The sequence below is a fragment of the Aulonocara sp. 'chitande type north' Nkhata Bay genome, linkage group LG6, assembly GCF_057382095.1.
Source record: "Aulonocara sp. 'chitande type north' Nkhata Bay isolate Kocher_YH1m ecotype deep benthic linkage group LG6, A_spYH_male_GT1.1, whole genome shotgun sequence".
NCBI lineage: Eukaryota > Metazoa > Chordata > Actinopteri > Cichliformes > Cichlidae > Aulonocara > Aulonocara sp. 'chitande type north' Nkhata Bay.
Window position 1 is genome coordinate 42,306,549 of NC_141349.1, and position 288,358 is coordinate 42,594,906.

The window sequence follows — 288,358 nt, forward strand, 5'->3', positions numbered from 1 at the left end:
AACACATGACTGATAATTGTTCTGTTTTAAGTTTATTTTTATGATATAGATTGGAACATGAGTGGGGAAAACTGAGCATTTTTAGTTTTGTATAGTATTTTGACACATTTCATGTATCAAAATAAAGGGGGGTTTAGGGTGTATTAATTTAATTGTTTAATAATTTAGGATCATTTTAGGACTTTTGGGGTTTTTGATCATTTGGATATGGTAAAACTGAAACTGTTATTTTTATGTTAAGGTTAAGGGATTAAAGAACTGAATCCTGTTTAGAAGATACAATGCCAGTGTTTTAAAGCTGTGTACAAATCTTAGAGGGAAATTGTGGGACACGTTGACAAAAAGATATCCTTTGGGGAAAATTAGTGAGGGTTGAAGGAGGAGAACAGGTTTGATTTCTTTTGATTTCTAGAAGTAGTGGTTATAATGTAGGCTTACACAGACAGATATTACACAGAAACACACATGACAGTATTGATTCCAGGCAAAAGGCCTAAAATTCATTTAGCTTTTAACTGAACTTAAAGAAGGACCAAAGGAAGGAAAGCATATATTTTGGTTAAGTCTGATAAACTAGAATTAGAAGGTATTGTTAAATTAAAAGGAGCAAATGAAATAAAAAGGCTATACCAAAATGGGTTATAACATGGGAAATGTGAGGTTAAAATGAAGTTAACACATAGGAGTTGTTTTTAGGCAGCATTTAGCTATGATGAAATGTATACAGGAGTAATTGCTTATATGCTTAAACTTAATTGATTAAAGTGGTTGTTTTCTTTTGGAGCTTTTAGTAGAATAGGCTGGTTCTAATGATTTTTTGTTAAAAAGGTGGACAGTTTGTGTACAGGATGTTGATGATCAGATAGGGAAAAATAGAGCGAGCAACCGGACGTAAAAGCAGGGCTTAAAGAGTTTTAAAGTGATGAGTAACGTTGAAGAATATACATAAATACAAGTCAATAAGTTAAGAAGATAATTAGGTTCAGGCTTTTGATTAAAGAGTCCCAGATAGGATAAGTTAGGGAGGTGCAGGAAAAGGTGTTTTGTTTCCTTTGCAGAAGATCTCGACGACCACAGGGAGGTCCGAGACCACCAGAGAGGGACCGAGAAAACCTAAGCTTACACATGGAGTGTTCTCGAAGGGGAGCTGGTGTTTATTACCGGACCAATTAGATGACATGAGGTTGTCTGATTTGCTGAGCGAGGACAAAATGTATTGCGACCTCTGGTGTGCCAGAGGTCGAGAGAGGGAATGTGGAGCAGGGAAATTATTTTACTGCTATTGTTAAATAATTATCAACAGTACCATTGCATTAAGAATATAATCTGCAGCATGGATATTGCATTCAGAGGTTTAAACAGTGTGTGTCTTTCAGAAAGGCTAAAAGTCACAGGCTGACAGGAAACAGGCTTGCAGAGAGTTTGCAGAAGCAGGAAGTTATTTTGAGCAGCAGGCTAAGACGAGGCTTTAACAATGTAACAGATAGCTTTAAGAAGGCTTTAAGGTTTTATGCATACAGGTATTAAATTAATTTTGTATTTCAGATGCAGTTATAACTATTGTGTACACAATGCATATCTGTGCTTATTTGAGTTGATGTTCAGGTTCTTTAAAGGTCTTAAGCTTCACTGACGTGACTGTTCAGGTGATACATGCTGAGGGAAAACTAGAACATAGAAGGAATTGCAATACATGCTTACAAAACACTTATATATCAGGTCATTTTATATTAAGGTTTTAAGTAGAGGTTCTTGGTTAAAACATTTATTTAGTAGAAGACATACATATAGTCTCAGTGAGCCTCTGGTCTGGTGAAAGGTCAGAAGTGCAACAGGTGAATTGAGAAAGAGCATGTGAGGTCAACACACACACACACATGAGTTAGATTTATTTAGAGGAGAGATTAGTCATGTCTCGGCAAGAAAGAGGAACAATTCACTTTAAGACAAGAACGGAAAGTACCAGCCATGAAAATAGAAGATGATCTTCTGGGTTAAAAGTCATTGTGGTGTTGATCTGATCTATGTATAAAAGGTATCTGTGACGCATGAAGGGGCGTCAGTAAATCAAGCCCTGACGGTATAAAATCTGTGTATGCTTTGAGGAAGTCGAAGACTACTTGCTGTCGGCGTACAGAGTGTCTTCCCACACGTGTGTAGTCATTAAAAATCATTGTTTGACCAAGAGCTTCTGGACCATGGTGGTTTGTACTCTCCTTCCTCAATTGTGAACCTTAACAGTTTCTTGTATCCTTGTGATATTTTGTATTATGTGTTATGTTCTGGTTCATTAGTAATCTTTGGTATTATGTTTTGAGTTTCTTATATTTCTTGTTTAGTTCCTTGATTATTTAGTATTTTCCCCTCGTGTCTCTCTGTGTGTCTGTGTTTATGTATGTTGTGTGTCTTGTTTTCCTCTTGTTTTACTCGGTGTTCCCTTTTCTTTTCATGTTTATCTATGTTTCCCCAGCCCGTCAATCTTCTCTCTCTCCCTCGTGTTCCCTCACTCCCTCTCGTCTACCTGTTCCCCACTCCTGTGTCATGTTCCACTGTATCCTGCTTAATTGTGAAAATCTTGTCTTTTAATGTTTGGTGTGCTTCCCGTGTGGCGTCTTGTTAATTTGTATCACCTGTGTTGCCCATGTGTTCTCACTTGTCACTGCATTTATGTCAGCGTCTCCCTCATGGTTGTGCGTTTCTTTGTGGGCCTCTTCGTGTCCGTAGTTCATATAAATTCCCAGTTTAGTTTGTATTTCCTTTGGTGCAGCAAAAAAGCTGTGTTTGAGTTATTGTCTCCGTGAGTCTGCACTTGGGTCCTTTCCTGCCTGCACAGCCGAAATAATGACAGTCGTGAAATTGTGAGTCAATTGTCCACTTGCGTTCTGCCTGAAATTGGGGGACTTTGAAAATAATACGGGCAAAAAAATGTTAAAAAGTGTAATTGTCCAAATGCTTATGGACGCCTGCACCTCTCTCAACAAGGTATGTCCTGCTTAACTGTTCATCTGCGTATAACATTTAGTCAACTCAGTCAAAAGAACAAAGGAAGGTGGAGGAAAAGATTCCCTGCAACAAAGGCAGCTAAGTAGTGGCAGGTAATAAAGTGAGACTTGGATTGCAAAATGCATCCAACTCTGGCTTTCTGTTGCTATCCCTCTCCCCCTGTCTATGGTTTTCTCATCGTGTGTCTCCCCTTGTATATTAGTATGTACTGTGTATTTTTCTGGCTGCACACACACACGCACTGCAAACTCAGCATTGTCAATCCCAAATTCTAGCCAGTCTTAATCTGGATATATAACCCCCAGGTAAGCACTAGTCTGGTACCCGTCACATCAACACACTGTGTAAGCCCAGAAAAATGAGCTGTCTGCTGTTTTCTTTCACCAGAGAGGCCTGACATGAATTTGCATCTGCGTTTCTGTAACGGTACTAATTTGTGTCACTGCAAATGTCAATGGGAACCCACAACTTCCTGTTTTCACATTGTTGTTGTTTGTTACTGCATCAGGTTCAGTTACTGTAGTTACATTACAATCCATTCTGATACTACTCATAGTCAGATTTGGATGGGGAGAAACTGATAAAACATCCAAGAAGTAAAGCTGTGTTCAGCAAACTTATTGCTCCTGTGAAACTGCCTATTGGTCAGGAGTCAGAGATACTTGGGACGTAGCAGGCAGGTGTAAAAGTGTGTAACTGTGCAGAAAAAGAGCATCCAGTCAGCAAAGCCCATCACCTGAGAGTCTTTAAAGTCTCCCCCACAACATATCAAAGCCACCGAGCTAACGTCCTCTGAGGCATATCAGCATATCTACGCCGGTTTAATCAGCATTGCAAGTGGTTAATAAAAAACTCAGAGTTATCCAATTAGACAGTGACCTTTTTAATGTTTGTTGCTATGTTGTGTGTTTCGCATCACGGTGTCATTGAGAGGTTTAGAGAGAAAACTTAGCAGACACTGCACTTCTCCCTCTGATCCAGCCACTGAGCCAGGAGCTGTAAATGCCATCACATTAACGATGCCTCCAGGGTATAGACAGTCCCCTGCATCTCTATGCAGCATGTTTGTTAAACACTGGGTGGTCACACGTGCACTGGTGTCATAACCGCACTGTTTAACAGCGTTGCAGCCGTGGTACCGCTTTAATTACTTTGCCGAAATGAACTGGAAGAATGAGACTCCTTTATCCATTCATGACTAAAAAAAAACGCTTATATGGTGGATTTTCTTTCCCCCACTCAGATTCATGGTGCATCACACATATCTGCAGCCTTTGATTAATTTTATAGCCACGAGACCCCTGAGACGTGTGACACATTCCATTTAAACAATGACTCTTGTTATGCACGACTCATTCAATTTGTTTCATGGTAGGATCATTTCCTATTAAATATGTGTGCGTATGTTTTATACAAAATTCATGTCATAATCATTTTTCACCCCAGACTCATTCAGTAACATGCAGTAATAGGAACATGAAATGGAAGATTAGGGTGAGTGGCTTATGATGCACCGCTGTCCACAAAAGATTTATCTTTTTCATATTATCAGGAAATGAAAGGTTTAATAAGAAAGAGCCGGTCACTCGATCTGAAATCATCAAATTTTGAGTGTATTTTCTGCTCAACCACCTTTGATTCGCCAGAAGATTTTATGGTTTTATATTTTGACGTCTATAATGGTTTCTGTGAAATTTCAGTTTCATTTATCATATCATTTTGAAAAATGGTTCTAGCGTGGTTTCTCACCTCAATCTGAGGCCATGTTTGAACACAAATATCTCGAAAACCATTAAAGATAAAAGCCTGAAATTCTCACTGTCACGTTTTACCATAACAAATGAATCAAAGTGTAACTTGGGGCAGATATTTAAAGATAACAGCCAGAGAATTGCCTACTAAAAATATTTTATATGAGCAAACACACAGTATTAAATAAAACTGACATTGCAAAAGCAGCTAGTGGCAATTTTTGGATTGTATACAGTCTTTTTAACATTTTTAGTAACTGAAGAATATTTTCATTCAGCTCTCACGCTGGACAGCAAATTTTACAAGTTGTACCACAAAAACAGAAATGTCAGTGCATAGTCTGATCCAAATCAAACCAAACCTGGAGTTTCCTGATGGAAAATCATTTTGTTAAACACGCATATTTTAATTTTCCCACCTTGTCAGCATGCACTCTGTCCTGGAGGAGTCTGATAATTCAGCTTAAGATTAGGATGTACTTACATTAATGTTGCTTTTGTTCTATGTATTACAGCATTCACTCCAGCATCAGTGCGCCTCAGAGTTTGGAGCCTATAGTCAGCATTCCAACCTTCATCCCAAAAAGTATTTCCTGCCGTTAAAATATCTTTTACCTGTTTGACATGGTCAGGTGAGATATTTTCAAATCTGAATGAGATGGAATGATCGAAAGGTAAAATGGTGAGCAAGGCTGCAAACACAATTTTGCGTTTGATTTTGACTCTTACTCCCCTGTATGCCCCACGCACTCAACATTTCTGTATTCTTAATAAAGACAAATGTTAACCCACCTCCTCTGGTGCTCAGTGACCTGGTGCTTCCTCTCATGCTTCAGCTGAGGTGTTCCTGACACGTTGTTTTGTTTGATGTTCTTAGATGTCAAATGAAAGTGAAAGTGAAAATTCAAATATTGGATTTCCTGAAGGTCTTATTGAGCTACTTTTTCATACTAGATAGATGGAACAGCTCTTATAGCAAATCTACCCACGCCGTCAAATGTACTGTACATCTTGTCGAGCTTCACCCGACTGTCTCCTTTACAGTCTACAATGAACTGGGCCTGGTGCAAAACAAGAGCTCAAAGCAGAGTGAAAACTGAACTTGCATTCACTGTGCAGCCAGAAAAACAAACTCTAACAGCATGTCATATTTCAATGCAGTATTTGAATAAAAAAAAACTGCTCTTTGTAGCAATGTCACATTTAATTGTATTGCTTTTTAAACACAAAGTCAAAGGGAAGGAATGGTGAAGTTGATTACCAACCTTTGTGCGGTCAGAGGCGCAACATAGCAGGAATACACCCCAGATGTCCTGATAAACTGGATTCTCTTAAAGCTACGTAAATTAAGTACATAATAAACATATTACGTACTTGTGAAAATGTATTGCTTCAATGTATTTTTCTAATGGGGCACGCCCCTACGAATGCTGACTGGCTGGCTAAAGCTGACTTCCTTCCCAGGGGCTGTTTAGAGCCTGCCAGCAGAAACATGATCTGTTGACCATGCAGTCAGTCTGCTGATATATCCCATTCTAATAGCAATGACAGATTGACTGTTTTGCTCGCTAAAGCCCTTTTATAAAACCATAGATTGCAGAGCAGAGCCTCTGCCAAAACCACAACTCTCACAACCACAAATCCAAAGGCTGACAGGGTGTCTTTTTAGTCATAAATATGCATAGTGGACTCAATTACTCGGGATGTTATTCGCACAGGTGCTCTGGCCATAGTTTACTATGAGCCCCAGCTTCAGAAACAAGCATGTTATTTATTTGGCTCAGGTGAAGAATCTGAGGTGTGAGGGTAATTGTCACCGGGTTTAGAGTGATTTGTTTGCGTGTGATTTCACAGCAGTAATGGCTTTTGCCATTGTAGTGACCGGAAACAAATGATTCTCTTTAATAGGACAACACAGGACAACATTCACTTTTCCACCATCAGTGTAGTGCATTCATTGCTTCTTAATCCACCCCCAAACCCCCTCTTTTTTTCCTTCCAGCACTCTTCAAGTGAGTTTATGAAATAACTGGTATAGAAATCCCCTGGAGCACCTGCCCCATGATGAAACAGATGTGTCCTAATATTCAGACCAGCTTACTCCAGTAATTGCTGCCAGTATATTAGATACAGAAAAGACGGAAGATGTTCACTGAGAACATATCCCTGATGTTCAGGAAAAGACAGGGAGTTGTATTTGAGCTGTTTAGCCAGAAGCAACCATGCAAAGTGAATCTCAATCAACATCCATCTCTCACTTTTTCTAAATAGATGCAAAACATGTGTGTGATTTCTGAATTTTGAGTAGGCAGTTTCTCATCTGACCGTGCATTTAAATGCAGGTAAACAACCGCTCTTCATTATTTTTCTCTGAACTCTGAGGACTCTAGAGATAAATCATAAACACATAAGATTCTGTCGCCTCTCCTTGTCATTATTCAGTGACATCTCACATCAGGGAACAGATGCTAATAGCCGGTGAGAAGTGAGACAGGCTGCTTATTAGGCATGCTCCAACTGAAGTGAAAGACCACCCACTGTCTTGCAATTATTCTGCAGTCTCTGCCTCAAATTACAGCTTAATTGAACTTTTCACAATCATACCATTGCAAACTATTCCTTGGGTCAAAGTTGACCGAGTGGCGAAGGGCACTGAAACTTAAAGACATCATTAGCACAGCTCATTTTATAATTATCCTCTTAGGCTGGTGGCTCTGCTCAGATGTGAGGTCAATTACAAATATACTTATTTGCATGGAAGTGCATGTTAGTGGGAGGTGTGCAGATTTATCCTCAGGAACAAATTAATCAGTTATCTGACAACTGCAGAAAATACTGCAAAAAGACGTGTTCTATGCCAGTAGTGAACATCCTTCTTCCAGTGTGGAGGGGAGTTATTAGACCAAGTTTGAAAGAAGCAATGAACACTGAACATTAGGTTTTCTTGGCCTTATTTTGTCTGCTGTGACCAGGAGCCAATCGTGGCAGAGTTAAAACACCAAATAAAAGCTAAATAAAATAAAATCTTAGTTAATCTGCTGATCTGACCTGATCTTTGGGCAATGGCTGATTTTTCAGAACTTAGTGTGAAGTCTCTGACCCCCAATGGTCACACCAGATGCCTCGCCCTCCCTGAGCCTGGTTCTGCCGGAGGTTTCTTCCTGTTAAAAGGGAGTTTTTCCTTCCCACTGTCGCCAAAGTGCTTGCTCATAGGGGGTCATATGATTGTTGGGTTTTTCTCTGAATGTATTATTGTAGGGGCTACCTTATAATATAAAGTGCTATACAGCTAGTGCTATATAAATAAAACAAAATAAAATTTAACTACAAATAATGGATTCACTAACATATGCGTAGTGGTAAGAACAAAAAATAGGCAGGTGCAGATGATTCCACCAGGAATCATGTGGTCAGGAATCACTTACTGTTGTATTGTAGTCAGAGATGGGCAGTAATCTGATTACTTTTTTCAAGTAACGAGTAAAGTAAGGGATTACTATTGCAAAAACGATAATTAGATTACCGTTACTTTCCCGTAGGAACGCTGCGTTACTGCGTTACTAAAACCGTGATTTTTTGCGAGAATGTCTCACGACAGTGACGTAAGCGAGTGCGCCGTTTGTGACAACAGCTGTGTGCAGATCAACAGTGGATCATATATCAAGTGTGGGAGAGAGTATGAGCGTGCAGCGTTTAAAGCGTGGAAGTACTGACCTTACTTTGAGTTTGATTCCATAAAAAGTGACAAAAACATTAGTGTCCGCTGTGCGTGGGAAGAAAACTTCTTTTTACAGCGAAAAAAACCCCTGAACTTCCAACAAGCACCGAGTAGCTACGACGTAATGGGAAACTCACAGAGAAACTCGCGGATTCTTCCACTGACCGCTGCATCACACCTGCACCAGGGTAAACCTCCGCCTACCCCACTCCTGCTTTACAGGTGAAAATAGAACAACAGGACCGCTGAGTCTTTGACTTTATTTATTTTCTGCTGTGTTTTACTTGCATCTATTTGAAAGATAAACACACAAAAAAAAAATTTATGTGCTGGAATGTGCAGAAAATAGGTTTAAATGTTAAACTAATTTCTTCCAGTCAGAGAATGTTGCATATAATAAAATTTTTGCTTGATGCATAAAGTTAAAAGATTAAAACTAATAAAACAAGTTTTAAAAAGAGACTTTTCCATCTGATTACATTTTGTATGATGGATTATGCAGAAAAAGTAGAATTGGGCTGAAAGATCTATCACTTTATCACCTATTCAGGTTGTGAATCGTGTTTTTTAAAAGTAACTAAGTAATTAATTACTTTTGAAAATAAATAATCAGTAAAGTAACGGGATTACTTTTTTGGGGAAGTAATCAGTAATTAGTTACTGATTACTTTTTTCAAGTAACTTGACCAACACTGATTGTAGTGCAAGAAACACCTTAGTTACACCTTAGTTGTGAGGAGGAACAATAATAATTATTCTGTTAGAATCATATCATGCTATTAGGTCTTTAAGGAATGTACCTATGGATCTACTGTCGTTGTAATATGGGTGTGCAATATAACATTAAAGGTTTCTGTTGATTGAACCCTTTTACTTTTATTAATGTAAATGTTACTTTAAGTGCTGCGTTCCTACTTTTAATAGATAACATATCTCAACTGAATATATGCCACTGCTTAAATTTAGCAGATCGGAAATATTTTGATGATCATTGTATCTTTTGTGTTTTTTGTATTCTATATGACTGTAATCCTGATGCTTCTTCAGACAGGAAGTAGCAGAGAACAGTGAAGATGTCCAGCATGATGCAGGAGAGAGATGGAAAGACGGGCTGACTAAAGGTAGATGTTGTAGACTGCTCTTTTTGCCCCACTACATTAAACAGCACAATCACTCATTAATAAGCTTCTGCGTCACTCTGCTGCAGTATGTTTTAGTGCACGTATTCTATTTGATTTGGTTATTTTTATTTAAGTATCACCCGTCTCTGCTGCAGGGCAGCGTGTAATGTAAAGGTGATAACAACCCTGCGCTACAGATGGAAATCCATCAAGCCAATGATCCCAGCGAGTGAGTATTTGGTGAAAGTGAGTCTGTGTGTTGTGAACAGTGTTGGTCAAGTTACTTGAAAAAAGTAATCAGTAACTAATTACTGATTACTCCCCCAAAAAAGTAATCCCGTTACTTTACTGATTACTTATTTTCAAAAGTAATTAATTACTTAGTTACTTAGTTACTTAGTTACTTTTTAAAAACACGATTTACAACCTGAAGAGGTGATAAAGTGATAGATCTTTCAGCCCAATTCTACTTTTTCTACATAATCCATCATACAAAATGTAATCAAATGGAAAAGTCTCTTTTTTTAACTTGTTTTATCAGTTTTAATCTTTTAACTTTATGCATCAAGCAAAACATTTAATTATATGCAACATTCTCTGACTTGAATAAATTAGTTTAACATTTAAACCTATTTTCTGCACATTCCAGCACATAAAATAAAATATTTTTTGTGTTTTCACTCAGTCTTTCAAATAGATGCAAGTAAAACACAGCAGAAAATAAATAAAGTCAAAGACTCAGCGGTCCTTTTGCTCTATTTTCACCTGTAAAGCAGGAGCAGGGTAGGCGGAGGGTTACCCTGGTGCAGGTGTGCTGCGGTCAGTTGAAGAATCCGCGCGAGTGTCTCTGTGAGTTTCCCATCACGTCGTAGCTACTCGTGCTTGCTCGGAAGTTTAGGGGTTTTTTTCGCTGTAAAAAGAAGTTTTCTTCCCACGCACGATGGACGCTAATGTTTTTGTCACTTTTTATGGAATCAAACTCAAAGTAAGGTCAGTACTTCCACACTTTAAACGCTGCACGCTCATACTCTCTCCCGCACTCGATATATTATCCATTGTTGATCTGCACACAGCTGCTGTCACCAACGTCGCACTTGCTTACGTCACTGTCATGAGACATTCTCGCAAAAAAAATCACGGTTTTAGTAACGCAGTAACGCAGCGTTCCTACGGGAAAGTAACGGTAATCTAATTACCGATTTTGCAATAGTAATCCCTTACTTTACTCGTTACTTGAAAAAAGTAATCAGATTACAGTAACGCGTTACAAGTAACGCGTTACTGCCCATCTCTGGTTGTGAAGCCATCTGAACAGCTTATAGCTTATAGCATTTAACTTTTTTTTTATTTTCAAGGGCCTCGTGATTATTCAATACAACTGTGTGTGAAGTGGTGCCGTCTATTTCAAATAACGTCCTTGCTTGAAGAGCCAATAAGCAAAAGAGAGCCTGAACAGTCTATTCATCAAAAGTGCGGCGTCGTGCATGGGGGCCCATGCGCTTACCTGCTGCTCTCTGGCAGGTAGCTCCATGCCCTCCTGGGTTTTAAATGCACCTTAGAACACACATGCATCAACATTACAATGAGCGGGTGGAGGGAGGTTTGGAGTCTTCTCTCACCCCCATTCTCTGCGACCTGCTGGAGCAGGGGGGCTAGGACTAGGAGGAGGAGTTGGCCGTCCGACTGCGGTCTGGAGTGTGGAGCCTTCCTGCTGCTGCGGAGTCGGGGCGGTCTGCCTCCCCCCACCGCAGGGAAAAGGGAAACACCACCTGGGTCTGGGTGCAGTTCCCCCCTCCAGGGGCAAGGGTACCTAGACCCGGTTTGTAGAGTACGCTTGGGGAGTGTGATCGTGTGTACAACGTCTCTTTATGTCTGTCTCCACGTTGGTTGAGTGTGGAGTAAGTGTATATGAGACCATGAGGGTGGGAATGGATGTTTGTATCTGTGTGTGCCTGTATGTCTGTGTCTATATGTCAGGTTGGGTGTCAGGCGCCACCTCTCTGGGGACATCTCAGGCCCTCCAAGGTTTGGAGGCCTATCTCCCCCTACCACCACTTCCCCTGCCAGTGGCGGACCCCCTCAGACATCGGTGCGTTGGTGGTTCTTTGTGTCCGGGGATGGGCGTCCAGGTACACACCGGCTCACTCCTTGGCGGCCGCTTATCGGGGCCTGGAGCCTGGGGCTCGCTCGGGCCACTTCGGAGGTGGGGTGCCCCCGGCCTCTCGGCCTGGGGCTCGGTCACTCAGGCGCAGCTGGCTGCCGGCGGAGCTCACGGGCGCGTCACTGCAACTCCCCCTGGCTTCTGCTCCGCGGCTGCTGAGTGAGCCCTCATCTGGGACTCTCCTCAGCTCTTTCCGGGACAGTGGCGCGGCTGCCCCTCTGTTGGTCTTCCTTGGTCTCTTGTGTTCTGGGGGCCTCTGGATGTCTGGAGTTTTGATCTCATCCACACCTGCTTCATGCCCTGGAGGACGGGGCTGTGGCCCCCCCACACCCTCTAGCAGATTATTACATGAAGGAACCTTTTAAAAAACAAAAAACAAGCACGTCCATGCTCACAGGTGTACACACGGGTGATCACACCCACAAACTACACCCTTTTTGGCTCCTACCTCAAAGCACACTGTGTTCTGTTGATCTTATGTGCTGCACAATAATGTTTAATATTTAATATTTACTGTCATATTCCCATATATCATTGTGATGTTGTTTATTCTATTACTCTTGTTCTCTTCTGCTTGCTTTCTTTTTTCTTTCTCAGCAGGTGACCCAGGTGATTGATATATGCATTTTTTTTTCTCTGCCCGTTCTGTTGGTTTTTGTTGTTTGCCCTTCTCCCCCGTCCCTCTTCTCAGCTGTTTCTCTTTCCCTCTTTCTTTCTCCCCTTCTTTCCCCCAGTCAAGTCTGTCCCGTATTCAGCAAGTGAAAATAAAATAAACAATAAAAGGTGAATCAAATGGACCATTACGGCAAGGCTGGGATGGTCAGTTTGGTAAAGTAAATCCGTTGGGCATCTTTCTTTGCCTTTAGACAACAATTCTGATGGCAAAAGAGCCAAACGGGACAGGCCAAAAAAAAAAAAAAAAAAAAAAGTGCGGCGTCTTCTGGAGTGACACTGTTTCTCACATTTTTATGAATAAGTTATTTTGAGCACAACCGCTGAGGTAAACAAATCAGCAAGATGAGCTCCATCTGCAATAAAAGAATAGTAACAGATTGTTCATTTCTAGTCTACTGACTCCACGTAGAAGCCAATGCTGTGCTCTGCTTTCCCTCTGAAGGTCGCAGGCACTTTGAACATCCAGCACAGTGGACTGAAGATGAGATTAATTAATAATTATTGTTGCCTCACTCTGAGGATACTGGTAATGTTCCCGAGGAGCAAATATTAATATTTCAGCCCCGGTAGGAAAGCTTTTAAAGCCGTCATTCATTTGGCCCTTCGAATGGATTAAGAAGGATCTTGTTCTACCTCTTAACCCACCTTTTTTCAAACTTTTTTTCCTTTCCTCTTAGGGTTGATATGAGAACTCAAAACGTTAGCAGGAAACTGCAGTGACAGCCTCAGAAATGCACCCCTACCACTCTGCCTCTTTCTAACAGAAAGGCCAGCCTGATGAATAGAAGCTAATGGCTTATCTGTGCCTGAATAAAACCTGGTGGATAAACAGCAGGTGGATTTGGTTTCTACTATGGATGTCAGAAGCATAGCTGATTATGTGTTCAATCACCAGTACTTCATGGAAGAGTCATTTCACCCCTGCAGGATGTTCAAATTGAGGGAGGGCGGGTTTCTAGAAAGGCAGAAGAATCTGGATGCTACTAGTGAGAGCTGGCTTTGTTAGTGAAATATGCACAGTATGAATGAAGTCACTGTGCGATGAAATCCCTCCTTCTTCCTCTGTTGTTCACTAACAATTGCTCTTTCAACAGGACACAGTAGTTGCTTCTTTGGCCTGTTAGGTATATTGCAAGAAAACTATTTGCTTCTGGTGAAGTCTGGTTGAGATGTGCCCCCAAAAAGTGCCGCTGGAAACTGGGCAGAGGGGAATAAAGTACTCTAAGATAAAGTCCAGTGTGAAAGCAATGCAAAAGAGCAAACAAGTCATCTGTGCACGAAGCTGTCAGAGAGTTTTTCACATGATGCACTGCACAGTTGGATTAACTCTGTCAAAGGTGCTGGTGCTGGATTACAGTATTACCTGGTATCAGATTGTTTCGTGAGCCCTCACTGCTTTAGTTTTGGGTTGATCCAGGACGCCATCAGCGCCAGGACAAAGTTCCAAAAACTGCAGTTCTTCAAATGTCCACTCACTCTAAAAGTGAGTCTCCTGTGTTAAGAAGTTCAGCTTTACAGCAGCTGTAACTAATTGCTGAAAAGCAGACCTCGACCCACCTCATTTAATTCACTTAACTGGACTTCTTGTTCACTTTTAAGTTGCTGGTGTCTTCGGCGACCAGTTTCTTGCAGTTTATTGTTATGTTATTGTTATGTTGCACCTTTCCCAAACTGCTAGCTGACAGTCTGAGCACTTCCAAATATGGTCACTTGTATGGTCAACAGTGAGGATTCAAAATGAGCACTGTTTCAGAACCATGGTATTATTATGCAGTTATTGCTTTTCACATGTAACGGCACTCCAGAGCAGAGCTGCGTCATCCGGTTTGGAAGCAGAATCCTAACTAACTGCTGGTCTTTTTCTGTAGGTACTCTTTCTTTTTTTTTCTTCTTTGTGAAAAACTGGCTTTGATTTAGGCTGCAGTCTATTTCTCACAAACTCATACTGCTATGGGTGGACGGTTTTGCAATTAATGGCAGGCTGAGACACAAACATGCCAAAAAATGTTGGAAATTGAAAGATGTTGAACTCAGATGTTGCACCCCTCTCCATGAGCCCATGGCAAACTGATTGCTCCTGACCCCATGTCTGCTCCCTGCAGTGTATGAATACCAATAAAGTCTGTGTTACTGGGAAGCTTATTTATCTGGAGTAACTTTCCATTTCAGTTGAACACAGGCAATATAAAAGAGCCATTTACTTAATCTCCCTACTACCCAGTGCCAACCCACCCTCTTCTTCCTTGCTTGGCTTCTGTTCTTGACTTCCTTCCTCTTTTCAACTCTTGCTTTTTCACCTAAACAACCCCACACACTCAAGCTTAGCTTTTGCATTCACTGGACTTTTGCCTCTCCTTTTCTTGTTAGGAATGTCTTTAGGCTGGAAAAAGGGACATCCATGTTTGTTCCACTGATTCCAGCTCCTGTTTGTGATACAGCTGGAAAGCTTTTACTGGGCTGGGAGTAACCTCAGGAGCTGACCCAGGGAGGGGGACCAATGCTGTAAAAGGTTTGGCTTTATGAGTCAGTGCTAGTGTTTAGGTGAATGGCTGAAATAATGTGAGGCTTTGAGAATGATAATAGGGACTCTGTGTTTGCTGTGTTTCACATATAATGATGTGATCTGAAAAGCCAAACAAACACCAGGCTGCAGTAGGACATTTAAAAATAAATGGACATTAAAAATGAAAGTATATTAAAAAAAATCACCTGCATGATGCCATCTATGACTGCAAAGCAGCTACATTCCTATCCCCCGCATGCAGACCAACATGTTTCATTGTCAATGATGCAGACAGAACTTGAGGCCTAAGGTAACACATAAAAAGAAAGCAGCAGAAAAATGGAGCAAAGTCTGAACCTCAAACTGTATTTTGTTATTTATTTGAAGCTTAGCTAGTTTGGTTAGCACACTACAGACACACACACCTGATAATTACATGTACTAGAATTTCCTTCACTGAGACACAAACGTTTGGATGTTGTGCAGAGCGAGTGGAGTGGAACGAGCTGCAGAGCACGGTGGAGTTTAGGTGTGACTACACCTAAACTGCAATTAGCCAAGTTTAGGTGCAGTCACAACTGTCAAAGTAGCTCTGCTGCTAACTTTCAGCTTTACCAGTATCTACGCAGATGATTGACCTGCTTTTAAATCAGAATGAGTTTGTGTTACTTTTATTGATCTTATTCCTTACTCAAATATTCTAATTTTAATGATTCTTTTTCTTAACTCTTCTCATGTCTCCCTATGTTTTTATTTCTTTTAATTATCTTAATTGTACAGCACCTTGGTTAACGGTTGTTGTTTTAAATGTGCTATATAAAGAAATTCGACTTTGACTTTGATTACCTCGGTGGCAGTTAAATAAGTTGCGGTTCATGTCCCATCTAGGTCAGGTTAATACAATATAACCTACTTGGTTAGGAGAACAAGAACGGCCCGATTAAGCACACGCCCGACTTGACTAAATCATTCAGAGCAGCTGAGGTGGGATAGGCTCAATCAGTCAGCTGATCTCAGTCTGACTGAACTGCAAGCTGCCTGCTGACGATCAGATTAAAGGCAAACAGATTCTATACCAAGCAGAACTTCCCAGAGAAGATACCTGCTGATGTCTGTGTTGGTCCAAAACTCCTGGAGGATTCAATGGCACTTATTATGACACTCGTGTAAATCTACACAAAATAGAACTGAGGCTTTGATTTCCTAAAATCTATGTGGTCACCAGTGGCCCAACTTTATTTAACCACACGCTAAAATAGCAGATTTTCATAAGCTACACGATGTTGCTCTATCAAATGAAGTATTATACACTTTGGTATTACAGTTTTCTGTTAAAAGCTTTCCTGTTTGGGTGTTCGGAACAGGCAAAAAACTTCCATAACATGGGGTGGACGTTAATTGAACCCTTCCTCTACTCTTAACCGTAGGTGGGTTTCCAGTGACACGGTGGGTGTTAAAAGGTTTTTTTTCTCTCCTCAGATCAAATATTCTGAAGCAGAGAAAAGGACAAAAGTGTAACTGTCAAACACTTACACTCTGCACTGTGTAAGTGCAAAGACCATTTGAGTAGTTCCACTTGCCTCTGGAAAGGCTTAAAGGCTCTCAGTCATGCTCATTTTACTATGTTAGATTTTTTTGAAGCCCTGCGGTAAATTCCCTGCCCTCATTTTTCACACAAGAACACTTTTCTCTGATTTCTGAAACTCACCACCTTGTTGTGCATTCATAGTCCAAAGGGATGCACACAAATCAGACATCCCAGGCCTGCATATTGCCTTTTGCAACATCCTCAAAAATCCATCTCTGCTATTGGCAGGGCATCGATTCCCTGTGAATGGATGGTGAGTCCAGACAGGGACAGGAGATGATGTGGTGTGAGACGGTTACAATGCACGCGCACGCACGCACGCACACACGCACACAAACGGGTTGATAAGTGTCTGCTAGCCATGTGGGCCCTGCCCATTGCAGCACCATTAATCCAGTACAATATGTCTGCCTAATGCTGTGTGCCATGAAGAAAGGCAGCACTTATCATCTTTAACGTCTCTGGTAGAACATGGCTGGGGAGGATCGGTCACAAAAAAAGCAGAGAGGGTAATTTAAAGGGCCATTTCATCCATATTATCAAAGAACAATATTGAGGGTGAACAGTGAAGTGCAGGAAAATCACGTGTATAGTTTAACCAGAGTAATACAGAATATTTCAGGTCGATACTACAATTGATGTCTGTGATTTAAAAAAAAAAGATTTGGCGTGTTCAAAACAAATAGGATTATACAATATTCATATTAACCCCTTTAATGTGTGTTGTTTTAAGGGGATATTTGCTCTCTGGCACACAAGCTGTGCCGTCACAACACTGTTTCCTCATTACCTTAAAATAAGCTTGTGCTGCAATTTATTGTTACATGGGTTTAGTTTATTCTCGCTGTTGACGTCGCTCTCCATGACTTCAGTTATGGAAAGGTGAGACTGGTATGCTCTCACGTAGAAATGATTTTTGGTGAGATTCAGGTGAGAAAAATATAGGTGCATTCATTATGAAACAACTTGTGCAGACTTCTTTTAAAGACAGAAATTTTCCGTAATGCTAAACTTCAGACAGGAGTCTCACCAAACAGCTAGGCAGTTCTTGAGGATTTCAGAAGAGGTAAAGAGGCAATCAACACTCCAAAAGGCTCATCGAGCCTGACCTCCTTCAGGCATTTCTCAGAACAGTCAGAACGTGCAGAGTTTGACTGTTAAGTCACTGGTGCAGGTTAGCAGTGCAAACTGGCTTCTTTTCTGCTTGTCATGAACCTCCAGCCCTATTGCCATGGAGCAGTGGTGTATTTTTCTTGGCAGTGGCACCTATCACTTAGGAGACGACTGCAGTCAGTTGTGCTGATGTCAGAGTTTGGATGGAGTCCATGCCAATCCCAGCCAGGCTGATGGGGCAGAGATGTACAGGCTTGTAGGACTGTGTATTTGTACCGGCACTCACTTCCACAGTGGAATCACTGTCAGTATCTTCTCTCTGTAAGTGCTCTCTGGTTTGTTTTTGCCCATCTTGCTTTCAGCTTTATGTTAATATTTAAAATGCCTGTTTTTAAATGTGGTATTAAAAGAAGTGTGTATCTGTATATCTGTAGATATGAAACATTCAGCCAGTTTGTTAACACGGTCTATGCGGACAAGCAATTGAAAAGTAATGTAAGTAGTGTAAGGGATTACTTCTTTTTTTTAAAGGTAATATGTAAATAAAAGTCAGACACTGATGCCAACATAAAAACCCATGATGCTGAAATAAACAAAAAAAATTTTTTTCCTGTATTTTGGGGACTATTTCTTTTAACCACGACCGCTCCATATTCTGATTCTTATTGTGAGTATTGTTTTTAGAGCTAGCCGAGGTTATGAACGGGTTACATCTCAGTATATAGACACAGCCTTTGTGGTCAGTTATGCTGGACAACGTGAAACAAGACTGTTTCAGTGACACAAACTCTAAACTCTAAACTCACGGTGACTCTATGACACAGACAACAACAAGAACATAATGACTGGAGGTTTCTGACAGAAAATGAGCTGAGGGGCTCTACCAGCTCTTAAATAAACAGACAGAGAAATACGACCTCCAAGAAGTTGGGAAGCTGCGCAAAATGTAAATAAAAGCAGAATTGAGTGGTATGCAAATTTCACAGTATGACACAGAAAACACATTAAGGCCGTTTAAAATGAGACATTTTACTATTTCCTGAAAAATATGAGCTCATTGTAAATTTGATGGCAGCAACATGTCTCAAAAACTTTGGGATGGGGCCAAAAAAGGCCGGAGAAGGAAGTGGGGCCGAAAAGAAACAGCTGGAGAAACATTTTGAAATTAATTAGGTTAATCGGCAACTGTTCGATTAAATGATGGGCTCTTAAAGGAGCATCTTATAGAACCAGTTTCCCTGTAGTAAAGATGGACAGCTGCAACAGACTGCAAATGTAGACATTTTTGGGATAACATTCCTTAACGTAAAAATCTTTGATTATGTCTTCAAAATATCATCCAAGGATTCAGAGAATGTGGAGAAATCTCTGTGCGCAAAGGAAAAGGCTGAAAATCAATATTGGATCCGTGTGATCTTCAGGCCCAGACATGATTCTGTCACGGAAATCACTGCATGAACACCTCCAGAAATCACGGCAGTCCCGACCTTTCATCATCTGACAACATTTTGAGCATCATGAAACCAAAGATATGACAAAAAAGACCAAGGACAACATTGCTGTCCCTAAACTCCAGCAGGAGATCTTCTCAGGTCCCCGATGTTTACAGATGATTGTTAAAAGAAGAGGGGATGCTACACAGTGGTACGTGGTCCTGTCACTGTTACTGTCATCAAATTCAAAATTAGCCAATATTTTTAATCAAAAATTTAGTATTTTCTGAGTTTAATAGAAAATAAAGTGGAGATGGAAATGAATCAAATGAGTTTCTTTAAGCCTGGTTTATTGGCAAAGTGCATTAAACTGTGAGTGCAGGGATCATCTAACGAGGATAGCTTCTTGTAACTAACCATGAAAACTTCAGGATCAGGACCTTGGAGAGTGCTGCAGGATACATTTTCCCACCGTCTCTGAAGGTTATAGCGAGCTAAGTGGATTGTTTATCGGGTTTAATAACCCCATGAGCAACAATATAACAGTAAATGCAAACAAATAAAAACAAATATAGCTTTAGACAGTTTAGGAAGTCTAAAATCATCATCTGATATGACACTGTTAAATGGCTTGATTATGGTTCAAAGCTCGGAGAAATGAGATGATTTGCTCTCAGGAAACAGTGAAGGTGGCTCTGAATGAGCAGCACTGCACTGTTATCACCCCAGATGGGTCCTTATCAACAGAAGACTCTTTTCAAACCCAGTGAGTTCATATTCAGCAGCTTTTTCAGAGCACGTGACACAAATATGTTGGGAGGAAGCGTTTCTCTACACAGGAGTGTTGTTTGGCAATACTTCAATGAGCCTTTACACTTTAATCTGTCGCCTTTAGATATTTTTCCTTGTGGTAAAATTATCACATCTCCAGGCACAATCTGTCCATTTTATTCCCTCATGGCTGTAAAATAGAAAGCAGCCAGCTGTTGTAGTAGTCTGTGGCCATTTGTATAGCCTTTGTGCTACTAAGTGCTCATCCTTCAGTTATTAGGCACAGAGACCTGCAGGGTCAGATAGAAATGAATGTCCAGCCTTGTCCCACTCGCCCCCTGTTGCCTGACACTAAACCATACCCGATGTCTCCCAGAGCATTTAAATACTCATGACTCAGTCCACACTGAGCTTCCCCGCAGCTGGACTGGTGCGCACAGTAAACGCAAACACATCCTGGAGGGGTGAGAGATGTATGAAGAGATGCAAAGTGTAAAAATCTCATGTTCCCGCGTGGGCTGCTAAATTCTTTATTGCTGTTTAATAAGTCATGGAATATGTCATCCGTGACTTAATTGGAAACATATTAATACGTTCCAATTACCCGAAGTTCCCGCTGAGACCCGAAAGGGCCCGATCCAAACAAGTTCATCACAAGTAAAATAACTCAGTTTCATTTGCTAAATTAAGAAATGTGCTTCCCCGGAGGGAGGTTGGTGATAAAATCAGCAACAGGAGAGAGGAGAAAAAAACAAGCTGCAGCAGCTTCCTCTAAAACTGTGGCTGTGAGGAGAAATAAAAGAGCAGCAGAACAAAATGACTGTATCACTGACTGCTTTAATTATAGGCTGCCATATGCTGGCAAATAACAAATATGGAGAAAGACAGTCGCAACATTATCCTTCCATCTCTCAGTCTGGATCTCTCAGCTCCTCCCCCATGCGCGCGCGGCTTCATTTGATCAAATCCTTCAACTTGGACCACTTAGGCTCAGCCGCACTTTTTACAACACTGCATTTGGGCAACGCCACAACTTGCAGCAGTTCCTCTTCCAGAGCCGAGCACCAGTTTACACCCCGAAAATCAAGGGAGGACAGTCGAGGGGGAAAGGACATCCAGCACCCACGGCATCCTGCGCACCGCCCGCGATGAACGGGGAGGTCATATTTTGCCCAAAGTGGCACCGCGCGTTTTGGTTTCTGCTTTTCGCGGTGCCCTGCTTCCTTCACGCCGGCGAGGCTGAGATAACTTGCCGCTCATGCCAGCCTGGAAGTAAGTGGCTCGGACAGGAATTACTGCTGAAATTTCACACGAGCGAGTCCGCAACAGGGTTCAGGGGACAAGTTTTTGGGAACAGTGAGCGGAGATTCGGGGCCGCGAGTGCGGAAACTCCGCGGCTCAGTTGCGCAGCTGGGTCCGCTGAATGCGCTCGAGCTCGGGTGGAATACCCGGAGACGAGCCTCAAACGGAATACACGAGATCTGCGCGCAAAAGGCGAACTCGGCCAGAGCGAGTTTACGCAGATGAAAGTTTCCAACGTGTCGGCGAGTGGCCAGAAGAAGAACGGCCGTGTCGAAGGTGTGAGGAGGCGCGCCAGGAGGAACAGCCACGGGGACAAAATCGGATCCTCCCGTTCGGCCCAGAATCAGGACCGGGGAGAGGCCACGGGCACGGTGGCTGGGCGCAGAGTGGCGCGCTCTGAATTGCGCTGGAGCGGAGAGGAGCGGAGAGCCGCCGGTCCGAGGCAGGAGGAGCTAAAACTTAACAGTTCGACGTTCGCTTTGACCGGAGATTCGTCTCACAACCAGGCTATGGTGCACTGGTCCGGGCAGAACAGCAGCGTAAGTGATTCACTGTGTCAGCTTAAAGCATCACTGGTCATATGCACGAAATCACAGCAGAGACAAGTGTGCGCGTAGGCTGGTCGCCATCAGGTGGGCACACCGGCCTCAGGACAACCAACGGAGTCTCCGCTGCTTAAAGTGTGTGTGTGTGTGTGTGTGTGTGTGTGTGTGTGTGTGTGTGTGTGTGTGTGTGTGTGTGTGAGGGAGAGAGAGAGAGAGAGAGAGAGAGAGAGAGAGTACAGATCCCCACTTCTTAATTAAACTGTCAGGTCCACATAGCGCTTTGGGGTCCTTAGGGACTAAGTAAAGCGCTATACAAATACAGGCCATTCACATATGTAATAATCTACACATTTCCACACATTTCATGGTTTAAATGAAGGATCTGAAATTTATAGAACACAAGTCAGGAGTCCTAGCCCATCATTTCCACAGGAATCTTTTAACTCATGGTATTTGAATCTCATATCAGGCCTAAATGTGCACGTGGTTTTGGTCTGGTGGGCAAAGAATGACCCCTTGAAGAAGGTACAGAGACGGGTTGGGGTGGGAGTCCAGGGGCTTTATCTCAGGAACTTCTGCAGTCTGAGCAACTCAACTGATGTCGGGATAAAGCTGTTCGTTTTGAGCATCTGTGGCCAGAGGGCAGGATTTTTAGGTAGTGCAGCAGGTTGTGGGAGAGGTGAAGCAACTTGAGCCTCCCTCTTTTCTCTACTGCTGACAGGTTTCCTGAGACACGCCAGTAAAAGGAACTGCAAAGTCGACAGTTGCATTTGCTCGTGGGCCCTTTCTTTTAATGGCAGGACTGAGGAGATTAGGTTTGACGGTGTTGCAGGTCACGGCTGGAGTTCCTCATGAGGCAGGAGGAAGAAACTGCAAATGCACCTGTAACAGGCTGCTTAATTATTGCTTCACTTCTCCAAGTTTAATATGAGGATGGAGCATATTTACAGAGCACATGACCAGCAAAGCTTCTGTGTCAAGTCTCAAATAAGGTGTCAGATGTTTCAGGGCATCCAGAGTAAAAAGTGTGTTTGTGGTTAGACCCCATTCCAAGATCTAAATTAAATACATATTTTTTAAAGTGTCTCAATCAGAATATTGTATTTTTTCCTGTCTCCTCTTTGCCTCACACGAGACAACAATTGCAAAAACAAAAATGACATATTTTCATAGCATAGGGCTAGGACACCTCGCAGGTTTTGAGGGTTAGCAGTGGGGCTGAGTTTAGCTGGACAGTGTTAGAGACTATTTATTTTGTGTGATAAAAAGAAACAACAAATGATTGCATAGAAAAAGTGGAATTCCTTAAATGCAGTTCTTTTAGGATTTGCACTAAAGTGTTGGTATTGGCCTGCTTTTCTTGCATGGGCAAAATATTTACAGATAGTGGTATTAATACCTCAAAGTTTACATACTTTTTTATAATTATTATGAACATTTCTCTGTTTTTTAACCGTAACATCAATTTAAAGTGAAATCAGTTACCAGAAAAAGAGAGAAACCTCCTCTAGACCAGAAAAAAAGGTTATTGATCAAAATGATTTCAGGTGTTGATGTCAGCTCAGAATTTCACAGCTGCAACTGTAACATTTTTAGGGTTGCATTTTTATTAATTATTCATGAGAAAGCGTTATAATGTCTCTTGATTCCAAAATATTCCTTTTCACACTAATGCGAGGGAAACCAAAACACTCACATAGTTACTGGATTTTTGATGTTTTTTCTGGAATAATGACTGAAGACATATTTTTAAAAAGGTTATTATTTTTTATGACATCCTAATGGAAACATTGGCTTATAATTTCTGCACTGCTTTTGGTATTGAAACTTTGGTCGAGACACACTTTGGCTTTTCTTTTGTTGTGTCACCAGGATGAAGAGTGTGTCTTAATTTTGTGGGTGTTTCCACATCGTGGCCGTTGTCCAGGTGATGACGATGTCAAACGTGTCCTTTGCCTCGGTTCAGCTCTTAGAGCAGGTTCACACTCGTCGCACTCGTGGAATTTTAAGCCATTCACTTAACGGCGACTGAATGTAATTGGACTAGAATTAGCGTTCGGGTCCAGCTGATGATGCTGGATCCCAACACTCAGAGTATCTGGAGAATGTGGTGTGAGTCTACTCGGACATGAGCTGGCAGTGGATGTGTCATTCCTTGCCGTGTCGTCCACATTTTATCGGAAGCTGCCTTTTATGCAGCATTTTTGCTCCCTCTGTAGAGGGAACAAGCAGCGGGTGTAGGAGGAGGAAAAGAGCTCAACACTTTGTCTCGGCTCGAATCTACGCACGAATCAAAACCTATACAAATCATGCTTTATCTTAGCGTAAACGCTTTTTAAAAAAAATAATTGCTTGAAACTTTAATTAACATCACGAGATGCGAAGAGAGACTTTGGGAAGCTTAATGAAAAAAATCACTAGAGCACAGTTCAAATATATTCATCTGCTGTGAGCACTGATATCTCAACAAGGCTGCTTGTTCTTCTTCAGAGTCAAAACATAATTAGCCTCGACTGGAAGGCAATAAAACATAGAAAGTATTTTCCCCTCTCTCAATTCCAAATGTCCAAGTCCAACTGCTCCACACTGCACAGCTCGGTGTTACACCCACACCACTTAGGCCTGTCTGTAACCAAACCAATTACAGTCAAACACGTATCACCGGCTCCCATGGCCTGCACTTTGCTTTGGACTGAAATCCCATCCTGTGCCTCGGGTGTTTCTGTGGGCTTGACAAACTAGTGTAGCTCATGACACAAAATGACCGTACAGTGGAGACGAGGGAGGAAAAAATCTTGAGAATGTCAGAAACGGTTTGGATTTTTTCCTCCTGTTTTTCATTTCTGCTGCTCTGCTTCCATCAACTTGCGTTCACCCTCAAAAACCAAACAGTCATTACTATTTAGCAGCCCTATTTGGTTTTGTGATATGAATAGACTTGTGTGACTGTGAAACAATTTGCCCCTATTCTTTCAGCCGATGCAGACGACGAACTCGAGAACATCCTGCATTAAATATGTCGAGTTGTTGCTATAAGCAGGAACAGATGTGCTTGGTCTTTACAATCGGAGCCACTTTATAAATAAACAGATATAAACAGATGAGTCAACGGCATGCCACGGAGCCAAAGTGAAAGGGATACAGATAAGGGCTCTGATGCTCTTAATATTTAACCTTTAAGGCATTTTGGCTCATCCCTCAGATGTCCCAGATTACTGAAAGCTTGTATGTCAGGCTGGATTGGAGGTTGTAATTATGACTCATGAAACATTGGCCACAGGAGTCACGTTAGCCTCAAACAACAAACAAAGGAAAACACGCTTGCACGCATACCCCCGGCATCAAAACGAAAGTAATAAAAAGGCAGTCTGGACACGTGTATTCTACGTTACGCCCATGATTTGTACTTTTATCATACACTTATGTCCAGCTTCAATAAAAATCCAGGACTCAAGTTTTTTGGTCACATGCCCAAAGTTTAACTTCTAAAACTTCTCCCTCTCCCAGAGAATGGCCCCAGTGTTTATCAAGGGCATGATTTGTCATTCTGTTGGACTTTTCTCTTTTTTTGTGCTTGTCAATCCTTTTCTTTGTGTCTGTCTCTTTTACTTCCTTGCACTCTCCAGAAAGACATTTGACAGCACAGAGAGCTGCTGTGAACTTGCTGTGTTGAGCTGTGTAGGTGGACAGCACCGCACTGTAGTAATGGCATGGCAAGATCTAAAGACGGTGTCACTGAGAATCCGTCAATACTCATATGTGTCATTCACAAGTAGTGCAATCAAACAGGCGAAGGAGCTGTGAATTAAAAGTCTTTCTCATTCATTTCCAGTAAAACGTAAAAAATGTAACTGCCATACTGTAAGTGTTGATTCAATTTGAGCTAAGTGCTAACAGTAGAGGACAGGACAAACATTTTTTTCCCCACTGCTCCGTCAGCATTCGATCATTTCAACACAACAAATTTGGCTGTCGGATTAGCTTTAAGTTTGTATAACGAACGAGAACAAAAAAATTTAGGATTACCATCTTACAGTTTAACAGCTGCTATGATCTACGTCTCCAAACCGACCAATATGCAGGATCAAATTAAACTGGCACTTGTGAGAATTAAAAAAATAAACCTAAAACAGATGAAGGTTAAATATGCAAAACAAAATATCTGTGAGGAATGAAGGAAATCTAGTTTTGTAACTCCAAACTTTGACCTGAGCTCCTCCGATTTGGGTCTTTTCTTTATAACTTTAAAAACACGCCCGTTTCATTTCAACTTGATTACTTTCTGACTCTTCATTGTCTTGCCGTCTGCTACAGGATTTATTTTTAATGTTGTAGTGTTTGCTTTTAATTCACTAAATGGATTAGTGAAGACTTGCGTCTTGAGCTTTGATGTATTCTCTTCCTCTTGGGAACCGTGAGCAGATGCATTTGGTTGTTTTAAGGTCTACGTAGAGCTCAGAGTGAATTCAGCCAAAACCTTTGAACAGTTTATACCTCCCCATGTGATTTTATAGACTTGGCATATTGTGTACTTAAAATGCATTCTGTGGTGTTGAATGACAAGTATAAAGGTTATTATTGTGGTTATTAAGGTTACGGTTATGGGGTTAGTGGGTCATTTATAGCATACGATGATCAAAAAACCACAAAACAGCTCAGCAGTAGTGTAGTGGTAAAACCTGCCACATTTAATGATACCAGGCTTCCAGTCTGCAGGCTGTATCATCACTGACAAGTCTGTGGTCCTACCCATGAAACAGCCAAGCTTAATTGATGGAAGTTATCCCCTTAAAAGAGAAGAACTGAGAACTGGTTGTTGTCGAGAACCATTGCCAGTAGTCCAATGTCTTGGAATTATTCGTCTGTCTGCCCTTTGAGCTGCTTATCGGTCGTTGTACTGGCACAACAATCAGCTGATTTCAGTTCATATGTTGGAGGAGGAAAATAGCAGCGCAGTCTGCAGCGTGGACATAACTTTGCTTTTGGTTTTCATCATCTTTGTGTTCTGCTAAGAGAAAGATCATATGTGTTCTTACAAGGATAGAGATTTATGTTGGTGTGTGGAGCCGTAGCCTGTAGGTTTACATTGTTAAATGGTAATTATGTAATCACCAGACACTGTGTTTCAGATCATTTTACAGTGTAACATGAAAGTAATGTAACGAGTAGTATAAGGAACTACTTTCTCCTTGGAGTAATTAGTATTTGTGTATTATGTGTAATAATTAGTTTTTTGAGTAACAACCACGACACTGATCACATCACAGTGGGCAAAAATCTCCCACATTCACACACATCTACCCACAGAGCATACAGTTAATTTCCATTAATATAAAGTCTTTGATATGATGCTTAAAGATGATGGAGACTCAAAGGGAAGCTGATGAGAACCGAGTGAGAATCAATAATGAATCAAATGATAAGTGATAATATAATATTGATTATGTAACTGAAATCGCTACATTCTTATCAACCCCCCGTTGTCTCCTTTTGTAGCCCTGCACCACTTTCAGCTCTACTCAGTTTTTCACCTGTTTTCCTTAATATTTTTGAGTGTTTCATTATTTGTACATTTACTTTATTTATTTTGTGGAATATTTGTAGATTAGATCACAGAGTTGAAAAGAACGATTTAAATCACAAGAGTGGTCTTTATAATAAAAGCTCATTTGAGGCACCATAAGGGCCAGTGAAATGGTTAAGTGCTACAGTGTTTCTGCATCACTGTTCAAACTGCCAACTGTTTTCAACTGACATCTACAAGTAATACAGATAGAGAGCGGCAGATCTAACTGATCAAATACTGACTGTGTTCTTGGTACTGGCAGGAGCAGCATTGAAATTCTATGAAAAAAGGTTACAGGTAAAGAGCAGAGTCACTTTGGGACTGGTGGCATATTGCTCAGATGGATGTAAGACATGCACCGCCACAGCATTATTTACATTATGAAATGTCAGGCATTAAGTACCTTGGTCTGTCACTCAGAGGGAGGCTGACATATTGCCTGTCAGCCTCAGACGTTTGCTTTTGAGCTTGCAGAGACATAGGACAAGCCCTGTGGGAACGTACCTAATAAAAGCAAACAGAAGCAGGTAAATTATGAAATGAAACCCCGTAGAGACGACGCAGCGTGCCGTTTTTTTTCCTCTCATACAAACAGAAAAGTAACGCATCATAAGATTTTGTCACCAATTAATGAGGAGTCGATCATGTGACACTCTTTGAAGAGTTGTGAGAAGCTCACTCACATATGCTGTCTCAGCTGACAGTCTCACACCATCTCCAGAGGTGTTGAGAGAATCTATTTGTGCATGCGTTCCCATAGCCGTAGCAACACCCAGTTTACCGCAGACCCCAGATCTGTTTTACCAAAGTCACGTCTCTGCCGGTTCTCTTGACACCACCGAGCCTTTGCCGTTTGCTCATTTTCAGACATTTGAGGACTGTCGACACCGCGTGGAGTTGTGAGACGAGCAGTAGATGGAAAACATTCACAACCGGCTCATCAGACATGTCGTTTAGAACAGATATGCCACGTTAAAAGGAACCGTGAAGAAGGGAAAACTGGTGTGGTTAGAGGGCAATACGGCTCATCTGTTTTTTACAATCCTGTTTTGTTGCCTTGCAACATATTAAGTCCTAAGTATAAAAGCCTGTTCTTGAAAGTGCACTAAAGGTTTTAAAATTTATCTGTCATAAAAGTTTGGAATGCATTTGCTCGCAGTGCAGCCTCAGGGACAGTAATGGCTGTCTCTTTAATTGGTCGCCAACTTTGATCCTGAATGAAATATCACAGCTTGTATGACATGAACTTTTAAACCAGAATTCATGGTGCCCTGATAATTAATCTCAATGACTTTGGTGATATAATAGCTGTAATCTAACGCCACTGTTGAACGTTTTAGCTGTTAGCAAAATTACTGGACAAACTGTCTTGATGCACACTCAATCATCCAGGTCGATAGATCCCAAAATGTTGAGTCTGTTCATGTGGATGTAGCATTCTATGATCAAGGAACTGACCTCACAGCTCACTTTTCATTCAGTGGGCTAGTTTCAGTCATTGTGCAAATGTACTGTTTGTAAGGTTGACGAAACATTTCTCCCACAAAAAACGTTATGTCCAGATGAACAGAATCAACCTTTTGGTATTGGACAAACTGCTATAACATTTTGTATCCACAGAATAATAAAGACTGACTCTATATTTTTTTCTCTAATTGTACCTGGAAAATTCTCAAAATCAAATTCAAAGAAAATCTGTTTTCATAAGAAAAGAATAGCACAAAATACACCATCAGGTCAGTCATTACAACCGCTCTAAACTGCACACAATGACCAATTTTGGAGTAAAGTTTAGCAACATGTTAACACTTTTAATATTCCTCAATCCCAATCGCGTCAACACACACACACACACACACACACACACACACACACACACACACACACACACACACACACACACACACACACTCGCTCTGTGACAAGCATACAAATTGTAGTAGCTATTACCTGCTAATTACACATACCTACTAACTGTGCAGCAACAGAGTAAACAATACAAATATGGTAAAAAAGTCCAGTTCAGTGACTTGAATCCAATCAAACCGTATCAAACAGCTTCCAGCAGCATCGCTCTGTGCTCCTGACTTTAAGCCTTGACAAATTGATAAATTCAGAAAAAGATCACAGCTGTTATGAAGGGGAAATTAGCCGCAGAGCAATTTTTGCGGAAAACTGTAAACATGTTTGTTTCTGTGCCAAAGTTGACCTGGGACACTATGGTGACTGTTTCTGTTTTTGGAGGAGACTTGAGTGGACGTGTAGGTGATGTAATCCACCCGAGTGGATTACATCTTATGCAGAAGGAGCAAGCTGAAAGAGATATTATACTGTACAGTGGTGTCAGAATGTAGCTTAGCAGCATTGGATGGTAATCTGCAGAATGACTTTGGAAATCACGAAGATTAAGCGAGTGAAGGCAGACACAAGAATTAAGTGGTGGAAGCTGAAGAAGGATCTGGGTGGAGGGGGAGATACCAGATAGCTGTGACAGTACGGCTGGAGTAGTGAGGAAACCTTAGAAGGTGTTTGGTGTCCTGACAGAGGAAGGAGGAAAAGGAGACTTAGTGGGGAAACGAGGAAGTACAGAAAAGCATTCAAGGTAAGAGATTAGTTAGCAAAGAAGAAGCGGAACAGTCGGGTTAGAAAGTAGACCAGTGTGCTATGGGCAGGGTGAGATGAAGGCAGATGATCTGCTGTGATGACCCCCCAAAGGGAGGAAGACGAAGGAGATGAATACCCTTCTTATAACAACAACATTTAATACAACAGAAATAAACTACAACAGTCACTTTAGACATATCACTCAATAAGAGTGAGTTATTGTCACATTTCTTTCAAGGTAAATGTTTGTTTTTTTAAATGTGACAGGTCACCCAGACCCCCCACCAAGTGAAAAATCACAAGTATGAATCCTAAAACATGATAAGAGCTACAATGAAACAAACGTTGCTTAAAAGAATCCTGAAGAAGGGAAGTAAGAAACCTGAAAATAACCTTTACGTTTGTGCTTTCATTAATTAAACTGAATGTTTTTAAAGCTTATTTCCACCATTTCTCACTGTCATGTCTCTAGTTTCCATTCTTCACTTGACCCTTACTAACATGTTTTCAGGTGTACACGCTGTATCTTCAGATGCCTTAAAAAACTTCAATCAATTTCTTATGTAACACTGTTAAAAATGCTGTTTTTATAGATGTTTTCTTGGCTTCTTCCTGACAGTGAAGTCGAGGCAGTGGCTCAACTGTTTCACAGGTATAACAGCGCGTCTTCCAAATAGTCACTTTAAGGTTCGCCAAGTAATTAACCTACAAATGCCTTTATTTCTGTTTGTTGACAAGAGAAATGTATAAAACTTGTTGAAATAGATTTTTTTCATCAAGAAATATAAAAGTACAGTTTATGAGCTGTCGTTTGAGAACTTGTATTCTGTACATTAATGTGTTTTTGGAGCAAATAAAGTCACAGATGTTTTAACAAAATCCAGATGATTATTAGTAGAACCTGATACAGGATTTTAAAACCAATGCTGATCTTTGATGATTTAAAAATGAGATATTCCAATATATTGGCTGATGTGTTCAGTGTTCTTTCAGACACTAAATATGCACAGTTTTTCCTAAATTTTGTCAGGTATATTTATTTATTTACTCATTTACCTTTTGCTTGAGCCTGCTCAGATCAGCTAGTTGTTGTTGCTAACAGAGAGTTAGAGAGTGACCTCTGCTGGTAAATGATGCAACAGCAGCTCGCATAGCAGAATTGAACGGCGTTTCTCCGATGCCTTCTCTTTTTTGGTTTACTAGTCGCTGTAAATGCTGATACCCATAGATCGGAAATTAATTAATATCGATCGCATCGCTGTTCAAATCAAATCAAATTCAAATTTTATTTGTCACATACACAACCATACACAGTACGACATGTGGTGAAATGCTTATTGCTGTGCAATGCCCAACCATTAAATGACAGTAAGAATTGACCTATTGCCAGATTACTACAAAATTTACAGATTTTAACTTTTACAGTAAAAGAATGTGCAAATAAACAGTGTGTGAGTCCAGTCCTACACCTGGTTCAAAGACCGAATAGCCCGGGGGTAGAAGCTCCTCCTCTTTCTCTCTGTTTTGGCCTTAAGGGACCGGAAGCGCTTCCCAGACCTCAACAGTGAGAAGAGTCCGTTGTTGGGATGAGAGAGGTCCATCATAATCTTCCTGGCTTTAGTCGTGCACCGCTTGGTGTAGATGGACAGCAGGTCAGGAATAATTTAATTATTCGTTTTAACTGGTTTCCTTATTATAAAATATTTGGGTAAAAATCGAGTCCAATAAATATATGCCTCGAATTACTAGCTATACATTATACATGATAGGTTTACATCATCCTACACACTTGAGTCATGAGTGTGTCCATGAGCAACTTACCCTTTAATATGACATCTTTTTAAGTTGATTTGGTCACATTTGATATTTGTACACAGCCAGTTCTCTGATTCATGTGCTTTTATTCTCCTTAATCTGTATCCATGTCTGTTTCTTTCTGTTTATTTTACTCACATGCACCCGGTGTCTTGGCCAGACTCTTCCTGCGTAATGCTGCAATTACAGTGTGAGCTTCCAAATCAGGTTGTGAGCATCCAAATTTAATGCGAGTGGAGTCTAATCTGTGTGCTTTCAGACCTGTTACTTAGCACATCCTGCTGAGAGGAAGCATGAAAGACACATCGAAACAACAACCGAAGCTGCTGTGTGGGCTAAGCGATCCTTCGGGTACGTGCCTGGGAGTGATCAGGAAGGGGGGACGTTGTCACGCTCCGCTGAACAGCGTTTACTTGCCATCAAGCTGCACATGCTTATAAACAAACTAGGTTCCTAGTCCCTCTGTCTTTCTACGAGCAAAATCCCAAGTGAGCCCACACAAATAAGTCCTTATTTCTTTCAGTCTGAAGTCATATGGTGTAAACTCAGTCTCTTGAGTACTCTGTCTTCCTGCAGGCAAGCTCCCTCTTCACAAAATATATACATTTTGTAGATAATGTGGGATATTGGGACACTGTCAGCCAAGCTTGCGAGGCCCTTATGAACAGACACTTTATTTAATAAGTACTCTCAGGAGATCCTGAGAGTATTACTCCTACAATCCTTTAGTTTTGAACCATGTACGGTTCACACTCAATTTGTGACCCTCTGACTTTGCAGAAAGTGGGTAAATTTATACACAGCACAGAGTACTGAGGATCTCATACAGGTAGCTGATTGTTCAGTTTCTTCCTTTTATATTGACTGTGAAATTATCAATTGATTCTGTTTTTTTTTTTAATTGACCCATTGCATAATTGTCTTTAATGGCAAGCAAGGAAACAGTAGAAATTCATCAATTTAAGCCACAGTATCGAGTTAAGATGAACGTTAAAGTCTTTAAAGACTAAAATTCCAAAGTAATCTGTAAGCTACTCTCTACATTAAGCTGAAAAAACTAAGAGCATCAAAAGCATCTTTACATTAGTGGAAGATTCCTGCTAAAATAATGTGACATCACCTCAAACTCACAGTTCCCAGAAGTGTAGCGCACCTTCCCAAAGTCACACCACAACCTTAGGCAAGAGCACCTGGCTGCAGCCACTGTGGAGCTCCACAGTATGCTTTTCTTTCCCCTCCAGCTTTATTTCAAAAGGAACAATGACAACAAACATAATACATGGAGGAGGCAATGTACATTTGTAGTGCAAAATAATAATAAAGTGGGAGAGTATGTGTAATTCAACAAATAAGATAGAGAGAAAGATTAAAAGGGAGAAAAAAATAGAAAATTAACTTTAAAAAGAAAGCGAGCGATACAGTGACATTGAATAATGAAAGAAAGACATTAAAAATATTACAAATATTGATGGTTTTTAAAGCTTTCTTGTTGGGAGAGGAACAAATTGTATGGTTAGGGTTCCATGTTGGGTATTTTGGCTGTTTTAATGCATTATTTGAAATGGCAGAGTGAAGAGTGACAGGAAAGCTGTGGGAGTGAGAGCGGGTAGCACATGCAGCAAAAGGCCACGGGTCGGATTCGAACCCGGGCCAGCCGCTCTCAGCCATGCGACATCTATATGAATGACTCTGTCCCAGCCTTTACGATCCGCTTTCGCGGTTTCCACTGTATCACGTGTTTCCACCTACTGTGGATCTCCACAGTGGCTGCAGCCAGACCCTTCTCAACTTAGCGGGAAGGTTAGCATACCGCAAGCTAGCTCTTTCACTCTGTGAGAAGCCTATAGTCTGTACTGTGCTAAGTGGATTGGCGCTTTGTTTTAGCTCACTGGCATTGATGTTTTAACTAAATCCTGTAAACGTATGTAAGAGCAATAGTTCCCTCTGCTTCTAATCTTAAAGTCAGTTCATTGGACTCCTACAGTGTAGGCTAACTCAATTAAAATCATTGTTTCCAACTTAAAGGACAAATGGACCAAACTGTCGATTTGTTTTTTGTCTTTACATGATCTTTTTAACTGATTTATGTTTCAGCTTAAGTGTGTATTTATCAGCCAAATGACAGGGCAAGTAGTGTAAAAGTGTGAGAAATTAGGACCTCTTCCCGCTCCTCCACAACCACCCACACATGCAGGGCCTTGGAGTGGGGGTATGTCACCAGGGTGCAGAGGAGGCTACCCCCCCCCCTGTCCCCTTCTGGCTGCCTCTGCCTCAATTTTATCCCACAACTTAGACATTCACATTATTCACACTCTCATTACACATACATATAGGATCTTGGGGGTGGGCACAATCACGGAGTCCAAATCACCATCAGGGTGTATACCTCACCCCTGACGTCGTTGCCCACCTCTCAATTTTAAATACACTTAGTCATTGAGGGCTAGCAGGAGGGACCATGCGCTTACCTGCTGCTCCTTGGCAGGTAGCTCCATGCCCTCCTGGGTTTTAATTGCACCTTAGAACACATATGCATCAACACTACAATGAGCGGGTGGAGGGAGGTTTGGAGTCTTCTCCCACCCCCATTCTCTGCGGCCTGCTGGAGCGGGGGGGCTAGTAGGAGGAGTTGGCCGTCCGACTGCGGTCTGGGGTGTGGGGCCTCCCTGCTGCTGCGGAGTCGGGGTGGTCTGCCTCTCCCCACCGCAGGGAAAAGGGTAACACCACCTGGGTCTGGGTGCAATTCCCCCCTCCAGGGGCAAGGGTACCTAGACCCGGTTTGTAGAGTACGCTTGGGGAGTGTGATTGTGTGTACAGCGTCTCTTTATGTCTGTCTCCACGTTGGTTGAGTGTGGAGTGAGTGCATATGAGAGCATGAGGGTGGGAATGGATGTTTGTGTCTGTGTGTGCCTGTATGTCTGTGTCTATATGTCAGGTTGGGTATCAGACGCCACCTCTCTGGGGACACCTCAGGCCCTCCAAGGTTTGGAGGCCTATCTCCACCCACCACCACTTCCCCTGCCGGTGGCGGACTCCCTCAGGTGTCGGTGTGTTGGTGGTTCTTTGTGTCTGGGGGTGGGCGTCCGGGTACACACCGGCTCACTCCTTGGCGGCCGCTTGTCGGGGCCTGGGGCCTGGGGCTCGCTCGGGCCCCTTTGGAGGTGGGGTGCCCCCGGCCTCTCGGCCTAGGGCTCGGTCACTCAGGCGCAGCTGGGGGCCGGCGGAGCTCACGGGCGCGTCACTGCAACCCCCCCTGGCTTCTGCTCCGCGGCTGCTGAGTGAGCCCTCATCTGGGACTCTCCTCAGCTCTTACTGGAACAGTGGCGCGGCTGCCCCTCTGTTGGTCTTCCATGGTCTCTTGTGTTCTGGGGGCCTCTGGATGTCTGGAGTTTTGATCTCCTCCATACCCGCTTCACACCCTGGAGGATGGGGCTGTGGCCCCCCCACACTCCCTAGCAGATCATTACATGGAGAAACCTTTGGAATGCAAGCATGCTGATCCACACAGGTATGCACACATGGGTATTCACAGACGCGGACTAAAGCTTTCTTGGCTGCTGCCTCAAAGCACACTGTGCGCTGTCTATCTTGCGTGCTGCACAATATCGTTTATTACTTAGTAAATATTGATATCTATGACTAGCTAGTTTATTGTGATGGTGCTTTGTTTTCTCTATTATTATGTTGCTCTTTGTTGTTTGCTGTCTCCTCTGTTTGTTTGTTTGTTTGTTTGTTTGTTTTTTCTCCATACAGGTGACCCAGGAGTTTTTTTTTTTTTTTTGTCTCTCTTCCCCCCCCTTCTCACCGTCTCTTCTCCCCTTGGGTTTTCTTTCTTTCTCTCCCCCTCTCTCTCTCATTCATTCCCCCTGTCCTATTTATTAAAAAAAAAAAAAAAAAAAAAAAAAATGACAAAGGATGAACTGAAGCTCTGCCATCACGTAATGTCGCATACTGCTGTTTCTGATGTCATTTATAAAAAAAAAAAAAAAAAAAAAAAAAAAAAAAAAAAAAAAAAAAAAAGGACAACGTAATTAATGAGTCCCAGCAACGTTACGTATTAGCTCAGGAAAAAGAATGGCCTTTGTGGGAATGACTTGAATGTCTCAGTATGTCTCTGTATGTTCACTTACTTAATCATTTCCTGATAGTTCAGAAATAAAGGGATCATTTCTGAAACTGGTTCAGTTCAGCTGGGTTGCCTAACATGTCTGACACAGTAGTGCCATAGAGTGTGAGATTTTATAGCAATAAAAGATTTCATTAAAGATTTGTTAGCCTTGTCATAATGAAACCCGTTATTAAACCCAAAACCTGCAAGCCTTGGCCTTGACTCGTTGCAAATGCCTCTATGTGCACCTTTGTGATACAACACATGTATTTTTTTAACACAATGCCATTTCTCATCAGTGCACTCACTTTTCTGCTGCTGCTGGCGACAGTACTGCAGCTGCCCCACTGCCCCCGTGATGTGATTGACACTTTGATGTGAATGACGGTGATGGAAGTGATGGGTGTACGGGAAAGAAGAGCTCTGCACACTATTAGGAGAGCATTGAAGCGTGGCTTAAAGGCTGAGCTGCGAGGTGGAGCTCACTTACAGATCAGATTTTGTCTGGACATTTGTGGAAGTTGTTGAAGCAAATGTAATTTATGCAGCACACAGAGTGTATTAAGCAGGAGCAAGGAGTTTAAATTACTTTGGGATATCTGAAAAAGTTCAGCTTTAGAGATTTAGCAGATACCCTCCAAGTGCAGATTTGCTCTCTGGCACAAACATTGATTGATTGGTAATTTATTTCAACATGTGAACAATATACAAGTACATTTAGAAAAGAAATGAGAGAAAAAAATATACTATACAAATTACATACAAAAAAACATTCTGATTAATTTACATGTTGAAAGGGAGTGGGAAGAAGTATACACTTATTTAATCCCACCCCTGTCCCATAAATTATCAGTGAATATTTAGTCAGCTTCCTTACTGATATAATTTGTAATAAAAATAGTGAACAGATTTCTGATATACTATATACTATAATATCACATCATGAATTTTTTGTTTGTTTGTTTTTAAATAGAGACATTCACTTAATTTAAATATTTTCCTTTTCTTTATAGATCGAGAAGATCATATTTTTATAACTCTTTTTGAACAGTTTTATGTTTGGACATTGCTTTAATTCCATATTCAGTTTGTTCCATAGTTTCACTCCTTGAACAGAAACACAAAAGCCTTTTCTTGTAGTACGTACCTTCATTGTTTTGAAGTTACAAAAACCCCTTAAATTATAACTTCCTTCTTTCAAAAAAAACATACTCTGAATATTACCTGGCAGTTCTTTATTTTTTGCTTTGAATAGAATTTGTGCTGTTTGGAATTTCACTATATCGTCAATTTTCAATATTTCAGACTGCAAAAATAGTGAGTTTGTATGTTCCCTATAACCTGCATTGTGGATGATTCGAATTGCTTTCTTTTGAAGAGTAAAAAGTGAATGTAATGTGGTTTTATAGTTATTGCCCCAGACCTCTGCACAATAGCTTAAGTATGGTGAAACCAGTGAACAGTAGAGAATATGAAGTGATGTTCTGTCGAATACCTGTTTTGCCTTGTTTAGTACTGCAATGCTTCGTGATATTTTGGAATGAATATATCTTACGTGAGCTCTCCAGTTCAATCTGTGGTCGTGGTGTTTATATATTACGCACTTCCTTTGAAACCTCTTCCCCAACATAGCAATTCAGATTGACAAGGGTGATTCTTGCAGCTATTGCAAGGCAGCCAAGAGGCTGCGGTCCCATCTCACTCGCTGATCAGCTCGAGAATTGCACGGGACATTTCTGTGACTCAAATTGAATCCCTGGCAATCTGTAAACCACAGGAATGTGTCTGAAAGATGAAAAAGGTGTTTTCTAAGAGCAAAGCGCATTGACTGAGAGAAGCAGATGAGACGGCCGGTCAAGTTAATTGACCGAGCCTGATATAGCATGGAGACAGGGCGGTAGGGATAGCTGGCGAAACAGGCGATGGATGGAAGAGGCTCTGGTTTTTAAATGCACGCCGGTTGCATTTGATAAGCAGCTGTTTTTTTTTCTCTGTCTGCATTCATAGCAAAATCCAGCTTCAGAGGAGACCTTGTGTTGCCCACTCATGCTCTTGAAATTGAAATGGTGCATAGCGAACAATTTCTCTTTAAAAGCGACAACAAACTGATCCTTTTTCCCTTTTCTTTGCCTTTACAAAAGCCCACACTCTTCCTGGCTGTGCGTGCAGAGGAGACCTAACATTGCAATTGACCAATCTTATAATGAGTCCATATCACAGTGCTGTTCATTATGATCAATGTGTTTTTCTGCTACAAAGGCCACTGCTCTCAAAAAGTACAATAACAAGAATATATGTTGAAATGCATTTTTTCTTGTTTTTCTCTTATCTCCTTTGATGCTAAAGCTCACACAGTGTTTCTTTTCTATAGAAGCTGCCAAGGTTCCTAAGGGCTGGTGTGAGTGTCCATGTATACCCGAGTGTAATCTCTAGATGAATAAACAAACCTTATCAAACACTAGAGAATAAAATGCTAAAATCATGTTTTTTTTAAATGATAATTCCCATTTGGAATATTTAACACTTTATATCTCTCAACATGATTAAAAAAGTTACAGTGAACTGACTTTGTGGTTCCTTATAATTAAGATTTATGAAACGTGACGGTAAATTCATCATACACATGCCATTTAAACACTTCTTTCAGCATCTATTAGCCCAGTTAACACCTGTGTTTAGTGGAAGTGCATAATACCACATTAGCGCTGCAAATCAGTACAATGAATTTTAATTGAAAATGAGAAAGTCAGAGTGCACAGAGTACACACTTGGAGCCGATCCTGTAATTATGATGTTTTGCTGATGTAAAAAGGTAAAGCAGAGATGGTCTTTGTGGAGAGGATGATAGTCTTACAGCTGTAATAGAAATTCCCTCCAGATCGCAGAGATTCAGCACAGCTGAATGTCAGGATGCTCTTGACTGCTGAGAGAGAATCACCTGACAGTTTCAGTGTTTTACTTGGTTTACCATCTTGCTGGAGGTAACATGCTTTGTGAGCTTATGCTGTCAGATGTACTGCAAAGGAGAATTGACACCTCAAACCGCAGGCTGTGTTTTCTGCGCTCCTTTCTTCTTGGTTATTTACAGATTTATCTTTTAGCAATGAACTCCCATTGACTTTATGTCTGTGGAAGGATATAGCCACAAGTTAGGGCCGCTGCAATGAAGTCATTTTTCTCGGAACCAGAAGTGACCATATTTGGACAAGTGGGTGGAGTGCTAAGTTGGCAGTGAATGCTAGCAAACATAGTTAGCAAATGCTACTAAAACTAAAGCACAGACTTCTTGGATGGTCTGCACCGCATGGCATTTCATTAAAATGCTCCAGAAAGCACGAGCATTGCCAACGTAGTGGAGACGAGTAGTTCAGCCTCTGATATTAGCTGAGGTGAAGCCTGGCAGACGCCGATAACGGGACATGACCAAAACATCTGCACCCCAAACTCCAGTATCCAAATAGATCCATTATACTGTATAAGAATGTACCCACCCTATAGATGCTATGCAGCTTGAAACTATCATATGAAAAACTATTTGTATTATAGTGTACAAAGGCTTTTTAATAATGGAAGGTTGGGCAGTTTTAACTAGAGATGGTACGATACCACTTTTATGTGTCCGATACCGATATCATAAATTTGGAAATCTGCCGATACCGATATGAATCTGATATAATGTATTTTTTAATCAATAAAACTGTTTTTAATATCTTGCTGCATTTTGTATAAGTTCATACTCAAGTTTTAAAAAACAAAACACTAAAGCTATTCTGTTATACCTGTATGCAAAAAGTACACTGCACCCAAAATATTTCATAGTTCAGCAATGCTGAACTATGAAATATCTAATCTAATGAACTTAAACCTGCTCCATCCTTCCTATTCTGGTATTTTAAAGAGTACTTAGCAGAAATATTAAACAACCTAACTAATAGGGTTGTCAACTCCCAGCAAAAAAAAAGGGAACCACACCCCACCGTCCGCCTCATGATGCTTAATCGATGTAATCAACTTTAATTTAATGCACTTTTTTTCTACAATAATTAAATAGATTCAACATCTTTCTTCAACATAATTGCAGACTGCATAGGTGGTACCTTCCCAAAGGAAAACATACTATAGCTCACTAGGGTATATATTAGACTTAATAGTCACTATATTCAGTAATGGATTTCTATACATGTAAGATTCAGATAATTATTTAATAACAGCCAGACATTTTAAATAAGAATAAGAAAGAAAAGCATTTCATTGTACCCCCCTTTCCCTGTTAATGCCCTATCGGCCCCCCTGGCAAAACTTTGCTAGATCCGCCCCTGCACAGTTAGCAGCGTCAGCTACGTAGAAAAAGATCCTGGTGTAGAAATTAATATTAAATAAATTCTAACAACAGCTTATCAAGCTTAAACGTGCTGCTGTTGTTCAGCTGCTGGTTTCCTCTTTCTGGTGCAAAGTGGGCCAAAAACAAACAAGAGAGACGGACTCGCAACAGAAAAGCCGATCAGCTGATCATTGATCAGTTTCATGATTGAAGTAGCAGCAGGAGAGAGAGAGAGAGAGGCAGTCATAAGCTTAACGTGGGAATGCTTTACAAACATTCAGAGATGAACTTACACACTTGCTTTACTTCTTTCTGAGATAACTTTCTCAGAGATGAAATGCTGGGTTGGTAGCGAGGCTCCAAATGCTCAACCAGACCGCCACAGGTCTCACACGCTACAGCCGCTCTATCACGTGACGCAACTGCTCCGACGTGCTAAGGTTATGAGCTGAGTCACACCATGTCGCAAGTTTTGTGAAGTGCTTTAGTGATATTTAATGGATCGGATTACATTTTTTTTTTATTTGTCTCTGATATCCGATCCAATAATTTAGGTCAGTATCGGACCGATACCGATACCTAATATCGGATCGGTCCATCTCTAGTTTTAACATGAGTCTATGGGGGCTAAATCACTTTTGGAGCTCACCTCAAGTGGCAGTGAAAGGAAGTGCATTTTTTGGCTTTATTGTTTTGACTTAATGTTTGGGTTGAGAAATGCCGCAAATTACCACGTCTTTATTAGTATATAGGTTCTGGAGCACTTTAAAAATCAAAGGTTGCTATTTAACATTTATTCCTTGTCTGCGCGTGCGTGTGATCACACTTATAAACTTCATTTAAACACATTTGATATAACAATCAATAGGAAGCTGGGTGTTTCAGAGATAACAGTAATTAATGGGCCAATCCGAGCGTATGTAAAACCACACCAACTAAGCATGTTGACAGTTTATAGTGTCTGGATGATCCAGACACAATGTGTAATGTTTCCATGCTATCACAATTTGACATCTGCGCAATAACGCTACACAAGATTTGAGCAGCTGTGTAGGAGTTCAATGTGCAACAGATGTGTAAATAGAGATAAAATTTAATTGAACAGCTGCATGTTATGCTGCACGAGTCTATATGTATAAGTCATGCGTATATAATATGTAGTAAGTCATTAGGAAACAGTTGACTTAATATATTATTTCTATATTATTATCACTTTGTGTCAAGTGTTTATAAAAAAGAACTTCAGAGAATAATGCTTCGTGCTGCTGCTCGGTTTTCTTTTCCGTTATGGCTGCAGGTAATTGATGAACACTCGGTTATGAGACTGAATAACGGAACAAGAGCAATATTGAGGATTTATGAAGTAGAACTGTGTGGAATCAAAATCAAACCATGGCTCTGTAGTGACTGAATGGAAGCCGTTTCATGACTGAGGCTCATGTCACGAACAGCTGTGAAATCATGCATTATATATTGCTCAGACCAAAAATGTGGGCAAATCAAATTGTCCTGCACTGTTGTTCACGTTTGTCACAGGCTTGCCTTTGTTCTATCTTGGGCAATGCCCTGAAAGAGATGCCCAGGAGTTTTACGAACCTGAAATACCTTTCTAGAAAAAGAAATCACTTCCTGCTTTTTGGCAGGTCCCATCTGTGTATATTGTCATCCTTGAAAAGACACACTAGGGAAAGATGAAGACATCTGGAGATACAGTATCTGCCACATCTGCTGACGTCTAAACAAATTTACCTCAACCCTGTCATTACCATGTGAATTACCATGTATCCCTTGGACGATGCTTTGATCGAGCGAGCTCCCCGTGTCACGGCTCTTGAAGCCAGCATCCAACAATCACAGCGCATTAGCTGCAGTGTCAACAGCCTTGCTTTACTGCTGTCTAGAGTAGCACCACTGGATCAGATGTAGAAAACATCCATATGCTCTGAGGCATGCACACAGACTTTCGGAGTTAGTACATACTTTTTAAGGAGGTTTCTTCACTTGTGTAAGGTCATTTTGACAAGTTCACAGTTTTAAGTTTTTATTTTCAATAAAGAAAATACAGTTTTCAGTCACTAAATATTTCACTTTTTCTGCTTTGTCCTCCTGACCAATGTTAAGGTACTGTGAGGGTAACATCTAAAAACATATCTGTGCACGAAAATATAAAATCTGTAGGCGAGGGAGAAGATTAGTGGTCACTAAACATTCTAGTGACCTGTGGCGTTCAAGAAAACTTTGGTTACATGCAAGTAAAAAAGTCTGTGTGGACAGAAAAAGAAAGAATAAACATTGAAAGTTAAAAAATTAATAAACAATACCTATTCTATTTCAATTCAGTCTTATTTACACAGCGCCAAATCACAACAACAGTCGCCTCAAGGCGCTTTATATTGTAAGGTAGCCCCTACAATAATACATACAGAGAAAAACCCAATAATCATATGACCTCCTATGAGCAGCACTTTGGTGACAGTGGGAAGGAAAAACTCCCTTTTAACAGGAAGAAACCTCCGACAGAACCTGGCTCAGGGAGGGGCGGGGCCATCTGCTGTGCCGGTTGAGGAGAGAGATAAAAGGCAGGATAAAGACATGCTGTGGAAGAAATCTATCTATGCTGACCAGTGCACAGTCTCGAATCTGATTGGTTTTCCGTTTACGCTTGCTATAGGAAAAATTGGGTGGTTGTAGTCACCCGACTAGCTCTCAGCAAAACTCAACATTTTCCGATGATGTTTCACAATAAAAGCCCACCAGGAAAGGAGAGACCCCAATGCTCATTTTGGGTCACTTAAAGGGTTTGAATCGATGAAAGAAATCCAAAATAGAAATAAACCAGAAATTAGTAAATGAGAAGAATATTTGTTAGAAATGCAACATGCTCAGCACCAATCCAGGACAGCATCATGTTTTACTTAAAATCCCTTCCATGTCTATTATTATGTAAAGATTATGTAAAGATATAACATCTTAACAGCACAAAAGTATATATAAGCTGAAAATGGATCAGCTGTAGCACGTTGTCACTGATATCCAGTTCAGTTTTTCCAGTCAAGATTGGACCTTTTGGATCCAAATACCAGATCCATCCATCCTGAATAAATAATGCAGTAGAAATTATCATTTTGAAGAAAAGATGTTTTCAACGCTGGCATTGCAGTAAATATATTCAAAAAACACATAACAAAATGAAGTACAGTACAATTAAATGTACTTTTAATTGGGGGAAAATGCATACAATTAAAATGTGTGGATTTTAAATTGGACAGGCTGGCTCGCTAATTGGAATCTGTCTCATTGTCATTCATCCTCTACTGAAGAGATTCAGTCACAACCAAACGTTGTATACAAAATTGGTTCAGCAATGAAAATAATGCTTGCTTGGTTGTAATCTTTATGTAAATCAGCAGACTGCGAATAGCAGGATGATAAATTGGATAAGTGTATCTGACTACAGCAGGAATTAGCTCATTAGTATTTCAGGTCTTCCTTTTGGACAAGAAGAATACAGCAGTATATTCAATTCATCTTTTCAGCAGCGAGTCGGTCCAGGGGGCCGAGAGGACCTTTTAAAATAGGACTACATCATAGCAGGAATCCTACCCGGGCAAGAGAAAGACTGAGAAGACATCATAGCGCTTCGGGTCAAGTACAAAAGTGGCCGTCATGCCTAATTGAGCGCTGTGTCCACGTGCCGTACCTCTCATGCTTCTTTTTACCGCTGAGGTTATGCACGGAGAGTGGAAAGAAAGCTCGAGTTCAGCTCTGTGAGATAAAGCGATACTCCGTGCGATTGCCATTGTGTGAGCGGCGATAGGCTCTTCACATCTTTGACTCACCACTTGCCCGAGAGGTGCAATGTGGAGGTGTGCGATAGTAGGAGGTAGATAAAAGGAGTAGATCGGTGAATTCGGATATTACTTCTGATATTTTTTGATAACCCAAGGCTGTTGCTTTAGCATTCAAATAATAAAACAATTTAGGAATCTGTTGATTTGAAAATAGAGACATTAGAATAAGTTTCCCGACCTACTGAGGCAACAGTACTCATCCATTTACTAATATTAAACACCAATTATTGCAGCAATTATTGTAGTTTTACCAGGTAGTAAAAATCATGTCAGTTTCAGCATTAGCATTTCTTCCTTCTCTCTTAGATGTGCTAATAGCAGTAAAAACACACAAATCAGAGAAAAAAGCCCAAATTAACACACTTGCACAATTTATTTGTGCAGCCAAAACCTCATTTAGCATCTGCCTCTGTGTAGCAATATGCTAACATGTTCCTTCATTGCCATGAACATTGCTCCCATCCCAATCATGCCATCCTGCTGTAGGAAATGGGCACAAGGTTGGTGCGATAGCTCACCTGGTTGAACAGGTGACCAGTGTGTTGAGGCTAAGGCTATTGGAAGAGCTCTGAGTCCATCCCAGGAGGCAATGACATGCTTCCATGTCATTGCCTCACTCCCTGTACCCACTTTCTTGTAAACTGTCTCCACTATCTAATAATAATCCTGTGTAATAAATCCAAAATGCCAAAAATGTTAAGAAGAAAAAGACAGCTGTTCCAAAAAACTACACTATAGTTAAAAGCGCGTCGGAGGTTACATAGTTTAAAGTACTGCATGGCTGGAAATACATTATTAATCATGTCACTTGCTCTGCAAAATTTCTTCAGATATCTTCAAAATGTGGGGACAGAGATGCCAAATGAGTGTCTGACTGGAGATAAAAGAAGGATGTGGAACTTCTGAGGGGTGGAGATTTGCTCATTACTTTGAATTTATTAGAAGGACAAGAACGTGAGAGTAAAGTCTAAAGATCTGGTCCTTTCTTTTGTAGGGATTAGGAAAGGGCTTTTTGCTGACGTATGTGTGTACTGTGTTGAATACGTTCATGTGTGAATACACCGGGTGTGCGTCTTGCACGAGTCCTACCAGGGCTGCTTCAGACGTTTGGTCTGCGTCTTTGTGACTGCCTTGTCATTGCTGTTTCTATGTTTGACTTCACGACCTCTTCACCTGCTCTGTGCAGCTTGCTTCAGTAAAGAAATGGTCTCGATGATACTTTTCTGGGATGCTTCTGAAACGTGCTGCAGCGGATCTGCTGGGTGCGATCGGCTCCAGTGGTCACATGACAGTCAGTGTCCCCGCATCTGGCATATTCCAAGTGTTAGAGTCTGTCGACAGGGTAGGGATCCTCAAAAACTATTAAAGGATTGGAAAGTTGAGTTTGTTTGTTTTTCCTGAAGTGTTAATGATGTTATAATATTTCACCAGTTCGACACTTCCAATTCTTCCAAGTGTTGTTTCTGAATAACTGTTATTTTCTACAGTTTAAATTTTCCTTTTAAGGCAGTTTAATCTCTAAAAAGCATCCCGTTTTGAGCTTCATGGTCTCTGCCAGCGTGAGATGCATATGAAGTTCTTGCAGAGCTGCACTTTGAACTTCCTGTGCTCCATTTGGTAATTTTCCAGCCAGAGGGACTCCCTGCTGAAGAGACCCATCCAAATCAAAGTGAAATCTTTCCAGAGCTGGAACATCGCCAAAGAGTGGCCTGCCAACTTTACCAGGTGCCTGTGGCCCTGGTGTAGGGGGCAGAGTCAGGTAGAGCTCTTCAGGCCAGATGGCCCCTTCATGGGGCTACATCACTCAGCCCTCCCCCTGAGTCCTTCTGGAGACCACTGACTATGGAAATGGCAGAAATGTGTTACTACAAAAAGGAATAAGATTTGCAAACAGTACAGAAATATGCTACATGTAAAAACTGGTATTAGTTAGACGGCCCATGCAGAAATGTTAAACCGACATGAAAAGTATGAATGCTCTACGAGCTTATATTAGTCTACCTGCACACTGCAGTCCAGCAAAGCCTCAAAATGATATGCCAGCAATTCTTCACACAGTATGGCCAATCAGGACAGATTTAAATTCAAAGTCCAACAATGCACTTTACTGAGCCGTTAGCCATGTAGCCCCTTTTCAATACTACGCTCGGCGCTTGATTGCTCTAAATCATGAAAGGAATGATCAATGCTTAAATGACAGACTGCATTGCAGCATAGCATGCTGAGGGAAGTTGGGGCTCAAAGTGATCTGGCCACTCACTCTACGCAAAGCACACTCCCCCTGCAGACAAGGTCAAGGTTGCTAACAGAAGAGCCTGTACAAGCATATCTATATCTGCAAAAAACAGCAGAACTGGTGCCACATATGAAGTGTCCCTGAATGGGTATGTCCAAGCTGTTGATGAAATGCTGTCCATCTGCAGACGGAGATTAGGAACTCGAACAGAAACCTAAACACAAAGATTTCAGGAACTGATAATGTGTGGGAGTATATAGTCAAATCATACAGGTTATGTATTTCTATCTGTTTACTGTTTTTGTCCTTGTAAATTTCTCATTGAATATGCTATTATTGTGGTGCAGCGACACAAAAAACCCTTAAAAAGGAACCGCTACCCACAACATGGCAGCAGCAGAGAAAAAGATGGGAACAGTATTTGCTTTGTGTGGGGGTACTTCCTTACATCTGCCTCTCTCCCTCCTTCCACCGTCTCTTTTTCCATCTCACTCTCTGCTGTCAGATGTTGACTGAATCAGGTTAGAGAGGGGAGGTGCAGAAACAGAAGCATCGCTGATGAAAATGACAATGCTTCTCCCCTGTTTGGTTATTGAGATGCACAAACTTGCCTCCTTTCCCAGGAAAACGCAAGCTTATGTAACCTGTGAAAAATACAGAAGGCAAAGGAAGACAGATCTGTGAAAGTGTCACGGGCCTGAGCAGGTGTAATCAAAAAGCAAAACAGATGGATTAAAAACTTATAAACAAAGACTGCTATAAAATATTACTGTAAGTCTGACACATTCATAACCTCCGACACTTCCAAAATCCAAAGGTATAATGAAACAAATGTTTTCTGATTCACAAGTAGCTCAAGATAAAAAGTAAGAAAGTGCTTTGTAGATAGTGGTGCTGTGATGGAACGCTGTGCAGGTTTTATTTGATGTGACTGTGACATTTACTGATTTGTTACTCAAATAAAGTCTGACACAATGAGCGCAGATAGTCTTGACATTAAGGAGCTCTATCTGTCGGCACTGATGGAGTCTGTACTTCTCGCCAGGACGTGTTCCTCTGCTTGTTTTCAACGTTGTGCTCACCTTAGATCACACAGAACAGCATAATTACAGGCTGATGTTTAAACAGACATTATTAACACATTGTTTCATTGCTTAACCGTTTCTGATGATTAAGGTTTCTGAATGTACTTCATATGTGTTTTGCTGCGACATCTTGGCTTTACTGTATAATCTCCCCCCGCTGGTAATGCAACTTCTGCCTGGACCGGTGTGTCTGTTACATGTTTTGTGACACTGGGTTGCCAATGCACTTTAAGATGTTCTTCTGAAACACAATAACTGAATACATTATAACGGATGAGGTGCATCCATCAAATGACTGAGGCTGTGCGATCACAAACAAAACACCTGTTTTCTCATTCCACTTGCAGCTAATTGAGGGTCATCTGGATGTTGGCAGATATAGATGGTTTACAACTGGGACGAAAGACTACCGCAGCAATTACCACACTGTCAAACGTTTAAAGCTCATCCCCGGTCTTAGATCGGGTACAGTCTGTCTCTCGAAACCCTGCTATTATCACTATGTGACCCTGAATCGCAAAGAAGTGGATGAAAACAAATTTTAGCCAACTTTAACATTTAAATTCATATCATTATCATATGGGTCTTTTTTTTAACTAGTCAATCAAAACAAATACAGTATCTTTCAAGTATTTTAAAAGTTTCTTTCTTACTTGGTGGAAGATCAGATCAGAGTAAAAACTCTTGTTTGCCATTTTTGCCATCCGCTCATGGCAAAAATAGCAAACTAGGATTAGGATCGTATATCTGTGAAGGTTCTCGGCCATCCAGCTCATCGTAGTCTAAGGAGCTTGGAAAGAAAAGTGTCTGGACTTCTTGAAGTTTCTTGAAGAAGTTTCATCCAAGAAGCTTCTCCAGTTCTAAGAGCAACTGGTGGAGAGTCCCAGATTTTAAGCCCTGTGGGAGTGTCCCCAAGAGGGTCGTGAAACGGTGTGGATCACAGTCAGCCAAGGTTTGGGTTGAAACCATTGTGAAACCTAGGCCCACTCTATCATGTGATTTACTGAGGTCAAAAGGCCCAGGATGTGAGTGGGCTAGGGGCTCGGACTGTCATATTCTGATGAGAGGACTTGTTACTTTTCTGCTAGGCGCTAGCCCGGTTGGTTAATGAGGCAGCTTTAACTTAATGTGATATAAATAGGATACTAGGAGATCATAATGGCAGTAGATGTGTTTATCTGCTGTAAAAATTGGCATTTTAATGTGATACTCTGTGGGGACTGGCTTGCTTTTAAGCTAGCCCCAAGTGGACATTCTGGGTACTGCAGTTTTTGGCATTTTATGCATTAGCTTTATTTATTTTTTATTATTATTTATTTTTTAGCCCTGGAGGTTGCTGCTTGCTTGGCAAATGTAAACCTAATATTCATTCTTCCCTTAGCTCATACTATCACCTGAGGAAATTCTCTGGCTCCAAATACCCCACTATGTTCACCGACAGGTAGCTGACTGCACCTGGCTCGTCTTTGGTGGTTTACACAGTGGATTTAAAATGTATCTGTTTGAAAACAGCTTCCTGCCACTGCCAAAAGCTATACTATGTTTTAAAGTTAGAAGCTGATCTAATCAGTAATCTTGTAATGTGAGGAATATCACTCTGGACCACTTTTATTCTCTAACAGCATAATTCATTATTTTGGTTTGGTTTTCTAGCTCTGTGTTCTTCAGTCTTTTACCCAGCTGGCATTGCCATGAAGAGCTCTGACTAACCTTTAACAGTTAACCTGTAAGTTCCTGTAAGGTTAAAATGATGTGTTGGAGTTGAGATTTTACTTTGGTGCCTTTAAGCATGGCTCATATCAGTGTTTGTACTTGAAATGTGCTGGTTACATTTTCGTATCGCTCCTGCATTTATGGTCCTCAGCTGATGAACCCTGTTAGTGTTGGAGCATTACTCTAATACAATCAGACCAAAATCACAACTCTAGTAACTGTACTAATATTCACCAGGCCTGCACTACTTTTTCAGATTTTTTTATTCCATATTTAGTGGTGATTCAAACAGAATTCCACCACAGATACAAATTTTGGTGACCGTTAATGTAGAGGCAACATATCCTGAACGTGACATGTAAAACAAATAGAAATGGATCACACAATGTCAAATACAAAATTCCAAAGAATTTCAATTTGTAATAAATCTTTAAAAAAGATCTAGCTTTTAATAATCCCTGGATATGTGACAATGCTCGTGCAAGTTTTGTGCAGATTTCTCCACCTGTTAAAGAGGAGATGGGGTACATGCAGACATATATACATACATACGCTATGATAATTAAAGGAAGATACTATGATAACTATGATAAGTCTCATACACTCAACAAAAATATAAACGCAACACCTTTGTTACTGCTCCCATTCCCCATGGGATGGACGTAGAGACCTAAAATTCATTCCAGATACACAATATAACCATCCCTCCCAAACAGTGGTCACAAATCAGTCCAAATGTGTGGTAGTGGGCACATCTGCTATATTGAGATAATCCATCCCACCTCACAGGTGTGCCACATCAGGATGCTGATCTGACATCATGAGTAGTGCACAGGTGTACCTCAGACTGCCCACAACAAAAGGCCACCCTGGAATGTGCAGTTTTGTCTCACAGCAAAATGCCACAGATGCCACAAGCAATGAGGGAGCGTGCAATTGGCATGCTGACAGCAGGAATGTCAACCAGATCTGTCGCCCGTGCATTGAATGTTCATTTCTCAACCATAAGCCGTCTCCACAGGCGTTTCAGAGAATATGGCAGCACATCCAACCGGCCTCACAACCGCAGACCTCGTGTAACCACACCAGCCCAGGACCTCCACATCCAGCAGGTTCACCTCCAAGATCGTCTGAGACCAGCCACCCAGACAGCTGCTGGAACAATTGGTTTGCACAACCAAACAATTTCTGCACAAACTGTCAGAAACTGTCTCAGGGACGCTCAACTGCATGCCCGTCGTCCTCATCGGGGTCTTGACCTGACTCCAGTTCGTCGCCGTAACAGACTTGTGTGGGCAAATGCTCACATTCGATGGCGTCTGGCACGTTGGAGAGGTGTGCGCTTCACGGATGAATCATGGTTCACATTGTTCAGGGCAGATGGCAGCTGAGAATGTCCCAGTTCTTGCATGGCCAGCATACTCACCGGACATGTCGCCCATTGAGCATGTTCGGGATGTGCTTGACCGGCGTATACGACAGCGTGTACCAGTTCCCACGAATATCCAACAACCTCGCACAGCCATTGAAGTGGAGTGGACCAACATTCCACAGGCCACAATTGACAATCTGATAGACTTAAGATTAAACTCAAAATAGGTTTTTTTTTTTAAGAAAAACATGCATATGCTTTTTTCATTTGTTTGTTTGTTTAAGACTAAAAGAAAACTAAATGAATGAGATGTAAAATTTGAGGGGGTACAGCCAAATAAGTGTATACTTCTGCCTACTCCTTTTCAAACATGGAATGATATATGTAATGATGGTGACTGTACATGTTTGAAATAAAAATTAACTGAACTGAACAGTTCAGGTTCCTATATCATCTACAACACGGGTGGGGATCTCCAGGCCTCGAGGGCCGGTGTCCTGCAGGTTTTAGATGTGTCCTTGATCCAACACAGCTGATTTCAATGGCTAAATGACCTCCTCAACATGTCCTGTAGTTCTCCAGAAGCCTGGTAATGAACTAATCATGTGATTCAGGTGTGTTGACCCAGGGTGAGATCTAAAACCTGCAGGACCCGTGCTGGGTACAGCAGCTGTAACAACTGTAATATCCACATTTCGACTTTAATCTCAAAATTTCGACTTTTGTCTCAAAAAATGATCGATAATTTTTCCCCAACACTCCTTCAAAAGATCAGCCACATGCAAAGAACTGATAATTTGTCTAACATGGCTTCATTAGCATTAGGATCTCAGTGACTCGACTTTAATAAAGATTATACAGTATTACAGAATAAAGTCTCTCATTGACTAAAACATTCTAGATTTTTAAAAACCAAACGATCTCTCCCTCGCACCAAAAACTGTAGCTGGCCTTAGAGGTTGTTCCACACACACCTCTACAGCAGGAGAGTTGACTGCAAGCATCTGAACAGAGTCTAGACTTGTTTGAAGCTGTCTATTTATATCTCCCAGTGACTTTATTCTTGTTATCTCAGGGTAGGCGTTTTTTCTGTTTATATGTGCCTCGTATGCAAGAGCTTCCGTTCTTCCACCTGGGAATCTGAAATATTGCTGGTTAGAGCACTTTCGCTTCATCTCACGGTGGGAATTTTGCAGCTCGGCAGCTTTTTTAAAGACGTCTGTTTCAGTGCCACAGAAGCACATCGAGGCGAGCGGGATGTCTTTGTTTCTTCAGGTTGCTGCTTTTTTTCCCCCCTTAAACTTGACTGCTGGGATTCCTTAAGCACGACACTGTGATGGGGCAGCTGTGCTGAAAAAGTATTGTGCCTAATGAGATTTCCTTGTGCTTTCCCTTCGCCTGGGGCTTCAAGCGCCTCGCTTAGTTCAAGTGGAGGTCTTATTACCGTATTCCTCAATCGAAGGACTTCTTCTGATTCACACCTCAAGCAAATTCCAGCCTGTTTGATCCCTCAGTGCTGCACTGATGAGTTGATCTGAGGGTTAAAAAAATAAAAGTGCTTCCTTCACAGATGATGAGAGATGCAGCGTGCTGTGTCTTACCAGCCCTGTGCAGGATTTAATTGCTGGAGAATTGAGGTTCAGGTCAGAATGACGCCTGCATTGTGTCATTAGACGGGATGAGAAATTTTCTGTCTTGTCAACGTGGATCCATATGGAAAGCGTAACTGCAGCAGCTTTAATTAGTATATCTCCCAATGACAGATGGCAATGCCTTGCTATGTTAATGACATCCAAAAGAAACCTTTTTAAAACTTGTAACTTGTCAATCCCAAGGTTTGGTTCCCTCTGTGATAAACCTGTCGCATTTTCTGGCTTTTCATTTTGAAAGCTCCCAGACAGCAGCCGCAGCTCAGCACATTTGTGTCTCTCGGTCTGACAGTTTGCCGTTTACCAGACGCAGAACTCGAACATAACACAAACTTCTCATTACGGTGATGATGCTGCAGATAAAAAAAGACATCTCCGGCATCCACGAGGGTGCTGAACTTTCCAAATGGAAGTCATGGGGGAGGAGAGTGGAGGCAGTTTTTTTCATTAGCATCAATCATGAGATTGTTAATTTCAGTGATTAATGTCTGCTTCAGCTTCCTCTGCTATTTCTGCCTTTCGCGATACACATATTTAGCTCATAGGGATGGGACCAGCCAAAGCAATGTCACAGGAAGGAGAAATGACGTTTTTTTTTTTCATATGAATTAATGTTGCAGAAATGAATGTGAATGGATAATTAGAAGTCTTCATTAACGGTGAGCAGCTCGGGACTTAATGATGAACAGAAATGAAATGTTTGTTTATTGGGATGGATAAAACATGTTGCACGCTTACGCCTCTGTTTTGGTATTTCACACGTTAGCAGCTGTTGGAAGATATGATTGGCTACAAGTGATGTAACAGAAGACAATAGATAAAGAAGATAATAAAGTCTGAAGAAGCGACATGCATTCATATTTGTAAAGATTGTTTTTCTCCTCACGTTGCCTTGAGTTGCCTTGGACAGGAAGTTAAAGACACCACATCGTTCAGCAGTGAATGTGGCATGAATGTCACAGAGTCTTGAGCACATTGATGTGTTTCAATCAGTTGGTGATAATCCAGGTAACTGTTTCCTGCATTGTTAAAGTCAGAATAACTTGAAGATATTTTCAGCTTTTTTAACCTTTTCTCAGATGTCGTGCTCTAATATTAAATGGTAAACGGTCGGGTTCTTACGTTGCTCTTTTTTACTCTACCCGAGCACTCAAAGTGCTTTATACTACAAGCCTCCTTAACCTATTCACACAGACACTTTGCCCTATGCCGAAGTGCTTTCTATCTAACATTCACACACATTCACACTAAGATGAACGCATCGGAGAGCAACTCAGGGTTCAGTGTCTTACCCAACAGGGCTCTAGACTAACTTTTTGCCATGGGCGTACCGGTACGCCTAACTTTAAAAAGTTGGGCGTACCGGCACAAAAGTTAGGCGCACACAAATTTTATAATAATTGATATAATATAATGTGTTTTTCTGGATACACTGTGCTTTTTCAGCATTCAAAGATTGATGACACCGTGTCAGAGCACTGGCTATGAATTTCAGAAGGATCAGGCCTTAACAGAAAAGTTAGCAATAGTTCTTTTCCTATTACAGCTACATCCACTTCTGTCCTGCCTAGGCTGCTCACTAGGGCTGGGTATCATCACTGATTTCTATAATCCATTCGATTCCGGTTTTCAAAGTCCCGATTCGATTCAACTTGGCCTCAGCCAGTCAGAAATATTATAATTCTGATCATTTATCAGCACTGACTTCATCAGAATTGTGAACATCACAGCAGATGCCTTTGTGTGAAGGTAACTGAGAATAAAACACAGAAAAACATGAAGGAGATTTTCCTGGTCTGGCTTTTTATAGCAGAAAACCTTAAAAATATTCTACAATGTTCTGCATATAAAGTTTAAATTTCTTCAGTATTGAACAACAGAAAAAATAGGCTTTCTTGTCCGAGGTCATTTAAGTGAAAAAGAAAAAGACAGCAGCCACAGCGCTGTAAACAACGGTAGACTGGTGGGTAATAAGCCAATGAATAATACAGAAAACAGAGATTGGAGATGGAAACTGTTCTTGAAGTACAGAGAGAGAGAGAGAGAGAGCGAGCTAGCTGTGCATGAAGTGTGATTTTAATAGTCGTGGAAGCAAAACAGCAAAATTCATGACGACATTGATCAAATGTGAAGCGCAGTTTGCTGCTTCTTTTGCTGCTGGCTCGGTGGATTTTGGTTGGAGAGACAAAACCTGCAGCTCAGAATCAGCGCAAAAAGACGTAATCACAGCGCGGACCGGACGCATCAGGATCGCTGAGCTCCGACAGCGTGTCCGTCTGCGGGCCGGCGGGTGAGAAAGCCGAGAAAGACAAAGCTGATTCTGATGCGTCGGTCTGTGTTTACGTCTTTGTGTGGAGTCCGTGTACCTGCTCTCATCTGCTGTTTGGTTGTTGAAATGGTTTTGTGAGCTTTAATCTGAGAATCTGGCGTTTCTGGCAAAACACAGTTATATTTAAAAGTCGATTCAGGATTTAATGAATTGATATCGCTTTATTCAAGCTACTCACCTCCCACTTCCACCTGCACTTTCAACTGGACCACGGCCAATCAGAGAGGTCCCGCCCCTGACTATCTCTGATTGGTTTAGTCCACGATAGGGGCAAAATGTGTCTGTTGTTGACCACAGGGAAGGTTGCAGATTTTTTTTTTTTGCTACCCGAACATTTGGTCGCACAGGTGCAACCAAATATTTTTTTTTAGTCGCACCACTGAAAAATTTGGTCGCATTTGTGACCAAATTGGTCGCACTCTAGAGCCCTGCCCAAGGATACTTTGGCATGCAGACTGGAGCAGCCAGGGATCGACCCCCAGGCCTTTAATAGATGACCTGCTCTACTGCCTGTGCTACAGCCACCCCTAAACCATATTAAAGCAGGGCTTTGAGAGTCTTATTTAATAATTATAATAATAATAATAATAAATAAAGTGGTTATCTAGTGTTTAAAATTAAGTTTCCAATTAAAACACCAAACTAGGGACAATTGCAAATGTGCAGAATAGAGTGAATCCAGTCTCAAAAGAGTAAAGTGATGACTTAAAATTAGAAAAAGGTGTAAAATTTGCTAAATAATAAAAACGTTCAACAAGTTTTAATCAGGGATTGTAACAAAAGGGTAATTTAATGTATAAAAGTTAGGGACTAAAATAGGTGTGTTTTGCTTTAAACATTGTTGCACTGCATCCACACTTTTTATTTTATATATCTTTGAATTAAATTAATAAATATGGTGCCGGAAGCAACTATTGGCTGCTTTTTATGAGTTTCTGTTTCATTTTTTAATCATAGACTCTTCAGACCCCCCTATAAAATAACCAAACTAATTTCTTGCAGTCAGATCCTCAGGTTATTTCATTTCCTCCTCCTATTCTTAAAAATACCTTTTTTATTTAATTTATTCTTGTGCAAAGTTTTTTTCTGCAGATATAAAAAAGGAGAAAGAAATTTAGAAAACTGGACACAAATTTAAGGCTAATCCAACCTCCAGCTGTGACGATACCTGTATATATGTTAAAAGCAGATACTGGCAGTAGTTTTCTACATAATTACCTTCAAGTTAACATGCTGCTGCTATAAGGAGGAAAGAAAAAGAATGTGTTGCAGGTGCTTCTCAGTTCCTCTGAGCTACAGGAACCTCGCGCCAGCACGAGGATGCTAAATTATGTTGCCGTTATTGGCAGCGCGGCCTTGGCATATTTAAGTGACAACATCTCGTGTGTGAAAAGTGGAAGTCGGCTAATGTAGAAGCACGTGTCAGGACTTATTAAAGCGTTTTACCTGAACCCTCCAACGCATGTGTTGATGTTGTTCTGCTATAATTACACTGCAGATGCAGCAACGTGGCGCGGCGTGCGTGACACACTGATGAATCAATGTGTTCCCTCTATCAGATGTAGGAAGAGGCAGCTGTGCGTTGTGAGAACTTTGACTAGTAGCCTCCCTGTCTGCATTCACAACTACACATTGTGTGTGACAAATGGAGAAATTGGATGAAATGGAGAATGAATGATTTGCAGTCTAACTCTATTTAGCCGTAAATCAGAAAGACAGCTTTTTTCTTTTCCTTTCTTATTGGCATGTTCCTGTATCCCGCCATCCTCTATGTGGGGGTGATAATCCAGCTCTTTGCTGTCATTTGAATAGCATGCTCGTACTGATCCTTGCAGCGTGTGACTGCGTTGCTTCTGTAGGATCCCCCCCAGAGAACCATAACTCTCTGTATAATGTCTCTGGCATTTTTTTATTCTGCCTTCAGCAGAGAGGACAGGTTGTGTATATCCATCAGTCAGTGAGTGTAGTCATTACATGAAGCAGGTAGGAGTTTCAGCACTGTGATGTGCACCATATTGTAATTTGTAATTCTTATTCACACCTCCTCGTTGCATCGGGGGAAGATTAATGTTGCTGCACAGCTTGGTTTAGAAACTTTCTTCTTTAATCTCTCTCATTGCCAAATGAGTGTCCTCATCAGAATCACCAAAACCTGAATTCAATCAGCATGCGGCACACTCACCAAGTCATGGTTTAATGTACTGAGTTCCCCATCGTCATAAAATATTAACAGAATTATTCCTCTATTAAAGATAAAATGAAAGCCGTTACTCACTGTTTATGAGCTTGTGAGGAAACAGGGCGATGCAGCAGGTGCGATAAGCCGAGGCAGTCTACATCTCACCAAGTTAACATCTCATTAGGACCTAAAAGTTACTCATGCGCGGACGTTTTTTAAAGCGGTGAGTGATGACAGCGCGAGTCTTTTAACTCTGACTAAATGCATTTCTGAAAATATTCTTAAATTAAAAAGCAGAGACTTGGAGAATAAAGGCTGCTTCATTTCATTTCTGGGTTCAGACTGGAAGCTGTTTGGTTGCTGTCATAGTGGAAATTAGAAATAAATGAGTCATTTCGTTCTTTGACTTCAAAATAAAGGCACAGACTTCTAGGTTTGATATGTACATGGATGACAAATTAAAAGAAAACCCATAGCTTGCATATCAATGACAGTATGCCACTGTGGCGCCACCCTGTGGTTTCTGAAGTCCCCTTTTGAAGCGGAAGCTGTGCTCTCACGCTTTACCGACGTATCAGCCACGAGGAAGGCAAACTCTACAACGTTGCCAACATTGTTCTTTGAATAATCATGATTTTGGCTTTTGGTAAAAATAATTACTTTTTTATTACTAAGTTCTTATTTTGCCTCGTCACCGATTAAGTTTAGTTCAAATCTAGAAGGACAAGTCAAGGACAAGCAGCTGCTTTTAACTCTGTGGTCTTCCAGAGTCACCTGGTCCACTTTCGTGGTGCACAACTGAGGCGTTGTTTACTTGTTGGCTTCTGCTCTCCATCTCCCTCCCCACTGTGCTCCTGAGATCAGTGAGTGGGTGCTTGAACCTCTGCATGTTCTGGACTCACAGATACTGCTAATGTTGGCTTTTAGTCAAAGACTGCCAGCAGGATGGGCATCGCTACCAGACATCGGCCATTACTCCAAACTCTTTATCTGCTTGTTCTTCATTTGAATTATGTTTAGATTTCTTTAAAAAGACATTTGGAGTTCATTAAATGGTAAATGGTTATGTTATTCAATAATCAGGGAGTACAATTGAGATTATAATGTCTAATGCACAATGCAGCCATACTTTGTCTTTTTTGGATCATAATGTTCAAAGCAAACTTCTTTAAAAAACCTGCGACTGAGACCATCTCTTCCCATCTTTAATTGTCACCTAATCTAAATAGTTGATGCCTTTTTGTTAAAAATCTGTCTTCTTCCAGCTACAAAAATATGACAAATCAGTGTAACATAGAAAAATGAGTTATGTAGCAATATTTTAGCTTTAATAGTATTGCTATGTCTCATCTTCGGGTCAGGGAAGATACACTGCTCTACACTGGCTCACAGCACCATCTTGGGGTACAAGGTTGCATTACACCAGAGTACAGCCTAGTCCTATTTCAGCTTCAGCAGATATCTCACATGTCACAGCAAATAGAGCTCCTCACTGTACGGGTCCAGGGCTCAGGTTTCTCTATTTTGCAGTCAAAAAGTTCTTAGAAACCAAAAAACTGCTAAAGGGAACATTAACCTTAAAACTGCATCACATACAGAAACACATCTCTAATTAAATTAATGCTAATGTGCCTTTGTGCCTCCTGGATGTGTAAGCTGAAAGCCAATATTTTAGCTATAAAACTGACAAAGATAGGTGACAATTCTGTGAGTTTACAAGTTTCTCTGGATTTCACAAAACTGAAATGTTAGTCTTACATTTAAATGTAGAGTATTTCATGGTTTTGCTCTGATGTCTCTCACATGCTTATAGCATATAAATCCACAGGGCCCCTCGGGTCGTCTGTCATGGATGACAGACATTAAGTGAGGAGCCAGCTTTTAGCTGCTGAACATGTCCGAATGCGACGATCCAAGAGCAGCTTAAAACCCTGGTTGGTAGGCTTGGTTTACTTATCTTACTGTATTATGGTTTTCATATAATGAGATTTATTGTTATTATTTTGGCTATTTAAGTTTTTATTTTACTTTCTCATTATTCACTGATTGCTCTTACTTTTACTGGGATGCTTTCATTGTACTTAGAAGCTTTTTAAAATGCATTTCTATGAGGTGTTATCATTTTAATTTGTTTAAGGCTGCTCAACGCTGCATGCCATTTTCCATTTTTGTGTTTGCCAATCATCCATGAAGCAGTTTGAACCTCAGTAACCTGCATGGAAAAAGTACATATGATCACAGAAACGTTAGACTGATCGACTGAATGCAGCTTTAAGTAAAAACTATCACGTGTACTGGAGCTTCTTCTTGTGCAGGCTTCAGAGTGATAATGAATCAACACAGACTTTAAATTAGACACTACCATATGCTTCTACAGCTGATAATAAAAGCATATTTGCTGATACAGATCAAGAGCCAGGAAAAATAAACTCTTATCTGTATAAGTGGAATAATTTGTGATAAGCATTCTCTGGATCAGGTTCTCACTGTAACTCGAGCTCGCTTGACTCTTTAGAAATGTGCAGCCAGGTGGCATTACTGATGACACAAACACAACTTCTGAAGACATTCATAGCATCAAATATGATTTCTTTCTATTTAACAGAAAAATGCAAATCAAAAGTGTTTTTTTCCCCTTTCGGTGTTGTGTGTGACTTTGAATGGTGGCTCTTTGTTATCCCCGTTAAACAGCTGGCTCAGACAGACTGGCGAGCTGCAGCCGATTCTGCTTTGGGTTTGTTTTCCCTATCAAAAGACTGCAGAGAATAGAGCTTTACGGAGAATTGCATTAGTCTGCATAATTACGACAAATTATGCATGATCGTTTGTCATCCCGGGCTAAAAAGCTCATCAGACAAATGTTTGTAATAATATCAACTTTCTCTTCAGAGCAGCAACAAAGTCTGTCAAGTAATTTGTAGGAGTTTTTGGTTGTGTTCACACAAAGAGAGCTGCCTTCACTCTGCTTACAGTATACTCATACTGTTATACCTTTAAAGTAGTTGTCAGCACACAAGAATGACTCAAAAGGACATTTGCATTTTTTTTAACCCTTCCTGTTCTTCAGCACAGAATGGCTCCTCAGAAATAGCCCCTTACAATTGTGAGCTCTTTATTTTAGACCACATTCATTAAATATGATGGTGGGTGCAGCACGTATGAAATAGCAGAGATTTCTGCCAACGCCTTCTCTACATCATCTTAATATATCCATAAAGCTTTCGTATTTAAAGAAGTAGTTAATTATTTATAGTCCTGAGAATGAGTTGCATCATGTCAAGCGCTCGAGTGTCAAGTCCACAGCTACTTTAAAAAGTGTGTGGAGCAGATCGACTTCCTTTTTAAAATCAGGACGCTGTTTAATGTCTGGCCAGAGATGGCCTATAGGGAGAGAAATACAGAAAACAATGTCACATTTCATTGCGAGGGGTGAAGCATTTAGCACACTTGGACTTCACTGGGTGGGCTGCTCAGGTAAATTATCAGCTGCCAAAATATATTTGACGACTCGTTTTACCTTTCTTATTTTTGAAAATATAACTGAGAAGTTTTTTCACTCAGTGAGTTACATTCCACCGCCATCCGTACTCTCAATGAGCACGGATCTGTCTAAATGAAGCCCTAAATAAGAGTAGTCTTAGCAGCCAGTGATAAATCTGTCACTTTGTGCCCAAGAGATCCAGTACTACAGGTCTCAGCTAAATTTGCTGTCGGACTCAGGACAAGGAGGAACAGAGAGCAACTCAACCCGGGGACTTCAGAGCCTCACAGAGGCTACTACATATGATTAATGTGGATTTTTGGGGTTGAAAGTCCCCAGGCACTTAAGAAATACAAGAAAAGCCAGTCTGTGGGGTGGAACAGTCACAGTTTTGTGTGCCCTTCAGGACCCGAGACACTCTCTTGATCTTTTTTGGCCTGTTTTTGCAGTTAACTAGTGAATTTGAAATAAAGCTGAGCTGCTTTGTACTTCATCTTGACTGCAAACAGAGCAGACTCCACATGCACCATAACAGAAGTTGTGATCTGAAGTGTACCACGGATCGTCTTCTGCAGATCTCATTTCATTTTCTAGTGTAAGGTAAAAAGTAACAACTTGTGTGATGAACCTTTTAAAACTTCTTTTTCATGATTAGTTTTAGTTTTCCCAGGTTAGGTTATTGTTTATTCTCATCTCTGTTCATCTTGTGCATTGTTTTGTAGTTCTCCATCAGCCATAATAAACGCCTCGCTTTCAGTTAGTATAAAGTTTGTTTCCATGCTTTGTTTTGTCTGCATTTGGGTCCTCTACTCTCCACTCAACACAGTCTACATCCACTGACTGCAACAGCTTCACCCTCATCCATACCTAAGCCATTCTACCCTATGGCTGTCATTTTTCATAGGAGATTTTGTCATAGAAAATAAATTATGGCTGTAGGCTGTCAGCAAGTGCATATATGGGAACTAGGGCCAGACAAAATTATATGTCATCGAGCCAAAAGCTCGAAACATACGACGTGAAATAAAGTAATTAATTCATGTTATAACTGGCAAAGCCTAGCGTCATTCTAATCAATTAAAAGCACCTCAGATGTTGAACTAGCTCTACTCTTGTGTAATAAATGTTTTCATCGTGTGCAAAAACATCTCTCTTCACCAAGATCACATGACTGACCTGCAGTGTCGTCATAAAAAGTTTTATCTCAAAGGTCAGTTGAATTGTGGTGTGTTAAAATGTTCCTAATCGGTTGGGTTTGCACTAATTACATTACAAATGAATAGAGAATCTCATTGGGATGTGCGGTCTATAGCATTGGACCAAATCCTCCTCCTTATTGGCCCAGGATGCAGAATATTCAGCTGCAGATGAATTACCCCAGATCCCCAGGCATTTCATTTGTCAGCACTAATGACCAGAGTTCCCTCCCTCTCGCTCTGCTGTTGTTTTACCTGTAATAATGGATTGATTTGTGACTCAGAGGCAAAGCAGCTGTGAGAGAGTGAGGGAAAGTTTGCATTGAACTCATTAAAGTTTGTATTACTCAGTGTTTAGCACACTGATTATAGCAAAAAGAGCCATCTGCTTAGGGGAACAGAGATCCCATCACAGCTCTGTGTAATTTAGAAAACAAAGTTTGTCGCTACCATCAGAAATCTGCAATCCAGATGCGTAGAGCAGAGGTTTGAGTCACCCAGTGAACTGAGAGGTGTGGGTGTACCACATGTGAATGAATATTATGTAGATGATGTTTTCATGGGGTCGTGCTTGATGCTCTCTGTGTGAATCAATTAATGGAGTTGGCTATTAATCTATTCTTGGAAATTGCATTGGCTTATTGAGAAATGAGATTGACTTTTTTCTCATTAAAAGTCTGTATCATAGAGCCTTTACACAGGGCCTTCCAATGTGGATGGCATTGGCACATTTCTCTTTAGCCTTGCTAACGTTCTGGACCGATATCTATAAGAGCCTCAAGGTTTTTACGGCTGTAATGAGTGCTAATCAATTTTCCTTTATTTCTTCATTTTTCGGTCTTTTGATTTATATACTTAGCTTCCTATAATGGATATTAGGATGAGGTTATCCATGTAATACACAGTAAGACATAACACAATCTTCTTATAGTGCTGTAATTTCTTAGAAAACAAAGTGCCTTATTGTTCCTTTAGGGGCTCAGTGGGTTACCACTTTTGTGAAAGAACTTGACAGAGGATACTTGTTTATGCCCTTGTGGGTTTTTTTAAATCTCTGGTGACAATTTTGTACCTTCGCATTAAGGTACGGTGGCACCCAGTAGTGTATTTTATTCATTAATATATTTGAATATAGACTGGTATAGTGCTTTTATAATCTTACAAATCCCATCTGTCAAACATCTACATCGACACTCATAATATATCCATTAGACCTGGAAATGTTGTAAGTATATCTCACAGCTAAGAAAAAATACAGACAACCGATCACACTCACAGCCAATTAATTTAACATCATTGGATGTGGGAGAAAGACAGAGGCTGCAGAGAGAACCCACACAAGCACGAGGTGAACAAACTCGACAAGGAAAAAGGATTTGAACCCAGGACCTTGTTGCTCTAGGGCAACAACGCTAAACACGACCCCACCGTGCTTCGCTGCTAAATTCTGTCCCTTTCCTGATAATACATCTTAACCTGATGACAGGTTAGGTTATTAGAAGGTTATTAGGAGTGAGCATGGTTTGGTTTCTGGTAACCTACTATTTATTTTCCAACAAAAAAGGTTTTCTAACAGTGGGTTCACCTAATGTAAAAGCTTGTAACAGAAAAAACTGTAATAATTAAATCCATCCATCCATTTGCTCCCGCTTAGCCTTTTCAGGGTCGCGGGGGACGCTGGAGCCTATCCCAGCTGTCATAGGGCGAGAGGCGGGGTACACCCTGGACAGGTCGCCAGTCTGTCGCAGGGCCAACACAGGGACAGACAACCATTCGCACTCACATTCACTCCTGCATTTACACCTATGGGCAATTTGGATTAATCAGTTAACCTATCCCCACAAGCTGCATGTCTTTGGACGGTGGGAGGAAGCCGTAGCACCCGAGGGAACCCAAGCAAACACGGGGAGAACATGCAAACTCCACACAGAAAGACCCCGGCCTGATGTTGGAATTGAACTCAGGACCTTCTTGCTGTGCGGCAACAGTGCTAACCACCGTGCCACTGTGATAATTAAATTAATAATAATAAATTAATTACATTAATAATAATAATCAATTAATAATCAAAATTGTTCTGTTCATAATTTTTATGGACAGGATTTCTAGGCGCAGCCAAGTGGCGGAGGGCTTTCACTTCGGTGGCCTCAGAATCTCATCTCTGATTTTTGCACATGATGTGGTTCTGTTGGCTTCATCGGGTGAGGGCCTCCAGCTCGCACTGGAACGGTTCGCAGCCGAGTGTGAAGCTGCGGGAATGAGGATCAGCACCTCCAAATCTGAGGCCATGGTTCTCAGCCACAAAAGGGTGGAGTGCCCACTCCGGGTCGGGGATGAGTTCCTGCCCGAAGTGGAGGATATCATGTATCTCGGGGTCTTGTTCGCGAGTGATGGGAGAAGGGAGCCGGAGATCGACAGACGGATTGGGGCTGTGGCTCTCAGTTTACCGGTCGATCAACGTCCCTACCCTCACCTATAGCCACGAGCTGTGGGTAGTGACTGAAAGAACGAGATCGCTGATACAAGCGGCGGAAATGAGCTTCCTCAGAAGGGTGGCTGGCCTCTCCCAGAGATAGGGTGAGAAGTTCGGCCATCCGGGAGGGGCTCAGAGTAGAGCCGCTGCTGCTCCACATCGAAAGGAGCCAGCTGAGGTGGTTCGGGCATCTGATGCCTCCTGTGCGCCTCCTGGGCGAGGTGTCCCGGGCATGCCCCACCGGGAGGAGGCCCCGGGGCAGACCCAGGACACGCTGGAGAGATTATATCTCTCGGCTGGCCTGGGAACGCCTTGGTATTCCCCCGGATAAGCTGGAGGAGGTGGCTGGGGAGAGGGAGGTCTGGGCCTCTTTGCTTAGGCTGCTGCCCCCGGCCTCGGATAAAGAGGATGAAGATGGATGGATATTTCAGAAATTCATTTTAATTGTAACAGCTTCTGTTTTCAGAAAAGGCTTTTCCCCCATCGGGTGGATGTGGTGATGTGGTGGATGTTAAGAAGTTTAAGTAGCAAAGCCACGGCACTGCCGCAAAAAATGGAAGTGGCCGAGGAGGTTCAGATGTTCAGAAGGTTTTACAATTCAATTTGGTTTTGTTTACATATCTTTAACAAATCTTTAACAGTCGACTTAAGGTGTTTTATACTGTGAGGTAAAGACCCTACAATAATAAAGAGAAACTCCAACATGCAAGCACTTGGTGAGAGTGTGCCGGAGGTTTCTTCCTTTTAACAGGAAGAAACCTCCGGCACAACCAGGCTCAGGGAGGTGGAGCTATCTCCCATGACTGGTTGGGGGTGAGGCGAGAAAGACAGGACAAAATACAGTTTCATGTTCTTCAACTGGAAGGAGATCCCGGGACAGACCGAGGACACGCTGGAGAGCCTTTGGACCATGTCAGCAATGCCCTTGAGGATCTGTTAGGAGGTGTTAGCCAGGGACTACAGTATACTACAGCATAGTGTAATAAGTGATAGAAAATGGATCGGTGCAGATTAATGTCTAAGAGTGTAAAACCATTCTACATAAAACCAAATTGTTGTAAAAACTCACAAAACTATTTGCAAACTGTATTGCAGCTGACATCATCCATCCATCAAGCCATGTAAATAAACGTCTATAGTTTTAGCTATGTTATAGCAAATGAGCTAAAATGCAAATAAATAATTAAAGTAATCAAGCAAAAATTGAGAAGTAGCTAGTTATAAATAGTTAAGGGAGGGTTTTTGTCCTTTAGAGTGGGCATCAACTGAAATATAGGAGCCACAATCAGACTTGATTATGGCTCGTATATTACTGGTCTGATATATTAGACTGGTGCCTAATCAGCCCCATACCATTTTACTCTAATGTGGAAATGGCCATCATCCTATCAGGGGTTCCCTGGACTTTATTCAAGAACCACTCAAATGAACAGATTTGTACTTTAGTGGAAAATGTGAGTTGAAGGAATCTGTGGCCTTCACCATTTTTCTTGTAATTTTTTTTTTCATCTATGAACATTTTCAGTTCCCATGTGGTGTTTCTACAGCTAACTGTCCAGTTTCATCCTCTGCTGCACCTAACATCGGCTACCGGAGGCGATTTCAAATATTCTTTCATATCTGCGTGATTGTCGTTCCCTTGACTGCATCTCATATTAATCATGGGCCACTTTGCTTTTGTTTGTTTTTTCTTTTATCGTCCAACTTCATGTAGCACAAACCGTTCCCTCCGTCACAGTACAGCTGCTCTGATGACATTTTGCTGGCAGCCGTACTATTATTATTCTCTATAAAACCTTCTAACACTACTGACGCAGACACAGATGGATGTTTTATGCATTTATCTGCTGATTGCAATATCATTACCTGAAACTCTGGTGGGAAACTCTTGTTTTTAAATTAAGGACCAGGTGATTATTTAAATTATGTCCGATAAAACCTTAGTAATGAGTAAAATAAACTATTCCCTGTTTCAATTCTGTTTGTATTTAGAATAATACACAGCACCATTATACACACATAAACAAATTCATTATTAGGATTCAATTATGTGTATGTTCTTCTGCAATACATAGTTTTATAGGGCTGAATGTTATTAGAGAATAAAGTATCTTATTGTCCCTTTCGGGGTTCAGTGGTTTACCTCCAAGGGACTCGACAGAGTCTGCTTACTTATAAGCTCGTGTTTTTTATGGAGACCAGATCCTAAACCTCCGGTGACAACTTTGTGCCTTTACATGAAGGTATGATGGTACACGTAGTGTTATACTTTCACTATAATTCATTCATATTCTTACTGATCCCTCAGAGCTTTATCTGTCACACATCTACATCAGTGCCCCCGACAAACCTCTAAGTGTTTGATGAGAGTGCTCACCTATGAATAAACAAGTCAAGCTTTTCAGAAAGTATCCAGTGATTTCGCTTAAAAAACCCCAAAAAAGTGGAATTATTATCCATCCATCTTATGTTGGTAATCCAACTCAGCATCACGGTTGGACTGTTGCTTCTCACCAGTCTCACTAGGGTGAGAGGTAGGGTACACCCTGGACAGGAAACCAGTTTATTGCAAGGCTATCACAGAAATATAGACAACCATTCACTTTGGACTGTTGGTGGAAGCCAGAATCTGTAGAGACAGTTTTTCTTTTACAAATAGGCACTTTTGTTTCACCTTTCTGCTTTTACCTAAATAGAATTATTTGCTCACTTATTCAGTATTCACTCTACAACAACATTTCCGGTGCTTATTTCTCATCATGTTTGCTGGTTTGGGCCCACCACTGCATGTTCTAATTGGTTCATCTTTAAAAACAGCGGCGTTAGCTCAAAGTTACAGTTGATTACAGTCAGATTGTAATTGCAGTACACAGAGATCTGAAAGGGTATGAACCTGCAGAAATGCTGGTAAAACAGAAAAGTTAACTTCCTAATTGTAAAACCCAACTGAACTGAATGGCGAGGTGATTGTTTTGGATTTTTGATCCTCGCCAATTGAACAGAATCTGATGGACAGCAAACCAGCTGCCTTCTATCATCACAAGAAACAAGATTAATGACGAATTGAGCCTCCATTCTTCAAATGTCAAATCGCAGCCCGAAGCATCTGATGGTCTTAGATCATCTCTGCCTTTGAGGAGTCTTTGTGGAGTACTCGAGAGGAAGAAGCTGGAGAACACAAAACTCCCATCTTCGCTTTTTTTCCAACCGCAGCTGTGGATTTGCTATCTCGGTTGTATTTTCAACCACCTTGCTTTATTTAGAAGTTAGTTTTAGTGTCTGATTTAAGTGCCTGTTCCATTTGTTTCGGCTAATAAAGCCAGCAGCTTCATGGGGATAAAAAATGTTCATTACCTTTCAAAGTTCACCAGGTTTTTATCTGTCCTCTTAAGAGGGTTTTAAGTGCCCTGTTAAGTTGCTCATTAATTCAGGCCATATTGATCTCACATGGGTGCTGGAGGGCTTGGCAACCATCATATTTTTGAAAACTTCCTCTCGACTCTAAAATGCTTACTTGCTAATTATTTTTGAAATGTTGGACCTTCCAAACCTCCGTCTAAACATTAGCGGTCGATATGATTTGATATTTTTCCACACGTGGTAATTATGCATGTCACTGCCTCAATTACTGCATAGCGGTACAGTGGATATTGATGTGAAGCTTTTTCAGTCTCCAGGGTTTCACACAGTCTTAGTTAAACTTGTGACAGAAAGATTTAGCCCTGATCTTCAGCTAATTGTGGAAGTTTTCGTCATCTGCTTGCTTATTTTCTTCACTCTGGCTCCCATCTTTGTGAACCTATCAATCAAAACGCTCCTCAAGCAGCATTTGATCTCGCAGCTCAGTGATTTCTTTTCTTCTTTTCCCACTCAAGCATCCTCTCACCAGCTTCTTGATGTCCAGTCGCTCAGTTCTTATAACGCCTGCGCTGCTACAACAGCCCAGGAACAGATTTTTATCAGTGTGAAAATAGTGCGAGAGACAAAACTTTTCCTGTAGCACCTATGACAAGCCACAACAGATCAATGATAAACACAGTCATGAAGAGTTTCTCTACTTTTCCATCACAGGCAAGTTTCAGACGGCATTACAGCCGCTGTAACTTTCTCCACCCCCTCCCTCATTCTCACAGATGAAAGTTTCTTTCCCTTCTCCACCCCTCTTCTCCCCATTCGCTTGTCACTTCTTATGCCTGCCATAAATATAGACACAACCTCAGTATTTTCTAATGCTATTTACATTCAGCCCCATCTACCCATTTCCTCCCTGTTGAGCAGTGTAGTCATTCATATATACGTCTGCAAGCAACACTGCGTCTCCCTGTCATCCACTGATGCCGAGGTAAATATAGAGCGAGATAAACAACAACACGACTTGATCCCCTGCAATGTACTGTGTGTATAAAACACAATATACAGTACTGTTAAAATATTGAAGTCATGTATCTTTCATCTGAGTCATCTGAGTCTGTGTTGTTCATTATTCCACCTTGATAACAGAAAGCACTGCTATTATACAGCAGCTTCTGACACTTTGACTGATGCAGTGCAGCAAAAGTGTTTCTTTTTTTTCAAGTTAGGCATTTTACGCTGTTTGTTTTTGCCTCCTTTGTTTTCTGCACTGTGTTGCATCATCTCCTGCAGGTGAGGTTATTGATTAGGTGGATATGGAAACAAAATAAATCTACTCAGAATAATCCCAGTATAGCTGTTGTTTCATATGAAAGCTGTTCCAGTTTGTGTTGCACCCAGCTGATTCTGGATTTTTGTATAAATACAAATATAGATATATAAATGAGAGACAGAGAAAACAATCTTGTTGATGTTCTGGCATATGGCATATTTGGAGGTGGAAATTTAACCAGATGTGCACCTTGTGTTGTGTCTGCACTGTCTTTGTTTTGTTTTGTGGGTTTTTGCACACTTGCGCGCACTTTATGTGTTGATTGTCTCTTATATGTCATATGTAGCACCATGGTCTTGGAGGAACATCATCTTGTTGTGTGCTGTACCACAGTCGGTGTTGGGGAGGTTACTTTTAAAATGTATTCCGCTACAGATTACAGTATACACGGCAGAAAAATGTAGTTTGTAACGTATTTTGTTAAGTTACTTAATGCTTTCAGAACTGCACATGACCCATAACCCAGGTAACTACCACAACTAAAACAAGGTAGTTGCAGCAGGCTAACGTTAGCTTTTAACTTACTTCCAGATGGGTTTTTTTAGGTTGGAGTTTTTTGACCCTGAAAGCAACTTGGTTGCTGACAAACAGAGTTTGCATGGCACGGTAAGATTTCCGGTCAGAGCCTATTATTGCGTGTTTTGTTTGGGTTTCTGGCAATGTGTGGAATTACCAGGGATAGAGAGGGCATAGCCTAACATATGAAACAGGAAAAGACCACCGTGCAGTCCATTTATTTCAACAAAATAACTAATTATCACCTATTAAACTGTAACGGCATACAGTTACTCATATTTTGTATTTCAAATCCATAACACCGGTACATGTATTCCATTACTCCCCAACACTGTCCACTGCACATGGCTGGAATGACAATAAAGCCACTTGACTTGACTTTATCTACCAAGTTCACCCCGTTAATAAAGGGGAGCACGAACAGCAAATATCTGTATTAAGTTTTGGGGAATTGATTATTGGTTGTTTACAAAGTGGAAAAAGGGCGGGGCTATGTTGAAGAATAATGATGGTCATTCTGAAATATTGACTTTCAAGCTTGTTGGAATTGGACAAACTCTACTTTTGTACTATTTTGTTTATTGAAACATGTTAGCATGTGTTTCGCAGCATCTATTTCCCAAATGTGAAGAAGCGAGGCCTGGCTCAAGACCTTTGCACAGTTCTGTATAAAAATAGCAACATGGAAATAAAGTGAACGGGGCTGCTTTAAGTGTGCAGCACAAACCCCAACTGCTGCATTCATGACTGGTTAAAATTACCAGCTTGTTGTTCAGAGGTCGGCTTTGATAACCAATGATGCAACCAGCCGCTCACAGAGAGTCAGGGGTAATTTTTTGATTCGTTCCTAAACCTGAGATTTTCTTATCAGACTATCAGAGTTTTATTAAATTTTCCGTCTCTATTGCAAATCTGGAGCGCAGCGTGTGACATTCTTCTCCAACATAAAGAAGAGCTTTTCTTACAGCTTGAACCGTCTATCAAGTCATGCTCATTACAGTGTATTTTTCTAATCAGTCTTAGCTCAGAGGAGATATGATGATAATGCACGAGTGACTTTGGTTTCGTGCTTAATTAGCCAACTAGCCATATGCTTCTCAATTAACTGGGCACAGCACAGACTGAGCTGCCCCCCCTTGTAAACCAGAGATTACTTGATTTGATTAAGCTCGTATGTGATCTGTTTGCGGTGATGCAGCCATAAGGCATGCAGTTTTATACGAGTTTGTTCGAGTAACAGATGAACATTAAACACACTTTACATATAAATATTAAACATACGGAAGATCTTTGAAAGTGGGAAACAAAAAAGTGTTTCACTGATAAAAAGTACCATCCTGTCACCCTTCTGTCCCATCCCCGCTGTGCAGCTTCATGATTAATCCGGTTGCTCTGGTGCTCCGGCTGGCAGCCAAGGCTCCTGCCCGAAGCACCTTCCGTACTTCAGGGATAGACCTCTGTGCTTTTAAGCACTGAGAAGAACAATGACCTGTCTAAAGTGATTGATCTCCCTGAACTGGCAGCTAGACGACATATTTCCATTTCTTCCTCCTCCTCCAGCTGAATGTGCAGGGAGACTTGTGAAGGTCAGGGAGGCAGACATCATTCACAAGTGAGTGCAGGAGTATCCGACACTTTTTTGCTCTTACTGACATATGGACATTCTGCTACTCACAATGTAAAGCTTTAGGCTGACTCAAGACTGAGATTATCTCTTCTTTGTCATCATGCCTTCTTTCTTAGAGAGTTTGCATAAAGGCCAATGAACACTGCAATTTCATTTTCCGCCAAAGCAGATTTGCTGCTCTTAGCGAACTGGGAGAAAGCCATGAGAATTTTGGATGTCGGCTTTTAAAATTGAAATTAAGCCATTCATCACTTGCAAGTTGTTTGGAATATAATAATGATTCATTGGGGGGCAGGGATAGCTCAGTAGGTAAAGTGGTCGCCCCATGATCGGAAGGTCGGCGGTTCGAATCCACTTAACGGCTACCCTGAGGTACCCCTGTGCAAGGTACCGTCCCTACACACTGCTCCCCGGGCGCCTGCTTAGTGGGCTGCCCACTGCTTCACTGAGTGAATGGGTCAAATGCAGAGAAAAACAAGTAATTTCCCCATGGGGATCAATAAAGTATCCATTATTATTATTATTATTTTTAACAGCACAAATGTATTCCTGAGATTTTCTAATTTTTGATGTTATTACAATGAAAACTATGCGGGTCAAGAGCAAATCCTCTGTTGTCTGCATTGTTGAAAATGTTAGAAACAATTTTAAGAAATAGTTTGTATTGGTGACACCTAAAATTATAACGTGAATCAGAATCATCACTCTGTTTCTTGTGCTCACGCATCATATGCGACCATTGGGTAGGACTGATGAGACCTTCAACGCTGCCCATTAGATTGTAGGTTTTTCTGAATATATATATATATATATATATATATATATATATATATATATATATATATATATATATATAATAAATAAATAAAAGGCCTTTAAATTAAAAGGAAAGTCATCTGTTTTTTCATGAGACAATTGATTTAGGTGCCAGTTTAGCTCTCTGGGTTGAGCAGGTGACCTATTTGCTGTAAGGTAATGCAAAGGCCAGTTGAGTCTGCCCAGAGGCTGTTTACTGCATGTCTTCCTCGTGGTTTCTCTCCCAGCCTTCCTGTCTGTACTCCACTGTCTTATCACATAAAAACTCAAAAAGCCCCAAGATATATTTTAAAAAGGGAATATTTGAGTTTAATTGCATTCAAGTGAAAAAGATTGTTTTGTTTATTAGACGGAGAGAAATAATTGGAAAATACACCGATTTCTGTTCAGTAGAGACGAGTCACTGCCGTCAAAGGTTCTGTGATTAAAGTTAGCAATAATCTCATAGTAAATTAAAAAAGGCCAACTGATCGTAGCAGCCCTGGGAGTTTGGATGAATTAGCCAACCGTGTCCACATGACACCATTTTGCTATGTGAGATGGATTGCAATTTGTCTGTGTTAGCAGGTATGCTAGTATTAGCTTAGGTTAGCCAGAAGAAACACAGCTAGGGTCAGAATTCATCCCCCAAAACAAATAGTCCCTCCATCTGTTCCTTTTCCATCAAAATAGCTGCCTTTATCGTCTTTGTGTATAGTTTGTGTTGGAGTCGAGGCTAGGAGCAGGACAGACAAAGAAAAAGAAACTTCCAAAAGATCAATCAATAGATATTATATAATTTAGCATCCAGACATAATAATGCCACAAATTATGTCCAATTCCTCTAACAAACAGCTTTAATGTGTACATGATGTTGCTACACATGGTGTTGACTCGCAGCCTGGCATGAACCGATTATTATCGAGTTATACAGGAAATGCTTTTTGCAAATGAGGACATTTAGTTTCATCACGGGTGCTTTCATTGTCATTTCTCTGAGCAACACATAGCCCAAATCAGAGCACACCTTTTCCGGTAATTGAGACTCCCTTATTAAATGATGTCCCTGCCAAAACGCATAAAGAAGAAAAAGCTTTTTTCTGCAGCGTAATATGCCCCGAGGCTTCATTTGCTGTTTGTCGTTGGCTGGCTACTCATTAGGCCTGTGGATAACACCCACCTGCCCACATTTGGCTTAAAAGTCTGTGTTCGTAAATCGTTTCCTGTATACATATCGAGTGATGGAATTAAAGGCTTACGCTCCAGGTAAATCATTTAGCACACAGACAGTTCAGAAACAATCATCAGGCTTCGGAGGAGAAAACTTTTGATTTTCTTCTGTCAGAAATGTGCCGCCGCTGCCTGCGGACCTCTGAACCTCTCTTAGAGGAAAGCAGCATTGATGCATGATCACTACTCGGTGTGAATGATTGATACCACACGTTGGAAGGACTAAATTGCCACAATTTGTTTAGATCCTTGGCAGAGAATATTTTGCATTAATAAAACATTATCAATCATTAGCATGAAACTCTGCGTGAGCCTGGCTGCAAATTACTCTCCAAATTTAGCCAGAGATGTGCTTCTCATAAAAACAAAAACACATATGTCATGTCACCCACAATCCGCCCAAGTCTAGAGATTTGAATAAGTCAAATAAAACATATCGGCGTGTTCGCGTCTCAGGGTTTCTCACGTTTCTGGGAGCGGTGCTGAAAGCATGACTGAGAAACAACAACACTTTTTACCCATTTTTCCTGGGAGCACACAAAATGTCCTCATTGGTTATAATATTAACAAAACTTAGTGGCACCGCTAAGCGATGCAACCTCTGTGTGAACGTAGTGACAAGACGCAAAAAGAAAAGTGACGTAAACCTTTAGCTTGTCTGCTTCTGTGCATACATCCAAACCCTCTCTGTTCCTCTAAAAACAGATGACAGCATGAGGAGTCTTAAATAAACCTCAGGCAACTTACCAAAAGAGAGAGAGAGAGACAAAGGACTAGGAATGGGTAAAACTTCAGAAAATAATTAGTCTCTGTAGGGATGAGAATAAAAAAGAGGGATGTAAACCACGAGGAGGACAGGGATGAAGAGCGAGGCAGCGTTTCATTGTAAGTGCTGGGCCTGTTATGTGCTGAGCCTTTTTTCTTCATTCCCAGAGAACACGGCCATCCGTTTGTTTCTCCTACCTGTGATACTCAGATCTGTTTGCTCTGATTCTAGTGGTTGTAATTATTACAGCTTTGTGTGTATCTGTGCTGAAGCTAAGGCGGCGGCGGCAGGGGGAGGGGGTCTATTCTCTGTCCTCTAAGATCTTTTCTGGGCCAAACAATTTTCGTTAAACATGAGTGACAGATGTGAAGCAAATAACACCCACATGAGTTTTAAATGCTGAGTATGAAGCCTTCGCCAACATTGCTTAAGATGACATTTAAGATTCTCGCGACTGTAGAGGAGAAATAAGTGCAGCTGTGCGAGACACCTGCAAAGAAATCCTCCTTGCACTTGGATCTAGAGGGTCCCAGAGTCGCAAAATGTACACGGAATTATAATCGGTACCATCACGACTCAACTTTCGCATATCTGCCTTCATCCGGCCGGCTGGCTGTATTTTGAGGGTTTGCATTCTCCCCCCGTCACCAATAAGCAGAAGGTTGCTGTCTGCGACTTGGCAGTCTCTCTGGTCCTGATGCTTCACACATGCAAATTAAATAGACAGTATGACATTTAAGTAAGTGCCATATCTGCGCCTTTGACTTCGCTCTCCTCTAGTCGTTCATGCTGTCTTGTCCTGGGCATGGATGCAGGCAATCGTCGACAAGAAAGCTTTGGCAGAGGAACACATGGAACATGTATCCTTCACTTATGCCGGGACACCAGATTGGCAAAATAGTCCGCAATCTGGCTCAGCGTGGAAACGAGGCTGTGCTGTCTTTTAGAAAGCACTTCCTGTGGCAAATCACAAGGCCTCCTGCTGCCACATTGAGTCCTTGAGGCTTTTAGAGGGATCCTACTGAGCTCTTTACAACTTGTTGTCAGGGCACAGAGGACGAAGAAAATCGATGGAAGATGGATGACATCTTTTGTTACACCTCAAATGAGAAATGTGTTAACTTTTCCGAGTTTTGTTTGAGTCCAAGAAGTCCCAGAAACAAAGGAGAGGCCAGCAGCCTGCACTCTTTTCTGTCATTTCTTGAGGCATCGTTCCATATTTATGGTATGTAAGTGTCGTTTTTTTGAAGGCAGTGTATCAGCAGCATATGAAAAATATACAAGCTCCAACTGTGTAATACAGCCTCGTGTTGTGTTGAGTGTGGAGCTACCCACAGTCCCATCAACCCAAGAGAGGCCCCTGTCGCATTACCGACAGCTTCCAGCTGACTGGTGCCTCTATCCGCTGCAAGGTGTTTAAGATAAGACCCTGGTGGTGAAGATGGAGAGCGAGATAAGGAGGGGAGGGAGGCCATTTTCTTTTGTTATCAATCACTCCTTCGGCTCTATGGGATTTCCCGTGAGGTCCAAAGCACAAACAGACCTTCTGGGGAACCGAGTGAACAACCCTTTGCAGAACCAATAGGGCAGCGGTGTTGATATCATGGGACTTTAAACAGAAACCCGAGTGGATAGCGCTAGCCAATCAGCCCCTCAGAGAGCTTAAATCAATCAACACGTGCTGTGCAGCTGCAGCTTCTTACCGTGCTGTGTTACACGGAGAACGTGGGGATTTTATTTACACGTTCTAGCCCTTTAGACCTCATTGTTGTTTCAATCAAATCATCCCAAAGAACTTAACCCCCAGTTATGTTCAGGTTTATATACTGATGAATTTAATGATGCTTCATTGTTCCAAATTGGATCACAGTTTTCAGTATTTCATTGTGTTCCCACAAGTCTTTGGCGTACTGGAGACTTAAGATACAGTTTACACTTTGTCAGCAGTAAAGGATTCCTTCTAATCTATTCAGTCTCATTAGAATGCTCTGTGGTGTTCATTCACCCTACAGCTGTCAGTCTTCATAATGTATTTAAAGCACGTTTCTATATATGCTAGATTTCAGATGAAGAGATCAATAATTAAGGTACAGGAAGAAGATCCAACATTTATTCTTCTCTGATGGAGGTATACTTCTTGTGTTTTCATTGATGGATTTGGTGGAAGGACCAGTACGATATACATTTGAAAATTTGCCATAACGATATAACTGACGATATAACTGACACTAGACAAAACATTTTACAACTCCACAACTTTATTAGTGCAAAAAAAAAAAAAATACATCAATGTATTTTCACTTAAACAAGCAGCTGTTTTTTTATGTGCATTAAAGTTATATAAAAATGTAACAGTGCAAATGCAAATTCCTCACTGACAGTTTAACCAAAAGGCGTTTCCAGTGGAAACTGGCCGACATATCCTCAGCATAACCATGTATAACATCCACAAAACTTAAAAAGAGGTTATATACACACACAATACGGTAACATTATGTTGAAGCACAGTACGTATCACTCCGTGAGGCTCCTGCCTACGATAGCCGTAATGCACCGACAATCCATCAAGCGGTGCGGCTTCGTAGCTTAGCAAAGCCGTACTAAAACATTTGACAGATTTTCGAGCGCCGTGCACATAAAATAGTTTCGAGGTCAGTAAACACAACCAGAGTTCATACATAAGGCACACGGGATTATAAAAGGCTCTGTCGACTTTCAGAAAAATCAAAGGATTGATTTTAAGTGTGCCGTATTTTCCAAACAACACGGTAATAACGACGGCCCGCTAGCATGCGCTACCAAAAATAGTGCTTTGTTGTGTATCTGACGGACGAAAGCTAAACCAGTTCCACACCACTGAAGTTGCAGCATTTTTACAAACCAGTTCTGGTTCATGTTTCATTCAACGATCCGCTTTCACCCTTCTCATTCTCCGTTGCCGCCATGATTTTTTCACAAAGGCACTGCGCATGCGTGTTTTACCCATATTCTATCGCGATATTTCATTTTCTTATCATTGCCCAACATTATACCGTATTACCGTGAACGGTATGATATGGCCCAGCCCTAATCATGTATTCTGTTTTCAGGGCATCAACCACATTGTCAGAAACCAGTGATCAAGACACATCTTGTCTTTTGTTATGTTTATCCACCAAAACCACAGGGGTTTCCTACATGTGGTCAGTTTTCGTTCATCCTGGTAACCCAATGTCAGATCATCCTGGTAACGCTGATTCAGTTTACTCACAATCAAATTTGGGGAAAAATACTGATAGAAGAAAATAAGGATGTGATTTTTCTGCGCTCACGTTCGCTTTTTCTAAAGCCACAATGTTTATTTGTTTATTTATAAGGAACCCCATTAGCTTCCACAACAGTGGTTGCTAGTTTTCCTGGGGCCCAAACCATCAAATACCACCAAATAAAATGTTACACAATGAGTTGGATGCAAAACTCATTGTGTAACATTCTCTGACAAAAGTTTCAGTTTGATGGCTCTGAGTCATTTTAACAGTAATCATCTGCATGTATGTATTTCCTAAAAAAGGCTGGCACTGTCATAATTAAAATGAGAACATCAGCTCATACATGTAGGTACTGTAGCAGGCTAAAATCTAGTACAGCAGTGGCCAATGCATCAAGGGCAAAGAAGACTTTGTGTGTGTCTTTGAGACACCAGCTGCTTTAAAACGGCACCAGTGTTTGGTGCTCGAGGAATGAGAATGGGTTGGTCCCAAACACATCTGTTATATAAGATGGATGTGGCCACTGTGAAGTCTCATTTTGAGGAGTCAAACTGATCTTTTCCTTGGCAAACTGAATGTGGTGAGACGGGCGAGTCTGCTTGAAAAACTGAGGACACTGCACAGGATGGCAACTGCTGCTTTATCACCTATTTTTGTAAAATGGAGACCATATTTTACACAATGAACATTACTTCTGTATTAAATAAGACTTGAAATGTGTAAAAAGACCATAAATCCACCAGGGAATTGTTGACCGAGGTCACAGATCAAGTAAGCAGCGCTGTTGTTTTCTCATAGATTACGTCTAACAGACTTCAGTCTACGCTGTGCTGACACCGACTGATAGAATAATGAAAGTAATGCACTTCATATGCAGCTTTACGACTGCCCGAGTGAAAACCCTGGGTATGTGGAGTGTCTTTAAGAGGGGATTCTATTAAGAGTCCTTCAGGTAAGTTGCAGAGACAGCAGCTTGGTGCCAATGGGGAGAGAATGACTTTGATGTCTGGCAGAAAGTCCCCGGCCCCCCAGTGGGACGCGGAGGACAGAATTTACATAACTAACATCTTGATTTGCTGTAAAGTGAAATTAGGGCCTTCGCTATGTTCAATTAACTCCACGAATCTTCCTGTAATTAAAACTCAGCAGCCCCCCACTGTTCAATAACTCTGCGCCAGGAAACGGAGAGAGATTGAAAGGTGATGGTAGGTGGTGGGGGGGCTTAGAGAGAGGTAGATGGAGCCAGAGAGGGAAGGAAAGAGAGGAAAAAGCAGAAAGATAAACTGCTGCTTTATCATGTTTTCATCAGATATGACCTTGGCAGTCATAATGGCGGGGCAGAAGATATCGCTGGAGAAGAGCCACAGTATCCATAAGTTGAAAGTTAATGGGAGAAGCATCAGCCACGGTGGCCCCTTTATGGCGCCCTTGCCAGCTGTTGTATGGAGATCAGCGGCTGCGTCGCAGGTCCCTAATGAGATGTTTCTGCTTAAATTGATTACATAGGGTAGGTTTTATGTCCCGGAGTATAACTCTGAGTACCGTCCTTTAGGTGTTAGGTTAACTCTGAGCTATATCGCTTCCGCTTTGTTAATTGTTGTAATTCTGACGTCTATGAGTTTTTATCCTCCCACAAAGATTCCACTCAAGCTGTGTAATTTCAATCCTTGATAACGTTTTTGATTTCGTTTTTAGTTGTTGGGGAGTTACAGTGAGGCGTTACCAGAGATTGCTGCAGTGCAGATCGCTGTTTGTCATAGGCGGTCGAAATGCTTGTGTCGTTATGATATGCTGCCATTCTAAAACTGCAGTTTAGCTCCCGAGCTTTTCTTTTATGCAGGCCATTAATCTTTATTAGACATGTACCTGAAAATTGCAAAGTGACAGGAAGGCAGCGTCTGTAGTCTCTGCTTTTACCACACAATGCATCTAAAGTGGCTGTTTTATGGCATCAGTTAGAGAATTTTAACTAAGCCATAATCCCTATATTGATGAAATTGCCCTCAGATCTATTGTAATGTTTAATTCATGAGCAATAATAATATACACAAGCAATAAATCTGAAAACAAGAGAAAAGCGTCCACAGCTTCTGCAACGTTCTGCTTTCACAATCTTGTTTCGGTTGTTTCTTATTTTCACGTCTCGTTAATGAGACAAAATGTCAGCTGTGTGACCTCTATTACAAACAACACATCACGTTACTAAGAAAGGCCTAAAAGATCAAAAGAAAACTTGCATATCATCCATTTAAAATGCATTCATTGAATTTCTCTTATTCTATTTTAGCTGATGGACTTGAATTAGCAGGAAGCTGAAGACCAGCTTGGCTGCCGTAATTTCTTTGCATCTTCTGCTTATATGTGCAATTTCTGGTCCAAGCTATCAGCTAATATTCCCCAGCTTACTATAAAATGGGCTGCATACATTATGTTATTAACTGCTTCAGCTCTTCCCCCCGCTATGTGATCGCTAAACTCTATTTATAAAAAGCAAACACAGCTGCCTGCTGCGAGCACTTTGGGAAATAGTGATTTTTTTTAAAGTCCATCTGCAGCCTACAGTTGATCGTGCACGTGTTCACAGACATAATTAGATCAATGATCACTGTGTGTAAACGAGTAACAGCCTTTAACATCATGGGGCATATCCTTTAAAAAAGCTCTGGCTAGAACGTTGGCGTCGTCTGTCCACTCAGGACGGTCAGAGAGAAGCACGGCTCGTGGATATCATAGATTTACTGACAGTAACGAGGGCCGTGGGCGGTGGGAGCGAGAGGAAAGATGCTGCCTAATGGCCACACTGTGGTCTCCATTGAAAGAGGGGTTTTAATCACAAGAAAAGTTAATCCTCAATCAATGAAAATGTAAAGCAGTGGCTTTCCGTTGTATTTGTGCTGATAGCAGCTTAAAGGGTCATTTTTGAGGGGCTCAGACCTCATTTGCGAGTGCCTGGCACGGCTCCTAGTCACGTCTCGTATGGCGCATGCGCTGAGGGGACACAGACTTGCTATTTTTATTTTTGGATGCCCCTGAAATTTATCTATTACTGTCCCAAATTTCCCTCAAATGCCAACATTTAAAGACCTTTACAGGTCATTTCCATGAAGAACTCACAGTGTTCAATGCAGTGAGAAATTTAGATTCTGGAGAGTTTATCGATGAGGAAAGATACACGTATATAATGTGCGGCGGCCTTGTCTTCTCCTTTTCCCCTCTAATGTCTGTAGGTCTCGTTTGTGCGTGTTGTCAGAAACATATTTTGTTTAGCTGACACCAACAATTCTGCCAAGTCATGAAACTGCACTGCAGCTTGTTATGGTAATACTTTGTCAGCTGGTGTGTCTGACTCTGATAGGAGAAGTCGGGACGTTATTCACCCCTGAGTCTTTATGGCTCTCACTAAGCAGCTCCTTTAAGGAAGGCGGGATCAAAGGGAATCGGGTTGTAGTGTAACAGGCAACATTAAAGATGCATTATGCAATTGTCAGTGAGCCACGACAATAAACTGCAGCTTGTGTATATATGTTTGAGAGACATATTTTAAGTATTTTTGAACCCTTTTTTGGCGTCCAAATCTATTTTAGAGCAAAAGCTAAACCTTGGCTCGTATATGCTAAACTGTCCCAAAATTACACCGTGTCCTCGCCTACAGGATAGCAGTGCAGTCTCCTGATGTTGCACAGGGGATTCATTTGTATCGTGTGAACGCTCCTCACTCTGTCCACAATAAATCATATCTGCTGCACCTCGGAGAATGGCTGCGAGCTAATACAGATTCCCTACACCTTGACATAGTTGTAATCAGATTCGCCACCTGTTTGTCTTGCTGCTGGGATGTTTTTCACCCTGGAGACTCACAGTTATGCATCATCTGATGTTCTTTGTGTGATAAAGTTATGGGATTGTTGGAACAGCTTCCACATTAGATTTGCGTGAGGGGGTGACCATGTGCGCTTGTTCATCATTTTCTTTTCTGCTCAGAGTATAATTCACTTCATTTAGATCAAATTGACAGTGATATTATTGTGTTAGAACATAGTCTTTTTTTTGGAAATGGCATACCTCCAGAAATTTAGTGACCGAAAAGTCCCTCTTGGCATTCGTCCCATAGAGAATCTAATTTTAGCCACGCTGGGGGCACTGTTGCTCTGTGCACCGCAGTGTGTCATCGTTAACCCACAGCTGTGCTTGTGGTTTTTTCAACATTGTGAAAGGTTGTAATTTTTGCAAAACTAATAGCTCCTCCCCCATAGATCAGTGAAAGCCGATAATAATCTGAACTAATCTTTGATAATAACCATTTTTAGCAAAGTGAAGGTCCTTACTTCGTGGGTGTTTTGTTTCATAAGCAAAATAGTTTCAAAATGCCTTTTTCCAAACATCTATTTTTATTTCCTAATTGGAATTTCCTCCTTATTTTCATTTCATTATACTTTTAATTTCATATCACATATCTGCCTGTTGTGTTAAGCCAACACGCTTAAGATGCTGCAGATGCGTCCAGCAACTCTGTCTTTAAAATTTCATTTTTTCATTTCATTTCATTTATTTATTCATTTTCAGGCACAACAAATACCTATATTGAACATAAAATACACAAAACAAAAAACAAAAATTGCCTGAAAAAGGAGTGGGACGAAGAAAACTTATTAAATCCCACCCCTATACTCACTCATCAACAAAAAAAACAATAAACTTCCCGCAGCTACGCCCATCATTGCATACAGACCCATCAACAGCTCCGGGCACATACAAGCATCTAAGCGGCAGCTCGCAACCAACAATTAGAGCCTTCATAACTGAATACAGAATATATAAATTATAAATTGCATTACCACAGGTAACAGGCAGTAATAACTACAAGTAACAAACACACATACATATACATACATATATATCTACACACACAAGTACATATATGTACATACATACGCACACTTTATTTTTTATTTTTTTATTTTGGAATCCATACCAGCAATGGTAAGAGGACAGACATTACAGAGCACACTAAAACCCATCATTGAGTATACTGTGACCAGACCAACTGTTTGTAGAGAAATTTAAATCTATGAATATTTTTGCATTGTTTCAATTGTAAACTCAGACTGTTCCAGATTTTCACACCACATACAGACACACAAAAGCCTTTACGGGTTGTTCGAGTTCTGGGTAATTTGAATTCTCCAAAGCCTCTCACATTATAAACCTTTTCTCGAATTTCAAATCTAGTTTGTAAATTTGCCGGTAAAAGTTTAGTAAAAGCTTTATACAAAATTATGGATGTATTGTAATTAACCAGATCCTGGAATTTAAGTAACTTTGCCTGAAGAAAGAATTTGTGAGTATGATCTAGATAACCAGCCTTGTGAATAATACGCAGTGCTCGTTTCTGTACTGTGACTAATGGATTAGTTGTATTTTTATATGTATTTCCCCACACTTCCACACAATATGTAAGATATGGAAGAACCAGGGTACAGTACAGAGTACGAAGTGCATCTTTATCAAGGAATTGTTTCACTTTGTTCAAAACTGCGAGGCTTCTAGAAATTTTGGTTTTTATGTGTCTGACGTGGGGTTTCCATGAAATTTTGTTATCAATTATAACTCCCAAAAATTTGTTTTCACTCACATTATCAATTGGTACACCTTCAATGATAATTGGTAATTCTATATTATATTTTAAATTACCAAAAAACATTGCTTTAGTTTTATTTATATTTAATGATAATTTATTTATGTCCATCCATTTTTTTATTAATTTTAGCTCCCTGTTTACGGTCATTACAAGATCAGTATAATCATCGCTACTGAAAAATATGTTGGTGTCATCTGCGAACAGTATGAGTTTAAGTACTTGAGAAACATCAAAAATATCATTTATGTATACATTGAAAAGTTTTGGTCCCAACACTGACCCTTGGGGAACACCACATGTAATACCAAGTTTCTCTGAATGGTAATGCCCTATGCTAACATATTGTTCCCGACCCGTTAGGTAACTTTTTAACCAGTTACCAGCTTTCCCTCGAATACCATATCTTTCCAATTTATCCAGTAAAATTGAGTGATTGATTGTGTCGAAGGCCTTTTTGAGATCAACAAAAATACCAACTGCATATTTATTTTTATCCAGTGTATCAGTAATTTCTTCTACTGCCTCAATTATCGCCATTGAAGTGGTTCTTTGCGTTCTGAAACCATACTGACCAACATTTATTATTTGATGTTTTTCAAGGAATTTTTCTAATCTTGAATTAAAAAGTTTTTCTAGAACTTTTGAGAATTGAGGCAGTAGAGAAATAGGCCTATAATTGGTAAAACTGTGTTTGTCATTACTTTTATATAGTGGTATTACTTTCGCAATTTTCATTTTTTTTGGAAAACAACCGGACTGAAATGATAAATTACAGATATATGTTAAGGGACTAGCAATATTCAGAATAACCTGTTTAACTACAGACATATTTATGTCATGATAATCCATTGAAGACTTACTTTTACATTTTAATGTGATATTTATTACTTCTTGCTCATTTGTAGCTGAGAGGAACAGTGAAAAGGGATTTGATTTTATATTACTGATATTTTCATTTTTATGACACGGGATGTCCGCTGCTAGTTCTGGGCCAACATTTATGAAGAATTTATTGAACCCATCGACAATATTACTCATGTTGTGATTTTCACCATTTGCATCAGTAAAATATTCAGGATATGATGTTCCAGAAGATCCTTGTTTAATTAAGTTGTTTAACACATCCCAAGTTCCTTTTATATTGTTTTTATTTTCATATAATCTTCTTCTATAATAAAGTTGTTTGCTCGTTCTTATAATATCAGTCAATTTATTTCTATATGCTTTATATCTTTGTTCCACTTCTTTTGTTTTTACTTTGATAAACTGTTTATACAGATTGTTTTTCTTTTTGCAAGCATTAATAATTCCTTTTGTGAGCCAAGGACTTTTTATCTTTTTTTTCTTTGTCATGTGTTCGTTTACAGGACAATGTTTATTGTACCACATAGTAAAAATATCTAGAAAATTATCATAAGCCTTGTCCACATCTGACTCTTCATACACCGAACTCCAATCTTGTTGTGCTAAATCGAAATTGAAGGCATGAATTGCTTCTTCATTTATTGTTCGCTTTGCTATCATGATCTTGGTATCTATTTTTTTTAAATCACAGTCACACAAAGTAAAAACTGGTAAGTGGTCAGTTATATCACAGACAAGCAGGCCACTATTAATTTGGAAATCCATGACATTAGTAAAAATGTTGTCAATAATAGTGGCGCTATGTGATGTTATTCTGCTTGGCTTTGTTATTGTTGGATATAGTGATAAGCTGTACATTGTGTCAGTAAAGTCATCAATGGCTTTTAACCTTGTTGGATTTAGCAAATCAATGTTAAAATCACCACAGATAAATAGTAATTTTTGGTTCACCAAAGCAAACGTTTTTTCTATCCATTCATTAAAAGTGTCAATACTTGAACTGGGTGTCCGATATATACAACTTATTATAACATTTCTCTTTTTTTCATTCATAATCTCAATAGTCAAACATTCCAAAATTCCATCAATAGCCATAGACATAGTTGTTACAACATTATATTTTATAGAGTTATGAACATATATAGCAACCCCGCCGCCCGCCTTATTTAATCTATTCATGTATTTTAAATCATATCCATTCAAACAAAAATCTATTCCTTTATCGACATTGAACCAAGTTTCAGTGATGGCTATAACACTAAAGGGGCGAGAAAATTGTTGCAAATAGTCCTTAATGAAATCAAAATTAGAGTACATACTTCTGCTGTTAAAGTGAATTAATGAGAGCTTCCCGTCTAGGTTAATTTCTTTTTCATATTGTTCCTGAGTGAAATAATTACAATTTTTAACAAAAGAAGAGAGAAAGTTACTTTCAGAATCTATTTCTGGATCTATTATATTATGCTCCTTATATTCACAATCTAGATCAATTACTTTCTGTTGAAGAACTAATTTCAACGTGTCCATGTCATTTCCTGGTGTAATTGATACATTGGTGTCAGTTATACTTGTCCAGATCCTCCATGTTCCTCACTATCAGTACTTTTGCCTCTTCTGGTGTCCCGTTTAGCTTAATGAAAATCTTACAGTTTGTTACCCATGTATGTTGTATTTTACCGTTCTTCTTCAGTTGCCAAAATTAAAAAAGGAAATGAGTCATTATGAAAAAAGCAACAGTAATGATTTGAGTTTTAATGTTTTCAATTATGAATAAATTGTTAAATTATAAATGGGACACAATTGGCTGAAGATTTGTAGAATAAATAAAAATGAAATTCTTTTAGTTTTATTTAACTGTAATAGCCTTGAATTATGTATTTTCTGCCAACAACGAGAACAAAGAGGAAACAGTTGGGATTTTTGTCTGATTCATGTTAGAATTAGTTACATATGATCATGTGAAATAGAAAGCATAGAAAGTACAGCTGCTATAGGGATTTAGAGAGTAAAGGGTCCTTCAGATGGAACATGACAACAGCACCGCTGCGCTCTGACTCACATTCTTTTTGAGGACTTCCACTTTGCCGTAACAGTTTCCCGTTGATTTGAGCAAAGTGCAGTGCAAGCGTGACGTACACGTGCATGAGGAATCGAAATGCAAAATGGGAGAGAACATGGACATATCTTATTCTTCTTTCAGCTGTTTCCTTTAGGGGTCACTAAAGTTGATCATCTGCCCCATCCACCTCCTTTGTATGTCCTCCCTCACTACATCCATGAATCTTCTCTTCTGTTCCTGCCTAGCAGCTCTGTATTCAACATCTTTTGCAGAGTTTATCCACTATCTGTCTTCTGCACATGTCCAGACCATCTTAGCTTTGCCTTTCTAACTTTGTCTCCAAATCGCTCAAGCTGAGCTGTCCCTCTGATGTACTCATTTGTAATCTCGTGCATGCTGGTCACTTTCAATAAAATCTCAGCATCTTCAGCTCTTCCACCTCTAGCTCAGCCTCCTGTCTTTGTTTTAGTGCCACTCCATTTCTCAGGCATCCTCTCACTCTCCAAGAGCATGTTAAACAGTATGGTTCAAAAGTCCACTGCTCTCTCTCCCAAACATTGCCATACCTCCACAGATATGTCATCTGCACCAACTGTCTATCCACTCCCTCCTCTTCATAGCTCCGCTCCCTTCCTCCTGACTCATCATCTGGACTTACTGATTAACAAACTCTCCTCCATCCATCCTCTCTCTCGGTTGCTAATTTTCTTCAGTCATCAGCTCCTCAAAGTCCATCTTCATCATCCCATCTCTTTCCAGCTTGACCTCTCTGACTAGCCAATCAATACAAGTCCTTTAGTCCTACCTTACTGTCCAGCCTCATGTACATCTCACTGTAAGACTTTTGTTCTGGCCCCTCTCTCTCAGCTAGCCTCCAAGTACTTCATCCTACTTTCTTCATCTCACTGACCATCCAACTTTTCTTTGCTAACCTCTTCCTTTGAATAGTTTTCTGTACTTCGTCATTGCACCACCAAGTCTCATTTCCTAGTTATCATTTGCAACTCCTCCCTCCACCTAGAGCCTGTCTCAACTTTTCCCCACAACATTTTTTCTTTTTCAAGTACCATGATTTAACTCTTTCCCCTGGTTCATTGACCTACAGACTACCATCCAGTGCTACCAAGCTACATTCTGCTCTGACACCACCTTATACTCTCCTATCACTTTCAGATTTCACCTTCTACATCAGACGTAGTCCACCTGTGTGCACCTTCCTAACTTCCACTAACATCTGGCATTCTGCCTTTCTTTCCTTCCCACCATGCCTGCCCAACAATCCTTCACTAACTCTGCTCCCTTCATCTCCACGTCCACTGAAGTCTGCTCCAATCACCGCGCTCTAAAACTTTCTCTTCTGACATCCAACTTGTGGGGCACACACACTGATAACATTCAACATCACCTCTTCGATTTCCAGTTTGAAATTCATGATCCTCTCTTCACCTCCACAACACACTGACACATGCTTCCTTCTATCATGGTAAAGCAGCTTGTATCCGCCTCTAATGCTCCTTTCTTTGCTTCCCTTCTACCTGGTCTTATGCACAATATATCTACCTTCCTTCTTTCCATCATATATCCACCTCTCTGTCTTCACCAATCCTAGTCCCTAGACTTACAGTCTCTACCCTCACCTCAACATGCTTGCATTTCCTTCTCTTTCACTTCCTCCAACCACTGCTTCCCCAGGTACACACAAAGATCACTGGTGACCACAAAATTATGTAGCACAGACAGAGAGGAGTGACCGGTGCAATTCATATTATGGGTTGTTCATATGAAGGGGTCGTAAATAGTGACTACACGTTGCTAATAAATTATGTGATCAGCAACGTCGATGACCTCTAGAAAAGCAGAGATTTGGACATGTTGCTGGAGCTTATATTCAAACATAAGTGGACATCCCAGCAAAACTGGAAAAACCCAAAATCAATTCATTACTTTCGTCTTTTTTTTATTTAGTATTTTTATAATGCGTGATGTGTTTGATATTTAATTTAAAAAGTTTATTGTTGTAAGTCATTTTCCAGCTGCTGTTCACATGCATCAAGTCAATATTTCATTCAGTTTTTCAAAACGTTATATTAAACTCGGCTATAACAGATTTTCATTTACATGGAGTAAATTAAAATCTGTTATAGCAGAGTTTAGTATCATCTGTACGTTTGTTGATATGCCACTACTACAAATATCAAATTAAACGAAACCTTCAGGCAGTTTTCATATTAGAATCATCAGATGTGATATGGAAATAAATGAAGTCAAAGTGAATAACTCACATCAGTGGAGAATGTAGGAGTTTCTCGTTGTGCCAACCTTTGATTTCCAAATATTTTTAGCTTAGATGTTGGCGTTTACAGTTTTCCTCATGAAACGGGAACAAGAAACGCTTAACAGGTCAGTTTCTCAGATGTAGAAAGTGTTCAGAGTGTGTCAGTGAGCGCGTGCCAAAAGAGAAAAGAAAAGAAAGCTATAAATTGTTTTGGAAAGAACAGCCTGTGGGATGCTTTGTCTCCTGCCAGAGCTCGGTGAAAATTGAAGTAGAGTGAATGCGTCTGAACATAGACAGATGAGATATCAAATTGGCGGGCAGGAGTGTGATAATCAGGGAATTGGAGAGGGAAAATTGCATCAGAATGGAATCATAAGCCTGGCCAGAAGTGAGGATTTGCTGATCCCTGACCTTCTGTTTCAGAGCTGAGGATTTTAAGTAATGAGATCTATGCAGTGAAACAACTCCACTATCAGACTGCCAGTCTTCAGCGTTCTGGGAGGAGAGCGTGGCTGCTGCTTCAGAAAGCATAGTCGAGGGATTTCACGCATATTTAGAAATGTGCTATGGCAGCACTCTAAGCCACGAAGGGTTAAGAAGGCAGAATGAGTAAAGGAATGACATTTTGCTGCAGTAAATAGACCTCGTGTGAAAGTACAATGTGCTGAGAAGCTTCTGCGCTGTTGAATACCTGATCTAATGGCCTTCAGTTGCAGGAAGAAACTACATGCAAAAAAATATTTTTATTGCTTTCTGACAATAAGAAACTTGAATGAAACTAAAGATGCAGTAACTGTTGCAAGTTTCTTGACCTTTTCAGTATATTATCATCTGATAATCTAATCGAAGGTTTCCTGTGAAACTGAAAGTCTTCCTATTATCGATTATCTCTTTTTGAGGACATTGAGAGCGGTTTAGTAATAATTGAGACAGTGTATAACACCCCTGCTGAACACGAGTCCTTTCTTTTGTAGCTGAATGCTAATTGCTCCTTACATGTTTTTGGGTCTGGAATGATCCCGGGTTTAAAAGCAGCCAGGCAGCACTGATAATCCTCTCATTAATTCTGCTTTTATCACTGGGATGATTAGATCATGTTTGGAGAAAGCCAAACAGCTTGAGAAGTGGAATTACACATTTTTCACAGTGTTGAGAAACCTTTTCTGTGTTTCCATTTCCATTCAGTTAATTTGTCTCAATAATTAACATAATTGGACTAATTTGGTTCATTACTGTGACAGCACTGAGCAGCTCCTTCAGTGGGAGACTGCGGCACCCACGGTGTGGGACGGAGAGATTTCGCAGGTCTTTCCTCCCCACTGCTGTCAGACTCCACAACAAAGACTTTAACTGAACAAACACACACATCCACACATGTGCAATAACACTAAGTGCAATAATCTTTTCTGGCATCGTTGTATTTTTACTCAGTTGTATATAGCATTCGTATTCTATTTTTATCTTATTGTATATTTTTATTCTATTTTATTCTACTGTATATAGTATATTATTTTATTCTATTCTGTACAGCTGTGTACTGTATTTATTCTTATTGTATTCTAATTTTTGCGTCATAACTTTTGCACTGTCCACTTCCTGCTGTGACAAAACAAATTTCCCACGTGTGGGACTAATAAAGGTTATCTTATCTTATCTTATCTTATCTTCTTCCAGTTTGTTTGTGGCTGGGCAGTACATGTCTCCATGCCTAATTTAGGTTCTCAAAGACATCACAGCTGTTACAACAACTTTAATTCCAACCATAAAATAAAAGTATTTGTTGTGATCATAAATGTGTATGACAAATAGACTTTTGTTTAACTAAATGCAATCTTGCCCACATCTAAATATAATAACTTGAAGTTGTAACTGTCATTTCATGGTTTGAAACAACAGCTTAAATCCATTTGAACCAATCTGATCTCAAGTTGGTAAAACCAGTAAAACAGTTTCTTTCTTTTAGTTGGTTTAACAGGTTTATGAGGCTCACATATTACAGTGCAGTTCACCAAAGTCCTCGTGCAAAATTAAGTGAAAATGCCAAAAAAAGCCCTCAAACTCAGTTGTTCACTAAAGCCTCATCAGAAATGTTCTCAATAGAACGGTGGCTGTTATCAAGAGACCTGGGGAGAAAATCTGTATGGACTAATGAATGTAGACACTCATAACAGTGGCTGCCTATATCCATCTTTAAAACACGTTGGAGACTCTGCCGTGGTCTGGGGCTGCATTTCAGCAAGTGGTGTTGGGAATCTTTTTTGAAGACAAATGTAGCACACCTATTTCCCATTTAACCAATAAAATATAAAGAACTGAAAGGGGTCAAGACTTTTGCAGGAGACAGTAGATATTCAACTTAATACAAGAAATGGTGTCGGGTACTAGAGATAGATTGCTTCTGTCCCTGCTTTTTCATTATTATTATTATTATTATTATTATTATTATTATTATTATTATTATTATTATTATTATTATTATTATTATTATCAGTAGTAGTAGTATCATTATTATTATTGCATTATGCTTACATTTAGAGGCGGGGCTATTTTCACTGTAAGCTGTAGTCGGGGGCAGGGAAACAGGCTGTACACATAACAGTGATATACTATCGGAATATAAAATGTTGGTAATATGTTATGTTATATTAGAAAGCTAACTAACTATATTTGTGTATTTAAGGAGATTCATTTTACTGGAGTTATTTTTCTCCTCCTGTGAATATAAATCCACATCTCTCTTTTTTTAAAACTCAGTACTTCTTTACAAATCTTACAGTGTGGCTTTCACGAGTCTACGTTAAAATAAATTGGAGTAGACCTTCTGCTTCTTTATGAGAGTAAAGGCTGACACATTCGAGGAAATCAAGATTCAGCTGAAGGACTAAACATTGCTCAAATAACCCCGAGCCACCGTTCCCAAGCTCAAATTTATTTAAAAAGCACAGAATGGATAGAAACAAAAAAGGGAGATAAATAAGAAATAAGTAAAATGCAGGCTAGTAGGTGGTTAGCATATACAGTCATGGAGGTGCAGGAGACACCAGACAAAACAGACAGACTCAAATGCCAATGAATAAAAAGAAGTTTAAAGTCTAGTTTTAAAAGTCTCAACGGAGTGAGTGAAAGAAATGCAGTAGAAAGAGCAAGCAGTAAAAGGAACATGGATATCTGTTGCAATGTTGACGGGCTGTGCTCAGCTTGCTCCGGTGAGCGCTCGCCGCCAGCTCACCACAGAAGTCTGCCTAATTCCAAACATCAGCCTGTGCTGTCACTGAATCCCCGCTTAAAGAGATGGGGATGATGGGATGGTGAAAGCGGCTGGAGAGAAGCTGTCTCAACAACAAGAAGGAAAGGTGCTACCTCAAATGAGATTGGATGGGGGTGGTGTGAGGTGGGGAGAGGGTGTGCAATACCAAGTCTAGATTGCAGAGCAGAATGGCAACACGGAGCACTACGAACACTAAAAAAGAAAAGAGAAAATAGAGACTTCCTGTCCATCTTCTTCCACCTACACACCACAGTCTCCCCTGAGCTGCTCCTGACTATCCAGACATGAACTCACAAGCTAAACTCTTGGACCAGATAAGTCAAGACTGCCAACCTTCGGCAAAAACAAGTCTACACAAAATGAAAGCATCAGGACATTAAAAGTCTTTCGACTGACCTCACCTGGAAACAAAGTTGTTCCTATCATGTTACTTTAAGAGCTGCTTTTTACAGCGTGCCACCTGCTGCCCATCCACTTCTGTACCTCTGAGAGATGGACTGCGGCTGGAGCGTTAACATGCTATGAGCACTAATCTGCAGCCTTTTTTTCTTCTTAGGAAATGGCAAACCCTGCATGAATTTTGAGCTTGGTACCATAGAAAATGTCAGCTACTACTGTTTGTTTGTGCTGTGTTTGGCTCTTTTAGCTTCGTCCCTGACGTAGAAGGCAGATGCCACGCTATACAGATAACTGTTAAAGTTGTCTACTTCTTTTCCACGCTTTGTGTGTTTTCTGCTCTTCTCAGTGAACTCTGAAAAGATGGTCTAACAGCCATCAGTGAGCTCTGAACCTACGCACAGCACAGCGTACCTGAGTGAAGTGTTGTTGGCGTTTTGAAGGACTGCCACAGAATTTTGAAATATTCAAGAATTTCCCTTTCATGGGCTTCAGGGTTCACGGAGGGTGCTCGCTAGATAGGTACCAGTTTTCATCATGGTTTGGATAGACATCAAACCTTACATTAGTTTCATGTTTTAGATTTTTTTTTTCACAGTTTTGTACTGTGGTGGAATATCCTTCTGTTAGCACTGGAAACATCACAAAACCCTGAGACACTTTACAGAATCTGTCATTTTTACTTGAGCTGTGAAATGAAGAGCAGCAGCCTGAGAGCGTCACCATGAAACAACACAACCAGCTTCATCTCTTAAACACATAAAACCTCGTGCAAATTTCTTTCAAATAACTATGCTTTAAACTTCCAGTTATCTCAAGTGTGATTGGGATTGAGGCAGAATACATTACCGTGTAAGTGTTATTTAATTTCAATTCAGATTTCATTCACTGATTACTATTTGGTGAGCCCTGCTGGCTGAATTGCAGCCTGTTTCTGTACAACGGGAATAACAGGAAGTGGAATGGCGCCCCTCAAAAGTCGCACAAATGGACACCAAGTTACCATAAATCTAGCTTTAGCAAAATTTGCCTTAGGCATCAAAAAAAACAAACCTTTACCATGTAGAGTCATACTGCTCTGGATGTACAGGATCAGTACAGTTGATGTCACCCACAGATGTCACTAACCCATGAATGACATGACATGACAGCTCCCAGACATAAAACCAAAATATCTTGACATACATTTCAAAGGCTTACCAGGTGACTGAATGATTTATTCCTCCGGCAGTCATTGTGTTCCTGTGGACTGGTTTCTGCTGGGGCGGGTCATGTTCAGTCTGCACCAGTTTGCTGATAGCAGTTAATGTTTTTGACATTGATTTAAAAGCTATTTCTGTAACCTGGCTTGAAGGTATCCGTTTGCATGATCCTCTGGCCCCATGGGTGTTTTTGAATGCAACTTTAAAGGTCTGGCACAGGAAGCTGATGTACCAATTCCTGAGCCTGCGAAGCAGCAGCCAATTAGCACAACGCCAGACCTCTTTGAATCTCTGCAAAGCTTTGAGATGTTGGCATTTCAGTATGGACCCAAGCTCAGGTTGAGGCTGAGGCATTAGAACTGACCAGTTGTCCACGAGTAGCATATTTACAAGAGATGTGGGCTGCTGTCTGTGTATCTCGTGACAATTTTAGTGCTTCTTCTACCTGACACTCAAAGGCATTCCTGCCTATTGTCTCTGAAACCATCAGAAAATGAATTTTGTGTATATATTTATTTATATTTAGATTTCTTCATACATTCTTATATAGTTCTATATTGTGTATTTTGTTGTACAGTTATTTTATTTTCAACTTTAATTTATATATTTATCTTTATCTTATTCTTCCCAGTTAAATTTACCCTTCATTCTAATTTGTGTTGTACAGTTATTTCATTTTTAACCTTAATTTATATTTTATTCCTTCCTAGTTAAATTTACCCTTTTTAATTTTTCATATTTATTTCCTATCTTATTCATAGCCTTTTCCTTTTTTTGTTCTCTTTAGGTCACGAGCAGTTGTCCAAGCATTTCACTACATATCGTACTGTGTATGACTGTGTACGTGACAAATAAAATTTGAATTTGAATTTGAATTCCAAATGCTCTTTTATACACGTCCTCATTTATGGTGCAGCCTTACGCATGACTAGCAATTACCTCCTCCAGCACTGAACCAATTTTTAATTATAGAAGGTAAATATGCAGGCAGTGAAACTGATCAGGCAAATTACATGTAAGTGCTGATAAGGCAAATATGATGAGAAGAGTAAAAGAATTGTAATGCTGAGCTGGGCTCTTGCTCCTTTAGGCGCTTTTACATCCTTTCCTAATCACAATATCTCCTGGATACACAACAGTAATTACATTTCACTGAATACGCCATTGTGAAGTGCAATAAAGCTCCTCCATTCGCATTTCTCCAGCCACAGTGAAGATCTGAAAATGTCATTTACTGCGAGGAAAACGTGCAGATTTTACAGCAACTGTCAAAGCCCACAAATCAATCTGCTTATAACCGTTTGACAAATTAGACGGTGACCTTTCACAGATTCACTTTGTGGTTTGATCTTAGTCGGGATAAGTTTCATTTCAAGTCTGAATTGAAATTGACAGCTCAACTGCTGCGAATATTAGTCAGGTAGAAGGTTTGCTGTCTTATTCAGAGCTTCCAGTCATTTCACTGATGAGTCATTTAGGTGTTGTGGAAAACATCCACGCCGAAACTCATCGGTTCAGGCCTTTATTTTGTTACTAAAAATTAAATGACTGTTACAGGGTCAGTTCCCCTTGTTATGGATCTCGTTCTTGGTCAATAAATCATTATTGATAAAAACTTAAAGCTACTTATACACCTGCCAGTTGGTAATTCGTCTCTTCTCAATCTACTGCCGGCTTCCCTGAGGACTCCCTCCCTCTGCTGGTTTTAGCTGACCACAGAGAATCCTGCTGGTTCAATCTACTCTTTTATAATAAGCAGAAGTGAGCTGAGCCTTTGTTTTGTGGCTATAGGAAGCCACAGTAAGCAATAAATATACTTGCAGATAACAGATGGGAAAGTTATGGTTTACCACCAACTCTGCAGTGTATTTCTCTCTATGGCAGAGCTGTATTTTAGAGTTCACTCCTCAATCCTCAGCAATAGACTCCACGGCCCCTTCCCACAGCCCCTTATTAATTTATGCATTAACTTGGAAAAGGTCCAGTATGAAATTTCCAACAGCATCCAGGCGTCAGTGCAACCCAAATGATACCATGGTAAGTAATTGGATGGTGTTAGGAATGCCATTAAATCCTATAGAGAGGCTGGCAGAAGCAGGTCAACCATCGATCACTCCTGCATCTTGACTCATTTCATTTGCTTAGACCTACATTTTAATAGGAATTTGCCTTGTTTGCGTCCAGCCTGTTGTAAGTACATGCTGTGTTTGACCCACCCAATGATGGCATCTGTGTCACAACTTTGCAATAAAGGCATCACAGCAATATCTGGCTATTTGGGTTTGTGTTTGTGTTCAAGTTTTTGTCTTTTTCTAAAATCAGAAATTCCAAACCCTCCCTGCTGTGACGCCTGGCATCGCTCTCTCTCAGCAGTGACTTTGTCTTTAGATTTAGCCACTTTTTATATCCCCTTACAGATATTTCTCTTTCAAAAAGGCCTAAAAAAAACTTTCCCGACTGTAGGCCCATCTTACTGCTTCATAAAATCATCTCGCTCGCTTGGCAAAAGCCGTTTCTCCCCCTCTCTGCTGTTTCATTGGGTGAGTGTGCACTGAGGCTTCAGAGAGTGACAGAGAGCGGCGATTCACAGCGTGAGAGGAAAAAAAATAAGAAACTTTTTCTTTCAGAGAGATTATTTGAGATGCAAGTATAGCACAGCTATCATTTTTACTTATTTGATGACTGATGTGCAGACTGTCGTGCTTTTGGTTTCTAGTAAGTTTCCTGTTTTTATTTGGTAATTAGTTACTTACACTGCTGTCAGTCTTACTTTGTTCCTTTGGTAGTTATTTGTCCCTGAGAACTGTATGTCCCACCTGATCTGTCTCACTTGTGCTGGATTTGCCACTTCTCAGTGTTATTGTGAAACTTTAGCTGGTTGCTGTTTTCATGGACCTTTCACCTGGTTCCATTTATTTATTTTTTTATTTTATTTTATTTTCATTTTTTTCAGATTTCAGAAATGTTATTTCGTCTCTGTGTCCTGTGCTTGGTCCTTTTCCTCTGAGAGTGATAACAAACATTTGTCATAAAAAACCTTGTACAGTATGTGTGCTATAAAAAAAAAAAAACTTGAATTGTCACAGTCTGGCGAGGGCAGACTGTAGGGGTTGACAAAAGGACCCAAAACGCAGACTCCAAGGAACAGGGAACAGCCGTTTAATATGGCTGGTCAAAAAGGTACAAACAAAGGGCAAGGCAAACTGAAGCAAAATTAACACAAACCTAAACTGGGAAATCTAAACAAACAATAAGAAAAACCTAGACAAGAAACTTGGAAGCATGGCATGGCATAGGAAACATGGCGTGGACAACAGACGACCTGACAATCACACACTGAAAACAGAGGACTTAAATACACAGGAGGTGATCAGGGGAAGTGGGAACACATGGAGGAACAGCTGACTGACATGAGCCTAATGACAGGACAAGGGAAGTGAAACTAAATACAATGAACAAAGAACACACGACTCCTTCAAAATAAAACAGGAAACATGAGACAGACATGATAATACAAACTTGATAACATAAGACACGCAGCATGAAACACAAAGGGTGAGGGAAACTAATAGGAGTCTAATAACCAAATGAACTTCGCTAATCTAATGAACTTAAACATAAACAACATCCAAATAAACTAAAACTTAAAACGCTGGGTCAGCAGACCCAGGAACATGACATGAATAGTTTATGAAATGTTGTTTATTTCATAAAAACTGTCTTGGAATAAGTGTTTCACCTGTCCTGTAGTTCTTATTTTATTTTAGTGTAGTTGACCTTCTCCATTAAACTCATGTTAGTTGAAGGCCATTGAATAACGAATGTGAACACAGACACACACACACACACACACACACACACACACACACACACACAGTGGAAGAAAAAACAGCCTTTTTCGCCTGTGGAGGATAAAACTCCAGGTTAATAAAAAGGTTTCTTTCTTTTAATCAGCGGCAAGTTGGGAGGTCTTTTATGGGAATTTTAGTTGTAATGTCATAATTGAGGTCATTCTGTGCATAACTGTGATATATGCTCATACAGTCTAAAGAAATTTAATTTAACAGATGTCCTTAACAAATAAGTTTTTCTAACTTGACTAAATATGCGGACGGTCTTTATCCTTCAAGCTCGGGTCGTCTATCAGAGGGAGCTCGAGGGTTCTGTGCAGTATCTTTGCTGTTGTCTCCTCTGGACAGAGATCTTGGATGTCATTCCTAGAATCTGCAGGAGCTACTCGCCCAGTTTGGGAGTCACAGCTCTGAGTGCCTCAATTATCACAGGAACCACTGTTGCCTTCACCCTCCACAGCTTCTCCAGCTCCAGCTCAGCGCTTTATATTTCTGGAGCTTCTCATTTTCATTCTTCTTGACTTTGTCATCACTTGGTATAGCTACATCGATCACTATGGCCGTCTGTCTGAGGTCCTTTTCTTATCCCACTGAGCATACTGAGGAGGTGGTTTATAGTGGTTTTGGTGGGTATGACTGTCAAGACAAGAAATTTCACATTTTATGCCGAAATATACCCGAATGACTATGACATTAGAAATATAGTTTTATATATTTTATTTCTGTGTAAGACAAAATTAGAGGGGGATCGGGTGTCATGTGGACACCTTGGAATAGAGATACACTTGCAACACCACCAATGAGTTCAGAGTGCCTCTACCCTTATTTAAAAGGATTCTACTTTACAATAAATGTGTGCATTTGATGACGGTTGTCCTCCAGCACACATCCTGTATGTGCGTACAGCGTTTCCTGTTAGTCCAGCGTGCACCAGAACACATCTTGAATCCAAAAGATAAAATGCAGTTTGATGTAACGAATATATCCTAAGGATTCTAATTTTAGGAGCTATTTATCTCAGCAGTGTAAGAAGCAGTCGTATCGAGCTGAGGATACAGTGTAGGCCCATCATTGACACCAAGCAGACAGGCCACAGCAGATAGACATTGATCATGTTTACTCTTGTCCTCTACATTAACCTGCAGGTAATGACACCTATTCAGATCAATAGTTCTCGTTGCATCGTCTGCAAATGGATTCTGTGGTTAGATGCCACTGAGCATCTACAGCTGATACTTAGTGAGAGAAATGACTCAATTCCTCTGATTCGCCTGCTTTGCTCTCACTTTCAGTCCTGCCAGACTTGCTCATTTGTCCTTGGATTTATTCCTGCATTAGGGGAGCCAGCATGGGTTCTGCCTCAGCTTGTACACGCACACTGGAGCCAAGGCCCCGGCTGGCTCGACTGCCTGGCCTTGAATGACTTCCTGTGTGGGCTAGGTTGAATTCTTGGTCAGGAATGGTATCACGAGGAGACGGATCAAATGCCAAAAGTATCTCGGCCCGAGTGAAGTCTGAATATTTGCTTTTGACCTTCCTGGCGTCTCTTGAAAGCAGCGACCGCAGCGCACACGTCACGTCATTTGATGTTCTGCTGCAGCAAAGCAATCTGTAGATTACTTTGCGTGCTGCATGATTCGATGCTTCTATTAATTGCGTGGGCAGTGATACAACTGTCAATTAACATGTGGGAAAAGGCGTCCAGACTCCCAGGGGACGATGCTTGATCATCTCATTACGGCAGCGTTGAGACAAGGTCACCAGTGTGATTAATTTACATCCCTTTACGATGTATTCCTCTTAACAGACGTGTCAATTTCCTCCCTGAAAAGCCTTATCGTCTTTTGTCTTATCATCGTCTAATTTTCCATCTTCACTTTAAATACTGTCAGTGTCTCTTTAAAGAAATGCATCACGAAATGAATTAAATGTAAAATGTCAACATTTGCAAGAGCAATTTATGCGGTGCTTTGATGATACAGGAGAAGAAGGCCTACAACAAAAGAGGGTCAATGTCAGCTCTACATTGATGTCCATGTTGATTAAGCTGCAGCGGAGGTAAAAGGAGCCACTGAAGTGTTTTTCTCTTTTTTTATCACAGCTTATCTAATCATCTTTAATCAAATGCAAATGATGAGAACAGGGAATCTTTAATTCTGAATTATGTGAACAAAGGGAGAAAACATAAGAGCTTGTTAGTTACCACCATCGGTTTGCTCTCCAGGCAGGTCCTAAGGGAGCTTCTTTTAATCTAGCATTGCCTTGGGCATCAGCTACCCAGCCCTAAAGCATCCAAACGGGATGAAATTACACAAAATCAGTGAGCCTAATTCCCTTTGACAAAGTTGACGAGTTCTTTTTTCTCGCCGCTGCCACCGTGTCTTGTCTGGGGATGAAGTTGTTATAAATTTCTTTATAAGCATATTAAACAATTAGCCAAACAGCGGTGCTTCTAACAGCACCAATTTAAATAATTAATCACGTTCAGCAGTAAAGTTCCTCTCGTGTGATGTTTATAGTCCATCTACTGTACATATGATAACAGATTTCAAAGAGATGACATGACAGATTTCCACGACTGTGTTTTCCAGGCTCCAGCTGCCTCTTCACAGCATGACCTCTGCCTTTGTTGTATTAAAACTCCTGACTGTACTTTATTAATACCGCTTGGGGACAAATGCATCTGTCTCTGGGCAAGGCACCGCTTGCAGCGCTTCTCATAAACTTCCCAAAAGTCGATAGTCTTTCGTGCATTACATGAATCAAGTCATTTTTTTTATTACTTCATATAAAAAATATCCCAGGGCAACACAAGAAGTGATACTTGTGATTAAAATTCATATATTCACTCTGTTTGTTTAAATGACCTGCATAGGAAGATGACGTTTCTCTCAACTGAGGCAAGGTTGTTGTTCGGCTCTCCATTCAGCACAGTGAGCCTGTTATGTGCGTGGAGTGATGCGCCGTCTGTTATCAGCAGGACGAATATCCGTGCATTTCTTTTCAGTAATTGTGTCAGGCGTTATCTCCTCTTTATGACAAAGTGCTAAACAGTGATTTATTGACTAAATGCGCATTCTTCACAGGAACATCAGCAGTAACACAATTCTTGTGCAAGTACACAAATTCAACACTGAGCAGGTTTTGTTCCATGCTTTCACACACACAGATATATATCATATGAGATGTGTGCCATTTAGCAATAAGATTATGATATATATGTAAGATTGCTAAGAAGAAAACAGTTCAGTCAAAACTGTTGTCATCAAAAGAATATTTTCACTTACAATCGTTTATATTTGGTGATATGGTTCTGTCTCTTCTATGTACATACAGGAAAAGCCAGGGGAAGGGAGACAACACAAACCCCAGAAACAGCATGTAAATAAAACCTGTGGTGGAGGTGGGTTGTAAAGCAGCTTGCAGATGAGCAGCAGCTGCTGGCAGCTTAAACATTTGCATTTGGCAAAGTGCTCACACATTCTTTGGAGCAAGAGGCCACTTGTATTTGCGATCCTATTCTTTTGGTCACTACCAGGAGTTTTGCCTGAACCTTCCTGTCGTGTTCGGATCAAATCTGCCCAGCTCTCTCTTTGCCATAGCAGACTAGTATAAAATCCCCATGACGTGAAAAACGGCACTCCTCCACACTACCATTACATTTGAACAAGACCCCAAGATACTTGAAATCATCCACTTGGGGAATTCCCAGCTTGAAGTGGTCAATCCATTCTTGTCTGGTCGTGAACTATGACCTCAGACGTGGAGGCGTTAATTCGTCCCAGCTCCTTCGAACGTCGCTTCAAATTGTCCCGGTGTGAGCTGAAGCAATTTGTGGAGCACATTGTTCCCCCCAAAAAAGCCGTGATCCTGAGGTCACTGAAGAGTGAACCTTGGCTGCACTAAAAGTTATGAACAGATTTGGTAACAAAGGGCAGCCTCAGCCAAGTCCAGCATCCACTGGCAGCTTACCAGCAATCCCAGCTAAGCTCTCTATAGGTCATCATCACCATCATTTCAAATAAGATACAACCACTTGGCCAAATCTGCGTTTCCTGGTTTAGGAGAAGATTTCTTGTGTCAAATGGGAGTGATGAGAAAAGCAGCTGTGTAGATGCAAATACGCTAAATATGTGACGTGAGAAGGTAAGGGTATTGTGGCTTTGCATGATAAATCATCGCTCACACGTTAGCGCAGCATTATTTCGCCTCTTACTTCACAGCAAAATGCGACAGTTTAAAACACTGCATGAAAACACTTTAAAATGAGGAGGGCTTGTAGTTTTCGTGTGTCCCATCATAAAAGAAGAGCATGAAGGCGCAATTATTATGCAGAGTAACTGCATACTTTTAATGCTCATTACCAGCAAGTATCCTGTTAATATCTTTCTGAAGCCTTTCATGTCTTCAAATGCGTTAACAGCTCCACACTTGAAAGATTGGCTACTTAATTGCGATAATTTTCATACACAACATCCATCAGATGTGCTGAAAGAAAATGTGCAAGTTGCAAAGAAGGGTAACAACCAATTAGAGGCTGCAAAAAGCCACGTTTCAGGGAAAACACTAGTGGTTAACCCTGAGACTGCATCATCGTCTTCACAAAAGAAACAACAAAACAAAGCTGACAGGTCTGCGGGGATCAAAGAGGCGACAAATGAAGCAGCAGGCTGCAGACTTCCTCAGTATTCCATAACATCTCTGCAAACATCACAAGCACACACAAAATAATCTGCTCCAATGGAAGTGAAAATAGAAAATGCACGTTTTCTGATATCTTAAAAAAAAAAAAAAGAGGAGGAGGAAATATGAATTTAATGGTGCAACTTTCCTACAGCTTCTAGGTGTCATGGTGGAGAGAAATGAGGTCAAATGAGACCACAGAAGACTGATTATTTACTGATAAGCACCCCCGATTGGTGAACATTAGCACGCAGTGGTGTGTGTGTATATGCATATATCCTCCCCGGGAACTGCTGCCAGACAGGCCTTGATAAATTCTGATCTTGATGAAGCTGCATTATTTTTAGATTTGTGACAAGTAGCTGAAAACTATGTTTCCCAGGCATGTTTTACTTTTATATTAGCAATAGGCACAAGTGGTGCATTTTCCAAAGGAAGATGTGACAGGCTAATCCACAGAGAGGCGCGTTCCTGACTCAATGATTCCCCATGAGCCTGACAGTTTGAGGCATCTCCAAATGTCAGCAGGTAAAACTTGTTTACATCTTTCCGTGTGTGTATTGCGCTGTTTTTCCTCCCCGAGTCTTCATTGCAGAATTAATTTGTAGATTAAAAGGAAACTTAAATGCGTCTCTGTGGCAACAAACTTTTGTTTGTATGTTTTCTGCTCGAATCTTCTTTTTTCGCAGTAATGAAATGGTGCACAAAGCCCTGTCCCCTGGAGAAATCTGGTCTCACGTGATTACAAAACTGAGATGAGAAAAACAAATAGTTCATAATGCCCTGCAGAACATGAACGCAGCACATTTCCTTCTTTTGGAAGCTTCAGAATATGTGCTAATGCTCTGAATTTCATATTTGTTTATTCTGCCTTCTCACGCCCCAGGAAACGGTAATTGTTGTTTGTATATGCATGTTTGGGAATTCTGATCCATGATGATATTTTCTCTCCTCTATCCAAGGACAATTACCAAACAGTATAGGAGATAACAGTGTTTGCTAGCAGCAAAGGCATAAATTTGATTAAAAAGAAATAATAGGGAGATATTTTAAATACCTAAAGCTTTGCACAGACACAGTTGTTACTGATCCTTACCTCCAGCTACGGCTTCCCTTTGCATGACTAATATTGTTGGACTTTTTCTTTGTACGTCTGAAGGCCTTCTTGAACAACTGTGAGAGACAAACTCGTTTCTTTCTTTGAACTTTGTCCTTCAGTGGAAGCTTGTCGAGTTTATCGCAATTTTGGGACTTGAGCAAAGGATGAATTAAATTTTGATGGTTTGATTGTGGCCAAAGAAACAAAGAAACGAGTTATTTTGTTTTCGTTCAGCCCTGAGCTGAAGTAAAAGTGTAACCTCTTGGAAACTGCAGTGATGCCGTTTGAAAACAGACACATCTGTTTGCTTAGTCTGATCCTCTTTGTGCTATATGATATCTAATGCTGATGAAACAAAAGAGGAAATATATGCAAACCTACACAGTTTCTACAGTTCTAATGAGAAGTCAGTATTTGGTACGAACACCTTTATTGTTCAACACCAAATTGTTATTGTTATTTCTTTAAAAGTCTTCAGTTTTCCAGGCCTCTTGAAGGAGCTTCAGAGCTCTTTGTTTTACAAATAGCTGCAGACACTCTCTGCTGACCTCCTACATACATACTCACAACAATTTTGAAGCTGCATATTTGGATTTTCTTCCCTGTTTCTTAAGGATATGGCTTTCAGATACTGTTCCCTGGGTATAGGTTTATTTTTGGTCCACACAGGACGCACTGCACACTGTACTGAGATGTGCCAGTTTTTAGGCTAATAGCACTCTGGGAATCACCTTCTTGGTGCAAAAACACTATTTTGTGCCTGTCAAACTGTTGCATTTCCTTGGCATAGATTCAACAAAAGAAATGAGAACAAATGAGGTGCTGCAAAATCGGCTCTTTGCTAAGTGGTCTGTTACATGTAGACACAACACTGGTTCATCCCTTGATGAACCAGGTGCTTGTTAATGCTTGACAGGTTCATAGGTCAGTGTTAAGTGGCCTAACGAACAAAACACCTCTGCTCAGTCAACAGGAACAAGCTGAGCAGCTTCATGCCCGTGACATTAGCTTAGCTGTTGTTCTTGTTTTAGTTTCAGTGAGCAAAAGTTACAGCTTGCTGCTTTAGCTTTAGCGCCCACCATAACAATGCCGTTTCTGTTTGTCTTGTTATCTCGAGTCGGGCAGGCAGGGACGGCTGGTGATCCTGAAGCCACATTATTGTATATTCTTGACATATGGCAGCAACTGTTTCATCAGTGGACATCATTCCAGTCGTTGTATGGGACACATACTGTACATTTGTGACACCGCCGCCTGTCCAAACGAATATACACCGACATTGTAAGAGATACGATACAGTATTTTGCAAAGGCGTGAGCGTGAGCCTGCATGAAGCTTGTTTTAAAGCTTTTTCCTAATCATTGATTCCTGCTGTAACACCAGCTATGTCCCATCTCCTTCTGATGCCTTCATGCTCTCCTGCACTTCTCCAAACTGTCAGAAGTTAGTGCGTGTCTGTGCAGAGGTGGTTTCTTCTGGCCTTGATGGAGAAGAGACTTGCCTCATCGTAGTATTTACAGTAGGAGAAGCCCACAGGCCTAATTGGCACAGGCAGTGATGGAGCATATGCACTTTCCAGTGGGAGCCCATCTGACAGGGCCGCTCGCTGATGGCAGCCCACACAGTCTCCATATGTGGCAGACAGAAGGGCCTGTACGCACGCTGCCCTTCAACTAATGCAGCCAAGTCATCGGGCTACTACTCCATCCAGAGTTCAGAGCTCTACCTTTCACAGCATGTACACACACAAATATGCATGCGCAAACATGTACACAAGTCACAAGGGACGACTTAGGGATGTAAAAGCTTAACTGCTTCACCTCCCCCAGAAACCAGGCGCGTACACAAACACGCAGCAAAGTGGCTCAGAGATGTTAAAAACATAATTGCATCATTACCCTCACCTTCACCTCCCCCCTTCTCTCCCTCTCCTACACAGAAACAGTGTTGGGAAGTGAAGACGAAAGGAAATAAAGAGAGCGAGTAGAGAGAAAGAAGGAAACTGTGTGGCGCGGCTGTGAATTCAGCCTCCAGCTGGGCAGCTAAATGGACTTGGTCAGTCATTAGCATGCAAAGGTCTAGTCCGGACATTTAAGGTTATTCATTCCCCGGGCCAATTCTCCCCACACTGAAAACAGCCAGCCACTTCCTGAACCGCTCTTAATCAATGCCTTTTTACTAGTTGTTGTCCTGACGGTTATTTTCCACAACACATCCTCGACACCGAAACCCCGCCAGCTGCGGGTCGGCCAAGTGCACCGCACGTTTCGAGTGTTTCAGGGGCTGCAGATGTTAGCGCATACTTAATAAGCCTGATCACAGGAGCCCCAACCTCGCGATGTAATTCTGCTACCCAAGGTGCATCTGTTCTGCTTGTACTCACAGGAACCCCATGCTGGTGGAGCTGTTTCACAAAGTCACACAAGTCATTCGGCGGTTCAGCTGCTGCCTCCGTAACAGGCAGTGCGGAGGTATCAAAGGCAGTCAGGCCGAGGGGAATCAGCTGGATATTGGTCTAGCACAGTGTGGTACGTCTTAAAGGCAACAAGTATAAACTACACAGATTTAAGTTCTTTATGTTAGCGTGTGCAGTGGGAAGCAACACATATCCCTGACAGCAAAGTCAGAGATAAGGATGAACCAGGCCGTCGCAAACAATGCACTACGTGAATAGATATTTAGATATACACAACCGGTAGAGTCGCCCACCTCATATAACTAGACTGCTGCGCCCTGTTACCCACAATGCATAGGGGTTATCTGATAATGGAAAGGTCACGGCAAAATACACAGCTTTATCAAAAGGAAACGGCATGGAAAAGGAAGGACTCAGCACAACTGTTAGAAAACAGAGTATATTAAAGTGAAACCGCGGCGCTCCCTGAGAACATTTTCCTGCCTCTTCTGAGTTTTATCCATTTCAAATATACCTCCAGTCACAAAGTAAACAGAGGCAGAAACATCACATTTTGCTCAAAGGGTAAAAGAAGTAAAGCAGCACGGAAACTCACAATCTGTTTTCCCCCCCAGACTTTAGCTGACCCACTTTTCTTCATTGCTGGCACCTTCGGGGTCTGAGCGGAATAAGGAATATTTATGGCGTTTAGAATCAGCCTTATGCGATTAAGTAATGACTTTGAAACAATTAGATACGATCATGCTAAGCAACTGCAGCGTGTGCAGAAGAAGCTGCTCACACATATGGGTGGTGTTGAAATTAAATTACATTTAAATGTACGCTTCCAACGCCGACACCCCGTGTTTCACAAATCGTCCATGATGGGACAAATAACGTGCTGGAGTTTGTTGTATGCACTTGGAGGCCACGTCTCTTGGGGTGTGCTGTGCTCTGAGGGCTGCTCAGGGAGTCAGACTCTTGCGCACACTTGCTGTTGGATTTCACCAGGGCTGCCCTTTGTTCCCAGTTCTGTTCATAAAGAAATACAGGAAACACGAGACGTCTGCAGAGCTCATGAAGCAGACTGAGGACACGCTAGAGAAATGTAATTTAGTTATGGTTGGCTTCACTGTTTGTGATGGCTAGGATGAGGTTTGCAGACAAGTCACAACTTTGGCTCGGTGATGAGTGACTGCGTCAGGTGAAGGAGATCAGGTGTTTTGTGGTTATTCCACAAAGAGAATGAACATAGTGATGCTGATATTTTAGCTGCCTGCTGTGGGAAAAACAAAGCTATGCATGAACACAGAGCTTTTAATTTACTTATGATTCAACCTTTACCAGCTGCTAGTGACTGAACAAAGACGATCAGGGTCATAAGTGACAGAAATTGTAAAGCGCTTTGAGGGTCTCGAAAAGCGCTATATAAATGCAATCCATTATTATTATAAATTAGTGTCCTCTTAAGGGGGTCGGGGCTCAGGCTGGCTTGCAAGGGGCCAGTTAAGGTAGTCAGGGCAAAAAAAGGCGGTGAGGTGTTTCGGAAAAGTTCTGCTAGAAGCAGACCTCATGAGGCAGGCTGAGGACACACTGGAGAGATTATGTCTCTCTGCTGACTTGAGAATGCGTCAGTATCTCACGAGAGCTGGAGGAGGTGGTGGAGATTAGACTGCTGCTCCTCTGACCCAAACCTGGATAAATGGCAGAAAATGGATGGATGGATTTAATTTTGGAAATGCTCTGATAAAGTGATTTAGTGATAGCAGTTAGTAGTTTAGATAGCATGGGCTCTGTGGAGAAACTCCCTGCTTTCCTCTTCTAATTTAAACCGATTTCAAGCCACATCTGCGGGAGACAAATGGCACAACAGGAAGTGAGTGAGAAAAGATCGCAATCACAATATCCTGAGCACACCATCCAACCTATAAAGTCAAACTGCTAACCAGCACAACATGCAAAAGCTGTGTTTGGCTGTACATGTGTTGCCGGTAGTCCCAAAATCCCATTTGAATAAATATAGAAGCAGGTATGGAAATCAGTAGCGCTGTTTGCCAAACATCCTGGTCAGATTGAATATTTGCTTTTAGCCACTATGTGAAAAGAAACGGATTCATGTGTATTTTCTGAAAAGCTGCAGAGAGCTTGCATTCACTTCCCAGAAAAGTTTCTTTTTTTTCACTGCTCGCTCTCCTGAACCTCTTGAGCAGAAGTGGAGACTCTCACCTTTTCCTGCTCTTTAGGAAAGCAAACACCAGAAGAGTGAGCTGTCCTCAAATGATGTCACTGTAGTCTGAACTGAGCTAACTAACGCTCATCAGCTCGAGTCCACATTAGCATCTGCTAGCAGAACGCACCCAAAACTCAAGGCAGGCTGCACAGCAGGTAAACTTGGTTTTGAAGGCAGAGAAAGAACACACCAGGACTTTTTCTGTGTCAGGTCTATGTTATACAGTCACAACAAAAACCTGTGTTTCAGTATACATAAAAATTAGTGTCTGAGGCTGACTTGGTGGAGGGGGTATGACTTATGGCTTCTGCCAAACTGTATTCTTCCTCAAAGCGTTGGTGTCACGCTGCTGCCGTTTGACACGCCACCACTCACTGGATTAATAAGTCTGCATAGGCCACTAATTGCAACGCTTTTTTTTTTGTTTTGTAGGTGATTCTGATGCTGACCAAACTATTTGACTTCAACCTCAACAGCGTGACCGAGAGTTCATTATGGAGGTAAGCTTATCACACTACATGAGCTCATGACATTTTCAGAAAAGCCTCAAGCAGAGCAGAGCCTGACACAACAAACTGGTCAAAGGGGACCGAACGCGGTTCTATATACTTCTGATGTTTTTAATACGGGGGTTTGAGCTGCTCCCAGCTCTGTTCGCAGGAATAAGTGAAACCAATTTTCACAAAGTTCTCATAATGTGAATTAATGAAACATTCACAGCCTGAAAAAAAAAAGGAAAGGGAAAGAAAGATCTGTTAATTGGCGAGCCTTAACAGCAATGTCCTCGGTTGGTTTTAATGTCTGTGGGCATCAAAAATCCCTCACATGAAAGTCACTAATCACTGCCAGTGGAGCTGGTGGTCTTATCCGGCAAATTACCTCGACCAGCCTTGTTACAAGTGTAGCCTAACTTAAATCACTAGCCTCATTTCAGACTGTAGTCTGATGTAATATTTGCAGATGCCTTTTAGGAAATGGGGTGTATGTAATGTCTGAAAAAGAGTCTCAACAGTCAACTTAAAAATTCAGAAGCTGGGACAGAAGCACATCTTTGTTTGGAGAGAATTTTGACGGTTAATAGCATGAAAACAAAAATGAAGAATCTCTTAATTTTCTGTAATTGAGCCAAGTCTCAGACTAGATGGAAACCAATTTTCTGAAGTTTGCAGAAAACTGAATGTAATTGCTCACCATAACTCGTGCTGCACAAACAAGAATAATCATCAGAGGTTTTCAGTGCATGGCATCTCTTCTTTTGATTTTTTACTTTATTTAAAAGGAAAAAGATTGTAAAGCTTCTGTGTGAATAATTGTGTAAGATCCCTGAAACTGAACTGCAAAAATTAAATGGCGACAAAGCTTCAAAGTGAAATGGTAACAAAAGCTTCAATTTAAATCACACACAGAAAAAAGCCTCATTTTACAGTTTCACCTGTGTGCAAAGATCCAACAGTAGCTTGACGGTTACTGTGCTGGATTCCCAGCTCTGCTGTTGAGCTTTATTCCAAACCACAGAACTGATTTGAAATTCCAGTGGCGATAAGAGAGACTGCGTGTCAGACAGAATTACGAGGGAGACGTGCACAAAACATCCAGAGTATTTCCATTTGATGTAGTGTTGCAGCCATAAAAATATAGCAGCGTGAGTTTGAATGTTTAACTTCATGTAGCTTCAGCAAAGTGTTCAAACAAGCTGATCCTTGTCTTGCGATGATACCGAGTGTCAGCAAGTGTCAGACACAGATTCTTTCTCTGTGATATGTTAAAGAAACAATCAAGTATTTTGTATGTTAGTTCCACTAAATACTGTGAATTTATACTATATTCACTGTAACAATGTAAAGCATCGAGAGCTTGTTCACTGCGTGTGATGACAGGAAACGCCACCCTGCACCTTTCACTTTCCTGATGGACTCAGTTCTTTAAAGAATATCAAACTTTAAAACTCTCAGAGAAGTGCGCCTGTATACCGAGTCATGAAGGTTGGGCTGATTCGAGATGGTACATCTAAATTTGATTTTGTGGGTCTGTTCATTAAATTTCACACGTCCAAGGTTATTTAAAAATCAAACAAACAAAAACCCTGAACAGACTTTGGTATGTTGGTACATTTTTTACCTTCTGTGCTTTCAAAACCTCACTTTGAGTCATCTACATAAAGTCAGGTAAACACAAGAACTGACTAATACTCATTTTTCCTGATACACCACAGACCAGCTTGCGCAGTAAATTAAAGCAATTGGATTACTATAGTTTGTCTAGAGTATATAAATCAGCAGCACGCACTTTAAAAATGCCCACCTGGTTAAACTGTAGTGATTTCCAAATTTGTCATGCAGATTTCGATCTACAGAGCAATACCAGCTGGAAAGCATCTGATATGCTTTCAAGTTTTCAGCATGGCAGTGATCCCAAACACACACAATGTGCCTTGGTGGTATGTTTTGGGTCATTGTCATGCTGGAAGACCCATCCATGACCCATTTTTTCAGGGTTCTGACTGAGGGAAGCAAGTTTTCATCCAAGAGTTTAAGGAAGGCCAATGGTCAAATCCATTGGCCTTCCTGTGTGGTGAAGCCATTATGTGCCCTTAACAGAAAAACAGCCTAAAGTTTGCACCTCTGTGCTTGACTGTTGCGATGGTGTTCTTTGGGTCATACTACAAATCTTGTCCCAGATGTCCTTGGACAGCTCTCTGGTCTTCCCAGAGTTGGTGGACAGGTTGCAATGGAAGAAACTGATAATTGATTCTGTGGACAGGTGTGTTTTATAAACGTAATGAGTTGAGTGATTGACTGTATGTGTGAGTCACATGGAATTCTGTGATTTCGCTGTATTTCCATGGTTATAGTTATCAAATGATGACATTCCAGTGAATAAACAGAACATTTTGGCATTTGGTTAGAATAAACAATAGTCCTAAAGTAAGACTTGATCGTATTTTGCTCTCCACTTTAGCTTCCACAGTGGCAGAGGCATGGTCATAACCTGAACCATCAAGACACTTCAGGATTCCAGTGGGCCAACGATCCACTTGTACCTCAGTTTCTATAATTCGGTTACATCATAGTAGAGTTGTTCTTCTACATGTGAGTGCAAGGCCAACATTACTGTGCACCAGTCTGCCACAGTTAGTATGCACCTGCTGATCTGCTGTAAGTCAAAATTAAGGAAATCTGGCTTCAGGATTCAAGCCTGTCTGTGTCTTCAGCATCTGCACTGTCATTATCGTCAATTTCACCAAAGTTTGTGGGTTATTTGCTCTGCTCTCCTGCCTCTATGTTGAAGTTATGAACTTTCAAACAGGTAATAGAATATTTCAAGCCTTTTTGAAGCTAGCCTGAAAACAGAGGTGAGATTAGTTTTGTTTTCAGCAAATATGTGCGACCAATCATTTGTGTTTGTGTTTCTGTGTGAAAACTTTACAAGTGGACCCCAGAGTGTCGCTTTTGCTGTTTTTTTACCAATGGAAATGTGAAGGATGGAAATTAACTCTGATTCTAAAATGCTTAAATGATTTTTTCGACTGTCTGTCTTTACTCATGCCGTTTGTGGAGTAAAAAGCCATCTGGTTTGCAGAATAACAACACAGTTTTCCACAGAGACAGCCTCGAGGCTTAAGCTCTTATGCACGGCTATAGCAAATGTACCATTATATGACTGCACGTACCTCATAGAGGATCAAGTGAGGCTGTAGCTTTGTGTCTCAGATCCCGCTACCGCATTACCCTGGTAATGGTGCATCTGCTACTGACGCTTCACTGACATCGTTATAAATCTGATACGTTGGGAAAACAGAGCCTCTTGTAATGGACACATGATTAAAGGTGCATGTGGATAAGCCAGACAGATTGACAGAAAGACAAATGAGTGAACAGATGATGCACATTTTGAGCTAGTGAAGAGGATAATGAGAGTGTAGAACATTAGTGGACAATTTACAGTCAGTGAGATAGAGCGTGGAGCAAAGCCACATATACTACATTTAAGATAGCCCGCTGCTCTGCCGGCAATCCAGAAGATCTTACAGAGTCTGAAGCATCTCTGCCTGCTGCGGCCCCAAATAGCAGCATGAGGTAACAGCTTGAAACTTCATCATGCCGTATATCTGTCATGTGATGTGATGGGTGCTTGTCAACCTGTTATAGCAATAACAGACAAATAAAGTAAAAGCCTCACACTGATGTGCCTTGATATAACTAGATGTTTTTCTATGTTTGTTTTCACTTCATTTATTGATACAGAAGGCTTGAAGGGAGTCTTAAAGACCCAAATGCCTGGTCCCAAATAAGGACTTGGAATTTTTTTCTTCCTTTTGTCCAGTACTGTCTGTTATGGTCAGTGATGGGAATAATGGCGTTACAAGTAACGGTGTTACTTTTTTCAGTAACGAGTAATCTAACTAATTACTATTTCTATCGTTACAACGCCGTTACAGTTACTAACAAGAAAATGCGGTGCAGTCGCGTTACTATTTTTCAACAAACAGACTTCAGTTTACAGCATTTTATATCAGTTGCACAGAAGTAGCTGTCTATGTAAGTAATCTGGGCGCTACAGCTTTAAGCAGCTGCGCGCGCTCCTGCGGGCGGCGATCACTTTTTGGCACAAACACCTGGCGCAAAGGGGGTAAAACAATCGCATGAGTGCTGCTGTTTGACTGAGGAAGAACAAAGTAGTCGTGGCAAGCCAATCACATGACCACTTTAAGATGACAAAGCAACAAGGTGATATATACCAGTTTATAAATTGTGTTGATAGGCCACTAAAACCAGAGTCATGATAAACAATATATACGTGGCGTTTTTTCCTCAATAGTTTTGCCACGTTTAACGTCTAAGGACAGCGCTAGCAAGTCCTCTCTGCACCATGTCAACCAATCAAAAATGATATGGCAACATGACATTTGGTTGTTTAGGAAGAGGGGGAAGTTTTAAGAGTGAGAGAGAGAGAGAGAGAGAGCAGAAAAAGAGACCTGTTAGAGCTGCAGGTATCAGGCTGTGATGTTCTCCTTTATAGTCAACAGAAATTTTTGGAGTGGCACAAATAATTTGTGTGGCATCTTATTGAATGTGGAACAGCTGATTGTTATGTAAATAGTTTGAAATGGTTATTTAAAAAAAAGGGCAAAAGGTAAATGGCTGCAAATAACTTTGTTTGCAAAACTTGTGCGTATGATTTTAAAATTGACAATTTATATTTGCATTTAAAGTTATGAAATATGATTCAATAAACATTTTGTGGTTGTTACAGTAAAAAATATAACTTTTTTTACTATGATTTTATGTTTTTTGTCTGCTTTTAGATCAATTGTGTTAATACATTTGTTATGGCAAATGCAGATGGACCCAGGGAGCAGAACGCACAGAGGCAGAGTTGCGGTGAAGACAGTTTATTTACAGTGAGGGGGGGGTATTTACAAGGACAAAGTATATCCAACAGTGTATGAATGGGGACGTGGAGCCAGGACGTGCAGGTGATGGAAACACACACAGGTAGTGCACTCGATCTAAAAAAGGAGAGGGACGAGAATTAGGAGGGTTTTGCCCGATAACCGAGAAAAGCTTAAAGTAAACTTTACAGAGAGTTGGAGCGCTTACTTGGTACTGTTTAATGCCAAAACCTCCAGACGGAAAACAAACCAGTCGAGGCAAAAATCCTAGGGAGGAACCAAAACTCCTTACAGTCACCAGAAATAATCCAACGGCTCCAGCAGGCAGGGGCAGAATTTCAGACTCTCCAAAAACGCCAATACTCCGACACTAGTCTTCTGTCAGGTAGCTCCTAAAGAACACTTCTGAAGAATGCAGCTGATGAGTAACAGGTGTGCCAGGTTCAGTGACTCACTGCCCCGCCTACAAAAAGGGAGGCACCAAAAAAGACATACAGACAAAAAACACCACATAACCAGAACCCAACTCCTAACACCAGTATGTCAAAATGAAAACATAACTGTAAATTCAGACACGTGAGGTTGTGCTGAAAAGGATGATACCAAACAAGGCAAAGGAAATAGTTTTTAAAGGTGAAATATAGAGGTACAATTCAAAAGTAGTTAAAAATGGCCAATTATACCCTGGACTCCAGAGGGTTAAACATTTTTTTAAAGTAATGAAATAGTTACTTTTCAAGTAATTAATTACTTTTAGAATCTTGTAACTCAGTTACTAACTCAGCTACTTTTTTGAAGAAGTAACTAGTAACTATAATTAATTACTTTTTCAAAGTAACAACACCCAACACTGGTGATGGTCATTAACAAGTGGTGATTATTCAGCTGAGGGGGGCAACATGCACCACTTCTGTTTACATATTAACACTGTTGCTACAAATGTTTAACATCTATGAGCTTTGGTACAAAATACTGGAAATCAGCAGACACAATCAGCTGGTCTTGAGTTTCCATAGCTGTGGGCGTCATCTACAAGAAACAAACAAAAAATCTGGATGGAAATTGTAATGTAATTTTCTTTTTGAACAACCAGTGTATTGTTGTGTTTACAGATCTATGGTTTTATTATTATTCTTCAGTCACCCTTCCCACTCACTATGTGTTAATAGACCTCTCTGCACTGAATCATACTTGTTAATATTCCACAGCATGTCTTTATCCTGTCTTCCTTCTCTCACCTCAACCGGTCGCAGCAGATGGCCCCGCCCCTCCCTGAGCCTGGTTCTGCTGGAGGTTTCTTCCTGTTCAAAGGGAGTTTTTCCTTCCCAATGTCGCCAAAGTGCTCATAAGAGGTCATGTGATTGTTGGATTTTTCTTTGTATGTATTATTGTAGGATCTACTGTACAATATAAAGAACCTTGAGGTTACTGTTGTTGTGATTTGGCGCTTTATAAATAAAATTGAATTCAACTGAAAAAACTGAATTGCCAAACACTGATCTGGACCTTTGAATTTTGTTCGCACAAAGACAAGTAGCAGTGGCCTTCATAGTTTTAGAGCCTCTGTTGCAAAGTAGATCTAAAATGATTTTTTTACCACAAAAAAAAATCTTAAAAGTTTTTTTTTTTTCAGGTCTATCATTTCATAAAATACAGCAAAAACATGTTAAAGTATCAAATATAAAACAAAGTATCAAATATTCATGGCACACAACAGAGTTTAATTATTTTCATCGATTAATAATGTTGATAATAGACTGTCTCAGCTTTATTATGATTTTCAAATATGGTTTGCAGTTCTATTTTTCTTGGTTAATGATTACCCAAAAATGTCTGTTTTGATAATTAAGGTTTCTGACCCCCGACCAAGCAGACAATCCTCTAAAGCGAAGGCTGGACTGCCAACAAAGCTGAACTCAAACTTAAACACATTAAGTCTGTGACAATTTCACAATTACAAGTCCTCAATTAATGAGGTCGGAGTCTATCCAAAGAGATGCTTGTGAGAATTATTAATAGCGCATGTTCCACATCATCACACCAGAGAGGAATTAGAAACTAATCAGCAACATTACAACAAACAGCCAATAAACACTGATAATAATCCTTCAGAAATCCTCAACTTATCCAATTAAAGATTGAGCATAAGGCCCAAACACCATATAGTAACTTTAGCTTGTATTTAAAATGTAGACACCCTCAAGACGGCTTCAAGTGGCCACTACAGGAACTGCACTTTCTGGGACTTTCTGTTTGGTGTTTCAGCCCTGATGCTGCCGCCTGGTAAAAACAGTTTTTTGTTTTTAGTTACAATTCCAGGTTCATTGACCTTCTCCGATGGTGAGTGTCGGTGTTCCAGGAATTATGTACTCCTCTGTGTTGTTTCCAGTGTCTAGTCATCTGAGCCTTGAAATGTGGCCTCACACCATTGTGTCATCTTTCAAAGGATCATAAAGTCGGCACATTTACACACTCAGAATTCAGAAGCCCAAATAAAAGAGCAGAGATTTAATATAATGCTCTCTAAAGTAATAATTTCTTGCCACTGTAACTCAGCTGGATTACTATTCTGACGATATGCAGTGGTAACATTTTGCCTGTGAATTTCAAACAGATTTATGGATGTTTTCCTCTGTTTCTGGCACAACTTTACCTACTTCAGACGTCTGCCAACATACAGAGTATGTGGAGTTCAAAGCTTCAGTGATACTTGTAGTATATAGAACAGCTTTATTGTTTAGCTAATACATTTCTGCTTGTGGATTTCACCAGGGTCATCAAACGCACCAGGGTGCTTTTTGTACAGTCCATATCACGCAGAAAGCCATATTATTTCTCAGATAATTCCATTAAAATGCTCCAAAAGGCATTGAAATCACAAACATGGTTGAGATGTCCAGTCCAGTGACCCAGGTTAGCAGAGGTGAAGTCTAGCTAGCAGCTGCAGCTGCCTGTCAGGACACCTGTCAGTCCCACAGCTTAAAGATGAGGGCAGAAGCCATCCAGGGAGTCCAACATGTTTTGTTTGTGTGCTATAAAACTGCAAAGTTGGACATTTGAAGATGAGAAGTAGGGATGACTCACTTTTGCAGCCAGTCTCAGGTGGGCAGATAAATGAGCGTCCTTAGTTCAGGCTCAGAAAACATCTTTAGGTTTCAAAAACGAGCATCAGCAACTCAGCGAATCACTCTCTGTCATTGCTATTTACTGTGTTTAAATCACACCAAGGGTCCGTTGCAAGTTTTGAGTGAAAACTACATTCTGTGTAAATTAAAGAAAATAAAGCCCTGCTTTTGTTCATCTGTACAACTGAAATTAGAAACATCCTTTTCAGAGTGATTCTGGAGAAAGTGCAGTTATTATTTCTGGGCTGGACTATTGAAGTTCATTATTTGCAGGTTTCTCTAAAAACTCCCCGAAAAGCCTTCAGTTAATTTAAAAAGCTGCTGCTACAGTTCTCACAGAGACTAGAAATTACATTTCTCCCATATTGGCTTCTCCTCCTTGTTAAATCCAGAATTTAATTTAAAATCTTTCTCCCCACAAACAGTGTTTCAAATAATCAGGCCCATCATATCTTAAATGATCTCACAGATCATATTCTCCCAACAGAGCTCTTCACTCTCAGACTGTTGGCTTACTGGTGGTTCAGAGGATCTCTAAACATAAAGTGGGAGGCAAAGCCTCCAGCTATCAGATCCAGATTCCAGTCTGGATTTGGGAGACAGACCTTCTCTCTCTTTTTAAGATTGCATTCACAACTTTCCTTTTTGATAAAGCATATAGTCAGGGCTGGATTGGGTGACCCCAGATCATCGGATAGTTATTCTGCTATTGGCTTAAGCTGCTGGAGGCTTCCCATGATGCACTGAGCTCTTCTTCTCCACTCCCCTTTTTCACTCTCCACGTGTTGACTGCTGCAAACCATCATTAGTAATTACTGAACTGGCTAACTCCCCCTCGCCTCACCCCCAACCAGTCACAGCAGATGGCTCTCCCTCACTAAGGTTTCTTCCTGTTAAACGGGAGTTTTGTCCTCAGACTGTTCTTGCTCATAGGGGATGATCTGATTATTGGATTTTCACTCTAATATTGTAAAGCCTTTACCTTGTAACATAAATAGCCTTAAGATGACTTTAGATGAACCGGCGCTATATAAATAAAACCTTGTGATTGTGACATGCCAGCAGCTTTGAAGAACAGGAGATGTGGACACCCTGGGAACGAGAACAGGCTGCTCTGTCCTTATTCAGTGGGTTCCAGCAGCATGAATATATTCTCAAGGTGGAATCAGTTTAATGTGATCCTTTCTTAAGGGGGTGTGCATGTTGGTATAAACAAAAGGTTTAACTGAAAAGTAACTTTTCTGTCCAGAGCGTCAGACTGTTCTTTTCTTGCCCTAAAAAACACCAATCCTGCCCGGTGCAGCTTTAAGTGTGGAAGTTTGCCACCAGCCCTGATGGGCAGTAACATGATGGAAAGGGACTGCAGATATAGAGCGAGGGAGGAAAGGCTATGATTCAGTCTGCTACTCAAAAGATATACTGTGCGAGCGCGCTGAAGGTTTCATAAATTCATCTTGGATCGTTCAGCTCAGCTGCCATTTGTCCAGTGTTTCAAAGGGTGCCGCAGAGTTTAAGCGCGCTAATGCAGCGAGTGACCTCACGTTAACTATCCCGGGACGCCTGCAGTTCTCCATCCTCTGAACCGCTATTAATCAAAATCCCCACGGAGGATGTAAATGTCTAGTGGCTGCGTATCAACTTATACTATACTCTGAAAATTCTAATTGAAACTCCATCTAATAAGTCTGTTAATATGCAGCTGTAGACATAATTTTAATCTGTTTTAGAGAGAAAGTTAAAAAAAGAACCGTTGACTAAAGGAGGTTTGAGGCTTTTAATCGAGCGTCTGTGTGTAAGAGTGTGTTTCAAGATTTAATGGGGAGGAGTTCGGTCATCCTCCCAGCATATCCCGAATCCATTTTCCTCACTGAGCCATATCGCCGTAATAGGACTGATATCATTCTGGTGTCCTCGCACGGCGTTTCATTAATTCCCCCTTTGTTTAACCCAGCGTGTGGACGGTGTGGAGCTGCTCACCTGCAGCCCCTGAGGAGCTAACGTCCTCACAGCACAGAGCGGTCAGAGCTGCTCTTTACATACACGCAAAACCAGCCAACAGCATCTGAGAAGTCGCCACCGAGACAGTTTCGCTCAGAATTATCGTCCTTCAGAAACTATCATTTTTCATTTAACGCAGCTTCCATCTTCCTGGGATCTGCTGGGGCTGCGCCATTTTATTGCTTCATGTTCAGATTCACCGGGCCCTAAATCAAGTGATTCTGTGACAGGAGCCGATCAATAGACCGATGATGTCATTGTCCAGCGGTCTTAGGTGTTGATGGTTTCTGATAAATGACGGAAATGACTCCCTCCAGAAGAGCTCATCGGATGGGAAAGCATTTGCTCACCATGGAAACTAGCCCCAAGAAAATCTCAAAGGGTTACCGAGTGAGACAAAATTGCCAATTTCCCATGAATATTTCTATATTTTCACGGCTGGTTGTAAACTTCAAGTGTCGCTCTCTCAGAAATCGCCAAACCCTTTAAACAAGGACTTCAGTGTGGATTTAACGGCGCCACAGAAAACACGCCGGTCAGAAAAACTCCCACATCAGTCGATGTAAGTGATTGCTTTATTTGAAGTCACTCAAGACATTCTCCGGTGTCTTTGCTGCCTTTGAAAGATTTGTATGCTTTTGGGCTTTTTCTCTATCTTCATGTGGAATTAGAATAGCTCCTTGATTGAGCCCCAGGCCTCTCAAAATAAATTAGAGCTGACAGCTCAGATAAGTCGCTCAAACTTTCAGAGATAGTCTGAAATGCAAAAATACGACAGAAGACAAATTTCGCATTAGCACTTTGACCAACATTTGAATATTTTAGCCGTCATTTGAAGATTTAACGGGTTTATAACTCTCTTCTATGTAAATGAGGTTTAAGAAATGATGAAGTGTCTCTGCTTGCCAGTCATGTCAGACAAGATATCTGTTTTTTACTGAATGCAGTTCAGAGGGTGGCGTGAAATACGCTGGAATAAAGGGAACTGAAGTCAGGATAGGCTGGCTCTTACTAGCTTCTTTGAGTGAACGCATCGATCGCTCAGCGAGAAAATAAATCAGCAAGTTCCTCAGTTTTCCTTTCATATTTGAGGACAATCTGGCTTCAGTTGACTTAAGAATTTAAACATGTATAATTGACCTGGGGAAAATACAGCTCCATTTTATTTTATTTTATTCATAATTTCTGCAGAACTCAGATTTCTGTGTTTGGCTCAGCCATGCCACACAGACACGTGTGAGCCACTTCTGACCCTTCAGTTCACTCGTGGGCTTGAATCCTCTGTCAAACTGTGACATTTAGCCCACAGTCATGTGAGAAAATGTAAAGTGGAAGTTTTGAGTCTTTCATCTTTGTCATTATGGCTTCAAAATGATAAAAAAGATGAACTGATGGTTGTAGCATCCAGAGCATGCACAGGTAAGTGCACACAGCTGTAAGCAGCAGTGTAAGCTTTGAGCTTAGCATATTTTATGAGCCACAGATTAACAATATTCCTTTGATATACTGATAAGCATACCTGCATTACTTTGTAACTGATAAAATCTTATAACCTGATGATTCTCAATCAAGTTTGGGAGCCTTCCTGTTCCTGTTCTTGCCCCATTAGCCTGCACGTAGTGAAACAGTGTGAGAGTTCTCAGCATTATCTCATCCTCATTTCTGCTACTTTCAGATCTTATAATAAGAAAACTTTGGCTTCTAAATTATGCCTAATAAGTCACACAGTATTTATACATAAGGTTGTGCAGCAGGTTTGCGTTTGCTTCATACCACTGAATTCTGTTCCAAGACTGTATTTTTAGTTCTTACCATAGTTACAAGTATTAGTGGGAATTTGAACATCTTGATATTTTTTTACAAGCTGGAAGTTGCAGTTTCTCGTCATCTCTCGAGAAAATTCTGAGCAATAGTCATGTGAACATCAGTGAGATGTTTTCTGACTTTTCTGTGCTGGGATAGTAAAGGCATGAGGCAAAACGTGACGTGGTAGTGGCAATGTAATAATGATGTGTAATCCTCACACCGTTGCGTGTTTGTGTGTTTACAGCTTAATTAGATGTTACTGCTTCCGTGGTAACTGAAGTGCAAATGAGGTTGAAAACATAGTTTGTCAGCCGTTGTGCTACCCAGTTACTATATGCAGAATAAGGAGTGACTGTTTCCAGTGTCTGTCACACACAGCTGCTGTTAATCTTTAAGATAACTTCACCTTTAGCTGATTAAATATGGAGAGAAATTTGCTCAAAAGTGTTATGAATGCATATAATATGATCCACAAGCATATAAACAAAGATTCACAAATATGTGCAGTGATTTGTGTGTAACTCACAGAGTCTATACAAAAATACAAAGCAATGTGATCAAATGCGTTCATAAATAGTGATTATTTACACGTAATTATTTAAGTCCAGCTTTACGAATCAGATATTTTCTCCTTCAAAAACTCTTCTGTGCATAAAAATGTCTAAAACTATACGTAACATCCCTCTCTGGAGTGTTCAGGATCAGCTAACATCAATGTTAGCCTGCTCTTAACAGGGACCAGTAAGATTAACATCACAGTGTTGTTATCTACAGTGTAGCTTATTTCTATATTCAGAATATACAGAGGTTGGTTAGCGTATACTCCCTCCAGAAGGACTCACAAGTAGAGCAGGGTGCCAAAAATATTTATCACGATGTACATTTGAAAATTTGCGATAATGATATAACTGACGATATAATTGACACTAGACAAAATACTTCACAACTCCACAACTTTATTAGTGCAAAAAACCCATCAGTGTATTTTCACTTAAACAAGCAGGTGTTTTATGTGCATTAAAGTTATATAAAAATGTAACAGTGCAAATGCAAATTTCTTGCTAACAGTTTAACCAAAAGGCATTTCCAGTGGAAACTGGCCGACACATCCTCAGCATAACCATGTATAATATCCACAAAACTTAAAAAGAGGATGCACACACACAGAATACGGTAATATTATGTTGAAGCACAGTATGTATCACCTACGATAGGTGTAATGCTCCGACAATCCATCAAGCGGTGCGGCTTCGTAGCTCAGCAAAGTCGCACTAAAACATTTGACAGATTTTCGAGCGCCGTGCACATAAAGTCGTTTCGAGGTCAGTAAACACAACCAGAGTTCATACATAAGGCACACGGGATTATAAAAGGCTCTGTCGACTTTCAGAAAAATCAAAGGATGATTTTAAGTGCGCCGTATTTTCCAAACAACATGGTAATAACGACGGCCCGCTAGCATGCGCTACCAAAAATAGTGCTTTGTTGTGTATCTGACGGACGAAAGCCAAACCAGTTCCACACCAGTGAAGCTGCAGCATTTTTACAAACCAGTTCTGGTTCATGTTTCATTCAACGATCTGCTTTCGCCCTCCTCATTCTCCGTCGCCGCCGTGCCTTTTTCCGCCATGTGCGTATGAAAACAAAGGCACGCGCGTTTTACCCATATTCTATCGCGATATTTCATTTTCTCATCATTGGCCAACATTATACCGGTATTACTGTGAACGGTATGATATGGCCCAGCCCCACTCACAAGCACACGGTCCAAGGATGACCCACAGAGATGTACAGCCATGGTGTTCCCTCATCTGCAGCCGTGCACTGACTCCCTCTTCCTAGCAGGTTATTGTGTAGTGTTTATAATTGGTAAAATTGTGTTTTCTACACTCAAAAAAAGGAAATTGGGTGGTTGTTACATTTACAAAAATCACACGACATCTTAAACCACAGGAAATTCACTGGAGTTCTAAGAGGCAACCCACCACACACACCACGTGTATGCTATTGCTATTTATTGTGGTTTAACCCCTCAAGGACAAAAATGTAAAGAAAATTCTGTATTGAGCCTTGTAATCATAGCTTTCCTACTTTTGTGAAGCCTGTATTGAAAGCTCGGTGGCACATCGGTCAGCACTGTTGGCTCACAGCAAGAAGGGCCTGGGTTCAAATCTGCAAGCTGTCTAGTTTGCACTGGGTACTCTGGTTTCCTCCCACGGTTAAAAGTTGTGCAGTTATTATTAAAAATGGTTGTTTGCCTCTCTGTGACAGACTGGCGACCTGTCCAGCGTGTACCATGCCTCTTACCTTTTCACACCTGGGATAGGCCCCACCCCCTGCAACCCTGATAAAGATAAAAGAATGGATAGAGGGAATGTTGTTGTAAATCCATTAAACATTTATGTTAAACAGACTCTAGACATTGTTGAACACGTGACCAAGTAGCATTGGGGTAAAAGTTATAGAACAGTGTTGGGATAAAGTGAGAAAATTGTGAAGGATTAAAATATTCCAAGAGCTCGACTTACTTCATCTAAACATGTTTCAATCACATTTTATCAGTAACAAATGCACAGGTTTATTGCATATGAATGAGTTCTGTTGATTTAAGTTGTTTAAGTTTCTGCCAAAGCAAAACACAAGTGCGTAACCAACGTCCTTGACTGAACTGAGTAAATCCAACGTGTTCTTTTTTCCAGTGGAGTGATGAGCTGTTCTGTTTATTTAGAAAAAACAATGTCTGTTTTATTAAACTGAGGAACTGTGTAAATATGTGTGCTGAGCTTTGACAGTGATAACACACACCGACACAAGGTATATGTCAGCTTTTTATAAACATTGTCTGTATATTTTGTAAGTTTTGTCTTTGTTGTTTTCCTTTTAATGATACGGGCTAATTTTGTCTGAAATTAAACAATAATAATAAACAACAAAAAGATAAGAAAAAGAAAAACAGTGCAAGAAGAGAGGAAGCCCAGATGTCCCAGTTTTACACTGGGATTTCAAAGCAGCTTACATTTGTTGATCTGTACGAAGCTCACAGCGGGAAAATTTGTGTCAAAATCCTGCGTGGACATGCGACGTCGTCTCTGCGTATCAGGCGATTGGTGCACACACACCTGGCGTGTAGTTTTAGACTTTTGTATGCACAGAAGAGCTTTTGAGGGAGAAAAATATCCGATTCGTGAAGCTGGACTTAAATAATTAAATGTAAATAATCACTATTTATGATTTTTAATTGATAAAGTCATTTGTAAAATACGTGTGATCAAAGTGCTTCGTTTGTGGGTTGGAGCATGAGCCTGTGAATCCTCAAAAGTTACACACAAATCACTGCACATATATGTGAATCTTAGTTTATGCTTGTGGATTGTATCATATACATTCGTGTTACCTTATCGTAGCAACAGTACAGCAACACAACAAAGACTCAAATCAAATTTAAAAAGTTTAAGCGTGATCTTGTATCAAAATGTAAAATAGTCAGAAAAATGTGTTCTATTTTTGTGGACGTCTACACAAATGCACCTTTTTTGACATCACAACTTTGAAACTGCTCACTGGAATTATGTTTTGTACGTGCAGCATTTATGCTCTTGACTTATTATTGGTTTCCCTGGAAACCAAGAACAATGAAAGTTTATTGTAACACAAACCATGATCATTTTGTAACCCCAAGCAAGTAATATATTTCTTAAACCTAGTTGATTAGTTTTTATTTGGTAATTTGAATGTTTATAACCAAATACTTCTAGTATTGCATCGCTCCAAACATCTAATTCTAAATGTATAAATGTAATCGAGTAGATGTTTTTTGTGTTAATCTAACTATAGTTTAACAAAAAACAAATTAAAACATAACTGAAGTGCAGAGAATATAAAGAAATGAAAAACACAAAAGAGAGTTTTATAAAAATGCGTTCTGTGTTGGGCCTCGCTGATTCACACCCTCCTGTTTCCAAACGTGAACATCTCTGCCATCATCTTTTTCCTGATTAAAACAGGAATCAGGTTCACAAGTCTATAGATTAAATGTACTGAGTATGAACTATTCCACAAACTGATGAAAGAATACAGGGAAATTGGAAAAATGTTTCATATCTCTACCAACCAACCTGCAACCAAGAAAATGCAACATCAGTGCAAATTTATACCAAAGAAACTGGAAAAAGGTTGGGTTTGAAAAGGAAACCTCTAAACCTCCAGATGCTAGGTTTTGAAAGAACTTCAGGATACATCAACAGAAATTAGAACGGGAGGATACAAATCAAAGAAAAACTGGTGTTAGGGTTTGTGCCCCGGATTCTGAATTAATAACCAATTAAACGCTCAAAACTGTAGTGTGACTGTCTTACACACATCCAAAATTTGCAATTTATTTCAAATTATTACCCAGGTAAAATAAGCATTGAACGTGTCGCCAGTTTTCAAAGTAAATATATTTCTAAAGGTGCTCTTGACATTAAATTCCCATCAGATATCAGCAACGACCCAGCCAATCCACACGTGCAAAGAGATGTCCATAAATTAAGCTACATGTAATAATGCGAAACAAAAACCCTTCTATGGACTCTGAGTTTTGGTCCTTTCTAGATTTTCGGATGGATTCAGGTCATGTGATTGGCCGGACCGAGTGTCAGGATTGCTTTCTAATTACTGATAGATTTCACTCATGTCATGACTTTCCGGGCTTTTTTGCACTTCCCTTTCCTCTTGAATAAAGCACTCCTGGGCCAGCAGGTTTGTCTGTACTTCATTAGAGATGCACTGCACTGAAGTGTTGTATACTTATACAGTATACTACACGGTGCAGAGTGACAGAAAGAGCCAAGTCGCAGTGAGTTCTAAAGCCATCTTCCTGGTATGACTCTCAGAGCGCAGTGGTAAAAAAAACATCTAAGGGCGAAGTGCAGTCGATGGCTGTTGGATATAAATATTATCGTCAAGTACGCGGATAATTGCAGACTGAAGCTCATGCATGAGAGAAAACAACTTCTATGCGTCTGCATCGTGGCGTGTATGTTTTTCTTCTGGGTTTTCATTTGCTACTGTAGCAGTAATCTTGGGAGGCCAAGGTGTGAAACAGGGTGTGGGTCCCAATGAGCTCACCCGAAACTCTGGCTGATTGGGACCCACACCCGGTTTCACACCTTGGGTCAGGCGATTAGAGGATCATCAGGGGGTCCTTTTGTCCCTCTGTGGGGGGAAACTCCCACTAGGTTTAAATCTGGGACTCTCCACCATTTGACCTTAGAACTGAAGAAGCTTCTCGGATGAGAGGTGAAACGTCTTCAAGCAACTTAAAGAAGTCCAGACGCTTTTCTTTGCAAGCTCCTATAACAGTGTGTGTTTATGATTTTTTTAGTATATAATGGAATTTTTTTGGAAGTGTGATGCCGAAAGTAAAAGGACGTAAGCAGGGCTAAAGTTTGAAGTGTAGTGCGGCCTCGTCTGTTGTACGGTATATGTAATACATCCATGGAAGTAGTTAAAAGAGAATAAAATATATTTAAACTGCATAGAAAACATTCCATAAAGGCTTTATGAAGACACTCTCTAGCCTTTAGCAAAGCATTGTTTTACATTCTCGCTTTCTGATGCACAAATTTTAAAAATGTAGCTTTTATCTTGATCCAGTCTTTTTAAAATTTCTCCAGTCTTTCAGTTTTCCTGCTCATTGTCATGTTCCCTTTGTTGCTTTTGTCTTCAGCTGGCTGCTTTATAGCTTTCAGATCCCCATGCACAGTTGTATATACATTGTTTACATTTCTACATGAATATCATAAAAAAAACTCCCTGTACTGTGTCTTTTTGCAGTATGGCAGGCAAAGATATTGTGTATTACAGTCATGATCAGTAAAGTTTAAAAGTGAAAAACTGTATATTTAAATGATATTCATAGATTCATGAAAGAACGTTTACAGTGTGTCTGTTTGTTTTTCCGATGTCGGATTTTTGTATAATGTTGCTGCAGCCATCTAAGAATATTCATAACAGGTTTCTGTGTGAAGCAGAGCTCACCTTCTGCATATTTATGTAATCGTGACATTTTTAAATACTTAAAACTTTAAAACACATTTTGTGAAAGACATCAAGAATGTCAGTGAACAGTTTCAGTATGCATTTACTCACACTGTTTCATTGCACCACTTCATTACACAGGTCTAGAGACTGGTCAGCAATACCTTGGTCAACCGACCATCAGTAGGGAAAAGTGTGTATTCTCTGACTAGCTGGCGAGTGGATGCGCTTAGATGGATGTGTGAAATCAATAACATGGACTGTGCTGCACCATAAACCTCCTTGTAATTACTTTGGTTGCTTGCAGACTGCTGATGTAAACTGTAGTTTGCATGGAAGATGGCGACTTGTCAGCAAACACTTGCTAACTCGTGTGAAACTTGTGTGATGGAAACCGGAAATGTTGAATGTTGCAGAGTGAAAGTTTGGCCTTACAGCTGAAACCAACATGTTTCAAAAGACACAACTTTTGCTTTGAAGGTGAACACTTCCGCTCCCTTAAGGCCAAAACAGAGAGAATGAGGAGGAGCTTCTTCCCCCAGGCTATTCGGGCCCTGAACCAGGTGTAGGACTGGAGTCTCCCACACACGCCACTATAAGACTGGACTCTCACACACGTCACCACACGCATCACCACACATTTCCTATAATCCTATAATTTATAATCTTTATAATCTCTTCTGCTATTTGCACATTCTTTACTGTAAATTCCTAAGTTAATTTGTAAATTTTTGTAGTAACCTGTAAATTGTAAATATTGTAAAACTTTTTTTCTGTCATTTAATGGTCGGGCATTGTACAGCTACAAGCATTTCACCTCCATGTCATACTGTGTATGGTTGTGTGTGACAAATAAAATTTGAATTTGATTTTGAACTGTATCTGTGTTCAGTTTGTGTCACACTCCTCATGGTTTAACTTAGTAAGTAGTTGGCAGAAATGACACCATCTTCAAACAAAGTACGGGAAACTGCATCAACTACAGCAATCTGCAGGCCACCAGTGCATTCGTAAGACGGTTATTGGTGAAGCACTGTATACCTCTTTGCAACCAGTTTCACCTACCAACAAGAAGAAACTACTTCCAACAACTACTGGTCAGGAAATGGTCTCATTCTTTCTTAGTGACCAGTGGTTATCACTGACCAGTCTCTAGGCATAGTGATTTCCAGCAGCTACCTGCAACCTGCTGAAAAATACTTGTTTGTCCTAGTGATCCGTGGTTGCTGACTGGTCTGCAGGCATGTGGTTCTGGGTTTTATGGGGTTTGATAGGTGGATATATTATATTGACCCTTGACAAATGATTTAAATAAAAATGTGCATATTTTGCTTTAATTATTGAAAAAGACAGTTAAAAATAATCCAGTTCATTTTTCTATCTTCAAAATGACCAGGAGCAGTGGTCAGCTCTTGGGTGGTACAGTATGAGTTCACTGATAACATGTGTCTGCATTTACTCAAGTATGTCTACATCAGGTTATTAATGCTGCAATCCATGCCTGGATTATAAATACAGCAGCAGTGACCGTAATAGTCCTGCTGGGGTTCATGTTGCCATGAGCACAAAAGGGACTTAATCAAGTCTGTGCTCTTTCCCCTCCAACACTGAATTCTCAAGAGGAGTCTTTTAATTGCAGCAAGTAATTCACCAAGTGTTCATCAGACCTTTCTGATTAAATTTCAGGTCAACAGACTACGGAGCAACGTACCAGAAGCTGAATGACAAAGTAGGAGCAAAGACAATACTCAGTTATTTGTACGTGAGCCCCAACAACAAGAGAAAGGTAATGGTCCTCTTTTGTCATTTCTTCTGTATCCTATTTTAAAAATTGTCTTGACTGTATGAGTTACTTTTGTTTGCTCCTCACGGTTGGCATGCCAGTCACACAGTATGCAGTATTGAATGCATGTAGACATATTGATGTGGTCTGACTCACTGGTCTCGGTTTGATGTCTCTTCTCTGTCGCTGCCTACAGTCTCAGTAAGAAGCACTGAACTCACTCATTTATTAACAAGTTCAAACCAAAATGACAGTTAGCTGACAGAAAGGAACAATCTCTCCCAGTTCTACATGGATATAAATCGATTAGAAGTCAGACAACCCCTTCAATCAGTGCCCCTGCCCTTCCTTTGGTTTGGGTCATTTGATGGTATTAACCACCTGTCTGTGTTCACAGTCGCTTTACATGACTCCCTTTACACAACTCTAATCACGAAGTTTTTCAGTTAATTACCATCTAATTATGAAAAGGGAATGCAGCCCCAATTCAGTTCAGATGCTGGCCATATGATATAGGTTGTTGGGCAGTGACTGTTACGCCCCTGAGGTCTGTTAAAGGTGCTGAACCAGATGATGAGATGATGAACCTGAACACAGAGAGAGACATCCAGGACTCAGCAGAAAGGCTTGAATGTCCTTCTGTTATCGTCAGCAAAGCATTAAGAGACTTTCTCTGACCGTGGGATTTTCTACAGCATAATTTAGTGAGAAATTTTTGAGGAAATGGTAAATGGCCTGCATTTGTATAGCGCTTAGGAAAACAACTACAGATCAGTCTACCTTTGTTAACACACAAACCTGGGGAGTCTGGAGACAATCTGCAGGATATGACCCCTGCTCCACCAGACAAGATCTCTTTATACTGTATATGAAAACTCCTTCACCAGAATTACCACTGGTGAGGATATTCTCCTGTTTTGGACACTCAAATAAAACCCTTACAACATAAATACTCCGAATCCCCCAAAAATAATTCAGCATCTAGTTTCTGAGAACATGTTGCAAAAAGCAACCTCAATACTAACCCTAGACGCCTCACCATTGACCTGGCACATGTTAGCATGTAAAAAGCCCAACCTTTCATTCTAAAATCCACTGTCATCTACAGGTTGGTCTACAGTGGCAACAAAAGAACCGAAAATCTTAGAAATCAGAGTCTGAGAATTGCAGCTTATGACTTTTATCAAAATATCTTCAGGCTATGACTTCCTGTTGATCTAGTGATGCTCCAGTAAAACAAGTTTATGATATTCTGTCCTAAGATCCCTACATCCCACAGTCCGTATCTCGACTTGTCTTCGTGTTATATAGGTCAATATGAGAAATGACAGCATTTACAGACAGTTTTTGCAACCTTACACTTTTAAACGATCGGTGTAGAAACTCATCATCGTAGAGTAAATGTGATAATTGGCTTTCCAATTTTTCTTTCTGCTTCAGAGATGCTGGAAATTTCCAATGATACCGTTTGACTAGATGTCATCTGTCTACCCCTCTATATCTGCAAAATTCAATCAATACTGATAATCACAGCAAAACAGGAAATTCTTACTGACCACAATACTTAATCAATGAAAGACACAAAAACAGGAAAAAGAAAATGTGGTCCAGGAATAAGGAGAAATTTTAGCTTTCATCTGATGACAAAATACATGATGGGAAGTTATCAATCAGGCATAAGCAGTATATAGTACCTCAAATTAAAAGCCCTTTGCCAGAACTGTTGCATTGCCTTCTGGCAAAAGCAAATTATTTGTCCTTGCAGCCCTATGCGTTTTAATAGTTTTTTTTCAATAAAGTCAACCAAGTCAAATACATTGGATGGGCCTAGTTTTTCCTATAAAGAGCTGAGTTGCTTTATCCCTTTAAACGTAGATGATGAACTGAAGCTGAACGTGGATGTTTTCAGCCTAATCATTGGGAGCTGCTTGGATATAAATCATAGGTTTTCTCAGCTGGTTTAGAGTTGGATGGGGTTGCTGAGGCAAGCTCTCTATACAGGCTTAAAATACATTAGAGGCAGCACATCAGCAAATGGTCAGAGTTAACCACTTTTCTGTGCTCAGGTCCATTTGGGTCAATTTTGCCAGGTTCCATTATGGCTTTGGTCCATTAGGGTTCTGGGCATCTCTGATTGTGTGTTTGTGTATTTCTATGTTTTAAATTTTGTTTTGTCCATGGCTATTTTGGGTTTATGAAACACCATAATTAATCCACACATTTTTGCCAGACCCTAAATATCCATTTTTTTTTTCTCGTCTTTATTTGTCACATCCATCTAAATGTTAGTGTAACAACAACACTAGACTAGTGATTACCGTTTTAAGTTCCCCATTCTAAGGATGTCTGTTTGGGACTTGGTTTAAGTAAGCTGTAAAATCTCTTCTTCTTGCGTGTTTGTATTATTCATGCTTTTACGATACATATTTGGCCAACTATGGAGTCTTTATGACATGCCTCTTATTTGCATCAAAATGAGTGGCAGACTGGGGTAGAAATGTTCGTATTAGCAAGGCTATCTTCTGTTTTATTGCTTGTAGAGTGATGGGATCTGGGCAAACCCAAAGAAGATGTCTCTAATGATGCAGAGAGACAGAGAGACATCACAGAAACATTTCAGTCCACAGAAACCAGCAATCACCAGTTTAACAGAGCAGAAAACAGATGAAGGCCAGCAAATAACTTGACATGTTGCTAATGTCACACACGCATTGCGACACACTTTCTACCACATAGCCAAAATGTCAGTCAGCCATACAAACCATCACGTGCCAGATATACACAAACATGAGCCTAAATAAGCTCTTTCACACAAAGTTACGCATTCATATATTCTTTGTCTCACACTTACGCTTTTTTCTCTCACACATCCATAGTATCACTATATTGCCAAAATATGACGTGTAAAATAAAAATGCTACTGAAAGCGTCCTTGTCAGTCTATAGAGAGTTTATTACATGCAAAACATACTAGTAATGTTGAGCAGAGGAAAAATGACTTGGTAAACTAGGTAAACTGCAAGATGTAAAGTAGAATTTGAGAGCAGTATGCTCATTGCGCTCATTGATAATGTTAGGCAAGCTGAGGCTAGCAAAACACATCAAATTCACTTTTTATCTGTCAATAATGTAACATAGAATTCATAAGTGAATGGCTTAAGACTACAGATTTTATAGATTCAGATTGCATAGACACTCTTTAGCCCAAGCAATGGGTGTTGGACATCACTGGGTGCTTTATTCTCCTTGAAATAAGGAGACTACATTACACATTTATAGAGCATATCTATAAGTTTTTAATCAGGAAATGAAGATTTTCCAACATAATTGTTAATCGGGAACAAAGAAGAAGGAGAGTTTTACACTGCATTTCTGTGGGAACAATCAGTGATTCAAACTGGATTCCACATAAACTGTTTGTTCTGCTGTGTGTTTGCTCACTTATCCAACTGAGGGTCATGGGGGGATTGGAACTTGTCCTAGCTACTGTAGGCAGGACAGGTCACTGACTTGATGCAGGGATAACACAGAGAGACAAACTACTATTCAAAAACATACACATGTATGTACAATTAAGAACTAGATGTCTTTGGACTGTTGAAGGAAGCTGGAGTACCCAGAGAGAACCCACTTGCACATGTGGAGAAAATGTAATCTCCACGCAGAAAGGCCCCGGTGGATTCGAACCCAAAAAATATTCTTTCCAAGAAAATCATAATCTAGTGGGTTATTAAAAGTTTCTTATATCACACATGGTGGCCAGCACGGTTCGCAACTGAGACTTCTGTTGATAAATCCCAAAGTGCTTGAGTACTTGCTTATGCTATGCTATGCAAATGTGCAGATGGTAACTGATCTCAGAGCAGTGAAAGCAGAGCCAGTAGCAACTTTTCTAGCATGTTAATTTCCTGTTAGTTTCTCATAACACTGGAGGTTTATCCACAATGCACAGAGTACCAGGAAAAAGACCTGCTGGCCTCTAAGTTAGCCCAGCTCAAACTTTTGTTAAATGGGCCACAGACACACCAATGAAATGAACACATACTTAAGTGGAATTGGACTGAGAGTCAAACCTCCTTCATGCAAACTGGGACCACAGTTGGCACTGATAGACGATGAGAAAAACTTACTGGACTGAACACTGTTTGAGACGTAAGGAGAGAGATTTGGTCTTAATTTATGTTTTAAGATGAAACTGGGCAAGCACTAACTGCCTTGCTCGCCCCGGGGCAATGCTACTGATTTGAGATATCCTGAAATACAGTTAATGTGTAAGATGTAATTGATGTGGGGCGAGTAGTCAGTCACTTTTGCAGCACATTAGCAACATGAATGGTAGGTTTCCTTTTGTCAGTCAAATCTACAAGTCTGCATTTAGAATTGGCTTGTAGGATGCTCACTTGAGGCTTTGGATCCAGCCTCAAGTGGACAGCAGAGGAACTGCAGCTTTGGCAGTTTCTTTCATTTCTCACATCAGATCCTGGACATCACTGTCCTGGATACCATTTTCATTTTATTCAGATAAGACACAAGACAGTATTCATGATGTCATTGTGAAATAGGGCAATTATCCTGTCATGAGCTGATACAAGAGAGCATTTATCTTGCTTAGATAATATGTCTGAACCAAATCTAATTGCAGTCGATTCAATATTTGTTGTAATACTTCATCCTGATGGTAGCATTAGGCTGACATATAGCAGGATAGACTGACATTGTTATCTACTGCTAGCGTCGCTAACATTAAATAAAAAAAAGAGTGGAACCAGAGAAGAAGCAACTTTCTCTATAAAGCACTCCAGACTCAAACAGTTTTTTCCTCCATTGTTGCTGTTTCCACATACTTGGAAAGTAGGGAAGCAGTAGAGACTGCAGATTCGTCAGTCACCCCGGGCACAGCACCATGTGACTACTGCTGGTGGCAGACAAAAGCCCCTCTCTTCATCAAGTAGTGGAAGTAAATCAGGCCTGTGTGGCTGTGGGGGATAGTGGGAGTAAAGCAGTGGAGAGGGACAGAGAGAAACTGCACAGGGAGCGAAGGAAAGAAAGGGAGCAGGGGGGAAAGAGACAGCACATAAACTGACAGGGAGCAAGTGAGCATGGAAGAGTGGCGATGGGAGTACAGGGAAAAAACATGACAGAGCAAAAAAAGAAATAAACAGAGGCATGGCCCGGGGGTCACTTATGGAGAAAACAGACTGACAACACAGCAATTACATCAATTTTCATATTGTGGCTTCATACTGAGGCTGTACATGAAAGAACAGAGCTCGAGTACACATTAGGGGAAGTAATTTGGGGTTTTAGCCGGAGATTTTGTGTGAGAGCACATTATTACAGTAAATGGCTGGGATGGTGAGTGCTGGTTAACAAAAAAAAAAAAAGCACACATATTGCAGTCATACAAATGGCTATTGCCTCTAATGGTTTGAAAACAAAAGGGATTTTTCCAGGGGAAGCATTTGAGTGACAGCAGAGTCAGTCTGAGCTGCTTTCCTCTCAGGCTCAGCCTTCTCTTTAAGGAATACATAATGACTCTTTTTCATCAATGTACCGAGTAAAAGAAAAGTCACAGGGCTCAAATGTTCTCTCGTGACAAAGGCCTTGAATGCTCACCCATTTGTGGGAGTGCATGCCTGTGTTTGTATGTGCAGTATTCCAAACAAGTATGGCCATTGTGGAGCTGTGAAGGCAACAATAGGCAGGTGGGTGGAATATGAATTCACCTCAGAAGAGACCTCTCTCCCACAGTCAGGCTTCAAAGACTTCTGTTCATTGTCTCGCTTTTCTGTATAAGTTCAAGGCTTAAAAGTGAACTTAAATATTTCATGTCCTCGAAGTGTCCTCAAAATAACAATGACAACAATAACAAAAAGAGAAATGTTTCACAGGAAGACAAACAGAATCCACACGAAAAATGTCCCGAGACTTGCATCATCATGCAAACGCTTTCATACATGAATACTTAGCATTTTATGACATTGATGCATTTCTGTGCAGCAGCAGTGAGGAAGGAAAAGTAAAAAAAACATTTTTTCACTCCTTTACCATCGTTAGTGAAATACCCAAACGCACATCATCAGCTTACAGATTTTATAGCTGGAATAGAAATGTGTAGGGCGGCTTCTGTCAGCCACGTAGTTCAATGATGGGATTAAGTTCCTGGAGGAATAACAAATGTTTAATGTGTCACTTTTGTTGAATGGAGTGTTGAAATGCGCGCAGTGTGTCACGAGACCAGGATTTTTACAGAAGTCATAAGTGGAATGCACAAAATGAAGAGAAGCATGTTAGCAAAGAATTGCATGAATTTAATTTTTTAAGGAGATTTCTGGTTTCATCAAATCAAGTCAAATAATAAAAGTAGAGAATGTTTGAAAAAGCACCCAAATGAGACAAAATAAGAAAAATAACGAGTAAAAGTCAAGTTTGTTTTATGTTGCTTTTCCTTTGTTCTGAGCTGAAGCTGTTTTCTTGGCGTTGGATGCTACAAGACAGCCTTTTTCATGGCTCTCTGATTCTGGACGTGCTGAATAAGTGGGGCATGGCTACTTTCTAAATCAAGCTGTGAAGCACAGATGCAGAGCAGTCTATTCCAGGGTTGCGGTGGTTTCTTCAGGTGCTGTTGCAGAAGAGAGTCTGGAAACAGTCAGGCTGTCAGACTGTGTTAAAAAAAAATCTGAAGTTTGCAGAAGTTGTGAGAACAAATTTTAATAGCATCGGGGTTAGATTGATTGTCATTGATGACTTTAACCTCACAGGGTCGACTTCCTGACTTCCATCAGCAGGTCGATTGATGTGTCACTTTCCTGACACATTAAATTAACAGTTAACTTTAATTTGTAGCTTTTTTGTAGTTATATTGCAGTAATAAGGAAACCAGGACTTGGTGCTTTATTTTCCAAGTGTTACAGCTAAGTGTATTTAATGTTAAAGTCAAATATTAAAGATGATTTGATGATGAGAAAAGTGGTTTTGTTGGTGCATTTTTGATGAGAGGTGTGCATTGTCTCCCGTTATGTCTTCACAATAGCAGCCAGCTTGTGTTTTGCCAGTTGAGTGCTTTTAATGTGAAGCAGCAGGAGCAGAAAAGTTGATTTTGCATTAGCAATAACTTCTTCCAGCTCTGTCAGTGAGCATTGACACTATTTAATAAGATATAATTACACTGGAACATGCGTGCATCATTGCCTCTGAATCACTCGTGAAATACAAGAATTTTTTTACTCTGTGTTGAACATTAAAAGGATGCGGCAGGAAAACAATCCTGAGCAGACTCAAAGACTGTTATATGTTAAGGTTAAATAGGGTTAACTGAAGCTAAAAGCTCTGCTCTTCCCAGTTTGTCTTGTATTCTCTTACAGTCACGCTCAGAACGGCGAAATAGGACAACAATGTTGCATCATGTGTTTTTTCTTCAAATAAAATATCTGCTTTAAGTTAAATAAATGCTGCTTTTTTTTTAAACATGCCGCTCTCAGAGACAGAAACGCTGAAGGAGAGAGATCAAAATGTGAGTGCTGTGTACTCGCTGATGTTGACAGGTTTGTTCAGCTCCACAGATTTACAGACAAATGCTTTTATTACCCGAGTTATTTTATTCATTTGTAATTCCTGTACATACTTTTAACTTCAGATGGTAACAAACAATCATACTTAATGAAGTGTTTCCCAGAATAAATGGATTTAAAATAAGAATAAACTGAGCTGTTTGAAAATGCAGCACTTAAAGCTCTCGGTGGGAAACACTTGTGTATGAAGCCTTGATTGTGTCTTTGCAATGTAGGTTAAAGCTTGATGGCCTCATGCTGCTCATAAATATGATTTATGTGGAGGCCTTTAAAGATATATGAATAGAATTTGTCTTTCATGCAGCAGCTTCAGTCCAGGACAAACATCCGTCGTTGAAACAGAGACATGAAAAGCTCTAAACGTGTTATTTTTAGTGACGCAATGAAAAATCATTGTCACATTTCAAGATTCAGAATCTTTCCAAACTTGCTTTGGTCTTTTTGTTATGCAAAGAAAGACAGACTGTTATTTGAGGACAGTGCTAAAGTGAAAAGATGCAATTTTCCCCTCAAGACTAAAAACATCAAGATGAGAATGACTATTTATGGAGAATGCATATTCAAATAGCTTTTATTACATATTTTCAGCAGAAAACGTTGCATAAACTAGCCAAGAGCTAAATTAGTGCTAGAATAAAATTGCGATGTCACTTCTAATTAAACAGGTCAATTCATTGCAACACATGCTTACTTACACCAGACAAACCTGGAGCAATACCACCTGGTGCATGTTCAGTGTACCGACAACAGCACGTAGAGCTGCGTGTTGCATGGAGATAAGAAAAAGAAAAAGAGAGGTAAAGTGTCGTCTGGTCCACCAGCTTTTTAAGGACATGGTGCATGCCAAAATAATCGCAGCGAATCAGCCATGCTCCCCTGGCCCGCACAGCAGTGGTTTCGTTTGAGGTGACGATGGTGATGGAGGTTCTGGTTGCTCAGAGGGGACGCAACATCTGTCAGGCCTAAGGCACAATCTCCAAATGGCTGCGGTGAGCGGAGAGACGAGCGCCCCGGAGCCCGTGGAGAGGCGCGGTGACAGAGGGGGGAGACAGACTCTGAGACGCAAATCCAGACGGACAGAGAGATGGAGGGAGATGGAGACGGGGCTGACAGAGTGTGAGGAAGAGGTGAGATGGAAGAGGGAGAGAAGGGGAGTTGTAAAGAAGATAGGATGGGTAAATCTAGGTGAGCCGGGGATATTCCATCAATATTCTTTTACGTGCCTTCACGGGTCATTGCCCACTTTCTCAGCAGGGGATTGAAAGCTATACAAGTCAGTGTGTGCTGCTGTCAGAGTAAGAGAGCCGAGCTCCCCTTGAAAAGCATGCTAATGCAAAATGTTGTGGAAAAGGCCTCTCCAAATGACATATGTTGTTGTGTTATTTATTGATGATCGCTGTGAAGAATTCATTATTTCAGTAACTCGAGACAGATGAAGATGTCTGAAGTGGGATTGCTGCTGGTTAATTATCTAAATGGATCTTGTTTGTCTTGTCTCTGTTCATTCATAATGAACGTGTAGCTCTGTGTTTTCACACGCAGCTAGCTGAGCCAAGATAGAAAACCCAATTATTGTGAGAGGCAGAAACTGACATGTTTGTCAGGTCTGGCAGGAGTCTAGGTGAGCTAAAATGTCAGGCGGCATTCAATTAGCATCGGGCTTAAATGTCTCCGATCAACAGACGGGAGTTTCGTTTAATAGGACGGATATAACAGTTGAAGGCACCTGGTCGATGCGGAGGACGAGGCGGCGAGCGAGCACAGAAGTGATGATTATGAATATGTGCGTCAACTCTTCTTTGCTTTCATGGCCTGCACTTAGACGTAGCACAGTGGAGTGTGATGGCTTGAATATTCATCGGGAAAAAGTAGTGACAGGGATTTGACTTGTCTATGCAGACACTTAGCTAAGTTAACACGATTCCACGTGGATACACAGTAGCTCGTCTTGTGCTTGAGGACTACAGTTAAAACATTATTAATTTCACCAGTCTCTCCTCATATCTGTTAGCATTAGCTTTGTGGCCATTAAGCTGATAGAGGATGGTGTGTTTGTGCTGTTAACACTGATACAAGGGTCATGTAAATCACATGATCTGTTTTGGGGTAATTTAAAAACTAAGTCAGACTACTTCGGCTGTAAATGCTTTCTCATGTCAAAGAGCAAAAACACATGAAATATTTTTATTTTGAGCTACCAGAAACCACCATTACACCAGGTTGACAGTGTACTCTGAGTCAGTGGGGTAAACTGGTAGCACTCTGGAGCTATTGTTGCAAAAGAAGTGGAGTTTGGATCCAAACATGCCACACTGGTTGTGAGTTCCAGTCAAAAGGAAACAAGAAAGTGGTATTAGTCTGTGCAGCTTTCCTTTCAACACGAAGATGAGAAAATGCTTTCAAGAGACCAGGAGCTGTGCTCTCTGAACATTTCCTCTGATGCATTTAGTATATTTTTTAAACTGTGTTGTGTTTAGACTAGAACTAAACACAATGTCTACAGTTTCTGCCCAGAAGCAGTCAGAGTGCCCCAGCGTAACAAGTGGAAATCGAGACGGGAAATTTGGGCTCTCTCCTGCTCTTTCCCAACCCCAATCACAGAGGAAGACGACAATCTGCCCTTTCAGTCAGCTCAGCCGTCCATCTGTGAAAACATGTTCCTGCAGGACTGTCAACGTAAGATCAGTTCGACTGCTCAGAAACATATAGACATGCTGGATGCTGCCGTACCGTCGCCAGCGTATGTGGAGCTGAACAAAACTGATGTTCATCTCACTGCGACTGTTTCAGCTATTAGCTAAAAATCACCAGACTGCATTATTTCATAAATAAGTGAATTAAAACAAAGACATTTATAGTGTTTGTGAATTTTAAATGCTGATGATAATAAGCAAGTGTAAACAAAAACTGTTGACTGAATATATATTTAGAAAAACATCCACATATATATGCATGCAAATGTCTGCATGGATGTGGTTATAAATAAAGTCAGAACTTTAACATGCTGTTGCTGGAAAATAGAACTATGCTTTTTGAATGTTGCGTTATCATACAGCACAATGTGAAAGCAGCCAAATTAAGACAAATTGAAAAGCATCAAATTTGCAGTCCACGTTAAAAATATTGCCGAGTATGACTTCAGCAGATGTGATCCTAATTGCAGAGTTATTAAATGTACATCCAAGACAACCTCAGTGGAGTAAATTAATATATTTTTTAATATACACGGACAGGGAAAGACGAGCTCGTGTATCAGTTCTTCAACCGCAAAGAAAATGTCACTGTGAAAGAGCTGCGTCATGGGCCACAGAAGTTTATGAGAGACTACGAGTTAAAATCCATCAACTCTTTGTAAACCTTTAAGACTTGGAAGCTATAAAGTCGAAGTGAAATCAGTGCAGAAGTGCCTGAAGATCTAAGATTAGAAATTTTGGATCTGTGAACACTTTTAACGACCAGCACAGAGAAGCTCATGTGGTTGTACAGATGCTTAGGGGAAATGGCCCTTGGCTTCTTGGCTCTCTTGACCTCGGTAAGTATTTTACTGATGAGTTTATGGTCTCAACTATTGGTTTCAAGCCTTACTGGATACAGCATTATCAGTTTTTAAATTATGGTCCTGACATTACTTTGAAAAAGGAAGTTTAAGCTTTAGTGCGGGGCTTTCCTGTTACTGCAAATTTATGAGACACAAAATCTCAAGAATTCTCAATTTTTTTTCTTTACAATCAGAACGACTGACATATTGCAGTTAAAGGTGATGCCTGTATGACGTACGTAATGAGTTTCATAAACAAAGGTGCCAGCCATATTTAAACCTAAACCATAAATATTTTCTAATCATAACTGAGTAGTTTTGGAATCCACACCTAACCACCAAGTGTCTGAAAACACTAAAGGCCATTACACACTGAGCGCGTTGTGAAAAAAACAACACATTTACAACCCTAACCCTAACTCAGAAAACGCACAATGAGGCCAAAAGACTGAATCAGGTGTGTGAAAACATCCATGAGAACATGTTCCTGGATGGACAAGCTAATCTTTTATGGCTTCTTCCTGCCTTGCATTTTTGGTTAAAGGTGCTGGCAGTGACAACAGGAGGTGCCGGGACCTTTAGCCTGTCCAGCACATGTTTACCGCTGACATTTTAACAACCTCTTGAGAATGCTTCACTCTCTCCTGGCTGAAGCTGCTCCACCTTTACTGCCCTTTGGCTTCACTTATGAGACTCAGTTCCTCTGGCTTAAGTAGCACCTGAAGCTGACTTCTGCTTCCCTTCAGCCTGTGCTGAAATAATCCAGAGTTCATTCTTTGGCTTTGAGCAACATTTGTAAAAAAACAAACAAGATAATCCCAATCACTTCAGGACAAAGTGAACAGACAAACACTAGAAGTGATTTAGCAAAGTGATCTTCTTGTCAATAACTGTCTTTCTGTTGCTGCAATAAAGTCATAGTAAATAATAAGTATGAAGTAAGCAATACAAATAAATGTTTACAGCTGAAAAACTGTTGAACATGAAGACATTGTTGCACCTATTAAAATGAAGCGCCCCAGGACTTATTCACAATGCTGGTTAAGCGACTCTGTTCGCGCTCTACGACGTGTGTGTCGGCAGGATGAGAGGAGGTGGAGGAAAGATAAACTCCAGGCATCTTACGACATCCTACGTATTAGCCGCATGAAGTTTCAAACTGCTGCCAAAATGGCTAAAGCAGCTTTCCTTTCAAAAATTATCTCTACCAATGGTAACAATCCTCGAATTTTATTTAAAATTTTTAACTCTGTGGTCAACCCCTGCCCCACTATGCCGCTGCTGTGCTCCCCGGTTCTTTGCGAACAATTTTTAAATTATTTTTTAGATAAAGTTTCATCTCTCAAATCTGCTCTTCCTTTAATGACAGGCCCTGTGTTTACCCCTGACTGTTCCTCTACCTTCCATCAGTTTGAACCCGTTTCACTCCCTACTCTTAAGCGTCTAGTTGAACAGCTGAACAATACTAATCTCGTATATGATGTTCTTCCATCTCGTATAGTCAAGGACTGTTTCAGTGCAATTGGACCTAGTATATTGTCCCTTTTGAACTCTTCTTTGCTTTCTGGCTGCGTACCATCAGCCTTTAAACATGCTATAATTCAGCCTGTTCTTAAAAAAAGGAACCTCGATTATAATGATTATGCGAACTATAGGCCGATTTCAAAGCTTCCGTTCTTGGCCAAAATTCTTGAGAAGATAGTTTTGCTTCAACTCCAGGCTTACCTGGATGAGAATAGCATAAATGATAAATTCCAATCGGCCTTCAAACCACATCATAGCACTGAGTCAGCGCTGCTTCGAGTTTTTAATGACCTTCTACTAATGGCTGATAATGGACGCTCCTCGGTCCTAGTGCTACTGGATTTATCGTCGGCATTCGATATGGTTGATCATAACATCCTATTGGCGAGACTTGTGCACGCTGTAGGCATCAAGGGTGCTGCTCTGGATTGGTTTAAATCATACCTCTCCAATCGGCTCTCCTCGGTTCATTTGGCCAATTCCTCTTCCTCCGCTGTACCTGTTTGCTGTGGTGTCCCTCAGGGATCTGTGTTAGGCCCTACTCTGTTCTCATTGTACATGCTTCCTTTAAGCGCTATCTTTGAGAAATATCACATCGCTTTTCATTATTATGCTGATGACATTCAGATCTACTTTGAGTTAAATGATGACCTAGCTTCGTCCTTGAATTGTTTTCGAGAGTGCATGTGTGAGGTCAAGCAATGGCTCCTGGCAAATACTCTTATCCTCAATGATAAGAAAACTGAAATTGTGGTCTTTGGCAGTAATGTTCTCCGTGCCAAACTTCGTGATGCTTTTGGTTTTCTCACTAGTTCTTTCTCTGACACTGTTAGGAATCTGGGTGTCTTATTTGACAGCTCATTTAAACTTGATAAACAAGTGTCTGCTGTTGTTAGATCCAGTTTTTACCAACTCCGCCTTATCTCTAAGGCCAGGCAGTATATCCCGCATAAAGACCTGGAAAAGCTCATCCATGCCTTTGTAACTTCGAGGCTGGATTACTGCAATTCACTCTATTTTGGTCTCCACTCTGCCCTCCTTCACAGATTACAGACAGTCCAAAATGCTGCTGCACGCATTCTAACCAAAACTAGGAAGTTTGCCCACATTACTCCCGTCCTGGCTGATTTGCACTGGTTGCCTGTGAAATACCGTATCCAATTTAAAATTCTGCTGTTTACTTTTAAAATCACTAATAACACAGCACCGAGCTATCTTAAGGAACTCTTAAGCTCATATGTTCCTGCTAGGGCTTTAAGATCATCCTCACAGTTACTGCTGGTGCAGCCTAGATCTCGGTTGAAATCTAGAGGTGATCGAGCGTTTGCTCTGGCTGCACCAGAGTTGTGGAACAACCTTCCGATTGGCATCCGGGCGTCTGACTCTATTCAATCTTTTAAATCACGGCTTAAAACGTGTTTGTTTAATCTTGCTTTTTCTACCGGCTAAATGCTGGCCTTGTCTGCAGAGATTTATTTATTCTTTTAATTTTCCTATTATGCTTTTATTTCCGCTGTGTGTGTCTTGTCGCCATTGTGTTTTGATGGCATAGTTATATTGTGCTATAGTTATGTGCTATAGTTATATTTTTTCTATTGGTGGCTTTTCCTGTGAACATAATTTTACACTTCTATTTTTTTATGACTCTGTTTATACTTGTGTTAATTTGTTTTATGTTAAGCACTTTGGCATGCCATTGGTTTTTAAATGTGCTCTATAAATAAAGATTGTTGTTGTTGTTGTTGAAAGTGCTCAAGTCTGTGGAAAGTTTGAACTGTCCTTGACCCCCAACGTAACTGTGTCCAAAAATGCCACACTGGTTGTGATTTCCAGTCAAAAGGAAACAAGAAAGTGGTATTAGTCTGTGCAGCTTTCCTGTGTCTGATTACAAATACAAGATCGTTGCTGGCTCCTGGGCTCCTGCTGGCTCCGTCAATCCCAGTTCAAACTGTAACCTCAGGTGGATTTAGGTATTTAGGTGTTCGCCTTCTCTGTCTTTTTTTATTATTATTTCTGCTCTGCAATCAAAAAGGATGAAGCAAGTCTAGCAACTTCTATTAAATCATCCCCAAAGGGGGCTTCCGGTGACGCCTTGATCTAATCAAGCAGCATAAGGAACGAGCTCCGTCCAGATTAATACATTACTCCTAACTACAATTTTTAAAACTCGGCAATTTCCATTTCAACCAGCATGGCATTGTCCCTGAGAGGCAAAGGATCCAGCAAACAGGATCAAAATAAAGATAAAGGCGAGCATTTGAAGCAACTAACTTTGTCCTCGAATGCAGATGCTAATGCTACTGCTAGCACTCGTGATGCAGAAACGAGGATATTAGCAGAACTGGAGAAGATAAGAAAAGATAACAAAGACGGGCATATGGAAACACAGCAAGCTCTGACGAGACCGGAGGCGTCTTTCAAGATTCTGAGAGAAGATATGACAAAGCTGGAAAACAGAACAATGGAGATGGAGGAGCAGATCGGCGACAACGAAGACTCCACCAGGCGTCATGAATGAGCCCTCCGGTACTTGTTAAATAGAGAAATGGATCTCACAGCATGATGCGAGGACATGCAAAATAGACTAAGGCGAAACAACCTGAGGATCTATCGTGTCCCAGAAGGGAGTGAGGGGAGAGATGTTAAGCTGTTTGTACTAGAGCTGTGTGAATCAACTCTTCAACTTCCCACTGATCTTAACATTGGAATAGAGCGAGCACACAGAGTCCTCGCTGCTAAACCCAAGAACCCCGATGCAGCACCGCGCTCACTGGTGGTCAGATTCTGGGACTTCTCTGTGAAAGAGACCATTCTATGACAAGCCTGGGACCAGAAGCGTGTCTTATATAAGGGCACGCAGATATATTTTGACCATGATTTTTCCCCGGAACTGCAAAAGAGGAGGGCACTGGTACGAGATGCGGTAAAGCAATTAAAGCTGAAAAACATCAGAGCCAAGTGTGTGTTTCCAGCAAAACTGAGACTGTTCAAGGATGGTGGTGAGAAGACGTTCTCAAGTTTGATGGAACCCCTGCCGACGCTGCAAGAGCTGGGGATACAAGTGCGAGTCGACCAGAGGGAGCGCATGGAAACGGAGCAATCCCGGTGCCGACGGTCCGCTGGGGGAACTGGGGCAGGTATGACCCTCTCCCTTGCCGAAATAAAAACTTTCCTTATGGAGGACTGAGATGTCACTCCTGCCGAGTTAATTTTAGTTTTTCTTGGACATAAATGTTAGGAAGAGATAAAAAAAATTTTTTGCTTGTACAATGGATGGAAAGTGCGCACACAAGTGGATACCCCCCCCACTTACTTATATAGTCGCAATGAGCCGCTCTGCGAGCGGGCAACAGCGACGAAATAACACATTGTGTTTTTCCCCCACGGAGGACTTGTCACCACGCTCCGCCCAGGATACACCGCGGACTGGTTTGCTCAGGTTGTTATTAATCCAGTCGGGTACGTGGAAGCTACTGTTCTTAATGTTCTTTGTTTGTTTAGTTCTAAATGGTTTTGTTTATCTTGGCCTGAGACCAATTGTGGACCATTATTTCATTGAGTATAATAATTTAGTTTTGTCTGTATAGGATATGAGTCTAAGATATGAAAGATCTAATTTGTGTTTTGTATAACGTAAAGGGTTTGAATAGTCCAATTAAAAGGAAAAAGGTACTGAACCAAATGAAAAACTTTAGGTGCTCCATAGCAATGCTCCAGGAGACTCACCTCTCTGAAAGGGAACACAGGAAGTTGGGGAGAGAGTGGGTTGAACAACAATATAGCTCTACTTATCAGGATGGGAGAAAAAGAGGAGTTGCAATTCTTGTTAGCAGGTCAACATATTTCCACCATGAAAATACATTTGCAGATAGGGAAGGGCGCTATGTGATGGTGATTAGCTCTGTAGGGAGGTCTAAAATTACTTTACTAAATTTATATGCACCAAACGAGGACTGTCCAAATTTCTTCAAGAATATTGCATCATTAAGAGCAGAAAAATCTGAAGGAATGATCTTGGTGGGAGGTGATTTCAATTGTACTTTGAAAGCAGCTGTCGACAGACTCCCGGCACACAATGGCCCCAAATCCAAAAAATCTTGTAGTTTAAATACAATGATTAAAGAATTGGGCCTAGTGGATGTGTGGCGCCAGTTCCACCCCAAGAAAAAGATTTTACAGAGCAGATATTATGCAAAGTTTATAATTATGCATTATTTAAAGGTGATCCCCCCCCAGTCATGGTCTGAAGCTATTATTAGTGTCATCCATAAAGAAAGCAAGGACCCGACTTTACTCAGCTTGCTTTGTGTTGATTTAAAAATTCTTACAGCCATTATTGCAAATAGAATTCAAAAACACTAGTGAAACCTGACCAAACAGGTTTTATTTTCCATAGGCAAGGTTCAGATAATGTTAGAAGGGCCCTCAATCTTCAGATTATGGCACAGGAAAGGGACACCTCTTCAATGTTCTTGAGCCTGGATGCAGAAAAGGCCTTTGACCGGGTAGATTGGGACTTCCTGCAACAGACTCTCAGGCATATGGGCTTTAATGAGACTTTTATCTCATGGGTCCAAACACTATATAAAAATCCCAGGTCTCGGGTAAGGGTTAATGGTCACTGCTCCGACTTCTTCTCTCTAGGCGGTGGCACTAGACAGGGTGAAGTGTTATCGCCGTCCTTATTTGCTCTTAGTATTGAACCGTTAGCTGAACTGATCAGATCCAACCCTCTCATACAAGGAATTAGAGATGAAACCAATACACAACATAAGCTGTCACTTTTCGCAGATGATATTCTGCTATTTTTAGAGAATCCGGTCACCTCTGTCCCAGCTCTTCTGAGCAACCTTAAAGATTATGGTACAGTGTCAGGTTATAAAATAAATACAAATAAATCTGAGGCGTTAATGATTGTTGGCAACTGGCCCACACAGCTAGATCATCTTGTATCTTTTAGACGCTCCAAACAGGGCTTCAGATACTTGGGGGTAATTATTACTCCTAAAACCAGCTACTTGCACTCAATTATGATCGGTTGTTCAAGGAGATTAGGAGGGACTTGGACAGATGGAACCTACTCCCACTCACTTTTATGGGGAGGATTGAATGTATAAGGATGAATATTCTTCCACACCTATTATTCCTATTTCAGCACCTACCCATTTTGATCCCACAGTCTGCATTCAAATTATTAGAACGCATTACATCTAAATTTATCTGACAGAATAAACGACCAAGGGTCAGACTCAAAATGTTAATGTCTGGAAAGGAAAAAGGGGCCCTCAAATTGCCTAACTTCAGAATGTACTATTGGGCAGCTCAATTAAAATCAATGGCTGCCTGGATTATTCGTGATTCAGAAATGCAGTGGGTATCTATGGAAGAGTATTCATTACCAGGTATCTCCCTTCGGAGTCTCCCATTTCTCAACCCACAATCACGGAAAAAGATTAAAATAACTAACCCATGGGTCAAGCATACCGTAAAGATTTGGAACCAAGTGTTAAAAATGTTAAAAGGGAATTTGACCATGTCTCGAGCAGTTCCCATAAATGGAAATGTTGAGGTGGGCGGAGAAAGGATTGATTACAGTCAATCAGCTGTTTGAAAAGAATACTCTTAAACGTTTTGCCCAGCTAAGGGCGAAATATGTTTTATCCCCAGGGGACCATTATAGATACTTACAGTTAAGGGACTACATTACAAAGCATAAAGACTGGGACAATATTAGAAGAGAACCAATCGGGTTGGAAAACCATTTTATAAAACTGCTTGAAAAGTCGGGTACATTGAAAAACCAAGTGTCTTTGATCTACCAGAAACTGCTGGTTGACATGTCTGATAATACCTATCATATAAAACAACAATGGGAAATGGAGCTCAATATAATGTTGGATGATGTCACATGGGAGAGTGTCTGTTGTGGCTGCCATAGAGGGGTGGGGAGTCAAATGTGGAAGGAATTTGACTGGAAGGTTAAATTAAGATTTTTTTAGAACTCCACTGAAAACCTTTCTATCCAAAAGTAGCGTCAGTGATAAATGTTGGAGAGGGTGTGGGTTTGTGAATGTAAATGTTTGTGTATGTAAACTGTGTTTACATACAACAGTACTGGATGGATGTCAAGAACATTATACAAAACATATTGTCTGTCAACCTCCCAATGGATCCTCTGATCTTTTTGTTGGATATCTTTCCTGATGGTTTCTTCTATGAGCAGCACTTTCTCCTGCATCACTGGCTCAAACCAGAAACACCCACAGTTGCCCAGTGGCTTCTGAAAACTAGACATGTCTATACGATGGAACCGATAACAGCTCAACTACAATATGTCTGTGAAGGTTCTCAGTCATCCAGGTCATCGTAGTCAAAGGAGCTTGCAAAGAAAAGCGTCTGGACTTCTTTAAGTTGCTTGAAGACGTTTCACCTCTCATCCGAGAAGCTTCTTCAGTTCTAAGGTCAAATGGTGGAGAGTCCCAGATATAAACCTAGTGGGAGTATCCCCCCACAGAGGGACAAAAGGACCCCCTGATGATCCTCTAATCACCTGAGCCAAGGTGTGAAACTGGGTGTGGGTCCCAATCAGGCAGAGTTTCGGGTGAGTTCATTGTGAAACCTGGCCCCACCTTATCATGCGAATTCCTGAGGTCAGATGGCCCAGGATGTGAGTGGGCGTTAAGGCGTCTGGGAAGGGATCTCAAAACTGGATTATAGATGGCAGAGAGTTGGTGTCGTAAACCACCGCCTCTGTTCAAAGATGGTCGCTCACAGTGGACATAGATGCTTCTTTCACTCCTCTTTCAAACCATCTGTCCTCTCTGTCCAAAATGTGAACATTGGCATCCTCGAAAGAGTGTCCTTTATCCTTAAGATGCAGATGGACTGCTGAGTCTTGTCCTGTGGATGTGATTAGAGGATCATCAGGGGGTCCTTTTGTCCCTCTGTGAGGGGAAACTCCCACTAGGTTTATATCTGGGACTCTCCACCATTTGACCTTAGAACTGAAGAAGCTTCTCGGATGAGAGGTGAAACAGACAGACTGGCGACCTGTCCAGGGTGTACCCTGCCTCTCGCCCTATGACAGCTGGGATAGGCTCCAGCGCCCCCCGCGACCCTGAAAAAGGATAAGCGGAAGCGAATGGATGGATGGATGGACACTCAAGCCTTAACATTGTTACATCTGTGCTTAGGTATTGGTATGTATCTATGTATGTATGCATGTATATGTGTATATATGTTTTTTTCTTTTAAATTAAGTTTTTGAATAAGCCTCACCATTATATGCTGCAGATTTGGTCTCAGGTCATGTTGTTGATGTGAATTGCCTTGTTATTTTTGGCAATAAAAGTTAAAAAAAAAAAATCATCCCCAAAGCTCGAAAATTGAGTTTCCCCAGAGAAAGAATAAATCTCAGGTTGTTTCTTTTGTTCCTCTGCTTTCCCGATCTGGACCTGCTTAAAGTCTCAGCAACGAACACTATTTATTGCTGAGTATTGCAAGAAATTAGTCATAGATTTATTGAGAGGAGTTGGTATCCAATTACAGGCTGAATATATGAAATGGAAAATATGAAGCTAATTTGATTAATATTCTCTTACAGAGTATTTATGCTGCTGCAGTGGTGGATTACACTCCTTACACATAAATGTCCTCCAGCAGTCACAAACATGCTTCATTAACCTTTGTCATATTCAACCTTTTTGGCCTCATATACACACACACACACACACACACACACACACACACACACACACACACACACACACACACACACACACACACACATAGTGTGAGTGCTGATAAGAAAAGTTTTAGGGCAAAGTTCCTAAGCATTGTGACCAGACTGTTCAGTGCTCAGAAGGGCACTACATGTTAATCTGTGACTTTGAATTTGATTACTGTGGGTTCATTACTGCACCATTATTAAAGTTCTGTTTATATTACTGATTACAAATGTGACGCCACAGATCTGTTTGAAAGTAATACCCCGAGTTTGACTGTTGTTTTCTGCAGTAGGAGTATTAAACACGACAGCTGAATAGCACTTCAACACTCAGCAGTGAGCTGAGACATAAAAAAGAAAATCTAAAAATCTTCAGTCTTTTTCATGGATGGATATTCACTGTCCTTTGAAACTGCAATCATTTTGTTAAAACACCATTTCAGTGATGAAGAATACATTTTTAAGTGCCAAGCTGGGACAATTGTGGGGTTTCTGCTGACATTGAGACGCTTTTTTGTAAAGCCACAAAATTTAGCTAAGCTTTAAGCAAACTGTGCTTCTTTCCAGCCTGTTTGCTTCTGTCTTCTCAACTGTACTTAAACAACCTTTAGAATCACTTTCCAATGCATACATTTAAATGTGATGCCAACAGCATATATACAACTGCAAAAAAAAAACGAGGAAATGAAGGTAATCAGCTGGTGGAAATCAAATTTGGCAAGTGAAAGCCAAGGAAAGAAAATCCAAGATATGAAACTACCAAATCCGGACATGAACCGTGTCTCATGGCTGAAAAACCTAAGAACCTCTAAGCACTTAGAGATCCAGCAATGTGGCATATGGGACTCTATGAATTCAATTCAGTTTTATTTATACAGCGCCAAATCACAACAACAGTCGCCTCAAGGCGCTTCATATTGTAAGGTCGACCCTACAATAATACACACAGAGAAAACCCAACAACCATATGACCCCCTATGAGCAGCGCTTTGGCGACAGTGGGAAGGAAAAACTCCCTTTTAACAGGAAGAAACCTCCAGCAGAACCAGGCTCAGGGAGGGGCGGGGCCATCTGCTGCGACCGGTTGGGGAGAGAGGAGGAAGACAGGATATGAGCAGCAGTATTTGATGCACTGGGATCAGAATGTGTTGAACTGTCATGCCGTCATGGATGGATGGTTGGGTTTGTTAACAGGAGAAAAAAAACCCAAAAAAACACCTAGATATAGTTGAATTTAATTGAATATTTGAAATGGAATATTTAGACCTCACTGATTACAATTATCATTTTTGACACAGACATTAAGTAAAAAGACAAGATATACTTAATCTATCCCAAAGTTGAGAAAGATTCAGATTCAGTCTTCTTTCCATCTGAGGACTGCAAGTAAAATCTTCACCCTCCTCCATACTCAGCACTAATCTTTTGTCCGTGCACCAGATAAATTTAGATTTCTTAAAGATTTTGTACAAAAATTTTGTACAAAACAGCAGCTTCTTGCAGCTAAAGGCAAAGTTAGGTTTAAGCAAACAGTACCCGAGTCCCTCTAAAAACCAAGCCCCTCAGCAAAAAGAGGCTAAAAGCCACATTAGGTGCATTTACAGGTTTGTCTCTGAATCATGTCAGCCATTGCTTTTATTAAAAATATTCATTAGTGGAGCTTACTCATTATAATGAGTGAGAATGAGAAAAGGCCACAGCCTACACCTGAAATGCGTTCGAAAAGGATGCAACATTTTCTCATCTGACAAGTTTCTTTGCTCTTTGTCTAAAATGTAACATTTATTAGCTGCATTGTCTCTGCCATTTCTTCTTTGTATAAGAGTGTGGAATCCAGTATCTGTATTCAGTCCGTTCATGCATGTGTTAGCTTTCTGCGCTGGGAGGAGCCCACACAAAATGAATTCATGAGAGCTCGTGTGAACCTCTACATGCAGAAGTTTTATGTCGAGCCTCTTTTGCATGCTGGGATGCTGCACGTGGAGCGAGTGAGGCGAGAGACTGAAGGCAAACAAGGCAAAACCAAGCTATTTTCACACCCTCACTTTGTGGAGCTAAACAACATTACGCTACAAGAATCTTTTTTTTCATGTTGTGGTGTCTGTCTGACAGCATCATCCATTATTTGTCCGTGTCTGAAAAGGTTAATGAAGTGGTCTTTTTTTTAATACAAGAGAACAAAGCTGGGGGAACCCCCCCCCCAAAACAGAGCCATGCATCATAGCTGTAGTAATTACCATATTGTATTTACACATTGTAACAGGCTGTATTGATCTCCATATTTTGATGTATACTAGTGGATTACACATTTCTGCAAGCATGCCAACAGTGTTTAATGTTCCTGTAATCCTCCACTCACCACAAACACAACAGCAATTATAAAGTTGTCTGTTATTGGACCTGCGTCGCTGTTCCAGGGAATGAGAAAACCCTTAATTGGGGTTTGTAGTTCAGACAGCATTTGAGTGCGTTTGATTGGATTGGTTAGCATGTGGCTCACGTATGTAACATTATATCTGCCTTCTGTGATTGATGAACTGGTGTTAGTGGGCCTGCCTACCACGGCTGCTGTTGCCCGAGCAAGTGCTGACAAATGACTCACCGGCATGAGTGAACAGAAACACTCGACCGCACGCTGCCACACCGAGACAGATATTGACTGTGAGAGCAGTGTGTCTTCTCATTCTCTCGGCTGTCTGGTGACATAATGGCCACACGGAGATTGTCATGCTAAAGGCCATCTTTAAACCTAATGTAAGACACGGGGACTTTTCTTTATACAACTTTACACGACTGCTTTTATCGACACGTTGGCATCAGAAACGTTGCGAGAGCTTTGGCACTTTTAACAGCCTGTAATTGAGAAAAAACAGAGCTAGGCTTTCACAGTTATGAAACTCAACAAATAAGATTGGGCTGACAAAAGGAGTCAAACTCTGCCTTATATACTACCTTATATATTCTTAGTCACCAAAAAGACTCAGACCATAGAGAGGATGGATAAAAGCTTATAAACACAAGGCAACCATTAGGATAGGACAGTAGAAATATATGACACTGTTAACGATAGAACTTAAACTCCAACACATTCAGTAATAATGCTCTAATATTGAAGGTAAAATGATCATCATGCACATAAGTGAACTTTCAGTTTTCCCATTGGACTGTTTTAGGTTCTTAGTTTGGAAACCTGTCATTAATAACACTGACCAACAGAAACAGCACTGAGCAAAATAGCAACGCGACAAACATTCTAGTCTTACAGTACCTATACTTATATATCTATAGGTACCTGAAAGAGTGTCTGTGAACTGTGATCACATTAAACACACTTATCTTTTTCTTCTTCGAGAACTTTCAGCAGCTCAGCATTTTCTGTCTTATCCTGCAAACTTTTTTCATATACTTCCCAGATATTGCTGTATTTGTATTCTGCCAGGAACACTGTGCTTTACTGTCTCCTAATGTTCGATCCCAAAACTTTTAGATTAATATTTTCAGCTAATAAAACTATATTCGTCACTTTTTCAGCCAGTACAGCCTGTATGTAGTGTAAAATTTACCAGGGCTCTTGGAGCTCCTCTGCAAGCCTATTGCCTGTGGTACACAGTAACACATTTGTAACAAATCCCTTTCCCTCCAGCCTTGACAGGACAGTAGGAGAACAGTGGGGATGTTTTTCTCATGTCCTGTGGAAATTAAACCCTTTCCAGAAATGGATGCTGAAGCAGTGCTTCCTCTAAAACATTTACAGCACATTTTGCCCCTTAAGTCGGTGTTTGCGTTCTTTAACATCTTAAAATCCGTGAAGCTGTCGGCCAACTGGTTAGGGATAGGTTTAGGTTCACATCTACCCCTTTATACGGAATTGTCACCTAATTGACATCCAAATGTAAATTTGCAAGTCCAGAATGTGATATTCATACCATGCTTAGTGGAACTGTAATAATGAGTTCCCCCACCCTGACTATCATAGCTGAGCGTTGTAGATATTGTGAGAAGACAAATTCAGGAGTAGCTCAGAGTGGAGTCACTTTTTTGAGCATGTCCAACTGGGAGGAGACGTAGATCTCACTGAGGGCAGGGAGCTATGGGCGTCTCAGAATAGACTGCTAACCCAACACATCACCTGACCAGGATAAGTGATGGATGGACTGATGGGTGGATTGATTATCGTGGTCAGAACTGTCCTGACGTTTAAACCAGAGTTCTGATGGTTGTTTTTTGCTTGTGTTTTACTCACAAACACCTTCTAGTGTCTGACCTCAGCAAACTGCTACTTTACTGCTACTCCTGATGCTGACAGTACTTATGGCGGTTGAGGTCCACCGATTCAATTATATTTGCATCTGATAATAAGCAGGAATTTTGGACGGTGTTTTTTTGTCCTTTTTCTGGGGGCTGTGCCAGAATTTGGCAAAAGAAAAGTTGGACCTCTAAGAAGAGAAAGAAGCTCATGGGAAATCAAAGCTCTTAAGGCCTGACTGAGCATAGGCAGTGAGCATGAAGACAGAGACAAACAGCGGGTGCACGCTGCTGCTGTTACACACACCCATTTGCTGCAAGATGTATCATACTGATTATATCATCAAACCTAACAGATACAAATTATTTTTCGCGATATGGTATCATCAGTGGAAAACTGACTGTGGATGACAAGTTTTTATATGCTAATCTGCAGCCTCACTGGTAATAATATGCTTTATATCTCAGATATGGTAATCAGTTCTGATTGACTTGTCTCTGTGTATTTGTCTTTTACAAGTGGGTGAATTGGAAGAAAAGCGACAAATAATTCAGCACAATCAAAGAAGAAAACTCACACGCTTGCATTTTGATGCACAAATGTTTCACTGTAGGCTATCCTCCGCTGGCCTGTCTTTCTGCTCTGTTTGGGCTAACTGTAACTGCTGCTGTTTTGTGAGCTGTTTTCTCAGCCTGCTTGCAGTGTCCCTAATCTTTCATCTTTGTGACATTTTCAGATCATGCTGCTAACCGATCCGGAGATAGAGAGTAGCCTTCTGATCAGCTCTGATGAAGGAGCCACCTACCAGAAGTACCGGCTGAATTTCTACATCCTCAGCCTTCTCTTCCACCCTGAGCAGGAGGACTGGATTCTCGCCTACAGCCATGACCAGAAGGTGAGAGAACGGCTGAGGCGAGTTCAGTGGCCAGTTGTTCAAAAGGAATCAAAAGAGCGTTAAGTAAGATAAGCAACAATGAGGGCAGGATTACAGTGGCCAGGAGCAAGACGGATAAACCTGTTACACAAGAGTTTAGCTCAAGCACGGGTCAGAGTTCACGAGTTTCACTTGAGAGGGAAGAGGATAAGTGAGGATAGTAATATTAAAACTGGCGTGGAAGCCCGTTTCACCAGGAGAACAGGAGAAAGATGGGAATTATGATGCTTTTAGTCAGACGTATATGCTGAAGTTCACTTTGAAAAAATCTGGCTCATCTTCTGACTTTACCTCTGCAGGCAAAGGCCAGTGTCACAAAGACATCAAGATAGCAAATAACATGATATCAGCTTCGAGCCTTCTTGTTTTATGTGACCAGTCATTGTTTGCAAATGTGGAGAAATTCAAAATGGCATATAATATAGTCCTCTGTTTTTAACAGGGACAGTACTTTAGCCTTGAGAAATGCCAAGTTATTCTGAAAAAGACTGACAGCACTCACTAGACAAGCAACACTAAGACAACAAACAAGCCCTCTATGGAAGGCCCAGTCCTTAAATTAATTTCCTTTTGCTATATTCAACCCAGAGAATCCTTTTTTCTTCCTCTTGGTGGAAGTGGGCTTCCATACACTGCAGCTGTGTGCTGTTTAAAGAACCATGTTCACGGATAAGTGATTCAGAAGTTAAAATGCACCAACCCAATAATCCAGAACCCACACAGCTCAGCTCACGCGGGCCTGCAGCTACGTAACGAGCGGTTTTAGGTTGAGAAATTCCTTTAAATCTCTTAAGCATCTTAGCTGTTAACAAGTCACCTGGTTTGAATGCACTGCATTTCAAAATGATGCCACCACATATGAAGCCAGACTTTATAATACACCTCCAGCATGGCTAAAACGAGGCTTCTCATGAGGAGAATGAGCCACTTTAAAACTTCAGTGGGCGCAGTCTCACTGTTAGTGATATTAATTCATAGAAAATGTATTTTGAAAACCTCATAAACATGTTGCATTTATAAAACAAGGTGGAGTCTGTTGATTTGCCATTTCTGTTTTTATAAACAAACAAACACCTGTTCATCCTCAACCCGTTTATTTATTCAGCACATTTGCTGAACCTAAATAATTCACAGGTGGTATTAGCTCTATATATGGAGGATTTCTTTAGTTGTTTATCTCTTTGTAGGTTGTTTAGCTTATTGGGTTCTTTTAAGCCACAGACAACATACTGAGAGTCTCACGGCGTTTGAATTTTGAGATAAGTAAACTGAACTTGGTTTAAAACGTACAGATATGAAGTTCAAACCAACTGGTGACCCAGATGTTCAAAGAGTCTTTTTTCTTTTTACATTTTCTCAGTATGTATGATTTGTTCTTCAGTCAAGCTCTGAAAGTGCACCTGAAACCATTTTTGTATTGGTAATAAAATAAAAGAAATAAATCATTTCCAGGGAATTTGTGCGTGTGGTAGAAGCTGAACTCGTGACCTCTGACCTCTATCATGCTTATGACTGTTTCTGTTCTTTTGAAATGAAACAGCTTTGACTTAATCTGAGCTGTATTAAAGCACACGGTAGCTTTGTTCAGACTCTGAACTTACTAACGATCCGTCGGGGGGAGCCAAGGTTTTTGTGTTTTATTGACCCAATTTGACGAGCGGAGTGAACTCTCTGCTGTGAATTCATTCAGCTCCTCATTTCCGTCTAAAGTTCTCGAGTTTCTAAAGAACTGTCAAAAAAAGAGAAAGCTACACTGAAATAACTATGAACTAAGCCTCAGTATTGACACTGACTTTTTTTCTCAGTCATCATTTTATTAGCACACAAACTGAAAATTAGAGATTGGAGAAAACACTGACTCATCTAATGTAGGAAGCAGTGTGGGGAGAAAGTAGCTGTATGTCTGAGGCAGAAACAAAAAGAGGTGGAATTTATAAAATGACCGTCTGCATTAATAAAAATGCTTTTCTTGCAGCTCAGCCCATTTGGGTCTAATATTTCAGCTGCGATGAATAATGAAGGGATCCTCCTTTGTTGTGGACGCGTGGATATGTGGATGTACAGAGTGTGGGTGAACTTGCCTGTCTCTTTTACAATGAAAGTAAATCACGCTCTTACTGATGCTTCCAATGCGCACAATGCACACACACACACACACACACACACACACACACACACACACAGCCTATCAGTTGTAGGGACAGATTTACTAAATAGGGTGTGAGTGCAAATCCCATGTGCTGCTGATAGGTGTGGGTAGGTTTATGGATGATTGACCAAACCACCTTTTCTGTTTTTCTAAACAGGTCAGTTCATTTCAACATGACACACCTCGTCTGCCAAGAGCTGTGCAATTTAGCACAAGGTTGCAAACTAAGAGATATTCAGCTGCAGATCAACAGGACAGGCACCGCTTGTTAATTGGAATCAGGAAAGCATATAACTATAGACATATAGGCCATACACATGTAGAGTTATTATGAAGGAAACGGTTGTCAGGTTCAAATGTAGTACTGCAAGCCATACGACAGTTTTCTATTGTCACGTTCTGTGGCACTGTTGTACTAAGAAAGCTTACAGTACTTAAAGGGATAAAACCAACTGGAAATGTATATGTCACATAGTGTCAGCGTGCACACAGCTGAATTTGTCCACCACAAAAAAACACAGTCATGTGTGCTCTCCGTGGTCCTGAAATGATAAAAAGGATCTACTGGATTCATGCCGTAATGGGTCGGGGCTGTTTAGCAGCAAAGGAGGAACCGACACAGTCTATCTCTGCATGTGGTATTGCTGCCGCACAACAGCAAAGAGCACACTCTGCGGATCTGTGATTCTTTGTTATTAAACATCAGCATTTTTGGTTTTGGTTTTAATTTTCAGATTTTAGTCCCATTTTATGAGGCTTGGGTTCAAGAAGAGCCCGTGTTTGTGGTTAAAACCCGTCCTTTCATAAAGGTAATTATGTGTCGAAAGCAAAGCCGGGGTGCGGTCACTGATGGTGGTGGAGCGACACATGATGTCACAGGAACAGCACCAACACAGCGCTGTCAGGTGATGTCCTACCTTGCATCACCCAGCAGATGATGTAGTAAACAGTATATTAAAACTTCATGCTCTGCTTCTGTACCATTTCTTTGCTCGCTGTATGTCAGGTGTCAGGACTTGCTCAACCCCCCCCTTTCTTGCACTTACACTCGCTGCCTCCCCCACCCAGCTGTGCTCCCACCCACATGCATTATCTCCACCCTAAAGTGCTTCTCTTTCAATCTGCTCACCTCCTTTTTGGCAGTGCTGTTGAATTTCTTGACTAAGAGACCTTTTGGAGGTTGTAAAGACTGCGTCAACCCCCTGCACCCAACTTAACAGTTGCTGTCACTTGCTTGGCTACATACTAACTTGCTGTAGGAGGGTAATTAGTCAGAGTGATTTCCTGCCCCCTCCCACTTCCTTTCTCTGGCATCTGCTTAGCACAGCGTTGCATAGATGTCATGGAAATCTTATCAGCTGTGCTGTTTGCCATTTGTCTCGTCGCTGTTCGACACGCGAATGCGCACGAACCAGATGCGATAGTGAATATATAGTTTGCATATACTTAGGATGAGGCAGGTAAGCTTCGTGTCTCAGAAGCCCCACTGCTTTCTACAGTCACCATCATGCTGAGTGTTTAGCTGTTTTTTTTTATTTAAAGATATTGAGCAATATAGTCATATAATTAAGGCTTTTAAAGTGAAATGCTATTAGAGAGTAATTAGTAAAACTTTTTTTAAAAAACAGAATACAATCATTGATTTGACATCAGTAATAATCTATCAAGACACGGTCTCAGGGATGTTTTTTGAATGCAGGCCTCCATGCTACCCTTCAGCACAGAGTAAATATATGCAATTAGAAAATAAATGAATATAAACAAACAGAGTCACATTTCTGTTATCCACTAATAAATGATTGTTTACACATTCTGCATGGCTGGCCATGCTTAAAATGGAAAAAGGTCCAGCCTGAAACACTGAAATAAGTTTCATGGCTCATTAAATTCCAGCTGTAAGCTACAGAGTAAACGGATTTGTCAGAGAATGCAGTTGTTTGGGGACAAAAAGACTGTCAAGGTTGTTGATATACTGAGCAAGCAGCACGCAGATGCCTGCATAATCATCAAACAAACAAAAAATGGATTGATGTGATTTTTTACATTTGATTTCAAATAGCACATAAAGAGTCAGAGTAGGATTAAAATGATTAAAAAAATCATAGTTTTCATGGTACAGTAAGAAGCACAGGTCTGCAGATATTTGACTGTGACTTTTCTGCTTCCACTTCATAAAATATTAAATAGATTTTAAAAGCCTTTATGAAATATTTAATGAAATAATATTTTGTGCCTATTTTAAAAAGGAATTCAACTCATTATCATATTACAAACTGTTATATTTAAACATTTTATTTGATGTTTTTGAACTTTCAATTTAGTATTTTTTGTGATAACAAACAAACACAATGTTAACATTCTCTGATAAAGGACCACAGAAGAGAGAAAAACAGACCAAGATCAATAAAATAAAATATCATGAGGGGAGTTTATAACCTTATAGTGCAACATTCAGGATTCTTGTTCATTCACCAGGTTTCTGGTCACACAGTTTCATCTCTGGTGGACGCTCACTGTCATTCACTCCGTTGTGTGAACTCTTTTCAGTCTCTGTTTCCGTTGTGTTATGAATGGTGGGCTTGGTTGTTTCCATTTCACAGTTATCATTTTCTTAGCTATCAATAGGAGTATCTGTAGATTCTTTTTTTTTGTCTGGGCTATATGCCTCTCTAGGTATAACTCCTAAAAGAAATAAGGTTGAATTTAATGGAGGATTAACTTGTAGGATTTTCTGTTTCTTCTTTGATTCTTTTCCAGAATCCTCGAATTATTGGACAATCCCCACAAATATGTGAATAATCTGCTGTTTCCCCACATTTTCTCCAAGGGCATAGTTCTTTATTAGGTATATAAGATACCTTGTGACAGCTTTTGCTTCCCATATATTATCAGTGATTATAGCATTTAATTCTAATTACCAGTTCTCCTTAATATAAACCATATTTTGGCACGACTCATTTATTTTGTAAATATGAGAAACATGTTTCTTAGTTGGGAGATGTTTTTCCATAATATTAATATTTAAGCATTTTATATCCAGTTATCCTACATAATACATTACATTATACATAATTCTAAAGAATATAGATTTAAAAGACTGTATTACAAAAAAAGCATGTCTAATATAAATTTCGCCCTAAACGTGAGCACCTCCTTGATGAGTTATGCAGTCCCACCGTTTTCCATCACTTCCCTCGTCTCAAACTCGTCATCCAGACAACATTACTGTCATGAAAAAGCTTATAAAAACATCATTGTGAAATATGAAACTGAATATGAAAAAAACAAGAAACAAATTAAAAACAGTCAAATTAACAATTAGAACTTTAATAACTTCCTTTTGCAAATAGATTCTTGATTAACACAGCGGTATGGTACAATAAAATCCCATTATTGATGTTTGTGGTAGCATGTGTGTGTGCGCCTGTCATCTTTCTGTCTGTAAACTAGTGATGTGTCGGTTGCGAACGAAACGGCTCTTAGGGCCGGGTCTTTGAGGTGAACTCCTTATTTAGAGCCATAGGGGTTTTTTTCTCTCACCCTCTCTCTCGCACTTTTTTTCCCGCTTCACTCTGCACGCGAGCCTTGTGCTTTGCGCTGGGCAGAGGGGGGAGGGGCGGAAGTTACGGTCAGTAGCACAGGAACAGAGCGGGAGGGAGGGAGAGAGAGAGCCAGGGACAACAACGTCACATTAGAAAGGTATAGTAATCATCCACAACTATTTTCAGGTGCAGATGATAAAGGATTCAGAAAGCTTATTCATGCAGGTCCATATGACAGAGAATATGCATCTTCTTTTTGTTTTCATATTATAATTTATATTTAATTGTGTTGTGGTTTGCAGTGTTTTGTGTTGTTTCACTTTAAATTTGTTTAAAAGGAAAAAGCTGAAAATTTAAATAGTTAAAAGTTTAAATGTAAATAGTTGGTTTTTGTATTATATGATTTATTTATTACATTTTATGTGGAGTGAATAAATAAAAGTATATTTACGGTGGCCCCGAGAGACAAAGCACGTACAAACCCCGAAGCACGTACAAAACACAACAGAAGTGCTCCAGGATGCTAGGTGCAGTGTTGAGCTTTAGTGGCTACATAAGTGTGATGTGTGGTAGCAACAGGTAAATGAACTTTTTTTTTTAATTATTTGAATATATATGAGTGCTGGTGTATAAATACACAAACAATACACATGTGCTTTCAATTAATTTAAGTGATCTTAGGTAGCTCTGTTTTGGAGTTTGTACGTGTTTTGTCTCTAGGAGCCACCACATATATTTATATATAAACATAAAGGTTTTGAACGTATTCTGCTGGTAAAGACCGCCCACATGGCGAGTGGGGATTTGTAAAGAAAAATACAAACACACACTGATACCACTGTTATTATTACTGCTGTTATTCCTGAAGAACAGATCATTAACTTTATGAACAAAATCTAGAATATCAGTGTGCCGAGATCACAAATTCAGTGTAATACGTTGTATCTTGAAGACAGATAATTAGTCAGTTAGTCTTTCAGTAATTCCATAATTGCTTGAAGAACACAACTTGAATAAGCTGAAGTCTCTCAGTTCTCAGTGGATGTGAGTCTGGAATGAACGGAGACACTCGGGGGCTCCTTTGTGGACATCTGGATGCATTACACACAGATTTTCACATGTATTCTCTGCTTACTGTGTAAACGATAAAATCTCAGCTTCCAGCGATTTACCCACCAGTGAATAACGTCTGTATGGAGACCACCCACTACGCTTTGGCTCCTCATACCTCATATGTCGCTGCAGTTTGCAGGCTTGTTACAGCGAGGCACATTTCTGTAGCGTATGAAAAGCTGCACCCTACACATTTCATTCTTATCGTGTTTTTCATTGTGTTAATGGCTTCATGGCAAAATATTCTCTGTAAGAGTTCTCTAGTAACGCACAGCCGTGTGGGAAGACAGACAGTGATTACACTGCTAGATGTTTTTAAGCCATGTTATTCATTTGCAGTGTTTGAATATTATGTAAATTTTAATCTAATTTAATACCTTCGACTCGAGCCAAATATGTGTGTGAGATATTGTGAGAAAGCTCGTCTCCCACTCCTCGTTACGCTGCTGCTGTTAAATTGACGAATAAATCAAGGTGTGAAAACAAACCCACAGTAAAGAGTAAACACAGCTCGTGATCTGAAAAAGGCCAGTGTTATATAAAACGGTCAATTTCAGCAAGTGTTAAGATGCATGTGACGAAATACTCATGTCTGGTTGTCTTTCTGCAGCTCTACAGCTCGGTGGAGTTTGGACGGAGGTGGCAGCTGGTGCACGAGCGAGTGGCTCCCAATCGTTTCTACTGGTACGTACGGTGCGCTCGATAGTGTAGGATAGTTCCTAAATCAGCCATGATGCAGAACGGTTTTTGTTCTTTACAAATTACAGCATTGGCTTGCACAACGCATCCAACCGAGCCCGAATATTTCTTTATTTATAGTGTTTGTAAATTTTGAAAAATATATTATTTTTTTCAAACCAGCCAGCTGATAACATTTTTCATATTCTAGGAGAAAAACATGCAGCTCATCCATATTTAGCAATTGTTTAATGTCTGTGAAATTGTGACAATCCTTCTCTCCCCCACCAACCATATAATTGCTGTCCAACTGTGCTCAAGCATGTTGTCTGCCCTCTGTGTTACGGTGACACACCATCATCTGAAAAGGAAAGTTTTTTGCAGTCCTATTGCACTACATGACTCCTGTAGAATCAGCTGTAGCTGGAATAACTTGTAGTGTTCATTTTCTGTGTGACTTTCTAAGTCTCTCACATCATTTCAGCCAAACGTCTCCACTTTGGTCTTGTCTGAAGATTTGTGGTTTGCCCACAGGCAGTTTTGCATGTCTGAGCAGAGTCAGAGATGTAGTTTTTGTGAATTTGTAGGGATGCATACAACCTTAAAAAAAAACCTTTTTTACATGACTGTACATGATTTAAAGGTTTTTTTGTTTTTTTTTAAATCGTCACGTGAGAAAAAGTCAACTTTCAAGTAACGTAGTCGAGGCATTTTGAGAAAAATAGAATTAATCCAAAGCTACAATAGTCCTTGAGGCCTTGTGATGTGGTGCTATATAAACAGTGTTGGGTAAGTTACTTAGTAATTAGTAACTTAGTTACATTGCTAGTTACTTCTATCAAAAGTAACTCAGTTACTCGTTACTTTCAAAGTAACTAGTTACTAGGGAAAGTAACTTTGGTTTTACTCAGAATGCTCTTATTAATGTGTTGCTTCCCTGACTGAATGTGCATAATTCCACGAGAGAAATCCCACGCCTGGACCGTCGTCGACTGCTGCCAGGATTCTAGCCTACGTCACAGTGTCACGTGCGCTTTTTATGTCCAACACAGAAACTGCAGTCGTGGTGCTTTCAATTGTACTTGGATCTCGGAAATTCTGCCTTCCGAGTAGGAAGATGTAGGTAACTCCAGACTGCAGATAAGCTGCATATGTGTTTAGTAGTCATTTTTTTTTGTAGAGGGCTAGCAACACCAACCGTTTTCAAGGGCATCGCCATATTGGAATCCAGCATTCTCTGATGAGGCTAACCAGAACGCCGTTTATTCGAGTGTGACATTATTCCCAGGTCCGTGTTCCGATTTCTGAAATAAGTCGAACGCAACACATGAAGTAACGAATAACGAGCCTATCTAAATCCCAGTAACGATAAACGTGTTCCTGATGTTGGCATAATAACTATTTACCTTCTTGTTACCACAATAATAACATAGTTAATGTTACTTAATATGAGCCAGAGAGGTTTTTAAGATTTCCTTTATTCATGTGTCTGACGTGCCTGATCGTCGAGTTCAGTCATGAAAAAAGGCTTCAGAACCAGTTTGGAGTGAATCTGAAAGTTTTCTCGTCCACTGAGATGAAATCAACTGAAATAATCGACTAATTTCTTTCAGCGGGCCTTAACCAGCAACACAAGTTGTCATCTTAACGTTGCTGCATTGCTTCATCTTCTCATAATTGTTACAATGTTCCCTGGCCTTCCCTCGCTGCCTCACTGCCACCGCCCCACAGTTGCTGTCCAACTCGGTGTTATCTAGCACGTCTGCCCTCTGTGCTGTAACTAACACGTAACAAAAAGCTTTCACCTCGACTAACTGCAGAGGAACCGTCGGGTAGTAACGAGCTGGGCAGCCAGGAGTGAAGGGAGCCTGAAGGGCTGATGCTGCAGAAGCTGTCAGAGTTCTATTTTGGGATGCTCGCTGTGCAGTAGGTGTGGTGGTAGTCGTGGTAATGAGGCTGCAGAGCGAGCTTATATCTGTAATATACATAGCCACCAAGAGTGTAATCTCATTTCGTGTTTTGGTAAACCTGAGCAGCACTTGGCCACACGCCGTTCTAACTTTGGCCACATTTAATAAGTTTGTGAGCTTAACGTGTGCAATTTGCCTGTGACATTACAAATGTGAAAAGCGTGCAGAGCTGCCTGTATGCGATATACTTTTGCAAGGCGACGGCTGCATCTCGTTTTTATGCATGCCTGTTCTGAGTCGCTTCAGAGGCCACACAGCTGTTCAGACGAGTGTCATACACACAGACGCCCCGCTGTAGGTGTGCCATCACTGAAAATACACAAGTTTAAACAAACCGTCCACTTCTTCTGTGCCCGTCTCACACTGCTCCTGGGTACCTGAATGGATTATTCAGTGAAAATGGAAATGTGGCTCAGATAACTAGGCCATGCTATTCACAGCTGCGTTTCATCTGGGAAATTACCAATACTACCAATAAGTATAATAATGATTAAACGATATAGTGGTCTCTGCCTCTCATTGTGTCTGCTTCACACAGACTCCCCTTTATTTCCCTCCTCGTTTGTGTGTGCGCTCTACCTGTCGACACAGCCTCTTTCCCAGCTTCTCTCCCCCGTCTCGCCCCACCTCCCCCGTTCTCTCCCCTCTGTGTGTGCTGCCTTTGCTTCTCCTCTGATCCCCCAGTCTTTTTAATACATATTTAATGCCGTAATGATTATATGCTATTCCATCTGCGGGCATCCCTACTGTAGTGCGAAAAATCAATGGCTTTTCCTCTCCTAATGATGCCAGGAAACATCTTCCTCCATTTTTCTGGGCGAAAAAGGACCTTGTGGGGACTCTGAACATTTAGATCGCACAGTAAACCCGAGGCCCTCTTTTTCCCTTTACAAGTTAAGCTGCCTTTCACAGTGAAGACAAAGACGAGGTAATTCCTGCAGCCAGCTCCTGCTGATGTTAAGCACGACTGTCATAGTGCTTGACTTAACCTATCCGTCGTCATAAATTTGTCTGACTTTGCAACACGCAATCTCTCATGTTAGACAGCAGCTGCCATAGGTGACATCTGCCCGAAGGCAGAAGACCAATAGTGATGTTCCTGAAACACATTTGTCTGCCTTTCAGGTCGAAAATGGGTTTGGACAAAGAGCCGGGCTTAATTCACCTGGAAACCAGCATCACTGAAGGACGTGAGTAATTGAATTCCGAGTCCGGTGCTCCATTTTCTGCCGTCTTTGTACTGTATCGTGAACATTGTGCTAAAGTAGAGAAGAATTGGGAGTTGTGTGGACAATTCCATTGAAGGGTAATACGAAGGGACAGCGGAAATGGCCGATTCGGGGGACACACAATGACAACGGACGGAAAAGTAATGCATATATTAGAATGCTTTTAAAAGCAAGTGATTTAGCTCAGGGGGGCTCTTTTAAGTAGAAAGAAACACTCTTCGTCCTGAATGACAATGAACACTGGGATATTTGGGGTTCATTTTCACTTTTCTGGGAGCGACTCCTTGTTCTTATATTTTTAATATTTTTCCCTAAATTTCGGCAATTTTCAGCAGCAACCCAAAATGCCAATAAAAATAAATATAGAAAAGGATTGAATTAAATGCAAAGAGCACAAATTACTGATAAACAAAAGTATGGACAGAAACTTACAGCATCTACTCTTTTAAACAGCACGTTCTAAAACAAAAGTACATTTGAATAGTTTTAAAACCCCTGCAGATATAATCTAAGTACATAAGATTTTAGGGCTCAGTGCTGAACCCCAAAGGTAACTCAGTAAATCAGATATGACTTGATTTATTTTTATCTGTTGTTGAGATAACTATCATTGTGATAGCTTTCTGAAAATTTTCTTGCTATTTTTTTCCACAGAGGACGATCTGTGGTTGGTATTAATAAATCACCACTCCCACAGACTCCTCCCTTCTTTCTCAAAATTGCATCACTGCAATCGACGCGGATCTATTTGAGTTTAAACCAAACAAACAAAAAAGTACAAATAAAAAACAACTTTTTTGAAAGTGAGATAGATTGGCCTTTTATTTCCTACTCTTATAAACCGAAACAACGTTTGTTCTTTTCCTGTTTCGTGTAAAAATACGTGTTTGGGTGGACTGTCATTGGTTTTTCATTTTCAGTCCAAAGTGGAAAAATGGGAGAAAAGTTTGTACAAAAACTAGTAAGAGCCTGTTCTTATTCCACAATCTGTCAGACAAACTGATGCTTATTTATTTGCTGGAGCTATTTTTCTTTAATCTTTTTTTCTGCAAGAAAAATATTTCATGGATAAAATTCAGTTTTAACCTCCTAAGACCCAAACTCTTCCACGGCATGCATTTTTAATTTCTCTTTGATATTTGCGCTGATTGGGACCTGATGAAAGTAAAAACAAAGAATTGGCAGATTTTTTTTTTTTTTTTACCTAATCTTTGTTTCTAAGAAAAATGAGAGCCATATGTGAGGATATTCATATAAAACTTCGATAGAACAGTGGCAGTATAATGTCCTCACAAGTGGATATCAGGCCCTTGTAGAGCAAAATTGAGTATTTTGGTCTAAATAACCCAAAATGTGATGTCCACATATGTGGACGCCAGGTCCTAGGAGGTCAAAGAAGTTAAAAAACACGATCTAGCTTTATTGGTGTTACTAAGAACTTAAAGTCAGGATATATCGGCCTTTGCCACTTCAGTTTTAACCACGTTTCAGTCTCTCTTTAACACTTAAATGATTGTAGTTAGTTTTTTCAATCTCACAGAGTTTGTATGGCACCTCTCTGAGGCCAATACAGTAAGGGAAAGCCAATCATCCAAACATGCATAGCAGACATCAATCGTGTCAGATGTTACAGTCGCACAGCCAGAGACTATCACTATTGATCATGCGCACGTGGGGGGAGCCGGCACATATTTGGCAGAGGCTAACGTGTGGGGACAGGCGCTTTCCCAGCGCTGCGATTGAAGGCAAAGAAAGCAATTGGCTTCTGTGGTCATCTGTCTTCCCCTCCACCCAGCTCCTCCCTTACTGGGACCACTTTATTGACACGAGTAATGTAGGGGCCAAAAGAGGCTGCTTGGCTCTGGGTGAAGGCTGCCTTTCTTCATTGGCTAATACCATTGCTGATGCCAGGGCTTGACGTGTGTGTGTGTGTGTGTGTGTGTGTGTGTGTGTGTGTGTGTGTGTGTGTGTGTGTGTGTGTGTGTGTGTGTGTCGGAGCAGAGGCGCTGTATGTCACCTGCAAGCTGCAGAACTGCACCGACGCCAATAAGGGCAAACCATTCCCCGGCTACATTGACCCCAATTCTCTGGTGGTGCAAGATGAGTATGTGTTTGTCCAGGTAGGTAATTGTCCAGTTTGCTCAGTAAGAAATATTACAGAAAAGTGTGTGGAGGAGAAAAGATGTTGGGTTTTCTGGGGAATTTGTCAAGGTCATTCTTACAGAGAGATGCTATTAGTTGAGCTATACATGTGAAAATCCTTTATCTGCTTTATTAATGTCTACAAACTTTTTTGGCTCACCTTAAGGTGTCAACTGGGGGGAGGCCAATCTACTACGTGTCAGCTAAAAGAGATGTCTTCACCCCTATGAAGCTGCCCAAGTATACGCTGCCCAAGGTAAGAAATATACCTCGTTGGCTTCTTTCTTTTTTCTCATTTCTAAAGGGGAAAAAAATAGGCTTTAAACTTTGTTCAATATGAAGGCGAAACTTTCAATAACGCTCCAGATCGTGCCGGCTCCGTGTGGTGCCCTCTCTGTTATTTATGGGCGAATCAAGGGCAAAAGTAGCTCTCGCAGTGTTTCCAGAATTGTTATTCCATGCTGCTCCATGTGCGGGTGGCCTTGCCTCGTCACGTCCCCGTTGACAATTAAACATGTTTTATTCAATCAAGCTCTGGGCGCCCAGGTTGCTGCCAGCTCACTGCAAGGTGTTGCTGGCACAGTCAGAGGTAGATGAAGCACACAACTAAACAGCATGGCCTCAGCTGCATAACTCTGCCCAATAAGCCCGACGTAGTCTTAATGATTGCTGTATCCTCTTAGTGGAAATACATGAATACTAAACGTGAAGCGATTCTGATTAATAAATATGATTAAGCCCAGCAGGAGGGTAAGAACAATATGTATACACTAAAAAATTACATTTCTATTAGCATAGAAGAGATCATGTTGCCTAAAAAAAACAAATTAAAGCCTTTACAAATTTCCATTACAAATGACAGTAAATGGATGTTCTTTTAAAGTGTAATTTCAAGCTGATGATGATATTAAGAGCACGCATAAAGAGGGGATGTTGACTTTTATTGGATAAAAGCAATGAACAAAAATATCAATATGCAAAATGCACAGAGGAGTCGGGAGCACACTGAACAGAAGCTTACTGTTGACACGGTGAATACAAACTGTTTGTTGTCTCTGTCAAGATATTAACGAACATTTAAACTGCTTTTTAAAGAGAGGGAGTTTTAATCATTATGATGTTACTATTAAAGATTGTACTTTGCTATTAAAACAACCATTTGTAAGTCTGTATGCATCACTATAAGATCATGGCTGTTTCCCATTGTAGTTATATAGTAGAACTGACACAGGGCAATGTGGTACTGCGCCAACAAATTCACCAAATTCACACATTGCTTATAACACCACATAAATAAAGGTGTCGCGGATGAATACAACAAAATAAAATGATACGACCGAGACAGAACCTTTGGTATTTTCTTAATATAATAATAAACCCGAAATTACTGTGTAATTGTGTAACTTTATTAGCAGCATCCTCCTGAAAATGCGCCAACAACATTAAGAGTAACATCCTCCTCTCTGCTCCTTAATGCTTTCTGGTCACTATGGTAACTCGGAGATATTTCTTGCAAAATAAGACGGCGAGTTAACGATACAAACCCTGAAAACCATAAATTTCACAGCCGAGCGTGAACTCAACGACTCGTGGACCGGTACCGGGGACCGCTGCATTACATGGGCAAAAGTCCTGAGCTCTACCTTTTAATCTTTGAATCCAGGTCTGTGCGTTCCCATTGCTACAGGTGTATAAAGTCCAGCATTGACCCACGCAGTCTTCATGCATCGTTCTAAAGATCTCACTGAATTTCAGTGTGAGACTGTAATGGGATGAAATTGTTGCTGCAGGTCGGTTTGTGACATTTCTTCGCTTGTAGATTTCCCGCCATCAGCTGTAGGTGCTATTGCTGCAAAGTGCAGCTGTTTAGGAACTACAGCAACTCATCCATGAAGTGCCAGACCTTGTAGGATATAGAGCAGACTCTGTGTGCTGAGCAGTGCTGGTCAAGTTACTTGAAAAAGGTCATTAGTAACAAATTACTGATTACTTCTCCAAAAACATAATCCTGATTACTTATTTTCAAAAGTACTTAGTTACTTGACACACAGCCTGAATACGTAATAAAACAACAGACCTTTCAGCCCAGTTCTATTTTTTCTGCATCCATCATATAAAATGTAATCAAATGAAAAAGTCTCTTTTTAAAACTTGTTTTATTAGTTTTAATCTTTTAACTTTATGCACCTTGCATCAAGCAAAAATTTAAATGTATGTAACTGTCTGTGGTTTGAACAAATTTATTTGCTATTTAAACCTATTTCCTGCATAATCCATCATATAAAATAAAATCATGATTTGTGTTTGCACTCACTCTTTCAAATAGATGCAAGTAAAACACAGCAAAAATTAAATAAAATCAAAGATTCAGCAGCACTGAGTCCTGTCGCTCTTAAATCTATTGTCCCCTGTTTAGCAGGGGTGAGGCGGGTGGAGGTTTGCCAACAGTGGTCATGTCAGCGGGGGGATCCGGGGGTTTCTCTGTGAATGTCACATTCCCGTGGCAGCTCGCTCAGATATGAAGTTTCATTTTTCACTGTAGAAAGAAGTTTTCTTCCCACACAGAGTGAACAGCTGATGCTAATGTTTTTGTCCCTTTTTAGGGAGTCAGTACTTCCACGCTTTAAACCCTGCATGGTCGTACTCTCTCCTGTACTCCGTATTATCCATTGTTGATCTGCACACGTCTGTTACCATGAACGCTTAAGTCACTGTCATGAGACACTCGCACAAGCAAAATCACGGTTTAGTAATGCTTACAGGAAAGCAACAGTAACCTAATTGCTTTTTTTGCAAAGTAATACCTTACTTTACTCGTTACTTTAAAAACGTAATCAGATTACAGGAATGCATTACTTGTAACGAAGTTGCAAACGCTCAGTGACTGCAGCGATCCAAACCTCGTCTGGTATTTATATCGGCACAAAAACAGTGTGCCAGCAGCTTCATGCATGGGTTCCCATGTCTGAGGTGTAATGTGTTTCGTCCACATGGTGTATATGTCAATTTGTTATTATTGTCAAGACTTTTTATTGTATGATACAGAACAGCACAAACATAAGTTGTAAAGATAAAAACGCTGGGGTAACAAGGGTCTGTGATATCATTTTACTCCTACCAGGATCTGCATGTGATCAGTACGGATGAAAACCGTGTCGTCGCGGCTGTGAGGGAGTGGAACCAGAATGAAACCTACAACCTGTATGTGTCAGACACTTCAGGGGTCTACTACACTCTGGCTCTGGAGAATGTGGTCAGCAGCATGGGCCCCGAGGGAAACGTCATGGTCGACCTCTACGAGGTAAAAAAAACATTCAATTTCAATTCAATTCAATTCAATTTTATTTATACAGCGCCAAATCACAACAGCAGTCGCCTCAAGGCGCTTCATATTGTACAGTAGATCATACAACAATAGATACAGAGAAAAACCCAACAATCACATGACCCCCTATGAGCAATCACTTTGGCGACAGTGGGAAGGAAAAACTCCCTTTTAACAGGAAGAAACCTCTGACAGAACCAGGCTCAGGGAGGGGCGGGGCCATCTGCTGTGATTGGTTGGGGTGAGAGAAGGAAGACAGGATAAAGACATGCTGTGGAAGAGGGAAAGAGATTAATAACAGATATGATTCATGCAGAGAGGTCTGTTAATACATAGTGAGTGAGAAAGGTGAGTGAAGAAGAAAAACTCAATGCATCATGGGAATCCCCGGCAGCCTACGTCTATTGCAGCATAACTAAGGGAGGATTCAGGGTCACCTGGTCCAGCCCTAACTATATGCTTTAGCAAAAAGGAAAGTTTGAAGCCTAATCTTGAAAGTAGAGATAGTGTCTGTCTCCTGAATCCAAACTGGAAGCTGGTTCCACAGAAGAGGGGCCTGAAAACTGAAGGCTCTGCCTCCCATTCTACTTTTAAATACTCTACGAACAACAAGTAGGCCTGCAGAGCGAGAGCAAAGTGCTCTAATAGGGTGATATGGTACTACAAGGTCATTAAGATAAGATGGGGCCTGATTATTTAAGACCTTGTATGTGAAGAGCACTGAGGAGGACCACTGATGCTGTATCCACAGGAAAATAAACTCTGTGTCTGAAGCAGGAACATCGCACAAATGCAGAAACCTCAGCTTTAGTTTTGGAGCCTGCAGTATTCATTTTAGACAATTCTCTGTTTTTAAACAGCAGGCCTGCTCGATGAGCATGCGGCCTGCAGGTTTATTACGAACGCTGATCAATACTTTGGAGCTAGCAGGCAGACGTGATGAAATGTACTTACTTTGTCATTTTGCAAAGGAACCCTGCTGCTGTAGGCCTACAATCTTCAGAGCACGTTGTGTGAATATGAAACAGCTTCAAAGTGCTGACATCAACAAAGGCAAAGGGGCATTGTGCCAGCCATATAGATTTTTAGGAGCCTGAGATTATTTCTTCCTTTGATTAATAACTGCAGATCACTTTGCACAACACACCAAATCCAAAAACAGAAGGTGTGCTATGAGCTGGTGTTGAGGCTCTGTGGAACTCACGATGCTTTTAAGTTTAACGTAGAATAGAACTATATCTGTGAATCTAATAATTAAGCCCTTGGTGATGCCGCTCATGTCTGCTGTGGCCTGAGCAATAGAATCGAATCTACTGTCTTGATTGGGGTCGCCACCCGAAACGCATGATGTGCTAAATCTCTCCTCCAAGCGAGATTGAAGTATCTGTCAATTACTAAAGTGGAGTTTCATTGCCTGATGCCACTGTCACAGACTCAATTCAGTATCCCTGAGTCGTCCTGCAGGTCTCCAACAGGGAGTCAGATTCATTTAAGACACACATCGATTATTCACAAGTCTCCAGACAGTCGATCATTTCCCACTCAGGGTTTGTGACTGTGTTTGGTTTTTGTTGGGAATGCAGAAGTAGGCTGCGTTTCCTTGAAGTGTCTGATTTGCTTTTGCAATGCGTTGCGATCGTTTTCGGCACAGTGACTTGAAAATAGGAAAGCAATCATATTTATTGGTCAAATAAAGTAAAATTTCACATAAAGCCGTGAACCGTTCTGATTCTCCAGGTAGCGGGAATAAAAGGAATGTTCCTCGCCAACAAAAGGACGGACAACCAAGTGAAGACGTACATCACCTACAACAGAGGCAGAGACTGGAAGTTACTGCAGGCACCGAGCAAAGACCTGAGAGGCAACAGCATTCACTGTGTGCTGGTGAGTTTCTTTGCATCTGCCAGCGAGATGCGTTCATACATGTTTTTATATGTGTGCGCTTCCATCAAAGAGAGGCCTTGACAGGAGTTGACTGATCCCAGCAGCAACGAGAGCCCGAGCTCAGAAAGAGCAGCGCCCGTCAAAGCTGAGTGCTCTGAGGCTGCTCAGCTGAAAGGTCAGCCATTTTGATTCAGTCCAATAAGCTGACCTCCCATTTAAAGAAACACAGAGAGAAAGACTTGTCAGACAGAAAGGCTTTTCTGTATTTTATCTGCCTTCCTTCCTGAGAGCCTCTAGAAAGTTGGAGGCTTCTCATACTCTAGTGGAGTTTTCACTCACTAGTAAAGTTCAGAATTACAAGTAAACAACCTACCCTTGAAAATGGAAACCGCTTATTTCTTGTAGCACATTTTTCTTTTCAATACCTTACCTCTTTGTGTATTTCTCTGTTAAATGAAATGTTGCAAAACCAGTGACTCAAAGAGAAAACCTAGGTAAAGAAAGCACAAAAGTCCTGAGCATTTGTAGAGTTATGTCAATACTCCAGCAACCTTAGACGCTAGAACCACTTCTGCAAGAATCATAGCAAAGCAAGACATTTATACAGAGGCCAAGGATGAAGTCAGTCAGTGGATGGAGTACAGATTGTGTATTCGGTTTTTAAATGATGACATATGAACCCTGCTTTGGGGTCCAAACTACTCTTTGTTTTTAACATGTTTTAATGCTTTGTATCTTGTTCTATTTAATCTGAACAAGAACCTAAAGAAAATCTCAGTTTTTAAACCCTTACGAACTATAACTACAGCCCAGCCCTTGCAGCAGTATATTAATGACTAACCTCATATTGTGGATGGATTATCTCAGTCGTTCTCCTCACTGAAGTTTGGTCCCTTTTACAGCATCCTGCCATGTGATTGCATTTGTCCCTAACCATCGGGAACCCTCACGTTAACTTTTATCGAGTGGAAAAATTAGCTTTCATCCTCCAGCTTCACTGTGCTAATGTGTTTATGTCATGCTAACAAAGCTGTGTAGTTAGCCACCACGTAGCACATCATTATATACCAGCTAGCCCAACTTCAGAAACCCTACAAATGTCACTGCTGTTTAGTTTTCTGTCTTCATTTATGTCAGAAGTGATAGCAGAGCTGTACGTTTTAATTGATCAGAAATCCCTCAGTCAGAACATGTTTCCATCTAAAGATTACATACCTAGCGAGCTAACTTCAAACATTGTTAAACTTCATAAATCCTGTTTTCATGGATGCCTGGATGTTAAACTTTATTGTTACACCTGGTAGAGCAGCAGCGCTGATCATTTTATTAAAGATGGAAGACAGTTTGTAACTCTCAGTGATGCCGCAGTGTTCGTTTGACTTTGGGACCTAAAGCGGAGTTTGGACCCGGAAACGGCTAATGACGTCAGACGTAAAGACCAGATAGGTGCTAAGAAATGCCAAAAGATGTGCCTTGCAGACAACAATGGGGGTGATCAGTTAAGGAGAGGGATATTCGAAAAGCACAAGACTGTGCACAAGTTTGCTCACATTGTTATTTTAACAACATTGTGTTAATTAAGAAGCAACCAAGTGGCAACCTCCAGGGCTGGATGATGCTGGCAGGTCTCATCACTGATAACTGGAGCTGATCACCACTGCACCATGTTTGCGGTTTTGATTGCTTTTAGAAGATTATTAAAATCAAGTAACCTGAGAAAAGTATGACCTACTGTGTGGTACACACCAAATTGTGCTTTAGTTCTGTTGGTGAAATTCTAGTTTTTTATTAGTCTACACTCATTTCCAGCAGCTATCTGTGCCCCTCCAGTGCAGCTGGTCAGTGCAGCATGGTAATCAGACTGCTAAGACTAGCAGATAACTCAATCCTTGGACCAGATCTGATGGTTTCTGGCTCTAAAAGAACCTACGTGGCAGCCGTTGAAATGCTAATTGTGAGGTTTAACAAATGCTTCGTTTAGATGCCATAGGTGCGTCATGGTGAGGAGGAGCTACAGCCATCTGTTATCGTGTCTGTGGCAGCAACAAAATATACAAGTGTCAAAGAACAAGGGTTAGACGCTTCATCAGTACAAGTTTCGGATGAGCACGGCTCACTTTAATCACCTTTTACTAATACATGTCGCTAGATGACAAGAGTTTGACAGTTGGTGTCACTGTAGCACACCTTCACATATGTCCTCTTGAAATGACTGTATGTACAGAAATAATCACCTTTTTTGATAAACCAATTAGCGATTCAGTGGCATGCCTCGCCTTCCACCCATATTATACAGTCATTTGTCAGGAAATGTCAGAGTTTTAATAAACCTCTAAACAGCCCGTCACAACATGGCCTGCACCAGTGGCATTTTGCTGGGTCGTAATGAGAATTGTGCCTGTAAAGGTTAACCCAATCAAAATTAATGGTGAGGCCAGTCAATGGGGAAATGGTGTTTGTGATAAAACATAAGACTTGGGAGGGTTGCCGATCCACATTGAGGCAATAGCAGTTTTGCGCAGAAGCATCTTTTGGAGGTTTTTTTTTAATAACTGAGTTTTTGATTTCTCTCTGTAGCCGTACTGTTCACTACATCTCCATCTTCACGTGTCTGCAAATCCCTACACATCTGGAAACATAGCCAGCAGGGACTCGGCGCCGGGGATCATTGTCGCATCAGGTGGGTGAGAGGGAATATGTTTCGAGTGGCACGTCGTCTACATTCTCCGTGTCTTCTTGGACTTCTGAGGAGTTTTCTTTAAGACAAAGCTCATGTTTTTATCTGTCGTTAAATTATTTAATAAAAGAAGGACTTTTAGCCCTTGACTGAAAGGTTAAAACATCTAACCAGTGCTCACTGTTGTTGATTTGCCAGGGTTGTAGAAGGAAAGTCGAACAATATGTGCATTATTCAGTTAATAAAGTAAGGTATTCTATGGTTTGCTTAGATTTTAGTATACAGCAAAGGTAACATGAAAGAGCCTCCAAACTGCAGAGACATTAGTGATTAAAAATGCTTCTCCTTTACTGTTTTTCTTCTTTCTTCTGTGTTAACTTTAAGATATCTGTCTGTTTCTCTTAGTTATTAATCATTTCTGTCCATTTTCCATGACTTGTTCTTCTTTGCAGTTGCACTGTAGTGTTTGTTGCATTTAGCATCGGTATATCACTCCCGCAAGCATGTGACATGCTGGCATCAGCTCACCTTAAAACGCAAACAGATACAGTGGGGCAAAAAAGTATTTAGTCAGCCACCGATTGTGCAAGTTCCCCCACCTAAAATGATGACAGAGGTCAGTAATTTGCACCAGAGGTACACTTCAACTGTGAGAGACAGAATGTGAAAAAAAAATCCATGAATCCACATGGTAGGATTTGTAAAGAATTTATTGGTAAATCAGGGTGGAAAATAAGTATTTGGTCAATAACAAAAATACAACTCAATACTTTGTAACATAACCTTTGTTGGCAATAACAGAGGTCAAACGTTTACTATAGGTCTTTACCAGGTTTGCACACACAGTAGCTGGTATTTTGGCCCATTCCTCCATGCAGATCTTCTCGAGAGCAGTGATGTTTTGGGGCTGTCGCCGAGCAACACGGACTTTCAACTCCCGCCACAGATTTTCTATGGGGTTGAGGTCTGGAGACTGGCTAGGCCACTCCAGGACTTTCAAATGCTTCTTACGGAGCCACTCCTTTGTTGCCCGGGCGGTGTGTTTTGGATCATTGTCATGTTGGAAGACCCAGCCTCGTTTCATCTTCAAAGTTCTCACTGATGGAAGGAGGTTTTGGCTCAAAATCTCACGATACATGGCCCCATTCATTCTGTCCTTAACACGGATCAGTCGTCCTGTCCCCTTGGCAGAAAAACAGCCCCATAGCATGATGTTTCCACCCCCATGCTTCACAGTAGGTATGGTGTTCTTGGGATGCAACTCAGTATTCTTCCTCCTCCAAACACGACGAGTTGAGTTTATACCAAAAAGTTCTACTTTGGTTTCATCTGACCACATGACATTCTCCCAATCCTCTGCTGTATCATCCATGTGCTCTCTGGCAAACTTCAGACGGGCCTGGACATGCACTGGCTTCAGCAGCGGAACACGTCTGGCACTGCGGGATTTGATTCCCTGCCGTTGTAGTGTGTTACTGATGGTGACCTTTGTTACTTTGGTCCCAGCTCTCTGCAGGTCATTCACCAGGTCCCCCCGTGTGGTTCTGGGATCTTTGCTCACCGTTCTCATGATCATTTTGACCCCACGGGATGAGATCTTGCGTGGAGCCCCAGATCGAGGGAGATTATCAGTGGTCTTGTATGTCTTCCATTTTCTGATGATTGCTCCCACAGTTGATTTTTTCACACCAAGCTGCTTGCCTATTGTAGATTCACTCTTCCCAGTCTGGTGCAGGTCTACAATACTTTTCCTGGTGTCCTTCGAAAGCTCTTTGGTCTTGGCCATGGCGGAGTTTGGAGTCTGACTGTTTGAGGCTGTGGACAGGTGTCTTTTATACAGATGATGAGTTCAAACAGGTGCCATTCATACAGGTAACGAGTGGGGGACAGAAAAGCGTCTTACAGAAGACGTTACAGGTCTGTGAGAGCCAGAGATTTTCCATGTTTGAGGTGACCAAATACTTATTTTCCACCCTGATTTACGAATAAATTCTTTACAAATCCTACCATGTGGATTCATGGATTTTTTTTTCACATTCTGTCTCTCACAGTTGAAGTGTACCTCTGGTGCAAATTACTGACCTCTGTCATCATTTTAAGTGGGGGAACTTGCACAATCGGTGGCTGACTAAATACTTTTTTGCCCCACTGTAACTTGACAACAGAAAAACCCCTCAGAGCAGCATTGTTCCTGAGAACACGTGAAAAATAGGCAAGGACTCTAATTGATTCACCGTGAAGACAAAAATAAGGTAATGTGACATCAGCAGCCCCCAGGTGGATTCACATCTGTGATATTTACTCCCGTGTGGACCGGCTCTGTCAATAACATGCAGGCACCGGCCTTGGGTGTCTGGAGAAGGCCAAGTTTACCCTACCAGCATGAATGCCATGACCTTTATGAACCACTGTGGGATAAGTCGGTTTCACTGATTTGGGAGTAAAACAATTAACTTATTTATTTCAGTCTATGTCATTATTTCAGCTACAGAATGGTGAAAATGAATGAGAATGATTACTTATTTCTTCTTCGCTTATTTCTTCTTTTCTGTCCCAGACCATCATTTGGAAGTTATTTGGGGATTAAAAATATTGGGAAATAGTCCTAAAACAGTAAAACTTATTCAAAGTCCTGGGTTCTGAATGATTATCTCAGTTTTACTTTTTTCTGCCTTAGTAAAAAAGGTGGCAGATGACATGGGAGACATCGCGGCATTGTGTAAAAATCCCATTTTACAGAGTTATGAGGAAAGGTTAGCTTTAAGGTAGGGTCATCAAGTCCATGAGCTGAAAGACACATTAAAAGCTAAAATGATCTATTGATACTGAGTCTATTCATACACTTGTGATTAATTGTTATGTTATGAACATTAGCCCATTCACAATGTGACATGGGATGGGCTTTTAAACATTCCAATAGTTTTGTGGTCTTGTTCATCCGTGGGGGAAGAGAGGAGCGGGAGGTTGACAGATGGATTAGTACTGATGCGATCAATCACTGGTCCAGTCTCTGTGGTTAAAAGCATAAAGGCAAAGCTGTCGATTTATTGGTCAGCTCCTATCCTCGTGTTTGACCACAAGCTGTGGGTCATGACTGATTGAGGATAGTATCAACAGGACAGCTTCCTCTGTAGGGGGCCCAGACTCAACCATAAAGAGGGTGAAGAGCTCATACGGGAGGGGAGCAGGGGAAAGCCACTACCATAGGTTTAGGTCAGATTTTCTGTCTGGTAGGAAACTCCAAGGGCAGAACCAGGACATGCTGATGAGATTTTGACATGCTTGGGAATGTCTCTGAGCTGAAAGCTGGGATGAGACTGGATATTTCTGCTTAAATATCCAGTCTCATAAATATACTCTCTAAGTGTATGTATATACACTTAGACAGTATTATAGCAAAATAGCCTTTATAGTAGTGAGACCGAACACTGAGCTCACTGTAGGATAAGGGATCAACATTTAATCGGCCTTTATTTAGCTGAGATTGCTATTACAAGTTCATTTATTGGTCAGTAGCAGGAAACTGGACTATAATCCACATGGTCACTGTTGTTTGGAGTCCTGTGGAATTTGTAGGCAGTAGTCTACAGTACTTTCGCAAGACTCTATGCTCATAAGTTGTGCAATGTGAGGGCTAGGAGATCTAGTAGATCTTTATTTTCTATGTCTGGGTGACAGTGCAGTTTGTGACACATTAAAACAGAACTGTTAGGTAGAAAAAATGAGACCTTTATAATAATAGCATCCCAAGATTTCATCTCAACTCTAAATTGTTCATTGCAGCATTTGTTGCTTGTCTTTTGAAGTCAAAATGAAAGTAAATCTGTTATTTCGACCGCCCGTAGTGCCATATGGGACCCCAAACTGGAGACTTTATAACTTTCAAAGACAGGAAGCAGAACAGTGATGAAAGCAAACGTGTATTTTAGAATATTAATTGGTTACCAACGACGTCTTTCAGACATCTGCTGAGTTCTCCCTAATCTTATGTTTTTAATTAAACCCAACCCTGAACCACTGTCAAGGTGGAAGACTCGAGGAAATCATTATCAATCACTCAAAGAAGAAAGAATCATGAAGCACAAGACGAAATGAGGCTAGAGGAGATGCTAAACATTAGCACGTATACAATTATAGTTCTGTGAATTATAAGTGTATTACACTGTTAGTGCATGATACAGATGCACTGTATCCACAGCACACCTGTACATCACACCAGCATGGTGACAACATCAACTGGAGCTCAGCAGAAATCTAAATATTCAGCACTCGTGTAGCTTGTATGTTATGATGAGTGTGAAGCCTATTGTTTTTCAAGAGGCATTCAGAGTAGGGGACAACTGGAAAAACCACCACCTGGCACCAATTACGGGCTAAATTAAAGCAATTACAGCCGTCTGCACAGAATTAGGGAAGCTTGTCTTAATGTGGTCAGAACTGCTGAATGAGGGATACAGTAATCTGGATTTATTGGTTAATTTAGGGGTATGGGCAAATGTTGCACTGCACAATAGATCTTTCAGAGGACTGTAATTACAGCAACTGTCTGCAGCTGCAAGCTGGTGCCTCCTGCTGTAGAACCACCTCTTGTCTGAACACAATGTGTAAAAGTCATGTTGTATTTTGTCAGAAATTAATTTCCTTTTTGTGCATCAAACTGTCTCTCCACCTCAAAGCACTTGATCAAGTTTGTTTTCTATCCTTTCTGTGAACTGGCCTCACGTCCAGGCTCCATTGGGGCAGAACTGACCACGAGCAATGTCAGTGTGTTCATCACCTCGGACGCAGGAAACACGTGGAGACAGGTGAGGCAACTTTGTTTTTGGACCGTTGTGATGTCTCGCTGGTAAACTAATTCTGCATATGTGTCACATTTGAGGAAAAAGTATCTAAGCTCTAAGTCTTCACATGGCAACAGCTGACTGACATTTAACAGTTGGTACGAACCACGCTGTCAACTTCTGCAGTCTCCTACTGACTGAGAACATTACTTTCTTTTCCAGCTGATCACAAGTGACCAGACTGTTAAACAGAACGAGTCCTCTCACGCTTTAGCTCCGTGTTTTAGTTTAACACCACTTTATATAAAGTTTAGAGATAGTTTGGTTGTATGGAATATTCAAGTTTTTAATCTTGTTATTCCATCATTGCAGACTAGAGGATAACCATCCCTCTGAAAAAAGGAGTAAAGGAGTTCATAAAAATATTCATAAATTCATTAATATTATTTTAAATGTTTTTCTGTTAGCATATACTTTTATATAAAAGATGTATGAAAGTCGAGCCAACGTGTCCTTCACTAGTTTTGGAATCTCAGAGACACAAATATCTGATAATTAGTGTCAGGTAACAACAAAAAGAATATTCCAATGTTCACTTCTTGGATGCACTGTGCCATGTTATTTGTCAAGAACACAAACACAGTGGAGAGGCCCAGCTCAGTGACTTGAGTGTTGGGTACTTCTGCATTGGCTTTATTTCCCTCCCAGAGGTGGTTGCATGTCGGTGGATAAATACAGAAATATAGAGGACAGTTGCAGGCTGATCCACTTACCATACACTGTGTGTGTGTGTGGTTCACCAACCCACTGGAGAACTGACTGTTTGGTCTTTGTATTTTTCTCTTGGGTGATTTCTGGGAAGGTGAAAACAATGTGTAGGAAAGCAGCTCACAGTGTATATGAAAGTATTTCCAGAGCTGACTTTCATTCACTAACATGGATTTTAAGCTTGGCTTCAAAAAACGTCAAGGCAAAGTGAGCAGTTGGGACCTGAGCATTGAACGTTGTGTATCGCATTAGAACATCCGCCTGTCTTCCTCTGTTTGATTTCGCTTGTCTGTGGACTCCAGTTCCAGTAAACATGGCTGGCTGTCAGTCTGAAATGACCTGCAGCCCTGATCATAATCATCCATGTGGTTATCCACCATCCCATTTAGCTTCTGAGTTTCATTTAAAAAAAAAGCCTCACACATGTAAACAAACCAATGTGCAGTGATGAGTATGAGGTGATTAGGTCAGACATTACCCCTCAGATGGAGATCCAGGATGCAATTAGCAAAATGACTGTTACAAAAATAATTTGGCATTTGTTTTATGGAAAAGTTAACATTGGTGGTGCAGAGTGCAAAGTTAGAGTAACTCTATAAGCATCATTAGTAAAATAAAAAATCTGAAACGAATGCATTCATCCACCAAGGCTGAACATTAATCCAACCCTAAGCATGAATTGACTCCTGAGCTCATATTTTATACCCATACTGAACCCAAGAATATCAAGACAATGATGCAGATTATGAAGAAACGAAACAAAACAGTAAAAAGTCCTTTAAAAATGTCAAAATCTTGAAATTGACTTTAAAAGTTTATCAAACAAATAATCAAATACCTCATCAGAAAAGGTAAGAGCCAGGAAACCCCTTAAATTTTCATCCACATATAAATAAGACCAATTAAAAAATCAACATCATTGTTCAGAAACAAACTCATCCCCACGGCTTCTATTCGGGCGCCACAACGTTCTAATCAGATCAGTTGTTCTTGTTTCCAAGCACAAACTAATTTTAATTTAAGAGTCACAAAGTTTGCCAAGTCACTGCTGTTGGCGAAGATCAACTTCCTGCAATTACACAATCATGCAGTGCAGCAAATATGTTGTATTTATTAATATTACAGCCTCATGTCTGATAATTAATTTTTCCAACGATGTGCCCCGTTAAATCTTGAACAAACAGCCGCTCGCCATATGGAGCACAATGAACCGACTGACCTCCTGTCCTCTCGCTGAAAACATCCTCCTCCTCGCTCGTTGCCTATCCTCAAGTTTAGAATATAAGTCCTCAGACAACAGCCAGATTTTTTTAAGGTCACCAATCATATTACTTCTAAAGACCGGCTGAATTCATTGGCTGCATAAACCGCACATTAGACGGCCTCTACATCACTAGATTCACTTCAGTTTATGAGGCTTGTTTCTAATTAAACACAGCAATGAAAAATAATTATTTGGAAGGTAATGTAGCAAAGCAGGGCCATGATTTGCATGTATGAGTGTGTCTGTTGTGAAAAATGACAGGGTGGGTGTGTGCAAATGTGTATACAAGTAAGAGTACATCAAGCGTTTTTGTCCCAGCAGATTTTTGATGAGGAGTATGCAGTGCTGTATCTTGACCAAGGAGGGGCTTTGGTGGCAATAAGACACACTCCGCTTCCCATCCGACACCTGTGGTGAGTCATTATGACAGAGACGCCATTTGTCACAGCATGACTAATTTTCTCTGAGGAAACTGCAAGTCCTAAGTTAGTCAAGTAAAGGCAAATGAGTTTGTCTTGGAACGAAGGGAGGGTACGACTCTGTTTAGAAAACCTTGGATGATTGTCATTCGGCTTTCTGGGTTTGAGACTGTAATGACTTTTGCTCTCACTGATCAGCGTTCTCCGAGCGGAGAACCTTCAGCCCTGCGCGGAATATAAAATAAAGTCGTTAGACAACTCTCAGGGTCATTAGTGTGCGCACACAGTTGAGGGATTAGCAGCGGCCCCTTGTGAAGCAGCTGTTTGTGTTCCCAGGTTGAGCTTCGACGAAGGACGGCAGTGGAACAAATACAGCTTCACCAACACGCCCTTGTTTGTGGACGGGGTGCTCGGAGAGCCCGGAGAGGAGACTCTCATCATGACGTGAGTAGAAAAAAAACAGAGGAACAGCAAATTGCTGGTGTCTTTAAATGCGCGCTCTCTCGCGTCGTGACCCGAGCCTGTGCCGCTTCCATCTATAGCTCTGCTCTATTCAGGATTCCTGACTGTGCGTTTTCCTTTTCATGAATAAAAAGGTTTCTGTCAAGGTCTAGCCAACATCAAAACTGGCTGTCTGCTGATTATGATCACAGGAGATCAATGCTTCAGCGACAACCTGACTGCCCATTTGAAGAGCATGAAGAAGAGTGATCAAAAAATGCCTGAGAAAACAGACGAGAAACTTTATTTCTTTATAAAGTTTTAACTGCATTAGAAAGTGGAGAGAGGCATGGGGATGATTTAGCGTGCCCTCAGAAATCAGATTTATGAAGATTCCTTCTGTGTTCTTTCAAATTTATTATTAGAACAGCCCAGAGCAGAAGTGCGTGCATATGCTATGACGCAGCACTGCTCCCTTATTGGAGCAGAGATTTAGGACTTTGGGACGTGTTACCACAGCCATTACATCAATGTTTCATGATACCTGCCATAAATGACAGACTGACAGCTGGCTGTGGAGTCGGCCTTACAGGAGAGTGATAGGGCACAGCTGGAGAGAGAAAAAGGAAAATGCAGCTCTTCTTTTGGTGGGACTCGAGGGTGGGGAGCTAAAGGCGATGCTGGTAGAATAAGTTCTCGAATGCAGAGCCTCTGAGCTGGCAGACACACCATTCGTTTTCATAAGACCATCATGCACTGTTTTCTTATCAATTTGTACTCATTTTTACAGTAAGTGCCTGTCATGGCTGGGTGCCTCAGAAGCTAATTGACAGATTGATTGTGATAAATATGCTGTGGTATGAATGGTGAGGAGGGGTCAGTGCAAAGACACGCAGCCACTCAATTTAGCTAGAGATGGAATATTTATCCACTTAGTCTCATAACCTTGGATTGTGTTTTGTTCCTGACCAGTACATAAAAAAAAATATGGCTTTTCGTTCTGATTAAGTTAAACTTTAAAAGAAAAGGTTTTTAGTAACAGCATAACGCTGGAAATTATATACTGTGGATTTCGTTTTTAGATTGGGAACATTTCAAGTGTTAGTCACTGTTAACGAATCGCATGTAAAGACTAAAGCCTTCCAGCAGAACAATTTATTGCACAATATGTCTTATTTTCCATGTTTCATTTCAGTCTGTGCTGACACCATAAAATAAAACCAACAAACCCTTTATTGGATAGGGAAGCTGTGTGGAGGTGACAAAGTAAGCTGAGGTTGAACTTTCTGTTGGCTCTCTGTAGTCGCTGCACAACTATTTCTGTCACGTGTGCTTTGAATGAAAAGTTGGATGCCTTCTCGAGTCTAATGTGTTTTCCAATTTCCCAGCTCCCTACTAGAATCCAGCAACTGGTGGTCACTTGCTGCAAGACAGAGCCATGCAACAGCGACTCTTTTTGTTTTAACTTCCATGTCTCTGGCAGTATGTCTAGGGTTAGGGTTGTGAGTGTAGGCCGGGTTTGGGTTTGGTTAATGTGCTCTCCTTTACATAGATTTTTCACCTCTTTGCACTACTTACATCGAAACACTTTTAACAGTAAAACTGTACCTACAAAATGAATGAGAGTTCACTTGAAATCCAGCATTTAGTCCCTGAAATCTTTTTAGCATGTTGCGAAAGCCTAAGCCCTAAGCCTAGACAGATCACTGGTGACTGGATGGATTTCAAGAGTGACTTCAGTCATGCTATCAAGTGATCAAGTAAATAATAAGCAGTTGTGCTTTACAAGATACCGAGCTGAATTCTGGCTCAAACCTCCTGTAGCCTCTCTTTCTGGTGCTCTGCTTTCCTTCCACAGTCCAAAGATATGCTCTCATCTGTGATGGATGAGGAGCCAGCCCAGGGTGTACCCTACGTTTCGCCCTACACCTGCGGGGATAGGCTCCAGCATCCCGATGATGCTTACTTGGATAAGTGGTTAACAAAGTGGATCATTGGATGGATGAATAAGGTTTCAAAGAGGCAGACTGCTAGATTAGTAAATTAAAAATACAATGGAGGATAAAAAGTGCCTTTCTGTTACCTGTTGGTTCTTCCAATGATGGATCGCAGGCGGCAGATCTTGTGTGTTTTAAGTGAGGAGCCAAATGCACACAACGCAGGCGGGACTGATCTTAACAAAAGTGCAGATTTATTCGGACTAATGGCAAAACAGACAAAACAAAAGGCAAAAGGCAAAGTCAGAGTTGAGATAAACTGAACTGGGAGAGCTAACCTAAACACTAAACTTGGACACAGGGAACGTGGATGGTGACACGAGGAACCTAGACATGGAGACCTGGAACATGATAAGAACAGACAACCCGGCAATGACCACATATTATAAACACACGAGGGTGACGAGGGAAGTGGAAACGCTGGGGAACACAGCTGGGACGAATAGACATAATGACACAGGAGGAAGGAAAACTGAACACAGAATGCAAGACTGTCAAAATAAAACAGGAAACAGACTAAGATGCACAGCTCAACACTGGGCCCGGGGAGAGAAACAGACTTAGAAATAGAAACGGGAGACCAAACACAAAGACATGACGAGGACTTGGGGAATTAGAGAGAGAGAGACACAGAGAGGAGAGAGGGAGGGACGAGGGAGACATGGCAGGGTGGGGAACATGAGAGCAGAAAAGGGAGAAGAGACATAACAACAAGGCTAAGACCCAGAGATCCCAAGAGAGAGGGACACAAGGACACAAAGAGAACCTAATAGACAACTATAGACTTCAAAGACAAGAAAAACTCAAAACATAGAAAGAACTAAACTGAAGGCTAAACTGTAAACATTGAACTTAAACCCTCTTTATAATGTGAGAGTCACAAACACACTATAATCTCAAAAGAGCCAGTGCCCTGACACAAACCTGTAAATCTTATATATCCATGCTTGCAGCAGTTTTCTTGCACGGATCATCTGTTGAAGCATTTGTCTCTTTCACTCACAGTCTTTATCAGCTGTTTAGTATTTCACTTTTAAAGGCTCTCTGTAATTTCCTAAAACAGCTGTCCACTGCTGGTAGTATCAAATGCTAGCTAATGAAGTTGTTTATTTCTGGTTGCATTTTCAGTTTGATGCTCTGAAGTGTATTTGGGGCATCCGAAAGCTGAACGCGCAGGATCAGCGTTAATAGACCTCCGTGCTTCCTTTCACGATAACGATGGCTCACGACATTCAGCGCAACAATGAGCCTCACAGATGTGTTTTTAATCATGTGTGGTCAAAAAAACATCAGCTCTGTGGCCTAGATGATAAGATTCATCAGACAGTGCTTATTAGCAGGATGAATTCACTCCCGGCTTTGATCTTCGTGTGGGATTTGCTCACCAGACTTTTTCTTTAACATCGTTTTAGTTCGATCATTATCCAAATCGTGTTTTGTATTTAACGAGTGCAGCGTGTGTGTCTGCTTTCTTTTTTCAGGATATTTGGACATGTCAGTCATCGATCGGAGTGGCAACTGGTGAAAATAGACTTCAGGTCCATTTTCAACAGGAGGTGTATAGAGGCAGATTATCAGACATGGCACCTGCACAACCAGGTACAGCATTTAATCAGATCAGGATAGAGTTTTGATTCTTTTTACACCCTGTACAAAATGTTTTAGAGCCTTTAATTATATTTCAAAACTATTTTTAATTAAATAACATTTCAAAGAGGCAGACTATTAAAATGATTTTTAATTTAAAAAGTATACTAATGAGCTGCTTCAGTAAAACACATCATTATGAAACCAGGTCTAAGTACCCTAGCTATACGAACCCCAAGTGCAATGTTTAGCAGAAAAACTAAATAACTTTGAATTATAGACAGTTTCCCCTTTGACTGCATGTCTTGAAAAGCCAAAATTCCAATATTCTGAAATGTCAGGGTTAGAGCTTTCAAATTAGGATTAGGAATCATGGAATAAAATGGTAGTAAGTAAAAGGCAGGACTTAAAGGAATTAAACTTGTTACTTAATGAACTATTATTTCCTAATGAGAAGTAAATTCATTGAAGGAATTCTGAAGTCTGTGGAGACCATCTCCTCCAAACACAAGTTCTTAAGTTTGGTTGATTCAGAGCCCCTCGCTGTACGCTTTCAGCTTTGCTGTGTTGTGAAGCTGGAGACCTCCCAGCGCAGAATCCTTACGATTCCTCCCTCATGCTTTAAGTGAACCTCCCAGCATACGTTAAACCTGCTCCGAAAGCTCCTCAGCCTGGTCGGGCCTGAAGCAGAGCCAGACGTTTAAAGCTTGCCTTTATTCATGGCCCACTTCTGTAATTGGTTTAGACACCCATATGCTCAAAGCAGGCTAATGATCAAAACATATAGCATGGAAGATGACAAGAGTCCAAGCCAATTACAGGGCTAAAATGCCCAAATGTAGTGTGGGTATAAAAAATAAACACCACCTGAAAACAGAGGTTTTGTGTTTAAGTTAGGGAAGGAGCTGGCAGTTGTATTTGTGGATGCTGGCAAGAATGTTTTTAGCCATCTCACTAGTGACACCTAATGCACAAAGACAGAATGTTGTGGTAATAAAAAGAGAGCAGCAGTGTAGGATGAAGGATGCAGTGGAAACAGGCTGCTGATATCTTCACATCTTTTTGTACTCGACTGATTTTATATTCACTTCCCACACATAGACACGTGGCTAAAAATGGATTCGGTTCTGGCAGCGTTTGCAGCTGAAACTCCTTCACAGTCGTTCATCTCAATATCACAAAAAAATCCCTTAAAAAAGAACTCAAGCAGCACATTCGACAGTGTGACGCTTGCAACGGAGGAACAGTTGCTGAGCTGAGCACGCCACACGCCACGAGCCCGTAAATATGCGCTGAACAAGAACGGTGTTCTTTGCACACATGGCTGATTATATCCTGTAAGTTATTTATTGTGGATACGGAGTTACAAAATCACTTCAGTTTCAAACTCTGTTTCTTTCCGCTTGGCTTTGTTTTTGGACCCTGCAGGGTGAGCCGTGTCTGATGGGAGTCAAAAGAATCTACCGAAAGCTGAAGCCCACATCCAGGTGCGTTATGGGAAAGACATACTCAGTGACCATGACATCGGCACCATGCGACTGCACAGAGGCTGACTTTGAATGGTCAGTATTTAATTTTCATTCAGTCCACTTTGTATGTGCTAACACTTTACAATCCCCACTTTTAAACTGTGCATTAATAATTCATCAGATTTGAATAAGTATAATCTGGGACTACTGGGCTCTGGTGGCTCCCTGGGAGCTGGAGAACTGTGCCTGGGTCTCTGCCTCAGTTGGTGGCGGTGGGGGACTGGGGTTGGTGCTCTCTAACGGTCTTGGGGTGTGGGGCGCTTGTGGTGGCGGGTTGGCCTCTTCTGGGTGGGTCCGGCTACAGGGCCTGGGGCCCTGGTTCCCGGGGTCTCTGGCTAAGACCCTTCTTGCGTGGGGTTGGTCTGCGCCCCCTTGGGTGGGGTGGGCTTTCTCAGGTGAGGAAGCATACATTGCTGAGTGCAGCTTGTCCCAGACCCAGACCAGGGTGTCTTGTCCTTTTCCTGTGTGTGTCCCAAGACTCATCTGAACACTCCGGTCTACTGTCTTGGGTGGAGGCCCCGGACTGGGTGGTGTCATTGCAGACCCTACACCCCCCCGTGGCTGGGTGTGGGAGATGGGGGTGCCTACTGAGCCAGTTATTTCCTGGCTCTCTCCTTACACACCCACACCCACACACACTCTCCCTCATACAGCACATGCATGCGTAGGGTCACAGTGGGTAGAGCCATTCACGTGGCTGTGTCGGTGCTACCTGTGAGTTTTTGAGTGTCTGTGTTCCAGGTGTTGTATGTTTGTTCTCTTACAGGTGCGGTAGTTGGCGATACATTGTGTATTTCTTTTTGTACTCTGTTCTTTTATTATGTCTTCCCCAATCCTCTATTTTTCTCTCCCTGTCCTGCCTTAGACATTGTCATACTGTATACCACATATAATAGAATAACTGAAATAACAGGAATATAAATGAAGATGTAAACAGAAACACCCTAAACAAGAGGAGCCTGTAGAGAATTTATAGAGCTGCTCTTGGAAAAGCAAAATGTGTTTGGCACACAGTCCATTCAGATCATAATTCTGATTGTAAAAGCTGCCAGAGAGGTCAGGACTTGAACAAGAAAAAGAAAAACACAGCTGGTGTAAACACTCGACACCGTCAGAGTGTTTGGATTCTCTGTGTTTTTGCTGGGTTTTTTGTTTTTGCTAAAAAGTCTGACTCCTGTGAGCCCTTTTCGGTGTGTGTGTGTGTGTGTGTGTGTGTGTGTGTGTGTGTGTGTGTGTGTGTGTGTGTGTGTGTGTGTGTGTGCACTAGAAAGCCTGCAATATTAAACCAAAGTTGCTGGAACTCTTAACACTTTACCATCCACTTTGTTATTGCCTTTGACCTTGAACAATCCTGTAAATAAACCTGTTAAACCTTAAAAAAAAAAAAAGACCTCAAAGTAAACTGTGCTTGTTGAGCATGTGGCCAAAATGTAGCCTAACCCGAACTGACATCTGGTGGATGTTAACAGGTTATGAATTTTACTGTGAACACACAATGATAATTCATTATTGTTAATAATCATTAGCAGTACCAGGATTCATCATATTCATTAGTTTATCTATTCTTAGATTGTATTTATGAATTTTACATTTTGTCATAGCTGATAAAACATGCTGATAGTATTTTAAAAATATTACATGTTATATGATTTACTGTGTATTTGGTAATGATGTTTTGTACCCAGTGCTTTAGATGTAGCTTTAAATATAATTTTAATGTTGCAGTGAGGTATTTTTAACCTAAACCATAATGTTCCTGTAACCACATCTAGCCTGTAGTGCAAAAAAATATTGCATTTAATCTTATTGAAGAATATGAATTCTTTACAAAAGACTTTCCAGTAATTATACTAAAGGTTTATTGGAGATTCTGAAAAACTAGTTCATGCATTTATTACTTCCAGGCTGGACGACTGTAATTCATTATTATCAGGCTGTTCTAGAAACTCCCTGAAAAGCCTTCAGTCCTGACAGGGACTAGAACGAGAGAGCAGATTTCTCCTGTATTGGCTTCCCTTCATTGGCTCCCTGTTAAATCCAGAATTGAATCCTCACATACAAGATCTTGAATAATCAGGCCCCATCTTATCTTAAAGACCTTATAGTTCATGTACAATATCACTTGTTGTTCCTAGAGTATTTAAAAGTAGAATGGGAGGCAGAGCCTTCAGTTTTCAGGCCCCTCTTCTGTGGAACCAGCTTCCAGTTTGGATTCAGGAGACAGACACTATCTCTACTTTCAAGATCAGGCTTCAAACTTTTCTTTTTGCTAAAGCATATAGTTACTCTGCAATATCGGGTTATATATAATAATATAATATTGGGTTAACATAGGCTGCTGCAAGCTTCCCAAGATGCATTGCATCTTTCTTGCTCACCTTTTCACTCACTATGTGTTTATACACCACGCTGCATTTAATTATTAGTTTTTATTGATCTCTGGCTCTTTTCTATACTGTGTTTTCTGTCTTCCTTCACTCACCCCCAACCAGCCACAGCAGATGTGTTGTCTAAATATTGCTGCTAAACGCAAACCTCACCAAAATATCTTATACTTGTTGTTAGGAATGTTTACATCACAGTTGCCTGGGCTTGGCAAACTTAACACAAAGCCACCGTAATTTCTGTAAGGTGGTACGGCAGAGCGGGTCTAAGGAGCTCGGAGAGAAAAGCGTCTGGACTTCTTTAAGTTTCCTTGAAGACGTTTCATCCGAGAAGCTTCTTCAGTTCTAGGATTTTAAGGCCTATGGGAGCGTCCCCCAGAAGGGTTGTGGACCCCTTATTGATCCTCTGCTTAATCACACGAGCCAAGGTGTGAAAACAGGTGTGGGTCAAAATCAAGGTTTCGGGTGGAACCACTGTGACACCTGGCCACACCCTATCATGTGATTTACTGAGGTCAAATGGCCCAGGATATGAGTGGGTGTTAAGGTGTCTGGGAAGGATTCTAGATGACAGACAGTTGGTGTGGTAAGCCCCGCCCTCTGTTCAAAGATGGCTGTTCACATGTAACATGAAGTGTTTGTAATGCCTGTCATTACAGGGACCTTTGAAGTACATTAAAATATATCTGAAATAAATGACCCCTGTCAAGGTCAATTACTGAGTGACCCAGCAATACAATTTACCAGCAAATGGTAGAATAATCTACTTTATTACAGTTATTGGATTTCAGCCATTCACCCTCCATTGGTTGGGGGTGATGGGAAAGAGAAGAGAGCAGACAGAGCCACAGTTTGATAAATGTAAAACTGAGTGTGTTTCATTTTTCTCTTATTGCTTCTTCCCTCCACAGATGGAAGTAAAAACTAGCCAGAGCTTTAAGTTCAGGAATGACACTGTGTCCCCCTCATAGTATTACACACTATTAGTGCACCCATCAGCCCCGTCCCATTTTTCATTGTATGGTGTTTCAGTTCAACTCAGCTTTATTTATAAAGCGCCAAATCACAACAACAGTCGCCTCAAGTAGGGCTGGGCCATATTATACCGTTCACGGTAATACCGGTATAATGTTAGGCAACGATAGGAAAATGAAATATCGCGATAGAATGGGAGTAAAACGCGCATGCGCAGTGCCTTTGTTTTCATACGCACATGGCCGATTGTTGAGTGAAACAGATGAACCAGAATTGGTTTGTAAAAATGGTGCAACTTCAGTGATGTGGAACTGGTTTGGTGTTTGTCCGTCAGATACACAACAAAGCACATTTTTTTGCAGAACATGCAAGCGGCCGTTGTCATTGTCATATTTGTCGGACTAAGATGCTCTTAAATCTGGGAGTAATCTGGGTCCTAAACTCCTTATTTTTCAGGTCAAACAACACTGCAGCATCACTTAGAGTTAAAAACTGTCTAAATTCTTTCATCTTTAATAAAACGATCAGCATTGCTGTTTTACCAGGTGTAACTATGAAGTTTAACTTCCAGGCATCCATGAAAACTAAAGTTATTACATTTAACGGAGTTAGACGTTAGCAGGAAGCTAGCGGAAGTTAGCTCGCTAGTTTCGCTAGTTACCTAAGCATGATATAGCATGTTCTGACTGAGAGATTTCTGAAAAAAATCAAACGTACAGTTCTGCTATCACTTCCAACATAAATGAAGACAGGAAACTAAACAGCAGTGACGTTTGTAGGGTTACTGAAGTTGGGCTAGCTGGTATATAATGATGTGCTACGTGATCGCTAGCGACACAGCTATGTTAGCATAACATAAACAGTGAAGCTGGAGGACCAACACTAACACTTTTCCACTTATAAAAGTTAACGTGAAGGTTCTTCATGGTTAGAGACAAATGCAATCGCATGGCAGGATGTTGTAAACGGACCAAACTTCAGTCAGGAGAACAACTGAGATAATCCATCCACAATATGAGGTTAGTCATTAATATACTGCAACAACATGGGAATAGAGCAGCTGCCAGAGAATTCAACATTAATGAATCAATGGTACAGAAGTGGAGGAAGCAAGAAGAATGAGTTTAATAAAGTTTGATTTATCTGACTGCTTTGTTTCGCTTAATGTGCCTTATAATCCCGTGCACCTTATGGTCCGAAAAATACATACTGCACACTGCAGTTTAATGTTGCAAAGCACCTCTTTTTAAGTTCAGTGGATATTATACATAGTTATGCTCAGGATATGTCAGCCCATTTCTACTGGAAATGCCTTTTGGTTAAACTTTCAGCAAGGAATTTGCATTTGCACTGTTACATTTTTATAAAGCTTTAATGTACATAAAAACCAGCTTCTTGTTTAAGTGAAAATAAATGGAAGGTTGTCTTTTTGCGCTAGTAATGTTGTGGAGTTGTATTTTGTCTCGCATCAATTATATCGTCGGTTATATCGTTATCGCAAATTTTCAAATATATATCGTGATAAATATTTTTGGCCATATCGCCCTGCTCTAGCCTCAAGGCGCTTTATATTGTAAGGTAGATCCTACAATAATAGATACAGGAAAACCCAACAATCACACGACCCCCTATGAGCAAGCACTTTGGCGACAGTGGGAAGGAAAATCTCCCTTTTAACAGGAAGAAACCTCCAGCAGAACCAGGCTCAGGGAGGGGCGGGGATGTTTGTAGTGTCAGTATGATTCCCTCCAGTTAATACACAACACCACGGTTCTTCATTCACAGATGGATTTATTCTTCCGTCACACTTCTCCTCCAAACCACCATAAAATTCACCGTCAAACTGTCATTACATAAAAGTACAGAATGACCAAACATAAAAATTACAAATAAACATTAAACCCAAGTTAACAAATGCGCGATACACAAACACAGTTAACATACCTCGCTGGCTGCAAGTAACTGAGGGAATGAGTCCGCTTCAGGAACAAAAACTTAACGAAAATAATTCCCAATTTCTTCTTCTTTACAGCTTTCTTTTACTTTAAAACAGCTTATTTATTCCTTCTTGTGACTTAGTCAACTTACAGTTTAGCTTCTTTGCACATGCTTTCTAGACTGTACTTTGCGGCACTTAAAGGCGCCTGTGCACAACACAGAATGAAACTTAGTTCCTACCCCAAAAGGAACAACAATAAATAAAGGAAATAAATAACATATTGAAAACAAATTGACATAATTTATAATTATGGCAGTTAAAGTCATTCATGCTGGACTCCCAGACATCACTCTAACTGCCACTCTGGACCACTGCTGCCATCTGTTTGTTTGCTTTGCTGACATCCGTGCACAAGAAGCTTCTGTTTGTGGCACTTGAATCAGAGTCGTTTGGTTTCTCAGTAGCTTGTAACTCAAAGGAAAGCGTGGGCTCTGTTATGTGGGACACTCGCATACATCATCACCGAGGGTATGATGGCATCACCTGGAGGACAGAGAACAACACATAGCAGCGGCTAATTGTTACGCGAGGTATTTCCTTGTATTTGGCACAGAGCCCTGGTCTTATCAGATGTAGAGATGCATTTGCAATATGTCCCGGGGTTTAAGGAAACTGGGTTTAAGTGAGGGATTAAAAGATAAGAGATCACCGTGAAGGATAACATCCTCCAGATTATAATTGCAGAGCAGCTCTGGCACATTCTCCCGGTGGCTGCTGCTGCTAAATGGAAACCAGTTAGCTGCTCAAACATATAACTGTGTGTGTGTGTGTGTGTGAGTGTGTGTGTGTGTATGTGTGTGTGTGTGTAGTCATTCCCATAACTGTGTGTGTGTGTATGTGTGTGTGTGTGTAGTCATTCCCATAACTGTGTGGCATCGTCACCTCTTGAAAGGACAAAGTGTTCAGTGGAAAAAAAGATGATATTTCACACCTGCCTTTGTGCTGGTGACTCCTGATATCACAGCTGCAGTCACAGAGAATGTTTTTCTACATTAGACAAAAAATATTTTCTTTGAATTATCAGCAGTTTTAATGTTTGTTTTCCTGCGTATTTCTTTTTTCCTCACGTTGGTCCCATACCTGCAGGTCTCTCGAGGAGGACTGCTTTTGAAATAAGCTCTATCAAAACCATAAATCACTGAGCCTAATAGCTTTCATTAACAATCACAACACTTTTGCATCTGTGTGCATGTCGCGCTAATTGGGGCAATTTGTCCCTATCATTTTGGGGACACAGCGCTGCTCTGCCTTTTAATTTATGGCACAAACAACTCGTGGGCTGTGTTTAAAGAGCACCGAAGAAGCAGCTGCTGCGGCTCCTTTGAAGTCGATACTTAGATGACATTAAGGTTCCATGTTGAATTTCAATCTGAAATGATCTTACAATATGGAGCCTCTTTCGGTTTCAGAATATTTTATTAACTTTTGATTGATTTCCCTGTGAGTATTATCAGCCATTTTATAAGCAGGTGTCACACTTGTAACAGCCTTTATCTAATTTTCAAATTGAATTTTCCAAACGCTGTCTCCTCCATGTCCCGATTTAATGACGGCGTCTGTTTTGTCGGATCGTTGCAGTGATTACGGCTTTGAGAGACGGACGGACGGCAAGTGCACCCCTGCCTTTTGGTTCCATCCATCATCGATGTCCAGGAGTTGCACCACGGGGATGACTTTCCTTAACAGCACCGGGTGAGGATGAGAGCTGACTAGAATCAGCATGCACAGTCTCAGCAGCGACTCGCAGGGATTGGATAAAATGAATGGTGCATTTGAGCCGAACAGCTCAGGGTGCTTTAATTAGTTTCTCAGGGACGACACGGCCGGGCCGAGGAAAATGTGGGCTGAATGATCAAACCTGCACTTTTAAAAAACAATCATGAACCAACAAGGATAAAGCACCGGTAATAAAAAGATCTTCTTTGGGTGAAAATTGTGTCAAGAATTTCAAAGAGGGATGAATGAAAAATTCAATGCCAAATCCAGTGTGAGGGTGTGTGAAGTGCCGTGGCTTTTTCCAAAAATAACTCAAGCGCCCAGGAAAAAAGTCTGATTTAACATTGATGATCACAGTGTGGATTAAAGCTCAGAGCTAAATGGTCCTCAGGAGAAATGCATTTAAAAAATGTCTTAAATGTTAACAATAATGGGACTAGTCCATTTTGTTCACTTAGGAAAATGTAAGCAGAGGTATTGTGAATAAAACTGATGGTGATAGATGTTCACCATCTTACCCAGAACACACGTAGGATTGTTGGGGATCAGATGTACGATGCTTGCATATTCTTCCTGTGCTAACGTGTGATTTTCATCCCACAGCCCAACAACCTATGCTTTAGTTTCATTTGTGCTTCTAAAGTGCCTGAAAGTGTGATTGGGAGCATGAATGAAAGCCGTTTCTCTGAGTTAGCCCTGCAATAACTCCTCTCTCGCTGTGACAGCTGGGGCAGTTTGTCATGCTGTGAATTCAGAAATGTGAAGAAGGCTTTATACAAATTTGAAAACTTGAATTATGCTAGCTTTAGCGTATTTGACGCCCAGAATAAGAACTGCTTCTGCTAAAAGTCTGCTTTGGAAAGAGTGGATTACTATAATTACTATAAGGTCATAACGGATTAATGATTATTTCTTTGACTAAAAGTTGTCACTCTGCGATCTCAGCTGCAGAAATCTACCATTTAGGTTCATTACTAGACTTTAAGATTACTATGTGTATCTTTTTTTTTTTTTTTGCAGCGAGAAAATAATTTTAAAGCAAAAAGTATTCAAAGTCTACAGGAAACTATTCAGGGAACTGCCCTTCTGTATATAACTTTGGCAGCCTGGTGACATGTTAGCATTATCTGGTGTCGTTTTCACCAGACATAATTTTCTTTTTCTCAATATTTATTTATTTATTTTTTGACAGAACCTTTTAAGATAGAGAAAATGTCAGGAAAAATAATTAGATCACATCCCTGCAATCAGAAATAAATGTGATTGTAACAAGACGAAACATTTGTGTTGTCCTGATCGCATGGCCATGAAGCCGTGTTTGTGCAGCAGTGAGCTGCGGTGCTGTATCCATCCGACTTGGTTGTTTATGTCTTGCACTCCAGACACCAGACGATGCATCCTGATGCTGTTTTTGTGTGTGATCTCTTTAGAATGGCACACGGGTGGTTTAGAGGTGTGGAGATTGAATTTTTTCCCAGTTCCTAACAGAAACTAGTGTTTTAGTTTAATTGATGATTCCAAATTGGTCAGAGGTGTGGATGAATAGTAATTGTTGTCTGTGTACCTCCCCTCTTGCCCAGTGTCAGCTAGGATAATCTATCACCTCCTGTTGCTCCAGCTAGATAAGTGGTTAAGAAGGTGAATTAATGGATGGATGGTAGGTTGTACACTCCAGCACAGTTGTGGAGGGTCAGGAGGGTGTAAGTTGGTCTCTCATCCAAAAAGAAACCGACTTTCATTTCTGAACACATGTAAATGTAAATATTTAATTCTTTGTAAAACAAGGCACTTTTTTTAAAAAATTGATAAAGATTTGAGTTGCAAAAAAAAAAAGATTGTAGGTGTACAATGACAATAAAGGGCTACTTTTTTCTATTCTATTTGAATGGATTAACTTTTATGAAAATAAGATTATTACTATTATATATAGCTTCTTTGGATGGTGTTTTATCCTTGAGCTTGAGGGTCCTGCACAGTATCTCAGCTGTTCCTAGGACTGCACTCTTCTGGACAGATATCTTGGGTGTTGTTCCCGGGATCTGCTGGAGCTGCTCGCTTAGCTTGGGGGTCACTGCACCGAGTGCTCCGATTACCTCTGGGACCAGTGTTACCTTCACCCTCCACATCTTCTTGAGTCCTTCTCTCAGTGGGCATGTGGCAAGAAATACCAAGGGCTGAGTTCCTGATGAAGGCTCTTAGGGTCCTGTTGATCTTGTACAGTTCTAGGTACTCGAGGATTCATGTGTGGGGGATCGAGTCATAGGCCTTCTTGTAGTCAATCCAGGCAGTGCACAGGTTGGTCAGTCTGGTCTTTCAATTTCGAGCAACTGCTCTGTCTGTCAGTAGCTGGTGTTGAGCTTCTCTGGTATTCCTGCCAATTCCTTTCTGTGTCGCACTCGTGGTTCATGCATTGAGCCACGTGCCTGTTCATCTTAGCTGCTATGATGCCTGACAGGAGCTTCCATGTGGTACTGAGGCAGGTTATTGGCTGGTAGTTGGATGGGAAGGTCGCTGCTGGGGATCATTAGGAGCCTTCAGTTACATATATATGTGGAAAGCCTAAGGGAGGCACGTCAGCAGCACTGTTAGTGACAGTCAACATGATATTAATTAGTCAGACGCAGCATGAAACAGGTGGGTTGCAGAGTGGCTTGCAGTTGTGCAACAGTTTCAACAGCGCTCCCTACAGGATGAGAAATTGGTGAGCAGTGTGTAACCTGCTGAGGCTGGCACTGAGATCAGCTGATGTGTTTTTCTTTTTGCTTATTTGTTTTTAAAAAAATTAAAGATCAGCAAGGTAGCAAAAGCTAACTCTAAGCTTTCTTACATAATTCACGTCCAGAGGGACTGTCATAAACCCTCCCTTTCTGTTTAAAGATACTTGGATAAAGAAAACATATAATTTTCTGACATGTAGTAAGGATTGTAAAATATCAAATGCTGTACTCTGAATATGTATAACAACCAACATGATTAAAGAAAACATGCAACACAATATCTCTGTGGCAAAAATGGCACATTCATTGTCACCAGAACATTAATCAGGGTAAGTGCTTTTTAAAATTTCTGAAGGAGCCTCAGCACGGCTCTTTGTTGCAGGAACATTGACATTCCCACCACATTTTAGAGTTTCTGTCAAAGGGCACATTGTTTGTGTTAGCGTCTACGCCCCTCACTACACAAACAGCACTGCTGGCACTTCAAATTGAAAAGTTTTTTTTCCTTTTTTCTGTTAAGTTTTCTTGTGAATCTAAATGAGGGAAGTGCAGACAGATTAGGCTCTGCTGTTATTTTAAACATAAATATGGTTAGTTTATACGAAGAGAAGTTTATACGAACCTTATATGAAGTTTGTGTTTGTCTGATGGCACATCTAATCAGTTTCATTTGCTTTTCCACCTTCAGCTACAGAAAAGTGGTCTCCAATAACTGTACAGCTGGTGTGAGCGCAGAGTACACAGCCAGGAGGCAGCAGTGTCCTATCCAAGCACCCAAAGGTCTCCACCTGGTTACCAGTGAGGGTTCGCTGACAGCCGTGTTAGGCACCAATGTCACCTTTCTTGTTTTTCTGGAGGAGGTGAGCTGTATCCAATGTTTCCCATGAAGTCACACAGAGTCAGTGTCATTATATTTACAGTGTAAATAAGGGCAAAGTCAGAACTGTTAGCAAATATTAGTGAATTGTTTCAAATGTACAGTTAGATTGGAAATGGCTATCTGGGTTGTTTCTATAGCAACACCAGCATCCTCAGCTGTGACTGTGCTGTATCCTCTCATATTTTCCTGTGTTCACACTCTAAACTAAACGTACATGTTTAAAGGGAGAAAAATTCCCTTTCTACACCTTTTTTTTGCTTTTTATGACCAAAAGTACTCACATACTTTGACATAGTTACACATCAACACAATTAGTGATCCTAAGAGGTGTTATCGTATTAGTAGTGTTAGGCTTTAGGGTTCAAGTTACTTCTCATCATCATTGAAAACAAAGAAGATACTCAGACAGGGACTGCCAGCCTGAGGAGTCCTGAATGCAGTAGCACAGTTTCTTTTAGGTGGGACTTCCTTGTGATTATAGAGTCAGCTGTGCGGATTGTCTTTGTTTTTAAATGCAGATCGTAAAGCAAAGTAATTAATAATTAGTAATACAGATAGTAACTACTATCTGCTGCAGTGAAACTCTTATATCTGGAAATTATCCTTTGTCCTCTGAGAGGGTGACAGCGTCTGCATGTAAAGGCAGCAGATCGTGACCTGTGCTCCTGTTGGAAAAAGTTGACAGTGTGCAAACTGTGAGTCACAGTGTCTTTTACAAGCATCCGTACATGATGAGCTAGGACTGAGATCCATGTCACTATTGACACTGTTAACTTTGGAGTAAAGTCAGTGTCTGACAAAAGTATTACACGCCTTGGAAATGAGACTGAGCTGAGTGACCACGCTGACAATTGCAGCCCTTAGCAGGGAGTGTGATATTACCTACATTATTGTGCCTAGAAGGAAAACCGTGCTCTGTGTTGGTCAAATGTAATAAAAGCCAGCTCAAACCAGAATGAATATTTCATAAAAGGCCATACCTGCAGATTTCCTGGAAGTGTTTGTCCTGTTCAGGGTGACGGGGCGAGGACGAGCATCACTCTGGACTTTGGAGATGGCCACGCTCTTACATATTCCAACGTGAGCTCCATCGAGGAGGGGATCAAACACATCTACAAAGCTGTGGGAATCTACCGAGTGACCGCTACCGGGGAGAACAGCTTGGGCTCAGAGACCGCCATGCTCTACCTGCATGTCACATGTGAGATACCGAGTTTTGTGAAAGATGTTTTTGTGCTCTTCGTTTCAGCTCTTTCCACTTTTTATCAGAGTCTATGGAATTGCTGTTTCCTGCTTGTACGACATTCTATCCTTTATCTCTTCACAGAACATGTTCCCCTCCCTTAGCCAAACAAACAAGTGAGACAGAATAAATCCCATTTCTCTTCTACTCAGTTCAGCTTATGCTTTGCAGCCACTCAGCCCGCAGAAGCCACGGCAACCTCATACGTAACAGGGCTGACCACCCCCCGTGTATTCAGGGGTGACAGATGTAACGGAGCTGACTTATTGATCAGGGAGCAATGTTGCCCCTACCAGTCTGTCAATCCTGTCAACCGTACAAATAGAGCCACCGCAGGCTCCAGAGTGCCACGGATGAAAAATAGTACACAGATGGCAGCCGGCAGTCCCAGAGCAAGAGCGAATCTTGAACAAACTCACCCTCCTTACCCACCTATAAACCCCATCTCCTCCCTCTTTTTTCCCCTCATTTGAACCAACAAAGTTATTTCATTTATTTTTATCCTCTTTTCACATACTGTGGCGCAGAGCGTCGAGTTCACACTGTGATGTATATGTGTGCCTGAGTAGGTCAGCTGGAGTATATCCATCTCTCAGCTCCATTTGTGGCTGTGAGGAATAAGGAAGTGAACCTGACTGCTGTTCTGTGGCCCGGCCAAGTGGGAACGGTCACCTACATCTGGTGGATCGGAAATAACACAGAGGTACAGCGCACTCAAGAAATTCACCACTTCTCTCAGTACTTCTCTTCTTCTTTTGCCCATTTGCAATTAAGTAGGTTGCTGACTCTTCTGGTCCAAAATGTGAGAATCATTATTTTGTGGAGCTATTTTTGTGCATGCAGGTTGGAAAATGTGTAGCCTTGTTAATCAGCGTCAATAAAAATGGTGGAACGTGCTGACCTGTTCACATAGTACCTTAATTACTGATAACCAGTGAAGTGAAAGCATCTTAGTGTTAGTGTAAAAATCCTCCAATTCTAGGGCCTGCTGCAGTCAGGCAGAGCCGATCAATCACACAGAGTTAGAGGGTCAGAAAAGACATATTTTTCTGTTAATCCCTTTGCGGCATCTAGCCATGCGGATAGTTTCAGCTTGGGGGACACAGCTTTGGAGATATCGGCCTTTGAAGACAAAAGATCTGCATGGATTTTGTTCAGAATAGCGAAACGTGACAGTTTAAAAATGGAACAAAGACTTCTGGAAACACTGCAATTCAGAAGCAGTTTACAAAATAAAATTAATCAGCTTCCACCTTGCTGGTGGATTGAGTGACCATTATGTTTACATTTAACAGAGTATTTGCGTGATTATGCCAAAAGTACCAGTCCAACAACTGAGCATGGATAAACTTTTTGTCAAAAAAGGGCATTGGTCTTGGCAGAAGATATAAAACTTTTTTTTAAAAAGTAAAATATATAATCCTCGCACGTTCTCACTGCCATGGTGCAGGTAAAATAAAAATTATAAATGCTACTGGTGATGGTGATGTGACCTATTAGGATAGTGCTGCCATGTGTATCACTGTCTGATCAAGTTGCTTTCAAAGTGCTTAAGTTGTCACGTATTGTGGAGATGTAACGAGCTAGCTTAGCTCTTAGCACGGGGGATCCCTCATGATTCATGAGTGGGAGGTTAGCCAACTAAATGTAAATAAGACCACAAGGTTAACGTTGACTCCACAGCTACAACTCCTGATACAAGAAGAAAATCAGGTCTATGATGTTAATGCACCAAGTTAGCTTGCTATAGTTGCTTAGGGTTAGCTTTGCAACTCACCATTGGTCAGCTGGTTGCTAGTAAGTGATGTCAGCAGTGATGTCAGCAGTGATGTTCGTCATCATCAAACAAGAACTTTGGCTGTCAGACACTGACACTTCTCACCATACTACACACAGCAGTGCTGCTTTGACTTCCTAACAGTTAGCCATTATTCAAAGGTTTTACATGTAAAAGGCTAAACAGCATCTCATGCTACCGCAACCACAAAGTGGACAAACACAGCAAAGTTCTTCAATAGATAAATAAAGTTGGTGTATCTGCTCAAAGGCTGCAGGTGATTCCTGGAGTCATTTTCCCCCACTGTGGTATGAAGATGAGATGCAATAGCACCCTAAACTTGAAAATCACCCTGAAAATTTAAAACTGGTGTTGGGAGGAAAAGTTTGCTTAAATAAAGCATGAATTTGTCAGAGAAATCAGTTTTAAATTTTCACTCCGTCTAAGAGATATGCTCCTTATGCTGTTGGAAAAGTAGCTGTTAGGATTCTATTAGAACTTCCTGAAAAAGTAGAGTGTTGTTCCTCCAAATATAGCAACTGTCAGAGTGCAAACACGCTGACCCCGGCTTTACTAGCATCAACAGGATTAGCAACTAATGTAATCAATACACTAGATGTTAGAGAACCGTAACATTTAACATGACACATCAAAAAATTTATATTACAAGAGAGTAAAAAGAAACAATTCAAGCATTGTGGTCTGAGGATGCACTGCTATAGCTGTAGAAATGCTCCACTCCTCTCTGTCTGTGTAATTGTAGCTGGGTAAATGTGTTTGCTCAGCACTAACAGGGGCCTTTCCACGAGGACAAGCAGTTCTGTCACTTGGTAATAAACAGTGGCAGCATTAGCACCTTAAAGCTATCTGAAGAACAAATGGAGACGTGAGTAATGACAGTAAGGAGCTGCTGGTGTCACACAGGAAACTCCCTGTAGGCCTCTGTGCTGCATGCAGCACAGCACAGACTTTAGCAACGCTGTGTGTCATCGTGCGTGTGTGTCTGTGTGTGTTTTTGTCAGTCGGCCAACAGCCTGACACCTCTGTAGTGTAAATAACAGCAGTGTGAGATGTTAACCAGCCGTTGATAAGGGTCTCTCATGGGAGCACGTACAATCTGACTCCCCATCTCCCTCTCCCCTTCTTCCTTCTCCCTCTCTCTCTCGCTCCCCCAGCAGCCAGTAATCACCCTAGAGGGAAGTGTGGCGTACACATTCTCCCGGGAAGGCATCAATACAGTCACTGTGCAGGTGTCTGCAGGGAATACTATTCTGCAGGACAGAAAAACCATCGCTGTACACGGTGAGCCGAATTTCTCACTCAGTGTCCACTGGGAATCTGTTGCTCTGCAAACAGGCTGATAAGTTTGGTCTCCACAGTGGAATAATAATGCTGCTTCCCTTTGATGTTATACTTCTTAGATGTCATTCTTCTACTTAATGTTTTAAAAATAATCTGCCATTGTCCAGACTTAGAGGTCATTTTTAACCATATGCTAAAACTTTTCCTTTGCTAAGCTATAACAGAAATTGTATATAAATGACAGCTGTAGCATTCCTTTTGTTCAAATAGGGCCGTCTGTGGCTCCAAAACGCAATAATGATGTCGTCCAAAATGTTAACATCAAAGCTTTAAAATCTCGAGTCCAAACATGAACGTCCACATGTTCATATTCGCCTTTAAATTTCTCTTTTGTTTCCTCTAACTCAACATGATGCATAACTGATGATGAATGTCTCTGAGACAACTTCCCGTTCTTTTTCCCAGTTATTCACCATTTAAGCTTTAATTGAAAAGATGCTTTTATTGGCTCAGTAAACACTACAAATCATTACGAACTGTGTTACAATATAAGTGATACGAGCTTGGAGGAGTTTAGAGCAGAGCTGCTGCTCCTTCACACTGAAGCTACCTGAGGTTTCTAATCAGGATGCCTTCTGGCTACATCCTCTTGGAGGTTTTCACCCAATTTGGAGGAGAGGCCCAGGAGTGTCTTAGGAGAGATTGCATGGCTCATCTTACATTGGAGTGCCTCAGGACCTGCTAGGAGGAACCTGAAAATGTGGCTTAGAAACTGATGTCTAGAATAACCTTCTGAGCTGCTGCCACTGATACTGGACTTTGATTGATTGGCAGAAAATTGATGCATACATTACCTTTGAACTCCCAAGATTCATTTTTCAAAGTTACTACACATGATTCATTAACATCCGGTGCATGCTAACTGTATTTATCAATCCTTTTTCTTAACAACTACAACACAAAGCATGATGAATAGTTTATTAAGAACATCAGCAGCTAAAAAAATGACTAAGCTGGTACAGAAGGACAGCGCTCTATCATCTATGTTCTCATACTGCAGCTTTTTCTCCCCTTGTAAGATCTGAATGGAGGCCGAACCTGAAAATAAACCCAGAATTTAGCAAAAAGAAAAAAAAGCACACGTACATGATCTGAATCTTAAAACCGAGCTTTGCATTTAATGACAGATGAAAGGCATAAGCTCCCCTCACACATTTACTTTTCTTCCTGCAGAATATTTCCGATCTCATCTGCTCGCCTTTTCATCAAACCTGGATGAGCACAACCCCGATATTGCAGAATGGAGACTGGATGTGAGCCGAGTCATTAAGAACTCTCTGATCCAGGTAAAGTTCTCTCTGGCTCTTTTGTGGCAACTGTCGCCTTCCTTTGGTAAATACTGTCAGCGCTCAGCTGGACCTCTGAGTGCTGCGTGACCTCCCCGAGGCTTGGAGACATGAATCTGACTTTTATGATGATAAATGACAAGGCAAGAGGGAGAAGAGGGGAAAAAGATAGTTCAAGAGCTGGCTGATTGCTGCTGCTCGCGGACCCTCAGAGTTCAGGGCCGTACAGTAACGAGGTTGTGTACAGAAGAATAAACGTCAGTGCGGGTCTAATGCGTGTTCTGCGCTGACCTGAAGGAGCGCTCGGAGACGAGTGCTTTGCAATCCGTCAAATGGACGACATGATTCAAACCCACACATGACATGTTAGGTACAGAGTTTGCCTCATTAACTTGCCGTTATTTCTTCCAGCATCCTCAGAGTGTCAATACGTTTTCTGAAGCAGAGGAGGAAGCAATCTGAGCTTTCCATCATATTTTCACACTTTTTGATCTTGCAAATCAAAACGGATGCTAAAAATATACAGCCTGTCTTCAGTCTTCACTGAACACGTCAGTTCGCTATTGACATCTTTTTTTTCCATGACATCCACAGCCCGGAGGCCAGAACGCATGCCGAAAAAACAACAACAACTTTCAGACAAAAACACGACGCACTGGTTAAAACCCAGCGCGTCGGGAGGAAAACCCAACAAGGGAAAGCTGGCAGCCTCAACTGGAATCAATAAGGCATCCAGAAATTCATGTTTTTTTTATTACACCAGTCCTCCCAACCCAGCTCATCAGTTTGATTTTCTTTAAGCGGCGATCTGAAAGTGAGCTCCAAGTGAAGGGCTGCCATTGGTTGAAAACCACACCTGACCTTTAAGATTTCATTCATGCTCGAGATGAAAAACTTATCTCAAAGGTGAACCCTGACATCCCTCTTTCCAAATTACATACAAGATTCTGTACGAGCCAGCCGAAAAAGAAAAAAGAAAAAGAAAAGCCTAAAATGTAAAATCTGCGGCGGGGTTATATTCTCTTAACGCCGGGCCACGCTGTTTGCATCTTTCAAGACTGTCACATGAAAAAAACTGATATTTTGACAAAAAAATACTATCTATTTAGAAAAAATAATATTTTTGCTCTATCGTATTATAATTCAATTCAATCTTATTTATACAGCGCCAAATCACAACAACAGCCGCCTCAAGGCGCTTTATATTGTAAGGTAGACCCTACAATAATACATGCAGAGAAAAACCCAACAATCATATGACCCCCTATCAGCAAGCACTTTGGCGACAGTGGGAAGGAAAAACTCCCTTTGAACAGGAAGAAACCTCTGACAGAACCAGGCTCAGGGAGGGGCGGGGCCATCTGCTGTGATTGGTTGGGGTGAGAGAAGGAAGACAGGATAAAGACAAGCAGTGGAAGAGAGACAGAGATTAATAACAAGTATGCTTAATATGTGCTTTTCAATAAAAATAACGTTCACTAGAACACGTCAATAACAATATCCTTTACTCTTGCCTTGCAATCCAGCCATCATCATGACAGCAAAAAAACACAAACTGCTTAATTTTTTAAACAAAGTATTTTCAAATATGGCATCAAAACTGTCTGTTTCCCACTGCGGTGAGTTTGCTGCAGGATGGAATACAATCACGGACACGCGTCCAGTACCTTTGAATGAACACAGTAACAGTAAGGACATTTAAAGGAGACCTTATTAAATCATCTGTGATTCATTTATTTTAGCCCTGTTTTTATTTTAAAAAAACTAATAAAGCAAGTTTCTATAATTAATCAATTGCAATTACTTTGATACAGGAAATTAAAATTTCACCATGTAATCGTGGAATTGTAATTTTATGCTTTAATTTTTTGTAAACTTTCTTCTGCAAAGCTGCTCATCACTCAGAAACAGCACTTTGAAAATGATATTCAAAGCCAAGTTTTGGACTGCAATGCACATTTAATCCAGCAGATGGCGGCTGACGCAGCACTGTTCAAAGCAGGACTGAAGTTAAATGCAGCTTGGACTCCAGTCGGGTTCAGGAGTAGCAGACATCCTCTAATCAAATGTACTGTGTGACACATTTAAAATTATGATTAAAAATGGCATAATCACTTTTTTAAATCAGTTTGTTTCCTCCTGTGACCCTGAATTTGATAAGTGGAAGAAAATGGATGGATGGATGGAATTTGTTACCTTGAGGGACATTTGTGTTCATGTTTTGGAATAGTTTGATGTTTTGGAAACTTAGTTTCCTTTAGTCCTCCTTCCTTTGTTGTTTTCCCATTCTGTTCTTGCTGGAGACGTAACACTGATCTTACTGATCTTCTCATGTGAGTAAGTGAGAACATTTCTAAAACCTCAGACTGCAGTAAATGTTTAAGCTCGAATGATAAATGGTTGCAGCCTGAATCCAGCTAAATTCTGGTCGACGAAGGACCAAAAATATGTGGGCGAACGTTGACTGTCAGAGCTTTTTTGTACTTATTGTTAAGGTTTCATCTCTGTGAGCTGACTGCTGCAGTTCAGTCTGACCCTGTCCACTCTACTGTCCTCCTCTAGGCTACAGGCGTGAGAGAGGATCAGCTCCTGGTCACTGTCCTCCCAGGTTTACCCACAGCAGCAGAGTTTTTCCTCCTGCCTGACAAACAGATAACTGAGGGGAAACCAGAGAAGAGCTCAGCTCATTTAGATCAGGTGAGGCAACAACACCTGCTTTCTGACCTGATGCATGTCCTCCAGACTCGCTGCTTTTCCCCATCTCCACAGTGTAGGTGGATGGTTTCACCTTGTTATCCTCACTCGAACTATACCAAGTTTGAAGCATTGTTCCCCGTTTCTGCTTTATGACTCATAGGGGAATTTTTCTTCTCCTAGCAGCAGCAGCTTCTCCTGTAATTGCTCTTTCCTCCAGCAGATGTCAGTATTAACCTACTCAAGCATGTCCAGTTTTTTCTTCTCCAAAAGTCTAATTTTGGAATACGCCCGAGGAATATCTTTGCAATAGATTCATCAAAAAGCCTGACAAGTATTAACAGGTTATCGGGGGGAATGACTTTTAGACTTACTTAAGTCACATCCTGTGGGGTGCAGGGGGGAGCACTAGAGGGTGGCAGCATCTCGTAAGAGCCTAAAAGGTCACACAAGGAAAATTTTTGTGGTCCATCAGTCACTAAATCACCAGCATATCAACATGAGCTCAAATAGCCCTCAGCTTCACGTATTAGATAATGACTGATAATGTTGGCCGCGCTCTCTGTGGGAAGCACTCAACGGGCATGTGCAGAGAAGGAAGCTGGGAAGAGAATCAATTTGATTTTCCTCTTCCTTCCCCGCTCACACCTGGTTGATTGCCTGGAAAGTTCCTCTGCCCTACCAGCCGGTGATAAATCTTCATTCAAGGTTGGCATCTTTAAAGTGTAGCGCAAGCTCCGCTTATTAGAATGTATAATAGATTTACTGACCCTGGTATACAGTGGGAAAAAGTAATTAGTCAAAGCATAGTCTAAATTTAAACAGCTAAGAAGTATAAAGGCGAAGATGAAGGACTACAGAAATTACTCATATCACAATTAATTTGGCAAATAAGGCAGATAAGATAGATGAAGCCTCTACAGAGGGAAAAGGCTGCTGCAGGGAGAAAATGGAGAATTTTGTTTAGTTTTGCTCTGCAGAGTAATGCAGCAGTATATATGCTGATCCCATAAATGAGGAAAAACTGATTAATGATAGTGAAATGTCATTTATAAAGAGGCTCATTTGACTGAGAATTGGAGCCCTGAGACAGAGATTCATGGAAATGAAAAGATCTGTGTGAGGAAAGTAAGATTTCCTCCCGCTCGCTATAGTTTACCTTTGGGTCATGATAATCTGCTCAATTTGTATCAGAGTCAGATGTTCTCAATGCAGAAGGTTACTCGCCTGTCTGGAAAGCAGAGATCAAGTGAGACTGCTTGGTATGCATTATGCATTACACTGGAAAGGTCCCACAGACAAAGGCTCTTACATAAACAGAAGAAAGCTCGGATGGGGTTGTCGGTGGAGGTAGCGAGGTTTCTTCGGGTCATGGGTGCTTACAAATAATTCAGCAGCCTTGCAAAAAGCATTACATTTAGAAAGTTTGGTATTCAAAGTATATTCAGTTTGGTGGTAATTTGCATGCAGTGATAGCCTACTTCAGGTCAGGTGCGCATGTAACCGCTTCCATTTGTCTTTCACAGGCAACCTAAAGTTGCATTAGTCAATATTTTTATGGTGGAAACAAATCAAACATCGATCACAAAGTGTCTCTCAAATGGACAAAACCACAGATAATTATCACCCAGCTGCTGAACTACACCACCTTTTTATTTCTGCCCCATAGATTTCACTCCATAGCACTTTTCTAGATACATCATGTGGCAAAAATCTCCAAAAATTAGCTCAGATAAACTCAGCGCAACACCTGCCCAGTATGCAACTGTTCTCATACCAGTGTATTAAACTGATAATAACTGTGTGTCACTGCTGTGTTTTTGCTAGTTTTAGTGGTTCTTATGCACAGACGACTTTTAGAGGATCGCAGGAGCCACGGTGACATCACCGACTTCACCCAATGGTTTATGAATCCTCCTGGCCATCTCTTGACTTTTTTGAGCCATGAAATTGTGTCATATTTGATCAGTGAGCTGCACCCGTGCATCATATAGACACAGATACAACAAATGCTCTAAACATACAATTACTGCACATAATCGTGCGAAATACTTCATGAGGCCTCCACACCACAAAGGTTATCCTATTCAGTGAATAAAGTTAGCCTCTTTAGTGTTCACCTGCTATATGTGTTATCTTATCCATTACGCCGTCGTGCATTTATTGCCATTTATTTTACAAAGGCTGCCAATGTCAATTCAATTTTATTTACACAGCGCCAAATCACAACAATAGTCACCTCAAGGCGCTTTATATTGTAAGGTAGACCCTACAATAATACATACACAGAGAAAAAAAACCCCACTGGCGACAGTGGGAAGGAAAAACTCCCTTTTAACAGGAAGAAACCTCTGGCAGAACCAGGCTCAGGGAGGGGCGGGGCCATCTGCTGCGACCGGTTGGGCGGAGAGAAGGAAGACAGGATATTTCTGCTTTTGAGTCGGGTATTTTGACATCAGAGTCTAGGGGACCGATTCGATTTCAGCGCCAGCCTCAAGTGGTCATTCGAGGAACTGCAGTCATGGGCTCTTCACTTTGGCTTCCTTTTTCAGCTGCGGAGGTTGCTGCTCGTGACAAATCATTTTAGGATTTTAAGTAAAACAAAACAAAAAAAATATATATATATAATATATCTTGTCCTGACCCCCGTCAGTATATTAAGATAACTCGTCTTTCATAATTCACTTTGGCTGTTTTTTCCTATCATTTACAAACTCACTGAGCAGACTCTGAAACTTTTAGAAATGCTTTCAAAGGCAAGCGAGTTTTGGACTCAATTATTCAACCTGGCATCAAAGGACTGATCGTGACTTTGACCACATTTGCTCTTAAATGTCAAAACACAGATAATAAATGACGAGTCAATAGCAAAGACGGATGAGACTGTAGTGTGATGAGCTTGACTTTACCTTTTTTTTGACCTGTAACATTTTCCTTTTTTATTTATTAAAATTGCAACAAAGGGATCTGAAGCTCCCCTCTCTCCATCTTTGTCTCAACAGCTTTCCGAGCTTTTGCTCAGCGCGCTGAATCAAAATCTCGTCCAGTTCACGTTGCGGCCCGGGGTCCAAGTCACCGTGTATGCAGCGCACTTATCAGCAGGTAACAATCCCCCCTGCATGTGTGTGCATTCACAGCTGCCCAGAACGGCCTTTGTACCTTGTGTAGCAAGCGGGACAAAACATAGAAACAGCAGTCAGTCAGGTGTATTTTATTACTTAACTAACAACCCCAACTCTGTGTCTGATTGGCTCCCACCATGTAGCTACACAGAGACATTCAGAGAGTGAACATCGTTACAAGTATGTGTGCCTCTTCCTATTGGGGATGCTGCTACTGTCCTAAAGGGGCTAATAAGATAAAGAGTAAGAGAAGTCCATACTACTGTATATTAAAATGATTCATCTTTGATTCACATAGGCTTCATGTGTGTAGACTGCTCATTGCATGATTCAGCTGGGTGGAAATACGGGTGGTGTCGTTGATGTGATATTTACGCTCTGGGGTTCCTGTCTCCCCTTTCTCTGCAGCGCCCCTAGTGGACACCAGCGAGAACCACAGTGGCTCTGCCATGCTAATGCTGCTATCAGTAGTGGTTGTGGGTTTAGCTGTATTTGTCATCTACAAATTCAAGAGGTAAAGTGTTCACGTCTATATAGTTGTCACATTGTGCGCGATAGGGAGTTGTGGAACGATCCTGACAGCTCGGTAAACAAAAGCTGTCGCGGGGCTAAGAGAAGGTTGATAGGTGCCTGTCAAATGTCTACCCCGCCGTACCCAGTGCTCCTGGGTGGAGAATTGGCTTTTCCCCTCACTCACACACACACACACACACACACACACACACACACACACACACACACACACACACACCTGCAGAAATTCTTTTATCAGGTCAGTCTTTACAAAAGAAATGTCAGTTAGTCTTCAGCTGCTATCAATATTAAGCCCTTTGAACACTGGCAGTTGACCTTTCTCAAATGTTAAATTATGTCTCTGCGCCAAGAAGCAGTTCCAAGGGAAAATGATATAAAGAGTCATGGTGAGGCAAGCAGAGACAGAATCAAACTTCACATTTACAGACCATATAATTTCTAATGCTCCTGCCGATTCACACGCAAACATCGCCAGATGGCTCAAAATAAATAGAACTGCAGATGCGAATGATCAAAACAGCACTGCTGCAAACTGCTGCCACTGTTTTAGTTTAGGCCGTGCTCTTTATTCCTCTGCCTCACTGTAAATCTTTCCTCAAGGAAGATCCCAGGCCTCAACGTCTATGCGCAGATGCAGAACGAAAAAGAACAAGAAATGAGTCCAGCGAATCCAACGGTGGCCACGCCCAGCTCTCAGCAGGACTTGGTGCATTCTTTGGAGATTCTGGACACAGAGTTTAACTCGCGGCCCATCGGTAAACATCAGTTTCAGTATTTTTTTTCTTTTATGCCGTTGTTTATTTCACACCATGGTGTTCACGTGTTGTTTCATGACACTGTACTGTGCGTTTTGTTATGTGTTTCTCAGTGAAATGGTCCAGTCAGCAGGACAACTAAATGAAAATGAGTATGACAAACAGTGGAATTGCCTCTCAGTGGTACAATTAACACATTTTTCTCTCTTTTCATGTCCCTCTTTAATCACCTCAGAATATTGATGGGTGGCAAATGAAAGAAAAAAAACAAGTGGCTCGGGAACATCTATAACTGTTCCGCTCTACTTTACTTAAATAGCACCTTTAATTTTAAGATGCAGCTTGAAATTTATTACACTTGTCAAGAAAATGCATCGGCCCGGCCGAGTTTGGTGATATGAAGACTATAAGATGATTCATACCAATTTTTTAATTCATTATTCATTTCATGTCTCATTCATTCAGCTTTTCTTCCAGTTTGTCACCCATATGTACATCCTGAGTCAACATTTGCTTGTCTAACATGCTAACACATAACAAGCCTTTCTTTGGGGTGGGAGATGTAGTTTTTCGTTTTTGTGGATCCCTCTGAATGTTGGTGGTATATTTGAAGTTTAAAGTGTCCACATTTGACAAAATTAATAGCGAAATAGATCTGAATAAATTCATTGTTCCCAGAATTCCCGGCACTGGTGCGATGAGTTGTGTATGTCAGTTAGTGTTAGCGAGCTTCTGCTCTGTTGTTGTGTAGCTGCACGTCATCTCACTCACGCATTTAAAGCGCTTCTTGTCATTAATCATTATGTTGTAATTGTCACTTGTAGGCTCATTCATTGCTGTTTAAAAATCATATATTGTCTGACACCTCGTGATGTCTAACCGACACCTGGGCAGGTGAGATTGTCACGTAAAACGACTATAACGTGAAAGGCTTTGATTCCCCGCCTAAGGTCAATTAAACTTTGCATTTAAATGCATCTTTTGTCCCGTTTCCTTCCCCAACCGGTCGCAGCAGATGACTGGTTCTGCCAGAGCTTACTTCCTGTTAAAAGGGAGTTTTTCTTCCCCACTGATGCCAAGTGCCTGCTAAAACGGGGTCATCTAAACATTGGGGTTTTCTCTGTATTTTTAGGCTGTATTTTTTCCATCCATATCTGAAGTACCTGCACTGCTTTGGTAAAGGAGGCCTCAGGTGTTTGGTGGGGACCAATAAACAAGGGAAAGGAGCTCAAATGCAGGACTTTAATTCATGAAGTTTTCAAAATAAAACTTCAAACGAAGGCATGAGTCTCCTAGATGTCCAGACTGTTCCTAACACATATTTACAGTATTTAATGATCGATACTGTTGTTCGTGTAATCAGCTAGCACTGAATAAGCACTGACACATTTCTTTCTTTTCTCCACCAGGATGTATGAAACCTCATGTACATGTGAAATTTTCCACAGAACTCCCCACGTACATCGTCTAAACTCTGGACTGGATCACTGTTCCAGCTCTGTCATGGATATTTTTTACCATTTGGGACACAATGGTTTTGAGCTTTATACCTGTGCATGTTGGACCCCGCTGACACATACTGTGCTCTGTTCAAACCAGAAGAAACTGTGTACAGGTTTTCAATTTATTTTAACACGTCTCCGATAAATTTAATATTTAGAAAAAAAGTCCCGTTTATTTATACGAGTCGCATCCATAATGGAAGAAGGATCGGCGGCGTGAACCGAAGAGCAGAGAATGTGTAACGAGCAGCAGCGTTTTGGTTACATGTCTGAGATTGGTTTGCTGTTCTATGAAGTAACAGCAGTAGTGTATTATTTATTCATGAATATACATGAAGTATGTTATTGAAGTGAATTACACATTTATTTTGTAAATCATGAATGTCTATGTTAGAAATAATTTGTGTATTTTAATAACAAATGTCATACTAAAAAGAGATACTGTTATAAAATATGAATAGGGCACCTCAAAGCTTTTGGTCCATTGTCTCTCAGAAAGCTGATTTATGGCACAATACACATTTTCTACAAAAGTGTTAATTTTTTTTCCCAATTTTAATTTATTAACAACCGAACAACAACAGGGTGTGGATCTCTGGATTAATTTAAACCTTGCTGTTAATCTAATGCTTCTGGTACTATTTATGATACACGCCAGTTTGTAAAATGTTTTGTGCTTCAGAATATCACTTGATGGCTGAGGTGCCATCAATCTGCGGGTGACCTCCAAATATCACCGGACCTTTTAGACCTTACAAGATACAACGGATGACGACCTGGCAACGATCCCACAAAGAAAGATCATTCCTGGCCACAGTCTGGGAGGTACTACAAGATGCAGAGAACAACTTATCGCGGCTCAGATTTAAGGTGGCACTTAGGGATGCAGCTGCTTTGTGGGAGAATCTGAAGAGCATGGCAGTGAGAAAGAGAGAGACAGACAGAGACAGGTTGAGAGAGATTGAAGACGGCTTTTAGCGGACATGACGCATTAAGAGCGTTCTATTGGACAGAATAAGAAGAGGTTGGCTTCTTGAATACTTAATGTGGCCTGTCAAGCTCAAGGCTGGCTAAGGTTGGTTACACATTTAGGGTAATATCCCAACCTGCTCTCAAGTAGCACCCATCTTCATCCCAGCTCATTATTTCATGCTGTAGGATCAGGAGAAGTAGAGCGCAGATGCTACCAGGCTACATGGATGGTTAGCCTCAGAGGACTGTCAAGCCCTCTGGTGCTCTGTGTGTGTGAAATCTGACAGATGTAAATGCCTGATTGATGCCTTTCATATCTTCTGAGGCAACTTTTTAAGATGTTCTTTTCTCTTTTTTATTTCGGCGGGATGGAGAAATACAGCACAGAGGAAGTTGCTTCTGTTCTGTTGCATCATCTTTCCTGCAAATGTGCCAAAATTCACCGAGTTATGAGATGTAAACTGTGCAGCATCATTTGATTGACTGTAAATTGAGCGACTGGAGAAACTGATGAACAGCTAACGATTGGACGATTCCAATTTTGGTCCAAATCTCCACGCTGTTGACTGAGGCACTAATATTTTCCAAAAACAATTATATGCAGGTCGCCAATGGCTCCCCAGAGGGTGTGAGTGTTTCTTGTTCGGCCTCTGGGCAAAGATGGTCATCGCAGAGACTTTCCAAAAGTGGAATCAGCAGGAAAGCACTGATTTTTCTTAGTCACAGGGAGGGTGCCATCCTATTTTTACTCGAGTGTAAGTGAACCATTATCTAGTCGGGATAATTTGCCCTCGTTGTAATGAAAAGGTCTGACTGTTCAATACTCTGGGGTTCTTTGTGTAATGAGATGTTAAGGTTACACGTGCAAACAGATATGAATCAAGGGTTTTGTCACCAACTTGTGCAAATTGTAAAAGCAGCAGGTAGTTTTGCAGCACAGCTTGTTGATGTGCTCCGATACTGGAGCAAAATTGGTTAGTGGTGTTCAAGTGCTGATAGTTCTTTAGCAGAGAAAACTTGAAAGTAATTGGCTGTAATCATCAGCTTTCTCTATAGCTGTTGAATGGAAGAGTTAGAGACAGTGCTGTAATTCAAGCACACGGGGTTATGGCCAGGTTGTTGCTATCACATGTCTGAAGATCTGAATATTCTTCCCTTCTTTGCATTGCTGGGTGCCTCAGGATTTCCACATCACACTTATTGGCACCATATCGCACTTGAAGTGCTTGAGTCCATATACTTAACAGGGAAATGATGCATGCAGACATCGGGCCATGAGTGTGTTGGTATGCAGCCAGTGTGTCCTGCCCTTAAAACTGAAAAGTGCACAGACAAACACCAGTGATATTTTCAGTTGTCATAGGTCTGTTCAAGAGGAAGTGTTCATATTTCAGAGCTGCATGCAAACATGATTTGGGAAACAAATCAGCTTACATCTTCATCTGTCTTGTGGCTCGGTGTGTTCTGTCTGCTGGTGCAGGACAAAATTTGTACTCAGCCATGAGCTCGGTTTATGGAGTTGTGCACAGTGTACGTGGGTAATTTTACAAACTGGTGATTGGGGTTTTGTTGCAATATATTAAGACATTTTAAGGGGCCTTCTTTTTTGGTTTTTGCTTATTTCAGACATGGCCAAGGTTTCAAAGAACGAGGTCAGGGCATGTATAAGTAATCTTTGTTAGCTAAAAGCTCAGACTGCTCAGTTTCATACGATTTCTAATCTTGGCTCAGTGAGTGCAGATATCCCCATTATGGTCATTTCAGGTGCAAATCTATGGTTGTAAGTGCAGAAGACCCATCTCCCTGCCATTCAACTCTTTAGAATCAGAAGTTGTCTTAAAGACATGGTGCCAAATCAGCTTGTTTCAGATGGAAGGTAAACCCAGGGTCCAGTACAAACATGTTATTTAACACCAACTCATGCAAAGCTACTCTACTAGAGTCCAAGATTAAAGCTATGGAGCTGAAAATGAGCATCATCGCCCCCCTGTAAGAGTATCTTACTAGTGTTTCAATGTAAAGAATGTACTGTAGGTGTGCTGGGATTACTTACGAATTACTTAGCTCGTATTTGAGAGCATTCATATCCATCTCTCTGTCTGTCTCTGGTTTTGCATAGCTTGAGGGAGATACTGTACAGCAGCCTGGAACCACAGGCCTGTGATCAGAAACAGCAGGGCTCTAATATGAACCTTAACTCCAGGGAACAGGAAATGACTCTGACCAGACAAGATCAGCAAGGCCATCATAATAACAGCACCTCCTCCTGCCTGTGAGTTTCACAGGGAGAAAGACAGGTCGAACAGCCTGGAAGCCATGTTAACAAGGTGGCTCTCTGGCCTCCTGGTTAGGGTGAGCTGTGATGTGACAGGACCCAAGGGTGCAGAAAATCAAGTTGTAGCCTAACTCCGAGCTACTCTCTCTCCTTCTCCCCATCTCCTCCGCCCTGCAGAATTAGCAAGATTATTATTTTTGTAGAGAAATAATAATAACAATTAAAAAAAGAGTTTTACTACTGTACAGCTTTTGTATAAGAACAGACGGTAAGGTGTTCCAGTGTTTTTGTTCGACCTCAACTGTGCCGTGTGTAATTGTTTTATGCATTTACAATCATATTTATTAAATGGAAAGAAGTCTGTTAACTGTGTTCTCATTTTCTTACAATATTTGTAAAGAAATACTATGTATTTGCAAAAGTAATAATCAACCTATAAAGAAAACAAGACGAGCACGTGTTGGTTCTTTCTTCTGCACATATACCGTATACTCACCGGGTCCACGAGTCGGAGACATTTTGAATTTAATGGGTTTAAATCATTTATTCTAAATGAAATTATCAGCATGTGTGGATGCCACAAGCTTTTTCATAATTGATTGCCCAAGTTATCCCAGCATGGGATGATAGGACAATGTTCCAAAAAGTGTTGAGCTCATTACCCGACTCCAGTACGAAGCCTCCTCCATGAAGATAAAGAAGTGCTGCTTCTACTCAGTTAGGCTGGATTTGATCCAAGTGAGATTTCCAACTCCAGTGCAGCACACTTTAATATTTCCGAAGTGTCTCACTGTCTCCTTACATTCAGGTTCATACTCATAACAGATTCCATCCACTTTGAAGTGTTTATATAGTTCAGTCCATAAGTACGTGGACAGTGAATTTTTTCTCTGCACCACTGCGCTGGATTTTGAATCCAATCTGCAGACTTTCAGCTTTAATTAAAGAGGTTTAACAAAAACATTGCATTCAACATTCCCCATATTCAGAGGCTCAAAAGTAATTGGAAAATTGACTGGAAAGTAGTTTCATGGCCAGGTGTGGCCTGTTGCTTCCTGTTCCTTATTCCATGACCAACTAAGAGGATAAAGACCTGCAGTTGATTCTGAGTAATGATCTTTAATTACTCATCTGCTTGCTTTTCTTCTTTACACCACTTTCAACACTGACATCATTATGATAGTCCGATAATTTTCTTCCCTGCCTTCGGTGAGCCAGTCAGCCTACATCCTGTGAGCTTTACATCTCACTGTACCTCTGTCATTCTGACTGTCAGTCTGTCTCTGCCTCACCCTGGTTACTCAGAACATATCTGAGCCTCCAACTTCACCACCACCAAAGTCTAGTCTCTGAGGGGTCCTGTCGTGAATTGACTACAGGGGTCTTGTTCTCCCATGATGACTTATTGGAGTCTAATCATGACATAGATCCCTCTGCATGTGGGCCAGGGTTTTAATAGTTTTGCAATTTTCATTAGTTTTTATTTTTATTTAGTTTTGACTTCAGATTTTCAATTTTATATCAGTTTTAATTCGTTTTTACCAATTGTTTGCTAGTTTAGTTTAGTTTTTATTTTTTTGAAAATCCTTAGTTTCAGTTATAGTTTTAGTCGTGTTTGCAAAAATTAAGTGCAACAAAATCCCAGTTTCATCATATCAGTCATGCTCTTCTGCTTATCCTTGGGTATGTTGCTATTCCAGCTACCATACCCTGCACCCTGCACAGGTCGCCTGTCTGTCGCAGGGCTAACAGCAGAGACAGACAACTCACATTCCCACCTATGGGTTCTTTAAATAAATAAATACATAAATAAATAAATAAAGGCAGATGAACAACCATTGATACCAGGCAACTATAAAATGTATATCTTGGCCCCAATGAGACTATAACTCTTGCAGCACCGGGTGTTCGTAATTTTGGTTCAAGTGAATTGATAAACTTTTTGAAGGCAATTGACTCACACAGTTAAGTAGATGTCCCCGTCCTGTTGTCCCAGGATGCATCACGCTGCCTTGCCTGGGGTTAGCGTCTGTTTCTGGGGATGAGGGTTGAGTGTGGTCCCGTACCTTCTCAAGGTAAGCTAGGTTAGCCTTCTGGTGTGAGCTTTTCAAGTGCACTTTAAGGTTTGTGGGATTTTTTCCCTTTAGAAATGTCCCTCATAATTTGTCTCTTCCCACTACGAGACACTTGCTTTATCCAAAACACAGTCATATTCAAAGTAATCCCAAATTGGACTCTGGCGCTTTCTCCCGACTTTTCCTGACATGATTCTGCGCGTGGGCGGAGCAGCAACACAGACGACTCGACTAACGTGCTGCCACCTGCTGGCATAATGAGACAGCAAGAAAAATCTGGAAACTAAACTTCATTTTCACCCTTGACTATTGTAGGACACGCACACATCAATGAAAACTAAACACATTTTTGCTATAAATTCAGTTAATTTTAGTTTTGTGAACACTCATTACAGTTTTAGTTAGTTTTCCTTTTTTTGTTTTTATTTTTATTTCCGTTAACGAAAATGTTTTTTCACTTCTAGTTTTCGTTATTTCGTTAGTTTTCGTTAACGATAATAACCTTGATGTGGGCATTGTTAAAGAGAAGGATGCACTGACCAGATCAGCAACATCAAAAGGCCTGAAAGGTCACAGAAGACGACTCAAGTGGATGATTGCTGCATTGTTTCCGTGCTTAAGAAAAACAACTTCACAACATCTAAATGACTGAAGAATACACTTGACTTGGAGGTAGGAGGTGTATCAATGTATGTCAAAGTCTACAATAAAGAGACGCCTTCATGAAAGGAAGCATGATCAAATAAAAGTTTAGAACAAGGTGCAAACCACTGATTACATTCAAGAACAAGGGCAGATTAGCCTTCGTCAGCAAACCTTTAAAAGAGCTCCACACTTCTGATTGATATTTATTTATATAGTTTTTGTCAGATGAATTCAAGAACTCAACATTAATGTGTACAAGAATGATGGCAAGAAAAAAGCATTGAGAAGGAGATAAAGAGGTCGTGATCCAAAGCATGTCGCATCCGTTCATGAGTGTTTTTTACTTTTGGTAAATTCTGCAAAACTGAGAATGGATAAAGACCCAAAGCAAACTGCAAAAGCAACCCAACAGTTTCTCAATGCAAAGAAGTGGGATGTTGCACTAGGCAAGGCAAGTTTATTTGTGTAGCACAATTCAACTGCAAGGTGATTCAAAGTGCTGCAGAGACATTAAAACTACTCAGCTTCTTTATGGGTTTTGAAATACTTTGTAATTATTTCCAATTTAACACGACAGCAATGGTGGCATATTAGAAAAAAAGCCTTTAAGATGTAAAAAAAATGCAACATGATGATATAATGAATTTTTAAAAATGACAGTGGGATTATTTTACCCTGTGGTAGGCTGGCGACCTGTTCAGGGCGTACCCCACCCGTCAGCTGCTAGGATGAGCTCCAGCACCTACAGCCCTGAACTGAAATAGTTAAAAATCCATAACTGTCAGTAATAACATTCACAAAACATAAAAATGTGAAAAAAGTAAAATAATAATTATGTTCTTATTAGCAACAAAACCCAGCGTAAGAAAATCTAAATAAGTCTGAATGTTCACTTTAAAGTCTCAGCCATCTTTAATAAGACGATTAGTATTTTCCATATTTATATACACAACTTACTTGAGAGAAACTTGACAGTAATTTGACTCTAAAAAAGTCGGGTGCTCCTCCTTCACTCCTCTGCTGAGGGTAATTTAGACCAGTTTGTCAAGCACAGGATACTCTCATAAATGAGGAAGAGAGTCATTAAAGATGAGGATGTTAATTTCAGCATGGATGTACCCTTAATGTTCCAGAGCAGAATATAATGATGCTGAAGTGAGCGATTGTGCATAAAGGATGGGAGTAATTATTACTGGCTCTCTTACGCTTATGTATGCCCTTCCCAAAATAGCTGTGGTTGGAGTGGTGCTGGCGATAATGATGGTGCAACAGCAAAAAGCAAAACTCACAAAGAATGATTGTTTGACTGTACCACAGCATTGCTGCCAGTACACAGTACTTATCAGGGCTGCAGGAGTCGAGGAGCATCTGTCATCTGAATAACAACGATGATGAGTGCGTTACTCATAGTTCACATGATGCACATATCCAAAGGCTTTTGTCATCCTTAACAAAAGAGAGACAGGCCACAGGAAAGTGTCATCACGCACGAGTCGAGGGGGGAGGTCCGGACAAAGTGGCTGGGAACGGAGGAGGAGGGAAGATGGTCGAGGCACTCTTTAATCGTTCTTTGCCAGAAGAGGCTGGAGTGCCCAGGGGAGAGAGAAGATTACCAAGAGATCAATTCCAGCACATGGCTGGCTCTGCTGACATCTCAAGGTAGTGCGCTGCAGTGCCCCCCTGGGACACAGCTGCCAATACAGGCTGGCATTACTGCAGATTTACTGTGAAGGGGACTTCGAGAAAGGCCAGGGGAGGCTTTTGGTGAGAGTTAATAGCTAGAGGATTACATAAAATGTTAAAGTGTAACGAGGGTGGAACTGCCTGACTACGCTAATTTAAAGCTGCAAAGAGAAAAAAAAAAGTTTTCAAACCGAAATAATCTTCAAGTCCACTTTAACAGCATTTCCTGGGTTTTTATCCTCATGTCTCACCGTTCATCAGTGAAGAAACACGTTGGTTCAGGTATGGCAGAGCCTTTGGCTTTTGTAAACACATGAAGTATGGAAAGAGAAGTCAACAACTCTGTGTGAGCCAGGACTAGAAATTATTAATTGTTGCTATTCTCACCTGCAGTAATATACTGCAAAATTGGCTCCATGTTCTTTGCGCATACAGGGGAAGCAGGAAGGCCATGACATCAGGACATAACAGCAGGTATCAATGAAAACAGATGAGAGTGATTACGTCAGGCACAGCCTCATATTACAGTAAAATCAACAATTAATGTAAAAATATAATCTTTATAAAGTGGGATTAAAAGTTAAAAAAAACTCACAGCCACTGTTGAAGAAGCCAATTTTCATGTAATAACATCACATGAAAGCACAGGGTTGCTTAGGCAGCGTGTCCCATACTTCGTTTCTACATTCTTCAGCTCTGATCAAATGTTCTGATTTTATGTGGATCAGCTGCTTTGTTCTTAGTCCCCCTTTGAACCGTCCTTATTTAAAAGAATCCAGGAAATGCCTCTGATGTGTTGTTGTAAATGTGACAACCTACTCTCAGCGTGTGTGCAGTCTGCTTATGCTCCAAACCTATAATAAAGAGTGAACAGCCTCTGTTTAAGCAATGGAGCGTGCGCTGTGCATGGTCACATGACTCTCCAGAGGTAGGCGTCTTTCCTTGTAAAGCCATCAGCAGATTGCAGCTACACCAGCAGTCTCCCAGTTATTATTGTACACCGAAACATTTTAGTGGATCAGCGTTTAGTTCTAAATCCAGATTTATGATCATCACAAGAAGTAAATCTTGTAACATATGAGCCAAAACTAGTTGTTTAAAATAAATCCATAAACACTTTGATATCTTCTGCTCATATTCTCATATGTAAATCATCATTTCAAAACTGTTAGTAATATTGCACAAAGAGTTATCACTGCTAAATAAACAGACTCAGTTTGATTTAATTTTTCATTTATGTAGCACCAGTGCCAACAACAGACCTCTTAAAGCTGTTTGCAATATGTTACAACATTAGAGGCAAAACTCCAACAATCAGATGACGACCAGGGTCATCTAATAAGGCCTGCATCGATTGGGTAGAGTTGCTGTTTCCTGATGAAATCCTCGCTGAATGCTGAGTGGTGCGTTTCTATGTTCTCTACATTTAAACTCAAATGTCTGAATAGATCAGAATGTTTGAGCACTGATATTCAAATCAACAGTGTGAACAGCTGTAACCAGGATGTTTCGCAGGTCGACTGGTAGATCCCTTCTGCTTACAATGAACACAGAGTCAGTTTAATGTCCTGAAATATTTCTCTGGACACACCTCATAGTGTCAGATTCAAAGGCCCGTGACGTCATACTCAATTAAAGACTGAACTTAATGACGAGGACCCGAGCACCGCAGCAAACGGACATAATGCTCCAAGAGGGAGAGTCTGAGAGGGAAGGGCAGGCAGAGGACAGCCTGTTACTTTAGCTCAGGGTTACATGAGCGCATGCATTGTGTGTGTGTGTGTGTGTGTGTGTGTGTGTGTGTGTGTGTGTGTGTGTGTGTGTGTGTGTGTGTGCGCGTGTGTGTGTATCCAAGAGTACACTTTGCTTTGCTGAAACAAACTGACAGCCTGTTACTGCAGCTTAGGAAAATATTTGTCTGTTCTTCTGTATCACCGACAAACTTTACTTTTCAAAAACAATTTTAAGTTGACTACAGAATAGCAGGTACAACTAGGGCTGTCCAGAGTGGCTGGACTGCAAGTGGCTGTTGTCTAATGCTTTGGTTACTTGAGCAATGATCGGTGTTTTGTGGCACAAAGCGAATATGCTGCGAAAACTTAAGTTGTAACTTTGGCCTGCTGAATGAAATTCAAGTTCATTAAGAAGAGTGAAACATTCATTAATGAATGTAGTTATAACAACTAACAACAGACAGATGAGGCCACCTACGGGTTATGTGTGGGACAGATGAGGACCATTGAATGGGCTGATAAACAATCACCCAAGTGAAGTATTGCTTACAGTGACAAACCCACAGAAATCTGTCACAGGAGCCTGCAGTTCCCCTTTAACCAACATGTTAGTGGATGCATGAAGAACCTGAGCATCCATTTTTACTGTTGGGAGAAGTCACAGCAGCTGGAGAAATGCTATGCAGTCATATGCAGGAGTTTGCAGAGTTTCGTAAAGTTACCTGTATCTTACCATCTATGCATGTTACCTTGATAGTTTAGCTCCCACTGAGGTTCTGCTGCTGTTCTTTACATCCTGTCAGTACATTGGAATATGTGCATTTCCATCCAGGCATCTTAAACAGTAACTGAAATGAAAATACTGTGAAAATGAAATTCATTTACACTTCTGCCTTTCCTGTTCATATCTAATATGAACTATGAACTCAACAGACCTGGTGAGGACACACTGCAAAGGGACTATTAATGTTTAACAAAAGTACATAGAGGTGAATATAATGGTAACTGGATACTGGATGCACAGTTTTTTAATGGCCTGAATTTAAGGTCCAGTTAGTGCCAGGTTTTGTTGCATGAGTCCCATGAAGATTTTAGCAGTCGTTTTAGCAGTGAAGGGCAGCGTGGACAGCAGGGACCGTGCAGCTTCTATTTATGGTGAAAGCAAAGCTACAAAGAAGGCCACAGCTAACAAGACAGCCTTCCACTTCCACTGTCCCCTGAGGACAGGGGGCACAGAGAGGACAGATAGAGCTGAAGCCTGGGAGTCCATCGAGGGAACGCTGTTCTCCTGGGCAATTTGCATGCTCTAATATTAATTGCTATTGGAAATGCTTGATTTGATTAAAGAGGGGGGAGTCCCAGCGGGAAAGCACGGCTCACTGCTGCTGAAGAGGAGGGAGTGGCATCTTTGTGCCTAACCTTGTTATGTTGAAAGGCGGCAGTCAATACTCCTCACGCACGCACACTCACACGCTCAGTCTCTGGAGTTTGTTTGCACATTTTTACACGTGTTTTGTTCCACAGATCACTGACACAATAGCTCCTGCACATGAAAGATTCATAGCAAAAGCGTTGTAGACGTATTCAGGAATACGCACGTAACTGCGCACAAACTGTGAACCGTACACGTGTTTAATAAATGATTTGCTTCCACTGAGCTCCCTTCACATTTTCATCAGATTAAACTATTGCAGATACGCACACAACAAATTTAGCATTCAGACAAGGTTAAAGAATTGATCATGTTGTTTGATATGGAAATGCAGCCTAACCACACTGTATCAGCCGAACATTTGCATTCTGCTGATCACTCCTTAATTCATAGCTGAGGTTTTCTCTGCATCTTTTGTTTTGGCTCTGAAGGATCTTTTGTTTTGACTGCAAAGGGCATATTTGTCCCCTGGCCTTAGCACAAATAGGAGCTGACAATAAAATATAGCTTGCAGGAGAATTTGCAATTGGCTACGAATGCAAAGCAGCGCCGCTATTGTGTCACCACGGGCTGATTTGCATAAACGTGTGTGTGAGCACAAGTACACGTATGATGCACATGCATGAAGCGTCTTATGACACGGACACGCAGCACTCAGTGTGTAATCACATGTATGTGTAGGTTATACAGACCACGCTTAGTCTGTCTTAGGTTTTGACCTCCACCCAAGAACATTAGCATACAGTACCGAGGCTCGAAGCAGGCTTATCTTAATGGTCTTCAAATGAAACTCGGCGAGTTAAATCTGGAGCTCAGACTTACTCAGTAGATTACTGGACTGCACAGAACACCGACTGATGAACTTGGAATTCCTCAGAGGCTTCCGCCATTAATTCCTGTCACTGTTCCAGGACGGAGACACACACACACACACACACACACACACACACACACACACACACACACACGTCTTTCATTTGAAGCACTTTATTCAGCCTGCTTTTGTTTCCCGTCGGGACGTGACTGGTGGTGTAAACAATGCAAACAGACAATGTTTCATTAAAATCCCCATCAGAGGTGCAGGCAGTCTGATTTGGGTTCGTGAATAGGCTGTAAATTTATACTTGTGAGAACATGCGCTGCAGAATCCACTGTTGCGTTTAATAGCAGCCACAAAATGTGATTGTTTTGTCACAATTTATGTTTTTCTTGCATTGTATAATTGCGATATACTATTTTTATTTATTTTTTTGCCTTGTCTCAATTTAAATTTGACACTCTGAAAGTAAAGCAGCTCCGTGTCAGCTGACCAGAACCTACTTGCACAGGTTGAATGAGTTATTTCATGTGTCAAAACTGACAGGCCAAATCCCACTTTCCAACTTGTCACATCATGACACACGGTTGGCTTCACATTGCCACACACCAGGCCCCCCTTTAGTGTAATTTTTTAATTTGCATTGAAGTCCAAAAGAATTCAAAGTGAGTCCCTGGATGACAGAAACAGACACAATGAGACAGCAGGCAAGTGTTTTTGATATGTCCACGAGATGCTTATTGCATATGAGAAGAATCTGCAGGGCTAATTCTACTCCAACAATGATGGGCCTCAAACTCTTCTGCTCAAAGGTCACTTCATCTGATGCAAATGCAGAATTTCAAGCTGTCATTGTTCTTTACATAAGAAATAGATCCTAAAGGATTAACCAAATCCTATGGAAAATGAGCATTGGAGATACCCACTGTGTTCTTGGCAGGAACCTGTTGTTGGCTTAATCGGCTGCATATCTGATTTTTGCAGCACATTGAGTCTGTGGAAGTGCAGTGGAACTGGACCGTAGTGTCACCTTCAGTCATGTGCAGTGGTGCTTTGTATGTTAGCAGACGAGTCAGTCCATGATTCTCACAGCGTTCTATCTCCCTGCTGATCTCAATTTAAAATAGCCAAATACGCTGTTTTATTCTAGTCTATCCATCAACGAGTAGACAACTCACCTGAGTGAATGAGTGTTTAATTAGGTAGCCCATATGAGAATATACACATGCGTTATTACATTATTGTAAATATCCTTGTCTAAACCACTTCTTTAAACAAGTAAATGCATTTCCATGAACTCTGTTTATACCCAATAAACACATGAGAGGAAAGCTAAATACCACAAATACTATTTCTTGTAATTCAGTATTTTTCCATCCCCACCTACTACAACCTCACTAATCAACAAAGTAAAAGCTCCTCTTTCAGCTAAGTGTAAATGAAACTTTATTTAAAGCACGATTGACGGCTGACATGTTGTATTTGATTGCATTCACCTAACTACGATGTCAGTAAGTGTGTGACTTATCTCACTGGGTTTGTTTCTGTGACCCAAACACAACAACCATCCAGCTCCACCTGCATCAGCCAAAGTGTGTGGCATCGCACACAGAGTTTTGACAAGCAGTATACTTTTCCCTCAACAGGGGGAGATGTGGTTCTGTCATGTCTGCCTCAGCCCCGCGTCAGTGAAACGTGCACCTTGTCGAGACACCTCGGCTCCCAGACAGTGATGAGTGCAGCCGTCCTGCCACACCACCCGCAGGCTGCTGATCTGGTTTGAACTTGCTGTTTTTATGTTATTTAATAGGCTTTTCGTAGCAATGTGTCACTCCCCGCAGTCTGTCACTTCCACTGACTGAGTGCTTACGGACCGGGAGTTCATCATGGTTGTCTAAACAGGGGAAAACTGAGTATGCGTGCCTTCAGCTTATGCTGCAGTTATAGGAAACTTAGAAAATGGGTAGGCAGCGTTAGCTCCTAGGGTCCACTGGATATTATGAAACTGAGCGTGCACATCTCGTGACATGCTGGGTCACATGTCAAAAGACAGCAGCAAGGTTAATTGCTTCAGCTAAAGCCATGGCATGTTAGCCGTTTGCAGTGCTCGCACAGAACACATGCTTCAATGAGCCCAGCATAGCAAATAACTGAAATGGACCATGACCTGAGGAAAATCTATGTCAACATCTCAGAGGGATATTTATATCTAAGAGCCTCTGTGGTCAAAGACGCAGTCATCAGTGAGCATTTGAGCTTCCGTCACTTCCTGTACAATTCTGCAAAGTCACTTATTTCATGTGATTTTATCTCAGTGGCCGTCTTCTCTCCCACCTGCCACGCACACTGCTTTTTTTCCTCATGTTCTCAGAACCACGGCTATGCTCAGATTTACCAGTGACCGTGATTATTAGTCTTTTATGTCTCATTTTACAAAAGCCACAGACAACACGACCTGTTCCAAACCAGTCTGATGCATGTATTTTGACTTTGGTGGAAGAGTACTTCATCTCAAATCTTTTTTAGAGTCAAACACTAACCTCCTGCTGGCTTTAAAGACTTCTGAAAAGCTTGTAGCGTGCTTCTTCTCAGCAGCAGAAGCTTGAAAATCTTCTAAGAAACTTGGAAAGTAGCTTAATACCAAGCTGAAGTTTCCTGTTGAAGTCTTGGGTTTGAAAGTCTGATGGGTGACGTTCAGAACTCAACAGTGATGTCACAAGGAGTGTTCATACTGCAGACATTACCAGACAGCGATGTTTCACAGAAGATTTCCACGATCCAAAATGGTCCCAGTAAGAAAACTATTTCATGACATAAATATACTTTCCTTCGAATCCAAGAAGGACATGTGGGCAGTGTTTTAGAAGGATACCCAGCAGACGGGGGAGGTTATATCTCTGATAGCAGTACAACTTTCACTGTGGAAATGTTTTTTCCAAACAAGACTAGATATCAAGTAAAGACAGTTGCTGGTTAGAAAACCTTTTAATATTTAATAACTGTAAATTGATGTTAGCGCTGTCAGCTACCAAGTACAAAGACTGTCTGATGTCCGAGCGAAAACAGAGATACTATTTGGAAAATTCACCGCAAACAAGCGTGTGTTACACGCCTCATCCACACGCTGCATAAATCAAGAGGTATAGTTCCACTCCTGAGACTCGTCTGACGTCTCACTCACTCTGAGATGCTACACATGAGAAAAGCCCTGACCTCGTTCTCCAAAGGCTGATGTGTCACAAGGAAAATACATTTCTACATTCCTGTAAAAGCAGAAGGTAAAAGCAAACAGGCTTTTCAGACTACAAGGTGCTATTTTTTATTTATTTATTGCCAGATTGAACATTTAATGTCCAATGATCCAGTTAGGTGTCAACAGTGGCCTCAAAACTTGGTGGGTCAAACTATAAATCAAATAAATGCCCCAAAAATTACTCTAACGAAGAGTAGGTGTCGTTTCTATGTTTGGCACATCTATCTCAACTTCAAAGTGATTTACTTTGATAAACTACTTTGAAGCAGGTTAGCTAAAAGCAAGTAGAAAAGTGGCCAAGATGAGTGAAGCAAGCTCAAAGAAGAGGTCAACCGCTGTTGTCTGTACAAAGCCGGCCAAATCAAAATAGCAGAAACCTCAAAGCTTTTATCTGTCAAAAAGCTAAAAAAATGGAGGACTTGTGACGGATAACAGACGGCACACTGGCAGCCTGAGAAAGATCAGCAGCAGGAGCTGGAACCACATCATAGTCGGTTAAAAGGAAACAGAAAAACAGCTGACTGGATACAACTCACTTCACACAATTACGGCAATACGATCAACAAGTATGCGTAAAAAGAGGCAGACTGAAATGGCAGAAACGTGACTTTTATGGTGGCACAATAACTCGTTTTGTTATGTCCAGGCTGCCATCAGCTGACCTGCGCTGGTATTCACAGCTCTTTGAGGATTTAGCCAACTGAATGTAAGCAGACGTTTAACGAGCTGTCACGGCTGATTTCCATCCTCTAGACACTATAAAGATGGTGTAAAAGGTTCAGTGAGTGAATCTAATCAGCAGCATGATTTTAAATGTAAACTGACATGTGCTGCCTGTGATGTAGCCTTACAGCCCGCTCTCCACCAATCCAAGATCACCGTGATCACTGGTTAGTTTATAATACCTCAGCACAGTATTATAAACTAACCAGTTTAGCCTGCATCACACTGCCACGCAATGAATGTACTCAGTAGCACAGTTAGCATACTTGGCATTGTCAGGGTTAGCTCATTTCATGTATAACTCCAATACCTGATTTAGAAACTCTAACATGAAGTAAGCCAATACATGCAAGCTTTAAGTTTTTATTTAATACGTTGTGAACTGTCCTCACCTTTCCTTCATCTTTCTTCATCGCTGTATGTTATGCATGAACATTTTTTTCTCTCCTTGGGAAATTTGGATATTACACATTAGCCAGAAAACACACTTTTGAAATACTGCACGGGTATCTTGGCCTGGTCTCTCTTGAAAAAGAGGTTTTTAATCTTAATCGTATCTTCCTGATTAAATGACAGTAAAATAAAATAATAATAAAAAACAATGTGTGTGTTTGGTCATCTTTGTTGAACTGTTTAAAAATTTTCATTACAAATTACCCACATCTTTAAAAAACAAACAATAAAGAAAAAACAAGCGAACAAGCCTTCACTACATCTGTCTCCCTCTCATCGCTCATTCAGACAAGTGTTCTATCTTTTTTTACTGATTCAATTCTAATTCTTATTCTAATTGTGTGTGCACAAGAAAGGGAAAATAGTTTTGCTTCAAGGCAACAATAAGAGTAAACAAAACAATAATATTAATAATAAAAATAACAATAATAGTAATAAAAAGCCACAAGACAGCCATTTGCCATTAAGGAGACGGGTTGCAGTAGGGATAAAAGAAACCTGGAGTTCTGCTTTTCCTCACAGGTTCTCTAAAACGGCGGCCAGAGGGCAACAAGTCAAACTCACTGTGGAGTGGACGGTTCAAACAGTTACCAATAGAATGAGCCTTCCTAAGCACATTTTATGTTATAAATGGCCGATAGTCGGTCTTGCCAGCGCCCTGAAATTTTGCATTTTTTTACCAGAAGTCCCAACTGATTCTTATTCTTCACAGTTATAACTTTTGTTCCTCTTCTCTCCAGAACATACCTCCACTTCACCAAGTCCTCTGCCACCTGCTTCCTACTCTCATTATAGATCACAGTGTTTTCTGCAAACATCACAGTCCACAGGGACTGTGGTCCTGCACTCCTGACGTCCCCCGTTCAGGACCACAGCTCCTCTCCTCGCACCCTGTCATGGGCTTCTAATGAGCCTTGCAACCAGCAGATAATGCTACATGAATACACCACATAACATACAAATGATGACATTCCTTTACAGCTATGTCTCTACAGACCCATATGTAGTAAATTACAGCTAACACGCCTGTGCTCTCAAGGTCTTATTTTTAGTTTGTCTTTTATTTGGTTTTCAGAAAACTCACCAGTTAAACCATTGAGCCGTCTCTTCTTGTTGCTGTCTTCACCTCCATGATAATAGTCCTGCTAAATGAAAGTTTATCAACTACATCCATCCAATTAGAATTAAGAATTTTTGTAGGCAGGTCTATTAAAGCCTGCAGTGATGTGTTAGTCTTCAGAAATTGGACTAGCAAAAGCAGTTATGTCTATTTCACCTCAGTGACATTGGCTTAAGTGACTAGTGTAGAGAAAATTGCATATTTGTATTAATATCGCTGCAGCAGTGGCTTTAATAGTTACTGTTTCAGGTTCCAAAATCAGCTGTTTTATTCCATAATACGCTCTCACCCCTGTGGCTATCACTCCTGCATAAGTTGTGCAGTTTTGAAATCCAGCTACCACCACTGTGCACCCACGCAACAAGCAGTACTGCCTGCGTGTCTACGGACTCATAAACAACATAACTGATTTAAAGATGTAGACGACAAACAGAAAAATACAACAACGCAATTTTGTCCTTGTGTGCAGTTTGCATTGCTCCATGACAACGTGCTTCAGACAAGCACTGCAGCTCTCTGTGGATGCCAAAAAAAAAAAAAAAAAGAGGAGAGGAGAGGATGAGAAGAATATCGCTGTGCTGATGTTCATAGCTTTCATCTGCTGTGAGCAGAAACAAGCCAGATGAAACGACCAGCGGGTCAGACAGGCGGCGCGGCCTCCGTGACTCATCCTTCTGCCACTTTTCCTTTTTGAATTGGGTTAAAATTACCACTGCAAAGTGACGCACTGAAGATTATGAGCTGCTTCTCAGTAATGCAGAACAAAAGGTGGGGGATACAACTCGCAGGTCAGACATGAATTATTTGGTGCCCCAAAAATCAAACTGAGTGATGAAGCTCGACACGATTGGCTCTTATGGCAGCGCATTTGTTTTTATCTGTTTTGATGTTGCCCTGAAGGTTTAGCTGAGATATGATTAGGACTAAATTTAGATTCAGTTGGATCCTAAAAAGCACCAAAAATATAATTAAAGAAAAGTAAAAACTGATTTGTATCTTTTACCTGCTCCCTGAGCATTTTCAACACAAAGTGACGCTATCCATTTGTGTCTTTGGCAAGTTAGGCCACATGTTTCCTTCTGCATGTGTATTCATCCATCACACATTTCACTTTCCGGCACTAGATGGCACTGTGCACACGCCTGTGAAAGGCCTCTTAAACACAGTGGCTCGATCAAAGCACGCAAACATCCAATATGATCACTTATTGACACAGTGCTTTGTATTTAGACTTCACCCCATCAGGCAGTCTTTGCTGCTCTCGGAGCAGGTCGAAAATGGACTGCACAAATCCACACAGAGTAATTTGCTCCCCATCCAGCATCTTAGTGCGAGTCAGTGTAATACATACAGAAGCTCGGTTGAGTCAGCAAAGGTCACAGAAGATGACACTACACTCTGAGAGTGAATTAGCCAGGTGTCCCTGCCAGAACCAGGTGCTGAGCCCTCGTTGGCTTACAGCCAGGTGATAAAGTCAAGTCTTGGAAACCAATGTCCTGTAAAAGCCAAGTCCAACTTGAACACTGTGCTGGCCAGCTAATCCAGGAGTTGAATAAAATGTCAGCCTGGCTCAGCACACCTGTTTGGCACCACAGCAAAGCTGCTTTGTACAATGCTATGCAGTGCAGCTGGGCCACCAGCCCACGGGTCCATCCAGACTGAGTTATGGCCAAGTTTATGGCTTCAAAGGGTCAGTCCACCCAAATGACAAAAAACAAAATCATATTTCCTCAGTGACCTTTTATGTTATCTACCTAAGGCAGAAAAGTCCCAGTATGCCTAACCAGAAGCTGGCCAGTATGTTTCTGCGTGTATTATGACGTTTGGACATCTGTTGTTCGGTCTGTTTTTGTATCCACAGTTTCATGGAGTCCATATGACAGGTAAAATCTTCACAAATATTAAAATGCTGTTTGTTTCATACATGATACACCAGTTAGCAACAATATTAAAACTGTAGCAGGTGAATTGAAAAGCACTGATCATCTCATAGCAGTCTGTCCATGGGGACGTGACTTTGACACATGGCACCAGGCCACCGGTGCACTAATTAGGATTCAACTGGATGTACTGCAGCTCTAAACATGCTGCTAAAAATGTGCAACAGCTCCATTGTAAATGGAAGCCATGTCAAGATGTACAGCAAGCAGAAGAAGAAGCCTGTGAGTTGAAGAAGCACAGCTATGTATCCAGTGTATGCAGTATAATCATCCCACCACCTCACAGAAACTGATCAGGAAAAGCAAAGTCTGGATATTAATAGTATGTTATTTTCTCAAAAATAGTACCAATAAAAGACCCAACTAAAGGCAATGATTATTCTGATTTTAATCTTGAAATATCCTGTTGCTATGATAAGCGAGTTAGGCTGGCTCTCTTGGGTGTGAACCATAAGACCATTAATAGCTCGGTTATTTGCTCGGGATAGTGCACTTTGGCTAACCCAGGAAGTTGCATCTTTTTAATCAGCTAATAGAAAGTCCTCAGAGTCCTTGCATCTCATTTTTGGATTTGATATGAACAGAGACAACCTCTCCTGTTGGCAAAAAATCAAATAGGTCACACTTGAGACCAGTTAGTGCAGGCTCTCTTTCTAACACTGCATCCAACTGAGCTTAGTGGACACGTGTTCAGAGGCGGGTGGATCAAAGCCTGAAGTATCGACGATCGATACTAGCCCCAAAATTAGCAACAAGCTGAAAAAGACATTATTTACTGTGCCTAAACAATGCTGAAAAGGTTAAAGTGATCCTAAAGCAGGGGCAGTAAGCAACTTCTTATAATAGAAATTACATACTGGTGCCAACTGGTGACTCACAGCCTGATTGTGTCACATTTTACAGTATGTTTACACTTAATATTCACTATATTGCCAAAAGTATTTACTCACCCATCCAAAAAAATGATTTTAGATGTTCAAACCACCACGAGTGTATAAAGTTCACCACCTGTGCGTGCAGACTGCTTCTACATTTGTGGGTCACCCTCAGGAGCTCAGTGTATTCCAGTGTGGTACCATGGTAGGATGCCACCTGTGCAACAAGTCCAGTCGTGAAATTTCCTCAGTACTAAATATTCCGCAGCCAAATGTTAGTGGGATTATGACAAAGTGGAAGCAATCGGGAATCACATCAACTCAGCCACAAAGTGCTAGGCCCTGTAAGATCGCAGAGCAGGATCAGTGGACGCTGAGCATAGTGCACAGAGGTCAAACCTTTCTGCAGGGTCAGTCACTACAGACCTCCAAACATCACGTGGGCTTCAGATTAGCTCGAGAACAGGCCACAGAGAGCTTCATGGATTAGGTTTCCGAGCAATGGTCTCCACGCCTTACATTACCAAGTGCAATGCAAACACAATGGTGTAAAATACCAGTGGACTTTAGAGCAATAGAGATATGTTCTCTGGAGTGATGAATCACAGATCTCCATCTGTCAGTCTGATAGAGTCTGAATTTAGCAGCTGCCAGTACTTTTGATGTGGGCCTGTTTTTCGGGCGTTGGACTCAGACCCTCAGTTCCAGTGAAAGGAAGTCCTAATGCTTCAGAAATACCTCGACTGGCCTGCACACAGTCCTGACCTCAGCCCGACACAACATCTTTTTGAATTAGAGCAGAGACTGTGAGCCAGGCCTTCTCCTCCAGCATCATTGTCTGACTCCACAAATGTGCTTCCGAAGAATGGCCAGAAATTCCCATAAACACATTCCCTGTGGAAAGCCTTCCCAGAAGAGTAGAAGCTCTTATAGCTACAAAGTTGTGCCAACTTCACATTAAACCCTATGGATTAAGACTGAGATATCACTGGCAATAGAGTGTATGTCCAGAGCAGTTCTTATCTTTTTCTATCATTTGAACCCTTCCCATGAAGCTCTCTATGGTTCTTGAGCTAATCTGAAGGCCACATGAAGTTTGGGCTTCGGATTGTCACCGATCCTCAGGTTTTAAAAGAAACCACCTTAAGAGATGAAACCTGAGCGCTGCCCTTTATGAGGACTCTGTACTTCATGACGTAACACGGGTGAACTGATCCTTTCAGTCTCTACATTGTGCATTTCTTCTAAACTGACACATGAAATAGTGTTTGATTGGTGGTGATAGTTTCGTTCATTTTGTCCGACTAAAAACATCCAGATGAACAGAGGGATTTTGGGGGGATTTGATGGACAAGCTGAATACATATTTATATACATACATTTGATACATATAGAGTACTCATGACTCTGTGTACCTTCTGCAAATATACATGACTGAAATTCACACTTGTAATAAAAAAAATAATGAAAATTACTTTTGTGTTATGCTTGGTCTCGATTATGCTTTATAAACGAGGTCTGTCAAGTAACCGGCGCCTGTGGTTGCACACTCATGAATAAAGATAGAGAAATCGAGTCGCTGCTTTCAGCATTCAGTGGAAAAAAGACGTGTACATTTCAAAGGACTGAAAACAGGTGGTGCGAGTTCAGAGATTCCACGGAGTACTTGTCTTGAGAATAATAAAGCTGTGGCTTCCTGTTCAATACATCTGTGGTACTGCCCCAGACTTCATATGCTCAAAATAAAAGTTCATCCGCATATCATTGGCTCCATCTGTTTGTGCAGCCGCTTCGCACAAACACACAACATCGGTGGAGTGGGCAGCTTAACAAAGCCTATCCAAACTAGCTTGTGGAGCAGCTGAATTTCAGAAATGTTTTTTTATTATTATTATTTTTAGATTTTCAAGGGATATTAAAGAATGATGGAAGTTGCAAAAAATGGTCCAGACATCAGAAATGGATAATTCGCTCATATCAGTCAGATATTTAATTCAGCAGAGGCTTTGTATCTTTTATCACAGAGATATCGTCATAAAAGTCTTAATATAACCACGGCTGGCTTGTCAGAAATCATATAAAGGATCTTATTATCATACCGAAAATGTAATGTCTCACATATCTGGTTATTGTTCACTGGGTAAAAATGAATAAGGCAGAGCACAACAGTGAAATTAAGACATCAAAAACAGAGCTTCTTCTGTAGTTCAGCATCTTATTTAAAATTCATCGACAAAATAATGCAACCAAATGTTGATTCAGCTCCTTCTTACTGCTCCCCGTCAGCCTCTCAAGACTGGATTAGTATGGGAAGGCTTTCATATGCTCTGCGTTTGGCGTCTTTAAAAGAAAAAGCAAAGACAGAAAGAAATAAAAACATTTACATTACAACATCATAAAAACAAAGGATTAATTACTTGACATGCTGGTTGAATCGGTTACATTTTCCTTGTAAATTTGCTGGCCATGAGCCATCACCTCTCAGCATCTCCCATAGGAGAGTGCCGCACTTTGTCATAAAAATTTTCACACACTATATGTGCATGCAAATATAAACAGTTGTATTTAGATGTGTCATCTTAGGTGCTTAATTTGCATCCATGCTGCAAAATGAAGAAAAACAGCAGTTGAGATGCATTAAAATGCACACAGACATCCTGCCTCTCTCATCTTTTCCATCAAAGCACTGATGGCACACAAGAAGCAGGACCTTTTGCTTTTAGTTTGAAGACAAGTGGGTAACATCTTTGTATTTATTTTTCACTTTCAAGGTGATGAAGCCTGGCTGCTTTCACAGTAGGCAGAATAAAAAGACATCGAGCCGGAGTGATTGGCCTACACTATGGGACTTGGAATAATTATCTTTCTGGGAAACCAGTTGTACATCATTGAGGTTTCACCATGAATCAGAGCTGAGTATGAAAACCACCACTGAGGTATAAACATTGTCTAAGGTGATGGGCCATATCGAGATATCGAGATATATAGAGATATCATAGCCTGATATTTACACTCAACAAAAATATAAACGCAACACCATTGTTACTGCTCCCATTCCCCATGGGATGGACGTAGAGACCTAAAATTCATTCCAGATACACAATATAACCATCCCTCCCAAACAGTGGTCACAAATCAGTCCAAATGTGTGGTAGTGGGCACATCTGCTATATTGAGATAATCCATCCCACCTCACAGGTGTGCCACATCAGGATGCTGATCTGACATCATGAGTAGTGCACAGGTGTACCTCAGACTGCCCACAACAAAAGGCCACCCTGGAATGTGCATTTTTGTCTCACAGCAAAATGCCACAGATGCCACAAGCAATGAGGGAGCGTGCAATTGGCATGCTGACAGCAGGAATGTCAACCAGATCTGTCGCCCGTGCATTGAATGTTCATTTCTCAACCATAAGCCGTCTCCACAGGCGTTTCAGAGAATATGGCAGCACATCCAACCGGCCTCACAACCGCAGACCTCGTGTAACCACACCAGCCCAGGACCTCCACATCCAGCAGGTTCACCTCCAAGATCGTCTGAGACCAGCCACCCAGACAGCTGCTGGAACAATTGGTTTGCACAACCAAACAATTTCTGCACAAACTGTCAGAAACCGTCTCAGGGACGCTCAACTGCATGCCCGTCGTCCTCATCGGGGTCTTGACCTGACTCCAGCTCGTCGCCGTAACAGACTTGTGTGGGCAAATGCTCACATTCGATGGCGTCTGGCACGTTGGAGAGGTGTGCGCTTCACGGATGAATCATGGTTCACATTGTTCAGGGCAGATGGCAGCTGAGAATGTCCCAGTTCTTGCATGGCCAGCATACTCACCGGACATGTCGCCCATTGAGCATGTTCGGGATGTGCTTGACCGGCGTATACGACAGCGTGTACCAGTTCCCACGAATATCCAACAACCTCGCACAGCCATTGAAGTGGAGTGGACCAACATTCCACAGGCCACAATTGACAATCTGATAGACTCCATGCGACGATGTGTTGCACTGCATGAGGCAAATGGTGGTCACACCAGATACTGACCGGTTCTGGGTCCCCAGACCCCCAATAGCGCAAAAAACTGCACATTCCAGGGTGGCCTTTTGTTGTGGGCAGTCTGAGGTACACCTGTGCACTACTCATGATGTCAGATCAGCATCCTGATGTGGCACACCTGTGAGGTGGGATGGATTATCTCAATATAGCAGATGTGCCCACTACCACACATTTGGACTGATTTGTGACCACTGTTTGGGAGGGATGGTTATATTGTGTATCTGGAATGAATTTTAGGTCTCTACGTCCATCCCATGGGGAATGGGAGCAGTAACAAAGGTGTTGCGTTTATATTTTTGTTGAGTGTATATAGCGCTTTACTAGTCCCTAAGGACCCCAAAGCGCTTTACATATCCAGTCATCCACCCATTCACACACACATTCACACACTGGTGATGGCAAGCTACATTGTAGCCACAGCCACCCTGGGGCGCACTGACAGAGGCGAGGCTGCCGGACACTGGCGCCACCAGGCCCTCTGACCACCACCAATAGGCAACGGGTGAAGTGTCATAAGAAAGGTAAAAACAATCCTTATGGAGCAGTGATGACACAAGACAAATTCTGGACCATCATCCAGGAGACTGGATGATGGTCCAGGGGTGGGATTTTTGAGAACCTTTGAATTGTCAGACTTTTCCATTTGCATTTGTATTAGCATTGGGAAAACCGTGGTTTGGTTGAAACTGACCTTACAAAAGTAAGACCATAAATTGTGGAGATAAGTTAATTTGAAACCCAATTATAATACATCAAACAACTAAAGGGAAATTGAAAACAGGGCTGCTGTACATCCTTTTAAGCTCGTTAACCAGTTTGATGAGAAGCACTGGACTGGTGCTGCAACCACGCGGTTATGTGAATACTGGGAGCCATATTCTATTTCATTCTATTAAAAAGCAGCCACAGGTGATGAGAGATGGGATGGGAGATATGTAAATGAGCTTGGAAGGTAGCAGGTTGCGAGTCTGCATCTAATTGAAGTTGCTGAGGTCTCCTTGCTTCTTCCCCCAGGCCTAATACCTCCATCAGCACAACATAAGGAGAGTTCTTTATCGTTTAATCACTTCCATCAGACCTGGGTCAGTTGGCATTTCTATGCAGTTTTTTGACTGGCAGATTTACGGGCTTTATGTTCATACAAGTGCATTTAATATCAATTTACAGTTACAAACCATTAGCCAAAGCACTTTAACAGAGGAAGCTCAGGCAAGGAGCAATGTTTCATCATTTTTTCCCCTTAAAGACAGTTGAAGTACATCTCTAAAAAAACATGTTCACAATAACGGACACGTTTGTGTCCTCTGTCTTACTAACAGAACAGCTGGTTAATGCCCATTGTAGTTAGTTATTGAACCATGAAGGAAGTTTTGGTATTAGGCACCACAATTCTGCATGAGCTTTAGTCTATTCGCTGCTTGTGACAAACACAGCATCCACACCCACTGCTGCTGCAATATATACGCTTAAAAAAATAAAAATTACTAAGAAAAAGCATCTTTCTGGATCTCCATACTATAACTTCCTAATCCACACTTTTATCAACAGCAGACAGCCCTGTCATGTTTACAGCCACCACAAGTTCTGAACTACATGCGAGTCAATATCTGATCCAGTGTCTCTGATTCCAACTTAAATTAGTGGATATTTTGCACACACACATAACTTTGCCATGTATTTTTGTATAACAATATTTTCTGCAAACATCAAATGCTGTCACATGCTGTTCAACTCTGAATCAAATAAGCTTCTTATTGGAAGTACAACTTTTTTGCATAATGGTAATTGATTGTTTTTCCTGATAACAGCTTTAACTTTGTGACAAGTGTTCCCGAATGAACTAATCAAGAGTGACTTTTACTCCTTGGGAATTTCTAATTATCTGTGCAGCGCACCATATAACCTGAATCTAGACTGCAATGTTTTGGCTTAGTAATTACTGACAATTACTTTATGACAAATCAGCAGCATCTTGTAGTCATATATCACTGAGCAGGAGGATTCTGGTTTGGGTCTTTTACTCCACTAGCAGGGGATACCTGTAGGCACAGCCTCAATGATGATTACACATGAGTTTTCGATTCATGTCAAGGACCATAAACCTAAAATGAGAACAGGTTGCACAAGCTGCAAAATGGCAATAAAGACAATCAGTGTTAAAACTAATGATTTAAATTTTGCGTATTCTTTTTGTTTTGGCTCTTTCATTGTATTTAATGTGGCTGCTAGTCTGAGTCTGAGTACAATATACAGTTAGGGATTGAACTGAATTTTGGGTTCCTCTTGCTCGAACCTTTAAGAGGCAGAACAACTCATACTTTGAAGAAGACTTGTACGATCGGTCAGGTGGACCATGTTCCCTGAAACTGGCTTACACCCATGTACTTCTAGAACTACATGTCCACAAAAGAACTGGGAATTAACGTTTGAACTGAAAAAAATATATATACATCACCGCCACCCTCATAAACCTCCACTGGCTCCCAGTCAAGTCACATATTACTTACAAGATCCTTTTTCTCACTCACAAATCCTTCAGTGCTCTGGGCCCTCAGTCTGACCTGCTGCACAGTTACACACAGTCTTGAATGCTACAGTCCTCAGCCATGGACCTGCTTTCTTTCCCCTGCTCCAACCTTCATACCTTTGGGGACAGAGCCTTCAGTGTAGCCCCCACCCTCTGGAACTCTCTCCCATCTAAGCTTTGCAGTGCCCCATCAACAGACCTTTTTCAGAAACTTCTCAAAACTCACCTCTTCCCCGTTGTTTGTTTATACTCTTTTATAAAGCATTCAGGACTTCCTTGAACTGCGCTGTACAAATCGAAATTATATTATTATTACAAAAAATGAAAGGGGAAAAAAAAGGAGACGGGGTGCATACCCCATTTACCAAAACTATTTGGATTCCTTGAAGGATTTCAAGCCAGTCTTAAACATTAAAAGACCATTTGCAAGCTGAATGAAAATGTTCCTTCCTCAGGCACTCAAATGCATATTAGATGCAAAGTGCGCATCTCATTTCCTTGTTTCTCCTTCCTTGTTCTCAAACAATTACTGTGACAATAACATTCCCCGTGTTCATTCATCCAATATTCTCTTTATTGGTCATGCAGTCAGCTGGTGCTATACTCTCCTGCTCCACATCCCAGCAAAGTTTTATACACAAAGTAGTCAAGAGTCAGATTTGTCTTTGTTACGGCCCTAGCAGGGCCTCCTCCTGAAGGTGCCTGTGTGGGCGTGTCCCACCACCTCTTCTGCCTGAGGTGCCACCTTTCCCTGTAACACAGCTGACTCACATCAGTAATTAAAAGTATTTAAGCCCAGGGAAAGGTGAGCTCTGGGCCAGAGTGCCATTTTGTGTGGTGTTTGCAGCTAGTGAGCTGTGTGTGTTTTGTGGTGTTTGCAGCTGGTGAGCTGTGTGTGTTTTGTGGTGTTTGCAGCTGGTGAGCTGTGTGTGTTTTGTGGTGTTTGCAGCTGGTGAGCTGTGTGTGTTTTGTGGTGTTTGCAGCTAGTGAGCTGCGCTTTCCTTTTGACTTTGCTTTATTGACCAACGCCTGAGTTTTGTTTGTTTTTCTTAAATGGTGATAGCGGCTTGTCCGTCTCTCTTAGTTGAGCTACTTTAATAAAACTCTTTAATTTAACCCTTTTGCCTCCTTGACTCCTTTTTCTGACCTGGACACCTTTTGTTACTTCCCCCTCACCGCCTAGACCCCTCAGGGGAACGTAACAAGTGGGGGCTCGTCCGGGATTGTTGAAAAGGGAGTTTTGAGTTGGAATTGGTTTTTGATTATCTTGGGGTTTTTTTTTTCGCCTTTAGAGGTTCAACTTCCCAGTTTAGTTAGGTGAGTGTCCAGCTGAGCTTCGTTTTAAGTTCTTCCTTCGGGCACTCTTTTGTTATTTTGCCTTTTTTTATTTTCGGAGTAATCCTGGGCGGGGATTAGTTCCCTGTTGGGGGTAGGCAATTCAGGGCTCCGGTCGCTGAAGTTCTGCCTTTCAAGTTGCCTCGAGCCCAGCACGCTCCAGAAGATAGGTAGGTAAAGTATGTTGTGCTTAGGAACTGGGTAGGTTGTATTTGTTAATGTGTGTGTAGCAAAAGGTAAGTTGGTCAAGAAGAGTAAGTTGTTCGGTTACCATTTATTGTTGGCTAGCCTGTGAGAACTGGCACAGGTGTGTGGGGTGGTTTTCTTCAGGCTGAAATGGCGTTCCAGTTGAATCAGCTGGAGCTGACGAGCACTGGGCCTACATCTGTTGGTGAACAGGTGTCTAGAAGCTCGTTTGTAAGTAATAACATCCACCTGGTTCCCGTTTTCTGTGAATCCAGTGTTGAGAGCTTCTTCAGTGTATTTGAAAGCATAGCAACTGCATTACAGTGGCCTGAAGATGTGTGGGGGGTGATGTTGCTGTGTAAATTCACAGGTAAGGCTCAGGAAGTTTGCTCTGGTCTGTCTATGCAGGACAGCCTAGTTTATGAAAAGATTAAAAGTGCTGTCCTCCAAGCCTATGAACTTGTGCCTGAGGCCTATAGGCAGAACTTTCGAGGTTTGGAGTTGGCACAGGGTCAGTGCTACCTTGACTTTGCTCGGGAGAAGGCAAAGCTTTTTGGTAGGTGGTGCTCTGCAAGCCAGGTTAAAAGTTTGGGGTTGTTACGTGAGCTCATGCTTGTGGAGGATTTTAAAAACTCTGTTCCTGAGTGTATTGCTCTTTATTTAAGTGAACAGAGGGTTTCCACTTTACAGCAGGCTGCCATACTGGCAGATGAGTTTACCCTAACTCATAAAACAAATGCTGTAGAATGTGACATCCCTTCTCACTACAATACATCTTGGAGAGCTAGGAGGGAGCCAGCTAACGAGGCTGAAAAAGTGGGGGTTTCAAGTTCCAAAGCAAAACTGTGTTTCTTCTGCCACAAGCCTGGCCATGTGGTTGCTGATTGTGTGAAACTGGCACTTAAGCGGAAAGCGTATCGAAAGGGAAGAAGGCCTGATTTGAAAACAGTCACTCATGGTTCTCAAACTAACAAGGTTGTCAGGCCCAGCAAAGGACCACACTTGGGGCATAGTTGTTTAAGGGGCTCCTGTGGTCAGTGTAAGGGATCAATTAACCCTGAGCGGCCGCTGGTTGACAATTTCCCAGGTCCCCAAAATGACCTGCAGGGGGACAGGCTGTGTATAAAACCACCAGTAAGACCCGCAACCCTGGCTAACAAACATGCCTGTACCGGTGACTTGAGGAATCGTCTGCAAAGTGTTGCAGAAAGGGCTTCTGACTGCCTGTGTTCTCCACATGTGATGGCTCAAAAAAGCCCTAGCCATCACATGAGACATTGTTTTGAGGGTCTGGGGCCACCTTCAGTAAGTATTTTGAACCCATTGAGATGGGGTTGGCAGCTTCCGCTGACAATGCCTAACCGTTGCTATGGGGTTTGGTAGGTGGAAAACCTGCAATTTGGTGATGCAATGGTTACGGACTTGATTAATCATTTTGGTTATCGAGATAATTTGACAAACCACGGGTTTGTATTTATGGGAGGGGGTGTTACGGCCCTAGCAGGGCCTCCTCCTGAAGGTGCCTGTGTGGGCGTGTCCCACTCCTCTTCTGCCTGAGGTGCCACCTTTCCCTGTAACACAGCTGACTCACATCAGTAATTAAAAGTATTTAAGCCCAGGGAAAGGTGAGCTCTGGGCCAGAGTGCCATTTTGTGTGGTGTTTGCAGCTAGTGAGCTGTGTGTGTTTTGTGGTGTTTGCAGCTAGTGAGCTGTGTGTGTTTTGTGGTGTTTGCAGCTAGTGAGCTGTGTGTGTTTTGTGGTGTTTGCAGCTAGTGAGCTGCGCTTTCCTTTTGACTTTGCTTTATTGACCAACGCCTGAGTTTTGTTTGTTTTTCTTAAATGGTGATAGCGGCTTGTCCGTCTCTCTTAGTTGAGCTACTTTAATAAAACTCTTTAATTTAACCCTTTTGCCTCCTTGACTCCTTTTTCTGACCTGGACACCTTTTGTTACTTCCCCCTCACCGCCTAGACCCCTCAGGGGAACGTAACAGTCTTGAACTAATCTGGTTTTGAGGGAAACCAGATCTGTTTTTATGGAGGAGGATTAAACAATGATGCTCCGTCCTGCCTCGGCCCACTCACCTCCAGAACCGACGCTGCACCTTATCATCACTTCATCGAGCGAACACGTCCATAATCTGAACCTAGTGCAACTGTAATTACTCTTCCTTAGCAAAAATGGATTTTTACCTCGATTGCTGGCTGCTCCAGGTGAAGTTATGGTTTTCTCCTTCACATAATTTAACACATTACTCTTTAGGATTGTGTTTTCATCCCTGGTCATTGCTTTCAGTCACCCTTTATTCGCTGTTGCAACAGCCGCCTGGTCTCCATTCTCAGTTTGCCTTTGTGAGCTGACTTCTCTGCCTCACCTGGTCCAGTGTTCCCAAACTATGTTTACTGCTGTGCTGGTCGTCTGTCTTAGTTCATTCTTCGTTAGTTTCATGGTTTTGCTATTTGGCTATTTCATGCACTTATTGTTTCTAATAAACAGTTTTGCATGTCAGTTTTCATTTTATATTTTTCTGATTCCAACTAATAATTTTTCCCCTTAAAAGCCGATTTAAAAAAAAAAAAAAAAAAAGAAAACACTGCAAAGAGCATCAGAAAAATCTACGGTACATGTATAGTATGTATAGTATATATTGTAAGCAGACATGGGCAGTAAAGCGGTAATCCAATTACTTTTTTCAAGTAATGAGTAATGTAAGGGATTACTATTGCAAAAAAGTAATTAGATTACTGTTGCTTTCCTGTAAGCACGCTGCGTTACTGCATTACTAAACTGTGATTTTGCTTGTGAGAGTGTCTCGTGACAATGACGTAATCGTGTGCGGTGTCCGTGGTAACAGACGTGTGCGGATCAACAATACCACTGATGGAATGACTTGTTGCCCAATACAGAGTACAGGAAAGGGTACGACCATGCAGCGTTTAAAGCGTGGAAGTACTGACTCCGTAAAAAGGGACAAAACATTAGCGTCAGCTGTTCACTCTGTGTGGGAAGAAAACTTCTTTCTACAGTGAAAAATGGAACTTCAAATCTGAGCGAGCTGCCACGGGAATGTGACATTCCCAGAGAAACCACCGGATCTTCCACTGACATGACCTCTGTGGCACCGGGCAAACCTCCACCCGCCCCACTCCTGCTAAACAGGTGACAATAGATTTGAGAGCGACAGGACTCAGTGCTGCTGAATCTTTGATTTTACTCATTTTCTGCTGTTTTACTTGCATCTATTTGAAAGAGTGAGTGCAAACACAAAACATTTTATTTTACATGCTTGATTTTGCAGGAAATAGGAGTTTCTTCAAGTCAGAGACTCTTGCATATAATTTAAATTTGGCTGGCAGGTGTATGTCACATTTACAGCGTTTTAAGTTTTAGTTTATTTGGATGTTTATGTTTAAGTTCTTCAGGTGTGCTAAGTTCATTTGTTTATTAGATTCCCTTTGTGTTTTCAACCCCTGTGTTAAATGTCCTTCGTCTTTTATGTGTTTCATGTCTGCATGTCTTTTGTTGTCAAGTTCATGTTGTCATGTTTGCGTTTCATTATGTTTCCTGTTTTATTTTGAAGAGGTCCTGTGTTCCTGTGTTTAGTTTTACACTTCCCCTGTGACGTCGTTATGTTCATTTGTTTCAGCTGTCTTGTGTATTTAGTCTGCGTTTTCTCATTCAGTTTGTGTCAGGTTGTCTGTTGTTTTCCCATTCTCATTTAACTCATTTAACTGAGGGGCTACCAACGATATTAGATGTAGAGTGCCAGCTGAGTCAAGCAGTTCATGGACTTTTCCAGATAGTGAATTACTGGGATTCTTTTTTTATTAATTCACACTAAAACATCACAAAGTTTCAGATAAAAGCCGTAGAAACTGACCTGGAGGTAACCTTAGTAACAGAAGACTACAGGGGCCAGTGTCTTGAACATCAGAGAAGGGTGAAGAAGGAACTAGAACAGCAGGATGATATGAACATAGTGCCTGAGGTGTTCATGATATCAGTTGGTGGGGTTGGTAGTTTCTTCTTCTAGTTCACTTTCACGACAATTATGAATGTACCGGGAGCTCCATGTTTAACATCATTTAGTTAAGACTAATTGATAACCAATTAAATGAATCCAGGTGCGTTTCTCCTAAAGTGGGGAAAAAAGCACCAATCAGAACTCACCCTCACAGAAAGCTACCACCCCCTTTCTCCCTCTAGTTAACCTTATGCCTTCTGACCAGCACTTACATGGACCCTACTACCTGCCCAGGTAAGGCGGGGATGACAAAAACACAGGCAAAAAAAATTATATATATAAAAAAAATAAATAAATGAGGAACCCTGCTGACACACAGAGGACACATGGTGACATGTGGGCTAAAAATACACTGTAAAGGCTGTTTACCAGAATGTTAGCAGGTACAGAAACGCCGCTCCCTGCTGTTCATGTGGTGCAGCCCCTTGGTACCAAAGAACAGCCTGACTTCACGCTGCCTGATTAGCAGCAAGTGTTTAGGTAACAACAGCAGACAGTGAAACTATGAAATGAATACAATTAATAAATTAGGGCCCAGCTTTCTCTATATGGATTAAACAATAAAGATCTCAGAAAGATTTATGTATTTATTTTAGTATAGTCTAAATCCACGTGTTGAACATTTTGCCATCTCCCAGTGAAATCAATGGATTTAGCTTATTTAAAAAATAAATATGTAACATGTTTTCTGCAGGAATTTAGGCTTTGGCTCGTGAGGCATAATCACTATTCTCAAGCAGGAAACTGGGAGTAAATGCTTTTACAGACAAGAAAAACCCTTGATACCTTTTTTTAAATTGTTCTATAATCTATCCCTGCTTTTTGTTTTGCTGCATAAACCACATTTCCCACATCTATCCACAAAAGCTTTCTCTTACAAAAACATTTTGGCAAAATTGCATCCCATCTTCACTCCCCATTTGCTCACTTCAGCCCCTCGTAAAAATGATTTTGTGAATTCATGTTTAAATTGCACTTCAAAGAAGTAATTTTTTATTTTATTTCAAAACTAACTTTCAGATTCACCGAGCAACTGGCAAGCCAAGCCCGTCTTCAACTTTCCAAATATGCTTCGTGTGGATGACAGTGTTTAGTCAAATATAAGGAACTACTTCTCTCATTAGCTTGAAATGTCTTCTTCTTACAACTACAAAAATACAGATAATTAATTTGGGTTTCACTACATCAGGGTTGGGCAACTTCAGGCCTCGAGTGCCGGTGTCCTGCAGGTTTTAGATCGCACCCTGCGTTAACACACCTGAATTAAATGATTAGTTCATTACCAGGCCTCTGGAGAACTTCAAGAAATGCTGAGGAGTCATTTAGCCCTTTAAATCAGCTGTGATGGATCATGGACACTGGCACTCGAGGCCTGGAGTTGCCTACCCCTGCACTACATCATTAACTTTTTTATTACAGCTAATTAGCAATCATCAGTTTATTATCTTGTCCAGAAGTGATTTCTTCAGGTGTTTTTGTGCTGTTGTATCAATCGAACTCCTTTTCTCAAAAACTTTAATGATAAAAAATCAAATACAATCACATAACATAAAAAATAAAGGCTGGGACTGTGGTTTGCTGTAAAGTAAAGGTAAAGGCTACAATAATAATATAATTATAATAATACACAAATTATTTCATTCATCTTCAAGAGCCCTTCATGTGGTTAAAGTTGTTTTTGGTGGTTAAAGTTGGAGCATAGTGGGAATTTTTGGTACAAGGATTCAGATTGCATCACAGCGAATGCTCACTACAGGCTTGAACTCTGAAACTGTGATTGTGTCGTAGAAATTATTATGAATAAATTATTTTAATGTGAATACTTGACAAACTGGTATGATCATTATGACGTGCATCACACGCATCCTGCAGGCTAAATGAACATTGGTGTAGTCGGCACATGGAGTCGATGATGTGCCGGGAAAGGTTCATTCACAATATTCGTATTTCCATCCATCCATTCGCTTCCGCTTATCCTTTTCAGGGTCGCGGGGGGCGCTGGAGCCTATCCCAGCTGTCATAGGGCGAGAGGCGGGGTACACCCTGGACAGGTCACCAGTCTGTCGCAGGGCTAACACACAGGGACAGACGCACATTCACACCAATTAACCTATCCCCACAAGCTGTATGTCTTTGGATGGTGGGAGGAAGCCGGAGTACCCGGAGGGAACCCACGCAAATCGTATTTCCATCGGATGGATTTGCAGTGTCTGACACTGATGGAATGACTTGTTGCCCATCAAAGATTTATTATACTGCATTTATAATTTTTCATTTTAGTGACCAAAATCATACAGTTACTGGTGGTAACATGCTATCATATCCCTCCTCTCCTTATTGATGCAATTTCTCTTTTCATAGCGTCTTAACAGCATCCACTGGGAGCTGCACTGCTGCTGTCCTGGTATCTCTGACTTCCTAGACCGCATCGAGCTCAACGAGGTTTCAGTGGGTCAAATATGTTTGATAGAAAAACAGAAAATCATTTCATGGTACATGAGTCACTTTTTCCTCAAAGTGGTGAGCAGGGTCAAAATGTGACATAACAGGATCCATGCTGCCTGATGTAAACTGAATCTTGGGCTTTCTGCACAGCATGCAGCTGTTATGTGCAGGCTGTGTGCAGGCAGAAGTGGTAGTAGGAGGACCCAATGTGCAGACGCTCGGAGGCAAAAGGTGAACTCAAAACAGCTTTAATGCTGAACTCAAAAATGGTAACAAAACCAAGACGCCAAATAAACTCAGGCAAGCAGAAAGAACACACACAGCATGGACGCCAGTAGATCACGACAGAGACACACAGGGCTTAAATACACAGAGGGAGCAATCAGGGAATGGGGAACAGGAGGGAAACACAGCTGGGGCAAATCAGGCCTAACGAGACAAAGGAAGCAAAACCAGACGCATTTACATGAGACACGGACTTTCAAAGTAAAACAGGAAACAGACACAGACTCACAGGCAGGCACTACAACAGAGGGAACAGAGACGTGGGACCAGGACAGACACTGACTGGACACAGGGATATAGCAGACAGGGGAGACAGCAACTAAGGATGCACAGAGACATAAACCATAAAACAGAACTCTAACAAAGAAACCAAAGACTAGAAATGATAAATAGTATAATAAACTCAAAACCCTGGGTCAACGACCCAGGCATCCTAACAGCAGCACAGACAGCTGCACTCTTTGCAGTCTGGTACTGGCTGCTCAGTCGTCTGTGTATTGTGTCACTGACTTGAAAGTCTTTGTTATTAAGAAAAACAAAACAACAGAGAAAAACAGAGAGCGGCGCTCCCTCTGAAGGTGAGAGAGATATTAACGATTTGTTATGATGTTTTTACTGCAACGTGCTGACATGAGCATCAGTGTGACATCGTTGGCTGTTGTATTAAAAACATTAAAAATGTGCCCTTTCATATGATATGTATGAGATGGTTTCTTGATATGTATTTAACCTGTTGAACCCCACTGCCCCTGTGAGCATGCTTGTTTACTCACAGATGCATTACGCACCACAGCAGCCTATCGAACAGGGCTGCTGTCACCTTTTTCAATTTTTGGTTTTGGAAAAATGATCTCTGACAAGAAAGCCTTTGTTCAGCTTCCACAGATGGAGCCCAATTGCAAACCACTTAGCTATGTCTCTAATAAAACCTCTGTAACTTTGCTCTGTTTCAATTTTCAAATGAAATGAATGAAAAAAAAAATAGGAAGAAACTTTGCAGTACACACAGGGCCGGCACAATGAACACATTTTTCTAAGGTTCTTTTAAGTAATTCACTGCCATAAACTAAGGAGCTTGGAAAGAACGCGACTGGATGCTGCACCTCTCATCCAAGAGGGTTGTTTAGTTCAAAAACCAAATGGTCAAGATTACCAATTATTTATAGCCAAGTAGGGATAGTTCCTTAAGTTGTTGAAACATTATTAATCATGTGCCTCATCACAAAAAAAGGCCTTTATCATCAGATGATTCAGCTGAAACCACTGTGAGACATTCATCCTATCAGGTGACTAATAATTCTATTCAATTCAGTTTTATTTAGACAGTGTCAAATCACAACAACAGTCACCTCAAGGTTCTTTATATTGTAAGGTCGACCCTACAATAATACATACAGAGAAACCCAACAATCAAATGACCCCGATGAGCAAGCACTTTGGCGACAGTGAAAAGGAAAAACTCCCTTTTAACAGGAAGAAACCTCCGGTAGAACCAGGCTCAGGGAGGGGCGGGGCCATCTGCTGTGATTGGTTGGAATGAGAGAAGGAAGACAGGATAAAGACATGCTGTGGAAGAGAGACAGAGATGAATAACAAGTATGATTCAGTGCAGAGAGGTCTGTTAACACATAGGCGGTGTCCAAATTCACGGGCTGCATCCTCCTGAGGCCGCATTTGTAGACCAATTACGTCACAGCGACGCGACAAAGGCTGTACAAATTCGTAGACTCCTCTGAATGCAGCCAACAATGGCGGCCGCTACTAAGTTTTTAATATTACTCTTATTACTCTTTCTGTGTCACAAAATGAAGTTTTAACATATTTTCAGGTGAGAATGTAGCTGTGTAAACTTCAAATATTTGCTCGGTTTATCGAGACACTTTGCAAAAGTGCTTCGACGTTTTCGGAGATGTCTGTTACCCACCAGCTCGATAGCTAGCCGAGAGCTCGAGGGTCACTAGAGCCGCCGAGAACAGCACAACTCCCGGCACATCATGTTCAGATCACCGCGGACTTTCGCTACTCAGGTTAAACGTAATATGTAAGTCACTTAAAATGTTATTGTTGGGCTTTTTTCAGTGTTTTATTTGTTTGTGAGTAAATCGGTTTGGCTGAGATTAAAGTTATTAGATTAGATAAAATAAAACTTTATTAATCCCCTGAGTGGTTTTCACACAGCTGAATAAACATCAAACAGAAAACTGATTAAACAGAAGTGTGAGAATTTACTCCAGTGTCCTGTTATATTTTAGATAGCAAGGAGCAGACGGCCGAGTTTATTAAACTCCACTGAGACAGCGGTGACGCTAATGTGAAGGCTAGACCGTCCAATTTCCCCAGCCGTTTACTTCTGGTCTACCCGACCTCCTGAGGACCCGGCCCACATAGACTGAGAGGGCCGGGTCCTCAGGAGGATGCAGCCCATGAATTTGGACACGACTATAGTGAGTGAAGAAGAAACACCCAGTGCATCATGGGAATCCCCCGGCAGCCTACACCTGTTGCAGCATAACTAAGGGAGGATTCAGGGTCACCTGGTCCAGCCCTAACTATATGCTTTAGCAGTGCAGGCCGAGCACATCTGAGAACTGTTACGCACAAACACCCATCAAATCGAAAGCTCATCTCCACTGTGGAGCTTCAGTCTCACTCTTGGGGGCCATCATCCACAGCTTGTGGCCAAGTAGGAATCAACATTTCACTTTCACCTCACCTCACTCTTCATCAGACTGACCCATAATGTGGTAATAATGTTTTCAATCTAAATTTAGGGTTTAGGTTGAAATTGTGGCACAGGGCTTCCAGCAGGAACACGGGAGGAGCTGATGCTGAAATTTCCAGATTCACCTTTCAGTCGTCATTACATGAAAAGATTCTGCTTTGAAGGATCATTCTGGTTGATTTTAACTTGGTGTAAAGTTGGTGAATGCAAATCTGTGGAGTTGATCAAACAGCGAGTAAGTAAGTAACATATCAGGCAGTTCTGTCAAGGTCAAGGTAACTTTATTTATACCCATAGGCAAGGTAAATTTGCTTTACAGAAAAAATGACAGCATTTGGCATCCTTTTAAAAACACACATACCTTGTAAAGATATAAACCTCACTGTGGCACATATATAGTAATTTTAATATTTCGAATCAAAAACAGTTCTTATTTAATTCAGTGACAGCAACGGGGACAAAGCTATTTTTATAACGCTTTGTCCTGCATCTCGGAAATAGAAGCCTCCGTCCTGAGGGAAGAAGCTGAAATTCACCCCTTAGAGGATGGGAACCATTTTTAAGGATTGATAAAGCCATCCTCTGAGTTTTTCTCTGTGACAGAGGTCTGACTGAACCATGCCACCAAACAGAAGGATAAAACAGACTCAATAAAAGAACGATAAAACAAAGTTAAAATTTTTTGGTCAATGTGGAAATGAGCAATGTTAGGATGCCTGGGTTGTTGACCCAGGGTTTTTGAGTTTACGATATTATTTATACTGTCTAGTTTTTGGTTTCTTTGAGTTCTGTCTTATGGCTTATGTCTCTGTCTTCTTTAGTTGCTCTGTCTCCCCTATCACCTGCATCCCCTTGTCTAGTTCGCGTCTATGTGTATCCTAAGTTCCTATATCCCCGTGTTCAGTCAGTGTTTGTGTCTGCCCTGGTCCCACGTCTCTGTTCCCTCTGTAGTGCCTGCATGTGAGTCTGTGTTATGTGTTTCCTGTTTTACTTTGAAGGTCTCTGTCTTATCTCAGTGTGTTCAGTTTACGCTTCCTTTTGTCTCGTCAGTTCTGATTTGCCCCAGCTGTGTTTCCCTCCTGTTATTCATTCCCTGATTGCTCCTTCTGTGTATTTAAGCCCTGTGTTTCTCTGTGTCTGTGTCGTGATCTACCGTTTTCTTAGCTGTGTGTTCTGGCATTTCTCTAGTTTAAGTTTGTTTTGAGTTTTTTTTAGTTTTGTTATATTTTGAGTATTAAATTAAAGCCTTTTTTGAGTTCACGTCTGTCTCCGGAGTCTGCACCTTGGGTCCTATTCCTGCCTGCACACAGCCACACCTAACAGAAGATCGCGACCAGAACATGGACCCCGCAGACTGTTCCAACTCGGATTTTGAGGCTGAGATGAAGGGGTTGGTTGATTTGCTGGACCGCACCGCTCAGGCCGATAGCTTGCAGGCTATGGCTGTGAGACTGAGCGCGGTCGAGGCAATGATTACAACCAACCCCCGGCTTCATCAGTTCTCCGTGGACACATATCTGAGCCACACCATAGCCGCGTGGAGGGAGCATGTCAGAGCCAGTGAGCAGGCTATCTCTCTCTCCGCACCAACGCAGCAGCAGCAGACGGAGCTCGCTGTAAAGCAACTGCGTTTGCCACAGCAGGACAGTGTTTCTGCTGGAGGTTCTGGAGAACTGCTCCTGTGTGGTGAGCCGGAGGATCTGCAGCCCGGTCAGCTGGAGGCTTCGCGTCTCGGTTCGCCTGCTCCCCCTTCCCGGAGTAAACAGCGTTCACGCCACTGCCACTCCAGAACGACTGAGCATACTCCAGTTTTGGGAGAAAGTGACTGCTTAGTGTTCCGGCCAGCCCCTGTGGCTGCTGTTATGTCTAGGACTCCTTTTGTTTCTCTGGCAGATTCTCAGCCTATGACTTTTTCCGTGCCTCAGCTGGCAAAAAGAACTGGAAACAGAGTGCCACCTGCCATAACTAAGTTGGCTAAAGACCTGGGACTTGGCGTTGCAGAGCTTATGGATCAAGCTAAGGTTAGTGTTTTTCGGCCTATTATATTTTCACCTGTTTGCTCATCCGTCCAGCCGTCTGTTCCCGCTGGAGGGTCCGAGGGGCCCGTTCAGCTTCCTGTCTCCGCTGGAGGGTCCGAGGAACCGCTTCAGCCGTCTCTTCCTGCTGGAGGGTCCGAGGGGCCCGTTCAGCCACCTGTCTCCGCTGGAGGGTCCGAGGGGCCCGTTCAGCCACCTGTCTCCGCTGGAGGGTCCGAGGAACCGCTTCAGCCTCTTGCCTCGTCAGCTGGGGGTCCGGGAGGACCCAGCCAGCACGTCCCAGTGTCTGCTGATGGTTCTGGCGAAGCCGTTCAGCCACCACCGGCTCCATCGCCTTGTCTGGCCTCTGAGTCTGCTGCTCCGCCTGGTCCGGCCTCCGAGTGTTCAGCTTCGTCTGCTCCTGAGGTCTCCATGCTGTCTGTTCCTGCTCGTCCTGCACGTCCTGTCCGGCCTGCTCGTCCTGCACGTCCTGTCCGGCCTGCTCGTTCTGTCCGGCCGGCCTCCTGACCTGCTCCGCCGTCGGTGCCTCCCGCCCGGCCGGCCTCCTGAACTGTTTTCTGGGCTCTTGGACCATCAGCCTCCGGGCCGCCCCCCTGACCTACCCGGGTTTGGACTGTTGTGCCGTCAGCCTCCGGGCCGGCCCCCTGAACTTTTTTGAGACTATTGCCTGGGCCTCTGCGCCTTTCGTGAGCTCTTTTGTTTGTTTGCTTTTGGACTTTGCCTGGGCCTTGGTGCTGTTGTTTTGGACTTTGTTTCTGTGTTTTGTTCTGTTGCTTTCTGGGCTCCAGTGTTTGCACTTTTTTGTTTTGTTGTTTCTGGCTCCTTGTTTTGTTTCGAGCCCTCCATCCTGTTTCCCCCGCCGCCCACCCTGGTTGGGTTGTTTTTTGTTTTTTTTGATTTTGATGTTTTGGTTTGGGCTGTCTGGAAGCCAGCCCTTAAGGGGGGGGTACTGTTAGGATGCCTGGGTTGTTGACCCAGGGTTTTTGAGTTTACGATATTATTTATACTGTCTAGTTTTTGGTTTCTTTGAGTTCTGTCTTATGGCTTATGTCTATGTCTTCTTTAGTTGCTCTGTCTCCCCTATCACCTGCATCCCCTTGTCTAGTTCGCGTCTATGTGTATCCTAAGTTCCTATATCCCCGTGTTCAGTCAGTGTTTGTGTCTGCCCTGGTCCCACGTCTCTGTTCCCTCTGTAGTGCCTGCATGTGAGTCTGTGTTATGTGTTTCCTGTTTTACTTTGAAGGTCTCTGTCTTATCTCAGTGTGTTCAGTTTACGCTTCCTTTTGTCTCGTCAGTTCTGATTTGCCCCAGCTGTGTTTCCCTCCTGTTATTCATTCCCTGATTGCTCCTTCTGTGTATTTAAGCCCTGTGTTTCTCTGTGTCTGTGTCGTGATCTACCGTTTTCTTAGCTGTGTGTTCTGTCATTTCTCTAGTTTAAGTTTGTTTTGAGTTTTTTTTTTTAGTTTTGTTATATTTTGAGTATTAAATTAAAGCCTTTTTTGAGTTCACGTCTGTCTCCGGAGTCTGCACCTTGGGTCCTATTCCTGCCTGCACACAGCCACACCTAACAAGCAAGTTTCCTAAGACAATAAAGGTGCTGGTGACCCTTTTTACAAACTGTTTTTACTTTCATTAACACTTGAACTGAAACACTTAATAATTCATATGCACACTGCAGGAAGCAGTTTGGGTTTATTTTTGGCTATACTGTACTTTACTGTAGCACAGAGGTGTAGCACAACAGGGTCGAGATATCACAACGACAGCTTCACTAACATATCCATCATAACTTTTTATGATAAAATGTAAATACTCTTATTCTGAATGCTGCATTTTTCTGTTGGATCACTGTACAGAGAGGTAGTGGCAGTTTTATATTTTTAAGTAGGGATCCTTTCATAAGTGCATCATTTGGAATTTGACATTTTTTTGCGTATAACAACTAAGATAAGGAAAGAACATCCGGAACATCTTTTTGCATGGATGCTTTAAATAATTCAGCGTTCCTAAGGCCCTACTGGGCTCTCACCACTTCTAAATAAATCTGTTCTACCTCAGAAGCTGGATACAGATTGCATACATCCACGCTTTGGCTTCTTGGTGCCACATATGCCATCGTAACTTGAAACAAATTCCAGAATGATACACCTTAAGCATCTCTGGAGCCACCTCAATCCATCTCTCACTGGCAGAAGTAACAGGTAATCATCAGAGGTGTCATCCAAGCGTTATGATTAAAAGAACCATCTTCATTTTCCTGGGGGTCAGCTGTCATTGAACCATGGCAGCAGCCCAGCACTCTGAAACAGACTCCTTTAGCCCCCACTAATTTATTTTTATGACATTATTAGTGGTATTAAAATTAACGATGCCTTATATAAATGTGTTGTTCATGTCATACGCATCGGCAATTGTCTCACAAAGGCAAAGTTAGTAAAATTGTTTCAAGTTAGAAATTGAAAAGGTAATAAAGCTGAACAAAAAGAGTGACATTTTAAAATGATATAGAACCAAAAAAACGGATAAAAAAGGAATACACTAGACATTTTATTTTCCCTATCTTTAAATTAGTTGGTGTGCAGTGAATGAAAGAGTATCATTTTTTGATATATTCATTTGACAGTCTTAAGCTTGTCAGTACATAATGGTTTCCACTTACATAATTACTTCCACTGCTTACAGCTGCAGGGCTGAAGACAAAGATTTACCTAAGGCTTTACTTCCAGAATAGTAAATCATATATATATATATATATATATATATATATATCCATGTCATATTAAATTACATGATCTATATTTGCCCAAATATTTTGGCAGCTAAATATGGAAGCTAGTAGTAAAAACTTACACGATGAAATTGAGCAAATTCATTCTAAATGTATTAAAATGTAAATGTTGGTGCAGTTTGCTTTGCATTCTTAATTTAGTCAAGAATATATCTAATGTTATATCCACAATGTGAATGTCTTCACTGCTGAGTCCTCATGACCCCACAGCACGTTTATGTGAATGTTTACAAGCGTGCACTGTCTGCCTAATTTTTCATTTCTGATTTGCAGCAATTACAGAGAATCAGAGAAAAGGGAAACGTTCTCAACAATGAAATAAGAAAATGAATATAGCTGTACAGCAAACACATAAATCCTGATTGTTTGACAGCTTAGCAATCAAGCAGTCGTTACGAAGGACGTGAATAAATATTTAAATTGTCGTGACATCGACATTTTTCACAACAAAACAAAGATAATGTCTTTAGAATGAATGCTTTACAGCTTAGTGGAGTCCAGTACACGCAGCCGTTCACTACCACTTTAATAATAAACAGTTATTGTGATAAAGGTGATTTAGCTGATTTTGCAAAGTAATATGTTATTTCAAGCATGATGAATTAAACACATATTCTCAAGTTGATCTACAATAAAAACATGAAGACAAATGCAAACTGAAGTGAGAGCACCTTTTCATGGATGCTATCTGTAAGTTGTTTGCATCATGAGAACCATTTAAAAACACACTTCCTGCAGAGCCTCTCTGAAAGTCGGTGCCAGGATGTCAGTCAGGGACCGAAGTAACTGACATTTCGCTCAGCGTGGCGTCTGTGCTGCTGAATCCAAGGCGCATGCAATTTCACCGTGTCGTGCTTATTTTCAGAGAACGCTGCAGATGGTGTTTGAAACTTTACAGGTTAAAAATGACACAGTCGGTTGGTTATGGAGTGTCTGAGAGTAGTCTGCTTACCCACTCATGGATCTGGAACTTGTGCACAATCTGTCCTCACTGAAGTGTGAACAATGTAGGCAGGAGAGGGATGCACATTTTGCAATGTAACGATTTAATGCTGTCTTTTATATGTACTCTGTTTAATTTATTGTTTGAGGGGGACCTTTAAGGCATTAAATTAAAAACAAAACTCACTGGCGGCTCACTCATGTGGTTATCAAAGCAAAATCTGGTGTCATATCTGGAATGATATGCTTTCTATATAGAAGTGTTACAACTGCTGTTGTAGTGTTGTCTAATATGCAAACCTCAGTGTGCAGGTGCCTCTCCGTGATTGATGGATCCAGAGGACAGATCATGGACTGGCTAGCTAGCTGTAGCTATTGTGACACCGCCAAGGACTTCCATGTGTTCATCCTCGGCTCATTCCAACCAGCAGACCTTTGCAAACATTCCCATTGCTGTTAGTCATACAGTCCACCCCGAAGTTATAACAGCTCATTTTTTAGTGTCAAATAACTGAATGAATTAACATATTGTAAATAAATCATTGTGAATTGTGTGATGTGGCTGCTTGAGGTCTGACGAGGATGGATCACCCTTATGTTCTGCTCTGGTCTTATCAGCCGACCTCTCTGACCTGTCTTCCCAATGTCTTGTTTGTGCAATGGTCGGAAGGGTCCTCTGTTTGCGCGCAGGGGACAACCGGGCGGGGACAGTTTGGGCATTTTGTAGAAAGTGCATGAGCTGTATTGAAAGCTCAGTCAAGCAGATGAAAAGTGAGAACAACATTAAAGGTCAACAGATCAAGCAGACAGACAGAGAAGCAACTTTGTCATAGATACAATATTTGCAAATAACTTATGCAAAACTTCAGTTTGCAAATGCACTGCAAAGAAAATACAGTCGAGTAGTAAAAGGCAGAATAGCATCTCTAAGCCACTTCTCAGCTGGAGGGAACAAGAGTGAGAGCTCAGGGTTCACAAAGACATATCAGCATGTTGTAGAAAATGTCCCATTTACTAACATATCCATTGCTAGCAAATGATCAGTTTATGCTGAGACAACGAGGTTTGTCGGGCTTCGCACAAACTTTCAGAGATAACCGATGTAGGTAATTAAAATGAATTGACCATAAATGTATACATTGCTTTAATTATTTGGATAATTCTTGTAAGAATTCAGTTTTCAGTTCTTTTCTCTCTCACTGCTGTGAGCGAGCAGCGAGGCTTCAGAGGGCAGCAGCACTCAAAAAAGTAAAAGACCTTCTCTGCTTCTAACTTTCTCACTTAGTGGTCATTTTACATGTAAATTTAACTAAAATCCCAGCTAAGTGATGTTCTTTAATTCATGTTAGGTGGCTTTACTGTGGTTATAAAATTCCGACATGAGTCGCGACCCGGATAAAAGTTGATTTACATAAAGATTTGTTGCAATAATGATTAATTAAACATCAATAAAGTGATTACTTACACTGTTTAAAAACGGGGAACTTACCCAAAGCGTTCCCACAGTTGTGTTTTTATAAAAAATAATAATTTCATGTTACATTATTCTTCATGCCAGACTTGTCAGAGATAATTCTTCAACAGTGAAAAAAAAACAAGTTTTAAAAGTATGAACTTCACAGCATTTATTACTGAAGAAGAAGATTTATAGCTGGTAATAGATCAAATGTCTCATGATACACCCCATAAATGTTAAGCAGCTACCTTATTTGTTGAAATTCTGACAGAGGATCATCTTTACGTTGTGATTACGAGAGGGGGGGGCACAGTGTGACTTTGCTTGTGTTGTGGGAACAAAGCAAAGAGTGAAATAAAAGATTCAGAGTCCCATCCTCCTACGTGTTGTGATGAATGGGAGCTAGGTAGCTAAAGCTGAGGTCATCCATCATGAGTGGTAGTGTTAATTAATGTTGTAGGAGGCAGGCCAACGAGGCCCGTTCCACATCAGCAAAAAGAAAGAAAAGCTACTGCTACTTTCCTTCATCCCCTTAAGAGGAACTGCAGCTCAAAATGTAGCTTTTTTGCACCGAGAATCGGTCGGATCAAGAAACATGAGATACACAGGAGATATAGATAAAACACACACACAGAAAAAAAACAGCTGAGCCTGACTCCCACACACCTCCCTGGGAACAGCATCCCATGCCACGTAACGGCTCACCTGTAGTCCTCACTCTTATCAGCCTGAGATGTGACTGTTTATAGTATGAGGTTGCATTTCACTAATATGATTTATGTGAGCAACCATTTTGACCACTGCCACTGTAAATCATCCCAGAGGAAAACCCGACAAATAAACAAGCATGTCATAATCATCAACACAGAGTGATTTTAATTCACTATCAGCTTTGGGAACATGTCCGCTCACAGGAAGGCTGATAGATACAAACTGCTCATAACAAATAAGAAAAGTCAAACTCGTCTATGTGTAAAGAAACTGGAGAAGCTCAGTTATCTTCGTTTCCTCAGTGGGTCTGGGACATTTAACTGGTGCTTGCGAAAGATGTGAGTGAAATGTTAAAATCTTGGCTACTGATGTAGCTGCTGTGATCGCAGTTAGTGACCGGTGTCGTTGTAGGTGTTTAGCTTATCGAGAAACTGAATTTCTGTAACAGCAGGTTATCTGCAAACAGGAGTTTCTGTCTTCCTGCTATGAGATGCTATACAAGGCATTTCTGCATATAAACAGACGAATATTACAGAGGAATAATGGGGATAAAATACACACACATTTAATTAAGCTGGTTTATACTGATTGGTGTTACTTGCATGTGAAGCAAGTTGGCAAATAATCATGTGATATGATTCAGCTGTTTATTTAAAGACAAAAAGTTTCTTTATTGTGAAAGTCGACATGACCCTGAAACTAATAGTTCAGCTCGAGCCACTTTCCTAACTTGGGGGTCACCTCACCTCCAATTACCGCTGACTGGGACCATTGTTACCACATCTTCTCAAGCGAGTCCTTGGTACTTCTCAAGCTTGTGTCCCTTCTTGCTGATGTCACTGTCATTCGGTATCGCTACATCTTTCACTACGGCCGTCTTCTGCTTGTCCGTCTGTACTTGGAAAACGGGAGTCGTAGGTTAAATTCCTGTATCCAGTAAGAGTCCTAGGCTAGACCCCCCCATTCTAACCTACTTTTGACATGAGTAAGAGACATACCGGCTTGGATTTCACCTGGATTAGCCTCAGGTGTTGAGGAACCCAGACACCCTGGTGAGAAGTGGGCTACTGGACAAGATGGCATCGGTGGGCAAGAGATGAGCTGTTGGAATTCTACTACGCAAGTAAGGTGCAGTGACCCCAGGCTAGGCAAGTGGCTCCAGCAAATCCCAGGAACAACATCCGAGATCTCTGTCCAGAAGAGCGCAGACCTAGGAACATCTAAGATACTGCACAGGACCGTCAAGCTCCCAGGCCTCTGGTAGAGGACCTGAGCTTGAAGGATAGAGTGTCTGCGGGGGCAAGAGGGGAATTTATATTTATTTATATATATATGGTCAGAGTGAAGAGGGCAGAAAAAGATTGTGGTCAGTCAGTGTGATAGGTTAAATGTCAGAATATAAAGAAAAAAAGCTAAGCCAGGCTTTAAGTCGACACTCTGTCATTAGCCATGAGCGGACACAAAAGGGCATCTGACCAGAGCACTGTCAAAAACAAACAGGTCAGTGAGCCTCACTTTGGCATTTCTGAAAGAATCAAAGCCATTAGGTTGCATCTAAAGGTTGAGAAATTTTCACATAGCAACAAAGCTCTGCTGGAAGGAAAACAACACCCTCATCTGAAAATAGATGCCCCTGCCACTTTAATGAATTAAATTTAGCACAACACAATATAACCCAAGTTCTTACTTCTCACCAAACTTCAGCTTTATTACAGTTCATTAGTCACCACAAATTCAACTCTTGTGCCCTTTAGGTGAACAAGAAGTCCACGTCTGTGAGACAGCGGTGACAAATGAAAGCACAAATGACTTAATAAATGTCTCACTGCTTTCTTTGGATTTTTTTTTCCTTTCTTTTTTTTTGAGTCACTAAATGCATCTCGCCTGCTTTGTTCAGATCCTAAAAAATATATCCTGCTGTCAGTGTGGAATTTCACCCCCATTATTCATTTACAATCACCCATGCTCCGCTGGTAGACTTTCACCCCTTTTTGAAAATACATCTATCTTGGAGCAAACCGTAGTCAAAGTCAGCATATAGGGGCAGATATCAAGAAGGCAAATTATCAGCTGCCATCATCTCTCCTACGGCATTATAAATATGGCATTTATCTCAGAAACGATCCACAAACCTCACTTTAATATATTCTCATCCGACAGCAGGCAAAGTGACAAATCTCTCCTTGGACCGTTTTAGACGAGGTAACTACAACATGAAGCAACAACCAAAAATGAATAATTCATACGATGACAAAATGGTGCACCAATTACCCGGCACATTTATAGCACAGTTGTGTTCCGTCTTGTTTGCAGTTACAGCACTGACGAGACGGGAGCGACATCTAAGTTGACTTTCATTAGATTGAGAAAACACGTCATTGAGGATTTTTAGACAGTCATTACACTGTTTGTTCCACTCTGTAGTAATACAGCGATCTCTGTGAGATGAACACTGGGATTTTCCACTTTGTTTACTTGAGTTGCACCAGGAGTACTGAAGCCTGGTCATTTCTTTCAAAAAACATCACAAATTAAAGTTAAATATTATCTGCTATAAATATTAGAGTCTACAACTTTATTGGTATGAACATTTTCACATTTGGAACCCCGCTAACTGACAACTGACAAATTGCAGCAGCTAATAGAGACCTGTTGGTCTTGTTTCCAACACAGTTTTATCTTTGATCTCTACTAGATAAGTTTTGAATGATCCACAGTTGTTTCTGATTTTCTGTCTCGGTGCAGCCTCTTAGTTCATCTTGTTGATTGGATATGGCAGCGGCGTTCCTTCTGGACAAGCAAGGCAAGCAGTGCCAAAGTAAAGCGTTTTCTCTCGTTCATCTCAGACAGCACGGTCACATGTGCATCCATCCTTTACATTACTGCCATCTTATGGTTGCAGTCAACTATTGTGTGAGCTGCGTTCATTTTTAATCTCATAGAAAACTGCAGCTCTCTAAGTTTTGAGTGTTTCCGTCTCCCTTCAACTCTGACTGGAGCTGAGCAGCAGCGTGTTTCTCGTGGTTTGCACATGCGCATTGTGGAAAAACTGCTGGTCGGCCGCAGAGTGCAAGCTGCCCCAGGCTCACCTTGTGTAGCCGTGAGATCAGTTACAACCTGCGCTTCGTATGGAAAGGCAGCTAGCATTAGCAAGGGAATGAGCCTCGGTAATTTAGCATCATAATAGATGAGTTTCCTCATGGTTAACATGTGTGATGCAGAGAAGATGAAGCATGATAAAATAGTTAATGACTCCTTCAGTACACTGGCAAGGAAAACTTTGATGACCTTGGAGAGGGGACCGCAGCTCTGACGCGTCTGGTCTATAATAAAACAGACAAGCTGAGCAGGTGCAGGCTCAGCAGTACTTTCAGCCACTGCAAACAAATGATTTATAGAATGTGGACATTAAACAGAGTATTAAAAATGAGCTTAACTTTAAACATATGCAGCAGTGATATTAATCAATTTAACACTGTAACATTTTTCTGCAGAGTCATTATTTTTACTTTTCATAGTATAGTTTTATGTGAAGCCTTTTATTGTTCATTTTCCTAAACGAATTATGTGAAAATAGTAGTAGGTATTTATTTAACTACAGAAGGAATATTATTTTCCAATTCAGCCAGGAAGGAGTGCAGAAAGGTGAAGATGTCCATGTAGAGTGCAGACAGGCAGCACAAGTATGTTTTAGATGTTTTAATCTCATCCAATTTATCTCGCTGAACTGATAAATAGTGGAGGAAGATGTTTTTGTTTATTGTGTCACATTGTTGGAAGCAATAAAGGTTAGTCAATCATTGGTCAGACAAAGAATTTTTGTGAGGACAATTTAGACACTTCAATTCGAAGAAAAACCAACACAAAGAAAACAGAAACTTTAGATAAGATTATATTTAAAGATAAGATTGTATTAAAAGAAAGCATGAGGTCAGATTTCACTGACTGTCTGTTTTGTTCCAGTGAAGAGCGTGAAAGAATCCTCACCGTGCCAGATGTTTGGAAAGTATGCCGGGTACTGGGCAGGTGTAACTGTTATTCTCTGCCATCCAGATGGAGTGATCAGCAAGAAACACAAGTGAACATGAACCACTGAGAACATGAATGGTGCTTCTGTCTCTACAATCTGCGCCGACGGTGTATTTCTATTTATTTTGTTACTTCTTATCACCCTGACAGTTACCTGTCGTCACTCCCCAGCGGCAGGTCTGGAGCTGCGTTCAATTATGAGGCAACTCTTTTCATCTGCAGCCCCCACCCAAACATCAACATATCAACACCGCTTTGTATATTATGTGGCATTTCTCTTGATTAATCCGCCATCATAATCTGTCCTTAATTAAATGTACTAGTATAATTTATAGTGGAGAAAAGTGATTCTGTTACGTCTTTGGAAATGTAGTCGCAGTCCACCACTGTAACCGCAAGTGTTTACACTCCAGTCAACAGATAAGATTGGGACACTGGAGTTTTTCTATTGTACACGTAATCGGTGTATTTTATTTAAACATTTTTAAACCGCAATCAGCTTGGCAGTTCTTTTGTAATGCAAATATAGGGCAGCGCAGTATGGGGCATCATTGTGCTTGTGTTCAGCAGCCAGAATATGTGCCAGAAAAAGATATCATCACATCAACACGATGCACAATTTACTCTGCAGTAGGTATGCAGTGATCTTCTTTTTTAAACAACTCTGAATTTTCCATTCTCTTCTGCTTTTCCTTATCAGGGTCACAGCTGGGGGGGCTGGAGCCTATCCCAGCAACAACTTTCCTCCAATGTGTATGAAATGTAGTGGTATACAGATAAATTCACTTTGCCTTTGCCTGATTGTTTTGTAGCTTATACATTTAAATCACTATTAACACAGTCATCCAATGCACAGGATGCAAGTTCGGGTCGGTTTGCTCAGAGAGTATATTTGAAAAATGCAGCTTCGTTCTCCACACCATAGCCTGATCCCTGCATCGGGCTATGGTGTGGACTGTCTACACACATTGAAATGGAAAATGATCATTTACAGACATTCAGTTATTTTTCTCTTTTCAAGAACAGTAAGGTAAGTTATCCAACTTGTAATATGTGTTTGTTCTCAGTGCAGTCAACATTATTTGACATCAAGTTAGTTTGCTAATGCTATCTTAGCTAATCACTGTATAAACAGACTCACTTTAGGTTGAGATTAAACGTGTTGGGGTTCGTTTTGGTGGGAAAGACTAGCTCTCCTTACCGCTGGTCACCGAGTGTCCAACAAGTTAAAACTGTCATTGACATGTAGCCTGTTTGAAACCACACTGGATGGTTACAAAAGGTTACATTTTACATTCATGTTTGAATCTGGATTTTTAATAGCATTTGTAAAAAAGGAAAACCAAAAGGAATTTCTATGAAGAATTTTAACATATAATTAAATTAACATCACTATGTCTTCCATCCATCAGTTCTATCGATTATCCTTATCATCGTGGGATGGCTGGAACCTTTCCCAACGGGGTACACCCTAGACCCCTGGGCCGTACCGGTCCATGAGTTGTTTGGTACCGTGCCGCGACAGGCTCGGGTGTGAAGTTTATGGTTTTCAGGATTTTTTTTTTATCGTTAACTCTTTTTCCCTGGGTCATTGTAGTTGTGTGTCTTATTTTTTTTTTAAAAATTACTCGTTACCATAGTGACCAGAGAGCCTTAAGGAGCAGAGAGGAGGATGTTTCTCTCAATGTTGTTGGCGCATTTCAGGAGGACGCTGCTAATAAAGTTACACGGCGAACTCACGTTTATTATTATATTTACAAAATACAACAGTTTTTGTCTCGGTCGTATCATTTTATTTTGTTGTATTTATCCGTGACGCCTTAAAGGCCGGTCTGTGAAAATATTGTCGGGCATTAAACCGGTGCGTGGCGCTAAAAAGTTTGGCGACCGCTGCGCTAGACAGATCTTTATTGGAATTTTGTCTATAGGGTTATTTCTTATTATTAGACTTAAAGTAGTCTATCTACCTTACTATCTATCTCTGTTTGGCGGGGCGTGGTCTGCGGTGTCGCACCTGCACGGCATCCGCAACCCCGCCTCACCGGTTTAAAGTCTGTGCTGACTGACTGCTGTAGTTGCTGTTGGTGTGTGTGGCTGGGAGCTGTTGAAACAGCAACCAAGTGAATAAAATATATGCTGCATGAACGAGTGGTCGGGTCTGCCATGCGTGTTTCACACTCTTTTTCTGTTTTTTACCAGAATCAGAATCGCGTTTATTGGCCATGTATATGCACAGACACATACAAGGAATTTGGTTCTGGTAGATGGTGACTCTTAAGCACAGCAATGTAAGCAACAAAACCCAGAGGTGATCTCCCCCAGCCTCACTTGCTGCTTCCTGTCTGTCAGGAAGCTGGTGATCCACTGACAGGTAGCTGGTGACACGCTGAGCTGGGAGAGTTTGGAGGAGAGAAGTTCAGGCACGATGGTGTTAAAAGCCGAACTAAAGTCCACAAACGGGACCCTGGCATAAGTTCCTGGGTGGTCGAGGTGTTGCAGGATGTGATACAGCCCCATGTTCACTGCATCATTCACTGACCTGTTTGCCCAGTAGGGAAACTGCAGGGGGTCCAACTGGTGGCCTGTAATGTCCTTCAGATGGGCTAACACCAGTCTGTCACAGGATTTCATGACTACAGACGTCAAGGTGACAGGTCTGTAATCATTTAGTCCTGTAATGGTGGGTTTCTTGGGGACTGGGATGATGGTGGAGATATTTTTTATACATCAGAATATTAGTTTAGTAAGTTTTATTCTGGTGATAATTGGTAAGTAGAAAATCTGAAAACTGTAAAAAACAAAAACACTGATCTTTCGCCCTCCGATATTTTTGGATCCGTCCTGATCACTTTGTTCTCGATAATTTCACTGAAGAAATTATAGCAGCTCAGAGCTTTACTGTGCAGTGAAGAGTTTCCCTTAATAAAGCTGCCCAAGATCACAATGACACATCAGAGGACGTAAATAATCACTGAAGATACGGCTGCTGTGCCACCTGTGTAAATTGTGCACAGCTTCGCTCTAAGTTTGGAGACCGTCTCATCCTGTTGCAGCTGTTTAATAAATTCAAAGAACACAAGACATTCTACATTTGTTTATTTGGCATGAGTCTGAAAGCAGAAAACAAGAGTTGCGAGTGAGTTGGTAATGATGTGATAATGAAGGAGATGAACTCCGACAGAGCAGCATTTGAATATCAGGGAGTGGAGCGCCTCTCTGGTGAAATCCAGCTCAAATTAACCCCAGTGTTATGTGTAAGCCCCCATCCTATATTCAGTCCTGTTTTTCCATTTTAAAATGTGTGCGATTTGTCTGTCGCATATTTGACAACCAACACACAACAGTTTGTGTTCTCTGTGGTTTGTGCACTGCAATGCCTGCTAAACTTTTTGCTATTAGAGTTAAACAAATTACTGATTAGTCCAAAAACGCTCATTTGTTTTGCAATTATTTTTAAATCTGAACAAATTGAAATATAGCAGGAGAGTAGAAACGAATGGTTTACCATCATTACAGTTCATTCTGGCTTAACTGTCTAAACCTTTTTTACAATCTATCAGGGCCGTGGGAAGCAGAGGCACCAAGGGTGCTGCAGCATCCTCTGACAGTTAGTAGATGACCTGCACGTGCTGTTAAGTGCTTAATAGTGGATGTCGAGTTCAATCCATATGTAATGTGCTCATACTTAGTGCACAGAACAATTTTTTAGTCTTCGTGACTACTCAAGGCACCACTATAAGTCAAACCATGCATTCACACAGTGCTTTATTCTGTAGGGAAAGAAACTCACATTCATGTCCAGTTTAGAGTCACCAGTAAGCCCAGCAGACTCTGGACTACCCAGAGAAAAACCAGGCAGGCAGAAGGTGAACATGCAAACGTCTCGAGCCAGGAGGGTTCTTCCAGTTAGGGAACGGTGCTAAAGGATGACATGTCTGACCACAGTGTAGTCATCACACTTGTTGTTGACGGGTGCTCAAATATACATTTTTCCTCACTCCTAAAACAGTCAGTTCATAGCAGCTGTGCTATAATGGTTCTGTACATCGTACACACCTGGAAATTAGTGTCCTCGGGCTTTATGCTAATGGCTGAGTTTTTGTTGGCTGTTTGGTTAAGTATTGGTTTTGCCAAGGTTAAATACATATTTAACCTGCCTATTTCTGACATAATTATACTTTCATTGAATAATATGTATTTTTTAGTTATTTAATTCTAAAAGTACATTTTATGAGATATATTATTATTACTATTCTCTGTGAAATACATGAACTTTAACCCTTTCTGCAGCCTTGTCTTGTGAAGATGTGAATATGTTTTGTATAAAAGTGGCAGATCTACAGAGCCTACATTAGTGCAGATGGGACACATCGCTCTAGTGTGATTTTGGCTAACAGCACAGGTGCACTGTTATATAAAAATCTTCCAAAGCTTTTAGGCTAATTCATTTCAGTGTTGACAAAATGTATTTTCCTCCATCTACATTTCTCCAGTTTTTGTATCGTAGCCCAAAAATTGTTTCCTTGCATGGAGTTTAGCAAAACGGCTCACAGAAATGCACCAAAACACAGAGGACGTGTGTATAAAACATATTTTCCCTTTATGTCCAATTCAATTCAAAGATCATTTTAATAGAATTATTTTCGCTACATGACGTTACCTTAAAGGTCTGAGCCAGGAGCACACTATGCTACGTTCATACAAAAAGATGTGGGGGAAAAAAGGAAGGGTCACACATATATTTCCAAAGGCTCTGTGACTCCAAAGAATCCCACAGATAGAAAGAGAGACGTATTAACTAAATGGAAAATACTTGGCACAGCAGTGAGCCTTCTCTGGAGTCGCCAACCAAGAGCAGTACAACAGCTTTCCCAGGATGCACAAAGGAACCAAGCACAACATCCAAGTAACTGCAGACTATCTCACCTCAACCAAGGTCATGTTGTGGGTATTCAGGATACGAGCCAGCAGCAAAAAATGAAGACTCCCCTCAGTTATATCACAACGTGCTATAACAATCTTCTAGCTTCTTGGGAAATCTTTCTATGGACAGAGGAACTGAAAGAGGAACTTACTGAAAACAGGGACAGCAGGGTGGTTTTAGTGTGTCGGTGTGAGGACCAGGTTTTCACTTAGATGCCTTCTGAGTATGTTACTGTGTAAATCCAGGCAGAGACAACACAGGCATTCTAAGATATTTCAAGGAGGATATACAGTGGGGCAAAAAAGTATTTAGTCAGCCATCGATTGTGCAAGTTCCTCCACTTAAAATGATGACAGAGGTCAGTAATTTGCACCAGAGGTACACTTCAACTGTGAGAGACAGAATGTGAAAAAAAAATCCATGAATTCACATGGTAGGATTTGTAAAGAATTTATTCGTAAATCAGGGTGGAAAATAAGTATTTGGTCACCTCAAACATGGAAAATCTCTGGCTCTCACAGACCTGTAACGTCTTCTGTAAGAAGCTTTTCTGTCCCCCACTCGTTACCTGTATGAATGGCACCTGTTTGAACTCATCATCTGTATAAAAGACACCTGTCCACAGCCTCAAACAGTCAGACTCCAAACTCCGCCATGGCCAAGACCAAAGAGCTTTCGAAGGACACCAGGAAAAGTATTGTAGACCTGCACCAGACTGGGAAGAGTGAATCTACAATAGGCAAGCAGCTTGGTGTGAAAAAATCAACTGTGGGAGCAATCATCAGAAAATGGAAGACATACAAGACCACTGATAATCTCCCTCGATCTGGGGCTCCACGCAAGATCTCATCCCGTGGGGTCAAAATGATCATGAGAACAGTGAGCAAAGATCCCAGAACCACACGGGGGGACCTGGTGAATGACCTGCAGAGAGCTGGGACCAAAGTAACAAAGGTCACCATCAGTAACACACTACAACGGCAGGGAATCAAATCCCGCAGTGCCAGACGTGTTCTGCTGCTGAAGCCAGTGCATGTCCAGGCCCGTCTGAAGTTTGCCAGAGAGCACATGGATGATACAGCAGAGGATTGGGAGAATGTCATGTGGTCAGATGAAACCAAAGTAGAACTTTTTGGTATCAACTCAACTCGTCGTGTTTGGAGGAGGAAGAATACTGAGTTGCATCCCAAGAACACCATACCTACTGTGAAGCATGGGGGTGGAAACATCGTGCTATGGGGCTGTTTTTCTGCCAAGGGGACAGGATGACTGATCCGTGTTAAGGACAGAATGAATGGGGCCATGTATCGTGAGATTTTGAGCCAAAACCTCCTTCCATCAGTGAGAACTTTGAAGATGAAACGAGGCTGGGTCTTCCAACATGACAATGATCCAAAACACACCGCCCGGGCAACAAAGGAGTGGCTCCGTAAGAAGCATTTGAAAGTCCTGGAGTGGCCTAGCCAGTCTCCAGACCTCAACCCCATAGAAAATCTGTGGCAGGAGTTGAAAGTCCGTGTTGCTCGGCGACAGCCCCAAAACATCACTGCTCTCGAGAAGATCTGCATGGAGGAATGGGCCAAAATACCAGCTACTGTGTGTGCAAACCTGGTAAAGACCTATAGTAAACGTTTGACCTCTGTTATTGCCAACAAAGGTTATGTTACAAAGTATTGAGTTGTATTTTTGTTATTGACCAAATACTTATTTTCCACCCTGATTTACGAATAAATTCTTTACAAATCCTACCATGTGGATTCATGGATTTTTTTTCACATTCTGTCTCTCACAGTTGAAGTGTACCTCTGGTGCAAATTACTGACCTCTGTCATCATTTTAGGTGGGGGAACTTGCACAATCGGTGGCTGACTAAATACTTTTTTGCCCCACTGTATCTTTTCAGCTTGTGGATAGCCAGATTGTGGATTTGAACCCAGGATCTTCTTACTGTGAAGCAACAGCACTAACCACCATGCCACCAATCCAGACTTAACAAAAGTAGGAAAGCTATGATTTGAAGGCTTGATGCAGAATTTTTTTGTACGTTTTTGTCCTTGACAGGTTAATCCACAATAAATAGCAATAGCATGCACGTGGTGTGTCGTAGTTGTCAGCCTCTTATAACGCCAGTGATTTTCCTACAGTTTGACATCTCGTGCGATCTTGTGAATTTCATGAGTTCAGCAACTAACCACTCTTACTAGACTGTATCATGTCATCTCAACAAGGACAAATTAAGTTGTTGAATTTCGTACAGATCCTTCATGATTTAATTACGTTCATAGAAGCATGAAATTATTGTGTTCAAATTACAAGTTAGACTTTTTTAATGTAACAAACACCCAATTTACTTTTTTCAGTATACCAAAAAAAAGTAGTGGAGGCTACTCGATTTGACTGAGATGGATGCCTTCCTGAAACCACGATCCAAAGCATATGAGACTGAAAGTTATTGACTTATTTCACTCGAACATGATATGAACAATTTAATCTAGCCTCTCTGCATATCATGTAGTTTCTACACTATATAGTGACACTTAACTTTAAAGCATGAGGCACTTATGTTAAATACACGCACGATGCTTACGTAAATCCAAGAGTTGGCCAATCCCTTTTTTTCAGTGTAAGTGCAGATGAATTGGATCAGGATTGGGATACATAGACAGGCTCGGTAAGACTGCTGCCTTTGCGAGGAGATCCTTGAGAGGTGCTGGTGGAAAATGACTTTGTGCGACGGTCCATGTAGTGAACATGATTTCTCAGAATGATTCAAATCCCCTTATGAATGTCTCAGAACAGCTAAATAAGGGTTCTGCAATAGCACAACACTGCCCTTTTTGGTACTGCATACTGATCACATTATTTAACAATAGTTCTGGTTTCATTTCAGTTCAATTTTATTTATTAGCACTAAATCCCACCAACATTTGCCTTAAGGTGCTTTATATTGTAAGGTACAGACCATATAATACATACAGAGAAAACCCCAACAATGAGGTTATCCGCAATAAACAGGTACTTGGAGACAGTGGGAAGGAAAAACTCCCTTTTAACAGGAAGAAACCTGCGACAGAACCAGGCTCAGGGAGGGGCGGGGTCATCTGTCATGTTTGGCTTTGGATCAGGGAAGAAAGATAAGACAAAAGAAACACTCAGAATATATCAATTGGTGCACAAACAACAATAAAACCCATTCCAAGTTTCTAGAAAAGGATGAATAAAATGTGTTTAAAAGGGTTCATGTGTCGTATAATTTTAATTTGGCTTCTCATTTAAGTAACTGCCATGTCATCCATTGTTTACATGATTTACAAATTGCCTAGTTTATGTCCCGAATTTAACCATACTGACACTACTAGGGCAGTTCAGGCTCTAAAATATTTATACATGAATTTAGTTCCAGGTGTTTGGTTGTTTTTAGTTTTGGAGACGAATGCACTTTTTCCCAGTGCTAAAGTAGGCAGCGAACAGCTGGAAGTACCAAAAACTGCAGGCATCTTGAGTTTCGGTCCAAAAGCAAATTAATCCCCAGGTTAAAAAAAAGTTTTAAAAAAGTAAAAAACATGTTTGCAGCCATTAAACGAATCCATCTGTAGTGTCTGTGTTGTTGATGCCTTTTGAAGCATTTTTGAATGAATTCGCTGACAATAATATGGTTCAGGAAGTTTGTGCTTAACCAGTGAATATCATTGTGGCTACATCCATGTGTTCTACAGTCAACCTGGATTCGTATCTGGCAATCCGGCTGCCCAAACCTTACTTTTTTTAAATCTAAAATCATGGCAGGAAATGTGTGTTTTGGTGCAAATAGTCTGCTGTAATCTGTATATATCTGCATATGAATAGTATTGTTGGCTCCTGACACCCAGGTTATAATGACATCACATATTAAAATCCGGGTTCAGAAGTCACGTGACAGACTAGACATTTAAATAAAGATATTTGCTGCTCGTAGCATTGTGATCATAAAACAAACCAGGTGGCCAAAACCTGAGTGCAGCAGTGTTAATAGGAAAATTGTACTTAGTAGTCAGTATAATCTTTTAATGATATAAGTTTGCATATGGTAGAATGCTGCATGTGTTACACTGTTGAAATGATGGGCCAACTCATCTCCCGTGCAACATATTTATTTTTACAGAAAACTGTAAAAACAGAAAAATAAGACCATCAGTTCTCTTTGGCGCGCAGGCCGTACGCTGCCTCTTCACCACTGGCACTACTTCTTCTAGTGTAGCTGACATTACTTTATACAAGTAACTTATACAGTTTCATATTCACATGCACCACCTTTGTAAACTGGTTAAATCACACAAATACATTTTACTATACACATGAACAACATAGTGAACTCATTACAGTTTTATCTTGTTTTTACTACTGTTTTAATCTATTTATGAACCTGTCTTCTTAACTGTATTTAATAAACTAGATCTCTTTCAAATAAATGTTTTTCTTAACATATTTCTATAGCATTCACTCTTCATGAACTAAACATAAAGCAATTCACATTTCCTCTTATTGTGCAAAATATATATCTTGTGGCTTTAACCCAAAAATACACCTGCACCGAGCTCACAGAGTTTCGGTACAGTCTAACACTTGGATCGGCACAGGCTAACAACTGGACCAACTTGGAAATGAGCTCTTTAGCTTAACATTCGCCACACACAAGACATTTATCATTAATCGCCACTGCTGTCTGTCACTTTTATAACATCTGTTTATATTATCAACCACCCAGCTTACCTGTAAAAACAGAAAAATAAGACCATCAGTTCTCTTTGGCGCGCAGGCCGTACGCTGCCTCTTCACCACTGGCACTTCTTCTAGTGTAGCGTCAGCTACCGAGGACCGAGCGCCCGTACAGGACCGAGCGCCCTCTGCTGGCGGAACTTATACAACAGTAAAACTTACATTGCAGTGGCCTTACTAAAAGAAAATGTCCTTGAGTGTAAAATAAAATGGGGGGCTACTATTTTCATGTCTCTGTCTTTAACATAGTGCCACACATGTAATCATTTGTGTGTAGAAGTATATAGTTGGTGACATATTGAAAGAATGTCTCATCTTAGGGGGCCTGTAACACTTCAAGGTGTTCTAGTGTCCACCCCCACATCCTGGGAGCATGGGAAGAGGTCGTACCTTGTTTTATTGTTTTAATGTAGCTATGTCTGTTTTAGTCTAAGTGCCTTTTGTTTAAATGAACTGCTGGACTTCTTCACTGTGTTATCTAGGGTGAACCATCTAGGGTGAGGGGGAGACTACCCTCTTCCTGACCAAGGATGTACCTTTTGTGCTGTTATATGACCCTTTGATCAGCAGGAACACACACACACACACACACACACACACACACACACACACACACACTGAAGTATAAATAAAGACTGGGGCAGTTTCTCAGGGCGAGTCTCAGTTCTGGAGGCTGCCCTTGCTAGCAAGAAGTTCTGTGTGTTTCTCTTCTCTGAGTCTTAACAAACAGACAACATGATATTAATCTCTTCAATTTAATATTTCCACCTGACAGCGAGGAAACAGATTGTTGCTGGAATGGCTTCATGGGTCCTCTGCAGGACATCTATAACAGTTCTTGTTATTAATCTCCTCTGAAGCCCTGGTGGAAACGTCCTAGCGGATGGCAAAGTTTGACTTTACACTTCTTAACCTGACAATAATTCGAGGCTTTGAGAGCGGGTGTTTACAGAAACGACTTGTATTCTGCAGCTAATGTTTAGCACATTTGCAAACAGTGTCATTGTTTCCAAATACATCTCAGCACAAAAACAATTACTGCGGTTTTGTCTTTACTGTTCAGCGACTGAGAAAACAAACAAAGGAAAGCCATGAATATGTATGCCTTCGCACTTCTTGACTTGATTGAATTGGATTATCGCCCAGTCATTTTGGTCCAAAGTCATTTCCAATTATTTGTAGCACTGTTACAATACGCATTGTGGCTGCAACCGAGAACCTGTAAAGCTTTTAAATGGTAAATGGTAAATGGCCTGTATTTATATAGCGCCTTACTAGTCCCTAAGGACCCCAAAGCGCTTTACATATCCAGTCATCCACCCATTCACACACACATTCACACACTGGTGATGGCAAGCTACATTGTAGCCACAGCCACCCTGGGGTACACTGACAGAGGCGAGGCTGCCGGACACTGGCGCCACCGGGCCCTCTGACCACCACCAGTAGGCAACGGGTGAAGTGTCTTGCCCAAGGACACAACGACCGAGACTGTCCAAGCCGGGGCTCGAACCGGCAACCTTCCGATTACAAGACGAACTCCCAACTCTTGAGCCATTTAGATACTTCCTTTCTTTGTGACTCTGCATTAGGATTATGACAACTTCATAATAATCTCATCACACCAAAGCTTCTTTTGTTTTATTCATATTGCTTATCATTTACATTGCAGGCACTTGTAATTATGCCCTTTTCCACCATAGACATGCCTGTACCCTGACCAGGCTGACCAGGATTTGCAGTTAAGAATTGTTTTCTATGTCAGTTTACTGTCGTAGCTGTTTTTTACTCTGACAGTTTTGATTAGGTGGAAGAAAAACTGCGGTTTTTGCTTGAGTTTTCTGAATGTCACCAGCCTGTTGATGGGAAGAATAATATTTACTTATTTATTTACAATTTGCAATTATATAATAAACAGTATTTCTGCCCCCACTTTATCTCCTTGAATATAAAAATAATCTAAATATTATGCCCTTGCCATGATATTGCAAGTTGTAATGTTTTTTCCAATAAAGACTTGAGTAGAATATCAAGTCAAGTTTTGTCAAGTGGCTTTATTGTCATCTCATGTGCAGCTATACAGTATACAGTGAAATGAGGGCGATCGTGGCTCAAGAGTGGGGAGTTCGCCTTGTAATTGGAAGGTTGCCGGTTCGAGCCCCGGCTCGGACAGTCTCGGTCGTTGTGTCCTTGGGAAAGACACTTCACCTGTTGCATACTGGTGGTGGTCAGAGGGCCCAGTGGCGCCAGTGTCCGGCAGCCTCGCCTCTGTCAGTGCGCCCCAGGGTGGCTGTGGTTACAATGTAGCTGCCATCACCAGTGTGTGAATGTGTGTGGGAATGGGTGGATGACTGGATATGTAAAGCGCTTTGGGGTCCTTAGGGACTAGTAAAGCGCTATATAAATACAGGCCATTTACCATACAGTGGTATGGTCAATTTACCAGTGGTATGGTAAATTGACCATACCACCGTACTCTCCTCTCCACACACTTCTTGGACTACATAACAGTGTACATAACACTCTCCTCTCACTTGCACTATTCTGTATTGCACTGTTCGACTCTGTCTGTGTGCTACTGTATTTATTTATTCTCATTCTTTTCTATTTCTATTCAAGTACAATGCTGTTGTACTGATTCTTAGTTTCTTATTTCTGTATAGTTGTATATTTTTAGTTTTACAGTTTGCACCTTTGATCCAGGAGGATGATATTTCATCCAACTGTATACTTGACTGCATATTGTTGGGTTGAAAATAAAACTATTTGACTTGAGTTGACTTAGGAAGTCAACTCCAACTCCTTTTGTATTATTTTGATAGTCTCTTGTCATGTGTGCCTTATGTTCTGTTTTGCTTTCCCTGTTTCGTTAGTCAGGTTTGTTCCACTTGTTGCCCATACTCTCGTTATCCCCTGTATTTAATTCCTCAGTTTTCCTCTGTTCCTTGTTACATCATTGTCTCTTCCCTCACACTTTCAATTCAATTTTATTTATATAGCACCAAATCACAACAGCAGTTTTATACTGTACAGTAGATACAGAGAAAAACCCAACAATCATATGACCCCCTGTGAGCAAGCACTTTGGCGACAGTGGCAGAACTCCCAGCAGAACCAGGCTCAGGGAGGGGCGGGGCCATCTGCTGCGACCGGTTGAGGTGAGAGAAGGAAGACAGGATAAAGACATGCTGTGGAAGAGAGACAAAGATTAATAACAGATATGATTCAATGCAGAGAGGTCTATTAATAGTGAGTGAGAAAGGTGACTGGAAAGGAAAAACTCAATGCATCATGGGAATCCCCCGGCAGCCTACGTCTATTGCAGCATAACTAAGGGAGGATTCAGGGTCACCTGGTCCAGCCCTAACTATATGCTTTAGCAAAAAGGAAAGTTTTAAGCCTAATCTTGAAAGTAGAGATAGTGTCTGTCTCCTGAATCCAAACTGGAAGCTGGTTCCACAGAAGAGGGGCCTGAAAACTGAAGGCTCTCCCTCCCATTCTACTTTTAAATACTCTAGGAACAACAAGTAGGCCTGCAGAGCGAGAGCGAAGTGCTCTAATAGGGTGATATGGTACTACAAGGTCATTAAGATAAGATGGGGCCTGATTATTTAAGACCTTGTATGTGAGGAGCAGGATTTTGAATTCTGGATTTAACAGGAAGCCAATGAAGGGAAGACAACACAGGAGAAATCTGCTCTCTCTTTCTAGTCCCTGTCAGGACTCTTGCTGCAGCATTTTGAATTAGCTGAAGGCTTTTCAGGGAGTTTTTACGACTTCCTGATAATGATGAATTACAGTCGTCCAGCCTGGAAGTAATAAATGCATGAACTAGTTTTTCAGCGTCACTCTGAGACAGGATATTTCTAACTTTAGAGATGTTGCGCAAATGGAATAAAGCAGTCTTACATATTTGTTTAATATGTTCGTTGAAGGACATGTCCTGGTCAAAAATTACTCCAAGGTTCCTCACAGTGTTACTGGAGGCCAAGGTAATGCCATCCAGGTCTTTATGTCTTTAAGACATTCCTGCAGTTTAACTCATTGGTGTGTGTTATCTGGCTTCATGGACAGATAGAGCTGGGTGTCATCTGCATAGCAGTGAAAATGTATGCTATGTCTTCTAATGATGCTGCCTAAGGGAAGCATGTATAATGTAAACAGAGCACACTGTGTGCTGTGTGTTTCTTCCTCGTTCCTCGTTCCTAGTTCTAGCTCCAGATCTGCTTTTGCTTTGTATCCTGTTCCAAGTCTGTTTAACAATAAAGCTGCTTTTGTTGATTTCACATCAGTCTCAGGAGTCCTGCATTTGGGTCGTCACTCTGCCTGCAACACAGTTAGTGTATGATACACTTGGACTAAGGGGACATGCCTAACTCCTTAAAAACAATCCCACACCATAATCCCCTCCAACAAACTCTACACTTGACTTCCAATCACAGTGCCATACTGGAATCAACCGATCTCATCAGAGCAATCCAGGTTGCCTAGGTGCTTGATTTTATACACCTTTGGATACTCAAAGAGAGAGATGGCAAAAGGAAAAGACTTATAGCAATTTCTTCGTGGGGCACAGAGAAAAGAATTTTTATTGATTGGCTAGGCAGAGAGATTGCACTAGAAAGGATGTGCAGTACGTTGGGGTGATTAACGATCAAGATACAAATATACTAATCAGTGAAGAGAGTTTGTTAAGAAACTGGAAGGAGTGCTTTGGCGAGCTCATGAATGAAGAAAACTAAAGCTAGAGGAAGATGGATGGCGGACATCTCCCTTTCTCTCCCTCATAAATCAGGAAGAGCAGAGGATCAGTAAGGACGACGTGAGGGCAGTTATCAGGAGGATGGGAAGAGGAAAGTTGGTTGGTTAAGATGACATATGGGAGCTATGGAGATGTATAATAGAGGGCAGTGGATTTTTTAACCAGACTGAGGTCAGAGGGTCTCTGAGGAACAGAGACGAGGGGTATTAGTAACATTTTTAAGAATGGGGGTGATGTCGTAACTACAGAAGAATAAAGTAAATGAAGAAATAGGAAAGAAGTGCCATTAAGAAGAGAGGTGACAATCAATGAGCAGCAGTTATGGCTTCCAGCCTAGAAAGATGCAATGTTTGCTTTCAGAGTCCTGATGGAGAAGTATAGACAAGATCAGAGGGAGCTGCAAAGTGTCCTTTCAAACATAGGATGCCGAGACAGAAACAGTGGTACTGCATGAGGAGTCAGGAGTGGCAGAGAAGTATGTGAGGGTGATGCAGGACATGTAGGAGGACAACGAGACAGTCATGAGGTTTCAGTACGACTGGGTGAGATGAAGGCAGACGATCTGCTGTGGAAACCTCCAAAGAGATGCTGAAGGAGAAAACTGAAATAAATGTTTGATTGTGTAATGGGTTCCAGTAATCAGACTGCAGTTTCCTGAGCTGCTGCATTTCTGTTTGATAGCCATTGTTTTGCTTCCCACCAAACTATGTGGATATCTGAAGAACACGAGAAAGACAGCACGAGGCCTTCTCTATTTGTTATTTCTTTAACATGATTAAGGTCAGAGTGACAGTGCCCTTTGCTGATCAGAATTAATGAGAGCAGACTGTAGTATTGTGAAAATGTTTAAAAAATGTTTTTAATAACATTCAAATATATATTTTTGAAAGATAAATCTATTTATGCATCAAATGTAAAGTCTAATGTCAGGCTGTGCTTTCTTTGATTCACTTAAAGGAACCCAGAGCACGTTGAAGATGTGCTTTTTCTAGTCCATCTTTTTGCCTTTATAGTTTCAAAAGCAGACATCTGGCAACAAATTATTAAGAGTGGACAGATTGTGCTAAGTCCTTTGAATTCTCCTTCACACCTTTCCTCGACCTCATGGTCTTTTCCACTGGTGTCAAAAAGGAAAGGGAGATAGGAGGTAACTTTTTGGACCATTTGAAAGCACCCTAGAAGATGGAGCCTTTTAAATCAAGTCTCTTGGATGCATCTTGGTGTTACAGTTGTTCTGTTGTAAGATATACCTTTAAGTTATGTAAATGGGTTCACATTTACCCCTTTATGTGGGATTTTTACCTGATCCTCGAACCTCCTCCATTCTTTAGAATTCACTTCTGCATTATGGTCTCCACTACTGAGTATGACATTTAAAGGTTGAACATTTTTCACAAAGTATCTCAGTTACATTTTTTGCGGGGATTACAGAACTTGGAAAAAACTTTAATGGTTGAAGTCAGAAGTTTGAATAAGTTCCTCTTGTTCCCAAAGATCAAGCATAAACTTCCAAAAAACCCAGACCTAAACGAATGCATGTGGAGTGTTTTTTTCCCTTCACGTACATATTAATGCAATCAGTTGTGCAGTTTAGCATTTACTCCGTCTTGTGAAACACTCGGGGTATTTTGCAATCTGCAATCAAAAAACTTTTAATCTATTTCTATCCATAATGCGTCCCATTTCATATCACTTTATACATAACTGCACAGTAGATTAGATAACATGTTGGGATATCCAGTTTGCTGGATTAGCATTATTATCCTGCCACATAAATAAATAAGTTTGGGCCTGTTTATACTGACTGGAGTGTTTTTATGGTGCATTCTATTTTGTTTGAGATTTTGAAACCAATTATATTGACTCCATCTAAGTGTAACCCTTCTCATCCTTATCTGCAGGGGCCAAGACGACCACTTTATTCTCATTCATGGTGTCACATATTGCTGTATGATAAAAGCTGCTGACGTCTCAGAGATATGCACAGCGTGTCTTTCAGCTTTGGTGCAGTGATGCAGGTTATTTATGGCAGTAGTGACACTGTTCGAGAACTTTCTACTTATGAATACTTATAATGGATTCCTTGGCATCCCGTTGTCATCACTCAAACCTTTAACCAGTAATATTTCAAGCATTAACTGAAGTGTTAAGAAGTTCAAGACTCCCCAAATCTTACTCGGTACTTTCCTTATTTCAAACGCACACCGAATGGGAGTAAAGTTTGTGGTATTTGAGGTGTTTTGTGATGTCACTGAATTCTGAGGTTGGGCTCTTTCAGGCCACGCTGGTTGACCCATAAAACCAACAAAAAACAAAAACCTCTCACTAAACCTGTGAAACACACAGAACAGTTTGTGTGGATCCGGGCGACACAGATGGCGAGCCTCCCTGTTGATCTCACCTGCACAAAGACATCTGCTTCATCCCTCTGATCCTTCCTTTCAGTTGGGAATGTATCCCCCACCCTCCTCCTCCTCCCCCCCCCCACACACCCAAACATAGCCTTGCTGTGAAAAATAATAGCTGACAGTATGTTATTCAGAATAGTGCTGCTAAATGTTTCTGCTGTTTTAGGGAATATCTAAAGATTTTACATTTAATCAGGGCTTGGTATTATTTAATGTGAGTTATGATCCTGTCTTGCATGAGTTTACGCTGTAATAGGAGCTGTGGACCAACAGATGTACACTGGAAAAGAGAGAGCAGGATAGTCGAGCAGCATGTGTGTTGTCGGCTATCAGATTATTGTGTTTTGGAAGGGGTGTTCTGTATGCTCTGTAGTGGTTTATGGAGAGCCGTTTTCTGTTTTTTCTTCTTTTTTTATAGAGAACAGTAAAAATGGGCTCATCCGAATGTAACAACATTTTTTTTTTACTTTTGTACCTGTAAGCTCACAAGCCAGAAATTGTGTGATATTGCTTTGCCAGTTGGCAGCCATGAGCTGTCATGTCATGTTTAAGATTGTGTAACTCGGTATTACACATCAGCTGAGGGAATGGTAAAAGGACACAATGTTTTAAAATGTTTAAATAACAAATGCTTCATTGTAAATTTCATGCAACTGTTTATGACAAAACAGTTGCATGAAATTAACAAAACTTTAAGAAAACTTCGGTAACTCATTGCTGTGAACCTGTTAAAGGCAGTGTGTGTAGTTTACGTCCTACCCGGGAAGAGCATCACACTGTTCTGTGCATTTAAGATTAAATTTCAGATTAGATTCCTGAGTTCCCAGACGGTATTTTCCTCCAACTCAGATTTCACACTCAGACAGTTAAAGCAGCCGCACCTACCCCAAATGAATAATCCAAGACTCACTAAACAGGCCATGTGCCGATCACTGATCAGTCTCCAGCCATGAATGTGCTACAGCGATGTTCTTAAACACAAATTTAAAAAATCCTGTTGCTAGTGATAAAAGACCATCTTGCAAAACATATCCTGTTTTTTCTTACATTTCTGGCTTTCCAAATGGAACGCATTAACTTTTGGGTAACATCACTCCCATTTCCCCACTCGGGGTATCTGCTACTTGACTGGACAACCCTGTGTTTCTCTTAGTCTAAAATGAGCATCTACATTGGAAAATGTTGCATTTAAGAGTGTTGATACAAGAATATAGCTAAGGTCTGAGACAGCTGGCTCTGTTGCTAAAGAGAAAGTATGTGATAGGGTGACAGGACAATAAGACAATGGTGAGGTGTGCAGTAGGAGTGACAGATGGTTCATGGAGCCCCTCATTGTTGCACCGGTGATGGACAGACTGACAGTTGAGGTCAGGCAGGACTGTCCATGGGTGATGATGTTCACAGATGATACTGAGCTGCAGTGAGAGTAGGGAGCAGGTGGAAGAGAGCCCCGAGAGGTGGAGATAAGCTCTGGAGAGAAGAGGGATGACTGCGAGTGAGAGGTTAATATTGAATTTATCATATCTGAACAAACTGAACAGTGAATTCATCCCTGGAGGCAAACAGGTCTACTTCAGTGTAGCCACCGTTTGCCTCGGTGGTAATATTTTGGAAAAATATAAACTAGGTTTATAAGGTCATCAATTCATTTGTTGGAACTTCTTGCCATCTTAATGCACCTGAGGCCATCTTGTTTGTGTGTGTGTGTGTGTGTGTGTGTGTGTGTGTGTGTGTGTGTGTGTGTGTGTGTGTGTGTGTGTGTGTGTAAGTAATATAAATAATGGCACCTTTAACTACAGTAGTAATCAACACCATTCAAGAACCATTCAGTTAAAAGAAACAGCAGTCCATCTTTATTTTAAGTCATCGAGTCCGTCATTATGTCAGAGTTATGCAGAAAAATGCAAAATTTTCCAAACTAAGGGGCTGATTGTGGACTCCAGTACAAAGCAGGTTAGGAATTAGGATTCCCTAAACATCAATGGCGCGCCAGTGGAGAGAGTGAACAGCTTCCAGTGCCTCTGTGTCCACGTCACTCAGGACCTGTCAGGGTTGCATTAACACTCTGGTCAAGAAAGTTCATCAGCATCTCTTCTATTTGCCACTGAGGGTGCTTAAGAACTTTTACTCCTGCATTGAGAGCATCCTGACGGGACACATCTGCACCTGGTATGGGAACAGCACCAAGCAGGACTGACGACATCTTCAAAGACGTCTGAGCTTCCTGACCTGAGTCTACACTAAGCAGTGCAAGACCACAGCCAGGAAGATTATGAAAGATCTCTCCTATCCCGACTCTTCTTACTGTTGAGGTCTGGGAAGCACTTCCTCTCCCTTGAGGCCAAAACAGAGAGAATGAGGAGGAGCTTCTTCCCTCAGGCTAGTGTTATGATCCAATGTTGTCAGTGTTTTGTTTTATGCGTGACTCCTCCCACCAGAGGATTGCTGTGGGTTTTTTCCCCTTTCTCTTTTAGGAGTTGGACACCTGGGCGTGCCTTCAGAGTAGTTGGGTGGAGTCTCTTCCTATCCTTGGTTTGGATAATTGGATAATCACCTCCAGTTTTTAACTACCAGATGACAGCCACCTGGCCCCCTCTCTCCTAACCTCCACCATCCAACAAAGAACCTGTGTTTTGAGTCGTTGCTGTGTAGCGTTTCTTTGACAAAGTGATTTGCAAGTATAACCTCGGGTGTGTGTGTCTGGCGTTAGTACCTCAATTTTGTAAATAGCTGTAAATAGATTTGTAAAGTAGCAATTGCGTATTTTGTTCACCTAGTATATATTCTTCACTGCAGCAGCTTAGTAGGCGTGAGAAGCCATTTTTGTTGATTAAGTTTTCTCCTGTTTTTCATTTAGAAAGTTAGGTAAGTGAATTATCTTTTGTTTGGCTTTCTTTTTGTGTAGGAAATGTTAAGATTCAAAAATTGAGAAAGGGTACAAGAGGTGATCGAAAAATAACCACACTGGTCCGGCCGGGTGAAGTCAAACGAAGATTTTAATTCACACGTGGGAAGATCACTGGAAACAGCAATTGATCTTCAACTTACTCAAAGCATTAAACAAATATTTATACCGTCAGGGCTTAAATTTAATGACGCCCCTTCAACGTCACAGATACATTTTATACATAGATCAAATCAAAACCACAACGACTTTTGACACCGTTTAAAAGAACAATTGTCTCCTATCTTCACAACAGGTGCTTCCTGTCACTGCCGGATGCTCGCTTGTCATCCTGACACCTCAGCAGCAGTTCTGCGACAAACTGCTCTTGTTGCAACCCCAGCAAAACATGATTAAACTTTCACCTATAAATGATTCTCTAACTAAGTGTGTGTCTGTGTGCTAACCACAATTGCACCCTGTTTCACCTCGCGACTAGCTCCTAACCTTTAACCAGACAGAGAGACAGAAGCCACTCTGATATGCAACAACTGAAACTATGTATGTGTCCTCTACTAAATAAATGTTTTAATCAAGAACCCCTACTTAAAGCTTAATACAAGAATATGAACATATAAAAGATATTAAAATGAACTGTTGTGTAAGCATGTACTGCAATTCCTTCTATGTTCTAGTTTTCCCTCAACATGGATCATCTAGACACTCTCACTCGATGAAGCTCAAAACCATTAATGAACCTGAACATCAACTCAAATAAGCACAGATATGCAATATGTATAAAATAGTTATAACTGCACCTGAAATACAAAGTTAACATCATCATAAACATCTTAAGACCATCTTAAAGCTATCTGTTACATTGTTAAAACAATGATCATACTGCAGATTATATTATGCTGGTAAAATACTTTTTGTTCATCCCCACAATCCCCCTTTCGACCTCTGGCACACCAGAGGTCGATACATAGGTTGTTGTTCACTCCTCAGTCCACTCGACTACTTCCAGATCCATCATCGGCATCATGGACATAGGGGCCACCGCCCCAGGGTCCACTGCCTTTACAATCACCTTCTCTACCAACCTTCGGGCACAAGGAATGAGACAACAACCACAGGTCACCAAAATACCCACCAATACAGATAGAGACAACATAATTGACAGAACAAGCCCCTTCCACTTTCCGAACACTGAGGTCATCCAGCTCTCCAGCAGGTTGTCAATTCCCGAGTGGTCATGCATGGTCCTAGAGAGACTCTTTAGCCCCTCCAAGGCTCGCGTCACCGAGCCATCTGGAGCAGTGTTATTCGGGATAAAAGTACAACACTGATCACCGAACATCGCACAAACCCCCCCTTTTTCCGCCAATAACATATCAAGGGCCATTCTATTTTGGACTCCCATTAATGAGGTCGGACCCATTTGCTCCGCTAACCCTTCCATCCCGTCTCTGGTAAGGTTAGAGAGCCTCAGCAAATTATAGTGAACATAATTGATTCTGTCTACATTTTTGTTCGGGGTCACTGGAAAAAGAGCAGAAATTATTGGAAGATTCTCAAAACCCGCAGCTATTTGGTCTACGAGTTTATATTCATTCGGAACTCCTCTGGGGACCCCTATTGAGTCAATCCAGGTTGGCGAGTTCAGCCTAGGGTCATAAGCGTGTGTTCCCTCAATCCCCCTTTTGGACAGGATATGTCTCTTCCGCCTAGCTGCCAATGTGCGTGTGTTGTGCTGTGGAATGTTTTTTACCTGATTTCCAATTAGCATAAGAGGTGCTCCTAGCCTCACCATCGCGCACGTCCCCACACTTCCCAGAGGAACACGAGCCAAAAGAGTCTTATGCCCACAATAATAGTAAAGTCCACTTCTAGCCCAAGTCCCAATCAAAGTGGTGGGATCACTTACATTGTTTGTGGTTCTTCCCGTCTGGGTAACAGCGCACCAACTTGGGTCGATTTCTCCCACGTTATATTTTACTTTATCTGTGGAGAACTTAAAGCACGTATAATTATCTTTTTTCGGCAAAAATGGTCCTGGCTTTGTCCGCTTGTCAACTGGAGGAAACAAACTGGATAACACAGTACAGTCTCCAGTACCCACCGCTCCTCTAGTCATTCGCAACATGCAATCATAACCCCACTTGTCCTCCGGATGGAGTGGAGCGGGCTCTGTGAACAGCCGTGGTCTAGCAGAGGCACAAGCAACACAATTGGATACCTCTTGTTCCCTAGCATTTAGAGCCATCCAGTCCAGCCAGAGATTACTGTCACTGAACCCAGTGGCGCGCTCAATTAAATCCTGAGGCTTCAGTCTAGTGTAGTCCACCGCCAGGACTCATCTATCCTTTAGTTCCTGTTCCTCTGGTACCACATATGACGGCCCATTTCCCCTTTTTCCTGTAGAATTTACAACAGCGTTTATTTGGTTGTTAATCATGTGTATTTCCTTTTCTTCTCTAACTGGCTCTACGGGATTTACGGGATTGGCCTTTTCAAGAAAGTTAATTTTAATTAACCCCTTCGGGTCAGTTCCCACAGTCTCCACACCCAAGACTAAATACAAAGAGTTTTTACGCCGCCAGTTGCCCAGTGACATAGTCAAAGGATTCTTAGATGAACTATAATCTCTTTGGAGTTTTAACACGTTCTCTGACCCTTGTCCTGACGTTTCCCCATTTTCCCCAGTGTAACCCTTTACCTGATTCCAGTTCCGACACCAGTTTGCAAAGGGCCTACTCCCTCTTTCACAATGTGTACTTACTGCATAATCCCAACAAACCCACACATTATATCCTCTCCAACTACTATCTGCTCCCTCACACTTTAAAACATCGCATAAGTCAAAGGTGAATGAAGTTGTGGACCCATTAACATAGTTCAACTCTAAACCACCATATGTACTCAGGCACTCATCCCTTTTTCCCGAAACCTCGCGTTTTGATCTCCTTTTTAGCCCTGTTTCAATAAACGGTTTCTCTTTTGGTGCTGGATTCAGCTGGCCCCAGTGTTCAGACAGTTCGCGGGGGCCTCCCTGCAAAATATAAACAAGCAAACATAGGGCCATTATCAATATCATCACAGTCATCAAACTAACAATCACAAGCAACATTTTAATCAGTCCTTTCTCCTCACGAATCTCCGGTTCGCGGGATGGCATTGTGTTGTATGTATGTTGTATGTATATTTGTACTTAGCATAAATTTTAAAACTTTGTTTCTGTTTTCCTCTTTCCCTTTTTACTCTTTTTATTTGAACCACCCCTTTTCAAACTCTCAATTTGTTACCACTCCTTTCTGTAGGCGCGGCGATCTCCTCCTAGGCTGCTCTTCTTTCTTCGGCCTTCCAGGTGGACTACTGGTCGGCCCGTTGCACAGGTGAAGAGGTTTATTCTGCCTCTGTTTCTTGACACCTGCGTTCTTTGAAGACGAATTTTCCTCCACCAAGCTCTCGTGTGCGGGTGCACACTGCGACCAGTGGTACCAGGTGTCGCCTTTCCCTTTCAGCTGGACTGCTGTAGCCGTCCGGGCGGTCACCTCATACGGACCAGTCCAGCGGGGCTCCTAAATATGGGCTGTCTCTGTGCTTGGTCTCTCTTCACACTTCTTTTCCTCAAAATTAGGCTTGTACTTGGTTGGGGCTCAGGTCCTCCATCTTTGTCCTCCTCATCGTCCTCTTCTTCTGATGACGTCGCACGGTCTTCATTCTCCTCTTCTGGCCCTCCCTGCATTACTCTCTGCTTTATAACCTCCAATACCGTTAATGCCTCTATTAACGCACGTGGGGGCTCATGCATTTGTCCATACACTTCTCCTTCCCAATGTTCTCCCTTGGTTATCACTCCTTGTGGTATTTTGTCCTTCATTCTAGGGGTCCTTTTGGCCTCCCCGTCCTGCTTTGGCTGTTCCACTGTAGACACTTCGGCCCGTATGATGTTTCCACTATCCACCAAACTGGGAGGCGAGGTCGAGCCTTCATCTGCAGCTGAGGCTATCATTGTCCCTCCCATATTTTGGGACTGACATTCCACTGCCCTTATCCCTTCTTCGGGGATATTCAGGGGAGTAGTAGTATATTCAACATCTGCTATTCCGCCAAGGACAACTCCAGTCTGTCCATCAGGACCACGAACTTGTCCCCCTCCAAGGGTCATTACAGGCATGACATATGGTGGTGGTGGTGCACAACGTGCCAATTCAGCCCAAGGATATAGTTTCGGTGTGTAATACCTGTTAGCCTCTTCTACCTTCGGAGTCAAGTCCTTCACTTGGGCCTCTAGCTTTTTATTTTCCTCCTTCAGATGTTTCAAAGACTCCATTATACTCACCATGTCTCCTGATTTTCCTGTGTCATCCTTCTCAAATCAGGATGCCACCATCGGCACAAATTTCTCTCCATCTGTTTCACTCCCACGTGACCAAGCCCGTGAGCCTCATTCACCTTCTGTTCCGCCATTTTGGCCGTTAAAGCGGGACGCCCATCTGGCCCCCTCCACAAACCGCCATCTTGCCAGGCTCCTTTGTTTTCCCACACCCCCTTTTCCTCTGGGGATGTCTCCTCCTGAGCCTGTCTAACTTCTTCCATGCTGTTAGTGCTAACCTCCTCTTCTGGGGTTACCTGCACCAGTTGTCTCTGTCCTTTGTAGCCCGCTGCTTCCTTTGCGGCTTCATCAGCTTTCTGATTTCCTCTTGCCACCATACTGTCTGCTTGTGAGTGGCCTTTGCATTTTATAATACTTACCTCGTCTGGGTCCTCCAGGGCCTTTTCCAGTTCCTCCATTTCCTTTTTGTGACAGATGGGTGCATTAGTGGCCGTTCTGAACCCGGCTCTCTTCCACTGAGCCAGTTCCACATGAGCTGCTCCAAACGCATATGCTGAGTCAGTGTAGATGTTCACTCTCATGTTTTTAGCCAACCTCAGGGCTCGAGTTAGGGCTATCACTTCAGCTCTCTGGGCCGACTGTTGTCCCTCAATTTTTCCTGCTTCTTTCACCTGAAACTCAGTTCCTACTCTACAGACTACTGCATAGCCCGCTTTCAATCCTTCTTCATCTCTGTGGCAGCATCCATCCGTGAACCAATCCTCAGCTCCATATGTGGGCTCTGCCTTCAGGTCTTCCCTGATTTTTCCTTCAACTTGGGCTTTCTTAATACAGTCATGTGGTTCTCCTGACCCCATTAGGTCTGCCATATTTATTCCTTCATGTGTGAATATCAAATTTGGCGCCTCTAAAATTTTGCTCAACCTTTGTTGCGTCAGTGGAGTCATTGTGAATGCCTGTGAGTTCACATAGGCCACTACACTGTGTGTGGTAAGCACTTTCAGTGGGTGTTCCCTCACTATGTGTGCTGTTTTCTGAATTATCTTTGCTACTCCTGCTGCGTGTTGTGTGCATGTGGGATGCCTTGCTTCTGTTGAATTTAATCTTATGCTAACATACATAAGTACATCCCTACCTCCCCCTTTTTTCTGAAACAACACACCATTCACAACTCCCTTTGTTTCTGAAACATCAAGATAAAATGCCTCATCATAGTTAGGTGTGGCCAGATCTGTGGCTCTTGACAAATCCTGTTTTAGCGAAATGAACGCTGTCTCTGTGTCCGGCGTCCAAGGCAATTCAGCCTTCAGATTTCGAACACCAACTTTCTTGATCAGGTCCCTTAAAGGGGCCGTTTTACCCGCATAGTTCGGAATGAACTGCCTGCTGTAACCTGTCAAGCCAAGAAAGGAAAGCAACTCCTTCACAGTCCTTGGTTTTGGATGTGTCAGAATTTGGTCTCTGTGTGTGTTCATGCATGCATAGGGACCATTAGGGAGTTTTGTTTGTTATTTTTGGCACTGCTCACTGCTGAAGAAAATAAATGGCTGCTTAGCACTTTAAGAAGATATTGTGGTTGGTGTTCTTGCTTGGGGTGGTGGTTGAGTGGGCCAACTTCTTGTTGCGTTCAATACTCGCCTAGACTAAGAACGTAACACTAGTCAGTCTCTGAACCAGGTATAGGACTGGACTCTCTCATACATCACTGCACATGCACTCTAATAACAATAATGTACCTCATCATAATACCTCAGTAAATCCCGAAAGGCTGATTTTGCTCATTTGGATGTAGCGTTTTCAGTGGGAGGAACGTTTCGTCACTCATACAAGTGACTTCTTCAGTCTCAGAAGAAGACTGGACGAATACTTTCACACCACTGTGGATGGAGTGAACTGGACAGAGGAGACACCTGCAAGAGTTTTCAATCACTGTTGCACGAGCCTGCAGAGGATCTGGGCTTAGAGGGTCAATAGAGCCGCGCTTGGAGCGGGAGAGTTGGGAAAAGAACTCCACTCCCCCGCCAGACTTGAGTTGGTCCTTCTCCTCAAATATTTAAAATCTGTCCAAAGTGTTCATTCAATCCAGAGCACAGAGTACACTTATGTGGGTGGGGGAGACTGGGGCCCGATCACGGTTCCGATTCCAGTAACATCTCGATGCAATTCGATCGGACAGACTCCACACCCTAATGGCCACCCACTTTCGAGTATATACAGAGGTGGCTCTTGTTATTATGGGGCTGCAAGCTAACTCGGGATGGTCTGGCGGTCAGCAGAAGAGTATGGAGAGGGGATGGATGGATAGGCTGGGCACTTATGCGCCGAATGGTCTTAATGTGGCCATTTCAGATGCTGGCCTGACATCCTTTCCTCTCCAAATAGGAAGATTTGTTATATGTGGTTTTTGCATCGTTGTTTCTTTTCAGGTTGCTTCTATTTGTAATGTAAGGTACAGAAATATAATGAATAAGGTTAGGAAATCCACCGTGGACCAAGCGACTGTGGAGAGAAAAAAAAAAAAAATCGCCTGCTATGACACTCCTGTAAATATTGGTTTAAGGGTATGTGTACATACTGCATTTACAGGTATGTAAGTGGGTACATAGATTTGTGGCTGGAGAGGAAGGTGAGCATTAAGAACAATAATAGAGACCCCAGGTTAATTTGTCACCAAATGAAGGCCTGTTCTCGCCCATTGGTGAGGTGGTTTCACAAGAGTAGCGACAAGTAGATAGGAAGAACGGTGTTTCAATTTCTCCATGTGAACGACTGGAAATAAAGGTCACAAATTTATTTTTTAAATAGAATGTTGTATAATTAATAGATTAATTAATAATAGATACGTCCAGATGAACAGAATCAACCTTTTGGGATTTACTTGCCCATATGATTGAGCATGCATCAAGACATAAAAGTGTACTCTGCACACTTTTTTTATAATTTCTTAAATTTGTTTATTTGCACATTTTATTTTACAATTTAACTTCTTAGTTCAGACTTTACTTCCCAAGTTAAATTCTAAATTTATTCTTTACATCCTTTAGACCTTACTTTGATGTTCATTTTTGATCTATTATGTATCTCTCATTTCTGTTTTTTTTTCCTGTACATTTTTACTGTAGTTTTATGGTCGGGCATTGCACAGCAGCAAGCATTTCACTGCATGTTGTATGATTGTGCATGTGACAAATAAAAATTTGAATTTGAGATTTGTTTTTTCTGTTTATCGATGATCATGAGTAGGTGAAGGAGAGCGCACGCTCATTAAATCTGTGATCGGAGTGATCGTAACCGATGATGGTCATTCACTGAGCACATAATAGTCAAAGTGGGTGATGAGTGATGTGTACCTGCTATTTCACTGAATGAAGGTGTAAGAATCAAAGGTAGAGCGAAGGTCACATCATCACTAAGTTCCCTTTCACATTTTCTTGAATGATAATGTTCAGTGGACGGTATGCATGTGTTCTCCTTCAGCTCTTTGTATTGTAACAACCAGAGTTTCACCTTCACATTAATCCTGGTGTCTTTGTCCAAACCTGTCCTCCTGGGGAATCAAGAATCGTGTTCGACAGATTTAAGAGGATTCACAAATATCGAGCTTTAAAAGAAAATTAAGCACCTTGATTCTTAACTGGTGTCTTTTTAATCCTCTGATCAATACTTTTCCTTTACACTGGCTGAATACCACTCAGCTGTTTTCGATGCTTGAAGTAAAATGTGTTGAAGGTGTGGAAGCATCAACTGCATTTTTAAAGCTTGAATAACCAGTTTTTCCTTTAAAGACATTCAGAACGTACTTTATCTGCTGCGCGGATGCGTCTGTGCCTTGAGGACTGCTGGTGATTTCAACAAAACCACACTGATCAAAAGTGCTTTAAATTACTTCAGTCAGAGCGAAAATGTTTCAAATGTATCATTAATTTGAACATCCATTCCAAAATGGGTCATAAATAAAATGAGACCAGATCATCTTTAATGACTTTTCTTATTATAGTAATTGCTGCAATGCAAAAAATTCTGCATAACCAAAAATACACCCCCTTTCCATGAATCTGAATGTGCTGATTCATTATGTGCAGTAGGCTACACTGTAGGGTTTTTTTTATCCTGACCTCACTGCTTTATTTATAGTACTTCATTAAACCTCCTTGGT

The 288,358-nt window shown here is 41.2% G+C and overlaps 1 protein-coding gene across 9 annotated transcripts; it reads left to right on the forward strand.

Annotated features, from left to right (window-relative positions):
* The first annotated feature begins 20,775 nt into the window (after positions 1 to 20,775).
* Positions 20,776 to 214,287, forward strand: sorcs1 (sortilin-related VPS10 domain containing receptor 1). Of its 9 annotated transcripts, XM_086297080.1 has the most exons (28): positions 20,776 to 21,678; positions 106,921 to 106,988; positions 126,517 to 126,616; positions 151,955 to 152,113; positions 159,567 to 159,640; positions 162,730 to 162,794; positions 164,835 to 164,953; positions 165,142 to 165,231; positions 168,097 to 168,276; positions 170,038 to 170,184; positions 172,762 to 172,864; positions 177,590 to 177,666; positions 179,993 to 180,087; positions 180,430 to 180,537; positions 184,013 to 184,130; positions 185,547 to 185,680; positions 192,584 to 192,697; positions 196,127 to 196,298; positions 197,333 to 197,519; positions 198,131 to 198,264; positions 200,514 to 200,640; positions 201,874 to 201,986; positions 204,549 to 204,683; positions 207,683 to 207,782; positions 208,211 to 208,316; positions 208,937 to 209,091; positions 209,205 to 209,274; positions 210,501 to 214,287. In XM_086297080.1, the coding sequence occupies exons 1-27, from the start codon at positions 20,986 to 20,988 to the stop codon at positions 209,231 to 209,233; spliced, it is 3,702 nt and encodes a 1,233-aa protein (XP_086153206.1). In that variant the 5' UTR covers positions 20,776 to 20,985; the 3' UTR covers positions 209,234 to 209,274; positions 210,501 to 214,287. The 9 variants fall into 9 exon arrangements, 7 of the variants coding, with proteins under 7 accessions (XP_086153206.1, XP_086153208.1, XP_086153204.1 ...); XR_015129972.1 differs by lacking the exon at positions 210,501 to 214,287 and having other exon boundaries at positions 20,778 to 21,678; positions 208,941 to 209,091; positions 209,205 to 209,270; XM_086297078.1 differs by lacking the exon at positions 209,205 to 209,274 and having other exon boundaries at positions 20,778 to 21,678; positions 200,517 to 200,640.
* The last annotated feature ends 74,071 nt before the right edge of the window (positions 214,288 to 288,358 follow it).

What these genes read in the sequence shown, in the direction of transcription:
- sorcs1 (XM_086297075.1), top strand. Translation starts at nt 20,986, where the DNA reads ATGAACGGGGAGGTCATATTTTGCCCAAAGTGGCACCGCGCGTTTTGG. An exon ending in AACCAGCATCACTGAAGGAC is followed by an intron (nt 162,795 to 164,834) that starts GTGAGTAATTGA and finishes GTGTCGGAGCAG; the next exon opens with AGGCGCTGTATGTCACCTGC. An exon ending in CAGGAAACACGTGGAGACAG is followed by an intron (nt 177,667 to 179,992) that starts GTGAGGCAACTT and finishes TTTTTGTCCCAG; the next exon opens with CAGATTTTTGATGAGGAGTA.